General features: G+C 40.2%; 5 protein-coding genes across 10 annotated transcripts; all 5 read right to left on the bottom strand.

The window, feature by feature from the left end:
* Window positions 1-84,420: 84,420 nt before the first annotated feature.
* Window positions 84,421-94,475, bottom strand: CCDC42 (coiled-coil domain containing 42; the record flags this gene model as incomplete). The annotated part of the gene is made up of 7 exons (XM_081319018.1): window positions 84,421-84,516; window positions 85,598-85,756; window positions 86,483-86,704; window positions 87,373-87,570; window positions 89,959-90,063; window positions 90,817-90,922; window positions 94,399-94,475. The coding sequence occupies 7 exons, from the start codon at window positions 94,473-94,475 to the stop codon at window positions 84,421-84,423; spliced, it is 963 nt and encodes a 320-aa protein (XP_081175144.1).
* A 33,744-nt stretch (window positions 94,476-128,219) lies between these two features.
* On the bottom strand, window positions 128,220-146,737 carry LOC308664142 (bMERB domain-containing protein 1-like; the record flags this gene model as incomplete). The annotated part of the gene is made up of 6 exons (XM_081321151.1): window positions 128,220-128,338; window positions 129,720-129,793; window positions 131,315-131,429; window positions 132,568-132,641; window positions 140,995-141,115; window positions 146,659-146,737. 6 exons carry the CDS (start codon window positions 146,735-146,737, stop codon window positions 128,220-128,222), a joined length of 582 nt encoding a protein of 193 aa, XP_081177277.1.
* Window positions 146,738-158,046: 11,309 nt separating this feature from the next.
* MFSD6L (major facilitator superfamily domain containing 6 like) lies at window positions 158,047-166,121 on the bottom strand. 2 transcript variants are annotated; one of them, XM_081317066.1, is made up of 2 exons: window positions 166,073-166,121; window positions 158,047-161,335 (listed from the first exon to the last, which is right to left on the bottom strand). In XM_081317066.1, exon 2 carries the CDS (start codon window positions 161,299-161,301, stop codon window positions 159,370-159,372), a length of 1,932 nt encoding a protein of 643 aa, XP_081173192.1. In that variant the 5' UTR covers window positions 161,302-161,335; window positions 166,073-166,121; the 3' UTR covers window positions 158,047-159,369. The 2 variants fall into 2 exon arrangements, with proteins under 2 accessions (XP_081173192.1, XP_081173191.1); XM_081317065.1 differs by having other exon boundaries at window positions 165,989-166,114.
* Window positions 166,122-167,411: 1,290 nt separating this feature from the next.
* On the bottom strand, window positions 167,412-204,249 carry PIK3R6 (phosphoinositide-3-kinase regulatory subunit 6). 5 transcript variants are annotated; one of them, XM_081318590.1, is made up of 21 exons: window positions 203,820-204,249; window positions 195,455-195,502; window positions 193,328-193,457; window positions 191,936-192,019; window positions 188,113-188,204; window positions 186,290-186,358; window positions 185,335-185,467; window positions 184,882-184,951; window positions 184,022-184,205; window positions 180,912-181,059; window positions 180,197-180,289; window positions 178,141-178,594; window positions 175,897-175,996; window positions 175,692-175,793; window positions 175,167-175,277; window positions 174,986-175,076; window positions 174,495-174,565; window positions 173,682-173,772; window positions 172,926-172,996; window positions 171,517-171,629; window positions 167,412-170,229 (listed from the first exon to the last, which is right to left on the bottom strand). In XM_081318590.1, exons 3-21 carry the CDS (start codon window positions 193,338-193,340, stop codon window positions 170,067-170,069), a joined length of 2,253 nt encoding a protein of 750 aa, XP_081174716.1. In that variant the 5' UTR covers window positions 193,341-193,457; window positions 195,455-195,502; window positions 203,820-204,249; the 3' UTR covers window positions 167,412-170,066. The 5 variants fall into 5 exon arrangements, with proteins under 5 accessions (XP_081174716.1, XP_081174712.1, XP_081174715.1 ...); XM_081318586.1 differs by lacking the exon at window positions 203,820-204,249 and adding an exon at window positions 203,169-203,363; XM_081318589.1 differs by lacking the exon at window positions 195,455-195,502.
* A 10,428-nt stretch (window positions 204,250-214,677) lies between these two features.
* Window positions 214,678-281,603, bottom strand: PIK3R5 (phosphoinositide-3-kinase regulatory subunit 5). The gene is made up of 19 exons (XM_081320977.1): window positions 281,448-281,603; window positions 250,071-250,183; window positions 246,195-246,295; window positions 243,817-243,885; window positions 242,426-242,564; window positions 241,285-241,354; window positions 240,791-240,965; window positions 233,309-233,465; window positions 233,129-233,212; window positions 232,080-232,812; window positions 230,466-230,616; window positions 227,527-227,652; window positions 226,680-226,808; window positions 225,903-225,996; window positions 225,114-225,190; window positions 224,796-224,889; window positions 218,622-218,704; window positions 218,410-218,522; window positions 214,678-217,568 (listed from the first exon to the last, which is right to left on the bottom strand). The coding sequence occupies exons 2-19, from the start codon at window positions 250,168-250,170 to the stop codon at window positions 217,421-217,423; spliced, it is 2,643 nt and encodes an 880-aa protein (XP_081177103.1). The 5' UTR covers window positions 250,171-250,183; window positions 281,448-281,603; the 3' UTR covers window positions 214,678-217,420.
* Between the last annotated feature and the right edge of the window lie 6,755 nt (window positions 281,604-288,358).

The following is a 288,358-nucleotide window of genomic DNA, read 5'->3' as shown; positions in this document are numbered from 1 at the left end:
CTGTACATTCAGATTATTACTTGGATCATTATGTGACAGACTAGTTATCAGCTTGCCAGAATATTACCCACCAGTATTAAACACCTATCCAGATAGTGAACAATTCTCAATACCTGTAAGGATACAGATTCCCTACATATAGGATATTTTAAGAACTATGCATTTAAATGGCTACCCTCTTTCAAACTATCATTATGTTACAGTATCTACATTGACATGCTAGCCCAATAATTAAAGCTTAACAAACATAAAGCAAGCATGAAGTCATTCATTCCACCAGAGGGCCATAAAGCCTGCTTCACTTATTTCAGACTATAACCATAGTAGCTAAATTCACATTACAGCATTAGAATATTGGCTGGCTACAGAAAGCACAGTTAAAACAGACTAGGAGCCAAGGAAGGGAAGTAACATGTATGAAGTTTTTTTCTCCTCAACTATAGTACCTCAGACGATAATGAGAAACATGAGGCAGTTACTGTAAAACAGCATATATGCTGTCTAATGATACCTAATGATCTCTACAGCATTATTTTTTCTCATATATTTTGTACATGTAGTTGTCTAGCATATGTTTGTTGTTTATAACAGTTATTAGGCCTTCCCTTTCTCTTTATCTCCAAGTGTTATTCTAATACAAGGCAGCTGATTCCCAGAATGCTAGATCTGCAACGCAAGCAGCATAGTTGAGAAATATGTTCGGGCCCAGCGTTAAGGTCTGGAAAAGTATAAGTAGCTGGTTTCATATATATATATATATATATATATATATATTAACATCTCACTAAATTACCTAATTTGCTTTAGCTTATGCACTTTACTCCTAAGGGAATCTGCATTTAATTAGGCATCGTTCCCCTAATCAAAGAAAGATCATCTATCGAGGTGCATTTTCACATTCCAGGAGCAACTGGAATGCAAAAAATGCAACGCTAACAATATTGAGAGGCCCTTCCTACCCACTGCAACAACATGCAGCATCTCACATATACCTAGATATCCCATAAAGGAACAATGCGATGACAACCGACCGAAAGGTTAACGTTTCTCTCGCGGTTTAAGAGGAACTGGCCAGAAGATCCGTTGCGATCGCCAAGTTTGAAACCAGTTTTAACCCAAGTGAAAGCCAAGAGAATGCATATGAATTACACTAATCGGGAGACAACTTCCAACCCTCGTGTAAGCGAGGAACCTTCAATAGAAATTGCCAACATCTTCCTACGGCAGGGAGACCAGACGATCGCTGGGAGGGATGGGGACCAGCAGGCGAAGCAGATCCTGGAGATTCCGCACAAAGGGCTCGGAATGGACGAGCGGCAGCTCCACCGCGGGCTGCCCACGGGGTGATAGCACAGCCCCGTTCCCAGGCAAGTCAAAAGGGGGCCTCGGCTTCCTTCGCTCGCCCCCTCCCCGTTCATCCGACAACCTCACCCCTTAAACAAAGAGACACGTGCGCTCTGCTGTTACCCGGCCACAGGATCCCCCCTCAAGCCCCCTGCGGTTAGACCACGTCTAGCCGGCTTATCTCTGCGAGGAGCAGCGAAGGAGACCGTAACCAGCACGCCCGTCAACCCCTCGCCCAGGCAAAGGAGGAGCCACTCCTTTCACGCGTTTCGCAGGGCTCTCTTGAAGGGCGGGAGGAGGACGAGCCGGGGGCAGGTGGAAGATATCGCCGAGGGTCCAAGGAGACACTCCAGCCCGAGTCCAGGCCCTGCGCGACCTTCCTTCCCGCTGACCGCCCACCCTCCTTCTTCCCCAGACAAGGCGGGAAAAGAGTGGGTGGGTGGGTGGGTGGACGCAGAGGCAGAGCTGCTCGCCTCTTCCCACGTCTCACCTGAATCCAGCCAGCGCTGGATAAAGCGCCTCGATTAAACCGCCCGGGCGGCCGCCGCTGATGCTACTGCTGCTGCTCGGCGCGGAGCCGCTTCGCCCAGCACGCGCTCGAACTGAATCCGCACTAGCCGCCCCGCCCCCGCTCGCGGCGCCTTTAGCGCCACACCGACCACTGGTCCCGCCTTCCCCTCCCCAAATCCCTGCCAGGCTTCCACTGGTCGTTCAGCCGGCCCATCGGGGTCCACTCTCGCCACCTATTGGCCCTTTGCCGCTCCGCCCCAAGCCGGCCTCATAGCAACCTTCTCAAGCTTCGCCGCCGAAAACGCCCCCTTCTCTCTCTCTCTCTCTCTCTTTTTTTTTTTGGGCCGGGCTTGCGATTGGCTGGCTGCGCCTGCCTGTCTAGCGACGGCTCTCCTTTCAATGGCGCTTTCGTGGCGTCCGTAGAGTGAGGCGGGAGAGAGGGGTTGAGATGCACGGCTGCAGTCTTTCTGCACCCTTTCTTTTTCCGAGCTTGCCCGGGTCGTCGTGAAGGGTAGCCCTGGGGTCAGCGGTGACACGTGAAGCCCAGGGTGGCGTTCGGGTTATAAAACAGTGGCGGGGTACATCGAAATGCGTTTGGAGTCTCTCGAGCGTAGCCTGCAAAACCCCGCCCCTTTACACGGTGTGTAACTGAACTGCAGTAATCGGTAGCGCGCTCCTCTTCTCTGTTGCGTGGTAACGTAATTAGGACGTTTACTGCTACCGGTATTTAGCTGGATGCGGGAGATGCATTGCCCGTCAAAAAAAGTGCATCCACCACTGGGGCAGAGTAAAACTTGCTAAATTGCGTATGCTGAGTGCTGCATCCCTCTGCTATCCATGCAGGCCCTTTTCACTCTACTTTCTTCATAGAGTGCCTGTACCCTTAAAAATCTATTCTATGGCTGCTACAAATACTTTAATATAAATACTTCATTGCATTCTATAGATTGGGTAGATGGACTTTCTCTCTCTCTCTCTCCCTCCCTACAACGTATTTGCTTTTGGACAGGTCATGAGTCCTGTACTGGATAGAAGAATTTAAGTTATTGAGTTCAATTTACTATCCACCCCATTGTCTCTAATGTATCTTTAGTTATTGTGCAAGTTATTCTATACATTGAACACTTTTATTTAGAGCTGGGCAAAACCATACATTGTAGGGAAACAATTTTGAACCAAGGTACCTCATATGGTCCAAGTTACAGAATGTATGTAAAATCTGTGATCCGAAACCACAGGTACTGCTGTGACTGGGCGGCTTCTGTAATCGCTGTTGTATGAACATATGAACATTCTGTAACAATTTCCCAGGCATTCTTGCAATTCCTTGCTCCCTCCCCTACTCAATAGCAGACAATTATCCTGTTGGGAAGGAAAGGGATCCCCTTGCACACTTACCAGCTTGTGCCACAACCCATGCTCTTTGACCTGCGCTACCCTAACCACCACTACCCATGTCTTCCACATCCACACATGCTCTCTTCAACTCACACCCCTTCCCCAAACCTTGTGGCATCTCTTACGTCCTCTTCTGTGCTCCATACTGATGAATCTTTTGACTTGCATTTATGTTGACTTGCACCCTACTTGACCCACATGCTACCTCTTAAATACCTTCATGACCCCCACATACTATCCTTTATCCCTACACTCCTTCTTGTCATGTGCATCCAGGCACCGTTCCCTTCCAAAGCCACATGGACCTCCTTATACCTTATACCATTCCTGACCCATAACCCCATACATCCCTTCAATCCTTCCCCCCCCCCCATCCAGTAGCTGCCTCTTACCTGCCTGCTAGTCCTGGCCTTCAGTTTCCTACAGCTTTTCTATAAGCCTTCTCCCTTCATGCTTCCCACAAGCAAGTTAAATAGGAGAACAGGCAGGAATTGGAGACCTGGAGGGAGGAACAGAGAGAGGGTTGGAAAAGGCAAAGGGAGGGAGAAAAGGAATGCAGGAAAACACTCCAAATTTAGTGTTAAGGAAAACCAGAATTTTCTAAGTGCCAGTAATGTACTTCATAGAATCTATCATGAGAAAATATATATATGTAAAGTACTAAGCACACAAATCTTGGAATCATCACCAGAAGCTCTCAGTCTGCTTTCTAAATTTCTCACACATTTTCACATTTGTTTTTGCAAACATATGTGTATGGATTTTCAGAAAGAGTCATTCCCTTTGTAGGGGTAGATAATTTGAAGAAAGAATCAAAAGCCCAACTTCTCATTACTGTATAGAAGATTAGGATTATTCAACAAACGTTTGTAGTTTTAGAGCTACCTGTAATATATGGTAGTATCCCTCTTCAACAGAAAATACTTATGCTAATCATAGTATATACTACCTTTTTCCCAAGCTATCAAATGTGACTTGTAATTTAAATACCAAAATGTCTTAATTTCTTCATGCTGTTTCTGCATTAGCAAATGCAGCACTTGGTTTGGCAAACAAAAAATATACTTTATGTGAGTTGCCTTGTTGAAATCTTAGCCCCCTAGAGAACCAATCAGAGGAATCAGTCAAGGCATGTTGAACAAAACAAACATAGCCAGACCACGAGCCTATCTAATCCGAGAACTGGTAATGTGGAATAGCCAAAGTATCAATCTAAAACACATATTTATATGTGATGAAAGCATCACTGTAAGGTTATAACCTACAGCCAAGATTTTGCTGGGAAGCTATGAGAAAGTCCAGAAGAGTTGCTAGTTGAAGAGAGAGGGTAAGAACAGAATGATACTTAATACTGCCAGAAGCTCCACCTTAGGTTTACACATCTGCAGGTGAAGGTCTGCCAGGAACAGAGGTGCAGAAACAAGATGTATTGAAAAAATTACACTGTATGCCCAAGCAAGAATACATACTTCTTTAAACCAGCCAGAAAGGGTCCCAAACTACACCAGCCTTGTTGCAAGGGCTAGTAATTTCTACTGGAATCGGAATAAGAGCCAAGATGTTTATAGTCGCTGGCTACAGTAAGTCGGCAAGGCTTTGAAAAGAGCAATAAAGCAACTACAGCTTCTCCTAATCAAATACACTTCAGAGTTACTCTGTGAGGAACCTGCCTGCTAATAAAGAAATTCCTGCTTTTAATGAAGAGTGAATAGATTAGAGCTGGTGAATTGATAGCCCCCTACATGCTTCTGAGCCACAACTCCAAGCATGGTCAGAGATGAGGAATACTTGGATTCATACTGTAGTTCAGCAGTGATCTTAGAATATAGTACAGTATGACTGAATTTACATTTTTTTTAATTTAAGCCAGATTTTTTGTGTAAAGCATGTTGCATTAACTTCACATATCATTTTAATATGCCAATAAAGCAAATTATACCATGCTATCTGAATTGACCAGCACGCTCCCCTTTCTATAACATGGTCATAATGCTGGTTACCGTATAGGTCTCTTGCAAGAATTATACTATAAGCACTATTCTTAATAATTCTATTAATATACATTGTGTTTTCTTTTTTTTATTTAAAAAGTTTTACAATACATTTTGACTTTAATCCCCCCCTCCCCCACCCCTATCCAACCCTCCCTATCCCTATCCCCCATTCCCTCCTCCCCCCCCCGACTTCCCAGAGCTAAATACAGGGTATAAAATCGAAAAACAAACGTAAACACCCCTATGTTATCAACAATAAACTATAAATTCTATCTCCCTCTAGCTCATATAAAATGAATACAAACAATATTAATATTACAAATAAAGTAAAAAAGAAAAAGAGGAAAACAGAAAAAGAACTTTACTCAAAATAAATTTTCTTAATCCCAGTCCTTATTCATATTAATTTCAAAAAAAAGAAAAAAAAACTTTCACCTGCTATTTGCATTCTCCCACCTTTCTCTAATTTCCAAACAAATTCTCAGTTACGCGCCAAAAGCGCCTATCTCTGTTAACCTTAATAATCTCCGACCAAACTAAACTATGATCAAAAATAGTTCTTGCATGTATCACGCCAAATGTCTCGCCGTTCCAAATCATCCTTGAGTTCAAATAAAAAGAATATAAAAAGAAGGTTTAGGCAGTCTCTAAGACAACTTGTTGTTAATTAGGAGCTTGCGTACCCATTCTTAGTTCAACACATACTTTAAGTCCATAACCCTAATATACTTTTCTAGCAAGCAAATAACATCAATCTTAAATTGTGTAAAATATTAAAAAAAACTTTCTTTCTCCTCTATAATAATTTTACTCCATTGACATTCTAATTTAAAAATTTAATCAGCAATCTTAACACCCCAAAACTTTTGGAGCACATCTGTCATGACCCCCAAAACTTCTTTAGACCGCTCCCCTCCCAGATCTTCACTGTAAGCACGCTTTGGAGATTCCATAACTTTCTGCTGGTCTTGCTCTTGCTCTCGTCTCACTCTTCTTAGGGCGGCACGCGTCATCTTCTGGCCTCCTGCAGCAACCGATGAGACTGTGACTTGATCCCCTCCAACACCATTGTCCTCTGTCTGTCTATCTGCAACATCTTGAAACTTTCCCACACCGTATCCTTTTGCAGCTTCCAAAAAAAATAAGGGGGTTGCTTTTAACACATTACTATAAAAATCACGTGCCTGAGCCACAGTAACCAAACGATGTCTTTTACCTTCATGCGTCGCCACCAATCCAACTGGAATCTCCCATCTAAACTTAATATCACATTTCTTAAGTTCCTGTACTAGAAATGCAAAATCTTTCCTTCTCCTTAGGATCTTCGGAGGGATCTCTTTTAAAACCAAAACTTCTTGCTCAGCCACTACCAATTTAGTATCATAAGCAGCTTGAATAACTTCATCTCTAATTACTCTCTTTGTAAAATAGACCACCACATCTCTGGGTAACTTCCTCTGTCTTGCAATCCATGAATTTACACGAAAAACTTTGTCCATATTTCCCTCAATTTCAGATGCTGGCTGGCCCAGTACCCCTTCCAGAGCCTCAGAAATCAGCTGCTTTAAATCTTCTTTACCATTCTCCTTTAAACCCCTGATTCTAATAGCATACTGCATCTGATGATACTGAACAAGGCTCAATTCTCCATCCATTTTATCCCTTATATTTTCATTTTCTAATACCTTTGCTTCTAATATAGAGTTCTTTTGACTGAGATCCTCCACTTTTACATCCAGCTGTTGCACACATTCAGCTACGGATTTAACCATAGACAAGATGTCCACCCTCATTGCTCTCAACTTCTCTTCCATCTTCTTCTCCAATTTCTCCATTTTCTCCTCCAGCTTTTTCAAGTTTTCATCCATCATATCAGACATCAATTGTGCATGCTTTCCAAGAGCATCTTGTAAATCCTTAAGCGTCAATACCGGGGGAGATGCAGGAGGAAGCAAAGCTTGCAATGAGGTCTCCTGCACCAGGGAAGACCCCGCATTCTGAAGAGCTTTAGAAGTTTTAGCCGCCATCTTCCCCCACTTTCACTTATTACGCACTTTCACTTTAAAGCTATAAAATCCATTGAGCTAGAGAGTAAAAATAAAGAGTCCACTTCACCTTGACCTCCTGTACCGCTCTGCCTGCGTCTTGATAATCAAAAGTATTTCCTTTTGGCAGGGGTGGTTGCTAACGCCTGGCTCTGCTCCAAAAATCCCGGAGCAGAGGCGCTGCGCAGCTCGGAGCAACCCAGGCTTCGGGGGGGGCTCATCCTTCAGCCGCCCAAGCTCTCAGCTCCAGCGGCCCCGGAGAGCTCAACCCCTACCTGGGGCCTCACCCCCTCCTCTTCTCCCGAGGAGGGGGCTTCAATGAATCTAAACAGCTGATCGGCGCTGTTTACGATGGAAAAACACAGCTGCGGAGCGGGCAGCCCGAAAACGGCTGTCTTTGGCGTCGCGTCGCCACCGGAAGTTACATTGTGTTTTCTTTGCATATCTATAAATCTCAGAATGATTTTTGATTGAAATTATTGTTGATAGATCAATGGAAAATAAGCAAAGTAATAAAATAAGAACAAGTTATTTTTTATAATTGTTTGAAAAGCAAAGAAAAGCAATGAGGCAAGAGCTATGCTTTTCCATTTTTATTTGCTTTTGACTGACATATTTTCTTAATTTTTGAAGGGGTTTTCTCTCTTTTCCACTTGGAAAAGAAGCCAACTGAATTAAGTAGATCAATCAGGATTAAACAGAGGAGGCAGAGTGAATTTATTATTTCCTTGTAAAAATGGGTTTAGATTGTATTTATATAGCATCACCATGGATTTAATTTTAGGCAGAATGAGATAATTTTCTGTTTTGGCTTTTGACCTCCACAATTTATGGAAAAGCTATGATTTCTTTAAGCCTAGTTCTTGAAATAAAAATCAGTAGATTTTCATTTAAACTTCTTTATATAAAATTGGTACTGTAAAATACTACTTATGGACTGAGGTTTGATTTTCCATTTCCCCTAGAAAGTATTTATTTTTAATTTTATTTGTCTAAATTCTACTGAAGGAAATAGTTTTGTCAACTACATTACTAAATTCTGGAGAGGATTCTGAAAAATGCCCTCCTTTTTATACAAACCTTGGTGTATAAATTTCAGCAGTTGAGTTCACTAAACATGCTGGGTTAAGCCCGAAGAGATCGTATACTGGTTTAGTTGGATATGCAGACCAGTTCTTGAATGGAATTTTCTCTGTAGGATGCCAAATTAGCTTGAGCATCAAGCTATTTTGGTGCTTGGGGAAAGAATGTTTGTTTGTCCTCTGCGAACATATTTTGGGCTAGTCGTCCCTGAAACTGTTTATGAGGAAATTAACCAAATACCTCTTCCAATTTACCAGTGGATGCACATTTCCTTATCACATTTTAGCGTTAAAACATCCTGGAATATAGTGGAGATAAAGGATTTAGAAAAGCATGAAGTCATCAAGTTTTATTATATGTCTTATGTTAAATTATAATAATATTGTCTGCAAAATTTTATTTTTATTTATTTTATTTTTATTACATTTATATCCCGCCCTTCTCCGAAGACTCAGGGTGGCTTACAAGCTTAGCAGTAGCCTTCATTCTATGTATATGCCTGCTTGTTAGGGCTTTCACACACACCCCAAGCGGCATTATTACAAAGTCAGCTTATTGCCCCCAACAATCTGGGTCCTCATTTTACCTACCTCAGAAGGATGGAAGGCTGAGTCAACCTTGGGCCTGGCGGGATGCGAACCTGCACTAATTGCAGGCAGCTGGTGTTACTTAAGGAGGCATTAGCCCACTGCTCCACCAAGGCTCTTTTTTTTGCTTTATGGAGCGGCCAAAACTCAACCCATAAACTCTGCAGATGTATTCCCAACTGCAACACTCTGCTTGTACTGTGCTTGCTTTGTCCATATTTTTTTTTACAAATGCTTAGTCAAACATAAATAGTGATACCAATGTCTCCCAGAAAGGAATAGACATTATACAAGGAGAACCATGTAGGATATAGTGTTAAAAACCACTTCTATTTGCTGAGACTTGAGATTGCCTGACATCTTTTAATGTATGTGACAGGTTCACCAATTTTTCACTCAATGGTGCTGTTTAATTCACAGTAATAATCTTATTTCACTCAAAATCTTCCACTTTGAAATCTGTTCCTGGGGGGTTGAAATTCGTTCATATTACTTTGTTCTTCTTTTGAGTCCTGATGCCAAGCTTCTGTTAATTCCATTAATATACGATGCCACACATTACATTGCATACAAGTGGACATCATCTGCCAGTAATCCCCCTTATGTTTAATTAATAAACATAAGTTAGGGTAGATTTTAACATATCACAATTGTTAATTCTTAAGGGGCTTGTAATGTATCTTGCTTATAACTTACATCAGCATAGTCAACTTCTCTTCCACTCCTTTTCCCCCCATACTTCATCCCAATATAAATCTTAAATTGTTTTAGCCACTCCATCCATCTCATAAAACAAGCTACAGCTCCCAAAAGCATATGCCTTTTAATAAACTCTGTTAACCAGAAAAGATGCTGATTTTTTTTGCCAGAGAGGGATAAAACAGAGTAATGATCCAGGAAGCCCTGAAAGATTAGTACTAATATTAATATTAGTATTAGTATAATGTTTCTCATGCTGGCTGGGGAATTCTTGGGCTTGAAGTGCACACATCTTAAAGCCAAGTTTGAAAAACACTAGCTGAATGGTACCAAGTGGCCAAAAGCAAATTCAATAGGAAAAAAAAGAACAGATGCCTCAAATGTGCTTTTCCAAAAGGCAACTGGACTTTCTTGGTTTTTTCCTTGAAAACATTTCATTTCTCATCCAAGAGCATTCTTCAGAACTAAAGAAGCAAAACATTTTGAAGGGGAAAAAACCAAAACACCCAAGGCAGTCCAGCTGCCTTTTGGAAAAGCACCTTTGGGACAACCATGCCCTGGATGATTGAGAACCTCCATGGACCAAAGGAGCAGATGGAGCTTCCTATTGATGCTGTTAAGATCACTGCCTCTTGAGATATTATTCAAAAATGTACCACACCACCTTTTCCTTCTATTCTAAAGTATGGTGCCATTTAAAGATTTAGTAGCATAGGAGTTTCTGAATTCTTTTTTAAAAAGGAATTATGGATTTGGCAATAAGACAACGATCACAAAGGAGACTATTATAACAACAATAAAATATATAATAGACCGAATATCAATGAAAACTTGAAATAACTAATTGGTTTGTAAAAGGGATCAAATAGAAGTAAAAACCATTGTCCAAAAAATAGCATCAAAATGATACCTCTGTTGTCTTCCTACTGTAATTTTCCCTGAAAGATAATAATAGACCAAGATGTGAACAAGTAGTCCATTCCCTTCCCTACCTCCTCCTTTTACAACTTTTGCTACAATATCTAAATCGAGAGAATAATTCTGCTTACTAAGAAAGACAGGCTTTATAAACTGAGGGTTCCTGCTGACTTCTATATTCTGGCTTGTTTACAGTGGGCTTCCCTAGTCGGTGTCAATCAAGCAATGATGAGCTTTCAGGCTAAATAATCAGGATGCAGTTTTCTGATGTTCTGACCTTTCACCGGGAGCTTTGGCTGCCATCTTCAGAGGCAGAGCTCAATACTTATAGTTAAATTTGTTTTGTGAAAAAGCTACCCCTACAATGAGCAAGGCCTGCTGTTTTTCTTTCTTAATATGAACAGTAGCTCATGACATAAATGTTTCCCATAACATCATATGCAAAGCCATGCAGAGTCATGCTCTTCAGACCTTGTCAAACAAGCTAAAATAACCCAGTGGAAATAACTGTGGAACTCAACAGGCACAGACTGTCAATAGGGCATTGTAGTCGAGGCTTCTGCGGAGGTCACAAATAGACCAATACAGTCAGGATGCTTAGTTGTAGCCTTATACCTTGTCCTCTATATGAGTCTATGCGAGTCATCTCATGTGTCTGTTCAAGAGCAGTTCTCTCTTCCTGGGATATCGAATCATGAACGCTAATTCAAAAACTATGCACAAAGTGTTGGAATGTTTCTTTGATAGTGATTCTATTTTTAATGATTAAACACTTCATGGTCGTGCTCATCCTAGGCAAAGTCTGAATGGCCATTTTTGGCTTTTGGTACACCGGTTACCAAAAGTGACAGAGAAGCTGCTAGACACTCATGTTTTTGTTATTGGTAAAAGCATAGATAGATAGATAGATAGATAGATAGATAGATAGATAGATAGATAGATAGATAGATAGATAGATAGATGATAGATAGATAGATAGATAGATAGATAGATAGATAGATAGATAGATGCGTGTACGTATGTACGTACATTTGGATGAGAGAGAGAGCATGGCTGAGTTCACATTTATGACTTTTTAAGAAAGCATTTTTTCTTTTTTATTGCATTATTACAAATCTTGATACATTATGTTATTTCAATACAGTGTTACTTATTTGGTGTAATTAAATTTTTGATATTCTGTTACTTAGATACCTCAAAGTATATATTCTATCAATATTAATTACAATTTATGTTATATTATGAGCATTATAATTTTTTTAATACAAATTTAAATATAGCACTAGAAAGAAAGATAACCAGCTGTGACATACATTGGAATATTTGTTACGTAATGAAATATTTGGAATATTTGTTACGTAATATTTGTTACGTCTTAAGCTAAATTACTTGATATTGAAATCTCCATTGTATTGTTTCTTGGTATATTTGTTGGCATGTATAAATCTGCATGTATTGTTTGCCCAACATTAAACAATATGATCATTTATCCTAGTATAGGAACCAGACTGCATGTGTTCCTAGCCTGTGTTAAATCATAATGTAAGTTGGTTTGTTTAGTTTGATGTTTGGAATTTAAGCTGCACGTGTCTGGAATGAAAAAGAGAAACAGAATTTAAAATCATAGGTTTGGAAAGAATAAAATGCATCAAAATTTTCCAACCTCCGCAATTAAAAGGTACCCAAGATAAATCTAAAAGCTATTAACTCTGGTGGATGAATGTCTGACATCACAGGTTATATTAAAGTAAATTACTCTTGGATATCATTCATTTAATTCCATAAATTATACCTCTTGAGATTAGTTTTAGGCTATGTATCAAGACACACATTTTTTTAGGTGATCTCTTGGATCTTGTAGGACAATGTGTCTGTCTGAAAAGATTGCTTCAGCTGCTGAAAGTTTGTACAGTACTGCAGCTCCAACAGGCGTGAACGCTGTGATTCTCATTTAACCCAGAACTTGCACAATAGCAGCCGGGCAAAACTGAGGTCAGATCAGCAAAAATAGCTCACAGTGCAAGTGGAGAGTGAGTCAGGATAGAAGCAGCAGGGGCCAGAGCTAGGAATTTCATTGGAGTTATTTTGTCTGTAGCAAAAGCAGTTGCCCAGTGTTAGAGATCAGCTGCCCAGAGTTGAAGATAAATGCCCAGTTGAAGCCAGCTCCTAGTGACACATTCACAACTATTGAAATATGCTACTAGCATGCAGAACTCTGAAACTAACCTTTTTCTTATGCTGTCACAAGCACAATAAATGGTCACCAGCTCCTGGGTCATAGATGTCCCACTCCGCACAGTTCAATTATGTGAACTGATTAGATAAGGACTCCCCAGATAGCTCAGACAAAGATAAGCCACCCAATTTTAAATTTAATACTGGTTACATAATTGATTCATGGATAGTCGCTTGCCCCCAAAGTCTTATTAAAGAGTCAGTACTATAGATCATTTTTTCTGAAATGGTGCTATTGCTGCTAGGTTAACCTTGATTAGATTTACAATATTAGGTCACTGATACACTTTTGCTATATATGAGCTGGTCTCTCCTGATGTGTTTCCTCAATATATAGATTGATCAATATTATTTCATAAAGTCAGAGTTTAATGAAAAATTAAGCTGAATGATTGTGTAGTATGTATTATTCTCTTTTTGTCCTAAGTCTGTTGGGATTTGGTATTTTTTCTTATTTTAATTTTTTATAATGTGACTAAAACTGGATCCAGTATGCCAGGTGTGATGTTACTAAGGCTTTGTAAAATGATAGTAGTACTTCCTATGATCTTGATTCTGTCTCTTTGTTAATGCATCCTAGGATTGCATTGGCTTTTTTTGGCTGCTGTGACACAATACTGGCTCATATTTAAATGATTGTCTATTAGGACTCCATGATCCATCTCACAGTTACTGCTATTGAGCCAGATTTAACATAATCTGTACCTGTACTTTGGGTTTTTCTTTCCTAAGTGTAAGACCTTACTTTTCTCTACATTGAATTTCATTTTGTTGGATATTTATATTGGTTTCTAAGGTAGCTATCAAAATTTTTAATCATTTGACAAATTGCAGGTCATATTAATCTATTTCTGTGATTACAACTATGTGTGATGGTAGTATATACATATAGATTCATCTGATTTGTGGGATATAAGTTATATAAAGCCTTTATTAATTCATGCAATGAATTAATTGACTGTTGTACCACTGTAATGGTATCCATCTGTGGCAGGGATTTTTCCCTCTCCTTCCAAGCATTCCTGATTTCTGCTATAGGAGACATGGGCGAAACACTCTGGAGCAAATCTGGGATGCCTGCAGGAAAAAAGGAAGCAAAGAGCCAGGTCTCACTGGAAATCTCCTTGCATAAAATTCCATGAGGCCAGTCTTTCATGCTGTTAATCTTTCTAAAGCTATTTTTTTTAAAAAAGAAAATAGCTGTATAAGCAAGAATATTAGTTTGAAAACAGGCTTTAAATATGAGGTAATATATCAGTGACAAACATTCTAAAAAGAAATTATATAGAAAGCCTGAAATAAAGTGGTTTTGAGAATCATTTGTGTAAAAAGGAATGATTCCTTTAATAAATAAAAATAATGAAATTACATTAATTTTTAAAAAGTTGTTGCCATTGGCGTTAAAAATCAAACACAATAACATTATTTTTAAAAATTGTTGCCTCTTGAAATATTATACTGTCCTGCATTTCCAGGTAAGAAATGGGCTTCTTATTTCTAGTTAAAATGAGGAAAGGAAAGAAAAGTGGGTGGTGGGGTATTGCAATGCAACAGAAGGATAATCCCCAATAGGCAAGAACATTTGTCTTACAGATATTTGAATCATATCTGTCGGATATCTGCCTATATTTGCCAACTATGGCCCTTTTTATGATGTTATTACAGTCAAAACACACTATATGGAATAAAATATTATTTTATTTTTATTTCTCTACACCTATACAAATTATTTGCACCTATTTGTACCTACCTATACAAATGAGTAGCCAACATCCCAGAAGACAGACTCAGGATCCAGATGGATCTCAATAGGCTAGTTCACTGGGCCCTATCCAACAATAGAAAAAGCGAGGCAAGAAAAATCAAAAGTGCCGGTACAGACTAAGTGAAACCTGGCTCAACACTAATAACAGCAAGATGGATCTTGGAGTCCTAGTAGGCAACCATCTAAACATGAGCCAACAGCATGCGGTAGCAAGCAAACAAGCCAGGGCAATCCTAGGTTGCATTAACAGAGGGATAGAATCAAGATCACATGAAGTATTGGTACCGTTCTACAAAGCCTTGTTAAGACCACACTTAGAATATTGCATCCAGTTTTGGTCACCCCAATACAAAAAAGGTATTAAGACTTTGGAAGGAGTTCAGAGAAGAGGAGCCTAGAAACTCAAAAGAGTTAAAAAATGATTAGGGGGCCTGGAAACTAAAACATATGAAGAATGATGGCAGGGACTGGGTATACTTAGTGTAGTGAAAAGATGGACCAGGGGTGACATGATAGCAGTCTTCCAGTACTTGGAGGGCTGCCACAAGGAAGAGGGGGCCAACTTATTTACCAAAGCACCTGTAAGCATGACAAGAAACAATGGGTGGAAAACGAACCAAGGAGAGATGCAACCTAGAACTAAGGAGAGAATTCCTGACAGAACAATTAATCAGTGGAACAAATTGCCTTTGGAAGTTGTGGGTGCTTCATTACTGAAGGTCTTTAAGAAGAGATTGGATAGCCATTTATCAGAAATAGTATAGGTCTCCTCAGTGCTTTTTTTGTAAAAGAAAAAGGTGCCGGAACTCACACATGTCATACAACCCGCCTTGCCTACCCTACAAGGTTCCATCCAAAAAAGGTGCCGGAACTCCGTTCTGAGTGTTCTATGAGAAAAAAAGCCCTGGGTCTCCTACAAGAGCAGGGGATTGGGCTAGATGTCCTCCAAGGTCCCTTCCAACTCTGTTACTGTTACTGATTTTCCTCAAAACTATCTGTGAGAGTTTTCATGTAATCCTTAACTGGGTAGCTAGCCATTTACTTTATCCACCACTTCTTCCATACCAAATTTAGTGTTTGCAGTGGATGGTCCATCATAACTACAAACCGGAGTTAAGCATCCCAGAAATAATGACATAGTGATATTTTTCTTTTTTTTTTGTTTTTATTTTAATAATTGTTTTAAAGTTGGAAATTGGTATGCGTTGGCCTCTTTCATCTTTTTTTCTGAGAATAGGCATGCTATTGAACCCAAGCACTATGCTGGAACATATCTTTAAACTCTTAAATAGCATGAGAGCCAAATTTATGAAGAAATGCTTTCCTCCCTATTTGCCTGTCTGTGCATTAAAATAAACCAGGGAAGCCCCTATACTTAGTTCCATTGTCATGAGTTCTGCATTCATGGAGGACAGGGCCTTTTCTGGGAAGCCTGCTGTACAGAGAGCTACACCTAGGATCCCTTGTTTTTTGCTCAAACATTTTAAATTCTTTATAGCTGGGTGAAAAATCTTTCATTTTTGCCTCTGGATTACAATATATTGTGATCAGTAAAACGTGATCCAATACTTCATTATTAAATTACTGTAAATTACATAAAATATTATTTGTTAGATTTCTATGACCACCTTATCAAGAAACTTAAGATGGCACTGTTTGTTTTAAATGTTATTTTAATATTAATTATTAGATTTTTGTTTATCTCCCTGAAATCCACTTTGGATAAAGGCACAGCACAGCGGTAAGTAAAGTTAATAATAGATCCTTTTTTATTTTCCTTTTCTTCTCAGACATTGCTAGAAAGATTAGTGCATACTTAAATTGGGTGTTCTTTTTAGTCATTTGCCAGGTCCTTTAAAAAAAGAAAGGAATGTAGCTAAACATAACAAGTCCATCCCAGGAAAAAAAATCCAGCTAAGAGATGGGGCATAGGATCTTCTCAGGCGGTACAATAGAAGACATTTACAAATTCAGTGCAATTACAGAATTTTAATTATTTAAACTGATGTGTTGCGACACTTTCTGGGCCATTCACATAAGGCAAAACTGAACCAGCAGAATCTTTAACTGGACTGTTTGAAGTGTCAGACTTCCTTTAATTCAGTTTAATTATTGACTGAAAAAAATCTATTAATTTTTAGCTAAGCAGTATTTGGCTCTCAGCTGCTCATTGGCTATAGCATGGTTTAGATCAGTAATAGCAATTGAGAAACAGAATCAAACTTTATTTTACCACCTAAGAACACTGCAAAATTCAACCTCAAACATTTGAGCCTGTACATTTTTCTTTTAGATTGGACTATCAAAGGGTTGGCCATAAAGCAAAAATTCTTAGTTTAGGTCAAGATCCATGGCCAAATGATCTAATAGCAAAAAAAGTGATGTCTACACCAAAATATATAGTGAGTTTGAACAGTTCTGCCACAAAGGAGAAATATAAACTTAATGACTTTATCATGTTACCTTATAGTCTTTGTGATTGGAAATGCAAACGCAAATAATGGAATTAAGTTGAATTGCCAGCAGGTTTTGATTACTATAGTTAATGAATTTCCCAAAATGTTTGCATTATTTGAATTTGCATTATTTGTAGTGATACTTCTATGCAGGGCTTTTTTTCTCATAGAACGCTCAGAACGGAGTTCCCTCACCTTTTTTGGATGGAACCTTGTAGGGTAGGCAAGGCGGGTTGTATGACATGTGTGAGTTCCGGCACCTTTTTCTTTTACAAAAAAAGCACTGCTTCTATGGAAAATATGGTAATTAGTTGCAGTTCAACATAAAAAGGAAATGAACATTTTAAAACATAAATTGTTATATGGATATTAATGAAATATTGTAGTAAATATACTACAATATACAATATTGTAGAAAAAATATATAATTTAAATGCATGGTTAACTCAGAGCGTAGTTATAGAAAAGAAAAGAAAAGAAAAAAATTCAGGCATTCCAACATCTTGTCCTATTTTAAGGTTGCTATAAACCTGTTCATATTGGTCAATTATGTCAAATTTTTGCTCTAATGTAATAATGAGCCTCTTCTTTTTTTAAACTTACACAGTTTTCCTCTGAAGATCCTCTAAATCTTCCTTTTCATCATTTTGTGCACACTCAAATTGCGCACACACACAGAGTCTAAAATTGCAACTGCAACTGCTAGCCTCAATTCTGCACAAGTTAGTCTTACATTAATTGAATTAATTTAATTTGAAGTTGCACTAAGTGTGACCTGGTTTCAGTTTTCAAATTCACGCTATCTCAAATATTGCATTCAAATGTGCACTAACCATGATCTACTGTACCTGTGACAAAGGTTTGTTTTATTTTTATTTTATTTCATTCCACTTTGACACCATCTGACACCAAACAACTTTGGGTGATGCACAACATCACCCAGATGAAAAGAAGGTAAACAATAAATCTACAAAGAACATGTAACAATAGTATAACAAGATGGCAGAAGCACTGTTCAAGACAACATGTCATATACACACAAGGGGCTCAAAGGCTTGGGAGAGGAACGAAATTTTTAAGGCCCCCTGGAACATCATCAGGGCAGGATGTCAGGGGAAACCTTATACTGGACGGCAGGTTCTGCAACAGTGAAGGCACATTTCCAGGATCCTGATAGATGGCACTGCTTGGTCAAAGGAGGCCAGGGCACACCAACCCTGCTAGATTGAATTGGCAGGCTGATACCATAAAAAATGGCCCTTCAAGTAACCAGCTCCTATGCCATGTAGGACTTTACAGACCACAATCAGAAGGGTCAATGAAAAAGCAGAGAGAGGGAAATGAGATGAGTTTTTACTCATCAGATTTCCAATATACCAGGTTTCTAGTTTCCACAAAGAATTGGAAAAGAGTCCAGAGGCTTGGTCAAGAGTCAACTTTCCCACTTTCCTGCTACCCATCCCAGCCCTGCTTTACCAGGCAGAGCCCAATCATCCCATTGATCAGCTATCTTAGTGTTAGGTTTTGACAGATGGCTAAATCCATAGATCCAGCGATCTGTCAAAGCGTGCCTCCTCCCCCTTCCCCATCCCATGTTAAGAAGTGATGGGTGTTCGGTGAGGGAGGAGCCAGGGGAAATCAACTAATCCCTTTCTGTAGCTTGACTTACACAGAGTGGATAAGGAAGTGAAGAGAACTGGGACACAATCCTGAACTCCTGTCCCTGTTCATAGAATAGGTAGCAGCCATGATAAGAGGGCTTTTGCAGAACATTTTGTGCACCAGTGGCACTCCTTTCTGGACTGGGGAGCATTGCTCAGGGCGAGTCACATCTTATTCACCACCTGAGACAAATGGTGCGATATGCTTCACATAGGGTTGTTCTTGAAGACCATCCAGAAACTGCAACTTGCCCAAAATGAGACACTATAGGAAGCTATTACCCCCATGTTATACATTTGCTCTGTGAGATGCAGTGGCTTCCATTGTGCTTCTGGGTGGATTTCAAGTTGCTGGCTTTCCCTTTAAAGCTCTTCTTTCCATGGGGCCAGGCTGCATGAGTGCCTCTTTTAAGTTGTTTCTACATATCCCACCGTGTTTGATGGGAGGGCTTGCTCCACCTAATGGGACAGAGGGTTAGGGTTAGGGACATTGTACCTCTCAAGATCAGACTGGCCCTGACCTGTTGAGCTTTCATGAAACACCAAAAACATGGATGTGCTCCAGAGTATGAAGTTTGGGGGTTATTTGGCCTGTCCCCAGGGGTCATTTTGCTGATTGCTTTGGGTTTGTTCTTGCTGTAGACTCATTATGTTGCATGGATATTTTCAGTGCTTTTTTTGTAAAAGAAAAAGGTGCCGGAACTCACACATGTCATACAACCCGCCTTGGCTACCCTACAAGGTTCCATCCAAAAAAGGTGCCAGAACTCCGTTCTGAGCGTTCTATGAGAAAAAAAGCCCTGGATATTTTTAAAAAAATGTTTTAAAGCTATCATGAGCTGCTCAGAATCTCATCTGTGACATGGGCAGCTATATAAATCAAATAAATAAATGTTGAAAGTGTTGTTGTCACAGAATAACATAGTCTTGTGGATAGGTAATGGGTATATAAAATTATTATTATTATTATTATTATTATTATTATTATTATTATTATTATTATTATTATTATTATTATTATTATCAATAAATATTAAGCTAAAGAAGCTTTATATCAGAAAGGATGCTTGGAAGAGCTCAATGAGATGCATACAACTATGGCTTTTTCTATGGTATTCTCAAAGCTGTTAATGCTTCGTTATCATCCAGTTATTTACTACATTAGCCGGGGAGGGTTGTTGTTAACTGAAAAAGATAGCATGATGAAGACAGTCGCCTTGTGGTGAGATGAGTGGCAAACAGTTTTAATAAATGAAGAAAATAAATAAGCCATCAGCAGCAATTACATAGTTCTACAACAGACCTTGTCCTACTTTAGCATAACATTTATCATTATAGCTGAGTATCAAAAAACATAACTATTGATCTTTGTTAGAAGAAATCAGTGGCATTTCTTTTTAATATCCTCAGGTCTCTCAGGAATGTTATTTTCCCAGTTTTCTGAAATTTAATTTAAATTCTCTGTAAGGGTCCTGAAAAGCCTTCCTTAGCTGAGCATAAATGAAATCTGCAATGAATTACTGCTGAAAACTATAGCTAACCATTTTCTGGTAACATTAGAGCTTGGCTGTAGTCCAGATCCTGACTCCTAGACAGGGACAGCTAAGCTCTGACAGGAGTTTAAGATACAACAGGAGACATCTGAGACTGAAACATGTTTGGGGAGATACCTCAGCAGCAACATCTGTGCCCAGGAGTCAGATTATCCTCCTGCAGGAAAGATCCATGTGAACAATGCCGTTTCCCAGCCCTATGTGGCGAGAAAACCCAAAAACTAGGAAGATCTAACATTGTGGCAAAGCCTGAAGGGGCATCAAGGAGTAATCATCCATAGTCCGTAACCATCTTCATCTTGTAGTCAACCAGGGTTTGTTTTTTTCAACCTTTTTTTCTTTTTGTGTAAATTTGAATGATGAGACTCCCTTTCTTCTCTACAAATATTACAGAAGCAGAAAAATGGTTGTAAGTAGATGAGCCCGACTTTACAAGGTGGTGGGCAAATTGCCACACACAGAGCTCCTTTTCTACAATCCTCCTCCCTCCCCCCACAACCATGTTCCTTTGACAAAATTGGTCGGCAAAAATGCTAAAAATTAGTTTAATGATTGTTATTTTCTTTGGAGGGTTTTTCTGTGTAAACAAAAAACAAAAAACAAAATAGGTGAATTAAACCTACACAGAATGAAGATTATGTTTCGTGTGGTGGTTAAGGTACTAGAGTAGAAAAGCATGAAACTGCCTTAAGCACAAAGCCAGCTGGATGACTTTGGGCCAGTCACTCTCTTTCAGCCCTAGGAAGAAGGCAAGGCAAACCAAGAAAACTGAATAGACTTGTCCAGGCAGTCTCCTGGAGTTGAGACTGAAACCAAGACACACGCTCAAATCTAAAAAGGCTGAAGACATCTATTTTGCTTTAAAATAAATTCAGTACAATAAAGACAACTTGCCCCCAAGTATGCCTGCCCCAGAAATGTCAGCATCTCAACACTATTTGCCCTGTGCTGCTAAGATAAGAGAGGGAGGGAGGGAATGATTGCAGAAGGGTTGCCCTTTCCTGCTTTCAAGGCTAGGGAGTAATTCAGTCTTTGGATATTTACGTTGGATATTAAACTTTGGAAGTTCTACTTGAAGTCAACTGATGGCACTTCCACAGAACAGGTTATGTGACTTCACAAAAGGACTGAATAACTGTGTAGCTCTATGTGAAGCAAGAACTAAGGGACTAAAGCGGTTGGTTGAGGAATTCTGGGAACTGAAGGTCTTAAAAATCTTAAAATTGCTACTTTTGAAAAACGCTGGACTAGACAATTCCGTTCATATTACTGCCCAGTTTAGTTCTCCGCATGCCAAGGAAAGGGCCAGGTTAAGGCCACTGTTTCTTATGGTGCTCAGTTCCTCCCTGCGTGGAAGGAATTTTTAATGTAAAGAAACAGAATGTGGGTAGACTCCTTGGTGGCTATGCAGGAGTGTTCATAGGGCATGATCAAAAAGGTCAGAATGGCAGCTGTAGAGGTACAGTCGAAGTTCTGCCTGTTTTTTATACGCATCACACACAGAATTGGGAGTCTTGATTCTACCATCACAACTACCATCTTGACTTTTTTTTTTTACTACTGTATACTCTGCTGACACACCTGTGGCTATGTGTCCCATTTTACCAGGCAGATTAAAAGGTGAACTCATTGGTACAAAAAAACAGGAAATAAGAGTACATTGTAGCACAATTTTGCCAGAATGTCCGCTACAATGGGTTTTCTGTAGGAACAAGCGAAAATCCTTTGATTTCTTTGACCCCTAATTTTCTTTTCAAACAAACAGAATGCTATGTAGCCCCACCTTAATAAGAAATGGAAAATAAGACTACCAGATTCATACATCCAAAGCCTTGCTAAATCCACAGTAAGAGTTTGAGATGCTCTACCAATCATGTATTCCATGTCATCCACAGTGATCCACAAATGATTGTCACAAAATCATAAGTTATTGGAGTATGTTGACCCAAAGAACCCATGTTTTATACCCATTGCAGGTTTGCAATATTTGCAAATATAGCTTGCTTGGTTACAACTCTCCCTCTCTGAAACAGTGACACACCACTGTTGGTCATCTTACTTTCAAATAATCCTGTTATCACACTTCCTCTCTGAATGCAGCCACTTTTCTTTATGTATTAGTTAGGACAGCACCCAGAAAGCAGTGCATAGCTCCTCACTCTCTTAATGTGGCAGCAAGGACCAGGTCTACTGCTCCGTGAATAAATATTTGCCATTTCGTATCCCTGTTCAAGGTCAGCGGCCATCAAGCGCCTCTGTCAACGTGCAATTACTCCAAATTCCAGCCTGATTAACGGCTGGTCTCCTTTGTCTTGGGAAAAGCCAGCTGCTTAACCCTTCAGAGATCAGCTATAGCAAAGCCGCAAAGCGCTGGTCCTAAGAAAGGTTAGAGGGAGGGGCACAATATTGAAGGGGTTAACCCTTGAGGAAGCAACTGAAGCTGATTGGTCAGTAAAAAATGAATTGAGGGCTTCCCATTTATTACTAGGGAAACATTACAGAGCCAGGTACAGCCGCAGACCAGTGTAGAGCAGGCGGCACTAAGTCTGGGGTAACGGAGGATCCTACCAGATCCTTTGCTATACTGAAAAGCCTTCATATATACAGCCAGGATGCCCTTCAGTTTTCCAAAGTTGAGATCTTATCTGGGAAAATGAAGCAGCTGACTTTAACTGTCCCAAGTCACTCTACTTGTTCAACAGGAGCTTCCAGTTTGCCTAGTTTCTGTTGTTAGAGGAATCTCATGCAGTTTATTTACATAACATCAGAGATGGACTTTAAAAGAACAAAGAAACAGCCCTGGGATTTTTTATGCTCTGCCAACTTGGTTTAAATTTACAAAGATGAACTGCATATTCAGGATGTGTCAATAGTTTAGGAATATCTGATCTAAGCCATCTCCTCATCATATCCTCTTCCTTAAGAAACCAAGAATTGGTTTGAATTGGTTTGAATTGAATCCCTTTAATATATACCAGATATTAAGTGGTCTATTGATATTAATCATTGGCCTAATCTACCCTCTTCTATCTTGAACTGAAGAGTTTGTGCAGCTAAACGTCATAGCATAAGAATGTTCTCCCAGGGACAGTTTGCCTGGTGCCTATGTTGCGTTCCTTTTGGTGCCAGGCTGGGAATATTTTTGTTCTCCCACGCCTGTTTAATACTTGCTATTTCAATAAAATGAATGATGGTTTTAGGACTATTTTTAAAAGAAAGGTTTTCTTGCTTTTCTTGTAATAATATTCTTTTTTTAAAAAAAATCCGTTTTTTATAATGCCTAACGGTTTTATATGAGAATCTGATTAGCAATAAAAATAGTAATACTAGATATCATACTAGATGATTTTTAACCAGGATAATTTGAACATGAATAGAACAATAATTGGATTGTGTTAGAACTCATACTTTTGAGATTTCCTGGTTTTACAAGTCTTTAAAAAATGCAGTTGGTTGAAGCAGTTTAAATTTTAACAGCTGCCTAATAGTATTTTTTTCAGTGTAAGTATTTGATATTATTGTCTTGTTGTATTATTGTTTTTCCAATGTAACATTGGGAAATAGTAGCCAGAGATATAAGTCTTACATTTCTAGGCTGCTTCATGCCAAGTTTGTTTATGTACATGTCAGTATAAAACATCTGTGCTGCAAAAAGACAAGGTAGCAAAAGAATACAGAAAAATCTAGCTTTTTGAAATCATCCAGTAGTTGTCTAGATTTCTGCATTGTATATATGATTGCCTATCCTGTATGATCATGTATGTTAAAGGCATGGGGAAAGGAGTGAGCGGCTTGGGAGATCTTTTGCTTTCACATTTAAGGCAGTTGCCTCCCTTGCCTTCACTATATTTATGTTATACTTCAGCGAATCACATATACTACAACTGAAAATACATTTGTTCTGTATATACTATAGTCTTACAGGTATACATTACTTTTTTCTTGCTGCCTTTGTATTGAGTTGCCTTGATTCCTGGCAATTGCCTCAACTAGTCCTTGCAGTTTTCTTGGCAAGGCTTTTTAGAAGTAATTTGCCCTTAGAGAGAGAGAGAGAGAGACTAGCCTAATATTAATGCATTAACTATTAACTCATAAACACCATATATTGAGGGGGGGGGGTTATCATGGTGTGATCTTTATATTTGTTATAAAATCCCCTGCCAGCTGAGGTCCATTTTCATTATTATGAGCCATAGTCTTCCCAAGTCTATAGAGCATGTCTTTATTTTAATCTGAATTTCTATACATACATTCTTGAATCTCTTAAAGGCTTATTGTTTAGCTACTGAATCTAGGTTCACTTTCCTAGGAATCTCTGGCCGACTCAGCAAAATGCAGACCAGAGTGCTATCTCTTTCATTTTAGTATGGTTCCAAAGTTCTTTTTTTTTCACCACCTCTTGTGTTTTGGAGTCTCTTTATTTGCGAGGAATAAAGAGACTAAAGTTGTCCTTTGCCTTGGGCAAAATAATACAGAAACATGGAGTGTTTTCCAGATCTTTTGTGTACTCTTCCAGGTATTTGTTCACTGCTCTAATATCTCAAACTTAGAATATAGAATAATGGGGTTGGATGGGATCTTGGAGGTCTTTTAGTCCAATTCCTACTCAAGCAGGAGACCCTATCATCCCACACAAATGGCTGTCCAGTTTCTTCTTGAAAACCTTCAGTGACAGAACACCAACAACTTCTGGAGTAAGTTGTTCCATTGATTAACTGTTCTCTTTGTCAGGAACTTTCTCCTTAGTTCTAGATTTGATCTCTCTTTAATGATCCTCCATCCATTTTGTCCTACTCTTGGGTGCTTTGGAGAATAGGTTGACCAGTTTTCTAATACTTGGTCCCTCAAGTACTAGAAAACTGCTATCATATCATGTCCTTCTCTAGACTAGACATACATAGTTCCCTCAATCGTTCATCATATAGTTTAGCCTCCAGACCCCTTATCATCTTTGTTGCTCTTCTATGCACTCTTTTCTTGTCCTATATGAGAGGAATGGGGATTAGACTTAGCAGATTCTAGTGTTGATCATTGCATTGGTTCCCAGAAAATGGGAGATGGAATGCTTGACAATTGCACATGCATATATGACAGAAAGAGAGATCTCTTGCCCTTTTTTTAAAGCTAGTGACATGGGTGCGTGTGGAATAATGAATGGCCATCTTTCAAAAAAGTTCTCATTGGTCGGGTTTTTTTTTCAACAGAGTAGATGGGCACTATCATACCAAATTCCACGTTTCCTTTAAAGGAATCACGTGCGTAGGTTTAAATATGGGAGAAAAGCAGAAAAGAACACAGCTTTTTAAAATAGTGATATGTCTTCAATGCAGGTCAAAGAGCTAGTTCATTCTGGGTGATCTTGAACAAACTTAACAAAGTTATAACTCATGATTATTTGGATTGAAAGCACTAGAAAATCTGAGGGAGGAATGTCAGGCTGGAAACTTGAAAAATACAATGTCATGAAAATTACACACTAGGTCAGACATGTCAAACACAAGGCCCGGGGGCCGGATCCGGCCGCAAAGTGGTTTCATATGGCCCGCGAAGCCATCCTGGAAACAGTGAGGGAACGGCCCCCACTGCCTTGGCCCTGGCCCAGAGACCCTCCTTCTGCCAGAGACCCTCAGATCTGTCCCATTCCTGCCCAGGCCCCCATAGGCACCCTTGATGCGAACTATGTAGAGCTGTCCATGCCCACCCAGTAGGCCACACCCACCCTGGCCATACGCACCCAGCCCCTTGAGGGCAACGCACTCTAGCCACACCCACCCAGTAGGCCACACCCACCCTGGCCATACCCACCTGGCCCCTTGAGGGCAACCGCAATGCTGATGCGGCCCTCAATGAAATTGAGTTTGACACCCCTGCGCTAGGTTCATGTATAATCTTTAGCAGCTGAACTTGACTTGAAAGAGACTACCTTTTTTAGTCTAAATGATGGAAGTTTTCAATAAAAGATGGGATGGGACAAAATAACTTTTTGATAGATGAGCACACTTCAAGAATAGTCTGGCTCCACAGTCACTCTTTCCTTTTTCTCTTCATATTCCTCTTTGTTTTTGATTTCACCTTATAATTATCAAAAAAAGGTTTGTGATCAAGGCATTGCCCAGGGCATGAAAGCCTTATCACTCTCATATACTAGAGCTATGTGGAAGATACCAGGTGAAGTGCCAACTGAAAGATAGATGGGATATAGAACTAAGGAGAAATTTCCTGACAATTAGAACAATTAAGCAGTGGAATGACTTGCCTCCATAAGTTTTGGGTGTTCCAACAATAAAGGTTTTTAAGAAGGGATTGGACTAGAAGACCTCCAAAGTCGCTTCTAACTGTTATTCTATTATTCATAGTATGAAGATTTCTGAGAGCGGAGACATAAGAAAACGTGTTTCCTGATTTACCTTAATCTTGCATAGGTTTCTCAAGCTGTGGGTGATGAGCACATTTTATTGTTTGTAGTTTTCAAGCACATCTTGGAAATGTCTGTGGAGATTTTCATTCATCCAAATCATGATTGTCCCAAAGATGTTTTTCCCAAAAGGCAACTGGACTATCTTGTTTTTTTCTTTGAGAAGCTTCTGAATGTTTTCAAAGGAAAAACCAAGGCAGTCCAGTTGCCTTTTGGAAAAAGCACCTTTGAGACACATCTTAGAAAGTTCTTACCACATTTCATACAGTATATTTTGATGATAAACTCCCTTTTCATGATTTTGTAATGCAAAACATGGAAATAATTTTTCACTTTCAAAAATAAACCAGTCGCAATGTTGGGACAATGGGTAGCTATTTCCTCAACTCTCTCAGCATTTTGTATCCCTTCTGACCTTGGCTTGGTGTTTCATAAATGTCCCCATGTTATAATGGGGCTCAGCCCTGCTCCTATGGTAGAGAACACACAGGAGTGGAGAAATATTACCCCTTTGTTCTCATTAGGTCAGGAGGACACTTCAGTTTTGATTGAGTCCAGATGTGCATTCTTTTCCTCAGACTATTGTAGCAAGTCAAAAGAGTATTTATAAGAGGCACCTATAATAACTGAAATCATACATGGTAGACAGTATATTTGACAAGGGAGTTTCCTGTTAGGCGGGATCTCTTTCTTCTAGCTCAGCCAGAGAAATCAAGAGATTTAAGGGGTCTTCGCTTCATATACAGGAATGCACAAGAATTTCCCCGGGGCCTTGAAGATCCAAGCTTTCAAAATATCCGTATCAAACTTTTGTCAGAGTTCTGAAATAGATTATAGCAGCATGCTACTACCTCCACTTCCTCATAATTGTGTGTAAAATGTACATGGACTTGGAAAGAAAAGCAATACTTCACTATCTCTCTTCTACTCCAGTTGACATATTCTGAAGGTGTGGAGCACTGCCTCATGGGATCCAAGTATGCTTTTCTGGCATTAAATATTCTAGAAGGAAATCAGATGTTCCTGTGATAAAAAAATTATTTGAGATCTAGGAATATTGTAGTGGATTTAAGTGAAAAAAAAGTGACAATTCTATAACAATAGTTTTGCCCTCTTTTTTAAATAGTTCCAGAAAAATGAAATCAAACCAGAGTCCTGAACAGTGGTTTGAATTGTATCCTCATTTGTGGCATTATCCTGGGTGCATTGTCAATATATTTGATTCAGAGTTGCTTTTTTCCAGTTTGGCTGTTATATTAAGAGAATTGGTGTTATCTTACTCTTGGAAATGTACCATACAGTACTTACCTGGGAGAGGCAATGCCTTGATCACAAAGTATACCATTAGGTGCATTAATCCCAGCTTTCAGGAAACCCACTTGAGACATAAGTAGCACCAATCAGCACATCCTTATTAATGTTGTGTTTAGATCGATTCATTATCTGGCTGCAGAAGCTGCTGAAATTTTGCAGAAGTAGGTTTATTTATTTATTTGTTTGTTTGTTTAAAACTTTGGATTCCCCAACTCCAGTGGACTCTGAGCAACGTATGGAACTAAAACTACATAAAAACAGAGTGAAACAGATTCAAATACTCTGCTAACAAAACAAAACAAAACAAAACAAAACAGGGGACCATTAAACAATGACAACATCAACTCAAGGCCTGGGACCAGAGTTACATTTTCAAGGCTTTCCAGAAGCTCAGGAGAGAGGTCATCATCCTTATCTCCAAAGGGATGCTATTCCAGAGAGTGAGCGCCACAGCAGAGAACGCCTGGTTCATAGGTCCCATAAGCAGCAATATTTAATGGAAGGGACCCAGGAGCACAACCTTTCTGCTAGAATGCACTGGGTGGGCAGAAATGATTAGAGACAGGTGGTCTCTCAGATATCCAGCCATGCGCCATACACATACAAATGTGGTACAAGAGAAATCGCTGGAAACCTTTGGGAAGTTCTTATTTCTTCTTTTGATCCCAACATCTCAGAGATACCCGAGTCAAATTTAAATAGGAGCTAGTAATGAAATATTTACATTACTACTAATTTCTACATAAAATATACTAAAAATTGGTGAGTATCATCACCTATTCTATTATAAACTGAAGGGGTAAAAATCAGAATTAAATACTTTACATGGTATGGTGAGTCCTAAATCTCTTTGTCTTTCCAATTATATCCTTATACTGCTTATTAAAAGTAAGGCTATCTGAGCTGCAACAATTGGATTGGACAGCAGCAAAATAAAGAAAATCCTTTGCTCCCAGCTACTGGTTATCTGGATTTTTGCAGCATATACCGTACATAAACGTATACATACACATACACATATAACCCCTATTAAAAGAATGTAGTACTTGATTATGACATTGTGTGGGTGACAACAAATTCCTTGAGATAATACAGAATCATATCAAAGCAAATATCAGAGGGTAATATGGTTTTGAACATTAGCATAGTATATGAAGTAATGCAGGAACTATTATCCATTGAAATACCAGAATGTTCCATTTATAGCTAAAATGCTTACCTAGGAAGTAACTAAATATTCTTATGAAACAACTAGTGGTTTACAGATTAATTGAAATTGCAGACATGCAAATGGCTCGGTCTGCCTTCTGACAAACTAGCCATGTCCACTTTGTCCCATTCAAGACAATAACGCCAGTCATAACTGAAAGTATCTGTGCAGAATAAAGAGCCAATAATTCCATTTTTATATTTTGATCTTTTATTACTTTTTATTTTTTATATTTTTAGTTTTATCAGTTTTTTTCCCCAAAGAAGCACAGAGCAACACATAAAATGATCCACACAAATTATTAAATAAAACTATACAAACATTGAACATAACATGTCAATACTGTAAAAAGAGTATAAGAATACAACAATTGAAACAATGACTTGGAAAAAGCAAAATTGTAGGAAAGTGGTCTCTGGTATGCTTTAACTGAGAACTTGTCAGGCATGACCATTTGGGGGAAAAAGTTTAGCTCTTGCAAAAAATAATTGCCCAGCTTCAAAAGAAGAGAGAAATGGAACTATATTAATCATCCTAGAGGTTGGTGGGTTTATCTCAGAATGTGGCCCCCTAGGCAATATTTTCATTCTAATCTAATACATTCTGGATAGAGATTTATTTCTTGTAGAAGGCATTAAATGTAGTTTGTGATACAAGTACTGACTTGAATCGGGATATGCGATACTTTTTGTACATCAGATGATCTAGACTACCAGGATTGCTTTATAGAAATACTTGAAATTAGTGTCATAAAAATAGAACATAGATTTTGAATATAGCACACTCAGCAACTTAGGCATAACATATGGTTATAATCATAGGCTTGGAGCTCTATAGCCTGAGATTTTTACCTGCAACATTAGTGTAATGGTGCACGATTTTACAAGTATCAAGGGCAATTACACAATAAAGCAGAAAGTCTCACTTTATTCAGGCAAGTGAGCACAGGATTCCTACTTGAACGAAACGCTATTTCATTCTCTATAAGAATCCTATAAAGATATTCAGGCATTCTAGCTTCAGGGAAACTACAATCCTGATCACCTGGGTAGGGAATAGTAATTAAATTTCCCACCTTTCCAAGCAATAGTTTGGAGAGTTTGGAGAACTGACATGGTGTATGAATAGACCATGCATGTATGCACATGCAAACCATCAGGCACAATATATAATGGCCTTGGGGCTTAAGCAAGTGCCAGCCCTTGTTCTCATATGTTAAGAAAATTTGTTTGCAAGCTATCGAGCCAGACTACATAAAAAAATAGAATTATGCATCACTAGTATCCAATGTGGTTTTACTGGGGGATGTTTTTCCTCTCCAAAGGACAAAACCAACGCTTCCCCCAATCTTTCCATCTCCATCTCCATCTTGGACTGCAAGCATTTTGTAAGTGAACTCTGTGAAAGTCCTTCACTCTCTATGGAGGCATGTAACAGCAAAGTCAATGGTCCCAGAAGATACAGTGTCCTCCTTAGATACATTTATTAATTTTATTTTATTGGCACATCCCTGATAAAATGCCTCCAGGTCATGCTGGTAGGGAGGGTAGGGAACTAATATGCCCACTGTAATTAAACGTTACTGGGGAAAAACTGCTTCATTATGAACACTTGTTCATTATTATTGAGCTTTTCCGTGTAAACTGTTCTGCAGTTTAGATGCATCTCTCATGTTCTATAATATCCTTGCAACAATCCTTTAAGGTAGATTTAGCTCAATGTTGCAGAGCTAATGGAGCTGGATGCAAAGATCTGGAAGGTTATTTGATGACAGCTCTAATGCTCTGCTATCTTATCTGTAAGTATGCATATCTCTTCTGAAATTTATTTGTTGCTGAATCTCCCAAGAGAGTTCAAGTGGCTAACAAATTAAATTAAAAATACAATTTAAACATTATAGAAAAATTTGAAAATTATGCCACAAACCAGACCATAGCTACACATCCTTTTTGCATCATTCTGCCAAGAAGTGCTATTCTCATATTGCAGGGCAAGGGCCCACCACATGTCCAATTCCCAAAGGCTTTCTGAAAAACTGATCTTTATTGGCTTACCTACATGCCAGCAGGGTTAGTCCTGAACTGATATGAGGTGGAGCAATATTTGAAAGAATCGGGGCAGCAATACAAAGGCATGCTGTTGTGATCCCAAATGGAAACAGTCTTTCAAAGAAGGAATTTGAAGAGTGTTCTCTCTTTTGGATAGACAGAAACTTCTGGGAGACAGAATATCTAGATCCCAAGCTATATAAGTTTAAGACTTACCGTGAAAAACAGCAAACTGAAGACACTTCTGCCCTTTGCAGACATGCCATTGAGCAGTAACTGATAGCCATGGGAGATTCGACCTCTAAGCAAGCAGTGTTTACTCGGGCCAAAAAGAAACCAGGAGATCACACATTTGCTTCCATAAAAAGGTGGCTTTTCCAAATTTTGGGGAAATCTGAAGGGGTCTCGCTAATATTCTTCCAAGCTGAGCCCTCTAGGAAGTGTAGGAAACATCAAGCTCAGTGCTTTTAAAGGAGACTTCTAATTACTAAAATCTGTTGTTCCTTTTTTTCTTGAACTACTAAAGTTAATGTTTTATGGATCAGCTTTATTTTCTCAGTAGTCTTCAAGGGCAGCCCCAGGTAGAGTGAATCCAATCAAGAGTTCCAATCAAGAGGTGACCAAGGACTGAGTAACTCTGAGCAGTGGCTCCTGATCCAGATGTGTACATAAGTGGAATATAATATGGGCACATATCAAATGCCTTCTAACCACATTGGAATGTAGAAACCTCATTGGCTTCCAAACTCCTATCCACTCTATTTTACTGGAATTGAACCCCTTCTAGATTTCCCAGCTTCTAGGCACAATGAGAGAAACTTGCTGTTTGGTCAATGTTGAAGATATATAGTTGGGGATTATCAGATTATTTGCTTATTAATACCATTTATATATCTGCCTGACCTGAATAAGGCAACTCTTGGTAGCCTACAGTAAAACGTTAAACCAAAATATAAACAATACCAGGTAAAAATAAAAACAAATTTTAATTGGGGATCCGGAACTCATTGCATTCTTCCAGATAGGAACTCTAATCATTCTGATCCAGATGCCCAGACAAATAGCTAGGTTTTTACTGCCTCCCTAAAGGCTTGCAGGGTTGGGTATGTTGGGAGGAAATACTCTGAAATGTATTTCAGCACTGACAAAGGAGGCTTTGCTGGGAGCCCAGTGTTCACATGCTAATAAAATTATGTTGTGTCTTCGAAGTGATTTGGTTGCTTTAGATGAGCCAGGTTTTCGCCACAACAGAGGTTTAGGCTTAACCTATCTCCCCTAATTATCCATGACTGGAACATCCCTGGAGGAAATGTGAGAACCAGTGTAATACAGTATCCTTGACTTCTATCTTCACAGCCAGTTGATTGATGGTACTGAAGGAAAATGAGTAATGAAGTAGGATCAGGTGGGTCATACTCTCCATCCTGCTCTTACCATAGGTCATCCTCAGGAGTGATCTTTGTGGTCTTGCTGCCATATCTCAACCTGAATCCAGACTGGAACAGATCCAGATAATTCCTCTCCTCCCGGGCCCTCTGAAATTTCAAATCCACCATCTTCTCAACATCCTACCTTAGAAAGAGGAGGTTGGAAGTGATTGTCTGGATTTACAACCTAGTGTATTAATTTTAGTTCTTTAACCATTACAACACTTTAGTTTTCTCTAAACTTTTTAGAGTTATACCCACAAAGTATATAACCCATTAAATGGTTATAACAGAAGAAATTACTGATAAAATCTCTTTCTCTCCCCCCCCCTCATAATTTGTTGACTTAAATAAGTTTTTATTTGATCTTAACTAGAGCAGGAGAAAAAAATCAGTTCAGCTATTTAGATCTCCGCATACCCGTGGACAGAGGGAAAAAAGTAATGCTTATGTCATGTATATCCTTTTCCAACAGGAAAGCTCAGCATTTTTTTCTCTTTGTCTCTCTTTTAAAGATTTTTATAGTCTTTTCTAAAGACAAGAAATATTTGAGACGGTTACTTTGTCAAATAGTCTCCAGTTTTGTGGCACTGTTTTTTATTCTTCTTTTAAAATCTGTTTGTGTAAGAGAAGGGCTGGAACCTGAAGGCAGAGTGAAAAGGGGGATCAGCCTAGAATTATGACATAATGACAAGTGAACTAAGTCCAAATCCCCCTTGAGTACCTTTGGCCCTTATCAACTCTAACCAAGTGTTGACCATTAATTGAGAGGGTTCCTGTGCATAGGCTCTAGCAATAAATCAGTTTAACTGAACTTCACATGTGGACCTGGTCTTTTGTCCTTACAGTTTGTTAATAGGCTGATTGTAGGAAAGTGAACTCCAGTGAGGAGCTACTAGACAGCAACTTTGCTGTTTTTGTAAACCTCAAGTTAATGGAGAGAAATGGAAAACATCAGAAGTGGTAGTCATATTATAAATGAGGAGGATCAGCATATTCATTGAAAAATATAGGGTGAAGGCATAGTACTTAAAACCTTTCATGCTCTCTGACTAACATTACCAGATCTGTAAGAAGCCATCTGACCACTGGGTGGCACTGGCCATAAAGGGATGCAGATATCTTTTAATTCTTTGCCACCATCCAGTGGCCACCATGAGTTTAACAGCCCATACAGTACTTGCCTTTCCCTTGGAAACATCCTCAGAAGATTTTTCTCCATTATTCCAATTGCAAGGTCTGCCCTGCTTTTGCCACATTACATTGGAAGGGCTGATGCTCTGACAATGTCTTTACAGGCCCAATATCTCTGGAGCTCATTCTCTTTAATTGCAAGAGACAGCCGAATGCTCCAGGCCCAACTGTTCCAAGGATAGACAGGCGTACAGCCCAGGAATGCGAACAACCTCATCTAGTGAGTCCTGGAGGCTCAGAAGGGGAAATGAAGGAAGGTGGAGTGAGGGTTACAGCAGCCCTGACTTGTGATAAGGAGGCATATGGTCAGTATTGTGGCTGCTTCCGCTTGGAACTAGAAAAAGAGAAATTTTATCCCATTTTATGACAGCTGCTTTCCTGGCCCCCTAGTTTCTTCTTGAGACAAATTCATTGAAGGGTTTAATAGAACACGAGAGGAAAAAGATCAAAGGTAGATTGAATTTCCAGAATATGAAAAGTGAAATAGAAGTAGGGCACTAACTCCTCAAATCCTTCTTTAGATGTTCCTTAAGGAATCAGAAATCCCTTTTTCATCTTCTTCCTTTCCAAAAAAACCAAACCCTACAGTACATGCACAGTGTCATCAGGCAAATGCTTTTTCCAAAGCCAACTCCTAATTTCAGAAATAGTGGTTGCCAATGCTGGGATCTAAGCAGGTTCAGAGAACATTTCCTTTATAAAAAAAACCAAGCTGCTTCTGGTCTATAGGCTGAACGAGAGAAAGAGTCTTTCCAACCACAGGGCTGTCACTGGTGGTTTGGAAGCATTTATTTCTGCACAGACCTTTTCAGTGTTAACAGTGAAATCACCAAGTTCAAGAGGATTCCCACAATACCAGAATTTCTCCTTCCATCCCTGAGCTCTGGATGAGCTCTCTATTTAAAAATTAAAAAGAAGCCTCTTTTTTCCCTTCCTTGTGCTGTTGAATTAAAATAAATTGATTTTACTGTTGGAGCAAGACATGTGCAACTTCTCTGGTCCATTTGTGCTTGATCCCGGACATTTGGCTGGCTTTGGAATCCTGAATATCATGATATTAAAAAAAAGTAGAAAGGCTCCAATTTGCTGAGACGACTGTCTATGTTTAATTTTAGCAGTACACTGTTTCTATCATCCCCCTTTCACCTAAACAGGACTCTGTCTTCCTAAACAACTTGCCTTGACAAGTCTTGTTCTTCTGGAGACCTCAAAGTCTGAACAGATAGTGGTATAGGTGACAGAGCCTCAATAGAATACTTAATCATTTTTTTCAAATGGCACAGTGTTTGTGAATGGGCTATGTATCTTAACGTATCTTAATATTTTACAGATTGAAAATGGCTGTTTTAGATGCTATTATTTCAGATGAACTTGTCCTGCAGCTTAAAAAGGATTAAAAAGGATTCCTTTCTTAAGGAGAAAGGAAGACAGGCACAGTTTTACCTCAGATTCTGCTGCTAATTTTCATAGGGAAACATCTGACTGGTAGCCTTGTCCTTGGTCTATGTATTCATTGCACAAAGATAGTGCAAGGGGAGGTGAGTGTCCTAGTCACAGAATAACCAAAGGGCAGCAAATGACTCTGATTGAATTCATTTATGGATAGTTCTTGATTTACGACCATACTGTAATGGAGCCCAGAATTCTTGTAAATCGTAACAGTCATAAGTTGAGGCATCCATGTGACCAGACTCGATTTTACAACTTATTTTGCAGCAGTTGTTAAGTGAATCCATGTATTTCTATGGGTTTTTCCTGGAAAGTGGCTGAAAAGCCAGAAACTGGCAAACAGCTGTAAATCACAGTCATGTGACCACTGAACCCTGCTGTAAAGGTGAGCCCATTGCCACCTTTTTGTTGTCATGTGAATGTGGGAGAGATGCGTGAAGCTGTTGGAACTCTGAATCCCGGTTATAAGTAGATTCTGGTGGGTCCTTTATAACTTCAAACAGTCGCTAAACAACTGATCCTTAGCAAGGAGTATCTGTACTCTTGTTGTTGGGTTTTTTTTGGTAATATGGGGAAGCTTAGCTTTTTTGCTTTAGGTAACAAAATGCTTTTGACTGTTTCCATTTGAATTACACAATTTCTGTCTCATTGGATTTGGACTAAAGCAAGAATGTTCATGCTAACAGTAAAAATATATTTTCCCCATCTGTATTTCCAGCCTTCTGTTGGGGCAACTGGCCAGGAGGATTCCAGACATTGAAAATATATAGGGTACTTATGTCAAAGTTTAATGATTTTTAAAAAAATGTATTTTCAGCAAACGTCGTAGAAAGACTTCACAATTTTTATGATTGCCAGAATTTAAGCTTGATTTAAGTTTAAATAAACAAGCCTATATGCAAAATGTAGACAGTGGAGATTTGTTTCTCACTTTATCCTAAACATTCTCATAAGACAGCTGTTAAATATAATTCAGTTGAGTCAGTTTAAAAAAAAAAGGAAGATGGAAACACCACACTGGAAGTGGTGCCATAGAAAATCCCGCCATATGTGAAGAAACCAAAGGAGTACTGCTAATGAAGTTCATGGAGCATGGTTCGACCATCAATTCAGAAGTCTACTCTGAAACATTACAAAAACTCTGATGAGCCATCCATAACAAACATCAGAGCATGCTGACTCCCAGTGTGGTGTTGTTAATGCTTACCTGCACACCGCTAGACGTACCCAAGAACTTCTGAAGAAGTTCTGTTGGGATGTTTTTGATCACACACACATACCCCCCATAGCCCAGATTTGGCGTTGAGCAGCTACTGCTAAGAAATTTCAAACCTTGTAAGATGTTATGACAATAACATTCTAATTGCCTCAATTTGAATGGCAATTATGTCAAAAAGTAATGTAATGTAGTTTTCTAATATGTATAATAAAAGTTCTGTATCTGCGATTGATAACCAAATGGAGATTTATTTCCGAATTGCCCTCGTAATCAATTTTCTGTTCATATTAATCAACATACCCCCAACTGAAATAGCTTGTGCACCAAGTTGGACAAAACAGGAATTTGGGAATTTTCAGATCATTGCTTACAATCCCATGCTGATCTTTTCAACTTTCTTTTCCAACCCAATCTTCTTTCATTTCTCAAAATCTCTGTTTTTATTAATCAGCTAGAAAGCTGACAGAGGGTGATGGAAATCAGTCGAGTTGTAAGCAATGTATTTCCAATTCCAATTGATGATGGAAGCTGTCAATGTCATTGTACAAATGCATTTATTTGAAAGTAGCCTTGATACATATAGAAATGAAGATTAAAGCCAGCAAGAACATTTCATAGTTTACAAACTAAATCTGAAAGTCCATAGAGAAATGAAGAAGTCATCCAAACTTGGCTGGAACAGCTCTTGATTCCAACTTCAAACTTAACTGAACAAAAAATTTTGGGCAGACTTTCTAACATATCAGGTCAGTCTTATGATTTATGGCAAAGCTAAGAATAGCATTCACATTGTCTGAATGCCACACTAGCCCTCTATAACACTGTCCCACCCTTCTCTGACCATTGATTCTTGATAAGCAGATTGCCTACATAACTATGGCCCCTTGGCTTCAGTACAATATCCTGGTGCCTTGGCCTTAGTTGCTTTTTTATCAAATAGCCCTTCCTTTCTCTTTCCTTCTTGGTTGTGTTGTGGGTTTCCAAAAGCATTTCTGATAAGCTACCCTGCAAAATCTTCAGCAAAATAACAGCTTACTCTGAGAGTTGTTAAGTCAAAGGTGTTAGTCACAAGTGGCCATAATGTTCTTTTATTGGGGCCAGAAAGTCTGAAAGGAAGAAATAAATTCAAAGACATTGATGAAAAGCACGTTGGCGTCCTTTGGGAGTAACATCCTCTGCATGCAAGATTTGTGTTCTCCAGGGGACAGCCTGGAGGAATTCAGAAGAGGGGTACCATGTTGAGCACATGCTGAAACAAATTTCAGAGGTGAAAACAAAGTCTGACCAAGTCCAGTTCTGGCTGAGTTGCATGTTTAAAATCTACTATAAGGCCACTTTCCCACTAGTGTCTTATGGTATCTTTTAGACTCATCCAACCATTGTTCTGAAAAAGAGCATCAACAAGAATGGATTTCATGGTGTTAATAAGCCACCCTAGGCCACTAGTGGAGAAATAGTACAAGTTGTTTGGGGTAGCTGCTCTTTCTTTGCTTCTCTCTGGTCATGTCCTAACCATATTCTATTTGTAAATTGACTAAATTGTTTATTTGATACTTCCTTACTTATTCTCATCTACCTGGGTCTTCTCCTGCCCACAGATACTGTCATCTGCTTATCAGAAGGAGGAAAGCTATCAGTCAAAATCACCCTTTGTTCTTATTAGGGATCTAGTAATTTTTCTTTGGCGGGTTGAATCCCGAGTGCCGCGTAACAGAGTGAGCACCTGTTACTCGTCCCAGTTTCTGCCAACCTAGCAGTTTGAAAGCACGTAAAACTGCAAGTAGAAAAATAGGGACCACTACAGTGGGAAGGTAACAGCATTTCGTGCGCCTATGGCGTCTAATCATGCCGGCCACATGACCACGGAGACATCCTCGGACAAGCGCTGGCTCTTCGGCTTTGAAACGGAGATGAGCACCAGCCCCTAGAGTCGGAAACGACTAGCACGCATGTGCGGGGGAACCTTTGCCTTTACCTAATTTTTCTTTCTTGTTGTCTACTGGTTGTTTCTGTCTATTCCTAGGGTCCCTTGCCAACTTTTTGAACCAAAGAACCTGCCAAGAACTTGAATGAAACCCATCTTGTCCTTTATATGGTAGCTTATCTTGGTATGTAACAGAACCACAGTAGCTAGACCAACTTTCTGGTACAGTATAAGGTTTTATATTCTTTTACACCACAAAACCATTCTCCTCTTCATTTTTATGTACATTTTTATTAAAAAAAAACATTGAGCTATCAGTGAATTTTTATGCACTTTTAAAGAATCACTCTCCCACACGATAAGATTTCATAGAAATATTTGTCTATGCTTAGTTAAATTTGCCCTCAGAGCAGGCTAGATTGTTCTTTCATTCCCCACCAGTTTTGCAGTTTTGGAGAGTCGTCTGTGCCAGGATCAGAGGAAATGGGTTGGGCAGAATTCCTCACTATTTTAGTCTGTCATATTTTGCAAGGAAGTTACAGAATGGAGGGAAAGAGACTGAATTTCTGCCATTACAGGGACACTGTTGAAGTATGCAAGTGCTTTATTTTACTTTGCTGGAGACTATCTTTCCATTTGAACAGCAGTCTAGTTTAAAGCTTAAGAAAAAAATAAAGGTCTTGAAGTTATTACTCGCAGTAATAGTTGAGCAGGGAATGCCACTCCTTTGATCAGTGTTTCCACCGATGACATTACTATGATCATTTATTAGACTTAGAAAGCACATATCATCAGTTCCATTTAGATTTATGGTAGCACACAAACAAAAATTTAAAGTTCCATGGTTCAGTATTACTGTTAAGAATCAAATAATAAGTATAAACAATAAAACTACTATAACCAAATATTAAAGTATATATGGTAAACTCTAACAAAAACTCAATCAACACTTTTAAATAATATAATTAAAATCAGAAAGTGTAACACTCTATAATCACATAAGACCATCTGCAAGCAACCCTCAACCACTGAAGACCCTCCAAAATAACTTGGTCTTTAATGCTTCCCAGAAGACTCAAGTTAAGTCTGAATGTGACATTGGAAGGAAGTTGTTCCATAATGCCAGAGGCATGACCCCAAAAACAGTCTCGTGAATTCAGCTCTCCTTATTTTGTAGAAATATGAGTTCAATAAATGTACAGAACAGATTGGCAGTGGTCCTGAGGGTACCTGGGTGGTTAAACCATGTAAGGCTTTATGGAACAAAACTAGCACTTTGCATTGCATTCAGAAACCTATTAGCTATCAATGCAGCATAACTGTGATGTGTTGGTGGTTGTTAGAACTTGCCAGCAACCGGGTTGTTGCATTTTATATCCTTTATACCTTCTGAGTGGTCTTGTTACAAGGATTTCACAGTCCAAGTAAAGGCCAAAGCTGAGTGAAAGTTTTCTCACCACACAGCCTCCACCTGCCTGTCCTTGATGTTCCGTTATCTCTGGATTCAGTGACAGCAACAGCAAGCAGTGTGTTTGCCAGTTACATCTAGAATGCCAGGCCATTCTGGGATTGCTCATATCTGATAACAGTTATCTAAGCCGTGGTTACATCTTGACTTGATTACCACAATGCAGTCTATACGGGGTGACCATAGGAGAGTGGCAGGAAACGTCAGCTGGTGAAAATGTGGCAGCCAAACTGCTAACCGATATACAATGCTGCAAAAAAGGTATTATGTGCATGTTGGAAAAAATTGCACAAGTTCTCATTTCTTCTCCAGCCCCAATTTCAAATGTTGGGATTCACTTTTGAAGTCCTAATATTCTTGGAATCTGTCTATCTGAATGGCTTCTTATAATAATCTGAAATGTCAAAATCTTAACTAGGCCTTCAGTTTCCGGAGGCTGTTTATGGGACACATGGGAGAGGACCTCCTCATTGCTCCCGAATGATGGAATGTGCCTCCACAGGCATTGCATCCAGGCCCCACCTCTTTTGCTTTTAGGAAAAATGTCATGATTTTGTTCTTACTCAAGCTTTTATCAATTTAAAGCAGCTAATTTGACTTCTGTTTTTAATCAGATTTTCTGTGTTTACTCTTTATTTTTTTTATATTACTATCAGCTGCTTTGAATGTCTCTTGAATGGAACGGTAGAATAGAATTTCTCTACATAAACAAATAATCAGAGTCAAAGTCCTTAAAAGAATGAAAGACACTCACAAACCTAACTGGATTTCAAGAGAGAGAGAGAGAGAGAGAGAGAGAGAGAGAGAGAGAGAGAGAGGGAATCTCCACCTCATCCCAAAATGATTTCAAGGAAGACGAGAGAGCAAGCTCCTCAGGGTGTTTTTCCAAGACAAAAAAAATCAGGTTTGTGTGTCAGAAGGCAAAATAAAAAAGTTTTGCATATTTTTTTAGAGTAGAAAATGGGGATAAAAATGTTTGAAGCAACCAAATAAATAACCGATATCTCTGATTGTCCTGTATATTCACTTGAGATGGAAAGAGCAATACCGAGAATTGTAGCTGGACCTGCACCAATGGCTACACAGGTCTTGAATCTGGTTCAGGTGTGTGGTGATCTGGCACATGACACTACCTGAGGCCATCTCGAAGGTTTGTTTTTTTTCTTCAAACGGCAACTGGACTGTTTCTTCCTCGAGGAAGAAAAAGAAGAAAACATTTCGCTTCTCATCCAAGAAGTTTCATCAGTTCTGGATTCATTCAAGAAGCTTCATGGATGCGAAGCAAAATGTTTTCTTCTTCCTCCTCCTCAAGAAAAAAAAACAACCAAAAACAATAACTCAATACTATTCCTGTTTTCTTACCATTCTAAATAATCTTGCAATTTATGGTATCTCAGTCTAAAGGCATTCAGCTTGTGGATACACTGAGAATGCAGATGACATTTCCTGTTATTTTGTAGATAGTGCAAACAAAAAAAAATAGATGGTAAGATTGAAGGAATATGTACAGAGTAATAAGACAAAAGGTTTTGGGGCTTAGCTAAGGGAGACAGCTGTTAATTCTGCAGTTCAGTAAGAGATGATCCCAAAGTATCTGGTATGTGCAGAACCCTTTGGGATGTCCTCAGATTAGCTTGCTCCAAGACATGGTGCATTGCCAGAAGATTTTAGAATTTAAGTGGCTGTGGTGTGGTTAGAGTCAAACTATATATGCTAGGATAGGCTAGATTTAAGGATCTGAATGATACGTTGCTTGATTCCCTTGTGTACAGGTAGACCTCAACTTATGACCACAATTTGAGCCCCAATTTTTTGCTGCTAAGTGAGAAATTTGTTGTGAGTTTTGCCCCATTTTACGATTTTTCTTTCCACATTTGTTAAGTGAATCCCTGAAGTTCTTAAATTAGTAACACCGTTGTTAAGTGAATCTGGCTTCCCCATTGACTTTGCTTGTCAGAAGGTCAGAAAAATTGATCATATGACCCTAGGACACTGCAACGATCATAAATATAAGCCAGTTGCCAAGCGTCTGAATGTAAATCACATGACCACGGGGATGTTGCAATGGTTGTGAGGAAAACAGTCTAAGTCCCTTTTTTTAATGCCGTTGTAACTTCGAACGGTCACTAAATGAACTGTTGTGGGTCGAGGACTATCTGGAAACCATCTGGAAACAAAGCTAATTTAAGAACTCCCTTTCTGGATTTCAATTCTTCTGCGTGATCCATGTCAATTATCTGATATTGGGCTAGCCTGTTATTTATCACAGCCCCAGACTGGCAGAATCCCTTTCTTCTTTACCCCTCCCATCCATGCTGGGACAGGAAACTCCTGTTGTTTTCTTTTCATAATTGAGCTTTTGAGGACATAGAGCACCCATTGGTAGACTTTTTGTAAGAGCTGCTTGGTGGATAGTCTTCTTGCCCAATATCTTTCTCTCTAGTGCAGCCATTGGTGGATTAGTTATAAACAAATATAACCCCGCCCCCCAATGGTTGATCATTTCTTCCTCACAGTTTTTAATATCTAACATTTTCACTTGAGTTGGAAGGGAAAGACAGCAAGACTCTTGTTAGTTTCCCTCGTTTAACAAAAGGAGAAGTAAAAGTTAGCCTTTGTTCTTTCCATGAACTTGCAAAGAAACACACACCACCACCCCCGCTTTTCACTGCTCCACTGGTAAACTTATTTTTTTTTTAAAAAAAAAAAAACTGCTGCAGAGGCAGCAAGCAGTGACCATAGAGAAGAGGGCAATCTTGCCACAGCGGTGAGGAACCAATTCGAGCAAAACGTGAAATGAAGTGAAACAAGCAAACCAGATGGTCCTGTTTCCAGAACCATTTGGAAAACACTACTTTTGGTGCATGGCAGAAAAAGAGGAAGGGTCCACCTATCCACCTATCCACCTTCCAAGTGGGCTCGGAGAGGTAGGTGAATAGAACATGAAGTGGTGCGTTTCTGCTCACACTGGGGCAAGTTGCTCATATAGACCAGCCATAAAAAGCAAAAGTCCATTCACAACATCTGTGAGCAAGCCAAACATTTAGTGTAGGTGTAATCCAGGTGGATTTGCCTGATCTCTCTGAAGAAACTCAGACTGGATTTAGCAGTCTCTTTCTTTAACCAAAGAAGAGTGCAGGACTCCCCCTTCTCTCTTTTTTTCTTTTTTCCCCCTCAACCACTATGGAGCAATCCAGCCAACATCTGTGTTGTGGCTTCTCCTCTGAGAGAGGAATGCAGCTTTGCCAAAGGAAGGCCAGAGTTCTGTAAGAAATAGCCTTTTTGTAAACTGTGTTTTCTGCTCTGGCCATTTTGAATTAATTAAGGAATGTGATAGAGTCTATAAATACCTTCCTCCTGTATGATTGATGGTCTATTTGTGCTGGATTGGAATGTGCCTAATCTCTAATTGGGAGCCCACCATCTGGTTCTATTGATTTGCCTGCCAGAAGTCCAATTGTTCTCTCTGCCCATATAAGGGAAAATTAGGTACATGGAAGGCCAGCCAGACCCTCTGCCTACTGTGACATCACTACTTGGCCCAGGCAACTGAGAGTTTGTCTGCAGCCTTCGGGTGGAATTCTATTTACTGATTGTGTGAAACTTTAACTTCCACTTCCAGGCCAGCCCTTCCCTCCCCCTTGTTCGCTGGAGCCTCTCCTGTGTCAGTCACTCATAAACCCACACTGGGAAAGCAGAAGCTGCCTGACTTCCTGACTTGGCTGAAACAAATCAATGGGCTGCAAAGAGTCTTAATGGATGACACCTCTTATTGTACAACAGGGTTTTCTTGATTTAGGGCACCTAAACTGCAGGCAACATGGGATGATTCCTGATCAAAGACTCTACTTTGATATGAATGGAATTGGATCAATCCAGACAGGAGAGACAGAGTCCCTAATGGGTTAAGGACATGGTGGAAATATAGTGTAATGCACCAGTAAAGCTGAATGACTTAAGTTTCATAATAAAGAATGTACTGCTGAACATTTTTTTAAATTTTAATTCCATTTATATCCCGCCCTTCTCCGAAGACTCAGGGCGGCTTACAAGCTTAGCAGTAGCCTTCATTCTATGTATATGCCTGCTTATTAGGGCTTTCACACACACACCAAGCGGCATTATTACAAAGTCAGCTTAATTGCCCCCAACAATCTGGGTCCTCATTTTACCTACCTCGGAAGGATGGAAGCCTGGTGGGACGCGAACCTGCACTAATTGCAGGCAGCTGGTGTTACTTAAGGAGGCATTAGCCCACTGCTCCACCAAGGCTGGAAAATGCTGGAAAATGGTACTTTTAAAATAGAAAGATGGTCCCTTCTGTTTCTTTTGAGCAGACCCCTTGATGTGAGTTATGAAGAACAAGCTAGTAAATCTCCATCTTCCTGTTGGAACAGGCAATTGCTTTCTTTCAGTGTCCCCAGCACTCCCGTTTTGCAGTCCTTTCAATAGCACTGCCAAATTTCAATTTTGAAATGGGAAACAAATGGAGCATGGGTTCAAACATGCTTTAGAATGATAAACGTAAAAGGAACCCCACCCCCACCCCGAACTTGGGAGGGTGAGAACAGAAATGCCTGCCTTCAGCTATTTATCCAACTTCCACCCATTTTGCATCGTTGTCAACTTTAGCCACCCCCCCCACCCCGACAAAATTTAAGCCAAGGAAAAACAAAATCTATTTGTGCTCTTGCAGACATATCATCACTTCCAGTATCAACTGTAAAAAAGAAAATGCCTGGAGACCTAAGAGAACTTAGAACAAATATTTCCAAAAGAAGAGAAATAGTTTAAACTATTAAGTACCCTGCCCTAACACGAAGAGTGATTGTAGTTTTCTTGGCAACAAAAAGAAAGCAGTTTCCCATTGCTGCCTTCAACTTTCCATTCTCATCCACAGACTTGGAATTTCTTAGTGGTCTCCTGTCTGAATAGTACCCAAATTGCTGAATAGTTTAACTGCTTAGTTTTTTAAAATCAGCCAAGGTCGGGGTCCAGTAGATGTTGCCCCTGCTGTAGGAATCTTGAGTTGCAGGAACTTGGATGTTCAACAGTGGCACTGACAGTTTGGCTAAGGTTCTTTGGACAATCGAGAGCATCCTGTCGTATTGCATTACAGTCTGGTTTAGAAGCATCACTGCTTCAGACAGGAAGGCAGTGCAGAGAGTGGTGAGGATGGCTGAAAAGATTATTGGCAGTTCCCTCCCTTCCTTCCAGGATATAGCATATAAGCGTTGCTTGAGTAGGGTCTGCAAGATTGTCTGGGACCCTACACATCCTCTTCACGGCCTGTTTTCCTTGTTACCTTCTGGGAGGAGGCTTCGTGGTATCCGAAGCAGAACATCCAGATTCAGTCAGAGTTTTGTTCCATACAGCATTAACCTTGTGAACTCTCAAGCTTCCTCCTTCTGTTATGCATTCAAGATGGATAGTGATTAATATTTATATATTTCTTATATGTAAGGGTAGGTCTATATATATGCTGTATGCAGTATGTTTAAATGTGTGTTATGTATGTTTACACTTTGAGAGCAAGCAACTAAATTTCATTTTTAATGTGTGCCATTTTGCCCACAGTAAAAAATGACAATAAAGGTTGTCTGTCTGTCTGTCTGTCTGTCTGTCTGTCTGTCTGTCTGTCTGTCTGTCTATCTATCTATCTATCTATCTATCTATCTATCTATCTATCTATCTATCTATCTATCTATCTATCTATCTATCTACAAATAGAATAAAAGAAAATACCCCATGTGTTTTGCAAAACAAGGAGAGCTAAAGGACCTGCCTTCCTATTTAAAATCAGGCTTTGAGCATAATTACAGGGATAATCAATTTTTCATTCTCCGTGAGCGAAGAACTGCGTTATTCTCTTTTAGATGAGATGTGAGAGTCTTGGGTTTTCTCTCATTGGTTTTTCTGGCCTGGTATTTGTGAAGCCTTGAACTTAATGTGGAATATGGCTGATAGTGTTTTGTTGGTTGAAGGAACCTAACTGTGGTTTTGGAAAAACTAAAAGTAGAAAATGTGCACCATATCATAGTATAAATTCTCTTTACTGCAGTTGGCACAAATGCATCAATAAAAAATTAGCCTTGCAGCTCCGGAATCGGGATAAACACAAGAAACAGAATGGCATCACAGTTCACTTGCTGAGAATTATTGATGCAATACCTGCAGTAGAATATATCGAACTGGGATGAGCTCTTTAGCCACTTGGTAAAATACGCATCAAATAGTTGCATGTACGCAGGTGTGGGATTGCAAGTCATTCTTTTAAGAAGACAAGTGTGCTGGCTCTCTCCAGCTTCTCAGATGCTAATTATAAAGCTGGGGTGTAGCAGGGACACCTCAGGGGTAGGAGATTTCTTTAAAAAATATTTTCTGTAGTAATTGTAATGAAAGGGGAGGAAAGAACAAAGTCTAGGATCATAGTGATGAACTATGGTTTCTAGCCTGTCTCCCTGGATGATATAATGCACAGTGTTTGATATAAAAATTGAGATCAACAATTTACCCATTCATAAATTTGGCCTATCAATACATTTAATGCAGGGCTAAAAATGTAAATGGGATTGGTCTTCAGCTCTCACAAGCACTGCTAAATACCTCACCGTCAGCAGCTCCCATTTGGTCTGTTTCCTGCTTCATAAGATAGGGCTGGCAATTCTTCACTGAAGCTGAACAGAAATTGTGCAGCTTTTTCCCAGGTGATGAGCCTGGGAGATGAAGCATGGAATCTCTGTAATCATTGCCAAAGGCTGTCCAGCACCATCTAGCACTTCACCAAGGTCACCCACCCACCCCTCCCTGTGAAATCAACCATTCCCTCTGCTTTATTCCCACATTGCCAGGCAAACATACTTTAGATGTGACAATAACTTTGTCATTTAGAAATTCACAGTTTTGCCCATAGGCTAGAAAGTCCCGTTGACCCATAAGAAACAATCACTGAGAAAATGTGAAGGCCAAGGGAAAGTTTTTGAACCTCCGCTATATTTTTGGAATTAGCAGGTATAAAATGCACTGTCGTTACTGATAGTTGACTGAAGAGAATGAACCTGTTAGATTCCTCAGGGCGCAGCAAGATTTGAAGCATTCCGTTAAGGACTTTTTGGTCATATTCTTCTCTTTTAAGGATAAATCTACCTCTTTCTCTCTTTATCATGAGGCAGCAGGGGCTTGAATACATGTTAGAAACAATATATGTGGTTAGGACTGAAGCCAAAAAAATATATCAGAATAGTGGAACAATCTATTCAATATTCCCAGTGTTATGTACTGGGCTTTTGGAATATCACCACGTGCATTGCTGGAGAACTAATGGTTCTCCAGCAACCCAGACAGGACATCTCCGGTCCTGCAATTGGTCAACTTTGGGCGGCAAACATGGGTACAATCTGATTGGTTGCTTCCAGAGGGCCTGGCTATATATTGTGGCAGGGTGACTCCAAATCCTCAGTACAGTTTCTGCTTAAATAAAGTATGAGTTTGTCTGTACTCATCTGCGTGTTCTCGTTCCTGCTCATCAGAGCCCATGACATAATACCCAGAATTCAGAAGAGTTTCTTCCACAAAACAAAATGAAGCAACTACATCAGATGGCAAATGTAGAAGATCCTTAGCAGTGGCCTGCCAACTTCTCAACTTCCAGCCATTCTCCTCTATTGGAGAGCTGTATATCTAGCACACATTGCCTGGTGCCCTTCATCGTGATGGAGGTTGTTGCTTCATTGCCAGTATTAAATAAACTCTCTCAGTTCATATTGTTTCTCTATATAGTTTGATAGTTAGGGGATATCATGCTTTGTCTAAAACATGCCAAAACTAAATTTTTAAGTGTTTGACAGACTGAATATACAAGGGCCCTTCATGCTCCTTGAAGTGCCTAGTTCTTTCTATCAGATTTTGCTAAGCATATGTTAAGGGATGTATTCCTTCCCCAAATATATTTACTTTTGATTTATGAGAAAGAAACCTTTGTAAACTGACCTTTGGTAATCTTGGCTCCTATTCTGTGGGCAAATAGCCAACCTGAACCCATGTTTGACTGTGATACCCTGTCCTTTTGCTCAGAGATCACACTGTCCTTTTGTGAGCCTGTCCATCTGAACTAGGCCCAGAATGGGCATCCATTCCCATACTAGTATTTTTCCATTTGCCCTGGTATTGCTAATATTTGCCAAGCCTTTTTCATTGCTCAAATACTTCAGTGATTTCTGCTGACATGACGAGATAGAAACAGAAAGATGAAGGAGAGTTTTATGGCATTTACTGTGGAGTCCTAGTGACACGGAGAGGTGACTGGCCCTTGCTGTAGTAAGGTGCAGTGGCATGCAATGTACAAAAATGCAGATCTACATACTGTGCACTGTATAGGTACATGGAAGTGGGTTTCAGCTGTTGCAAAGGTGTCCAGGAGATAACTAATCAGTGCAATAGATCAATTACACCTTGCAACCTATAGAACCTTTTAGTACAGTGGTCACTGAGTCATTTAATTATGTGACATTAACCTTAACCCTTCTGCAGCAGAGCTGAAAGGAACATTACCAAAGCAATCTATTATTGCTTGTCCCTCATTTTATCTTCATTTTAGATTGCAGTGCAGAATAATCCATCTATTAGAAAAAAAGAGAAGACAGGCTATTGATACACCCAGCTTCAAAGATACATTCATTTTTGTCAATCATTTCTGGGGAACTTATGGTCCACATACCAGATCTAAATTTGATCAAATCTATTCCACCAGATCATGCCCTTCTCGTGTCCCTTTACTACAATGATTACTTGATAAAGAAAGAATATTGGAAATGGGACATTTTTGTTTTCTGTACATACAAAGGAAAACAAAGGGAGATAACTAGTCATTTATGTTCCTCAATGTCCAACAATACTCTTGTTCTATGTGGGGTGGGTGGGTGGGAGGTACGGGCTGCTTGGTCCAATATCACACTAACCTCCAATCAAAGAAGGTACCTTAAAATTTAAGAGCCAGTTTGGTCTAGTGGTTAAGGCACTAGGCTAGAAAGTGGGAGATTGTGAGTTCAAGTCCCCACTTTAGCCATGAAAACCAATTGGATGACCTTAGGCCAATCATTCTCTCTCAGCTCAACCCACTTCACAAGGTTGTTGTTGTGGGAAAAATAGGAGGAGGAAGGTGTGTTGGACATGTTCACCATCTTGAGTTATTTGTAAAAATAATAAAGGAGGGATACCGATAAATAAAAATAAAATAATACAATGTTTGAACCCAGCCTATATCTATACCTGCACTTTCTTACACTAGAATAATATTATTTAAGTGGAGGGAAAGAATGACTAAAAATGACAGCAGAGATTTCTTTTGTTTGAAGGCAAAACATTTGTATTTAAGAATTAGCAAGTAGAGATATTAATCAGCTGTATAAAAGAAGTAAACATTCCTTAAGCCTGAATGGCTTCCATACATACTATCTATTACCCAGCAAGACAAAAATAAGTATTTAAAGTATGGTTTTTAATGGAAAAATAATTGACTAAAAAGTGAAATCAGATACACACACATACACACTCACAAATGTCTGTAAATATTGTACATTAATCAGAATTTGACAAACGAGAACTTAGAAACTAATTAATATTTGTGTTTTAGTAGGGTCTTTTTTCTGCCTTTGCATTTTAAATAACAGATAATGGAGATTTTGGCACTATCTTAGATATTTTCATTCTTAAATTATATTGTTAAAATAATTTAATCTACCTAAATGTAATTTGATGTCGATGGTTAACTTCTAATCAAAGATACATCGAGCACTAACGGTATAACCTTAGTCATTTCTTTCTCCCCAGCTATTGTATATCTGTACCACTTCCCCCTCCTTTTCCTTTTCCTTTGCTTGCTTGCTTGTTCACTTTTTTACTCTAAAAAATAATTAACAATATTGGTTTTAAAAAGGAAAAAAGAAACAAACATCCCTACTACAAATGCTCTTTCCATGAACTTTCTTAAATTATTATGATATTCCGATCAGTTCGGGCTTTTTCTGAAAGTGCAGGTTAAATGCATTACACTCATGCATGCTTAAACAGCAGCACAGGTAGTCCTTGCCTTACAGCCACATTTGAGCCCCAAATTTCTGTTGCTAAGGGAAACACTTATTAAATGAATTTGCCTCATTTTACGACCTTCCTTGCCACAGTTGTTAAGTGAATCACTGCAGTTGCTAAGTTAGTAACACGGTTATTCAGCAAATCTGACTTCCCCATGGACTTTGCTTGTCAGAAGGCTGCAAAAGGTGATTACGTGACCCCAGGAAACACTCATAAACATGGGTCGGTTGCCAAGCATCTGAATTTTGTTCACATGACCATGGGGGTGCTGCAATGGCCTTAGGTATGAAAAATGGTCATAAATCACCTTTTTCAGTACCATTGCAACTTTGAATGGTCACTAAACGAAATGTTGTAAGTTGAGGATTACCTGTACTGCTGGCCGTTGTGCTACTGCTGGGGGCAAACATTGACCTCCCTGCCTCCTAGTTAAGTTCCTGCTATTCTACTCCTGTCACTTAGCTGCTTCAGAAGCACTGAATCTCTGCAGTAGCAGATTAACAGGGAGCAGTGATAAATTGCCAGACTTTTTTTTCTCCAGTGAGGAGTGGACTGTAGCTGATCCACTGACCCCAAGAAATGGGGACTAAAGTCAGAGGCAGTGCATAAAATTGCTGGAGGGAAAAGGAGATGCATCTGTACAAAAACCTGACAGTTGAACGAGGCGTTCTTCATTCATAACATCAAGGAAAGAGATTCTGATTAGGCTGTTGGAGAATTACCCACAGGAATTCAGGTGAAGCTAGACTTCCGTGGAACAGAAGTGCTGATTTTCATGTAACAAAGGTGGCGCTCGTGAGATTCCCTTCTTCAGTCTCCTCTGACCTCTAAGACATTGGGCTTCCTTTCCTTCTCCTGCTTCCTGGAGAAGACAGGAAGTTTACAACATGGGGATTGTATCCTGTGTCTGAAGAAAGCTTATTATGCGGAGTAATCCAGGTGTTTCCTGATTGCTTCATCGAAGAGCTGCTGCATCTGGATCTTTGAGGATAATTCCTAATATTAAACTTCTGGAAAGGGGATGTGGGTCATCTAGGATGTGGAAATGTTAATTGAACAGGTATCAGAAGGTCAATGTTAAGTCTCTTTTGGTTATGCGCTGGGAACATACTATATATCTTGAAGATACATAAGCACGCCCTAATTGGGAAGATAACATGACATATGATGTCATGTTACATTAGGGATGTTACACTGTACATACACTTACTCAGGGGCTTCTGTGTATCATGTGGCATTGCAAAAATATGTATAATCTCCTGAACTTCAGCTGTTGCCATGCCTTTTCCCTCTTGTATAGAGCAATATTCTGTAATGAGAAGTTGCTGTTTATTTAGGGCTAGATTTAGATTTAGTGTGCAAGAATCCAGAGAGCTATTTGATGGTAGCAAAGAGACCCAGAAATCTCTCTCTATTGTATTTAGACTTCTGCAACCTGAATCTTATCTTTTCATTCACAAAATTTTTATCTTGTAGAAGAACAAGAATCCAAACCTCCTGAATTAGAAGAATTGGCCCTTTGCTTTGCGACACGCTTGTTTGCCACTCAGTGGTTTTTTAAAATAAAAATAATTTAATGCCAAGTAAATCCAGGCACTTGGTAGGCATGTCTGAGGGCACATGGGTATTCCAGGGCACTGTTGTTGGTGATTGCAGACATAGGAAGAACAAATAAAAAGCACAAAATAATGGAAAAGATATAGCTAATGCAACAAATACTTTTTTCTCAGCCTTCAACCAATAGCTGCTAGGAAGCCAGAGGCTCAGGCTTATAGCTACATTCCACGACAAAGCTGTTAAAACAGGCCTCAGGTGAGACTCCCCAGCTGTCTCTAGTTCTTTTTTCCCTTTGATTTTCTTAAAATCACAATCTATTGTTTGTTTCCCCCTTTCCACTTCCTGAGTAAATAAATGTTTCACAAGTGCTCTCTTGGCTATCATTAACATTTTGATTCATATTTCAAAGTTTCATAACATCTTTGCCAATTAAAAAAATTATGTGCAACTGGCCACTTAAAAAGGCTTAGATAAAGCCAATCATTTTACCCAGCTAAATGGACTACAGTTTACTTCTGAGCTAAATAGTACGTTTGTTCAAAACTTGAAACATTCTTCATTTCTTTTGTTAGTTAAATTCTTCAGTGTCTTTGTAAGGACTATCTTATTTTGTCACATGTCCTGCCAGATGAAGAGTATGCCCTTCAGCACTCTAACAATCCTGGATGAACACTCAGAGTATCCTATTGGAGCATGTGAGTCCTTTGCCGATTACTGATGAGTGCCCCAGTCAGCAATTTGTTAACAATCTCCACTGTGTTGAATATGAGTAATTCAGGGGATGAGATTTATAAAATAGAAATATAATTTATGCTTCTTCCCTGTTAAGTGGTATAGAGTATGACAAGACCCAAACTATTAGAAGGAATGTGAATTAAGAGCCAGAGGAGCAAAGAAAAAAGTTGAAAGAGAGCAGAAGCAACAAAAATTCTATCTATCATCTATCTATCTATCTATCTATCTATCTATCTATCTATCTATCTATCTATCTATCTATCTATCTATCTATCTAATTTATGTGGACACCTAAATGTGACCCAGGGTGGCTCACAAACAATAACAAGCCCAATATAAAAGAATAAAAGAATAAAAATTAATAAACCCCCCCCCCACCTTAGTGGTGCAATTATATTGCCATTCTGGGGGACAAATGCATTGCACTTTTGCTGATTAATCTTGGCCAGGAACTTGCCATAATGTAAGGGGAATGAATATCTCTCCTGTTTATCTATATGCTAATCATAGAAGGACTAAATTCCAATCCATTTATTGTGTGCACTGACATCATCCTACTTTTTTCTATCAGGCTCATTTTTTCCATTCTCTAAATACTGATACATGGAAACCTGGTGGAGACAACTATATAGAAATCCAGTGCATAACCTCAAATATGCCTGAAGCAGTCATTCACCGTGAATTACTTCTAGACAAGGCCAGCCTAAAATGCCATAATTTTCAATATGATACATTAGTCTCTTACCCAGACAAAGAAGGCTCCTAAATAAAATTGGAGGAAATCATTTCCCATCAGACACACAGCTACCTTAGATGGAATTTCTGTCTCCTGTCTGTATGAAATTGTTTTTTTTAAGAAAGCAGAAAGTTTCATGGGCCAATGTTAAAGACACAGCCATTGGAGTTTCCTCATCTTGAGCCACATAGAATACTATAATGACAGCACAACTTGGTTATGATCCTGTTGTATGTTTTTCATTTGGCAGAGGAGTTCTTAAACTAATTTCCTCTTGGCATGGCAAAAGGTTCTTGGCTTCTCATGAATTACAGTATGTAATATACAATGTATGTCTCGCTCTTAGTGTAATTGTTCAAATATTACCAGGCAATATCTATGCCTCAGTTTCAGCAGTGCCCTGCAGGGGAGAAAAGGTACTTACTTATTTGTGAGTAGTACAACTTTCATCTTCTAACCCAACTGAAATAGTAATTCTTTCTTTTGTTCCTGCTAGACAAGCCAGCAAAGTAACATGAATGATTCAATTTGAAAAACATAGGTAAAGGTAAAGATTCCCCCGCACATGCGTGCCAGTCGTTTCCAACTCTAGGGGCTGGTGCTCATGTCCGTTGCAAAGCCGAAGAGCCAGCGCTTGTCTGAGGATGTCTCCGTGGTCATGTGGCCGGCATGACTAAACGGCAAAGGCGCACGGAACGCTGTTACCTTCCCACCGTAGTGGTCCCTATTTTTCTACTTGCATTTTTACGTGCTTTCAAACTGCTAGGTTGGCAGAAGCTGGGATGAGTAACAGGCGCTCACTCTGTTACGCGGCACTCGGGATTCGACCCGCCAGACTGCTAACCATGTGATCGACAAGCTCAGCGTCCTAACCCACTGAGCCACCGCGTCATACAGTGTCATAATAGACAAAGCAAAATGATGGTGATGGATGGATAAGAATGTATATGTAGTTTCCTTCTAGATTTTTGTTTTTCACTGAAATTGCCACCTTTTTAACTCCTTCCATGTGCAAATTACCAATGTTTTAACTCCTTCCATGTGCAAAGAACACGCTAGTCTCCACAATGTCCTCGCACTTGTAACCATCTGGGAAATCAGAACCAATAAACTCTGTAGCACATGAACTTGGCTCTTGTAACAGAGAAGACACTCTGGTGATATGTTGTAAGTTTTTAGAGCTGTGAGGCACTTGCCTGTTCATGAGAACTCCCACTTTTGGGTATCTGGTAAATGGGGAGGTAGCAAAGACCAAAGGGAAGTATTCCCTCCCTTCCCCCACCTTTCCTGGAACATGGTGAGGTGAAAATTGAATACAGAGATGGGACACTGGTTGCCACAGTTTTAGTATTCCTTCCATTACTTGGTTGGGAAAAAAATTCTGACTGGGGACCACAAAGGATAGAAAGGTGAACATAGCTGAGGATACCACAAAATGCTTATTACATTGAGGAGAGCCTTGGGGTCCAATGGGCAATGAACGCAGTCAATTTTAGTATCTGCCTAGCTGAGTCCTTTCTCAGTGAAGCTTAATTTTCAAAGGAATTCTTGTCCAGTCCACAATATTCTAATTTTGTCATGCAAGGTTTTGCGTTGTTTTTTAAAAGAAAAAGAAGAATGGGCCTGTTTATCTTCATCTGTAGAAGAATCTTTGTAAGCTGGGACTCAGCACACACCAAGATTTATTGAGCCAACTTATTTTGAAGATAAAAAAATCACAGACTTGGATGCCCTATTTCTACTCTACTGGAAGAGGCCTATTAAAATAATTTGCAAGGTCAAAGAAAGCAGAGGAGGATGTACATTTTCCTTTTGTGAATTGTTAGCACAGATAGTGATGATTTCTAATGATAGGACTCAGCTATGTTAAGTAATAAACTGTGTTTATTACAACATTTACTAGGCATCAGGTCTTGGCTGAGGATTATGTTGCCCTTTTATAAATTGTTAAGGACTGTTTCATGATTATTGCTGCAGAAAAGATTCTGGTCTTTTTTTTCCTTTTCTTTTTTAAAAAATTAATCTGTCATACTTCCTGAATGGAATGTAAAGCAACGAAGAAGATTTTTGAGATATCTAAAACACAAATGGGTTTATTGTGGCATAAACAGAGATGCTAGCCCATAAAAGTTTATGTCACACCAATCTGTTATTATTTAAGATTGCTCTGCTACAAATAGGTCAGGCTAACTCTCTGAACTAAAGTGAATGAAAACTGAACAGCACCACCTCCAGGATGTTCAAGAATAAAAACCAAGCAGCTTTCTCCTTCCTTCTTCCCTTTTCACTGTGTCTTAGTAAACATTTTAGAGGGAGTTGAAACCAGTCCTTCTAATTGCTGTGGACTGTGGGTGTATATATGGTGTGTTGTCAGCTTGGAGAAGACACCTCCCTACTGAACATACCACATTTCCAGGTCAGACAGTGTGTAAATCAATTCTAAGAGTGCTTACAAATATTGTAGAATAAAGCAACATATATCACATAGTTTGAGAACTTGTACTCAGCGAAACATCTTGCCTGGTCTTCTATCCCCCACCTAAGAGTTAACAGGTAATCCTCAACTTACAACAATTCATTTAGTGACCATTAAAAGTTACAAAGGCACTGAAAAAGTGACCTATGACTGTTTTTCACACTTATAACAGTTACAGCATCCCCCATGGTCATGTGATCAAAATCCGGACACTTGGCAACTGACTCATATTTATGACGGTTGCAGTGTCCTGGGAGTCATGTGATCTCCTTTTGTGACCTTCTGACAAGCAAAATCAATGGGGAAGCCAGATTCACTTAACAACCGTGTTACCAACTTAACAGCTGCAGTGATTCACTTAACAACTGTGACACGAGAGGTCATAAAATGGGGCAAAATTCACTTAATAAATGTTTCACTAAGCAACATAAATTTTGGGTTCAATTGTGGTCGTACGTCGAGGAGTACCTGTATTCTGCCTCCTCCATAGCTGTCCAAAATGTATAAGAGTCTGTGTAAAATGTCAGCGTTCTGATAAATTAGCTACCCCTTGAGCTAGGAGCAATAACTAAGGCATAGTGGAGAGTGCTGGTCTCTGTGCTTAGGGCTGGACTGAACAAGCACAAAGTTTCTAGGGGTCACATATGCTTCCTCCAGGGAATTTGGGGGGGAAAGGACACAGGACAAGAATAGACTCTGAAGGAAGTTGTGTTTAGTTTATTAAATATTGGCTGAATGTTTGTGGCCTGCTTCATGGGTCTTGTTTATTTTGTGCCTTGCAATTTTATATTCCAATTCAGTCAACACTGTTTACATCCTCTCCTTGTGATATTTTGAAGCAAAACATCAACTGACCATTAAGGGGGGAAAAAACTTCATTATTTTCCATTTTTCCATACTGCATGCATCCTGGAAATAGCAAGGCTTTTACATGGGATATTCCTTTATAGGAGAGCAGGAAGGCGATGAGAGTCGAAAGGAGTTATCGTATTGGCCACTTGTAGCTAATGAAAGTTTTGAACTATTCAGTTGTTGGTACAGTGGTGTTTGCAGGTATATAATAAGCACAAGCAAGACCTGTAATGCACTTTGCACAGTGAAGCGTGGCCAGGCTTTAAGCAAGAAAGCTCTTTCTAAAAGGGGCAAATGGTCCAGCAACCCAAGATGAAATGGCTGTGGATGGAAGTAACTAGGGACTAGGGAGGAGAAGAGGCATGCCCATAATGGCATTCTCTAGCCAATTGGAGTGGAGGCATTCTCTACAGTGAAATGAAGCATCACAGAGAGATTGCATAGCACTACTTGTGCTATCAGAGGGCAGAGAACACTACTTTTGATACAAGGCAAGGAAAGCCGTTCTGATGGGTTGGGGAAATGGCAGTACAGGTCCTCAAAAAACAGTCATCACACTGGTAAGCAGGATGAGAAGATGAGTCCTGAGACAATTTGGGAAAGGAGATGGGAGGGGCACCCATAGCCTTCTATCTAAGAGCCTAGCTATGACATAGCTCAATCGGTCAACCCATATGAAATGGGAACAACCCAGTGCTTGCTGGTTACTTCAGGTGGTATGAGCTGTTCCCTGTCCTCGGGCCTAAGCATTTCATCTGCTATGGTTTTTTTCCCCCCAGATAAAAAGAACTGCACAAAGCTGTTGGATGTGCCAATACTAAGAGCTCTCGCAACGCACCAGACAGCTAATCAGTGGGCTGGAGAAGTGCTCAGCCAAATCCCTCCCCAGCTTTCTCATGCAACTTCCCAGCCGCTGCTCAGCTGTCCAGCAGACTGTGGAGGAGGGGAATTACTGGGTTTGGGAACAGCCAATTCTCCTGTTTACCATGTAATTCCCCAGATGCCTTTTCCTGCTTTAATCAATGTGGGAAAGCAGGCTAAACAGATAAATCATCTCCCTAAGCCCTCTTTCCATGCCAATTCTGCTTTTGGATGGATGGATGGATGGATGGATGGATGGATATCATGTCAGCTGATGATGCCCAGAAAATGGAACAGAGGATTTCACCACTTTTCACCAAATGCTTTGATTAATATATCCTGTACCCCTGTAATCTCAATACTAATATTTGGTGGCGAAGCAAAACAATGATAGTAGATACAGGATACCGAAAATACTGTGCCATTACAGTTTTCTGTCAAGAATGAATAGACAGTGTTTTCACTCAACAATGGGTTAAAGTGCTAACATGTTTCCTAAATGACTTTGTTGGTGAAACATATTACAACATAGATAAGCTGTTAGGAGAATGTCTAAATAAGCAGATTCAGTCCAATGAGCCAATTTTGTGTAATGGTTAAGGCAGCAGCTCCCAACTTTTTCTATACCCCGCACCCCTAGAATGCTTCTGATATATTCTCGCACCCCTTACAAAAGTTTGAAATGATGGCAACAAATTATGCATATACACTATAATTTTGAAAACCCAAGTTTTTGCACCCCCTGGAATATCATCTCGACCCCCGAGGGTGTGAGCACCCCTGGTTGGGAACCCCTGGTTTAAGATATCAGACTAAAAATCAGGACAACTATAACCTCTTTTTTATTTTGTATTTTTATCATGCTCTGTGTCTTTTTGAACCAAAACAAGCCCATTATCTTCTCTTGTCATGGATTGGAGTGGTTATTGAAGTGATTTGTGCCACATTTCACATTTAGAAATAGTTATTTCTTGTCACAGTAAGTAATGTCTGTTGTGTTCTATATGTGCAATTCTTCCATCAAATGTTCATTAGTGGTGCTTCAGTCTCTATTAGTTATGCATGCATGGCCGCATATGTGAGTGAATATATATGCCAGCTGAAGGATCTTGTGTATGGGTGTCAAAACAGATAAGATTGTGAATGTGGCATTGTGGTCCAATGATTGCAGCATGATCCCTTTTGTATGTGCCTTAGTTCTACAGACACATAGCAAGAGGGCAAGATTTGGATTGTGGTGCTGTGACTGCCACCTGGCCAATTCTGACTGCTTCCTGCAGACGCCTTTATATCCCTGGTCTCAAAGCACTGAAAACTTGGAAGGGAAACTTAAATTCCCATTCCTTCCATCTAGTCTTTAAGCTGTTTAGCACATTGTTTTCCCAAGTTGTGGTTGCCCTTCCTCCTTCTTTTCCTGAAGACTCAAAAATTTAGCTTCTGCAACTGCAGCTGAGCATTCCAGGACTTCAGTTGGCATCATCAAAATGCTCAAGACTTTGCATATAGACTACACATGACAAGAAGCTACCTGCCTAAATCAAGCTTCAGATGTCAGCCTTTGCCTTTGTTTGCATAAGAGATCTGAATCTGCCTCCTTGATTGAAAGCACAAGGTCTCGTGTGGCCTTTATAAACATGCCTCTTTGCTAGAGGTGACATTCCTAGGCACATATAACTAACATTCAGATCTGTCTGAACTGTTAGTAATTTCAGATGCTTTTTTGAATGATGATTTGCTTCTTATGTAGTGCTAGAATTTGGACCTCTGTGTAGCCAAGAGTCGACTGAATTATATTTTATTTTCAATTTCCATACCATTGATCATGTCATGTATAACTCTTATTTTCCACCAGTGCTATAAACCTGTCTCTGTTCTTCCTGTTTCACATATGGGGAAAAGAGCTGAATACAGTTTATTCAAGGTTATAGCTTATTTACTCAATTTCTCTACATGGTTCTGTCAGTATTGTAATTATTTTAGGATGATTACATATACAGTGTGGAAGAACAGAGGCAGGCCATTTATGCCACAAATTCTTCCTTTCCCATAGTTGGTCTAGTAAGAGCACTATAGACTGGTGAGTGGTTTATTGCCAATCTGTGACAGTAGCATATGTGAAAGGTACCTTGAGAATCCTTCCAAACAGAAATACGGTATCTGCCTCATTAATATTATTTCAAGGCTAGACAAACTTTCAAGAGTGAACATCAATTCGCTATCTGTGAAGCAACCCTTGGAAGATACTTCAAAAGGCAGTTTCTCACATCTTCCTCTTCTGAAAGTATAGTGAAGTGGAAGCGTTTATTTTCCTCACCTGAGGTTTCCTCTAGTAGTTCCCCAAAACTAGAAAAGGCTCCCCATAGCTACTAAAAATGAACGAAGAGGCTTCAGTGGCACACAAAATACCTCACTGAGAACGATTTCCTCAATTTGAAGAGGGATGTTGCATCCCTTCTGTAGCACAAAGTTGCTCTTTGAGGCACAATTATGAAGCTGTACCCATGTAAGCAAGATAAGTTTGTTTACACCTATTGCAGAATATTTCCCATGCATTCACAAGGTCCAGTTAAGTTGGGTTTCTTCATACAAGCATCAATAATTCCTGGTATTGTGTGTTAGTGTTTCTAAACCTTGGCAACTTTTTAAGATGTGTGGACATGCTGGCTAGGGGATGGTAGGAGTCGAAGTCCACAGAACGTAAAGTTGCCAAGGCTGAGAAAACACTACTGTACATATTTCTGATGTGTTATGCTGCTGAATTTACTGCCGTTTATTCACTTTATGTTTCTGCATTTAATAAGGTGCTGGTTTGTAAACTGCCTTCAGTTTATTTCATTTCTTGAAAGGAAGAATATTAATTTCCAATCAAATAAGGAAAGAAATGACATTTTCACTTAGGTAGAGGGTTACATAAGGCGAACAGATTTCACACATCTCTGGTTTGTGGTTTAGCATCCTTGTGCACAGCCAAGAGGGTTTGGAAAACCTCAGTTATGACTTAGCACAATGTATAAACCCGGACAGTTATTAAACCCAAACCATGGCAGAATGTAATATGGGAAGTCAGTTGTTTTTATAAGCCTTTGCAGCTCTGCCTTTAACAACAATTGGTTAACGAGAAATGTGAGAATCAGGCTGTTGCCAGTGTGCCAGTAAACACTTATTATCTTACACCTGCAACTGATATACCTGGCAAGTGTACAAGTTCTGAAAATTGATAAACTTCTAGTTTCTATCCCTTTTGGACTTTCTGGCCCCCCGCAATGAAATTACGATATAATTTAGTTTAATGAGTAAAAAAATAATAGAAAAAATGTAAATTATGTATAGAATAAGAGTTTAATTTAAATGCATACCTATAACTATTGTAAAATAGTTTATATTACTGCACTTTTGGCTTTGTTCCTCCTTCCTTCCTTCCTTCCTTCCTTCCTTCCTTCCTTCCTTCCTTCCTTCCTTCCTTCCTTCCTTCCTTCCTTTTTTCTTTATCTGAAATATTAATTTTTATTTTTCTCGTTTAAATATCTAATGTAGTTATTACAGAAAAAGAGATAAACTTCTAGTTTCTATCTATTTTTAAAAACAATTTCCTGGCCAGGTGGGTACAGTACAGTATCGTTAAAATATATGTCATTGTCTTATATATATATATATATATATATATATATATATATATATATATATATATATATATATATATATATATACATTGGGGAGACAGCAAAATGACTGAGGAGTAGGGTGCATGAACACAAGCTTGCTATTAGAAGACAAGAACAACATTCACAGGTGTGGGCACACATGGCTACACACAACCACATCTTTAATCTAGCAGGGACCGAGGCAATTGCCAGCGACAACACTAAAGGCGGCCGCTTGTTTAAGGAAGCTTGGTTTTCAAACCACTCCTCTATCAACCGGCATATAGACCTCCCCCCTGCATACCAGGTACTAAGAAATTGGGAAGAGGAACGACGTGCGCGATATGAAGATAAACAGCGCAAGCATTCACAAAGTACCTCATTGTATCAAATCCAAGATTGCACCAACACACAACCACCCTGCAATGTTGAACACAGGGAAGAAGAGCAACAACCATTTAAGACCCCTGGCATGAGAACACGACAATGACCAGAGCTATGGCTACAACACATGGAACTATCAGCAATTCACTTTTAACAACAGATACCCAGAGACAACTACATCCCCCAAAAACGGATGTGCGACAACTCAAAGAAATATGGCAGACCTCAACAAACAGACCGGTGATGGGCTCCATGAGCAGAGTGCAGACACCAACAGTATAAACGCGATCTCCCCACCCCAGCGTCTCCATCCTGATGACGATGGCAGTTAGCCAACAAAAGCTTGATTTTTTAGCAATAAAAACTGTTTTAGTTCATTTGTTAATTTTAACTATATATGGGTGTGAGTGAAAATAAGCAATAAGGTTGCTGCTGCTTATTGATAAACAGCAGAGGGCAGCAGAGCTAGCACCTTTATTCTCAGAAAAAGAAATGGCAACACAAACCTCATTCAGAAAGGTACTCTGATCAAGCCAGGCTGTTCTGGCTGCTGAATGAAATTAGCACTGGCCAGCTCTTGTCTTTGGGTAGGAAAAAGGAACGCAAGTTCTCTGTAACAATTTTTGTTTGGATTTGCAGCTTATGTGTGTTAGGAGATGATCTATGGATATCCTATCATCTGTTTAGCACTGGAAGTCAAATTCCTCTTTTTGCCATTACTTGTTGTGGTAAGGGAAAAGAGTTAGTAATTATATGAGTCACAACATAGCACAAGGTCTCCAGTGACTTGTGGAGCATGGGTTTGGTAGTTTATTTGGGAAAGGTTCTCCCTTATTTTCTCCTTCAGCTATGGGGTATGTGAAATGGAGCGTCATCTGGGGAGGACTTTATTACTGCTGATTCTCCAAGCATCTTCAACAGTGGCTGTCCCAGAAAATTCTCAAGCCTCCAAAGCCTTCATGACCAAAGTAGAAAAACAAAACTAAACAAGGATCCTGAAAGACTCTTTCCTCTGACTTTGCCACTTTGAGAATCAAAGACAGGAGACACAGAATTTCAAGCAGGATTCACCTGATCCTCCAGATCAGGGGTCTTCAAATTTGGCCACTTTAAGACTTGTGGACTTCAACTCCCAGAATTCCTCAGCCAGCCCTGGGAGTTGGTTCACAAGTCTTAAAGTGGCCAAGTTTGAAGACCCCTGCTCCAGATCTTTGGTACTGTCACACTTTCAGGACCACTACAGGTAGTCCTCGACTTACAACAGTTCATTGGGTGACTGTTCAAAGTTACAACGGCACTGAAAAAAGTGACGTATAACCATTTTTCACACTTATGACCAGTGCATCATCCCCATAGTCAGGTGATCAAAATTCAGATGCTTGGCAACTGACACATATTTATGATGGTTTTAGAGCCTTAGGGTCATGTGATCACCTATTGCAAACTTCTGACAAGCAAAGTCAATGGGGAAGCAAGATTCATTTAACAACCATATTACTAACTTAATAACTACAGTGATTCACTTAACAACTGTGGCAAGAAAGGTTGTAAAGTGGGACAAAACTCACTTAACAAATGTGTCGATTAGCAACATAAATTTTGGGCTCAACTGTGGTCGTAAGTCAAGGACTACATGTATTAGCTAGGCTGATTGGAATTAAGGGGAGCTGCCCTTCCAAACATTTAGAGCAGACATGTCAAACACAAGGCCCGGGGACCAGATCCGGCCCGCAAAGTGGTTTCATGTGGCCCGTGAACCCATCCTGGAAACTGTTCTGTACCAGCCTGCTACCGGCCTTGCAGAAAGGCAACCCCTGTACAAACGGCAGAGGCTGGAATACGTCTGCCAAATTTATTACACAAACAAAACATGAAACAAGATACCGGAGCTTTGATCCTCTATCGGAGCGGTTGCTTTCAGCAAACCAGCCCTCCCCCAGACACTCCCTTTATAAGAGTTCAGGGCGTGGCCTCTCTTTGCCTCCTTCCGAGAAGTCCCACAGCCTTTCTCTGCTTGCTCCTACTTGACTGCCTCCTGCGTCGGGTGTCCTTGAACAGGGCCAGCTGTGGGTCATCTTCATCCACACTGTCGGGCTCGCACAGCTGGGTCTCCACCAAGTAAGAGGGGCCTGGCTGGGGGCTCTGCGGAGCCTCCAAGCCATCATCAGCAAGTTCTTCTTCAACACCCCCCTCCTCCCCCTCGTCTGAGTCATCCGAGTCATCCGACCCAACTGCCGAACCCACAGGCTGACCCTGAATCACAACAGAAACAGTGAGGGAACGGCCCCTGCTCCCTTGGCCCCGGCCCCGGCCGGCCAGGAGCCAATGTACAATTTTGTGGTGGCCATCAATGCTGAAACGCAGTCTTAGCTCCACAAGGCTGTCTGGAAACAGACCTGGGGAGGTGTAACCCTTTGTGAAGAATGAAGAAATGCACCATTGCCTGGAAGTGGCCAGCCCATGGCCCTGCCTACTTTGGGCAGGCTAGGGGCTGGGAAGCGTTGCGCTTCTCTACACATTCATGCCACCTGGCTCAGCCTCTCGGCACTGTGAGGAGAGCACCCCGCTGCCTGCCAAAACCAGGCAGGCTGGGGGCTGGGCAGCATTGCACAGGTAACATCGACTCTCATGCTGCTCATGGCATCCCCTCCCCCACCAAGCCGGATATGTGAAGTAGGCAAGGGCCATGTGCTGGCCACTTCCAGACGATGGTGCATTTCTTCATTCCTCACGAAGGATGACACTTCTGCAGCTGCGTTTCTTGCCTGTTTTTCTCCCTCCCTCATCTCAAATATTTTCCTATGACTCGAAGGAAGGAAGGAAGGAAGGAAGGAAGGAAGGAAGGAAGGAAGGAAGGAAGGAAGGAAGGAAGGAAGGAAGGAAGGAAGGAGAGAGGGTCTGAGGGAAGTCCTGCCTTAGTCCTTCCTTGCTGCCCTTTCACCATCCTCTTGCCCCCTCCTCCTGTCCTATCAAGGGCGGGCTCCCATTCTATTGCTAAGGAAGCTTTGGATACAAAGCCAGGTCTCCTCACATGGACAGGGAGTGGGCCTCCCTCTTGACTTTGCCCTTGTACACATCATGAGCAACCTGGCTAAGGAGAGCAAGCACAGCAGCAGCAGCCTTGAGGAGGTAAGTGCAGCTGGGCGCCCCCTTGGGGAAGTGGGGCTGGGCTTAGTGCCATGGGTGCTTGAGGGCATTTGACCTCCGCTCCACCGTCCAGCCCCCCCCCATTGCCTGAGAGGAACAGTGAGGCTCCTCCAGTGGACCATGCCTTGGCACTTGTCCCGGTCCCTTCTTCTGCCAGAGACCCTCAGATCTGTCCCACTCCTGACCAGGCCCACACAGCTACCCTTGACACGAATGATGTAGAGCTGGCCATGCCCACCCAGTAGGCCACATGCACTCCAGCCATGCCCACCCAGTAGGCCACGCCCACCTTGGCCACACCCACCTATCCCCCCAAGGGCAACCGCAATGCTGATGTGGCCCTCAATGAAATTGAGTTTGACACCTCTGATTTAGAGGACCTCACATTCCTCGTGTAGCACCCAGTTTACATAGCCAAGGGAAGAAAGAAAATACCATCAACCTACAATAGGAGGAGGAAGGAGTATTCAATCTTGTTCACTGCCTGGAGATGTTTATAAAACTAATAAAAGTAGGATAAAAATAAAATAAAAAATGTGATTGTGGCTGTGTGTATGAGAATGCAAATTTGGTTGAAAAACTGGAAAAACAAAACAATCTCTATGTGGTTTTGCTGCTATTGGTTGGCTTAGTGTTTTATACCTCTTGGAAACTGAGGAAGGTAAATGAAAAGCCACAAAAGATAAAACAGCAATAGAGCTAAAAAAGCTGCCAAATTGTTTTTTAACAAATGAATGAAAAGCTTAAAGCACTGGCATTTAGACCCTCACCTTTTCACCCCTCTCTACTTGCACCAGCTTGTATTGACTGACAGCGCCATGATCTCAGGACACAGCAGCAGGACATGGGTTAATTTAAAAAAAAGCACAAGGTTTAATGTTATCCTCTGCAATTTCATAAGATCTGGCATTGTGTTCATAATCAGTGGTGGGATTCAGCCAGTTGCACCATTTAGGCAGAACCGGTACCTATTTTTTTAATACAAGTTTTATTGATTTTTTAATATTTACATATAGATGTATTTGTGAAACAATATGGTGGTTGGGTAGTTAAAATAAAAAAATAACCAGTTGTAAATAGTTCAGGTTACATCAACAGAGATGCCCTCTCTAATTCCCTTAGTGATTACATAGTCAAAATAAACAAGTTAGTATATTACTAGTTATAGCCCAGTCAATCAATAAAATTCAAGATATATTTTCACTAATACATATCAATATCCTGTTTTTAAATTTTATCTAATTGCAATAGGATAATAATAATAATAATAATAATAATAATAATAATAATAAATAACAACAACAACAACAACAACAACAACAACAACAACAATAATAATAATAATAATAATAATAATAATAATAATAATAATAATAAATTGGAAGGGACCTTGGAGGTCATCTAGTCCAAGTGGTATTAGTACTTCACTTGATCTTGATTCTATCCCTCTGTTAATGCAGCCTAGCACTGTGTTGGCTTTTTTGGCAGCTGCAGCACACTGCTGGCTCATATTTAAGTGATTGTCCACTAGGACTCCGAGATCCCTCTCACAGTTACTACTATTGAGCAAGGTACCACCTATACTATACCTGTGCATTTGATTTTTCCTGCCTAAATGTAGAACCTTACTTTTTTCACCATTGAATTTCATTTTGTTAGATAGTGCCCAGTGTTCGAGTCTGTCCAGATCCTTCTGTATCTTAAGCCTATCTTCTGGAGTATTGGCTATTCCTGCCAGCTTGGTATCGTCTGCAAATTTGATGAGTTCCCCATCTATCCCCTCATCCAAATCGTTAATGAAGATATTGAAGAGCACTGGGCCCATAACAGAGCCCTGGGGCACCCCACTACACACTTCCTTCCATGTAGATGCGGTTCCATTGAGGACCACACGCTGAGTACGGCCTGTCAGCCAGCTACGAATCCATCTGGTGGTGATGCTATCTAACCCACATTTTTCTATCTTAGGTTGTGATCTACTTTATCAAATGCCTTACTGAAGTCCAAGTAAATTATATCTACAGCATTCCTCTGGTCCACTAATTTTGTCACTTGGTCAAAGAATGTAATAAGATTTGTCTGGCATGATCTGTTTTTGACAAACCCATGTTGACTTTTAGTGATGACTTTGTTTGCATCAAGGTGTTCGCTGATTTGTTGTTTGATTATCTTTTCCAGAATCTTCCCAGGTATTGAGGTCAGGCTGATAGGTCTGTACTTTCCTGGATCTATTTTTTTCCCTTTTTTGAAGATGGGAACTACATCAGCTCTCTTCCAGTCCTCTGGTACTTCCCCAGTGCTCCAGGATCTATGAAAAATATAGTTCAGTGGTTCTGAGATCACCTCTGCCAGTTCCTTGAGAACTTTGGGGTGTAATCCATCTGGTCCTGGTGATTGGAACTCGTCTAGGCTGGACAGGTGTTCACTTACCATTTTTTGCCTATCTTAACTTGTGTTTCTATTCTGTTTTTTATGGCACTGGTTTTGGTAGGTTGGACTGTTTTTTCCCTTTGTGTAAAGACAGATGCAAAAAACGAGTTAAATAGTTCTGCTTTCTCCCTATTGCTTGTCACCTTCTTGCCACTTTCCCCCACTAATGGACCAATCATTTCCTTAACTTTTTTCTTGTTTTTTATATGTTGAAAGAAGCATTTTTTGTTATTTTTAACTTTGGTCGCAAGCCTTAGTTCATTTTGAGCCTTAGCTTTCCTCACTTCATCTTTGCAGGCACGGGCTATTTGCTGATATTCTGACTTAGTTATGTGCCCCTCTTTCCAATTCTTATACTTGTCCTTTTTATCTTTCAATTTATCAGAGAGTTCTTTATGCAGCCATGCTGGTTTCTTTTGAGAGCTGTTATTTTTCTTCTTTGTTGGTATTGTACTAGACTGGGCCTTTATTATCTCACTTTTCAAAATTTCCCAAGCTTCTTGAGTTGTTTTCCCCTTTAGGATTCTCATCCATGGAATTCTTCCTATGGTCTCTCTAAGTTTATTGAAATTAGCTCTTTTAAAGTCCAAGACTCTAGTTTGGCTGTGTTCTATTGCTTGTGCCTCCAGAATGTTGAATTCCAATATTGCATGATCACTTCCCCCCAAGGTTCCTGTGGCCTCGACACCTTCTATCATTTCATCTCTGTTTGTGAGAATTAAATCCAATATGGCTAATCCCCTAGTTCCCTTCTCTACTTTTTGGGAGAGAAAGTTGTCTGCTAGGTTTGACAGGAATCTGTTTGATCTTCCACTTGGTGCAGAGTTTGTCTCCCAGTTAATATCAGGGTAATTAAAGTCCCCCATTACTATTGTGATGTGCTTCTTACATACCTTAGTTAGCTGACTAGCAAAAAGTTCATCTATTTCCTCTGCTTGGTTGGGCGGCCTATAGTATACACCTATGGCAATGTCATTCCCCCCCCTTTTATATTGACCCAAATGCATTCAAGTTTACAGTTTTTGTCATTGTTGTGCTCTATTTCTGTATTCTAGAATACCCTATAGTATATAGAAGAAAGCTTAATTTTGGGTAACCCTCAATTCCCTATTTCAATAAAGAATAGTGCTTTTGTCTTACAAAACTTATATTGGTCATTACAAAACATTCTTATGTGTTACCATTAAAGTCTAGTTTTCATCTTAAAATTCTAGATTCTATACTATAGTTCAAAAATAGCCACTGAATATTCTATAAATCATCTTAACCGTACATCATTTATTAACATACTATCTTTTGATATGTCATTCCAAATTCTATAATATGATTTGGAGTTATATTTCCTTTACAGATCTAAAAGCTAAATGTAAAATCAGTGATATTTTTTTTAGATTCCCCTTGATCCATAGAAAGATATTTTTATAGTCTATCTTTAGGAATCCCAAAAGAGATACAAGTTCAGTTTTTAAAATCTAACTCTTGGCTTCCTTTTGTGCCAGTCATACTTCAGTCTTGGTATCTTTAAACTCTCAAATGTATCTTCCTTTCTTCCTATACCCCTTATTTGAATCTAGGGAGCGTATCCAAATGTCAGTTTTGCAAGGAAGATGTCCCCTTTGTAACCATTGTATTTTTGCTTTGATAGTTCGGTTTTTGATGGTTGATATAATATAGTTGTCATTAAATCAGTCAAGTCTTTTTGAACTTCCCATTCTATCTCGGTTAGGTAGAAAGTAGTAGCTGGTATTATGGTTGTCATTTGATTAATTGAATTCTCAATATAGTATATTTGGAGGCCTTTAGTGTCTTCACTCTTGATGTTGCTTTGTTCAGGTGCTGTTGTTTTTTGGCTTGTAAGTTTTGTAGTTACCATTAAAGTTTGGACTTTAAGGTTTTCTGTAGGTTGCTTTTGTTGTTCTTTAAAATCTTATTTTGATGTTAGTTTCCACTTCTTCTATTTGGTTTTAGGTTATCTTTTCCTCATTTAAATTCAGAGTTTGATTTGGTGGCTTTAAGTTGTCAGATTTTTCTTGCAGTTTGGCTTTAATTTGCTCTGTCATTGCCAAGATCGTGTCCAGTATCAGTTTATAATCAAGTGGCAGGATGTATTCATCCATTTTGTTGTTTGCAGTTAAATCTTCCATGGAGGCTATTTTAATAATAGTCAAAGATTTTCCACCTACTGAAGAGTTGTAATCAGTGCCAGGTGTTCCCACACTTATCTTCAAGGACAGCTTTGTTATTCAGTCAGCTCTCACAACAGAAAAAGGAAATTTACTTGCTGTACCATGTTATGCCACAAGATGTCATCAATAACATATAACATGCAATGTAAGAGGGTTTTTTTCTTTTTCTTTTTCCAGATTAATATAGAACTTTTGTAAAATTAGTCCAAATTTTTTCTTTAATTCACAGTTTAGAGAGAAAATGGGATAATGAATCCCCAGTAACAAAAAGAAGCTTTTTAGTAGATACAGATAAAATTGCTTAATTTTTTTGCTGAATTAATTGAATTTCTTTTGTAACTTTGAGGCTTTAAGATTTGTTCCCAAAGTAGATATTCGCTGTTTTCTCAAAACAAGAGGAAGGAGATTTTCAGGAAAGTCCTACAGGAAGATGATTAAGGAAAAAGGAAAGGTAAAAGCTCACCCAGGTCCTCCAGATTGCTTCTTAGTGCTAGGTAGTACTTTTGGCTTTCAGCAGGGAGCAGCTTAGTGATTGGCCATCTTTATGGCCGGTCTCTTCTTCTTTGGGCCAAAGGAGATGATCCTGGATTCCAGCGGAGGGCTGCTGCCCTTCCACGATCACAGGGAAGTCCTCCTCTCGGTAATCACCCCTTTTCAGGGTCCTCCAAAGGAAGGAAGCAGACTGTCCCTGTGCATCTGGAAGAGCTGCGCGCACAAACTGGAAGCCTGGTAGCTAATTTTTTGTTGCCCAGACCCAGAATGGACTTCCGGAAGCAGCATCTACATAGAGAACTGGTTGTTCACAGATTTGAATCCCACCACTGTTCATAATACTTAGAACAGGCATGTCAAACTTGCGATGTCATGTGATGTCGCATGACATATCGTGACTTTTTCCCCATTGCCGGCAATGGGCCGGGTGTGGTTTCGGGATGATGCATCCGGCCCGCAGGCCGGCAGTTTGACATGCCTGACTTAGAACCTGATGTATCTGGGTTTAGGACAAGGCTATGTCTGCAACAGAACTTGATGGTGGAAAGCTAGCAGATAGGGAAACCACATTTATTTCAGTGAACTGTTATATTAAAAGCCTTCTGAAAATAGGAAATGAAGAGATTTTTTTTAAAAAAAAAACTGGGGATGGTCTGAATTATTTTTCATCTGAGCAAGTACTCCATCTACTGTTCATATAGAAACTGGCCTTGGCCATTTTGCTACCTCAGAAATTTGTGGCTTCCTTTTCACCCAGTTACAAATGGCCACTGATTATAAAGCTAACCTCCTCACATCATCCCATGTCTTTGATGGGGTCAAGATGCCAAAAAACATCAACATAATTATACTTAAAAGACACTTGCTGCATCTGGTCACATACTCCATCCCAGAATTTATAGTTGGGGGAATATATGGTCAGCCAGCAAGCCTGCTGGTTATGGTACTTTCAGTCTCATGTGTGAGACACCATTAGATCAGGACTCCAGATGTGTGAAGAAAAAAACATTCCTTTTGTATGTGGATAAACCAAAAGGAGTTTACGGGACCTGGCTTCAAGCCAAAAGTTTGGTTATCCTCTCAGTGAACCTTTTTCTCTGTGTTGAGGGTCCTGCCTTTATGAGAAAGTCTATCAGCCATGGAGGAGGGAGGACATTCCTTGGCTTGCTGGAACTAGCTAAAGCTGTCATTCAGACACAAAGGAATGCAAATTATCCCCAGCTTCATATTCTGACTGGCCCTTTGCCAAGACAGAGATAAGAAGGCCATACGTCTTATTCTTTCATGAATCTGGGGAATATAAAATGTCAGCTTTATCTGACCAGCTGCTATGGAAACTGGGTGAAGAAAACTTCAGGCAGGTCCTAAAAAAAACCAATCCAAAAAACAAAAGCTTGGCCAAAACAAATTAATGGCTTCATTTTTTTTACCAGCCCACGTAGGCTGTTTTTGAATCGGCAGGGTCAGTATCTTGAACATGGAACAAACCGTCTACTGCAGGTTTTCTGTTCTGAAAGAATATGCACAACTGACAACCGAAAAGAGGCAATTTCTGTTTCTGTTATCGATCTCAAACTGGAGAGGGAGAAGCAAAGACCAGACTTCTTGAATGAGAGAATAGAAAATTGTAAATAGGCCAATAGGTGTTATGGAACCTATCCTCACATTGGAACTACTAATACTGTACTTTGTTGGGAAATTTTGATTACATTTTCATTTCAGCAGAGTTTTATGGAAATGATTTAATCTGAAGGAGGGAACTTGAAGGAGAAGAGCTAACATGCTGTTAACTATTCATGATTTGGAAAATTCCAGTAGGAAAGAGGACATGAACGGCTAGAAATATGTGTTTTCAGAAATTCCAGTAACATTAGGGTCATTCTGCTGACATCATTTAAGTGTTAAATCTGATAGCCATTTTTATTTTATTTTTTAATGTATATTTTATTATTTTTTTACAGTAACAATCTTTAGTATTTAGTAAGCAACACGTCTCGGTTTATATGTTTGACATTAATACTAGTAAAATTTCCATTCCTACCTTTTATTCCGTTTTTCTAACTATTTATTAAAAAATTCCCATGTTTGAAAGTATTCTGAATCTTGCTTCCCCTGTCTTCTTCAGATGGTATTTGTTTTTCCAGTATTGAGCAAATGTAATTCTCACTGCTGTTAATATATGTAATATTAAGTATACAGATTTTTTATCATAATTTTCTGAGATTATACCTAAAAAAATAATTCCAGTTTATAGTCTACATGTGTTCCTATCATCCTTTCTAGCCACCTATGTATTTTTGACCAATAGTTCTTTGCTTCAGGGCATGTCCACCAAAGATGATAATACATGCCTGGATTTTGTCTGCATTTCCAACAATTGTTGGAAAACATTTTTAAACATTTTTGCTAGTCTTAGATGGTAAATGCCATCTATAGAACATCTTATATACATTTTCTTTCTAAGCAGCTGCCCTTGTTATTTTGTAGTTTCTTTTCCATAAGTTTTGTCATTTTTCTAACTCTACATTGTGCCCAAAGTTTTTTACCCAAGTTATCATTGTTTCTTTAACTTGTTCATCTTCCATCTTTAAATTTAACAAAAAGCTGTACAGTTTTTTTAATCAATTTGTCATTTGATGACAATAGTATCTGGTCTAACACTGTCTGGTCTTTGTAAAAACCATATATTTTTGTATCTTTCTCATATCTCATTTGCAGGTGCGGCCACCATGATAGCTCAATAGTTCTTCCAATTGTTGTTTAGTTTGTAGTTTCTCATCAGTATTCAAAATATCTTTATAAGTCACACGTTTCTCATAATTAATTAAGTTTGGATGTATGAACGCCTCCATTGTCGAAATCCATCCTGGTATTTTCATGTAAGTTCTTGATTTTACCTTTTCCTATGTCAAAAGCAGTGCATTTCTTACATAGTGGTTTTGAAAGTATTTGTGAATTTTGTTCTTCTCATACCATAGGAAAGCATGCCATCCAGGTTGTAGGTCATGTCCTTCTAGGTATAATAGTCTTTTATTTCTAAGAGGTATCCATTCTTTTAACCATGTTAGTGCGGCTGCTTGATAGTAGAAGACCCAGTCTGGTAGCCAAAGCCTCCATTTTCTTTTGCATCTTGTAACATTTTCAGTCTGATTCTAGCTTTTTTCCCTTGCCAGATAAATTTCAATATTGATTCAATTTTTTGTCAATTTTTTCGGTATTTTTTAAAATAAAAAGAGTAGTTTTGGCAAAATGTTCATTTTCACAGTCGCTATTCATGCCACAGTTATTTAGGTGAATTACTGCAGTTGTTAAGTTAGCAATGCAGGTGTTAAGTGTATCTGGCTTCCCCATTGATTTTGCTGGTCAGAAGATCGCAAAAGGTGATCACATGATCCGAAGACACTGCAACTGTCATAAATACGAGTCAGTTGCCAAGTCTCTGAATTTTCATTATTACACATAGGTTGTGTCTGTGTTTTGTCTGTGTCCATCACATGGAATCTACTTGGATTGGGATAGTCTACATACATTGCTCAATAACACAAAGCACTTAGGACAGTCTGAGAAATAACTATTTGCCTTAGCATACAGACTGCTACGCACTCATTAAGTTCAACAATCAGAGTTCACAACATTCAATGGCATGTGTCTGATTATTGTCTGTGAAGATATTTCTCTCTCATTCATTCAATTGTATGCTGGCTGGGAGACAAACATCCAATATATAGACCTTGGCAGGTTTCACTATTGTCGTCAGTTAATGAATTTCACGGCATGAATTTCTATAAGCTTCATGAATGCTGTGGACAGAATAACTATAAGAAAAAACAAACTTTATATCTGAATACCTGATTCAAACAATTTACTTCTTAAAGATGCTGAAGTTACGACATTGGAGCTCCACATAGGATGTAATGTTGACATTACTTATTCCTCCGCACTGCTTATAAATATAATTGCATGTTCTTATTTAATATCTTTAGCAGAAAAGCAGAAAGGGCTTTTCTGGTAAAGATATTAGCAGCGTTTGAGATGGGTGGAGGGCATGCTTTGTAATTTCAACCAATGGCTACATCTCTGACTGGCTTCCAACAAAAACATTCTCATCTAATGCCTTTTTATTTTTAAGATAAAGCAAATTATAGCAGTGTTTATTTAGATTTAGATGAGAGAAGTCCTAGTTCATGCAGTCATCATTAAAGGAGTTTAAATAACATGTTGTCTAACCCCACAATTTCAGAAAAGGGACAATTTAAACTTCATTAATGTATTTTGGATCAGCTTGATGAAGCCTTCCATAGGAAAAGCAATGAAAGCAGGATAATATCAAAGAGAACTATAAATGTTCTGGCACTGTTATACATGCTCTTCTGTGTCTTAGATTCTCAACGAAAGAGATCAATGATTCTGGATCCATTAAGATATAAAAGTATCTAACATTTGGAAGAGAAACACAAAGTTGCCCTTTGTTTAATTCTTTGATTTTAGCTCTCTCTGCTGGACATATACAGTAGGATTATTTACAAAATAATTTTCATTTCACACTTAGACTTGAATTAGAAATTATTTGCTGGGAAGAAAATTCTTGGGGTACAGGTAGTTCTCGATTTACAAAAGTTACAAAAGTTCATTTAGTGACCAAAGGCACTGAAAAATGACTGTTACAACCATTTTTCACACTTACGACCATTGCAGCATCCCCATGGTCACATGATCAAAATTTAGATGGTTCATATTTATGATGGTTGCAGTGTCCCGGGATCACATGATCACCTTTTGCAACCTTCCCACAAGCAAAGTCAATGGGGAAGCCCAATTCATTTAACAACCATGTTACTAACTTAACAATGGCAGTGTCTCACTTAATAACTGTGGCAAGAAAGGGAGTAAAATGGGGCAAAACTCACTTAACAAATGTCTCACTTAGTAACAGTTGTGGTCTTAACTCAAGGACTACCTATATATTTGTGTCTACATATTCAAAGGAGTTATAAAAAAGAATCTTGATGACTTTCAACAAACTACAGTTCTTAAATTTGGGGAGGGGGGTAGAAATATGGTAGTAAATTGATAGGAAATTATAATTATTTAGTTCACATACTAAATTATGGTTTATAGAATAAATCACAGCTGGCTGATTTGGCATAACTCACCAAACTGCCCTATATACCATAATTTGCAAACTATTGTATGCTGTGACACTGATTAGTCTAATCTGTGATATCTGCCACTATGTGTTTAATGTAAAGTATGTCCAAGAAAGTAATTAATTTTAGGGCTAAGATATCTTGAGATTGAGATAGAATTGTTTCTGCTGGACCTAAGGAAGTAGCAGGTTATTCTGGAGGGCAAATGCCACCCCCTATGAGTTAGATCTTATAATCCTTCTGATCAAGTCCACCTAGGAGGTATCATGTGGATAGGTCCAAGTGATGGTGAATTCCTCCTTGATGGAGGGGGTGTTTCTGGATCCTTTTAAAGAGGCATCCGGTGCACCCTCTGCTTAAAAATCCATTGCTAGTCTTTCACCTTCCCTTTTTAGGTGTTGGTGTTGCCTCTCTGGAGGATCTTTGATTGCACTTTTAGATGATCTCTGATGGTAATGGGATGGCAGTAGTGCATCCATCCTTGCTCTTCTTGACCTTTCAGTGGCTTTCAGTACTATTGACCATGGTATCCTTTGGGGCCAACGTAGGGAGTTGGGGGTGAGGGCACATTTTTATACAGCTTCACTTCTTTCCTCTGGAACCAATCCCAATCGGTGCTGATACCAAAAGATCCAGCCCTTGGCCCCTAGTTTATAGGGTGCCACAGAACTCAATGCTCTCTACACTACTTTTTAACATCTATATGAAACCTCTGGGTTTGATCATCCATCACTGTGGGATGAGGTATGCTGACGATTATATATCTTTGTCTGGGAGAATTAAGTGATGCTCGGGGTGGGCATTGCTTTGCGATGCCTGGAGACTGTGGAAGTCTGGATGGGGAACAATAGAATTCAGCTGAACCCTGGTAAGTTGGATGGCAGGGGGTGGGTGGGCTCCTCCTTGGTCTTGGATGGAGTTGCACTATCCCAGACAAACTTGGTGCATAATTTGGGGGTCGTCCTGGACTCACAGCTCCTGCTTGAAGAGCTGGTTGCAGTCCTGACTAAGAGAGACTTTGCTCAACTGTGTTGTGTAGTAGTTACTTCCCTTCTCTCAGTGACTTGGACCCTGGGAATCTCCCATCTGGATTATCACAATATGCTTAGACAGGGCTACCCTTGAAAAGTATCCAGAAACTTCAGCTGGTACAGAATGCAGCTGTTGTGTAGTGGGTCCGACACAAGGAAGAGACGCCAGCCGGAGTACGTGTTCAGCTCTTTATTGGGGGGGGGTAGCGTACTGAAGAACAAGGGCTACCTGGCCTCCTTATATACAAGGCCAGGTAGGCGGCTAGCCAATGGGGTTGGCCCTAGGTTTCCCGCTGAAACTGGGTTTCCCGCCAAAACCGCCCAGACCAACGCCCCCTGGTGGCTGCTGCTATGCAGAGGCTGTACCTGGATACATAACACCCCTCCCCCCTTAGAGAAGAACCACCTAGTAACTATAGCACACACATAACTATTTACACAACAACATAATGTATAACAGTGAGTTGATGTCACTTTCACACATAGTCTGCTAGGTATGCAGGTGTCCTGTGGGACCTGGTGGACCGCCTGGGTGTGGCGACTCCCTGGTCCGTTCTGTCTGGCTCTCGAAGTTCTTGCACTGGGTTAGGTCCGGCTGCCAGGTTCCTGCCGCCAATGATGCCCTGCTGCTGCAGGGCTGGTTGTAGGAGGCCATCTTCCTCCAGTTCAGGGTTCGTGTGGTTTCCCGTTGGTCTGGCCTCTTCTGGGGTGTGATTGTCAGATTGGGCGTGTGAGGTGCACTCAGGGACCCTTCCTCTGAGCTGGTCTATATGACGCCTGATGTGTCGATCCCCCTCCACCCCTATAATGTAGGATAGGGGCCCCGTTTTGTCAACCACTGTCCCTGGAATCCATGTGTGTCCTGCCCCATAGTTTCTTGACCAAACCAGGTCCCCCACATTGAGTACCCTATGTGATGTGGGCCTGTCTGTGTCTGCTGCTACACGGTCAGGATGCAAACAGTCAAGCTTGGTGATGAGGCGCCGTCCCCATCGTAGTTCTGCTGGGCTCTTCCCGGTGGCAACGCACAGTGTGGTGTGTTGGGCGAGCAGAAATTTTGCCAGTCTGTGATGCCAGTCCCCGCTGATGATGCACCGGAGTGTGTCCTTGGTCGTCCTTACCATCCATTCAGCTTGCCCGTTAGTCAATGGGTGGAAGGGCGCAGAGGTGGCATGTCTAATCCAATTCGCCTTCAAGAACGCCTGGAAATCATTAGCGGTAAACTGAGGCCCGTTATCTGATACAATGACGTGTGTGGCAGAGAGAGCTCTGAGCACCTGGATTGTCCTAGCCGAGGTCATGTTGGGAACAGGGACTACCTCCAACCACTTGGAGTGGCTATCCAATACCACTAAGAACAGTTGGCCCTGGAATGGCCCCGCATAGACAATGTGGATGCGGGCCCAGGGTGTGTGTGTGGCCTCCCACCTGTGTACTGGTGCGTGGGGCATTTCTGGCCTGGATCTCTGGCACGTGTAACAGGCCTTGACCCGTTCCTCAATGTCCTTGTCCAGCCCTGGCCACCAGAGGTAGCTTCTGGCCAGTGCCTTCATCCTAACCACCCCTGGGTGTCCCTCATGTAAGGATTCCAATACCCTGCCCCGGACTGCGGTGGGGATAATGACCCTGCTTCCCCAGAGGAGGCAACCCCTGTGCGTGAAGAGCTCATGACGCCTGGTGAAATAGGCCTGGAACTCAGGCCCCAGGGACTTGTCCTGCCACCCTGTGCAAACCCATGAGTGTACCCTGCTCATGATGTTGTCAGTGGCTGTGTTGCTGGCAATGTCCTTGGCATGAACTGGGCATTCTGGTAATTCTTCCAGAGCTAGGATCTGCGTTGCTGGTGCCGGGTCTGGTTCAGTGGTGTCAAGGGGTAGCCTACTTAAGCCGTCTGCGTGGCCCATCTCCTTCCCTGGCTTGTGCACCAGCTTGCAATTGTAAGCTGCAAGAAAGATGGACCACCGGAGCATTCTGGGAGACAGAATTTGGGGTGTCTGCTTGTCCGTTGTGAACAGGCCCAGGAGTGGTTTGTGGTCCGTGTAGACAGTGAACTCCCTGCCATAGAGATAATCGTGGAACTTTTTAATTCCTGCCACAATTGCCAGGGCTTCCCTATCAATTTGGGCGTAGTTCCTTTCTGCTCCAGACAGCGTCCTGGAATAGTAGGCAATGGGAATTTGGGCCCCGTTAGGCTCAAGGTGACTGAGAACTGCGCCCACGCCATAAGGGGATGCATCACACGCAATGCATATGGGCTTTGTTTCTATGAAGTGCGTTACTGTGGACTTGTCAGACAGGAGTGCCTTTAATGCTCTAAAGCTTTGCTCATGGACAGAAGTCCAGGCCCATGCTGCCTTTTTGTCCAGCAACCTGTGAAGTGGCTCTGCAATGGCTGCCTTGTGTGGGAAGAATGTATGATAAAAATTGAGCAGGCCCAGGAATGCCTGTAGCTCTGCCTTGTTCTTGGGTGTGGGTGCCAGTTTGATCGCCCTAACCTTGGACTCTGTGGGATGGATCCCCTTGGCATCTACCCTGAATCCCAAAAATTCTGTGGAGGGAACACCTATGCTGCACTTCTCCCTCTTTAGTTTTAGGCCAGCTGTGTGCAGTCTGGATAGTACCTCCCTCAGCCTACCTGCCAGCTCTTCTGCTGATGCTCCTGCAATCAGGACGTCATCGAAATAAGGGCAGACCCCTGGGATGCCCCTGAGTGTCTTCTCCATAATTTCCTGGAAAATGCCAGGAGCTACGCTGATCCCAAACTGCAGCCTGTTCACCCGGAACACCCCCCTGTGAGATACTATTGTCTGAGTGTCAGCTGTTGCCCTAGTAACCATGAGTTGCTGGTACGCCTGCGCAAGATCGAGCCTTGCAAAAATGGCACCGCCTTGGAGGGAAGCGAGAACGTGGCTGACCGTGGTCAGCGTGCGGGTTTAGGGCGCGGTTCACCGAGCACTTGTAGTCGGCGCAGATCCTTATCTCCCCATTGGATTTGAGCGGGGTAATGATTGGGGTTTCCCACTTCCCCCCATCTACGGGCTCTAAGATTCCCTGGGCCACCAGCTTATCCAGTTCGCACTCGATTTTGTGTTTGAGCGCGAAGGGGACTCGCTGCGGCTGGACCCTAACGGGGGGAACGTTCGGGTTTAGTTTGAACGAGATGGGGGGCCCTGTGTATCTGCCCAGCGTCCCATCGAAGACGTCTGCGAACTCATTGCAGACGGCCTCGACGGAGTCTCCCTGGATCCGGTGGATCCCGGAGACTGTGATTCCCAGGGCCTCAAACCAGTCTAGGCCAACTAGGCTGGCTCTCCGGCCCTCTACCACTACAACCTCCAGGTGCTCTTCACGACCCTTAAACCCCACCGAAACGGTAGCCTCCCCCCTTACCTTGACCGGCGAATTCTGAAAATCGATCAGGGTTAAATTTGTAGGCCGTAATTTAATCCGCTGCTTGCTCCGACTATTGATATAGTTAAGGGTCTCATCTGAAATGACGGAGACCGCTGATCCGGAGTCAAGCTCCATGCTGCAGGGAATGCCCTGCAAGCGGATTGTTAATCTAATTTTGGGGTTGAGCAGCCAGCGGCTACCCGTATGGTGGATTGCCAGCCGGCTCTCAACGTAGCCAATTCGTAATTTGGTTGGGGCCCCAGTACCTCCGAACGGCGATTTCTCCGGGCGCAGCTCGTGGATCTCTTCTCGGGGACAGCAGCTACGACAAACTGCGGCTATGTGGCCTGTGTTCTTGCAGGCCCGACACATGGCTGACCGGAACTTGCAGAGGCTGCGCATGTGGTTCCTGCCGCAGCCTGCGCACTTCTGTGAATTGGGGTTGTTGCTCGCCAGCTTGGGCTTGTCTGGGCGTCCGCCTCAGTGGTCGGGGGTTGACTTCCGTCGGAGGAGGTCAATGCTCTGCTCGCCCTCCTCCTCGTCTGTGGCGACCTGCTGGTGGATGCTGGCCGCCTGGCTGCCGGTTCTGGTCTCCTGGACTGCTTGGACGGCCCTGCAGGCCGCTTCGTGGGCCAGGATGGCATCTTCGGCTTCCTGGAGCGAAACCTCCTTTTTCGAACAGGCGCTCTTGCAGCCGCCTGTCTCGTAGGTCGCAAACCAGCCTGTCCCGTAGCTGCTCCTCCAAGTTCGAAAACTTGCAGGCGATGGCAGCTTCTCGTAGGGCGGCGAGGAATTCGGCTCCGGACTCGTCGGGATGCTGGTCCCTCTTTTCGAACTGCAACCTCGCGGCCAATTTGGACCGCCGGGGCCCAAAGTTGGCGATGAGCTTGGCAACGAGGTCCCGGTAAGAGACGGTATTGATGGCTTCTGGGGCGAACAGGTTCGCGGCCATCTCAAGGAGTGCGGGTCCCCCGAGGCAGAGCAGGGCTGCCGCCTTCGTGCCGTCCTCTGAGATTGAACTGGTTGAACTGCATGTACAGCTTCGTGCCGTCCTCCGAGATTGAACTGGTTGAACTGCATGTACAGCTCGGCGTGTGCCAGGTACCGGGCCCATGTCTCGGGGCGGCGGGTGTCGAATTCACGGGGTTGTCCGGCCCGTGCCATCGCGTGGTTGGTTGTGGGTCTTGAGTTGCAGTTGCGGTGACCGGCGTGGTCCGGGTGGCTGGCGGTCGTGTCGGGGGAAGGAGGAAGGAAAAAATGTCCTTTCCCTTCAGCTCGCGGTGCGTTCCCCCTAGTGACTTCAGCTCTTCTGTCGGCAGAATCCCACCTTCGTTGCCACTGTTGTGTAGTGGGTCCGACGCAAGGAAGAGACGCCAGCCGGAGTACGTGTTCAGCTCTTTATTGGGGGGGTAGCGTACTGAAGAACAAGGGCTACCTGGCCTCCTTATATACCTGGCCAGGTAGGCGGCTAGCCAATGGGGTTGGCCCTAGGTTTCCCGCTGAAACTGGGTTTCCCGCCAAAACCGTCCAGACCAACGCCCCCTGGTGGCTGCTGCTATGCAGAGGCTGTACCTGGATACATAACAGCAGCCATGTGAGAAATTTTGGAAGTGCCATGGATGCTACATGTAACTCTTCTGCTGCACAAGCTGCATTGGATGTCGGTTTGCAATTCAAGGTGTTGGTGATGACCTTTAAAATGCTGCATGGCATGGGGTCAAGTGTGGAATTGCATTCTCCCCATAATATTGACCCTTCCCTTAGGTCAGGCAGGGAATGTTTGTCAAAGAACCATCTTTAAAGAAGTTGGTTAAAGAGACCCTTCTCTGCTGTCACCCCTGCCTTTTTAGAATATTCCCTACACAGAGAGAGAGAAGTGAGGCAGGGCCCCACCCTCCTGGCCTTTTGGAAGAGTTTGAAGACCTAGCTCTGCCATCTTGCTTGGGGCTTGCAGAGGAGCACACACCCTTGTGGTTGCCTAATACCTTGAAGGCTCATCCCCTGCCTTTATAACTTTAATTATTCTATTTCGGTTCTAACCGCCTCCTACTGAAATACATTTATATGGTTTTTATATTTTGAATTGTACGCCATCCAGAGTCACTCTGTGAGTGGGATGGGTGGTCTGTAAAAAAATAAAAATAAAAACAGAACACCTGGTGGTGTTTCTATCTTACCACCTAAGTGACTGGAGGTATTTGCTGAATGTGGCCCACCTTGCCATGGAATCCAGATGAATGGGAAGTTTCTCATTCTTTTTAAAAGGTGCCCTTCAGTTGCATTATCATCTGTTTGCTGATGTTTTTTTTCACTTCCTGAAGGTGTGTAGCGGTCCCTAAGCCTCCAAATGAATGAGGCCAGCTGGCATGAGTCACCAGGGCCTCCAGAGATGAGATACTTTCCTGCTCCACGCATCCTGGCTGAATCTGCGTCATCAGTGCCACCTGATTGCACTGCAGAGCTGAGCAAGGACGGCAGCAGAATTCATTCAGTACTTGCTGCTTTCCTAGTCTCTGCTCTTTGCTGCATTCCGAATACTGTGTTTGGGACAAGTTAACGCCTAGAAAAGCTTCTGTGCCTCTCTCGTGTTCTAATCATCCTAGCTGTCTTTGCTCAAGTCAAAGCACCGGGCATGGAAGAGAACTGTGATTCAGGCAGTGAGGAAATTGCTTCGTGCTTTGCTCTTTTTGGCTCTGCAAAAATTGCTTGCCCATTGCAGCTGCCTTGAGACAGCTTCTTCGGCAGACCTCCTGCACTGAGAAATGTTCCAGAGGCTAGCCGTTCTCTGCTGTGCTATTAGCCAAAAGATGAAGGAACCGCGCCAATATCTAGTTGTATTCTCCTCTCATTTAATATGGGGCCTTCCTTTCGCTTCCGCTTTCCTCCAAGCCCCCAAACACCGGCTGCCTTGGTGTTCTCAGAATCAGAAAATGTTTTCAGCCAGAAAGACTCATTCTTTTATACTAATGTTGCAAGTTTTTGCATGCATCAGATCCATTTCAGCCAGATCTATTTATACACATTCACAGGCACCAATACTCCTGCATGCATTTTGTAAACATGGCGAAGGAATGCACTGGGCCTTTCTATTCAGATTTTTATATATATATATAAACCTGCTTCCATGAAACTAATAATACATTAGTATTATTAATTTTTTTCTAACAGTTAGAATTGTGAATTTTCTCGTGTTCCAAATGGAAAAAAAATTTCACACTGCTTTTCAGGGAAGAACAGTGTCAGAGAATACAAATATAGCTTTCTTTATTGTCAATACAGCTAGTTCTCGATTTACAACCACAGTTGAGCCCAAAATTGTTGTTGCTAAGTGAGACATTTGTTAAGGGAGCTTTGCCCCATTTTACAACCTTTCTTGCCACAGCTATTAAGTGAATCACTGCAGTTGTTAAGTTAGTAACACGATTGTTAATTGAATATGGCTTCCCCATTGCTGATCAGAAGGTAGCAAAAGGTAATCACATGACCCTGGGACCCTGCAACCATCATAAATGAGAGTCAGTTGCCAAGCAACTGGATTTTGATCATTTATTTTATTTTATTTTAATTCCATTTGTATCCCGCCCTTCTCCGAAGACTCAGGGAGGCTTACAAGCTTAGCAGTAGTCTTCATTCTATATGCCTGCTTATTAGGACTTTCACACACACCCCAAGCGGCATTATTACAAAGTCAGCTTAATTGCCCCCAACAACCTGGGTCCTCATTTTACCTTCCTCGGAAGGATGGAAGGCTGAGTCAACCTTGAGCCTGGTGGGATGCGAACCTGCACTAATTGCAGGCAGCTGGTGTTACTTAAGGAGGCATTAGCCCACTGCTCCACCAAGGCTCTTGGGGATGCTGCAACAGTCATAAGGATGAAAAATAGTCTTGAGTCACTTTTTTCAGTGCCGTTGTGACTTTGAATGATCACTAAACGAACTGTTGTAAGTTGAGGATGACCTGTCGTAATTTTATTAAAAAAAACTAATGCAAACTAAAAGACAAGAATAAAAAGACAAAATGGAAGATGCAGAAAAGAAACCTAATAATACAGTAAAGAAAAAGAAAAGAAACATCTTAAGAAATGACTCCCCCTTCATCATGTATAAACAATCTTAATAACTTAAGCTAATTTGATAACTTATGATAACTTAATAACTTATCATCTTCTCTTACAATACAATAAGTGATGTCTTCTTCCCATATCCCACCTTTTATCCACAAACAATTCCTTAAAACCTGTCAACCTTCTCAGATAGACTATACAGGAAATATGAGTTAATTCTATTTTATTGTAAAGTTACATTAACAGAATCTTGCAAGTCTGAAACTACAAATCCCCCACTGCCTCCTTTACAGAAGATGGGAAGGTCCTTCTCTTGTTCCACCCACTATCCAGCTGTGGGCTAGGCCTTTTTCACCCTGTTTGTGGTCTTATTTGACCATTCCCTAAGCATCTCTTTGCCCTGTCTCCCAAGCTGTTTCCCACATACCATAACGAAACCTTCTTGTTTCAGTCCTGATCAGCAAAAGTCCATTAATGATCACAGAGATAACATATCTATTTCAACCTTGATCAAATAAACCAACTTCATATTCTTTTCTTTTACTTTTAACAATCTTGATCTTTAGTACCTTTGAATAATAGAACTTGATTTTTCATTTTTTTCTTTGTCCCTTCCCACAAAATTCTTCAAAGTTTTAACAATCTACTTCTGTATATAGGATAATTTTATAGGAAAACTATCCAGGTCACTCTCTTAGTTTGCTATTTGTAGTAAATGGCCTTTCCACCCCAAACTGCAATCTCCAGTGATTCCCTCCCCCACCACTTTTTTTTTAAGAAATGAAAGATTCTTACCATTTGTGTTCAACTGGAAGTTGATTCATTACTAATTTTGTTTAGAGGAGGTTTCTATTCATTATTTTATTTATCCTAAAGTGTTGACAACATACGACAAAAGATTTGTTTTACTTCATTTATCAAAAAGCTGGCAAACTGGGAAATGTTCAAAGTCCTGAAAAACACTTAATTGTGAGCCATATCATGTTTTCTCTGGCCATTCTGATCATTAGCTATCCTTCTTTCAAAGGACTGATCTTCAGAATGCTTCTGCTAGGTTTGTGTTAGGAAGCTGAAGTAAATACGGAGCATCCAAACACAGTTGAGAAATCAAAGTTTTATTTGCAAAATATACTCTTGATATCATGTAACTTTGTTTTGTATGAAAGAAAGTAAAGTGGCTTTGATAATTACACTATAATAAATAAGACATAATCTCTCCCCAAATTTAGCAAACATAGGATGAGCTGGGTAATAAGCTGTGTAAAGCTTTGGACAGCTTTCCTCTACATTTCCTTGGGAAACCCTGTTAGTGATCGATTTTGATCTTTCTTCTTCACTTCTGCCCAGATGTCTGACAAATCTTGGATAAACTGCTGGATCTGAGAGCAAGGAAGAGGAAGGTCAGATTTGTACAATAAGGGGTGACTTCCTAAGAGCACAAGATTGAATTTACTGCTGCTTTAGAACTTCTGGTATGGCAGATATCACTTGGGGAGGAGAGGCAAGAAGCATCTTTCTCCAAATGCAAATAGTCATCATTTAATGGTCACCATTGTGATTGGCAATTTGGTTATTAAACCAAGTAGTCACTAAGTGAAACTGTGATTGTGATTACAGTCTTACTTCAGTTTTATTTTATTATTTATTAATTAATTAATTCGGTTTATATACCGCCCTACTCCCGAAGGACTCAGGGCGGTTTACAAGGCAAAATTTAAAAACAATACAATATAAAATAAAAATAAAATAAAATTAAGTCTAGCCCAAAAAATTAAAATCACAATTTAAAAACATTAAAACCCCTCAGTCCAGACCAGATAGCTCAAAGAGCCAGGTTTTTAGGTCCCGGCGAAATGAACGAAGGTCGGGGGCAGTCCGGAGTTCCGTTGGCAGTTGATTCCATAGGGCAGGCGCGCCCACAGAGAACGCCCTCCCCCTGGGGATCGCCCGTCGGCAATCCTTGACTGGCGGTACCCTGAGGAGGCCCTCCCTGTGGGAGCGCGCATTTTACAGATCTGTGAAGTTCATAAATGCAAGGATTGGTCATAAAGTTACTTTTTCATTACCAACCCTTTCCAGCTGACCACCGGACCTCTGTGGCCATTTCTCTTTGACTGCCGAGACTCTGCTTGAATCAATTAAGCTTTGGGGCTGCACTAGTCAGGCCCTGAAGCTTTTACAGAGATGATATCAGGAACTGATGCTTTGTTGGAGCGCCTTTCTGACACCTTATGTACAGTTCTACTTTCTGAGGGTTTTGGATAGATAGTTGAGATAACCAAACTGGAGCAAAACAAAATTCTGTACAGACCAGGATATGTGCTAAGTCTACTCCTAAGCCCAAAGGGATTCCAGGCCCAAAGAGAGCTTTTCTGGACCACAGGCAAAACATGCTTTTGCCCGCCCCCAAATTTGGATAGTTTGGTAGAAGAAGAAAGAGAGGTCATCATCCATGCATACCATATCCAGCTGCCTATGAGTGTCTTCCAGAGGCACCATTAAAGCCTCCTTCATCTGCTTGTTTACACTCTGGTAAAGATTCAGTGTCGCCATCTTGATAGTGCCCAACATCAAGGTTTTCTTTGCAGCAGTGTTCTGGATATGAGCCCAGCGGGACTCCTAAGGAGGAGACAGAGGCAGCAAAGAAAACATGGACTGAATTTTGATGAACTCAACTAATTTCTACTTATATTATAAAATGGTCACCAAATACCATCTGAGGGACATGGCACAGCAAGCAACCAGCCTAGAGAGATTCTCTAAGCCTACTTAGAGAATGGTAAACAGAACAGCCTAAGCCATTCATGGTTGGCCTGCTCTCTGAGCATGGAGCTCTGCCTTCTATCCCTCCTAATAAACCAGCGTTGACAGCAATAGATTGTTCTTGGCTTCCGAGCCTATGGTTTGCTCACAGGTTTTCCTGAGAAAGAAAGTAGTACAGGTATGACCACAACGGAGCCCAAAATTTATGTTGCTATGTGAGACATTTGTTAAGTGAGTTTTGCCCCATTTTATGACCTTTCTTGTCACAGTTGTTAAGAGTATCGCTGCAGCTGTTAAGCTAATAGCAAGTTTGTTAAGTGAATCTAGCTTCCCCCTTGACTTTGCTTGTCAGAAGGTCATAAAAGGTGATCACATGATCCCAGGACACTGCAAAGATCATAAATTAGAGTCAGTTGCCAAGTGTCTTGAATTTTGATCACATGACGATGGGCGATGCTGCAACAGTTCATAAGTGTGAAAAATGGTCATAAGTCATTATTCAGTGATAATGTAACTTTGAATGGTCACTAAATGAACTGTTGTAAGTGGAGGACCACCTGTATCCTCACCCCACCTGCTTACCCAGGCAATGACATCACTACGGGCATGGTCAAAGCGCAGCTGCAGGCGGGCCAGCTCATTGTTGTGTTGCAGAATCTCATCGTCTTTTTCCTCTTTGTAGCGGGCCAGGCGCACCTTGGCTTGTTCAATCAACTCCAGCCCCTCCTGGGCCGACTGCAGGAGATCCCGGTGCATCCCAACTAGGGTTTTATAGCGTCCAATGACTTCCCGGATTTCTTCAAACTGCAGACAATGCCTTAGGTTACAACTATCCTGAGATGGCAATCCTTTTTTAACTGACAATCAAGGAAGGATAACAACTAAATAATGATAACTTAGACGCCCTGATGTCAGGTAGGGAATCTTTACTAAGGCGTAAACTTGATCAGGTTCAGAGAAATGCACAGTCAGAGATGAGCTTGCTTATCACTCCTTCATACTGGATGCAGTAGAATTAAGCTGTACTTTGCACATATGCAATACACATAGTGGGGGAAAAATCTTCAGGATAAAAATTTACCAGCAGTGCTCATGTAACCTTATATATCCTGAGATGGAATACTTTTCCATGACCTATTCTGTAATTCAGACTTCACTGCTTAATAATATATATCATTGGCAAAACAATGTTCAATGAACTATGAGTTTCTGGTGATGTGCTGTGGGGACAGTCAATTGCTACTAAATGTTTTGTACTGAACTATACTTGGTTGACCCAAGCATTAAAGAAGAAAGGAAAATATGTCGCTGATCTAAGACAATTTTTCCCAATCTAATGATTTTTACCTTTGTTGGAGATTGAATTTTTGCCATATGGGGTTGTAATTATGGGGGTTAAGTACACTGGGAGAATATCAGGTCGGAGAAACTGCCCCTAAGACTTTCCTTAGCAATTCTTTTCTTATACATACCTCAGAGACTTGCACCACCTTCTCCAAGTACTTGTTGAAGATTGAGTATTGCTGTAGCTTGTTGTAGAGCTTTTGGTGCTGCTGTTTCAGAGCTGCAATCTCTAACTTGACCTTGGCAAGCTCCTTCACACGCTGCTTCTTCAGTTCTCGTTCCTTGTTGGCTTTTTTCAGAGCTCTGATCCGTTTCTGGTCATTCTCCTAAAAATCCCCATATTGAATAAATTTAATAAATTTAATAAATAAATTTAATAAATTTAATAAATGAAATGAAATGAAATGAATACAGCTCCCACACCCAGATGACCCAGACAAAGACAAATAACAAGGGCAAGAAGCAAAAAGGGGAGGGGCAGGGAAAAGGTAATTGGAAATGTTATGGTCTCCATGGAATATATGCGAATGACAGTGTTATTTAAGAAATTGCCTTAAATCAGGTCAGGATAATGGCCTAATAATGAATCTCAAGGGGAAAACAAAAAGCCCTAACATTTTTTTTTACTTTATCCTGTTATTGGTGAGCCGCTGTGACGCAGTGGTTAGAATGAAGTATTGCAGGCTAACTCTGCCCACAATCTGAAGTTCAATCCTGACCAGCTCAAGGTTGACTCAGCCTTCCATCCTTCCGAGGTCAATAAAATGAGGACCCAGATTGTTGAGGGAAATATGCTGACTCTGTAAACCGCTTAGAGAGGTCTGCAAAGCACTATAAACTGGCATATAAGTCCAAGTGCTATTGCTATTGCTGTTGGAGATGAAATTGAACCTGCAGTCTTTTGTATACAAAGCCATTTTTTTCTGACTGAGATATGGCACCACAGTGGTCCCCTAGATCCCATGGAAGCCTGGAGCCCATTAATAGCTAGTATATGTTTAGACTGCATTCTTCTTGTCTTTTTGTTCTTATCATTTCTAAATTGTTTTAAATTATTTGTAATGGATAAATTAAGTTGATTATTTAGTTTTAAATAAATAGTGAGATAGATAGCTATATAAATTATAAGTCTATAAGTCAGTCAAATCCTTGGCTGGCCCTAGTGTAGCTCAATATGAGACTTAAAAAAGGCCCCTTCTAATTATGGTGGCCCCTTCTTTGTTGATTTTTCTAAAATTACTAAAAACCCAGAGATTTCAGAGCATTCCACTGGCTTGGAGTTTCTCTTCATTTTTTATTTTTCTCATATAATATTATTGTGGTTCTGTTTATCTGCCATCATCATCATTGCAAAAGCTCCACTCTGCCTGGTCCATTGGCAACAGAGAGAAAACCTTTAGGAGCGACATCTCAGCAGAGATGTGTAACCTGGCCATTTTGAAAAAGTTTTAACAGCCCTGGGGCAAGGCTGGATGGTGAGCCTCACATAAGATTCTGTATTCTGGTTTGGATGTTTTTTCTTCCTGTGTTTGATGTGCACTGTCATTTTATTTGTGTACAGGTCGTCCTCTATTTACAACAGTTCGTTTAGTGACCATTCAAAGTTATAACGGCTCTGGAAAAAAGTGACTTCTGACCAGCAGTGGGATTCAAATATGTAAACAACTGGTTCTCTGTGTGGATGCCGCTTCCAGAAGTCTGTTCTGGCCCTGGGCAACAAAAGATTAGCTACCAGTTCTGCCGAAGTGATGCGAACCGGCTGAATCCCACCACTGCTTACGACCATTTTTCACACTTATGACCGTTGCAGCATCTCCATGGTCACGTGATCAGAATTCGAACACGTAACAACTGACTCACATTTATGATGGCGGCAGTGTCTCTGGGATCATGTGATCCCCTTCTGATCAGCAAAGTCAATGGAGAAAGCCAGATTTACTTAACGTCCATGTCACTAACTTAACAGCTGCAGTGATTCCTTTAAGAACTGTGACAAGAATGATGGTAAAATGGGGCAAAATTCCCTTAACAATGTCTCACTTAGCAACAGAAATTTGGGTGGGGGCGTCAATTGTGATTGTAAGTCAAGGGCTACCTGTATATAGTTTCTAGCTGCCCAGAATGGGATGATGGCATACAGGTGATAAATGAATGGATGAATAAACAAATTACTAGATTATTATGCTGTTGTTAAAAGAGGAAATAATTTTAATTGAACAGCTGTGGATTTTATTACATATGTCTTGTCTTTTTTGTTTCCTTTTTCAATTTGACCCTACTATGCAACCTTTATTACTATGCCTGGGGGGGGGACAATTAGTATATAATGTAAATGGCTTCAAAAGAACCACAAGTGAATACTGCAGTCATTAAACAAATCATACGTCATTAAATGAATTACATGGTTGTTAAGCAAATCTGGCTGTTTCCTCTGACTTTGCTTGCTGCAAACTGGCAGGGAAAGTCACAGATCTCAGTCATATGACCACAGGATGCTGCAACTCTCGTAAATGCAAACTGGTTGTCAAGTACTCAAATTGCAATCACATGACTGCAGGGGTGGTGTGCCACTTAAAACTTTAGGTCATAAGTCACCTCAGTGCCATCGTAACTCTGGATTATTGTTAAACAAAGGGACATAAGTCAGAGACTACCTGCAGGATGGAGCCATTACTGTTAAAAGAAGGTGTTGGAAAGCTATAAAGAATCTGTACCTGTATGAATTGCTCAAATTTCTTAATATATGCTTTCAGCTGGACTTCTTTTGTACCAAGCTCTTCCCACCTGTTGTTTAGGGATTCCATTCTTGTTTTAAATGCCTAAAAATACACAGAGAGAAGCTATTAATGTCATTTAATTATGGCAGACCTTTTCTTCTGTGGAGAAGATCCTAGATGGGATCTAACTTTATTATGGTGGCAATGGACAAATGAAAATGATATAACAGAGTAACAGAATAACAGAGTTGGAAGGAACCCTGGAGGTCTAATAGTCCAACCCCCTGCCCAAGGAAGGAGGAAAGGTGTCTGGCACGGAAGTATTCATTCTGCGTATTTCAAGGGGTAAAGAAATAAAATAGATTTGTTGTTCTCTAGTGCTCCTTCCTTCCTTCCTTCCTTCCTTCCTTCCTTCCTTCCTTTCTTTTTCTTTCTTTCTTTCTTTCTCTCTCCTTCCTTCCTTCCTTCCTTCCTTTCTTTCTTTCTTTCTTTCTTTCTTTCTTTCTTTCTTTCTTTCTTTCTTTCTTTCTTTCTTTCTTTCTTTCTCCTTCCTTCCTTCCTTCCTTCCTTCCTTCCTCTTCCTTCCTTCCTTCCTTCCTTCCTTCCTTCCTTCCTTCCTCTTTCTTTCTTTCTTTCTTTCTTTCTTTCTTTCTTTCTTTCTTTCTTTCTTTCTTTCTTTCTTTCTTCCTTCCTTCCTTCCTTCCTTCCTTCCTTCCTTCCTTCCTTCCTTCTTCTTTCTTTCTTTCTTTCTTTCTTTCTTTCTTTCTTTCTTTCTTTCTTTCTTTCTTGTTTTTATCTTTTTAATTTTAAAAAATTGAATACATTTATCTTAAGAGAGAGAGAGAGGGAACTCACCTCCTTTTGAGCTTCCATGGCCTGATGCACCAATTTAGCCTCTTTCTTTTTCTCCAGCAGTCGAATGGAAGGAGATGGAGACTGCTCCTCTGACACTGGGAATTTCCTAATCAAAGAGAACAAATAGTTCCAACAAACAGCAAAGGCCTATCATGTCATACGACCTATAACAGCTGTTCAAATACCTTCACATGGCAAGGGCAGAGTTCTAACAGAATAACCTAACTGTATTTGCCCCCAAATTAACTTTCATTCAGGAAAGAGTCTACAGCTCCAGGCTGTGATCTAAGTGGAGATAAGATGCCCAGTTAATCAACAGATTTTGGGAGAAAGATCTGAAGAATTAAAGATAATCTTGGACTAAAACATGGAATGTAAAAGAAATAAAGGATGTACTGTAGAAGGCAGAGAAACCTATGAGGAAAGGCAAGTTAATAGGTAGCTTAGTCCATAGGAACAAATACAGCTTTAAATTACACTTTGATAGTGATTAATATCCAGCATCTAAGATATAGTGTAACAGTTGCTGATTAGTCAACATGATCCAATTCATCTGTGGATAAAATAACAGCTGAATTTTAGTTTCAAAGAGAGAATATTTTTTAAAATCTTTAAAAATGAGATTTATTTTGCCCTTAACTAGTCAAACTCTCGAGATAGACTTGAAAGAGTGTGGAAAAGTCCATGAGAGCATGATCCTGGCTACACAACAAGACTTAGGAAGTCATAAAAAAAACTTCTTTTCCTAAAAAAGTAGAATCTACTCTAAAAGTTAAAACTATAGATCTACCCACTTTATCAGTAACAAGGTAAATTAAAGCTAGAATATTTAACACCATGTCTGAAAGGTGTTTACTGAAGGTTTAGCATGTGTTCTATCCAGGGAAATCTTGAGGTGGTTTTTTTTTTAGAATGTATGAATCTTTGTACATATGTATGTATTGTATTTATTTATTTACTTACTTTCACAGTTACTCATTAGAGCTTATATGTTGTTTCAATCAACAGAAAATTTGAGAAGATTCCAAAATCCTCTTCACTAAGAGGTTTAAAATAAAACAGAAGCAAAATGACAGAAGCAAATATTATCACAGCAAACAGAGAAATAATCAAACACAAAACATATTGTTTGGATACTGGTTAGAGAATGTACAGGTAGTTCACGACTTACAACAGTTCATTTAATGACCGTTCAAAGTTACAACAGCACTGGAAAAAGTGACTTATGACTGTTTTTTACATTTACGATGGTTGCAGTGTCCCCATGGTCATGTGAACAAAATTTAGATGCTTGGCAACTTGATTCATATTTATGATGGTTGCAGTGTCCCAAGTCACATGATCCCCTTTTGCGACTTTTTGACAAGCAAAATCAATGGGGAAGCTAGATTTACTTAACAACCATCTGACTAACTTAATTGCTGCAATGATACACTTAACAACTATGGTAAGGAAGGTCATAAAATGGGGCAAAGTTTATGTTATGTATTGGGCTTAATTGTAACACCACGTGATAAGCTGGAGCTAGCTAACAGCTCCCAGCAACTCAGACACCCCGTCTCCAGTGCTGCTATTGGCTGCCCCTAGGCGGCAATGGGTTGCTTTAAACCTATTGGCTGCTGCCTAGGGGCCAGGCTATAAATTGCTGCAGGCTGCAGCTCAGTTCCTCAGTTCAGATCCTGCAAGCAAATAAACATGACCATTGCTGAACTCACTCGCCTCGTCTTCATTCCTGTGCAACGAACTCATTACACAACCCTGGCGACGAAGGTGGGATCCTGCTTCTTTGAAAGAGCTGAAAGTCACTAGGGAAGAGGCAGCGCACACCTGGCGGAAAAGCATTTCCTCCCCCTACGGTCAGCTAGCCAGACATGCTAGCGACCACGCACTCAGTGGATCAGTCCCTGGGCATCGGAGAAGCAGGATCAGAAGGCGCAGGAACCAGCTGCGAAGACCAGAAGAATGCCCAAGGTCGGCAGGCTGTGAGAGTTCAACATCAAATGACCAGAAGGATGGCCATTGTACCTGTCCCAGGTCGAAAACTACTTTGGACCAGCTGAGTCCAAAGTGAAGGCCATTTAAATGGCACCTAGCCCTAAATCAAAAGGAGAGCTACAAGCATTCTTGGGCCTCCTCAACTTCTACCATGCATTTCTGCCTAACAAGGCCACATTGGCAGAGCCACTTCACAGGCTCTTAGATAAAAAAAGCTTCATGGAAATGGACCAGCATTCACGAGAAAAGTTTCCAAGACCTAAAGGCACTTTTGTCGGTTAAATCTACTGTCACTCATTTTAGGGAGTCTAAACCAGTCTGTTTAGCATGTGATGCATCCCTTTATGGGGTGGGGGCAGTCTTGAGTCATTTAGAGAAGAATGGAACACAAGTTCCTATTGCATTTTATTCAAGGACACTGCCCTCTGCTAAGCGTAACTACGCTCAAATTGACAAAGAGGCCTTAGCCATTGTAGCAGGAATTTAAAAATTCCATGACTATTTATATGGCAGGGACTTCACAGTCTTCACAGACCACAAACCACTACTGGGACTCTTTACAACAGACAAACAAACACCCCACATACTTTCCCCAAGAATGTTGAGATGGTCTATTTTTCTTTCAGCCTACACGTTTAAACTGGTTCACAAACCCGGCAAAGAAATGGGCCATGCTGATGGCCTGAGCAGACTCCCACTGCCACTAATTGAACCACATTGATATGTGCTTTAGATTGTAAGCCGCCCTGAGTCTTCGGAGAAGGGAGGGATATAAATGGGATTAAACCAGATCCGGTCCCAGCGGCCAGAATCCTGTCCATTCAGGATTTGCCAGAATTTCCCCTCCAATGGGTTGCTTTAAACCTATTGGCTGCCACCTAGGGGCCAGGCTATAAATTGCTGCAGGCTGCAGCTCAGTTCCTCAGTTCAGATCCTGCAAGGAAATAAACATGACCATTGCTGAACTCACTCGCCTTGTCTTCATTCCTGCGCAACGAACTCACTACACAACAGTTTACTTAACAACTGCCTCACTTAGGAACAGAAATTTTGGACTCAATTGTTGTGGTAAGTCGAGGACTACTTGTATTGTATAGTCAAAAGGATGCCCTATCTGTAACCTTCCTATGAGAGTTAGTTTTGCTTACAGATGATCCAGTTGATTATATTACATATTAAATCTTTAAAAATTGTTCCAAGAAGTCTTTTAAAAAATGTATCTCATGCTGTTTTTTAAAAACATATTAATAGTAACAAGGTGAAGGGAGTCAGATTACGGCTACAGCATTGAAGAATAAATGAATTATCCCTGCATCTCTCCATCTGGTTTCACACAAAAGCAACCTGATTTCCTGTTGTGTGATACTGGATTTTAACCTGGAGGAAACCTTGATCTGATCCAATAGATGTCTTCTATTAAATGTGTGTTTGGTTGGTTTTGCGAGGAAGGATTCAGAGGGGAAAAGATTCCAGAAATGAGAGAGAGAGTGTGTTCAGAAAGGGGAAAGCAGAGAAAAGTTTTGGTGAGACAGACAATTATTTCAGGGAATTGAACAGAAACAATGGAAGGAAGAACAGGTGACTTACATCAACAGTTTCAACAATTTCTGTCCATATTGCATGCGGAAATACTCGCTTAGATCCTCTTCGTCCATGGTAGTCATGATGGCTGCCCACTTGCCAGGCACGTCCTGACTTGTCCAATCAGTCACCCTTTTCACCTCTCTATCTGAGCTTGGGAGTCAAGCAAACAGATTTGAAAAGCTGCCAGAATCTGATGCAGTTGGAGCCCTGGAACTTTCAGAGGAAGATTCAGAAGATGCAAATGGTTGCTTAGCAACGGTAGGGATTGACTGCGTTGGGAAAGATGAAAGCCCTTTGGGAAGTCATGATTCACTCTGTAGGGGGTAGAATTTAGTAAGACCTCCCAAATTCAACAGCCTGGTTTTTCCCATTTGGTTTCAACTGGGACAACCAGAGATAGTACAAAATGTTGTGATTTAGTGGTTTGCTGCTTTAGAACTGCAAAAATAGGGGAAGGGCAGCTGCCATTTGTGCTAAATTAAGGTCAAATGCCAAAGAATCATATTTGTTTATGTTTTTATATGTGCACATGTGTATATATGCAAAGTCATTCTAGAATCCACAAGAAGAAAGGTTACAAAAATCTGCTTTACCCTTTCTTTTTTAAATCAATAGCAATTTTCAAAGAAAATATAATCGAGGCAAACAGATCCAAGGCCAAACTAACTTTGTTCACCAATGTTATACTATACGTACTATTATCTCTTTCTTGCCACAGTGCGTCATAAGAAAAATATATACAAAATGTCTGAGCAGGTAGTAGCAGCCTTCAGGCCAATCTAATAATTAGAAAACTCATCATTAAGTTTTCAAAATCTACAGTTCTATTTATCTTAAAAGCAAGGTGATACAAAAAAGGAGATTGGGCTGGACAGAGAAAAAGGGAATTAAAGGAAGCTAGCTTTTTTTTTAATTAATGAAAATGGTTTGCACTTTGAGATAAGGTTCAAATGCATGATGAATTACTCCAGGGTTTCTGTAGGTAATCCCTGCCCGTTTAGCTTTTATGGATTTTTTCTTAGTTAAAAATTAAATCTCTATTTGCGTGCACGTGAGCATGTGCAACTCCATTTGTACAAGTAGTGGGCCCCCACTGCTCGCGCAAATGGAGCTTCATGTCCGAGTTTGAGCACCCGCCACTTGTGCAAGTGGAGCTGCATGCACACTCGCCTTCCACTTGCATAGCCTGGTTCCTAATGAGTTGCAGCCTGGCAGTGGGCCACAGCTCAGGGGTTAGGGACCCCTTTTTTAAAGGACACTTAAGTTTGCAAACCTGAGTTTCTAATCACTTTCAGAAATTGGTATGTAACTGCTTCTAAGCTATTAAAGAACTTCAGAAAGACAAGTTTGAAAACACTGGAAAAATCTGCCTTCAGTCCTGAATAAAAGAAAAATATTAATCATGAGCTTTAAAATGTAACAAATCTGAAATAAACAGCAAAAAAACCCCTAAAGATTTCAGCCTTAGGAAGTTATAAGGCTAAGGATCCTGATAAAAATTAGAATATTGAAACTTTTACAAAAATATTTTGGAATTAATTTGAAAGAACAAACAGCTTCTTGTGGGAAATACTGTAGATCCAGTATTGGGTTTTACAAGACATAACATAAAGTAGCAATTTTATGATTTCAAACACTAAACAGGACTAAAGATTTCAAGTAGAGAAAAGATATATAGACCTGTAAAATGTTGTAAAATGTTATAACAGTAAAGATACAAGACATTTGAGGAATAGAATAAGAAAATAACAGCCACAATATCAACAATGTCAGTTATGAGGTCTGCTTCTATGGATTGATTAAGTCCAAAAGATGTTATGAAGAAATGTTATTAAGCCAGATGTAGAAAAAATGTATCTGACAAGATAGAGATGATATCAAAAGTGGATTTACAACTGTCTTAGAAAAGAATGTTTCTCTGGATCTATGAACGAAGCTAGCTGAGGTTTTAAGATTCAAAGGGGGAATACAAATGGCAAACCAATAGAGTAAACTAGATTTTATTTTTCCTATTGCGTTTATAAAAAAGGCTTATTAAAGCCTGGAAGAACTTTGTGTGAGAGAAGAAGAAGAAATGAAGAGAAAACAAATCCTACAACAATATTTGAATGAACTAAAGATTAAGACTGTTAGAATTAAAAGAAATGAATATAAAGTTGGTTTATTTGTTGAAGGTTAAAAGAAAATACATTGTTACTTCTGGCAACCTTTGAAGGACTTTGTGCTGACACCAGAATTGAAAAGATGTTTTATAGATTTGTTTATAGATAAAAGATGGGACATGGGATGAAGAGAGAAATGTTGGTAACCTCAGAGACAGTAAAGAGTCACTAAATTCATGTATACCTGTGATGGTCAGAAATAACTTCTTTATATATTTCTTTTCTCTTTCTGTATTATGTTCTTACTTTTCTCTTTCTCTTTGCACTTTTTAATCCTTTCTATTTTCTGTAAGTTTAGTTTGTGCTAGACTTAATTTATAATCAAATGTAGATAGAGATAGATATAAATGAAAACCAAAGACAATGGGGGCTGTTACGAATTTCTGAAAGGTATCAGTGAGGGAATGGAATGGAAAAGGATAAAACAGGGCAGAGGTCACCAACGCCATTAACTTGTCCGATCCTTCTTGTTGGGCACTTTTAAGAAGAGGGATTGCATCCCAAATCAGAAGACATTGTGTTAACTACTCCATGTTTTAACTTTTTTTCTGAATATAAAAAATAACCTCTCCAAACTTATATTTAATAGTGAATTGATCAGTTTGACTGCAAAATTTTACCTCCAGAAAAAAATCTGTTAATGAGGTAATAAATGTCTCATTTGGAAGCATCCTTATTCTGGGGATAAAGCTATGTTTTGTGTACATTAATGGAAACAAATTTTAGACAGAATGAAGACAAAGCATATTTTTCTGACCCCTTTCAGAAAGAAAGCACAGCCTTTTGAGCGGTTGCATTTCTCACCGCTAAATGCTAGGGTGCACTTGACAAACTCTCTTCATCTTGTCCAGGGGTCCAGATGTGTCCATAAAATCTTGTGAAGCATTTCCCAGCCATGTGTTTTCTCTTGTGGAATCATTCTGCAGGCCCTGATTTAATTATAGCTAGACTACAGGTAAGAAAGTAAGATTTTGTATTTCCCTGCTGAGGGCTCAGCAATGTTAGCTTTGTAACTATGTGGAGAATACAAAGCCATGTTTTCTATTCTCATTTGTTTCCCCTGAGAGGAAAGTTAATCTGTTATGGTCAAGCTAGATGTGCGGTTAGCCTTTCTATCTTTTTAAAAAAAAATACATTGTAGATGTAACCATGATGGATCTATCATATGAAGAACAGAGTTTTAAAATATTTCTCCCAAAACTTGCCATTTGTTCTTGTCAGCCATTTGTTTATAATTTCACCTGCTGTGCTGCAAATGAGGGCAATGTTGCCTGCTCAGTACTTTTCTTTCCATTTTCAGTATTGTAAGAAGCTGAGTTTCGGGGCGGGGGGGGGAGGAGATAGAAACTCCTATTTTAACTGGATTTCTTGCAAAAATGAAATGGACAAAATGCTTCTTCTTTAGAATTATAATGACAAAACTACCCCCTGAATGACCTGTTTGTCCCCTTTGCCCCTGTATTAGACTTAAACAATCTATTTCACATATATAATATGTTGTGTAATGGGTTGGTTGCGCAGGAATGAAGACGAGGCGAGTGAGTTCAGCAAAGATCATGGTTTATTGCTTGCAGGATCTGAACTGGAGAACAGGGCTGCAGTTGCAGCAATTTATACCTTGGCCCCTAGGCGGCAGCCAATAGGTTTGAAGCAACCTATTGCTGCCTAGGGCAACCAATAGCAGCGCTGGAGATGGGTTGTCTGAGATTTATTTATTTAATTAGTTTTATATACCGCCCTATTCCCGAAGGACTCAGGGCGGTTTACAGGACAAAGTTAAAAGACAAAATAAGAGTTAAAATATAATTAAAATAAGATTAAATAACAATTAGTAGCCCAAAGTTTAAAAATTTAAAAGTTTAAAAATTAAAACCCCTCAGTCCAGGCCAGATAAATCAAATAACCAAGTTTTTAGGTCCCGGCAAAACGAAAGAAGGTCGGGGGCGGTCCAGAGTTCCACAGGCAGATCGTTCCACAGGGCAGGCGCACCCACAGAGAACGTTCTTCCCCTGGGGATCACCCGCTGGCACTCACTGACCGGCGGTACCCTAAGGAGGCCCTCCCTGTGGGAGCGCACAGGACAATGGGAAATTGATGCTGGCAGCAAGTGCTCCCTAAGATAATCCGGACCCATGCCATTTAGGGCTTTATAGGTCATCACCAGCACCTTGAATCTCACCCGGAGGGCAACTGGAAGCCAATGCAGCTTGCGGAGGAGAGGTGTTACATGGGAGTATCGGGAGAGTCCCATCACAACTCACGTGGCCGCATTCTGCACCAGCTGAAGCCTCCGAGTGGTCCTCAAGGGCAGCCCCATGTAGAGAGCATTGCTCTCTAACCGGGAGGTCATGAGTGCATGAGTGACTGTGCGTAGGGCATCTTGGTCCAGATAGGACCGCAACTGGCGCACCAGGCGGACCTGGGCAAAAGCCCCCCTGGTCACGGCTCCTATATGATCTTCCAAAGTGAGCCGTGAGTCCAGGAGGATGCCCAAGTTGTGAGCCCTATCAACGGGGGGTAACACCTCACCCCCTATAGTTAAAGATGGACAAAACTGGTTCATCCGAGATGCCGGTATGCACAGCCACTCAGTCTTGGCGGGATTGAGTCGAAGCCTGTGTCTCCCCATCCAAAGCCTGCTAACTCCCTGCTCTAGCAACCTACCAGCCATTACCACGTGGTGTTAACAAGCTAACCCAATACATTACACCCCTCCCCCCTTAGAACGAACAACACTATAGCAACAATAGGAAGTAATTACAGCAATACATTTTACAAGACTTAACACTTGTGTGAATAGTGTCCACTTAGCAGCACAATAAAGTACTTACAACATTATAGTTCTATTGTCCTTTACAATCTTGTAGGTCACCATTAAATACAAGGGTACATACAACATTATAGCTTTATTATTACAGAACAAAATCTTTCAGATAAGCAGGAGGTTTGCGGAACCTTGTGGAATGCCTGGGGGACCCAGGCACGTCCTAGCCTACCAGCTTGCTCGCCGGGCTGGGTAGACCAGTGTCTCTTAGTTCAAGTGATTCTGAGTGGCTTGGTGCCCTCTGGCTGGCCTTTCCAGGTTGGCCCACCCCAGAGTCAGTTTGTTCAGCAGAGTTAGCACAGCGGCTGTAGCCATCAGGTTGGCTTTCTCTGTCAGGGGACCCATGTTGCATGTCCGGGCTCCCCTCCTCTACGGCCAACTCCTCGTTGCTTGGGCTGTGTGAGCCTTCAGAGTCCATGCATGGGCCGGCTCGGCTGCCGGTTTGTGGACCTGAGTCAGGACTTATGACGAAGTCCTCGTGTTGTGGCCATTCAGGGAAACGCTTCCTAAGCTGATCTATGTGGCGCCGGAGAACTCGCCTGCCCTCCAGCCCCACTTCGTAAGAGAGGGGGCCTGATGCTTTAGTAATTTTTCCAGGCACCCACAAATTCCCATGCCCATAGTTCCTGGCCCACACCCCATTGCCCACTTGCAGTCCCCTTGGGGGTTTTGGGTGCGAAGCTTCTGTTGCCACCCTATCTGGATGCAACCTGTCCAGTTTCGTGATCAGTCGCCTCCCCCAGCGCAGCTCTGCTGGGCTTTTCCCTGTAGCCGTGCAGGGCGTGGAATGCTGGCAAAGTAAAAAAATCTGTCAATCTGTGATGGCAGTCCCCAGTCACTATGCGCTTCAGTGACTTTTTTGTGGTCCGGACCATCCGTTCGGCTTGACCATTAGAAGGGTGAAACGGGGCCGACGTTGCGTGACTGATGAGGTTAGCTCTCAGGAATGCCTTAAATTCTGCTGCTGTAAATTGGGCTTCATTGTCAGATACTATGACGTCTGGCAGCCCGTGTGTGGCAAAGAGTTTCCTGGATGGTCCTAGCAGTAGTCATATTAGCAACTGGAATTACTTCAAGCCATTTAGAGTGGCTGTCGACCACTATAAGGAAGAGTTGTCCCTGAAAGGGCCCAGTGAAGTCTATGTGAATTCTAGACCAGGGAGTGTGAGTCTCCTCCCACCTGTGAACTGGAGCATGCAGCATTTCAGGCCTAGATTGTTGGCATGTGTAACATCCATGCACCTGGGTTTCAATGGCCTTGTCTAAACCTGGCCACCATAAGTAGCTTCTAGCTAAAGCTTTCATACGGACAATACCCGGATGACCTTCATGTAGTGATTGTAAGACCCTGTCTCTTAGTGAGGTGGGGACTATGACCCTGTTCCCCCATAGGATACAACCATTGTGAGCTGATAGCTCGTGTCTTCTAGTAAAATAACTCTGGAATTCAGGGCCTGGTCTTTTATCCAGCCACCCTGTGTGTAGCCAAGAAAGTACTCTACTTAATGTCTTATCAACTGTTGTTTCTGTAGCTATGTCCCCAGCGTGGAGGGGAAACTGGCAAGTCCTGAATGGACAATATGCAGGCCGCTGGGGCTGGATCTGGTTCAGTTTGTGGCAGTGGAAGCCTACTCAAGCTGATAAAAAAATAGACCATCTCAGCATTCTAGGGGATAATATGTGGGTTGTCGGTTTGTCTGTGGTGAATAACCGCAATAATGGTTTGTGGTCTGTGAAGACCATGAAATCCCTGCCATATAGGTAGTCATGGAATTTTTTAACTCCAGCTACAATGGCCAATGCCTCTTTGTCAATTTGAGTGTAGTTACGCTCAGCAGAAGACAGTGTCCTTGAATAAAATGCAATGGGGGCTTGGGTTCCATCTTTCTCTAAGTGACTCAAGACTGCACCCACCCCGTATGGGGATGTGTCGCAGGATAAGCAGACTGGATTAGAGTCCCTTAAATGAGTGATAGTGGAACTGACTGACAGAAGTGCCTTCAGGTCCTGAAAACTTTTTTCGTGAATGTTGGTCCATTTCCAAGAAGCTTTTTTATCTAGGAGCCTGTGAAGTGGCTCTGCCAATGCGGCCTTGTTAGGAAGGAACGCGTGGTAGAAGTTGAGGAGGCCCAAGAATGCTTGCAGCTCTCCTTTTGTTTTAGGACTGGGTGCCATCTGAATGGCCTTCACTTTGGACTCAGATGGGTGGATGCCATTAGCATCAATGTGAAAGCCCAAAAATTCAGTTGAGGAAACCCCAATACTGCATTTGCTCTTTTTTAGTTTGAGGCCTGCTTCACACAGCCTTTGCAGGACCGCTCTGAGCCTCCTTGCTAGCACTTCTGTGGATTCTCCAGCAATAAGCACATCGTCAAAGTAGGGGCAGACCCCTGGAATGCCTTTGAGTATGCGTTCCATGATTCCCTGAAATATGCCCGGGGCTACACTGACCCCAATTGCAAGCACTTTACTCTGAAAGCTCCCCTGTGGGTCACAATTGTCTGTGCTGAGGCCGTGGCCTCATCAACAGGTAGTTACTGATAGGCCTGCACCAAATCTAATTTTGCAAAAGTGGTGCCACCCTGCGAAGATTCCAGGATGTGACTCACCACTGGGACTGGGTATGCGTGCAGTTTAGGGGCCCTGTTAATTGTACATTTATAGTCTGAGCATATTCTGACTTCCCCGTTGGCTTTAAGTGGTGTTACAATAGGAGTTTCCCACTCCCCACCATCTACTGGTTGCAACATGCCCTGTTCCACAAGCTTGTCTAGTTCCGTGTCTATTTTGTGCTTGAGTGCAAAGGGGACCCTGCGAGGCTTGATCCTGATGGGAACCATGTTTGGGTCTAATTTAAATGTTATTGGCAGGCCCTGTACATTCCTAGAGTTGTATCAAATACGTCTGAGAAGTCCTCGCAAACTGATGCTAGGCTCGCAACCTGTGTCCAGTTGATACCGGTTACTTGGATGCCTAGTGCATCAAACCAATTCAGCCCAATTAGGCTCGTTCTCTGCCCCCCTACTACAACAACATCCAGGTGCCCTGAAAACCCCTTAAATTTAATGGCCAAGGTGGCTTCACCCTTGACTATGACCTTTGCGTTCTGAAAATCTGTTAAAAGTATGTCAGAGGGCCTCAGCTTGGCCCACCTTCTACTGCAACTGCACATGAAATTAAATGTGTCCAGAGAAATAATGGAGATGGTGGAGCCTGTGTCCAGCTCCATCTTACAGGGAATCCCTTGCAGCTGCACTTGGAGACTATACTTGGGTTTAAGGGGACGTCAGGCAGTGTATGGCAGACACTTCTACGGCTTGAGCAAAACCCCACGCTGAACGGTCCCGGGGCTCCGGTACCTCTCCTTGTCAGATCTTCCGACTGGCGATTCAATGGCTGGTCCCTCTGGTGACCTCTGCAAATGGATGCGATGTGGCCAGTTTTTCCGCAGGTGCGGCATGTGGCTGTCCAGAACCTGCAGTCTGAGTGTTGGTGGCGGCTGCCACAACCTGGACATCTCTGAGCCAATAATGGAATCTGAAACTGCAAGGGAGAAAAGTGCTGAAGAAACATGCTACTTAGATTGATTAAAATGAATAGATTGGGCCTGTTCATCCACTGAAGCTGTTTTTTTTTTCCCATTCAGGGACTTTGTTTCTGTTAGTGCCTTCGGAATCATCATTAATGCCTCAGAAAACCACATTCTTCTGTTCTCGATGTATTGTATGACCTTCAGTTTGAAAAGAGGAGGAGCGAAGTTCACCTGGAGTGGATTCAGGTTTCATGTACCTAATTGTTGCCTAGGAGTTGATTGCTGAAAGTATTTGGTTCTTTGTTAGTTGAGCCTTTATTTCTGAATGTCTTGCCGCTTTATCATGAAAAGATAAAAGGAGGGTACACATGCTTTTTTATTTAAAAAAATCTCAATTTTGCAAAAAAATAATAATTTCCATCTTTACTGAAAGAATATTTATTATATCAAATTTATATGTTCAGCCCTCTCAATTAAAATAACTCTGCAACAATTGGAATTTGGGATGTCACAAAATTGGAAGAAGCAGTGCAAATCAACCACTCCGACATATGCAAGATGGCTCACGATGAAGCAGGGTGGAACTTCATTAAAGAAGAGCTTTAAGTAGCAGATGTCTTTGGACTGAGAGTCCTGAAGGTCAAGGATGTAGATTTGCAGATGGTGGAGAATGTGGCAGCCAGATAGCTGAGCAGGGTTATGCTGTTGATAGAGCATATGACCATCAGCTACATAGCCAGGTTCAGGGTTTTAATATTGACATATAAGACCTTTAACTACAGTGCTGTGGTGTCCAAGAAATCTGACAAGTTGCTTTCAGCATTATCAGCTATGATTGTGAGGGTTGGTGTCCCTGAGTATAATAATAATAATAATAATAATAATAATAATAATAATAATAATTTTATTTATATACCGCCCTTCTCCCGAAGGACTCAGGGCGGTGAACAGGGCAGATATATAAAAAATACAAAAATACAAAAGTTAAAAGAAAATTAAACATATGCCCGACTAAAAACAGTAAATACAGATATTAAAAATGACCATAAAAACCCAACCCATACCCCATCAGGCCAGGCCAGCTTGTTCAAATAAGAGTGTCTTCAGATCGCGACGGAAGGAGCGAAGGTCGGGCGCCATCCGGAGTATGCAGAGAATTGTAGATCATCCTGGTGATAGCATTTTCATTCTAGAACGCTGTCCTGAAATTTGTATGGCACAAATTAAATCTTTTAGGCATCTGTTTAAAATCTCCCCTTTCCTTGTCTCGATGTTCAATGAATGGTTTTGGGTTTTGTTCCCCTCTTTTCCTTCAGTTTTATTCCTTCAGATTCAATGGTATGTAGGAAAGAAATTATGTGAGGAGCTTCAGGCTCTGTCTTCTGCCCTTCTGTCAGCATAATAAACCTTCTGAAAACCAAACACAATGGGAGCAAATTTTTAGTAGCTGTGTGAAGGAGAATCTAGCAAAAGGAATATCAAGTTTAAAAGGTCGGAGTCTGCGAAGGAAAAAATTCCCCATGGCATCCTTATGGAACAAGAGTTGGGCAGCAATTCAGAATGCCACCAGTTCCTAAGGTCTCTCTTCCCCATTCCTTCCTGGTGATGTGACTCAGAGGGGAGTAAATATTACGATTTCCAGGAACCAGCTTTGTTTAAACTGAGCAGAGGATTTGTTCTATTTTAACCTATTGTTTGTATTTCGTATTTTAATGGTTGTTTATAAACAGTTTTGAGATTTGTAGAAATTGTAAATCTTATATGCACCTAAAGAGAAATACGTGAAGAGGTGTCATAGATTCAGATTAATTCATCCCAATATTTTCAGAGATGGCACACTAGATGAAGTTTAAAAGTTTTTAAAAAACCATGGTGGTGCAGTGGTTAGAATGCAGTATTGCAGGCTACTGACTGCCAGGAGTTTGATCCTGACTGGCTCAAAGTTTAGTCAGCCTTCTATCCTTCTGAGGTTGGTAAAATGAGGACCCAGATTGTTGGGGGCAGTAAGCTGTAAACCACTTTTGAGGGGGCTGTAAAACACTGTGAAGTGGTATATAAGTCTAAGTACTATTGCTAGTGCTATTAAAACATTGGTGGCTGCAGCCAGATCAGGGGGCCAATACCATCTGCATATCTCAATTGTTTATAATAATCATAAATAGGTAATAGCAGTTTAAATAGGTACATGGGTATATATCAGTCATGTTGCTGTCAGATGTTGAATTCCAATTGCACCAGCATTGATATAGCCATTGGTGAGGAATAATGGAAGATGCTGACATCTGACAACATCAGGTGACTTACTTATTGCCCATGCCAAATTCAAATAAAATATGACGTGGCTGGAAATGATGTAGGGAGGGGTCAGCTGGAAGACTGGTGGATCCTCAGATGGATCAATGAAGGGGAAGGAATATAGAAAAGACTAACTCTTAAGAAGCCTCTCTCTTTCTTTAGCTTTGCACTGCAGATTAAGCTATGGACCTGAATCGATCTTCTGATTTGGAAAATTTACTGTGATTATGTGCTTGTGGGGAATGGCATCAACTTGGCAACCCTTTGGCAGGTCAGGAACTCTGTGTGCAGCCCTCCCCCCACACAAATATGGCAAGAGTTCTACAGTGTTCCCAAACACTCCTTGGAAAGCACTCCTGTTACAGTTATAACACTACAGTCTGGATAAATCTGAAAATTATGAAAACAGTTTAGATTCCAAATCTGAAAGAGTATTGATGAAATTATAAGAAAATAATTCTTTGTCTTAAAAGTTAGAAAATGAATAGCTACTGACATCTAATGGAGGATTAGAGCATAAAACTATGCTGCATTGAGTCAGAAATTGGCAAGACGCCCAGAAGAGAAAAACCTGTTCCTTTGAACCTCAGAGGCTTTTAGCCAAATAAAGAACAGCTAGGACCAGAGGAAAGAAAATACACTGGGCCATCTACTACAAAGTGAGAATCACATTTGTTTTAAAAACTGTTGACTTGGAATTATAAATACTTACTGAACTGCAATTTCTAAGCTCAAGAATAGTTTGCAGAGAAAGTAAAACCTTGACTTTTGGCTAATCTTCTAGGGGGGAATTTACTGGAAAGCTCTTAGGTGGCTAAACATTCTGGACTGCAATTTTGGCTGGTTGATAATTGTAAGACCCCTGAACAGAAGAACTGTTATAAAACACTCCTTTCAATGGTGATTTGTCAATTGGAAATGCATTGAATTACAAAAACCATATATAAAGTTAAGAACTATATAAGATTTGGTTGTTTAGATTTTTAGATTGGCTAATCATAGAGACTATGGTACCAGTGAAAGACTATCTGGAGGGGGGGAGACAAAATGAATGTTGCATACCTATCTAAAAATGACAGGAAACCATACCTAATAGTTCCTTCTGAATGCCCCAGCCTGGAACATCAGAGATCTGCAGGAGCAACACTACAAGACAAGGCAAATACTTTCCAGGAGGAAATGTATGCAATGCTGTGACAAATTCAAATGACAATTGTTTCAAATCATGATGAGATTAAAAACAACTTTGATGACATAAATGAGCACATCCTCAAACCTACAATTAAAAAACTCAGAAAATGATGATAAAGAATGAACAAACAAATCAGATAACAGATAGGGAAGCTACAAATGAAGAGAGCTACAGCTTAATACAAACAAAAGAAAATCTGCAAGATTTTGCCACAACAATGAAAATGGAAAAGATATTTTATCTTTCAGAACTTCAAAACAAATTTTAGGATAAGAAAGAAAATCTAACAAAATGGATTACAGAGCTTCCAAAAGAATCATTAGTGTTTGGGAGACAAAAAAGGTACATCCTATTTAATTTGTCTTTCCCATTCCCAACAACACTCACAAAAAATCAGGAAAAATTCCCTGACAAGCAGAACATACTGACTCAGAAATTTCCCTGGCAAAAGAAGAAGGGTAGAGCTAGATTTAAGAGATTGGATTCTACTTACAGATGGAGTACTATATGATTAAACACTTGTTTGAATATGGTTAAAAGAATAGATAAATTTTGGATATAAGGGTCCTACAGTAAGAGGGATAAGATATATAAATAGTATAGTACTTTTTAAAATATATGAAATGTAACAAAATTGGGATCGTGTATGTGAATGAAAAGTTTGGATATTTAAAGGTAATTAATTTTGAGAAAATTATAACTGATAAGAATGGTTTGAATATTGAGGAGAAAACAAGCTTAAATAAGAATCTTGAAAACAGGACACATAGTGACTTAATAAGATGACTTTTATAAATACAATTGAAACATAAGCCAATCAGAAAAGATGTTATATGTTGATGTTATTGTTATTTGTACAAATACAAGAAAAATGTTTATATTCAACCTTGTATGTATCAAAAGTATTAAGAATTATATTTGTTTAATTTTGACAAAGGAGAATACTACTGGAAGAAGAGAAGCTCGAGATCATTAATTAATATATTGATTATGAAATTATAGAAATTAATTATTATTGATTGTTTTTAAATATATGAACCCAGACAACACACTGTTTACTAAGCACTAAAGATTGCTATTGAAAAATCAATAATATATGTATATTTTAAAAAAGTGTAATCTAGCTGACTGGCATTATGCCTGTCTTGTCTCTGCTCTATGTATCCTTGGATCAGGAGGAGATGTGGACTCCATCTCCTCCTCATTACTAGTGGGTAGCAGCTCCTGATCCTCACCTGGAACCTCCTGGCCAACTTGTTGCAGCTCACCTCCCTCAGCCTCAGCCTGTGGCTCATCTGATCAAACCAACTGAGGCTGTTCCATCAGGCTAGCATTCTCTGAGTCCTGATCCTGATCAATACTCAGCTCCACGCTTTCCTCTGCAGACTCAAACTCACCCTCTTCCTCTGAAACTCGCATCTGGAGAGGGATCCAGGTGTTGGATCTATAATGCTCTGCTTTGAATGAACAAATAAAAGTACACTCTTTCAAACATACAGTCTGAAAGGAGTTCTTGTTTCCTTCAGATTTGGTGGTTTCGTTGATAAAATGCCAGCATTCCCTGAAGAAGAGGTAGCATTTCCCAGCAGGTCCTAGAATCCTAACAATTTGGAAAGATGTCCTCTTCTAGCATGATTAAAGGTAAAGGTTTCCCCTTCCCAGTGCTGTTCAACTGTAGGGTGTGGTGCTCATCTCCATTTCTTAGTGGAGAGAGCCAGCATTGTTTGAAGACACTTCCATGATCATGTGACTAGCATGACTGTACGCCGAGGTACACAGAATGCTGTTACCTTCCCACCGAAGTGGCATCTATTTATCTACTTGCATTTGCATACTTTCAAACTGCTTAGGTGTGCAGGAGCTGGGGCAAGTACCCTGTCACATGCTCGCCCCATCATGTGACATTTGGGTCTTGAATCTGGGCTGTCAGCTTTCCAACTGACAAGCTTGGCTTCTTAACCACTGAGCCATTGAACCCCCTTCTAGCATGATTAGTACTGACCAACATTGAACACTTGGGAATGCTGGCTCACAACATGTTTAGGTTGTCATCCTCAACCCAACTATGGAATGTGGAAGTCTGAACTAATGTCAATCTAGCCTGTAGTTCTGGATCTCATTTTGCTGATCCTGAATTTCCCTGCAGTAAATGATGGAAAGGATTTCAGTCAACTTTCATTCACATAATAGCATCCACAAACAGAGATAAAGCTATTGCCATTTAGCCTTAATTTATGATTTTCTTTTTTTCTCCCTTTAGCTTTATCTCCGCTTCCTCACTATATGCCTATCTCCTCAATATATTCAGGGTGCATTTTTAAAAGCTTGGGTTCCCCCCCCCCTTACATTCTCCATGGTAACTGCATCAGCTATCCATGAATAAATTACTTCTGAGCTCTGACACAGCATCACTTATTAAAACAGAGGAAAATGCCAATTCTGAGTCACATTTTTCTGACGGAGAGTTTACTGATGTTGTCCCCTCCACCCCACCCCAGAGTTTCTCTGCCTGGTTAATGTGACAAAAATATGAGAATGGCATTATCTCCTGCGAGCATAAAGCACCTCTCAGGGACCAAGATGAAGCTCTATTCATACCTCTTCCAGGCTATTAAGGAGGGAGCACAGGGCACATGCGAGCACTGCCTGACTGAAGGGTCTTTGCTAGATGATGGTTTTATGGGGGCTGCTTTACCCAGTTCATGTTCCCTCTCTCGGTTGACTTGCTGAAGTAATACTAGGGAAACAGATGTTTAATTCCAAAGGCTAAATCTTAAGGTCCTGATGAACCTTCTTCTATGAGCTGACTGAGCCAACAAATAAATAAGCCATATTTATATAATAATAATAATAATAATAATAATAATAATAATAATAATAATAATAATAATAATAATAATAATAATAATAATAATAAATAATAATAATAATAATAATAATAATAATAATAATAATAATAATAATAATAATAATAATAATAATAATAATAATAATAATAATAATAAAAACAATAATAAAGTTGGAAGGGACCTTGGAGGTCATCTAGTCCAATCTCCTGCTCAGGCAGGAAACCCTATACCATTTCAGACAAATGTCTGTCCAGTCTCTTCTTAAAAACTTCCAGCGTTGGAGCATTCACAGCTTCTGGAGGCAGGTTGTTCCATTGATTAAATGTTCTAACTCTCATCTATCTATCTATCTATCTATCTATCTATCTATCTATCTATCTATCTATCTATCATCTATCTATCTATCTATCTATCTATCATCTTATCTATCTATCTATCTATCTATCTATCTATCTATCTATCATCTATCTATCACATTTATATGCCACTCATCTCATGGTGCAAGGTGACATTGAGTTGCTTATATCATAATAAAACATATGGAAGTAAAACAATTATAAAAATTATAATTGTAAATTTTATTTTTATTTTATTTTATTTATTTATTAGTTTTCCAATATTACAATAATATCTTTAAAAAGCAACATGGTGTCCGGGTTACAATAGTTCAATTTCAGACAAATACAAATCTCCAAGTTCTTGTAACCAATACTTCTTCTCTCTCTTTTCCTTTAATACATACTATCTCTTATCTAAATTAACATACTTCTCATTGCTACCCATCAGTCATTTAATAGTTTTTTTATATTTATCAATATTTTAGTATATTTTATATTTTAACATTCCATCTTTAAAACATCAAACACCTTATATATTTTTCTAGCTTTAATTTTACATTGATATTGAAATTAAACGTTTAAGATTTCTCATTTTCATATTGATAAATAGCCTCCTTTCCCTTTACACAATTTTCTCCAATACCTAGTAATGTAATCCAGTTCTTATTTATCTCATTTCCATATCCATATCAGTCATACAATATTTAGAATAGTAGTCATTAAAATACCAATTGCAAGGAGGAGAAAAAAGAGGACAATATAATATTCTTGTTTCTCATTTATAGTTTCCACATATTAAAAATTAACCAAAATTTCTTCCATTTCAACAATGTTAGTATTCATACATCTGTATTTTATTTTTATTTTATTCTTATTTTTTTAGTTAATCAGTATTTTTGTCTACTCATCAAAACAATCTCTCGTAATCTCAATATAATCCTGTCTATTTTGGTATTATCTATTTCAGGCCTCTTTAAAATGTTCATATTTCTTCAATCTTATTCTTGCTTTCTTCCTTTGTCATGTCATTTTTCACTTCTTTGCCTCAGGATCATCAAAGCATTCTTGTGTTGCTATATCATATTGAAATGGCCCTCCAGTCTGCACTTTTGAAGGATTGAAGAGTCTGCTAACAGCACCAAATCTTTTCATTATTTTCACCTCTTGATATAATTGTCCTGGTCTAAATAATTTTCCCCCATCTTTTCTCCTTTATAATCTTCAAAAGCCTGTATTTGTTGAATATTTAATTCTTCTGCCAATGTATTTGATTGTTCAATTTCTTCTGTTAAGTTCCGTCCCAATAAAATATTAGTTGCAGTCACAGTTTGAGTTTGAGTCTGTTTCATCGAGATGCTTTCTAATTCTTTTCCAAAAGCTCTTATTTTGTCACCAGCTGTAGAAAGGAACTGATAAGTTTCCTAAGATATTTCCCACATAGCATGGATTTGTTTTTGAAACTCTTCCATAGTGAAGTTTCACATCTGGTGTTCAAGGTTACTCTTATCTTGTTTTTCTTAAATATTTTCTTGGTGTTTTTTTAAAGAGAAAGCCAGATTGCAATTTCAAGTTTAGCCACTGGGTGTCCCCCAAGTACTTTGGAAATTCTTTTTTTTAGTCCATTTCTTTCTTCAACTTTTTTTAAAAAAAAAACACCCCTGGGCTTGCTCGCCGCTTATTTGAAGGGAGGGTTGAATTTCCCCCTCCCTCTCCACAAGGGGGGAAAGTACTTAGCAGCTTAATTAGATGAAAAGAAGATGATTAAAGTATAAGAGAGGAATCTTACCCCCGTCTCTTCTACGCTGCTTTAATGTTGCCTGATGGTAAGTTTGACTGGCTGTCTGCAGCCTAGTAACTGGCCATATTCCTATGGCCAGTCTTTCATCCGCCGGTACAAAGGAAAGGCAGGCACTAACGGGGGGGGGGGGTGTTGCGGCTCCCCTGCATTTCTGCAAAAGCCCCTTCTGTCTGATCACCCCTCCAGGGCAACTCTTCAGTCCTTTTAGGACCTCCCCAGCAATGTGAATCTGGACGTGGAAGATGAGAGCTGTCCTCCAGACGTCCATAATGGCTGACTTTGTAAACCGGAAGCCTATAATTGTAAATTTTAATTATAAAAATTATAAATGATAAAAATAGATTTAAATTACAGGAGATTAAACAAAAAAATGCGTTTAGAGCAGAAAGGTGATGGTGGCTTCTCTGTTACTACACTAAGCCACCTCTAGCAAATAGATTCCCCTTCAGGGCCTCATAGCCAAATTTTAAGGCTTTTCTCAAAGGCCAAAAGGGAGGGGGACAGGTCTCACTTCTGCAGCAAAATGTTCCAAATAGCAGAAAAAGCACTGTTCCTAGACTCTGCCAGATACAGTTCCTTGGCTAATGGGGTCTGCAGTAGACTTTTTCTGGCAGCGTGACTGGGGTGGGCCAATCCCATTGGAGCAAGATGGTTCCTCAGATATCCTGGACCTACGCCATAAAGGGCCTTAATAGATAATGACCAACACCTTAAATTAGACCTGGAAGCAAATCAGCAGCCAGTGCAGATAGTGTAACAGTGAAATTACATGTACCCTCCTAGGGGCTTCCAAAACTATGCACAGCTGAGCCAATTGTAGTTTCCAAATACTCTTCAAGACTAGTCCTATGTAGAGCACATTACAATAATGCAAATGGGAGGTGACCAAAGCATGAGTGATTGAGTGCACAATCTCACAATCCAGAAAAGGGCACAGTTGCAAGATAACTCAAAGTTATGCAGAGGCTCTCCTAACCATGCCAAGCAAGAATTAAGAGTCTAGGAGAATGGGAAAGTGCCTTGCACCATATCTGAGGGAGCAGGCTAGTTTGGATGACTCAAGAAAATTGGGTTACATGCACAGCTCCCCCCCCCCGCCCCAAAGATGACAGCAGCTGGTTTTCAAAAGAAGCAGCCAAGAGATGACTAATATTGCTTACCAGAATTTGTTCTCTGAGGTAACGACTTCTCCCTTCTAGTGAAAGCACTGCCCTTGAATCGATGGCAGATTTCAGATGAAAGAGATATCAGCACTCTTCATGCAATGATACTTTGGAAGCATTATTTAGCATAAATTTGGGAAACTTTATAATTGAGGCTGAAGTAATTGGGTTAAACTGCAATTGTAACCATGGCTTTTAAAATAAATATCAATTAACTGATCCTAATTCTAGCTAAGCCATACATTGTTTAAGCCATTCCTGATACATGATTTGCCAACTACAGTGTTGGATTCATGCAAAATATTGTACTAGGCTAAAACCACACAAATGATTGTTTGACCTAATATAATATGGGAGCTAATATGTGGTGAGACATCTATCAGAAACAGAAGAGTATTAAAGTAAATAAAAGTGAAAGGTGCAAGAGTACAAGATGCTCCACTGATGCTCTTCACGCATCCCCCTTCAATCCATCCCATTAGTCTTTTTATAATGACTATTTGGGTAGGAGCTTAGTAAATTGTACATATCTGCAAATTCCATAGTTCACTTCCAGCACCAATCAGGGATTATTCCATATTCAAATTCTACCTCAGGAACATCTGAATGGGACAGTTGCGTATACATTAGCATTTATTTTCAGAGCTTATTCTTCTGTGAGTTGAAAATCCCAGAAAAAAAATGAAGGGGAGGAAAATAGAAGGAAATCTTGCAGTTCTAAGGATTAAAAGAGCATTTCAATAATTGAGCATAATTAACCACAATCTCTAAGGAGTGGAAGGTAAGGAAGGGAGGCCTGCATAGCTTGAATCTTAAGCTTCAGGAAGACAAATCAATGTTTATTTAAAAACTGAGCATTTTGGTTAAATGTAAAAGAGTGTGCTGGGATGTATTCTTTTTTGAGCAGAAGCACGGTAGGTGAGTGAGAAAAATAGAATCCATATTGTGATTCCCTGAGGAACGTGGCTATGTCCCCTATCTCCAAGGCTCAATTCTATTCATCAGTAGGAAGCAGGAAACTCTTGAATTTAAGCTTTGGAAATATCACTTTTTCCCTCATTGTGCACTTGCTTTACCTGTCAAATCAATGCTAATTATGGGAAGAAAGGCAAGGGAGCCTTCAATAAAACTTACCAGGCTTTCTAGAGAAAAATGACTAAGAGGTTGTTTTCGAAAACCTCCCTCTGAGTTCCCTGTAATTCAAATGTCACTTAAGTCTGCTCCACTCATTAGTGCAGATCTGAATTTGGATTTAGATATCTCCGTTTGTAAATAATCCCTTAATGTCTTTCTGTATTCATGATCAAACAAATGTGGGAGGTAAGGTGATAGAAGCTGTGACATGCAAGGCGTAGAGTCAGCAACTGTAATCAAATACTTCAAAGCATAATGGTAAGAAATTTAAAAACTGCAGTAGATAGATGAATGGCAAGCAAGTGGAGAGGACCATACACAAAGATTGTGACGACATTCTAAAGAACTACTTCCACAGTGCATTCTTAGAATCAGTACAGACACCCCAATTTGCCTTTGCATTACTGATAATTTCTCTCCAAATTCTTAACACAAACATTATGCGTGGAGACGTAGCAGGTGTCATTGAATTACTAAAGATTGCAGCTGCCCTGATCCTTGAGGTTGTGTTGAAGTTATTCCCATCATTTATAAAAATACCACACATGTTCATCAGGACAATGTCCAGTCCAGGACTTGTCTCTTTCTCTCCTTCAGATGCTTTAAAGGACCAAACCCATAATCCCATGCTACTGATGATGTTGATGGAAGTTGAAGTCCAAAACAATAGGGTTGTTACCCCAGGTTTAGCTGTTAGGTTTAAAATAAAATTAAAACCTCTATAAAGGAAGTGAAATTTTCAGAGATGGCTTCTCTAAGTTAAACAGACCCAAATAAATGATGGTCCACAAGTGTGGTTCTATTATTTGCTGAAGAAATAAAAATAATGTCTAAGTGTCATGTCTCATATAATGCCACAAGATGGAGCTATTGAAAACATAGCGTTGATTGGTTGTAATGCTTATAGAAAAAATATACTGTCAATAAAAATATTGACCAGGGTTGAATTGTTGAGAGATATAAAAAAATTAATGGTGATTGGGGTGTTTCAATATGATAGGAGTTGCTATTTTCAAGATGTATATCTTAGCTCATCTAATTCAGGAGCAACAAATCTATGCTGGGAAAGATTGAGGGCAATAGAAGAAGGGGACGACAGAGAATGAGGTGGCTTTGTTGGAGTCACTGAAGCAGTAGGCGTGAGCTTAAAGGGACTCCAGAAGATGGTAGAGGATAGGAAGGCCTGGAGGAACGTTGTCCATGGGGTCGTGAGGGGTTGGACACGATTTTGCAACTAACAACAAATTTTTAGGTAGCGCGTTTCCTAAGTCCTGAACATTATTTCAAGCGTTCCTCTAGGATAAATATTTGAAAAGGCTTATTTAAGATATTCATAGATCAGTGTGCTATTGCTTATTCTAAGATACATCCAAGTAAAGAGAATACCAGTGTACCTAACAATCACCACCATTCAGAAGCAAAACAGAACAGAGAAAATTAGTTAGTTAGGGACTGACAATGGCAATGACATTTTATGCCAGTATAGTTTTCATTTGAATAAATAGCACATTCATTCAACAGCTGGGAAAGAACTTGAATGTGTATAATTAATAATGGATGGTAAAATGGATGGATCAATTTTCACAGACACGGCTTTTCCTCAATGCTGAGTTAAGAACTATTCAATTATCTTAAAGCTGGCAGAAAACTATACGGGCATGAAATATACTATTCCCATTGCCAATCCCTACACTGCCTTTACTGCCTCTGTTTTAAGTTGCTGTATCACCAATCTTCCCTCCAAAGTAATGGGTGGCAAATTCTAACAAGGTTTATACTGATTAACTCTGCCCTTGAACTGTATGAGGAAGAAGAGGAAATTACTACTGGAACAGCTAAGGATGACTTAAGTCTTCACTTGTTGTTAGCCAAACAGTTCGGAAGCCTGTCAAAAACTATCTCACTCAAATAAAGGCAATGTCATGGAGAGCCTGAGAAGAATAAAGAGGTTTTCAGGGCAGGTAATTAGATGCATTGTTACTGGTTTCCTTCATAATTGCCTCCATTTCTGGTTTGCTTGAATATAACTGGAAGTATTCCAAAGTATTGCTGGAAAAATACTCACAGACTGGATCCCATTCTGCCAGTGGGACATTTCTGATATACTAGTCTCATAGTGACCAGAACTGATGGAAGTCCTGGGCATTGGTGTATTTCTGGGACTGTTTATACATTGGATCCATGAAATAATGTTCATGTTCTTAGTGTCATTAAGACTGATAGCTATTAAGAACATAGAACTCCCTCCCTCAATTCTCTAGAAAATTTTCTCTAGAAAATGTGTTACCCAGTTTATGTTTTTTCCAGGAAGAACTAAAATAACGAACAGCTGTGGTGAGGCTGGCACTGTTTGTTTGATTATAATGACAGATACTGATTGGCAGTATTGGCTTGTTTGATTCTGTGGCTTGTTTGATTTTGGCTCAACAAGTGTATTATTAAGAGTCATTATGATCTATAAATATTAGTTTATGGTCCGGAACCAGCCACTGAGTTTTGCAAAGCATTGTTTGACGTAGCTGACTGGATTTAGCCAGCCTGTGGCTTCTTCAACAAATCATAATTCAAGTAAGCTGTGGTTTTGGGATATAAACTCAGTTGATAATATGGCACATCATTAGTGAGACTGATCTTATTTAAATAATGTTTTCTTCAAATGCAAATCCATTAGTACTAGGACCGTCAACAGATTTTGTCATGCAGAATCCAGAGGTTTTGTCTTCCAATGTTGCCCTCTATTTAAATGACATCAATATATTTCTCTGTAGAATTGAATGGGTAGTGTGGATTTATTTTCTTTTTTGCAACTAATGCACTATTCTCCAGTAGAATTTCCTAGGAATGCACAGGTTAAGTTAAGCTGAGCAAAACTAAGGATTTCAGCTGATGACCTCTGATTTCAGCTCTTTAGCTTTTTGACTTTACAAACCTTCACTTGTGTTTTATCAGAAGGGTGGCTTGGTGGCTTAAGGAAGCTGGTTTTTGCTCCAGCGATTTGGGTCCTAGCATTACATGGTGGGGTAAGCTCCCATCACTCGCCTCAGCTTCTGCCCACTTAGCCGTTTGAAAGCATGTACTCTGTGAGTAGATAAATAGGTAGTACTTTGGTGGGTGAGGAGGTAGTGCTTCATGCAGGCAGTCAGATTCCCATCAGCTCTGAACCTTCCCAGTTGCAACATCTGTTTGTGAGGCACTTCCAGTGGAAGGAAGCAGTGGCGTAGCGTGGGGGGTGCAGGGGGGGCCGGCCGCACCGGGCGCAACATCTGGGGGGGCGCGCTCGCACTCGGGAGGGATGGAAGACGCGCCGAAGCGCCCTTCGCGCGGCTGGAGTCCCGCAGGGGGGATCCGGGGCTGAGGCGCACTCGGGGAAGCAGCAACTCACAACCAGCTACTCTTGGGGGACGGAGGCACAAAGCCGGCCAGACAGGGCTCGGAGCCATCCCAGACCACAGCTGCACTTCCACCTTTCCCAGGGCGGCCCCCGCAGACGGAGCGCAGTGCAGGGCACCAGCATGCCCCACTGCCAGAGAAGCGCCCGCTGGTGCGGCCCCGACTCCCTCACCCCGCGGCAGGTGGCGGCGGCGTAGCGGGGCTTGCAAAAAGCGGGGCGGTCGGCGGCGGCTGCTCCCGGCGCCGGGCAAGGGCAAGCAGGGCAAGGTCGCTCCTGCTCAAAAGCCAGAGTTCAGCGGCTGGCGAGGCGCTCGCGCGGGGCTCTCCCGGGGCTGGCGGGCCGAACGGGGACCAGCCTCCCCCTCTCCGCGCTATAGCGGCCCCCGCGGTGGCGGCCCGGCGCACGTGGCTGAGGGGGTGGCGGTGGCGGGAGGGGGGTCAGAGGAGCGAACTGAGCTCTCCCGGGGCAGCAGGTGCGGGCTGGTGCGGCTCCAGGCTCAGCCGCAGCTCCGGCCAAGGGCTGCCAAGCTCACGGGGCGTCGTGCCGGCCCCCTCCCTCACTCCCCGCGCCTGGATGCGCCCCCGGCGGAAGCCCCAGCCAGCCGCGGTGCATGCCTGAGCGAGACGGGCAGCTGCGCTGGCGGGTCCCGCTCTCTTCCAGGCATCAGAGGTAAGAAAGGGACGGCGGAGCCCCCAGCCGCCCCCCCCACCGGCTCCGAAGCGGAGGCTCCGCTGTGCCGCCCGCCTCCTGGCACGGCCTCGGGTCCCGGCGCTTCTGCCGCACGTGAGGGAGGGGATGCCGGACCTTCCCCCTTTTCCCGGGGGAGGCGTGGGTGGGGGGTGCGGCGGACGCCCAGGATGCAGGGCTCCCTGCGGCAGACTCGAGTGCTAAAATCCATGGGTTAGGGGGCGCAAATTACTTGCCTTGCCCCGGGTGCTGACAACCCACGCTACGCCACTGGAAGGAAGGGGTCTTGGATGATGCTGCAGGAAGAGCTACTTGTCTTTCTTTCTGGTGCAAAGCTAGCTCACCCTCCTGTGGCACACCTTGGGAAGCACGCATGTACCACAAAAGAGCTAGTAATTTGGCAGCCAAACTACTACTCTGTATTAGCATTGTAGTCTCCTGGCTAATGTAACAATACCATACAACAACAACAACAATGACAACAACAACATTTGTGTTTTAACAAAAATATATCACAGTATATGTATCCATATGAAAGCAGAGCACAACATACTAGTAGATTGGCTTTTAGATAGCCATCAATTATAGGGCTAAGATGTTTGGATACTGGGCTAACTGAATTATTTGAAATCTTAAATTCCCCTGACTTCTGCACATTCCAGGTTTACTATTAATAGCTCAAACTGTCACAGAAGAGGATAGCTCTTATTAATGGTGCCAAGCAAAGCTGCAGGCATTCTGTGTTTTTAAAGCATGTTGTCCTAAATAAATTGCTGTGTCTTGAATTACCCACATTAAGGGGTACAACAAATCCTAAGAAATATATAAAGGTAAAGGTAAAGGTTCCCCCGCACATGTGTGCTAGTCGTTTCCGACTCTAGGGGCCGGTGCTCATCTCCGTTTCAAAGCCGAAGAGCCAGCGCTTGTCCGAGGACGTCTCCGTGGTCATGTGGCCGGCATGACTAGACACCAAAGGCGCACGGAACGCTGTTACCTTCCCACCGGAGTGGTCCCTATTTTTCTACTTGCATTTTTACGTGCTTTCGAACTGCTAGGTTGGCAGAAGCTGGGACGAGTAACAGGCGCTCACTCTGCTACGCGGCACTCGGGATTCGACCCGCCAAACTGCCGACCTTCTGATCAACAAGCTCAGCGTCCTAACCCACTGAGCCACCGCGTCCCTTTTAAGAAATATATACTCATGATGAAACTATACTGTAAATAGATCATTAGCAGCACATGCATTTCCAACTCTCCTCCCTTTTTTTTACAGAATGCTGATAGAAATGGTTTTCTCCAAATTAACAAAAGAACTCACAGGAAGAAAGTAGGTACAAAGAAAGCAGAAAATTTTGTTTGTTGGGTCCCAGTGTCCTGTTCTGGAATCTAGAATAGAAACCACTAGTTAGAGGCAAAACAAGTAGCTAGTGTCAAGCAATAACATTCGATGGAGAATTGTGTTTTAATATATTGTGCAAGGGGCAGAGATTTCAGATTCCAGCTTCCTTCGAGCAAGCATTTGCCAGTGTATTAGGCTAATAAAGGACTTTTAAGGTAAACAATGCCTCAGAGTCACTTGAAAAGCCCATTCGTCGGAAACGTGACAGCTAGTATAAGGAACAAGAAATAGCAGGCCAGAGATTGGTTGTATTCCACCAATACTATTTATTGGTTAAAACATTTGTCACAAGGCCTGTATATATGTTGAAGTGCTCTGCAAATATTTTCAATGAATACTCATTGAATACTTATTTCAAGGAATAGATTAAGGGTGAGCCTCAGTGTGCTCCTGCCTTCTCCTTATGTTTGCCTTGACTCATTGCAGACCTAGAAAAATAGCATTTGTAGGAAGTCATTGTTGCAATAACAAGGCCTGTCATATGTTCCAACTGCTGTGGAATATTCTGTATCTGATTCTTTTTCATTCTTCAAGGAATAAATTAGCCTTCAAGGATATCAGGGTGGCACACATTTTAAAAATAAATGCACATATAAAATATTTAAAAATATAAATCAACCAAAAGCTTGGAAGAAAAAGAACCTAATAAGAACCACAGAAAATAAAACTCCTGGCCCTTCTCCCATTGCAACAGCCTCCCCAAGTCTTTTTAGAAGACAGATTCACTGGGCAGCCTGCTGGAAAACACAGGCGGCCTTAAATGAGGCCTAGATTTTAAGGCAGCTGACAGCGCTCTCCCACTTTGTCATGTCCTGCATTTCATTTAAGGCTCTCTAGCTCTATTTTTTGTGATCAAGAGTGTTAAACCAATAACAATCACAAAAGCTGCAGGAAAGGTCTGAGCTATAGAAGTAACCCTTGCAAATGTCCCAAATATTTTAATAAGTTAATATTTAATATCTGAGAATATTACTTTTGCTTTTTTTAAAAAAAATCTCATCATTTTATTTCCCTTTTATGACATCTAAGTATCAAAGTATCAAAACTCCAATTCTGGGCCTTTGAATTGTTTCCCCTTAAAAAAGTCTTTCCTCCAAACAAATCTAAAACTATGATATTTTTTTTCCTGACACACCACATTTCGTTGACAAGGATCCTTAAAATATTTTCCAAATGTTAGGCATAAATAATTATGCGCATCCAACTCTATTGTTTTAGGATCCGGCATAATTAAAGCAAGTGAAAGAATCATCTAAGCAAGCAGCAGAGAATTCTGGGTAATGAACCAATTCATGCTTCTAAACCTGTAAGTACAAACACATCAAAGGCCATCACAGGAGTTTGTCTTCAATGAACATTATGAATCACTGGTGATCTCTATTGATTTTGAAAAAGTATGTTGTACAGCTCAGATGTGACTTGACTGCAAAGACAAATGATAGATTATGGCACTGATATGGTTCAGTAATACTGTATGATATATTTTGCCTGCTTTAAATTGCAAATTCAGATCTCCACAATTACGGCATTGCTAATCTATGTTGTGGCTCTTAGGATTTTGAACAAAATCTTTAAAAACATAATATTTTGACATGTGGTTCAATAGCTAAGTTAGGAGTCTGACAACATGGTAGAATTCCTGGTTAGTATATAAACATGTAGGAATAATTAATATAGTTTCTATAATTAATATAGTTTCTCCCAGCTGGATATACATTGTAGATACTTTGACTATTCCGCAGAACCTACTAATTTGGAATGTAGCATGTTGCAAACCTTCTTGGCACAGTAATTAATATTCCTCAGTTTACAACTGAAGAGTCAACAAAAGAGCATATGCAATCCAAACTCCAGTGCAGAGAAAGTTTATTCCATAATCTCTATAGTAGTAATGAAATAAGTTTCTTTGTCAAATGTAATATAGTCAGATCTTTCTTTTTTAACCAGTCATCAAACTGCATTATTTCTGATCTCTTTTGATGAAATATTTTGAAGCTTCTTAAATCATATTTAATCAAATCAGACAGATTTTAGTGTGAAAACACCAGGATATTTTAGAATATCCAATAAAAATTAAATTAAAGGAAGTCTAATGATTCAGATTTATTCCAGCCAGTTAAAATTTGAGCATGCATATTATTTGCAGGACCAATTAATTTCAAGTGTCATAGTAGCCCTGTTTAGTTCGAACTTGTTCTGAACAGAAGAAAAAGTGAACTAGTTCCATAGATTGTGAAAAAAGGTTCATAGAGCTCATGTGGTAGGAAATTATGATGATTTAACTGTTATTTGCATGTCATGGTGCTTGTAAACCTCTTAGTCATCTTGTGTTCATTATCGTCAGTGGATTCTTTTTTTCTGTTTGTGCCAGACATAATATATTAAGATTGGTTTCTGTTCACATTAAGCCTAAGTACATAATCATATTTGAAAAACATCTTAACAGCCTTAAAAACAAAAGACACTTACAAACTTAATTTTAAGTGTCATAGTAGAGCACTCATATTTAGCCCAGAATTGTATAGATATTTCACATTCAGATAATTCATGTTGTGTAAGGAATTCCAGTATGTGTCTGGGTATGTATACAAATAGACACATAAATATGGACACATATATATATGGAAAACATGTTCAGAAACCCATTACATCATTTTGTCGGTTCTTCAGTTATGAAAATGTCTTGAGAAAGATGTAAAGATAAAGATAAAGTAGGTCTGCTGGGAGCTGATTTTTCCAAATCTTAAATTATGCTACCATGTAGTTTTGGACAAGTTCATTTACTAGAATGTTTTGAGTTCCACATAATAGACTATTGTAGATGTAACATCTGCCACTGTACAATCCATTTTAAGATTGTGGTATACTCATTCTGGAAATGTTCATTCTGATCCATTTTCCCCTGTTAAATTGCCATTATATGGTTACCCAGACCTCAAAATTGAGAAAAGGACTACTCTATGGAAGATGCTGGGATTTTTTTACTTTAAGTCTTTAGGTCAATTGTTGAATGATAATGATGATTTTTTTTGAAAACATTTTTTGGATGTAACATCTACTAACATTTGTGATTTGTTGTCAGTTTCAGAGTAACTTAAATGATTAAAAGTGTTTGCCAAATCTTATGAGACTAAACAACTCACCGTTAATTTTTAGAAATACTTGTCAGCAAATCAATTCAAAATATAAATATTAAAGTGAGTGGAATAAAGAATGAGAGATCCTCATTTTGTCTAAATCAGTGTTTCCCAACCTTTTTTCACCGTTGACCCCCTTCTGAGCACCCCCTCCGCCCAGGTCCCATTGTCAGAAACAGACATGGGTCAGTAAGTGGTGCATTTTTTGGCGTCAACAAGGTGGTACTGCAGTATAATACAATTTGCTTCTGTCTGGCTTCTGTTACATGTTTTTCACCTATACCTTTTTGAAATATTCTAGGGCCCCAAGACTACAACTAGTCCTTGACTTATGACCATAACTGAGTCCAAAATTTCTGTTGCTGAGCGAGACATTTCTTCAGTGAGTTTTGCCCCATATTACGACCTTTCTTGTCACATTTGTTAAGCGAATCACTGCAGTTGTTAGTAGGATGGTTGCTAAGTGAATCCGGCTTCCCCATTGATTCTGCGTGTCAAAAGCTTGCAAAAGGTGATCACATGACTACGGGACACGGCGACTGTCATAAATATGAGTCAATTGCCACACGTCTAAATTTTGATCGTGTGACCATGGTGATGGTGCAATGGTTGTTAAGTGTGGAAAATGGTCACAAGTCACCCTTTTTTCCAGTGCTGTTGTAACTTTGAACGGTCCCTGAATGAACTGTTGTAAGTCAATGCTTATCTGTACGTGGCCTCTGTTTGACCACCGTTGGCGTAAACCACCATATTATTGATAATTTGCATATTCATCATACCATAAAATGCTATTCCTGGCCAAGTATCATCTTCCTTGGAGCAAAATGACACACAGCAGTGAACAAGCTTTTGACAAATCCCAGAACATGGATCATGGTTGTTTTTTTCTAAACATAACCACAATCAAAATACAGGCACAATATAAGCTTCTGGTTGATTATACAACTTAGTTATCTGCAGCTTGACATTGCAATTTTGATATATTCCTGGGTTAACCACATTGCCTTGTATTTGAAGGAATGTTTTCTGTAGTAGGGAGTTTTCAGTCCATCTCATTTCCCATCCCAACGTAGCAGCATGTGGTCACGTGAAAGGAGTCCTAGGACAGAACTGATTGCATACAACCATTAGGAATTTGGAAGGTGGCAGTGGCTTGGCCTTATGGTCAAACAAAAAACTCATAAAAATCAGGAATTTATACTCTTTGATTACTACTATTATCCTTTAATATAGGAAAGGGTATTATTAAGCATAGACCCTGGAAGATGCAATAAAAATGTTCTAACTGGCTGGCATGCAAGATCTTATCAATTGGCTGTTTTCATCTTCAGCTATTGGTCAGAGAATTCAACCGATTGGTTGGTGGTTTTCAAGAAGTTCTGGAGACATAATAATTATATAAATACTTCCATGAATCCTGTACCCAGATGACTACATAAATATAGAGAGATTCAGAACAAACTGGATCCACCTAAGGTATATTGTAAATCTGATTTGGAGGAGTAAAGGGACTAAAAGGCTGATTTCTGGAAATGTTCATAAAGCTAAAGCTAAACTGCTCTAACTTTGCCCAGTGCCTGTTAAGAAGACACCTGGGCACATCCTATAAACCACCTTAAGTCCTATGACTCAAGAAATACAGTATGCAACATAAATGTACTAAATAAAATAACATAAGGGCAAAAGTAGGAAAAATACTGGCCTGATACAGTAATTAAAATATCTCTCTTAGAAAGATGCAGAACCTGTTGAAGGATTTATAAAAACAATGAATCACTAGAATAGTACTACAGAGTTTAGGATAGGTTCACTCCTACATTCATATGTTTGCAAAATCTGGACCAGAAAAGAATGTTTGCAAAATTCCTTAGTTGAACAAACAAGGTTTATTAGAAGACCCTTTATATGAGATGTGAGCAGCAAGGGAACCACTCTTTTATTGTTTCACCTCATGACACTTTTATAACATTCATCTCTATGGATTTTTCTTGCCACAGTTATCAATTCTGTTCTCAGATAGACAACATTCACGGGAAGGAGAACAAGGGACAGTTATTCTGCCCACACAACGCTGGTCTTTTAAATATTTTACAGCAATAATGTGGGGCAGAGTCATAGAAAAAAACAACTATATTGTACAAAACAGTAACTGTAGATAGGAGTAGCTGCAACAAATCAAACTTGCTTTGAGGGAGACTTTATTGTATTGTTTTGTCAGGTTTCACAGAGGGACTAAGTTGTAGGCACTTTACACGGATGAGGAAGGAGAAGCTTATAGGTTTTAATAAGCTCACTGAATTATGCATCTATAATAATGATGTGAAGCATTCAACTCATATATAAGTCCAAAAAGAGATGGGATAGGAGGGAGAAGTGGATGTGAGTTATCTTGGGGTGCTAATGGCCTGCAAGCTATTTCTAAGATTACAGAAAGAAGAAGATTATTACACAGGAATTTGACAATACTAAATATTGACACGATTCTCAGGGGTTGTGGGGAGTAGGTATTCTACTGTCCGTTCTGGTTTGGAAAACTTTCCTGTTTTTTTCCAGTACACTCCATCTTTCCAAATTAATTAATACTAGGAAATCCATTACTTAAGAGATTCCTGGGTTTCCTGCCAATGAATACCTTCCCTCATGTCATTCCATGCCTCAGTTTGGAGAAAATCAACAGTATTTATGTACAGTAGATGCTGAAGATGGTACATTTAAGCTGGTTGAATTTTATGAAATGAAATACTGAAACCAAAGTTGGACAACTCCAGTTTGACATCAATAATAGGCATGGATAGAAAATCTTGGAGGCAGTCTCAGTTACATAGAATTAAATTATATAGACAACGGTAGGGAGGAGAGGTAAAGGATTGTGCCCCTTGGGAGTGTGTGGTCTCACAATAAAATTTTAGACTTTTCCTTCAGCATACTTTCTAAAATTAATTGCATATGGTGTGAGATTCCTTCAATGCTAGAGATTCAGTTTGCCCAGTATACAGATAAGACTTCTATGGAATATGTATGGACCTTTCTGTGCCATGAATAAGTCAGCAGCACTTTCTCCCTCTTCCATCATCAATAGTTAACCCAATGCTTTTTGCCTGTGCAGAAAAGACACACAATGCTTTAGGAAGCAAAATAAATGTCTGAGAGAAGGACAAAGACATGTCCATCATTTTAATTGTGAAAATTGAAAAAGACAGTGATCAGAGAAATTCAACACTTTTTAAAATTGTCAAATGGGAAAGAAGGTTTTTATATTCCAAAGGATTTAGTGAAGGGCTTCATATAAAATCTTCAGCTATCAGGAATGAAGTCATCTCTTTTGACCACTTCCTTACAGAGTAAATTGTATGTATATCAGCCATGCAAGCATATGGAACTGACAAATTTATAAGTCTCTTTAAAAAGCACCCGCAGTATAAGAAAGTATGCACAATTGTTACCTCTCTATCCAGAGAGTAGCATGTTGCATTACCTTGCTATTTAAAATAGTTTCTTCCCTTTCCCATGATCTCATTCTGATCACTTCCAGTTCATCTAGTTCAGGGGTGTCAAACTGCTGGCCCGTGGGCCGGATGTGTCATGGCGAAACCACGCCCACCCCATTGCTGGCAATGGAAAAATGTCATGTGACATTGTGAGTTTGACATCCCTGATCTAGGTGAGCACTCTGTTGCTCATGTGTTGCAGCTGTGATTTCATTTCACCTTTTAACTGCAATATGAAACTAAATTTTTTTATCCAAACCTTTAGCTATGCTAGTTTTCTGAGCTTGAATCTACTTTCAAGAAGGCGAGCAATATATTCTATCCATGTCAATGTTTTAGTCTTTCTTTGAAAAGCAGTGTGAAACTAACTTATATCTCAGTAGAATATGTAATCTACAGACCCCTTAGTCATCATCAAGATTATGATGACTGTAGTTCTCAGGATTACCCTGTGATATTGGCAAATAGGAAATTCAAGTAGGATGTGAAGCTAAGACAAAGGCCCTTATATTTATCTGGCTAAGATAGCAGATCAAATAAAGATCTGAATACTGAACTGAAGAAGCTTCTTGAAAATCTGAACTGAAGAAGCTTCTTGGATGAGAAGCAAAATGTTTTCAAGGGGGAAGAAAGAGAAAGAAAGTCCAGTTGCCTTTTGAAAAAGCACTTTTCGGACAGCCATGACCTGGATGACTTGGAATCTCCGTAGATATCTGAATACTTGAAAATGAAATGGAACTTCTCAACTTCAAGTGATGGCCTGGCCAACTTCAAGTAGGATCAAATTATATTCAGTATAAGTAGCAAGCTGCCCCAGGATCAGCAAAGAGATCCACTTTTTTATTCAATCACTTGAAGGAAATTAGACAGAAATTAAGAAAATCTCTGCCCTAATGTATTAGGCGATAAATTGGTTCTGAATGGGAAACACTGTTTTTGAAATTATTGCAATATTATCTTGTTCATGTCAATAAATCTTGCTTAGAAAAAACTACTTTCTGTCCGACGCTTCTGCCAAAGAGATTGATCCTTGGGTGGCTGCAGGAGACCTGAGGGAAAAGGGAATGGAGAAGAGGTTTCTTCCTACTCAGTTCCTGACATTTTACAGTAGCTCAGCTATGAAGAATACAAAGACATGAAAATCTACAGTAGTCACTTGGGAACACTGAATCACCTCAGGAGAAAGAGCTGGAGTAAGGGGCACACGAAAAGTTTTGAACTATGTAAAATCATATTATAGAAGATGAATAGCAGCTTAACTAGAGCAAAGAAACATTTGTGAATGTGGGTTGCAGAAAAGTGATCTAAGATGTATATTAAATACAGCTTCTTTGGTTAAAACATTGAGAAATATCTCAGGTGATGCTGAAGAATATGTTCCCTAGGGGTTTTAAAGAAGGCAGTGGATGAGCTGTCAGGAATATGTAAGGATAGGCAATCAAACTCTTGAGTTACTCAATACCTATCCATGGTCTTACAGTTTCATAGGATTATTTTCCTTACAATCAGTGCCTATCCTTTTCTTACCTGTGTTCCCATTCGTGTACAAACATGAAGCAACATTTGTTTTGCCACATGGCAAAATATTTGATCCTGAATGTTGCACTGAAAATATACACAATGGCATTCACCTTGGTATCTTGCAGCAGTTTTCATTTATGTAGGAAAATCATGAGTTTGGAAGCAGTTCTTGATTAGACATTTGTCTTTGCCATAAGCAGGGCAGGAGTAAAGAATCGATCTCTGTTGATAGGATCACTGCATGTAGTAATCTAAGAGTAATGCTGATGCAGTGCTATCATTCTGCACATGAAAGTGACCTTTGTGGAGATGATACAGACAGCTCTGTGTCTCACAGTTGCTAGGAAACTTCATAGAAGCAGGGCAGTGTGGATGCAACATGATGAAGAGCAGCAATCCAGTTATATTGAGAATCATTCTGCTGGTTCTTCCTGTTTTAGAATAGCAGGAAATGGAAGAATTTGTATGTAGATGAGCGTGCATGTGGATCTGTGTCAGTGCATTTCCGTGCCTATGTCACTAGAGCTTATAAATCTGTCACCAACATGAAAACTACATCCTAACTTGGGATAATGTGGGTTGGGATGCTGTCCCTGTTACAATAGTTATAAGAGGTAAAACATGGTATTAAATATTTGTGTCTGTGTCCCTAGTTTGGCTCTCTTTCATGAGCATCCTTGTGTTGTCTGCTTCTGATCTCCACCAAACTCTGGCCTGTATAGACCTTTAGGGTCCTAGTAGTTTCCCTACGTGCTTTTGTCAACATAATGTCCACAATGGAATCACTCATCTTTGCTCAATAGGCTTGTGAATCTGCTATGATTTGAATGGATCCGGTTAACTAGGAAGTGGGCAGGGCTTACCCATGAATGGATCTTGTGTTTGGTGTGGAGGATATGGCCCTGAGCTCCAGCCTACATGATTGAGCAGGTGAAGCCACAGCACTCCTTCAAGAAGATGAGGCCTGTCTTTGTTACATAGGGTGGGGAGGTTTGCTGTCCTCTTGATGTCATATTCTTTTCTTTTACAGGAGCTATGAAAAAACAATTGGTTATTGCCATAAGAACAGCACTTGTCATACAGCTCTGAGAATGAAATACAAGCTGACCTGGGGAAAAGGGGTCTCTCTCTCTGTTGTCTGAGCAATTCATTAGGAAAGACTGAGTACTGGTGCTGGGTCAGAACTAACTGATGAGTATCCTGAGTATTCACAGAGGGGGAAATATCCTTAATCAAGTAGTTGCAAAAATCACAGAAAATCTTTATGTCCATTAAAATGCTGCACTGGTCAGTCCCTCAGCTTCAATATTGTTCCTGCTTTGGGTATGACATTTTTTGAATGACTCAGAGAGGTTGACTCATTATTCAGTTGGCCAATAGTGAAATATGGTTGCAAAAAATGCAAATGCAATCGACAGCATTAAACTTGTTTTAATCATGAACAGAGAGCCTTGGTGGAGCAGTGGGCTAATGCCTCCTTAAGTAACACCAGCTGCTTGTAATTAGTGCAGGTTCGCATCCCACCAGGCTCAAGGTTGACTCAGCCTTCCATCCTTCCGAGGTAGGTAAAATGAGGACCCAGATTGTTGGGGGCAATTAAGCTGACTTTGTAATAGTGCCGCTTGGGGTGTGTGTGTGTGAAAGCCCTAATAAGCAGGCATATACATAGAATGAAGGCTACTGCTAAGCTTGTAAGCCGCCCTGAGTCTTCGGAGAACGGCGGGATATAAATGGAATTAAAATAAATTTAAAAAAAACAGTACTTATTCTATTCTGTTTCTGTTCAAATTCCATCCTGAGTACTGTGTCCAGTTTTAGGCATCACACTTTAAGAAGGATTTAGAGAAGTAGGTTCAAAGAAAGCCTGTATGGATGATTAGAGGACTAGTAACATAAACCTATGAGAAAAAGATTAAAGGAGCTTGTCCTGTCTAACCTTGGAAAAAATGACTATGGGGATAGTATTCTTCCAATATCTGGATGAGTAAAAGAAGGTCCAGACCTGTTATCTCTCATTTTAGAATTCAGGGACTGTCATTATAAAAGGCTGATTCTGGATGAATGATAGAAGAAAATTATGAACTCTGAATAAGCAGAGAGTAGAAGCAATTATCCAGAAAGATATGATGAGCTTCCTGTCATTGGGGGCAGTTGGACAATCATCTGTCTGGGACACTTTAATCTGGATTCTTGCACAGAGACTAGAGTTGAACTCAGTGACCTAAAAACCATTCCTACCAACCCTATAGTTCTGCAGGAATAAATATGCAGGATAAAGTTCAGCCAATAATGCAAACTCACTAATTTTGCTTAATACTATGCAGATTTCTTTCTTTCTCTCTTTGTATAAGCATGGATACATTATCTTGTCCATAAAAAGCAGGAGAGACAATTCCACATTCATGAGTACCTACTTGTTTTCAGAAGGCAGGTTTTGGAAAGCTTGTTCTTTAAAAAATCAGCCATTTCCTTATCTTCTTCTCGCTCTCTGTGAAAAGAAGAAACTGCATCAAAGAAGAAGCAGTCACTACTTAGCTCTGAAAAGGCAATCACAAAGCAGGTGGAGTCTGAGTGATGGCTCTCCAAATCTCTGTGAAAGAGAAAGCTGCTTTTCTTTCATTCTTGAATTCTCACGTTTAGAGTAGTAAATACACTAGTTCCCATTAATTGGCAAGGAAGGTGCTTCAGTGGGATGTGATCATCTGGTCATTGGCTACCTTTACTTGTTTCTTTTCTTTTCATAAAATATTTCAAAATTCACAGAACCTCAGATAACCAATTAGGAACTTTGGGGTAACATGATGGATTTCTTGGGAAGACAACTTAAGATTTTGCTAAGTTTGTATTCCTGCCTTGATTACTTTTCTGTACAGGTAGTTCTCAACGTATGACCACCATGAGCCCAAAATTTCCTTGGCTAAGCAAGACAGTTGTTAAATGAGTTTTGCCCCCCTTTACAACATTTCTTGCCACAGTTACTAAGCTAGTAAGCTTAAGCTTCCCCACTGACTTTGTTTGTCAGAAGGTCACAAGCTTGTTACCTTCTGGGAGGAGGCTTCGTGGTATCCGTAGCAGAACATCCAGATTCAATCATAGTTTCATTCCATACAGCATTAACCTTGTGAACTCTCATGCTTCCTCCTTCCGTTATATATTCAAGATGGACAGTATTTAATATTTTATTATGTTATGTATATGTAGAGGTGTAGGTCTATACATATGGTGTTTATAGTATGTTTTAGATGTGTGTCATGTATGTGCTTCACTTTGAGAGTGGGCAACTAAATTTCATTTTTGATCTGTGCTGTTGTGCCCACAGTAAAAAAAATGACAATAAAGATTATCTTATCTTATCTTCCAAACTTTGATCATATGACATGGGGATGCTACAATAGTCATAAGCATGAAAAATGATCATAAATCATTTTTCAGTGCCATTGTAACTTCAAACAATGACTAAAAGAATAGGTGTAAGTCAAGGACTATCTGTAATCTACTCCTGTTGCTACATTTCCTTTGTCAAAGTCCCAACAGTGTTTTCAACAGGATGGTACGATTAATGCAAAACTGAATGTAATACAATAGAGAAAAGAAGTTAAAAAAATTCTGGCTTTGTGTCCAAATTGTTCAGAAAGCAAACTGGTTTAGCAGAATGCCTACATGGTACAGTAGATAAAACACTCGCCTTTTGGCAGCAACCTTGTCCAACTCAGCCCCCCCCCCCAGAAGTGTTAGGATAATTAGGATTCCAAAATCACAATTCAGCCTTCTGAATCTACATCTTTTCTGCATCCTGACATCTACTAGCTTTGCTGGACTGCAAATCCCAGAAATGCTAATTATTGACAATGCTGGTTTGGAATTCTGGGAGTTGTAGTAACACTGGGCCTCAGCTCTGCAGGGTTATTATAGGAATAAAAAGGAATAGCTATTATGTGTTTTCTTGGAATGTTTGCAGTATGCGGGAACATAATGTAATCAAAACTTTGCAGGAAGTTGGCATGTTTACCTGAGTCTTTCAAATTCTGCATCATCCACAAGGAAATCCCGAGTCTCCACAAGTTTATGAATTTGTTGCACTAACTCGTCCTCCTTCTGTTTGTCTTCTTTTGATTTTTTATTTTCTGCAATATGGGGAAAATACGTGTATAGATATGTTTATTATTGAAAACATTTGCAGATAAGATGAAGAAGATAATACTCAGAATGGAGGAATTCCCAGAAAGATTATGGTTTAGATTAGATTAGATTATCAATTATCGATTATCAGCATCTCAGTTGTAGAATATTCTCCCAAGAAAGTTTTACTTAGTTCTTGCCTTCAGAGACAGGAAAATATCTGCTTACTGGATTTTTGAAATCCATATTAATCTTCCTGTCTCTTTATGACATTTTCTTGCCTGTTAACTTTGAATTTAATATGTACTTGTTATATTGGAAATCCTAGAAGGAAAAACAGCTCAGGATGCATGGGAAACTCTGAAAAATGAAATACTAAGGGCCCAAACAAAAACAAAGCCACAGAGAAAGAGAAAATATGGATGACACCAACATGGTTGTGCAAAGAGTTCTCTGACAAACTGAGGTTCAAGAGGGACAAGTATAAAAAATGGAAACATGGATATTTAACTAAAACATAATATCAGAAAATAGCCTGAATCTACAGGGATGGAGTCCGACAGGCTCAGAATGAATTAAGACTTGCAACAAATGCCAACATTAACAAAAATAAGTTTCTTTCAGTATATAAGGAACGAGAGAGAAAAAGTCAAGGAACTGATCAGTCCACTAATGAGAGAAGATGGCAAAAAGGTGGTGGGCACCAGGGAAAAAAACAGAGCTGGTTAGATTCTTCTTTGCATCTGTCTTTATGCCAAAGGAAAGAATAATCCAACCCAACAAAGCAGCATATCGGAAACAGAACAGAAACGTAGATTAAAATAGGTAAGAAATTGGTTAAAAAACACTTATCCACTTCAGATAAATTCAGATCACCAGGACCAGATGGTTTATATTCCAGAGAACTGAAAGAGCTGGCAGATGTGATCTTTTCCAAGTATAGCAGAATCTATTCATGGACATGACTCTCAACAGAATGGTATGCAATATGGGCTCATAAACCGCAGACAATTCAATTAGGGTTGCCATGTTGTTGAACTTTTCAACAATTGCTGCTGAATTTGAGTTTTGGGAATCTACAGAATTCTGTAAGAAAACAGTGTCTTATAAATCCGCCAGCAGTCTTTGGAACAATGGCCTTACCTGGCACTGTAATCAACTTCTGTAACTCCTTTTTCAACCTGCTGATTTCCTTACAAAGCTGGATGTCATCCATCCTGCACAAACAGAAAGGAAAAAAAACCCATAGCCCTAAGCATAAGACAAAGCTTCTTTGGTGTAGTGGTTAAAGCATCAGGTTAGGGAGACCATGATTTCTATCTTGGATACAAAGTCAGCTGGATGACCTTGTGCCAGCCATGTTGTCAGCCCTAGGAAAGAAGCAATTGCAAACCACTTCTGAAAAACCTTGCCAAGAAAACTGCAGGAACAAGAATTGGATGTAATTGAGTAGATGAACAGATAAAACCAAAACAGCACTTATTAGAACTTATGGAAGAAAACCAAATAAAAAGCAGTGGTCTTATTATTGTTGTATATGATCATGACAGCAAGATTTTTATATGTGCAGAAATTGAAAAATAAAGAAGTTCCAAATGTTGAAGAGTGGATGTTTAAAATTATAGATTTGACAGAATGGCAAAACTTACATTTCGAGAGAGAGAGATAACTACATATACTTTTATTAAAAACTGGAGTTTCTTATGGATTATGTTACAATTGTAGAAAAATATAAGTGGATGATAAAGAGTTTTATAGATTAATTAAGGGGAGATAATGAGAAAAAGGGACGCGGTGGCTCAGTGGGTTAGGACGCTGAGCTTGTCGACCAGAAGGTTGGCAGTTTGGCGGGTCTAATCCCGAGTGCTGCGTAACAGAGTGAGTGCCTGTTACTCGTCCCAGCTTCTGCCAACCTAGCAGTTCGAAAGCACGTAAAAATGCAAGTAGAAAAATAGGGACCACTCTGGTGGGAAGGTAACAGCATTCCGTGAGGCTTTGGCGTCTAGTCATGCCGGCCACATGACCACGGAGACGTCCTCGGACAAGCGCTGGCTCTTCGGCTTTGAAACGGAGATGAGCACTGGCCCCTAGAGTTGGAAACGACTAGCACGCATGTGCGGGGGAACCTTTACCTTAATGAAAAATATAAATAGTGACTACAATCATATAAAAGAATAAGAAATGGTTACTGGCTCAGTGAGAAAAGAAGGACAGAAGTGGATGATACCGTGTTTTTGTTTGTTTGTTTGTTTAAGTTAGATGTTCAGTTTTGTACTTGTGGGTTTATGTTTTTGTGTATGTTTCTGTATTGTGTTTTTATGTTTATTTCATGCATAGAATTTTAATAAGGTTTATATAGAAAGGGAAAATAATATTTAACAAGCTAATGTGAACACAGAAACCATACATGATTATGGAAGGCAACATCTACCGATAGGTACTACCATACTCTTTCAATAGTAACTGCCTTATTTAATAATAATAATAATAATAATAATAATAATAATAATAATAATAATAAGAAGAAGAAGAAGAAGAAGAAGAAGAAGAAGAAGAAGAAGAAGAAGAAGAAGAAGAAGAAGAAGAAGAAGAAGAAGAAGAAGAAGAAGAAGAAGAAGAAGTAGTAGTTGGAAGAGACCTTGGAGGTCATCTAGTCCAACCCCCTGCTCAGGCAGGAAACCTTATACCATTTATTTTATTGCATTTATTTTATTTATTTTATTTATTTATTTTATTTATTTTAAAGCTCCCCTCATCCATGATCTGATCGAGGAGGAATGTGCGGATCTAGCGTGCATCACGGAAACTTGGTTGGGTTCGGAGGGAGGGGTGCCTCTCACCGAGTTATGCCCGCCAGGTTTCCGGGTGCTGCACCAGCCACGGGCTCAGGGCAGGGGTGGTGGGGTGGCAGTGGTTATTCGGGAGACTTTGTGTCCCCGGGAGGCCACCATTGTCCAGATGGCCGGGAGTGAATCCCTCCTCTTGAGATGTGGTCCTCGGGTTCAGTTGGGCTTGTTGCTTACATACCTGGCACCCAGCTGTGTGGCAACAGCCCTGCCTGAGCTGCTCGACACCCTCTCAGGGTTGGCGGTGGAGTTCCCCAGGCTTATAGTCCTGGGTGACTTCAACCTGCCGTCACTGGGAGGGTCGTCGGAGTTAGCTCGGGAGTTCATGGCCTCCATGACAGCCATGGGCCTGACCCAGGTTATTGAGGGCCCAACTCATGAGGGGGATCATACTCTCGACCTGGTGATCCTGTCTGGACAGTGATTGGATGATCTGGGAGGGGGTTCCCCATCCATCACCCCTCTGTCATGGTCAGATCACCACCTCCTGAGGCTGGTTTTCCGTCATGCCACCCCCCGCCGCTGGGCGGCGGAACCGACCAGGTGGTTCCGCCCCAGGCGCCTAATGGACCCGGATCGGTTCCAGAGGGCGCTTGGGCCTATACCTATCACCCTTACCCACAGCCCAGTCGATGCTCTGGTGGAGGCCTGGGAAACGGCTGCCACCAGGGCACTTGACTGCGTTGTACCCATGCGACCTCTGACCCAGCGCAGATCCCGTTGGGCCCCATGGTTCTCTGTGGAGCTCCGGGAGATGAAGCGTCGGAGACGAGGTCTAGAGAGCGGTTGGAGGTCCAGCCGATCCGAATCCGACCGATTGCAGTTAAGAACCTTTATAAGGTCTTATCTTGCGGCGATAAGGACGGCGAAGTCTAACTACTTTGCCGCCCTTATCGCATCCGCAGATAATCGCCCGGCTGCCCTGTTTAGGGTGACTCGCTCCCTCCTTAACCAGGAGGTGAGAGAGGATCCCTTGCAGGGACGAGCCGAGGAGTTTAGTCATCATCTGGCGGACAAAATCGCTCGGATCCGGACCGGCCTGGACTCTGACTGGGCAGAGTCTGATGTGGAAGAATCAGGCGGTCTTGAGCACGTTATCTGGACTGAGTTCGACCCTGTTTCCCCTGATGATGTGGACAGGATCATGGGGAGACTGAGCACCACCACCTGTTTGTTGGATCCGTGCCCCTCCTGGCTAGCTTATGCGGCTCGGGAGGGAACACGAGGCTGGTTCCATGCAGTAATAACTGCTTCTTTGAAGGAGGGTGTCTTCCCTGCCGCCTTGAAGGAGGCGGTGGTGAGACCCCTTCTCAAGAAGCCTGCTTTGGACCCGGCTGCTTTAAACAACTATCGTCCAGTCTCCAACCTTCGCTTTCTGGCGAAGGTTGTTGAGAGTGTGGTGGCGCATCAGCTCCCTCTGTTCCTGGAGGAAACTGATTATCTGGACCCGTACCAATCGGGCTTCAGGCCCAGACACAGCACGGAGACGGCATTGGTCGCGCTGGTGAATGATCTCTGGAGGGCAAGGGACAGGGGTTGCTCCTCTGTCCTGGTCCTATTAGATCTCTCAGCGGCTTTCGATACCATCGACCATGGTATCCTGCTGCGGCGTCTCAGGGGGTTGGGAGTGGGAGGCACCGTTCTACGGTGGTTCTCCTCCTACCTTCAGGGCCGCTCGCAGTCGGTGTTGACAGGAGGGCAGAGATCCACCCCGAGGCCTCTCATTTGTGGAGTTCCTCAGGGGTCGGTTCTCTCGCCTCTCCTGTTCAACATCTATATGAAGCCGCTGGGCGAGATCATTCGTGGTTTCGGGGTGGGGTATCACCAGTACGCTGATGATACCCAACTTTTCTTTCCACCCCGAACCAACCCAGTGATGCCCTCTCCGTGATGTCCCGGTGCCTGGAGGCGGTTCAGGTCTGGATGGGGAGAAACAGGTTTCGTCTCAATCCCGCCAAGACTGAGTGGCTGTGCATATCGGCATCTCGGGTTAACCAAGTTATTCCACCTCTAACGATGGGGGGTGAGGTGTTACCCCCCGTTGATAGGGCTCGCAACTTGGGCATCCTCCTGGATTCACGGCTCAATTTTGAAGATCACATAGGAGCCGTGACCAGGGGGGCTTTTGCACAGGTTCGCCTGGTGCGCCAGTTGCATCCCTATCTGGACCGAGACGCCCTACGCACAGTTACTCATGCGCTTGTGACCTCCCGTTTGGACTACTGTAACCCTCTCTACATGGGGCTGCCCTTGAAGACCACTCGGAGGCTTCAACTGGTGCAGAATGTGGCCGCACGAGTTGTAATGGGGGTTTCCCGATACTCCCATGTAACACCTCTACTCCGCAAGCTGCATTGGCTTCCGGTTGCCCTCCAGGTGAAATTCAAGGTGCTGGTTATTACCTATAAAGCCCTACATGGCATGGGTCCGGGGTATTTGAGGGAACACCTGCTGCCGGCTTCAAACGCCCTTCGCCCAGTGCGCTCCCACAGGGAGGGTCTGCTCAGGGTTCCGCCGGTAAGAGATTGCCAGCGGGTGACACCCAGGGATAGGGCCTTCTCAGTGGGAGCACCTGCCCTCTGGAACCAGCTGCCGGTGGAGCTGAGGACTGCCCCCGACCTCCGATCATTCCGCTGGGGCCTGAAGACCTGGCTCTTTGAGCTCTTGGGCCCAGGCTGAGGAGAAAATTATTTTAATTGGGGTTTTTAATAGCACAGGGTTGATTTAATATTTTTTAACTTGGCTTTTAACTTTTGTATGTTTGATTTTTAACTCCCTGTAAACCGCCCTGAGTCCTCAGGGAATAGGGCGGTATATAAATGCAATAAAATAAATAAATAAATAAATTTCAGGCAAATGGCTGTCCAGTCTCTTCTTAAAAACCTCCAGTGTTGGAGCATTCACCACCTCTGGAGGCAGGTTGTTCCACTGGTTAATTGTTCTAACTGTCAGGAAGTTTCTCCTTAGTTCTAGGTTGCTTCTCTCCTTGACTAGTTTCCATCCGTTGCTTCTTGTCCTGCTTTCAGGTGCTTTGGAGAATAGCTTGACTCCCTCTTCTTTGTGGTAGCCCCTGAGATATTGGAACACTACTATCATGTCACCCCTCACTCTTCTCTTCGTTAAACTACACATACCCAATTCCAGCAACTGTTCCCTATATGTTTTAGCCTCCAGCCCCTAATCATCTTTGTTGCTCTTCTCTGTACCCTTTCTAGAGTCTCGACATCTTTTTTACATTGTGGTGACCAAAACTGGATGCAGTATTCCAGGTGTGGCCTTACCAAAGCATTGTAAAGTGGTATTAGTACTTCACTTGATCTTGATTCTATCCCTGTTAATGCAACCTAGCACTGTGTTGGCTTTTTTGGCAGCTGCAGCACACTTCTGGCTCATATTTAAGTGATTGTCCACTAGTACTCCGAGATCCCTCTCACAGTTACTACTATTGAGCAAGGTACCACCTTTACTATACCTGTGCATTTGATTTTTCCTGCCTAAATGTAGAACCTTACTTTTTTCACCATTGAATTTCATTTTGTTAGATAGTGCCCAGTGTTCGAGTCTGTCCAGATCCTTCTGTATCTTAAGCCTATCTTAAGTATAGTAATATACTTAATATAGGAATAGTATTGGCTATTCCTGCCAGCTTGGTGTCATCTGCAAATTTGATGAGTTCCCCATCTATCCCCTCATCCAAGTCGTTAATGAAGATATTGAAGAGCACTGGGCCCAGAACAGAGCCCTGGGGCACCCCACTACACACTTCCTTCCATGTAGATGCGGTTCCATTGAGGACCACACGCTGAGTACGGCCTGTCAGCCAGCTACGAATCCATCTGGTGGTGATGCTGTCTAACCCACATTTTTCTATCTTATCAAGTAGTAGGTTGTGATCTACTTTGTCAAATGCCTTACTGAAGTCCAAGTAAATTATATCTACCGCATTCCTCTGGTCCACTAGTTTTGTCACTTCTTCCAAAGGAAAATGACACTGAATATAAGAGAATCAATCTAAAAAGAAAAGTAGATGGGAGATGATTGAGAGATGATAGCTAGATGGCTAGATAGTTTGACAGACAGACAGACAGACAGATAGATTGATTGACAGACAAAAGATATCTTGTCCTGTGCCCCATTCCCCTATCTCCAACTATAGTTGAAAATTCCAACTGAAAGAAGTCTGCCCCCCACTCCCTGCAATATGCATAAATATTACATGTACATTGTATGTATTTATACATACTTGCCAGAAATCACACTCAAAGAAACAGCAGTGCCTGAAACTAAATACTGTAAATATTAATAAATTAGTTTGTGATGTGTTGGTTTTTAATTGCTGTTGTTATATCTGGCTGTTTTTAATTTGATTATTAAATCACTCTGAGTTATATATAGCAAATGGGCAGGCATATAAATAAATAACAAGACATATTAAGATATGACTGTATTTGGACAGCAAAAAAAAAAGGAAAACGGGTAGAAGCCATTCACACTTGCTTCTTCACAATTACTTCTTTAGGTAAGTGTAGGAAAACTACATTCCACTCATCAAAACCTATGCAACTTTCTCTCCTTTGAAATAATGTTCAACATTTATTCAGTAAAAATGAATGAAAATTCATAGAAAAAAAATACAGGATAACGTATGTGTTAAGCAAAAAAGAAAAAGATGCACATAAAAGATGCCAGGCTAAGCAAAGGCTGCCCACAGTCTGAGGGAGCTATCCATGGTACTGACCAAGGAGAAAGACCAAAATTTTAGAATTGTTATCCCATTAAGTAAGTCTATAGATCCACACTGTAAATTTTTAAATCTTTTTGTAACACTGCATTACATGTAGGAATAAACTCTGATGAGCCCAAGGTTATGAAGGTCTGAGTAGATATGTCTGACATTGTACAGTACATTCATTTTTAAACAGCTGAACTTGGTGGAGCAGTGGGCTAATGCCTCCTTAAGTAACACCAGCTGCCTGCAATCAGTGCAGGTTCGCATCCCACCAGGCTCAAGGTTGACTCAGCCTTCCATCCTTCCAAGGTAGGTAAAATGAGGACCCAGATTGTTGGGGGCAATTAAGCTGACTTTGTAATAATGCCGCTTGGGGGGTGTATGAAAGCCCTAATAAGCAGGCATATACATAGAATGAAGGCTACTGCTAAGCTTGTAAGCCGCCCTGAGTCTTCGGAGAAGGGCGGGATATAAATGGAATAAAAATAATAAATAAATAATAATAAAATAACTGTATAATTTAAAAGAGAAACGTACATTGGCTAGAACCACCTTTTAAAATGCTTGCCTCTTGGTCTACCTGTCTATCAAATTTAGATATCACCCATCTTACTCTCAGAGTAACTCTGGGCAGTTTACAGATAAAGACTAAAAACCGCATAAAATATAGTATATACCAAGGTCAGTAAAATGGGAGCCAAGTAAAAAGATAGAAAAATAAATTGAAAGACAGTAGGAGGCAGTGAAAGCCTTCAGGTCACTAACCACTTTCAGATTTATATGCTCCTCTTTGAGCCCCACATGAGTTGGTAGAGCCAAGCCTTCATTTTTCTGAAAGGCCAGGAGAGTGGGGGGCATTTAACCTCTGGGGGAAGGAGGTTTCATAGGGCAGGGCCAATGGCAGAAAGGGTCTCTTTCTAGACCCTGCTAATTGGGATTCTTTAACTGATGGGGTCTGCAACCTTCCCTGCTAAGTCCAGAACTTGGAATAGTCTTCTTTGTCCTCAGAAGTCCCAGCTTAATTACTTCCAAGATGGAGTGAGTCAAAGCCAGAAGGAAATGATGCTCTAGTCTAGCAAAATATTTGGAGCTACAGAAATGTGTATCCTTAACCACTCCTAGTCTCAATTTTAGAAAATTAGCTGTTACTGATAAGTCAACAAAGAAAAAGGTTGTGGCACGACACAAATGGGAAGTCCTTCTCACAGTACCTTAAGGCTGTAGGCAGTTCAGGTTAATCCCAAAATACTGGTCTGCTTTGAACTCTTAGATTTATCCAGAGTGACAGGTTTAAAGGAAAATGTTCAGTTGACAGAAGGGATATTTTCACAGATATGACATGTTAGTGAAATCTCTCTCTCTCTCTCTCTCTCTCTCTCTCTCTCTCTCTCTCTCTCTCTCTCTCTCTCTCTCTCTCTCTCTCTCTCTGTGTGTGTGTGTGTGTGTGTGTGTGTATGTGTGTGTGTGTGTTGCAAATATGTGGAAGAACTAAGGGATAGAAAAACAGTAACCTAATCCATGCTTTTCTGAGGTATGCAACTTGGTCAGCTGACTGAGCTAATATTGAGTCCCATATACTGTACAAATCCTTTGCAAACATTGCTACTCCTTTCCAAATCAGATTGCCATCACAGAAACCTCTGAAATTTCTGGGGCAGGCTGAATAATGTAGACTTTGAGGAATTGAAGCTGGCCTGATTCTTTTGAGAGATTCTTCTCATGCAATGAAGCCTACAATTATTTTGAGGAATGTGTTGCAGATGAGGGGATTGAAGAGTGTAAAGACACGTTCAAAATTGCATGGAGGGACAAAAGGTGTTGAATTGACAAGGTGAAAAAGAAGGGGGGGGGAGAAGGAGGAAAATTGTGGCAAGAGAATTCAACATTACCTGCTTCTTGCTACCTTACAAACTTGGAAAATACCTGAAGCCTTACATATCACACACACACACAAACACAAACACAGAGACCCAGTTTTCCCAATTTCCAACTCACATGTATCGGAGCTCTGACTCTCTCCGCACAAGAACTTCCCTGATTCTTTCAATTTTGAAAAGTTCTCCTTCAATGTCATCAAGGGTAGCTGTAGAGTCAGCCATAGAAACTATTTCTTCCCCTGAAGAAATAACAGACAAGAAACTCAGTTAGTGAGAAGGATGGAGGAGAAGAGAGGAAGATCTAACATCAGCCAATCACTTGAGTGAACAGGCGGGAGATTAGTGTTAGGCAGCACCTTCAGCAATTATATTCACATGGAACCCAATCAGTCTTTTTTTTTGTGACCTACTCAGGGTGCTTCAGCCATATGAATATTTACAATAATAATAATAAAAAAACAATTCTTCCTTAGCACAATAATCCTCAACATCATTAGAACTGTCAATCCTAATTTTACCCCTTTCCCCATGATATTGATTTTCTTTCATCTCCAAACCACAGTTTCCACCCCTTTATCCTCCATAGTTTCATAACTTATCCCCGTCCTTTCCATCACAAAGAACTTTAAAAAAAAACATTGCCCATTCCTGCTGAAAAGGAGGCTACAGGGATTCCTAGTACTATTTAGAACAGGGGTGTCAAACTCAATTTCATTGAGGGCCACATCAGCATTGCGGTTGCCCTCAGGAGGCTGGGTGGGTATGGACAGGGTGGGTGTGGCCTACTGGGTGGGCGTGGCTAGAGTGCGTATGGCCTACTGGGTGGGCATGGCCAACTCTACATCGTTCGCATCAAGGGTGCCTATGGGGGCCTGGGCAGGAGTGGGACAGATCTGAGGGTCTCTGGCAGGAGGAGGGTCTCTGGGCCAGGGCCAAGGCAGTGGGGGCCATTCCCTCACTGTTTCCAGGATGGCTTCGCGGGCCACATGAAACCACTTCGCAGGCCGGATCCGGGCCCCGGGCCTTGTGTTTGACATGTCTGATTTAGAAGGTGGTGAGAGGCTTTCCCATGGAAACTATTGGAGCCTGAACACAACTTTTATTATCTGCTCTGTTCTGGGCAGTGATTTGGATGAGGGATAGATGGGGAACTCATCAAATCTGCAGATGACACCAAGCTGGTAGGAACAGCCAACACTCCAGAAGATAGGCTTAAGATACAGGAGGATCTGGACAGACTTGAAAATTGAGTGCTATCAAACAAAATGAAATTCAATGGTGAAAAAAGTAAGATTCTACATTTAGGCAAGAAAAACCAAATGCAGAGGTACAGTATAGGTGGTACCTTGTTCAATAGTAGTAACTGTGAGAGGGATCTAGGAGTCCTAGTGGACAATCACTTAAATATGAGCCAGCAGTGTGCTGCAGCTGCCAAAAAAGTCAACATGGTGCTAGGTTGCATTAACAGAGGGATAGAATCAAGATCACATGAAGCATTAATACCACTTTATAATGCCTTGGTAAGGCCACACCTGGAATACTGCATCCAGTTGTGGTCACCATGATGTAAAAAAGATGTCGAGACTCTAGAAAGAGTACAGAGAAGAGCAATAAAGATGATTAGGAGACTGAAGGCTAAAACATATAAGGAACAGTTGTTGGAACTGGGTATGTCTAGTTTAATGAAGAAAAGGATGAGGGGTGACATGATAGTGGTGTTCCAATATTTCAGGGGTTGCCACAAAGAAAAGGGAGTCAAGCTATTCTCCAAAGCACCTGAAGTCAGGACAAGAAGCAACGGATGGAAATTAATCAAAGAGAGAAGCAACCTAGAACTAAGGAGAAATTTCCTGACAGAACAATTAATCAGTGGAACAACTTGCCTCCAGAAGTTGTGAATGCTCCAACACTGGAAGTTTTTAAGAATAGGCTGGACAACCATTTGTCTGAAACGGTATAGGGTTTTCCGCCTGAGCAGGGCGTTGGACTAGAAGATCTCCAAGGTCCCTTCCAACATCATCATCATCATCGTTATTATTATTATTATTATTATTATTATTATTATTATTATTATTATTATTATTATTATTTCTATCATACTAGAATGGTGTAGTAATTCCACTTGTTCCTTATCCTCATGACTGGCCTTGTTTCATTTCTAGGCTTTGGTTTATCCTGTTTAATCCTGCTGTTTGTTGCATTGCTGAACTCCCATCAGTTGCAGAATAAAGAGAGAGTCAGGAGATCATTGCTATGCCAGAAGCTTTTTCTGCAAAGATCATTAGTGAGAAAAGGATGGTTGCTCCTAGGCTGAAATACCTGGTCTATGCTGATCTCTCCCTTCCTCAATGTTTTGAACTTCAGCTCTTGGATTCTGAATTAAAGTATTCAACCTCCGAAAATGATTTCAATTGGACCTAAAGCAAAAGGCTCAAATGGCAAATAAGGGCTAAAGATATGGAACAGCACTGAAACACTGGGAGAATTGCTAACATCTCCTCCAATCTAGCACCTGAAGGGATGTCAACTATAGAAAAGGTCCAAATTGTGTCCACAGGACACTTTCTCTCTGATTTCACCCATAGAGTGATTCCTTCCTTCCTTCCTTCCTTCCTTCCTTCCTTCCTTCCTTCCTTCCTTCCTTCCTTCCTTCCTTCCTTCCTTCCTTCCTTCCTTCCTTCCTTCCCTCTTTCAACACATCTTCAAGAATTTAACAAGCACAGTGTATGTGTTTGCCTTCACTCTTAGTATTATTTCCCTGGAGAATCACTGAAATGAAAGAGTTTATTGGAAAATGAAATGCCTAAATATTTCCTTTTTCCTAAGGGTGAGTGGAAAAAAGCATTTTTACTGGGTCAGAGAAACAAAGAAGAAGCCACCCTCTTTAAATAAAATCCAACAGGGAACAACAACTATGACACACCTGTCAGTGAAGAGAATGCCTTGATAGTAGGGATGTTCTCTCACTGACGTTTCTATCAATGGTTTTTAAAAGCTAAGGTGCCCTTTGTGTTTCTTCATGAATGGCTATAGCTCAGCAGGAAAGTATATGCTTAGCATACCCAAGAACTCAGATTCAATTCTTGGCATCTCCAGAAAGGACAAAGAAGCACTCCTGTCTGTCAATCACTGCCAGCAATACTGTGCAAGATGGACCAATGGTCTGAATCATAAACTTCTTATGTTTCTTTGTTCTCCCCACCCCACCCACCTTGACAGAATTGCTATTTATTGTTGTTAATTTCTTCTTCTGGAAATGATTCTGATGAAAGTTGGTGGCATATGCATTTAATAAAAAAAAATTATCCAGTAGGCTCTTGTGGCAAACTGAAACAATGAGCATGAGTTACAAGTGACCCACCCCCACCCCCAAATCAGCTTGCCTTGATTTGAGTCCTGCAAACATTGGATCCGCTTTGCCAAATATGGCTTGTGTGGAGAGAAAAGCAAGTTTGCAACTTCATTATCTTTATGCAAACCCTAAGGCCAGTAATGCCATCTTTCTCTACTACACTAAAGCTTATTTGACATGTACAGTACTAGCAGAGGTCAGTAATAAGATCGGCATTTCATTATTAGAACCAACCCAGCAAAAAGGGCAGGGTTTGAGCTCAATGTCATTGTGTTTGAGAAGAGTTCCTCTTGGCAAAAGAGAGCAAAAGCTACAAATATCTGTCTTATATGACCTTGGGGAAGAGCAATTGCTTCTAGGTGCCTAGCATTATAATTATAATTAACAGGGGAATGCTCTGATTTGGGTGCCTCTGTCAAATATTTGATAGAGGCACCCAAATTTCTACACAAATTTCTATTATGCTGGCTGGGGAATTCTGGGAATTCAAGTCCACATGTCTTCAAGTGGCCAAGTTTGGAGACCCCTGGCTTAGGAGATACTCAAACTTCTACATAAACCAAGACATGTCCAAGCATACTAACACTTGATCTGGACTGACTTAAGACTTTTAGTTGTCTTAAGTGAAGCAGCATGAAGATGGAGAAATGACAAGTTGTTGTAACGTTCCAAAATTCCCTCAGTCATTGCAGTAGATACTTAAGTGCACTCTCAATTTGTGTGGAAGAACAGGAGATAATTCCTTAATTGGTATGCTGCTTTCAGAGTGAGGAGTTAAAATGGAGCTGGATTACTATGGGATGACTCAAACTTAGTGCCTTATTTTAGAATAGAATAAAGGTAAAGGTTCCCCCGCACATGCGTGCTAGTCGTTTCCGACTCTAGGGGCCGGTGCTCATCTCCGTTTCATAGCCGAAGAGCCAGCGTTTGTCCGAGGACGTCTCCGTGGTCATGTGGCCGGCATGACTAGACGCCAAAGGCGCACGGAACGCTGTTACCTTCCCACCATAGTGGTCCCTATTTTTCTACTTGCATTTTTACGTGCTTTCGAACTGCTAGGTGGGCAGAAGCTGGGACGAGTAACAGGCGCTCACTCTGTTACGCGGCACTCGGGATTCGACCCGCCAAACTGCCGACCTTCTGATCGACAAGCTCAGCGTCCTAACCCACTGAGCCACCGCGTCCCACTAGAATAGAATAGAGCTAATCTAAGGTTTTCTAATCCAGCCCCCTGCTCAAGCAAGAGACCCCACATTTCAGACAAATGGCTTTCCAGTCTCTTCTTAAAAGCCTCCAGTGACGAAGCACCCACGACTTCTAAAGGCTAAAGCTGTTCCACTGGTTAATTGTCCGCACTGTTAGGATGAGTTGGTTGACCAAAACTCAGTGCCCTATCTACAGCAAGTGATCAGAGCCACCTTTTAAAATGGCAGGGTCTTCTTTGACATGTGGCTAGTACCGTAGGTGAAACTAGCAGATTTCTGAAATGCATATCCAAATGCCATTTTCCTATCTTCAAACTGTTTTTGTGTTTTATTGCATACATTTAATAAAGTGGAGGATGGATGGATGGATGCTTCTCATTTGGTTTAATAACATTTGCTATATAATTTAAATCCACAATTCTTTACAAGAGAAAAGGAGATGAATAGATGCAGAGGGACAAGCAATGGATCTGTCATTAAGAAATTGGAAGTTTGTCAGACCTAGCTTATCGCTTTCCCATTCACAAAATAAATCCTTACTTGGAGCTCAAAGTCACATTTGGAAGCAATAAATGAATTCTGTTAAAAAAAATAAAGGCTATCCTCAGGCATCTTAGCTGAGGATAAGGATGCTACTTTGCTGGTAATCTGTGAATCATGTGTTTTTAACTTCCAGGGACAATCTATGCCCTTTTAATTATCCCAAGAGGTTGTTCCTTTGAGTGTTTAGTAAACAAACTCCATCCTGCAATGATCTGTGTCAGATGCCCTTGGGAGGGGAATGAAGAGGAACCAAATCTTTTGGTTCTCAGTCAGATATTCTTGATCATACTTGTCATCCTTTCTGCCTATCACTACTGAAATGCAAAGTTACTCTGTCGTGATTGCCAGGGAAATAGACAAGTGACCAAGAAGTCCCTCCTGTAATCCATAACATCACCAGGAGTTCTGGGGTAGGGGAGGGTGTAAGAAGTAGAAAGAGGAATGAGCCATCAATCTTCTCTTGACTACTATAAAACTTTCAAGGAATAGTTAACACACGAATACCCATGTGTTAATATCTATGCATACAAACACACACACACACAGACACACACACACAATATCATACAAACATATATTTCTTCTGCAGAGGTGCAGGGATTTGAGGTCTGTTGCTAGAGGTAAAGGTCATAGAACTGAGTTGGTATTACAGCAGTGCCCCAGATGTGCAAAGTAAACTTACCTTTGCCTGAATCTGCTGCAGCCCACTTGGTTGATTCCAGGGATCCATACTGGGTGGATGCCTTGCTCTCCTTTTCCATCTTCACTCCTTGCTGTGGTTTTTAAAATGTCCCTCTTCCCCCCTTTTTTAAAAATGGTCAGAATTCCCTAAGGAGGAGGACTTCTAAGGAGCAGAGGTTGCCAGGAAGCTAAGCTCGGCTTTTGATCAAGGAATCATTTAGTAAGGAATCAAAAGAGCATGGATCTCAGCCAAGCCAGGTCCCGGTTTGGCAGCTGCCACCCACTATCAGTTCATACCGCGATGCTCTTCTACATCTGTCGAGGGATAAAGCAGAATCTGAGGCTGCAGGAGACTAGATGAAGGTCTGTTATGACACTAAGAGGTGCCCTCTGGTGGTTAAAAAGGTTTATTTTTATCATTTGAAAGACTCAGAAAAATCAAAACACCCCTATTTATTCCACTGACTTTGTCCCTTCTCTCTGCCTGCAACTAGTCATTACTCAACCATTCAGTTTAACTCCCTGCAAAACAGTGTAAAACCACTTGCATAAATATCTCTTTATTTTTAAGCAAATTCGGCTAATAGCCCTATAGTAGTGATGGCGAACCTTTTAGAGACCGAGTGCCCAAACTGCAACCCCAAACCCACTTATTTATCGGCAGGTGCCAGGTGGGACATGGCCCACTGGGTGGGCGTGGCTGTGGTGGTTAGGGCAGACTGTGTGGGTGTGGCCAAAATGGGCATGGTCACCTCGATGTTGCTCGTGGGGAGGGACGCCTGTGGGGGCTGGGCAGGGGGAGATCCAGGGGGTCTCTGGCAGGTGGGGTGGTGGGCAGGAGGCTTGTCCTGCAGGGTGAAGTGAGGCAAGGCAGGGCAGGTATGCCATTGCTGCAGGGCAAGGCGAGGCAGGGGCCGGGGCAGCTGCTGCCTGACACCATTGGCCCTTGCACACAGAGGCCAGCAAGTGCAGGGGGCCGACGGTGTCCATCAGCAGCCACAGCCTGCTGGCTCCTCAACCTGCACACTCTGCAGCCCGCAGCCAGCAGTGCAGAGAAGCCGCCTCTGAGCTGGACAGCTGGCCGACAGCTGAGGAAGCAATGCAATGGGTCGTGCCCGGGAAAAGGAGAGCATGCAAGGCCAGGAGGGATGGGACAGGATGGGGAGGGAAACCAGCTGTGCCAGGATGCATCCGGCCACGTGGGACCTTGGGCGGCTGGTTGAAGAGGGACAGTTGCCATCTCCAGGACATGGCGCGCGTGCCTGCAAAGAGGGCTCTGAGTGCTGCCTCTGGCATGCACACCATAGGTTTGCCACCACTGCCCTGTAGTGAGCTAAGCCCACCCAAAGTTGAATATCGACTGCAAGAGGGTTTCCCCGATATTATGACGTAAGTCCATTTCTTCCTCAACCTTTTTAGAGAGAGCAAAGAACAAGAATCAGTTTGTCCAACACAAAATGTAAATTTATTTGCAGTTTGGAAGACAGAAGCTTTGTTATTCTTCCCTTTACTTCTACTAAATCTTGAGTTTTATGGCACTTTCTCATCAACAATTTCCAACACGTTTCATTGTGTTCAGCTTCTGCTGGACCCCTCCATATATTGTTGACATTCCACACTAATCCCATTAACGACAAAGGATATGAATTTAAAGTTCAACAAGAGCACAGGATTTCCCCCCCCCTCTCTATTCTTAATACAATCTTAGTGGAAAGTTTACAAAATTTTCCCAGATGTCCACTATCTTTACTTTCCGATGAGTAGAAAATTTTAAATTTAAATTTGCTGGGACTTGCAATGAGCCAGTGCAATAAAATAAAATCAGATTGATTGAAAGCTGGTAAGGATTTCTATTTTTCAGCAAAGTCTCCAAGTTCTACCATTTAATATTTATCTGTGAATCATCATCATCATCATCATCATCATCATCATCTAATGTATCTGTGAACCCCCTCAAAGTCCCTGGTAGTTGGGTCATAGAGAAATAAAAATAAAATATCTGGAATGTGTTTACCGGTACTTAAAGCAGCATAAGACAATCCTAGTCCAAGAAGAGACAAACCAATAGTCTCTTGTCACAATAGGCCCATGGCTGGAAGGGGAACTCCTTCACATTTCTTCTGTGCAATAAAGTTTTTCTGGCTAAATGGAATAGCTGAAACTGCCTCAAATAAAGACATTTTCTGTGGCAGCTGCTAGTTAAAACTCCAAATCCACTTTCCTCTTGTTTGCAAAATGTGCATATTAGTCATCTTGATGGTGGCTAAACACACACCAGGAATAGAACATTCTTTATTTTGCGGTGATTTGTTTTACCGTGACTGGGAGTTTAGTTCCTGGAGTAGAGACCTGAAATAGTTACAGCCTTGAACTGTTGATTCTATTGGGCAGGGAAGTAGGAGGATGGAAGAACTAGTGAAGGTACTAGAAGTATTTTAATTTAAATACACTAATTGTATGTTTGGGAAACAAGGAGATAGATGGAATTTTAATTTAATTTTGGTTTGGGCTTTTTGGATGAGAAAAAGGAAAGAGGCAGCAAGAGGAATACACTTCCAATGTTGTATGGAAGTGTATCTCTCTGTTACTGTTTGTTTACTATATGAGTCACTGAGTCTATTCTAAAATTTTCATACATGCTCCTGAGCAATATAAAAAAATGAGAAAATCTAAGCACAGAATTTCAGTTGGGTCACTTCCTTATTCAAGACAGACCATTGGTGGTACAGACTGTCATAAAGTTTGGATCTGCATTTGCTCATTAGTCTTCTAGATAAAACAGCATTAACAATTCCTAGTAATGCTGCAATAATTGAACACCAAACTTTGAACATATTCAGAATTTTGCAGCACTGGAGTCCAGAAGACATTTGGTTGTCACCACACAATAGTGTATAAGAGCTCAGGTATTCAAGCAGACAAATTTAACCAGAAAGTCTCAATTGACTTATGAGTAAATCTTTAAAACCTTTATTTCTAATATGTAGTTATTTCCTTGGAAAAAATGATAATTTTAGGATTACAGTATGGTTTATTAGTTTTTCCAAGGAAATTATTTAAGTTAATTAGGGAGCAATCATATCATGATACATACTAGATAACAAAACTGTTTACTGAAGTGCATTGATCTTGTTTTGGGGATATGTTTTATCTTTTCTGTCACTTGGCATAAAATAATTAAATGTAACTATGATGTAGGAGAAGACCTGGCTGAGCCCAAGGGAGGGGTCAAACACATCATTAGACATGAGTCCCTGCAAGCCCTCAAAAGAGCTAAGTCCAGCCCACCTTGAATGCCTTTCTTATCTCCCACTCATTTTTTCCCTTGACCACTAGTTGGTCAGATTTTTGTAGATAGCTTAAACTTGCAACAAATTTTTATAGTCATTTGAACTGCCTGAATCTACTGATTTCCCTGGTGCTTGATATATGATTATCAATAAATATAAATTACAGCTCAGCTGCGAAAACATAGATTTAATTAAAATTTACAGTGGTGAGTGAAAAACAGTCCCCCCCCCGCAATCCTTTGGCTGCTGTTCCCCAAACGTGTTGAGCTAACTCCTAGTTTGTGTTATATAAAACCATTAAGCACATGGTTTAGATTTCTCAGACATCACTTTTGAATTTCTAAAGCTATTTTGCAGAATGAAATGAATTTCTGTTGTCTCGAACCTTGTCTTTATTTAGTAGAACACGTTGTCTAGATGGCTCATCCACCCTTTTGTGTTTATGAAGAAGCAGACAAAACAATACTTTTGTGAAAAGTTCCAAATTCCAAATGGAGCATTTGAAGCTGAATTGCCTCTGCAAGCAACACACATCCTTCGCCTTTCTTTCTTATTTGTTCAGAACTAACTCCTACTGTTTCTTTAGGCAGACAAAGAATGTTAAAATGTCAACCAATAAATGGTGGAAGATTCATAACAGTCAAAAGTATTTTTCTTCACATAACATACAGTTAAACCATGGAATCAATTATCAGAAGTTATGATAACTAAGGGCACTTCTTATAATAACTATGATAGTTAAAAATATTGCTTAAAATCTATTGTAAAGTAGTATAATTAGGAAAGAGTCATGCTTGTGGGCTTTCTCTAGAGTCTAGAACAAGAATGGATATCCCAGAATCCTCTGCTTCTCTAAAGGGCTTTCTTTCTCTCACAAGCCCTCCCCCCATGTCTGTCTGTCTCTTCTTACCTTAGTGGTTAAAAACTGGCAGCATGATTTTGTGCCATTTGAATCCTCAAAAATGTCAGTGTAAGTCCCTGGATACAATTAACATAATTTCCAAAACAATAAAAAAAAATCCAGACAGCACCCACTAAAATAAACAAATAAAAATCCACGAACGTCCTAGAAATGATGTCCCCATTCACTTTGCATTTTCATTCTATATGCTGAATTCACATCAAAAATGATAAGTATGAGCCTTTTGGCCAATGCTAGTGTGGACTACAGAGCATTTAGTCAGTTCCAGAAACACTCAGCCTAAGTATTATGGTAGCTTTAATGAGCATGATTAAACTGAGGAATTAATTACCCAATTCTCTAGCAGTGGCCATCAGATTAGAAGACTTTAAAAAGAGATATGAATAAATATTAAGATTAGTCTTATCTATTATCCTGGTATCCAAGGGAACATGCCTCCAAACATCAGTTGCTAAGATACGTGATTGGAAAGGAAGCGGAAGAAAATGATTAAGCTCATGTTCTCCTCATGGGTTTTCCAGTAGGGAATTCCACTAGACAGCATTGGGGTTGAATGATGGAATAGATGATGGTACAATCTGATCTCCCATGGATGTTTATATTTTTAAGGGTACTTTGGTTAACTGTTCAAGCCTATCATTTCTGGTCATTTGTGAATTAGGATTTGTCCTCTAAGATAGCCATAATCTCATCCTGGTGCCACCTCCTTAACATTTCCTTAACTGAAATTTCCTGAGCTCAGATGCTTACTTAGCTACTCTGTGAACAAAATTGGGAAGTGCAGTATAACATTGCGATGAGTAGAGAGTGTGCAGAACAGAGTTTTGCTCTTCAGCAAGTAATGGAGAAACGTATGACTCTGAGAAAGTCTGTTGTATATGTGTTGATTTAGAAAAACTTTGTGATAAAATAAGAAGAACTGTTTTAGGTGAACAAGGAACTGAAAGTTGACTCCTGAATGTGTTATTAGTGGTTTTATAGGTTTTTACCCATTTTGGTGAAGAACGAGGCAAAACACCTCTTGAGAATGTTATCATGTTATTAAAACAAGTACTTTCTATTTGAGCAAATTTCTTTAGCAAAATTGTTTACTGGGTGAGCCAGCCCTGAACACTCCTGCATTTTGATGAAGCCATGGCTTTAAGATTTAAAATGCACTGTAAAATATTATTTTTCATCTACTGGAAATTGTGAGGCTTAAATGTTTTTCAATGTAGCCACCTGAACACATATTTCTAAAGACTCTATCTCTGCTTGGATAAGTTACCACATGCCTTCTTCCTCTGTGAGCCTGTCCTTGCCTAACAGAGAGAGACAGAACATGATTGTTTCTCTTCTGGTCTTCTGGCTCCTCCAGAGCTCTCTGTGCTGGACAGAATCTGTCCCATATTAGACCCCAATCTTCACCATTCTTCTCTGGGTTGTTTGATGCTCCACTTCTGAGAATGTTGCCTAGCCCAGCCTCTCCTCAAACCTGCACCTTTTCAGCAATATATCCCTTATTTGTTCGTCTCAGGTTACCAGCCAATACTGCTGTTAATTAAAACCAATAACAACTCTTCAACTACCAATACTATCTAGATTCATCTTAGCTTGCCACCTTCACTATCCATATTTTCCTTCTTCTTCCCAAAAGTTCCTTCCTAGTTTTTGAGACTGTATCTTTCTTAACTTCTACTTATCAACCACTAGAGCAAGATGTATATTTGGGTTTTCTGTGCACTGGTGACAGATTCACAAAGAGGCATGGCTTTCTATAGCCTATCATTAAGTGGTGAATAATGTGAGTAAAGAAAACTTGGGAGTAAATGGTATGCTGAGCAAAAGGGTCAGTGTTAACAAGGAGTATACCAAGGATAGGTGATGGTTGTTTGAATCATTTATGTACAAATGCATAAGGAAGATGTCTGTTGTTTGGAGTTGTGAATTGTGTGTACTTTTACATGCAGACCGTGCTGTGGTGTTTGCAGAGAATCCAAAAGATTTGCCACTGATGTTAGACGTTTACATGATTGTGACAAGGAATATGGATCTGAAAAGTAAAGTATGAAAGAGAAATTACATTTATCAAGAAAAATGGAATAAGCAACTACTGTATAAGCAAATCAGTTAAAAATAAGAGTATGGTGAATTAACATAAATTATCTTAATAGAAAGTTAACTAAAGCCTGGAAAATAGATTTAGGTTGCTGAGAGGTAGTGGATAGAATGTAGCTTGGTGAAAAACATGACTGTTTGTTGGAATAAATGAAAATGGCTGTATACAAGAGCATGCTTCTGCTTGCTTTATTATTAAAAAAATGAAAGTTGAGTTAGACATGTCAGGAGAATCATAAAAACTTTGATGCGGTGAGAAAGGGCTACTTAGGAAATCTGTGTGATAAAATAAGAAGCAGGCTCAATAATCAATGGAGATTGATGAGTGTGAATTGAATACAAAGTTGAGAGAACAGTATAATAATAATAATAATATATTGAGCGGATTGGCCGTAGAGGAGAAAGAACTATAATCACATTTCAAAAAAATAATATATGAAGAACAAATTGGTTGAGCAGAAGGGGAAAATAGTCAGGTGGAGGTAATACAGTACTCAGAAAAAAGATCCTCAAAGAGATAGAAATTTAAAGAACTAAACACAATTATGAATCAGTACATTAACAGAGTGGAAGGATGGTTAGTAAGAAAAGAAAACGATGGGAAGGTACAGTGAATGGTAGTGCTCTAAATAAGAATTACTCCCCTCCCCTTTCTCTCATCTCCCACCTTTAATTTTTTGTTCTCATTGCATCTTAAACTTTTTTCTGCATTTTCAAAAATATTGCTTTCCAAGAAAGAAAGAAAGAAAGAAAGAAAGAAAGAAAGAAAGAAGAAAGAAAGAAAGAAAGAAAGAAAGAAAGAAAGAAAGAAAGAAAGAAAGAAAGAAAGAAAGAAAGAAAGAAAGAAAGAAAGAAAGAAAGAAAGATGATGGGCATGCATGCAGCAAAATAAATATTTATGTTTTAAGAACATTTACTCAGGATAAAGGCCCAGTGCAAACATTTGAAATAATCTCACTAGATGGCAGTACCTGGTCCATCTTTGTTTGAATTTAAATTAAGCAAGATCCAACCTGGTTAGTATTTGGTTGGACAGCTACTTGTGATTTCCTGGAGATTGCTGGAAAATCCACAAATATTCCAAGAAGCAGTAGAAATTTGCAAAGAGAGGTCCATAAAGTTGAGATTCGATGGATAAGCTTAATTTATCGGCCTGTTGGCCTTTACAACTAGGAATGAATCTGCTTTGTATTCCAGCCTTAATAACATAATATCATATATACCTTCTGAGAAATCAATAAGAAATTGCTCAGGGATTGGATCAAAAAAAATTCCGAGAAAGAGACAATCTCAGCAATGAAAAATATTTTTCCCCAAAGTAAATGGCAACTGTGAGCAGAAATGAACTGTAAGCCCAATACAGATACAGTTCTAACAACTAAGAGGTGACCCCATCCCCTATCATGACTTTTTTTGCATTGCCGGAGCTGGGGTGGGTATGATGCAACCGGACCGCAGGCTGGCAGTTTGACACCCCTGCCCTAGAGAATTATAAAACTAACTCTGTCACCAAAGTGATATCACCAGTGACCCTGAATTCTATCACCAATTGTTAGACAGTCATAAGCTTTCTATTGTGGGGTACATACAAATTAACAGTAAGTAAATACAGATAGGTCTTCTCTAGAACAGAGGTCCCCAACTTTTTGGGCACCAGGGACTGTTTCCATGGAGGAAGGTTTTGAAGGCATAGTTTTGCTGCCTGCATCTTGCAGATGGGCTTTGCTTGTTTGTGCGGACCAGTTGCTGGCAGGCCACAGACTGGGACTAGTCCACGGACCAGGGGTTGGGGACCCCTTCCGTAGAACCTGATTTGATGCCCTCCCATCAGCAATACTGAAGGGAAGATTTCATGGGATCCCTTATTCATAGAGACTTGCCCTTGTATTTCCATGTTCCAAGTACTTCCTTGCCCATGTTCTCATCTGGTGCCCTTTCTATGATGCCTCAAGACATGCTCTGATTGCTCCAATCATTCCCAAATGTGAAAGCCATGCAAATAAATTTTATGTTTACTATTTTTAAGGGATGCTAACCCTACACTGATATATCAGGTGGCAAAATATTTTCACCAAGTTACACAACTGTGCAAAATTTTTAATTACATATGCTGTTTTATTGTCCTATTTTAATAACTAGCTGCTGTATTAAACTATTTCTCTTTATACTATACTTTTTTATTATAAAGACTGGTTAAAGACCTCAATAAAGCTTTTTGAATTAAACAAACAGACAAATAAACCTATCTCCAAAGCAAAAGATTATACCAAAGATATTTTGCTAAAAATATCTAAACTGGGAGTTGGTACTATTGTTAGGCTAAGGAACTTGGAATTTGATCTATCCAACATTAGAATAATTCTCCAAAAACTGAACATGTATGTTTTGGAGAGACAAGCCAGCAAAATAAAAATCATATCCAAATGGGAACTATGGAGAAAAACACTCCAGCTAATTTTTCTCAATACTTCCATACCATTAACTCCTCCAGTTTAAATATTTCTCCTTGATCCCTCTTAATCACAAAGGGTTGTAAAAAATTCTGGAAATCATGCTCTGCATGAGTTTCCTAATTAAGGGATTGTTGTAATTAAGTAAATAAATTGTAATTAAGATGGCATTGTATCTGTATTACATATGTAAAATGAAGAAATGTTCCAAGCTATGAAAATGACTCATTTCATTCAATGAAGCATTGCCTAGAATTTTCAACATTGTGTCATCTTATATTGATAAACCCATTGTGGATGAGAAACAGAATAATGAGTATTTAAAAAAAATAGGTGAAGGATAAAAATATAAACCAATTTTTAGGGAACAGTAGCCTCTGTGAACAGATGGGCTTTCTTTTTTCATGAAATGTTAAATTTTTAGCCTTATAAGAACCAGGTGGGAGTCATCTGATTAATCACTCTCTTACCATTAGTTAAGAAGTAGTAGATAGAACTAGCATCCAATAAAAGCAGCTTTAGGTTACTGGATCTTGTGAGATTTGTCTGCAAATTACATAGAAATGCTTTCAAATAATGTTTGTCAGTCAACCTGTGTATGTTTTATTATCAGTTCTTGGCAAGCGATGCTGAATGTTCTGTTATTGGCATGACTAGCAAACCTATTGCACACTATGAGATTGCTTTGTTTTATGCAAAAATTAATGCAATTGTGCAGAATCAGGTTGGAATGTCAAGATTTTCCTGGAAAGTTGTCTCTCTCTCTCTTGGATCAGTACTTTGTCTAAATAGGATGCTTGTTGAGGTGGTGATGCAATTCTGCATGAACAGGTGCTGTGTGTCACCTCAAGACTTCATGCCAGGAGAGACCTCTCTGCAGGCATAAAAGGTATCTAATCTAGAATGGAAATAGGAACAGATATTTTACCTGCTAGAAATGCCAAAGTCCCTAAAGCAACATAAAAGAAATTCACAAAAGTGGAGTGTTGTTTGACAAGCATATCCAAAGGGGTGCTTCAAATGAAACATCATCAAAGTTTGCTTTGTGAATACTTTTACCTGTGAAGGGTTTGTAACGTTCAAAAAAATCTGGTGCCAAGTTATAAAAGAGGGCAGTGGGTAAACCATTACTAACTTAACAACTGCAGCAATTAACAACTATGGCGAAAAAGGTAATAAAATGGGGTAAAACTTACTTAACAACTGTTTTGTTTGGCAACATAAATTTTGGACTCAATTGTGGTCATAAGTCAAGGACTACCTATATCTCTTTCCCCAGCACCAGCATCCAGACCTCCAACGATGAGAGTCTTAGAAGCAGGGCTTTTTTTCTCATAGAACGCTCAGAACGGAGTTCCGGCACCTTTTTTGGATGGAACCTTGTAGGGTAGGCAAGGCGGGTTGTATAACATGTGTGAGTTCTGGCACCTTTTTCTTTTACAAAAAAAGCACTGCTTAGTAGTAGTATAATTTCATTCACATGGATATGGCATAGTGGTGCATATAAATTCATTTCTTCTACTCTCTGGTCATACTAACAAGTAATTTGATAATTACATAATATTTGGGAATCCAAGTATATTTAATGGCAAGTACTGTGACATATTTTGGATTTGATTTTTTAGGATAGGCAATATTAAAATAATAACTGACTAAATAAAAGTTCAAAACAACTCTGGCAATAGAATAAATCCATTGTACAATTTTACTATTTACAAAGTCTATACAGTACAAAGTAAATCTGAAGCAGAGATAACCCTTAACTCAGAAGTCCCCAATCTTTTGGGCACCAGGGACTGGAGGGGCATGGTTTTGTGTGCTGCCTGCATCTCGCAGATGGGCCTTTGCTTGTTTATGCTGGCATGCCGTGGCCCGGTACTGGTCCACAGACTGGGAGGTTGGGGACCCCTGCCTTAACTGGCAATCTGGAATGTGATCTATTTCTTACTGATAAATATATATGATGTCTCCTCCCCCACACCCAATTATTATATTGTCTTCTGCCAAACTGAAAACATAATACTGTGTGGCAAATTGTCATTTTTATCTCATTTTATACCAATAATCATTTTTTATAATAAATGACCTGAAAGTGCATTCCTTGTGCTTACCAGAAATAGGAAACTATTATTTTATAAATATAGAATGCAGCTAATACGATTTTCTTAGATTATATGTCATATTTATGCCTACCATGCATACATTTATTTACAATTGCTTGATAAAACATACATATGGAATTGAATGAATTTTCAATTTGAAATTATGATAAGCGCCTTATTAAATAAAACAGCTGAGAATGGCAAAAGGAGGTAGACTTATACCTGTAGATTGATCAATTTAAATTCTGTAAGTTACGACATTGCAGATTCCAAAAATGGAACTCCTGTATTTATTTCTAGTCTCCCAAGTTACATTACTTTGCTAAATATGTAAGATTTTAAATAAAACAATAAAAATATTTGTAACATCACCCAAGCAATTTCCATTCCCAAGATTTATGAATGGATTTTGATTTTGTTGTTGTAATGAAAAGCCAAACATCTTCAAATGAATAGGCAACTTGTTAGCAGCAACAGCTTTTATTCAAAAAACAGAGTGCTTTGATGCTTACTATTAACTGCAAAATGGGAGCAAAACTTGTGGAGATTGCATGTGAATTTATTTCTACCATGAAATTGGAAATATTTTTTGTCCATGATTCTTACAACATTCTTCTGAAACTCTATTCCATTCTTCTGTAATTGTACAAAGGCAATTATTGTTAATAGTGCATTTTCTAAATAGACAGGTTGTTGGGAATCAGGTGCTTTACTGTGAGACTCTAGCCCTCAAAGCAGTTTATTATTATTGCCTTCTTGTTCTGAACAAAGAAATCTGTTAAACCAGATTTTATTACAGCTGAGCATTTAGACAAAATCTCTGATACTTACGAAAGGTTCTATTTTATACTGGAAGAATAAAGCATACACAAAAGAACAAAAATAATATTTTCCATATATCCTGAAGATGTATAGAAACATAAGAATTTTCTAAATATTATTAATGCAAGATAGAATGTTAAAGCCATGTGTAAACTGCTTTTGTGACCACATTTTATAGAGAAGAATCTTCTATTTGAAGGTAAAATCTGGTTTAAAAGACAATAAAAAAGGGAAAGTAGCAGCTAAAATCATCAGCACCTAAGTAGCAGGCTCCTTCATTATGGTGACATATATTATATTTTTATTTGTCTCTAAATTTGCAATATATAAATTAGCACGTGCAAATGCTATGCATGTTTGACTTCCATTTGGACAAGAAATAAGTGACCATTCTAATTTATAACCCCTAATCTATAGTTTGTGAGGGTTTTATGGTCATATTTCAACTACTGGGGGAAACATTTTAATATATGAACATTTTAAACATTAGATCAAATGTATCTTGTAGATTTAAGAAAAATACCATTGTAAAGAATTAGATGGCATCCTCGAATTTCAGCTCGGTTTTCAAAAATACTGAAATATCTGTAATGATCTTTAATTTTAAAAACGAAAAGCAAGTAGAACATTTTTACGTAACTATCTAATTGTGATTAAAAGTAAGAGAAGCATTTTATGCAAGAATTCTGTGTCTGTTTTAAAAAATGATTAAACAGTCTCTGTAAAGACAATTCTCATAGTGGGGAAAAAAACCTATAGCATTTCTGCTGAAAGCCCCTTTTCCTAGTTTTGAAAATGAACGTTTTAGAAAAGCAGACTTGCTATAAATACATACAATAAATTAATCTTACGAAAATAAAATATTTATAAAAATCTTTATAATAATTTCCTGAGCAAATATGTACATCATAAAATCGACTGCCAACAGAATGCATTCTTACAGATCCGGTATGGATTATTTAAAAAAACTTCACCCTAATTCTCCGAAGTCTACTTTCTGATAAAGTGACTGATGAAATCCAGTATTAGTTACCAATTCCTAGTGAAGTTGTCATCTTTCATAGCTTTTACCAGCCAATCCCTTTCTTTCTCTTCATCATAATCAGAGTCACTCATATCACTAGAATCTGCAGCTAAGAGACGGGAATAATTAATCCTTTTTTGTCGTGGTAATTTGGATTGAACAACCAAGAACAAAACTAGCCATAGTATTAAGGTAACGGAACATGCCCTGTAGAGCATTGCTAAACCAAAGCTGCTCACTCCAAATCCTCCTGCAAAGCTGCCTAAACTGGCTCCACATCCATGAGAGAGGCCTTGAAGGACCAAGTGCAGAGACCTTTCTGTGCCAGGAGTGGCAATGTCATCTGTCAGCACGTACACTGCCCACCATAACGCGCCATTGCTGAAGGCGCAAAAGACCTGGATTGGCAGCACAGACCAGGAATTCCAGAGGAAAGAATAGTAGAGCAGCTGTACTGCCAGGCAACCTAATCCCAAGGCAACTGTGCCACCATCGGAGAGAGCCTTTAGCAATTTGCCTTTGAAGATATAGAGCAGGATTTCAGCCATTAGCCCAATAGTCACCGAGAGGCCCATGAATAATTCATGACTGCCTTGATCTTGCATTTGCCAGAAGAGAAAATTCTGCACAGTTGACCCAATAGCTCCTGTGAGGAAGATGGTGACAGCATACAAGATGGTTCGACCGTCACTCCCAATGAGGTTCAAAGCTTTGACTGTTTTATTGACATGCTCGGTTTTTTTTGACACATAAATGGGAAAGAAGGCACTGACAACTAATGTCAATGTCATGAACAAGGCATAGCCATAAAAATGCACTGCAAAACGTGGAATATTAGTATTCAAAAAACAATTCAGCTGATCCACAAATATTGCGGTGCTGCAGAGACCCAGTGATGCTCCCAAGTAGCTCCAGATCCAAAGGTTCTCATATCTGTCAGCAGCATCCACAAAGTCAAGGTATTCATAGAGACTGTCATCGACCATCCACTCAAGGGGTCCAGCCAGCAGCTCCCAAAAGACAACAGCACCTAACACCATAAGGAAGACCTGGTGCTCACTGTCCAAGAAGTCAGTACCCTGAAGTAATTGAGAGCTTATATCTTGTGCTCTTTCCCTGCGTTCTGATAGATTTTTCAGTACAAAAGATACCTCTGCAGCAGGTAATGGGATTGCGTAAAATGTGAAGTTACTATTTCCTCTTGAGTCATTTTTGTCAGCCTTTTCTTTCATAATCATAATGCCAGCTGTTTCTTTGAAAGCCACATTCACCGTCGTTTTTTCCAAATTTTGCTCGGCTGGAACAATTTCTTCCCCAGAAACACCAGATGTCACACCAGGAGAAGCATCTATGAATTGCTGTGCATTTATATCAACATCATTGGCATCTTTGTTTATTAGAGGAGTTTTTGTACTTTTTATTTTAAATGAGGTATACGTTATTGTTGGCTTTCTCATAGACGCTTGGCCCTTTGAGATCATTCCAAGTGGTTCTGTAGACCACATTTTGTCATCAGCAAAAGAGTTACCATTCACTGCACTCAGATGGCTCACATTTATATCAGGCACTTGGGTTGTAGTCAGTTGTTTAGTGGGATACTGGCTCATATTGCAATATTTATAGACAATATCTTTGTTCACTGGTGGGATGAGTGTAAGTAGCAAACCTGCTCCAACTGAGCAAAATAATGATCCACTAATAAATATTTTCCTTTTATTGTGGGTTTTTGCTAGATAGGAGCATAGTGGGGCCCAAAGAGAAGTGATTAAATGTTTCAGTCCTATTATAATCCCTACTAGAGGTGCAGTCAGCCCAAGCTGCCGAAAGTAGAGCGTTAAAAATGGGATTGCACAAGCATTTCCTGCACCATATAGAAAATGGAAAAGGCTAGCAAGAGTAAGTGCTTTGTTCACATCCCATTGGTTATTTGTACTCATGGCTTCAGAAGGAGTCTGTGTTCCCACTTTTGCCCTGCAAATTAATAAAGCAAAGACAGATTTATCAGTACTCAATAAAACAGGACAAAAAAGTTGAAGTTTCTTAATTTGGTATGACTGCAAATCACTAATCAAACCTGTAGTGCAATTATACACACAACGGCAATAACTTCACAACTGGTTTGTCACAGAAAAACACTGTATGTAAGATACATTTTTTAGGAATTCATGAAAAGTAAAACCTAAGTTCTGAATCAAGAAAATACATTTTTAATGTGCTGATTACTTTAAACTATAATCCTCTATACAGTTACCTGGGGTCAGGCCCATTTAACTTATTGATGCTTATTTCAGAGTACTATAGATAACCAGAATTACACTGAAAGATGCTTCTGTTTGATTAGGATTACATTTACGCTAAGCTTTTTCAAAGTAAAATAAATGACATTTCTTTCTTATACAAGAAGTAGAATAAAACTGTTAACTAATTTTTAAAATTCAAAGGGACGCTTACATATAGGATTGCAAGAAAATCCTTTTAAAAAAATAACAAAAAAGCTGAAAATCCAAAGCAGTATATGTGTGTGTGTTTGTGTGCGCATGTGCAAGTGCACATGCATTTTATATATTGTTTATATGTAAAATTTAAAATATAAGATTATGATGTATGAAAGGGTGACATCAGTCACCAATAATATTGTTAAAGAAAGGATTCAGAATGTGAGAAGTAAATAATACTCTAAAATTTTTGATACATGTGCCATAAAGCAAAAATTATTTTAGAGGAAAAATGTTACCATTTATGCTGGAAAGTGTTCTTAATCAAAGTACTGTGATCCAGTGCAATTAATGCGAAACACTGTGTTTGCTGTTTATAATATATAAATTCATTCCATATAATACTGAACATATACAATAGAGCTTTTTGATAGAAACATTTTTAAAGAATTTTAATAATTGTGTTACTGAATTTATCTATTTTATTAAATGAGATATATTTTAGAAGCTACAACGGGAAAGACAAAAGTAAAACACTTCAGAATAGCTTGTATTATCATGGAAAGAAAGAAAATGAAGATAAAAACAATAATGAGAGATAACATTATTAAACACATATTTCAAATTTTTGACTGAGATCCTTTAGCATTAGCACAGAATTAGGATTCTAGAATCAAATCAAATATAAATAACACCAAGCTCCCATATCAGTAATAGGAAATTGAATAAGAGCCAAAGATATAAAAATTACAGTTTTACAAAATGTTTTAAAGTGAATTTGTAATACACAAAACAGTTTTTTTGAATGTGAAACAGCTGTTTTCTTTCCAAATTGTTATATCCACCATTTTGGAAAATTTTGGTACAAAACAAAATGTTTTAAACTCAAAAGTATTTTTTTCCAGCTCAAAACACTTCCATGATCCTGTTGCTGCATTTCAAATTCAAAGGTCCAAAACTAAAAGATTTTACACTACTATTAAAAAATAGCCTCCTTGCTCGGGCTGATGATAATCTTAAGAATAAAGCATTTATAAGTTCTAGTTGGACAGAAAGAGAAGATGCCAGTTGAGACCTTATACTATAAGTCCATAATAAAAAGTGTAAGATGCCTGTCAATACTATGTGAGTAGAAATAAATTCAGAGTTTTGTAAAAATCTGTTTTTAAAAAATCATTACTATTTACAGCATTATTCTGCATCAGCTACAATACTACTTTAATGCCATGCCTTAGAGAATGGTATAATGAAAATGCCAGAAATCCTTCTTGAAAGACTCCTTCAAACAACAAACATGAAGATGTAATTCCTGTTTCAGAACTAAATGGAAGTGAGTGGGTGCAGAGCCAATTGCATGTTAGAGTGTTGGAACTCTTATAGAATTTTAACCCAAATAGAAAACAGATAATATCAGAAGCTTCTAATATCAGAAGGATCACATGAATCAGAACAGAAGAATGACATTATTTCCTTTGTAGAGGAAAACAACAAAAGCCTTTGTCTAGTAACAAACATTGAACTGATTTAAATAAGGCTATCAGATACTGTAAAGAAAACATAGTGAGAGCTGTCAGGTGTAACAAAACCAGTCTTCAAGTAGGAAAGAGCAGGCAATATGAACTTTGTTTTCAGGAACTTTATATGTATATATATCTTTAGGAAAGATACAACCTCTCTTTGTAGTTTCATGTGGCATACTTATTAGAAATTGTATTTTGTGAGTGTCTCAAGAGCTTTTGAATAAACACAGCAACAATCATAGGATGAGAAAAACTGTCTGTTTATAAACTAGTTATAAACAGAAAGTAAAAATAGGACTACATGGATAAGGAAGTAAAAAGTGCAGCTGAAACCAGTGCTTTACAAATCTTAACAATTAGGAGGAAATAGTATGCTGGCCTTATTGGCGGAGAAAATTGAACCATTCAGAGTAATAAAAACTAAACACAATTGTGGAGAGTTCCAGAGGCTCCCTTCAAATTGCTTGAATGACCAGTCAAATTACAAAATCATTCAATTTAACTATGTAGAAAATAATGCCCAGAAAGCTGAACAAGGATATGATTTTATCTTCTCCTCTAAGAACACCAGGACTAGCATCACCCAATAAACCTAGCAGTGGGCTAATGCCTCCTTAAGTAACACCAGCTGCCTGCAATTAGTGCAGGTTCGAGTCCCACCAGGCTCAAGGTTGACTCAGCCTTCCATCCTTCCGAGGTAGGTAAAATGAGGACCCAGATTGTTGGGGGCAATTAAGCTGACTTTGTAAAAATGCCGCTTGGGGTGTGTGTGAAAGCCCTAATAAGCAGGCATATACATAGAATGAAGGCTACTGCTAAGCTTGTAAGCCGCCCTGAGTCTTCGGAGAAGGGCGGGATATAAATGGAATTAAAATAAAATAAATAAAAATAAATAAACCTGATTAGAAGGCAACCTAAAACAAGCAAAAGAAAGCACTTCCACTGTGCATAAGTGTCTGTAATTCATTATTACAAGATAAAGCGATAGCCTCTAATTTGGACTGATTTGAAGAAAGATTGAAAAAAATCACTGAGACCTTGTCTTACAAGTTATCTGTCTTGAAGATACAATGTTGCATATAGATTAAATACAGCAAGCCTCCAAAATATCAGTTATGGGATAACAATTGGGGGAGTGGGTCTGTCTTTATGAACTGCCAGATGGCTATTGCTCTAAGAAAACGTTGGATTAAGTTGGGATCTATAATCTTATAAGAACTAAAAGTAGCATAGCTGGGCTGCAAAAGTCGAGAAGACTAGTGCTAATGTTTTCTGTAGTCACCCTTCAGCATCCTTTGGATTTTTGCAGTGCAGATGATAGATGGATGCACTTATTTTTCAATGTTTATGTCCACCTGCTTGCCAAGTGACTTTGAGCAACTAACAAAGGTTAAAAACATAAAGGAAAAAGATAACATAATAAAGATAATAAAACATGCTGTATGAGTGCCAGACAGATAACAACTCATAGAAGTTGCTACACACTCATATACCATCCTTGATCAACCTGTTGAGGAGCAACCAGTTAAAGGTGGCCATGTTGTGGCCAACCAAATTGGGGGGGAAGGTGCTCTATAAGGCAGATGCTGTGCCAGAGAAGACAGGCCTCCTGCCTCACATCAGGTGACATCATCTAATAATTGATAGGATTGGGAGGATGTCAACCCTGCTGGAATTTACAAAATGAGCAGACAATGAAATTGATAATCCTGCAAATAACCAGATTCCAATTGTAGCTCCAATTGTGCCATATTACTATTGTCCTTCTCATCTGCCTTGGTGGAGCAGTGGGCTAATGCCTCCTTAAGTAACACCAGCTGCCTGCAATTAGTGCAGGTTCGCATCCCACCAGGCTCAAGGTTGACTCAGCCTTCCATCCTTCCAAGGTAGGTAAAATGAGGACCCAGATTGTTGGGGGCAATTAAGCTGACTTTGTAATAATGCCGCTGGGGGGTGTGTGAAAGCCCTAATAAACAGGCATATACACAGAATGAAGGCTACTGCTAAGCTTGTAAGCCGCCCTGAGTCTTCGGAGAAGGGCGGGATATAAATGGAATTAAAATAAAATAAATAAAAATTATATGTAAAAACCTTAGCCTCTACATTTTACAAAGGCAGTATTGGTGCCTATATATAATGTAACCTTGTGTCACTTTCAGTACACACACACACACACACACACACAATACACAAAAAAGGATATTTGAGAGAAGGATGTGTTTAACAAAAAAAGGGGGGTGGGGCATTTTGTTAGAAAGCCCTTGCCTATTCAAGCCATTTAAAACAGTCCTTTCCGTATATTAACAGCAATCTATTCTAATGAAAATAACGCCAATTCTAATCTCAGTGGTTTGCTTCCTTGTCATCTTTCCAGGAAAAACTAAATGGCTCTGAGAATCACAGCGATAGGACGGTTGCCTATCAAGCCAATAGTCCGCCCATTCTCTCCTGGCTTGTGCAAATCGAGGCCGTGGACTACTGATGGTCGATTCCAGCTCTGGTCATTCACCCTTGGTTATGTCCGTGGGTGAAGGGGCCTCCTTGGAAACCTGACCCTCCAACCCCGCCGCCCCCCACCCCCGTTCAGCCCCAGAGCCTCGCCCCACCCGGGCGGCCCCTCCCCACCCCATCTCCGTGCTCGCGGGGGACACCCCTCCTCAGCCCCGCACCTTGGAGACGTTGCCATAGCAACTTCCGCGGCCGCCCGCCTCTCTGGCGCTGAACTCCAGCAGCCGACGCGGGGCCTCCCCTACCTGAAAGCAGCGGGCAATCGGCTTCTTCCGCTACCCGAGGCGGCCTGCGGTCCCGAGCGCGCCGACTGCGCATGCGCCAGATTACCTGTCAGTGGTGTTACACCTGTTGCCGCTGCCCAGCTGTTGGAACGCTCCCTCAGGTTCCGTCGGAGGGGAGGGACAAACCATTGCTAGGAGACGAGGAATCGTTCTGGGAAGTACGAAAAAGGCGCCTGGCCGCGTTTTATTCCGCCTTCCTTCGCCGCTCAGGCGCCTTCTCAGCCTTCTCAACCAGAGACCGGCTTTGTCTTCCTTCCACTTTTTCCTGACCTTTGCAAAGTCTTCCTTCCGACGCTCGCATAGTTGTTCTCGGGGTTTGAAATACTTTACGGGCTCACTCTTAAAGGTAAAGTGCGTCTGACTCTTAAATAATTTCAGATTCTTGCTCGCTGGGAAAACAGGGACCCGTTGGAAAGAAAAGGACTTGAATGGGCAGAGAAGCGCGTATCTTTAGTTTCTGTTCTTGCTTCCATTTCCTAGGTATACCTGCTTTATCCCTTAATGCATTATCTCTTTTCTACTAATTGTCTCTTATCCTGTAATTGTTGCCACTCTTAATATTTACTTTTGGCCTGCAATATAGTGCTCCTTCCAATGTTTATTTTGTTACTGTATTGCCCCTTCTAAGGATTTTTTTTTACTAAACATGTAATTCATGCAGCTTGCAACCATGATCAATTTTTCTCAGAGCAGCTAACTGTGAAAACTTACATGTAACTGTCATTCAAATCAGTAAAAATGTAAATGAAGTAGGGCAAAGGTTTTAGCGTGAAACTTTTCTATGTTTCCTAATCTTAAAATAATAGTAACAAAATATGGTACCATAACGAGTCCTTGCCAAGTTTCCCAAGGACATGGTAGCAGCTCAGATAGAGGCAATCAAGTATAGTTTTAGGCTTATTATACTGTCTTACTGTCACAACTAGAGAATTGTGTATAAGATAAGTTGAAATTAAACACAACTGATAGGGATTGTTACCATATTAAAACTGGCATTTAAAGGCTTATCTTCTAAAATCATAGTTCCTATTTTAGAATGAAAATTTGTTGCCATTCTTCATCAACATTCTAAGGCCCCAAATCATTTTGGTGGAAGGGATATATGTTTATTCACTAGTGCGGTTTACTTTTAGTTTGAATTGATGTAACTACTGAACTCTTTAGAGAAAAAAGTCCCACAAAACTATATTTCATTGCATAATAAAGCAAAAAAGTACTAGCTTTGCTAAAGATCCTGCCGCTCTGACTTAAGTGGAAGATTACTCCATGTGATCCTTCCTTCCTCCTTCCTTCCTTCCTCTTTCTTTTTCTTTCTTTTTTCTTTCCTTTCTTTCTTTCTTTTTTCCCCACCCAAATTCTAATAACTCTGGGAACAATATTAGATCCTTATATCTCAATTCACTGGTACTTATATACTGTAATAATTTATAACCTCTGATTGTTTAAGGAAGAAAAATAATGACAGGAACACATAGCGTTCAACTTTTTAAAAAGCTATTTAATGAAATTAAAGACTGCCACTTTCCAGCAGATGTTATATCTATACAAATAATTTATAATGTATTTACATAATGTACATCTCCATTTAATACAGATATAGTATTCAAAACAATCTAATAACTTTTGGGTTGTAAACATTTAGCTGCAGCACCATGTTTAGGAAACCCTATGCTTAAAATTGTATCTTTTATTTCTTAAAAAGAGATTGATCTTTACAGCAGCTCATGAAAATATTAGTTATATATGATCTGTTTTTCCATCCATCATTGCTCAACCTATATAATTTGTATTATTGCTCTGTTGAATATTTGTGATCCCTTCGGTTGATTTACAAGGATTATGCAATTGAAAAGAACCCTACGACCATACCTGTCCATTACTTAGAAAAATAGAAAGACAAAACTGTATAAAGGCTGCTTCTGAAAATTCTAAACATCATGCTGCATAAAGCTTGCTGTCTGTTCCTTTCATGTAAACTATTCATATTTTATAGAAAAAGTGTGTGCATTAATAGCTAAATCAGGTTTGAATAGAAAGCAATATAAAAAGTGTAATAGAAGTGGCCGCAGAAAGCAGACAAACTTTTGTAACATCTCTAAAACGATTATTTTCTCCCTTTGTGACATTCATGGTCATATTTTACTAAAAATTTTATTTTTGTCATTTCATTTTACCAGTAGTATTTCCTAAATTATCCTGAAGACCCAGTGGGGACCAGTAAGCAAAATGAAAAACGGAATATTTTAATAATACTGTAGGAGGCAGGAATATACGCTTGAACTCTATTCAACTTTGATCATTTAATCCTTGTGTGCATCATATACAGGAATGATCCTTTCATCTACAATACCTGCACCTCAAGATGGTCACCTACTGTTACCTTCACAATCTTCAGATATGCAGATATGATTATCTGCATTTCATGAAATTGTAACTCCCAAAATCACCAGTGCAGCAAAACAGAATGAGTTTCATATATTATCACAATTTGTGTAATAGATCTGTATAGTAACAGACCTCAATAAAATCACAAATAGTTGGCAGCAGCCAGCTGAGCCTGGGTGATATTCAGAGCTAAGCAGTTGGCCCTGTCAGTATTTAGATGGATTGTCTAGGAATTCCAGGGTAGACTAAACTGCAAAGGTGTGGTACAGGTAAGACCCTGAAGAAGGCAGTGACAAACCATTTTGTAACACTGCCAAGAAAATTGCATGGATTCACCTGGGATGATTCAAGGATATATTTATCTGAGTATTAAAAACATTTATTTAGACAAAGAATGTGAATGGAGAATCAATGGAATTTTAAAAAGAGACATAAAATCACAGGACATAAAAGAAGATCAAAAGCAAGGGACCATGATTAAGTGAGAAACAGGCTAAGGTAACTCCAGGGTCAGAGAAAAGGATGTCAATAAAATTGGAAAACAACAGGATAGAAGGTCACAAAAACATTATTTTAGGATGAAAGGAGAAAGAGGGATAAATCACAACAAAGCATTCAAGTAACAAATTTAGGTTTCTTGCAATATGAAACAGTTGGGGTCAAGATGGCTGAAGCAAGCAGAGAGGCTATGCAAGACTTGCTGAAGTAAACACTAGATTCCTGGAAATGTACAGAATAGCTGAAAGCAAAAGGGGCCAATCAGAAATAAAGGCAGTCACAGTACAATTTACAAATTTTCTTGTTTCCTTGACTACCATTATATTATAAGAATTCATGCACACATTTGTTTAACATTATTCCACTTATTTTCTAACGAAAGAAACATTGCATCCTGCTTTATTAAATCTAAATTCTTTATTTTGGGACAAAGCTTATCTATGATTTTTTTTAGAATAAGCTTGTCTGTAATAAATCTATGACAACACCTGCCTCAGCTGAGATTTAACTAAAGCCTCTGTATAAGGAATCTAATTACATTTGCCACTCAAATGATAAAGTGAAAGCTATTCTTTCTTAATCTGATTAATGAGAACTGCTTTATTCAAAGAAAACACAGTGTAGTAGCTTAAAGATTTCATACCTTGTTTTCTTTTGCATCAGAAGCCACTTTCCTTTATCTCATGCAATGTGGTGGAATCGCTAGTTAAAGGAGAGTGGGGAGTAAAGAAGTGCGCCAGCACAGTGTCATCTGTGGCAGGAAGCGACAAAGGCCAGACTAGTGAAGCCCTTATTCACCAGTTCTCAAGGGCAAGTCTGGCAAGGTGATTAACAATAAAGAAACTGCTTTGGCTTATTCATGGAGTTGTTCTGGTTCCTTGCGCCCGGCATGCTATTGCTACAAAATTTTCCTATATTGGATGGGATCTTTTTTTTTTCTATTGCTAAAAACCTGACTTGTTCTTCTGACAATACTTTTTTTTCTCTTTTCATCTTGACACTTTTCTTTCACTTAATGAAACACCTAATGAAACTCAACAAAAGATTTGAAAGGTTGGGATTATCAGCTTTTTTATCGAATAATACCTGCAAAGGTATTGATGGGTAAGAGTAGAGACTTAGGTAAGTATTTAGCCAGTCCTATATCATCGTCTTCTTCCTCTTGCAAGTTGGTCTGCTTTGTTCTTGACTTTTGCAAACAGTAGCTGGGTTCTAGGCAAGGAAACACTTGAATACTGGGAAAAAAATCCCAACAGAGTTTCAATTAGTAAATACCCAAGAGACAAATATAATTCTAATTTCAAATCATTTAAAAATTGGGCATTGTTTTTAATTAGCAATCCATGTATTCTAATCACACAATAACACTGTATAATTTATAACAATTTATATTTGATGATGAAGTTGAGGGAAAAAATTAGGCCTCTCTTAGCTAGAATAAGTTAGCTACAATTGTTTTTGATTATTTTTTTCCTAGTGAATTTGGTGTAGGAAGGCACTTATCAATATTGGCCCGTAAGATGAGTTAAGATGTCTTATATCCATTATTAAGATGTATAAGATGTCTTATATCCATTATTAAAGGGACACGGTGGCTCAGTGGGTTAGGACGCTGAGCTTGTTGATCAGAAGGTCAGCAGTTTGGCAGGTCAAATCTCGAGTGCCACGTAACAGAGTGAGCGCCTGTTACTCGTCCTAGCTTCTGCCAACCTAGCAGTACGAAAGCACGGAAAAATGCAAGTAGAAAAATAGGGACCACTACGGTGGGAAGGTAACAGCGTTCCGTGCGTCTTTGGCATCTAGTCATGCCGGCCACATGACCACGGAGATGTCCTTGGACAAGCGCTGGCTCTTTGGCTTTGAAACGGAGATGAGCACCGGCCCCTAGAGTTGGGAACGACTAGCACGCATGTGCGGGGAAACTTTTACCTTTATATCCATTATTACAGGGTTCTCACCTACTGATTAAAATTGGGACATGCAATTATGTCGCCAAGTGCTGTAGTCACTAAGCAAAATACCATGTCACCATGCCAGATTTATGACTTCATTTCTGCCTCTAACATTAAGCAAATTAAGTTGTTATGTGAGACATCACATGACTGTGACTTGCAATTTCACTTCAACATTCTCTATAATTCTGGCAGTCATGTGAGTATGAGACACTGCAACAGACATAATTGTGCACCAATTGTGAAGTGCCAAAGCTGTGATGGGCGTAAGTGTGAGACTTAGATGCAAAGCTGGATTTCTTTCAATTGTTGTAATTTTTCAAATGGTTGTTAAACAAGGTAGTTGGTAAGTGAGGACTACCTATACTTGCAGTGGACATAATTTCTGTGATGATTAACAGCCTAGAATGTCTGATCAGAACAGCTAAGCATACATATCCAAAGTATTTTTAATTACTATGAAAGCTTAAAGTAAATAAGAATACTTTTTAGACTGATTTGCTGTATATTCCCATAATTCAGAAACTGACCTAAAAGAATCAATAATTATTGCTCATTAAAGAAGGCTACCTGATAACATTCTTATAGGCTCGCCTGGAATCCTTGTCAAGGAACACAGTAAAAGATCTTTGTTCTGTACTTCTGAGACTGATGTCGCGCATTCGTATAGTATTTGTTATTAACTGAAAGAAAATGAAAGATATTCTGATTATAAAAATTGTCAAACCTACTGTATATACAAATAAATAAAGATGTGTTTTGAATTGTCTTCCCTTTTTAAACATTTTCTCAATACAGCTAAATAAGTCATTTGTTAGGACCACCGGAAACAGTATGAGTCATATTTGATATCACAAAATAATTTTAGAAAGCTATCCTTCATTAAAAATAGCCTGATGTAACACAGAAAAAGTATGATTATAATTTCTTAAGTTTAAAATAAAATTGTATTGCTCAGGGAACCATTAATGGATTGGGTCTCTAGCATTAAAGGTAGTCCTTAACTTATGACCCATAACTGAGTCCAGAATTACCATCTTAAGTCATGTGGATCATTAGTCCAGGCACCCACATAACCAGAAGTAATTTTCTGCTCTGTTTTATGGCAGTCATTAACTGAATGCCATGGCTATTAAGTGAACCTATTCATTTGAAAGGGTGTTAAAACATTGTGAATTGCTGTCATCTGATCACAGAACATCACAAACAGTCATAAGCTGACCTGCGCAACATGCTATCATGTACCATAGAGGAAGGGTAGTGTGACCATTTTGATGGCCAGGGGTGCTTTACGAATCATAGCACCCATTCTGTGGCAGTCATAATTTTGAATGGTTGTAAAATGACTGGTCATTAAGCAAGGACTACCTTTAAGGAGAAGGTGGTTAATTATTCCTGCTACGTCATCAGACCCTTAAAACCGTTTTTTTAATGTGGCAGAAAATACAAGGGATTCTGAGGTTTGAAATAATCCTTGTTAAATGTTTAATGAAACTATTTGCTTTATACTACTGAATAATATATTAAACAAACACTTCTTAGCTACATTGAATACTCTTAGAAGAACTGTGTTTTCTACTATAATATTTAAATTATCTGCTGTATATTCTATAGATCATTGTGAGAAGGAAGCAAGGAGCTTTTTTGCCTTAATAATTTTATCAACATAAAACATTTAATATGCACAAACTTTAACAAGTTGAAGACAAAGTCTAACTTTTTTAGAAACAATGAAAAAAGGAGAAAAAAATAAAAGAGCACGAGTTACTAAATCAACTGAAATTCTGGAAACTCTGATCAAGCAACATCCCCAATGGCAAGTAGACACAAACAGCAATTTAGCAATAGACTGCATTTGAAATTCAGTTTTTCAAATTCCTGATTTGCCAAACTAAACCAGAAACCTCTTCCCTAACTTATTCTCCAAGTATTGATTAGCATCATGGCTCCTCTTCCTGAAAAATCACAGTACCACTTACAGAATATGATCGTCCTGAAATGTTGGAGGTTTTTATGACTTCATCAATATTTACAGTCAAGCACACTAGATCTACAATGGAAAAAAATGAACTAATGAGTACTGACCTTGTTTTGACCCTTCATATGTCTAGCAGTAGTAATAACCACATTCTGATTTAGTTTATTTTGTTCTACTTTTATAACATTCAACAGTTAGAATTGTCTGGACAATATACACTACAAGTAAATTAAAAACATTTTAAAAGATAAATGATACAGATTGCACATAGTAAGATAAATAGTAAGATTAAAAACATTTTAAAAGATAAATGATACAGATTGCACATAGTAAGATAAAACTAGCAGAAAGAAGGAAAATCAATAAAGTTATAAAGTGATACAACACTGCCTTTGGGACTTGAGGCTAAGTGTAAAATGTGCTTATACAGCCCAGTTTACCATCTATAATTCTATGAAGAAAGTGACTGCATAAATTTCATTACAAATGCAGGTGAGAAGCACAGTAAAAGAAGATAATCTATCTTTGAACACTTTTTACAGTGTGAGCTTTTATATTCAATAAGGAAGACACACATTGGAGTTTTTAAAAATAATGTATAGAGAACATTCTATAGAAATATTTTTCCTGCCTGTTTTACAGGGATTCCATTAACACGTGTGATACATCTATACTGTATATCATAATCAACACAATTCTATCTGTTTTTTATTTTTAAAATGAATATGATGGTTCCATAACCCACCATAACTTTTACCTTCAAATTCATGTGAAGGAATGGTTTTTATAACAAGGCCTGTAGATCGCAAAGAAATCATCTCATCCTTTTCACGGTTACTCAGCAAAACCTAAAAAGAAAGATGTTTTACTTTGATGATTGCATTTATGCTTTATAAAATGAATGAGCTATTCAGCCATCCATCCAATAGACACTTTTTCGCTTATGTTGAATAGGGCCAGGCAGAGTGTTTGAAAGCAGTGATTCACAAAGAATATCAGCACCAAAGGAACACTTCAAAGCATTAAAGCAGTAGTGTCCTTCACCAGCTCCATCTGACTGTTTCAAAAACTGTGTCTGGCTACACATGGGAACCATGGCCACTTCACTTCATTGGAGGTCTCAAAAGTGTTGCTTCCTCATGCACGCATACTGGCAGAAAATCAACCAGCTGTCAAAGCTTTGTGAAAAATGCAGTGCTTTTAATATTTTAAAAAGGTTTTGTTTGTACTAATGTGCTTTGTGAACCGTCTCTTCAGAATGCTTTGCATAACCCCACATATCTCCTCTTAGTTCTTTATAAAGTCCTAGTCTATAAGTCAAATTACTCACTTTCTTCTTAATGTTTGTCATCTCTTTGAAGAACATAAAACATTTAAATTCAGCTAACTTCTAAGTCTAATGTGAGATAAAATAATTAGGTCAGCTTGCTTGTTACATAAATTTGAAGCATAACTTTCAATACTGAAACTCAAGTTATTGATGTGGGTGAAATATTTTGCTGGAACTTAATTCCAATTCCTAAAAGTCTAGAGTTTTCCATTTCTACCTAGGATTTGTATAGCGTCTTACCTTTTTATATAATAATGTAAGTTCTGCACCAGGAAATTCTATTGTTGGTTTCTTCTTTGTTGGTAAATTGTCTAGTAGAGAAAGACATAGCTTTCAAGCAATTATGACAGTAATAATAATTTTCCAGTTAGTTTACAGACAGACTGAATATTGAGACATACAGTGCTCTTCTACTTGAGATTTTTGTTTGTTTGTTCTGTATGGACAATAAATGTGATAGGTGGGGGAATGGCATGTGAACTTTTACCTAAATACTGCTGAGGAGAGGTAAAAAAGCCAAGGAGTTGTGCTAATGATGTAATCAGAGGGGAAAACATTAAATAGGCTCAGCTTGTCTGAGGTTATTTTTAAATATAAATATTACAACGTGTTCATTGGGTTGGGATGAAAGGAACAGTATTTTAACATATTGGTCAGGGAAGACTGATTACGGGTTTTGAGAATAAAACTGAAAGTGCAATAGATAGTAAATCTTGAAATGAAATACAGACCTCTGGAAGGGTTGAACTCTTCAAAGTTTATTCTTAACTCAGTGAGGAAAATGTCCTCAACTGGCTCCAAGGCGGCATTATTGAAAAAAATCTGAAAGACAAGAGAATCCGTCCTCACTGGGTGAAATGTAATCATCTTTGTTTAAACTGATAAATATTTTCATCCTTCAAGACTACTGACCTTCACGGCATAGACTTGGAAGAAAACTGGCTGTAAGCCCAGACGCACATAATATGCAATCACATCAATAATAAACAATTCAGAGAGTGTGGATTTGCTTGGTGAAGAAAGCTGCATGGGATCAAAAATGATTACATCAGTCTACACCATTTATATGCTATTTCTAGCACATATGCTGGTAAATATAGAAGTATGATTAAGAAAAATATTCTTTGACTGAATCACATAGACTCTCTCATCTAAAATACTAGACAGTAAGATGTTTCTTTCTTTCCCTACCCCCATTATTACACCAACAACAATAACTACACCTTTATGAAATATAAAAGACAGTTAATGGTAGGGCTATGACCCCAAACACAGCAGGATGATACATAGCCCTCATGTCAAGTTGGCTATTAGAAGCTGAAGATTCTGATTAAGGGATGGTGATATTGCTGGTATCTTTTGCTATTATCTCTAGAATGGGTCTGAAAATCTCATAGCTGTTTCTACACATGCAGAAGGAATGGCTTTCTCTCCTACCATGGTGGCCAGCTTCGGAATTGTGTAACAGAGGGAATTAATATTGCTCTCGTACCACGGATCAGCTCTTCCAAGATAGGCAGCCAACTCACATGGCTCTCCCTGTTTTGGCAGAGAAAAAAGAAGCAAGGTTTTACTCTATACTGCATAGGACAAGATCCACTTGCACAAAATCCCCTTCTACTACTAACCATAAGTCACTCACCTCAATAAGGGAAGAGACTGGTTGCTCTTCAACAAGAGGCACATAATAAAAATGTACTTTTAGCCTTTGTGTAAGAAACACCCGCCTGCTTTCTCGCTTCCTGGACATGGGGAAAAATAAGGTCTGATAAGGCTTCTTCAGTAACAACTGATCTCTCCCTCTCTCTGGAGTCCTTGGCAGGCTCTGAGCTGGTAATTTGCCTGCTTGTTACCCAACTAGATAACATAATCAGTGCTAATGAGTGTGAGGTTTTTCTCCCTATTTATATACAGAAGCTTGGCCTGCCAGTATTGGTGGGGCTGACATTTGATGAAGGTGTGGTTATATATGGGGAGCAAATCCCACACTCACTAGCATTGGGGATGAAATTTAGTTGGGTAATGAAATGTCTGCGTGCAAACAACCAAGCTTGGACAGCACTAAGATGGCGGTGGTTGTTATATAAATGGCAAACCCCATACTCACTACCACTGATCATGTTACCTAGTCAGGTAATGAAATGTCTGCAACCAAGCTCAGAGTACCAAAGGCTCCTCAATTCAACCCTGAGCTACATTGTATTATCCTCCCTCTCCCTCTCTCTCTCTCTCTCTCTCTCTCTCTCTCTCTGTATTCTGACTGAGAAAATATTGGAAGATTTATTAATGTGCTTTAGTAATCTGCCAATACTTAGGTAACTCGGCTGATTTAAAATAGCTAAGCCAATATTTGAATTGGACACCATCAAGACAGATCAAACTGACTAATCTTGGGAAGACAGGAAAAATCTTAGAAAAGGGCAAAACAATGTCTCTATTAAGTTATCAAGTGTTGAGCATTAATCAAAGGAGATTTGACTTTATTCTTTTGAAAGTTATGAAACTGGTATATAAGAATCTATATCATTTTCTTAAAAAAAAGCAAATTCATTATTTCTTAATTTGTGGCTGCCTCTTTTTTGCATCTTCCTTATACCTTTTTATAGAATAGTGTGTGTGTGGGGGGGAATCCAAGCACTCATGTTGCCAAGCCTCATATGACCTACCGCTAACATATGACAATTGATTTAACAAAAACTACATTCTGTAGCGTGTTAAAAGGTTTCATCCACTACAGTGAGATACTGCAATTCCATTGTAAACTTTCTCCCTTTAAGTACTAATCATTTGAGGAATATTATGTCCTCAGACTTGTTAGGATGAATGATAATGAATTGTAACGTCAACATCCAGCATTAATCTTTTAGAACAAACATGGATAATGTGGCTTAATTGTTGCCACTTCACATTTTTCTTCTGCTGGAGTTGAAAGGGCATATATATTCTGCTCAATAAAAGGCATCTATTTCATACAAAATGGACTTATTTATTGATTTGGGTGTTTTTTTATCCTGCCTTTATTATTCTGTAATTAACGCAAGGTGGTGAACATACCAAATACTCTTCCTTCCACCTATTTTCCTCAGAACAACAATCCTGTGAGGTGGGATGCACTCAGAGAGGGTGACTTGCCCAAAGTCTCCCAGCTGGCTTTTATGCCTAAGGCAGGACTAGAACTCACAGTCTCCTGATTTCTAGGCCAGCACCTTAAACACTTTATTATCATCATTTAAAGCTTGCTGGGATGACTCCTTTAGTATGTATGGATGTATGTCACTAAAATTGTAGAAAAAGCCCACTTACCACCCTTTCAGTCTAGTTAACTGATGGTGAGGCCACTAGCAAAATGACATCAGGCTATAAACCAGAATTGTTCCTGCAGATGTTTCTAGTTTGTTATTTACATTCCTTGTGCAGATGCAGTTCAATTTTAAAAAGAAAAACAAAAACAAACAGAAAGAGATAAGCCTCCCCTTATCTCGTGTAATATGAATTCATTCCCAACCTGGCAATGTCCAGTAGGTTTTAGTTACAGCTTATAAAAATTGACAAGCCAGGAAGAGTTGGCTAGCAGCCATAGATAGCTGGAATAATAATAACAAAAGAGAAAGGCAGTTATTGTTTGCTATCTCACTGGCAACAAGTGCTCTGTGCGAGTGTTTTAATTAGGGTTACCGTTAAATTATATCTGATGTGCTAGGAAATGTGGTCTACATTAGGGATGGTTCCCCAACTGTGGTCCTTTCCAAGCTGGCTCAGGAATTCTGGGAGTTGAAGTCCCCTAGTCATAAAGGGGCCATGGTCCCCCACCTCTGGTTTACATAGTACCCTAGTTGCTACCTGGTTGTTTCCTTAAGAGAAAGTATCTGCATTATACAATACTAACCTCAAAGAGTGATAGGCCTGGGCAAGGCGTCCCAGTATCCTGTCATCACCCAGCACCAAGACCCGAGCTGTATGCAGTTTTTTCACTTTAACTATTGGTTCTACGGTACTACCACCGTATTTCCGCTGCAGTTTCCCAGTTGGCTTTGCACCTTGCCCACTGCAATTACTCTGAAGCAAAGCTACGCTATCTGCATATTTCTTCTTTATGCAACCCTTTCTCTGGAGCCGAGAGTGCTCAGTCTCAGCATTGCAGGAAGTTGGCATGTCATCAGCCAGAAGGGGCAAGTCTCGCTCAATCCCACTGTCATTGGAGAGCACAGAGAAACGTGTCTGTTCACAGCAGTCGTAATCTGGTACCAGATCTTGAAATTGAAAGCCATCCACTCCTGGACTCAGAGAATCCTGTTCAGCACTCTGACTTGGTGAACGGAGAAACTGTACCAGCTCTTTCCCTAAAATGAGAAGATAGTGTGAAATTTTAAGAAAAGTCTCAGAAGCTTGTAGCCGGGACACAATTCTTGTGCAAAATAAAAGATTTTGTTCACATTCCTAGGCTGAAGCTTTGGTTCTTGAAAGTAACATAATTGAACATAAAGTAATGCCACGATAAGCTTTAATGTCTTTCTCCTTGAGAAGATTAGAGCTTAAAAATGTTCTGCTGAAAAAAGAAAACCCCTATCGTTGGGACCATAAAACTTCAGAATGCAGCTGGATGAGTGCATTTTTAACAGGTCCCTTGTATTCAGAAATAAAAGACTGAATATATTTATTCATTAAGGGGAAGGCTAGCCTTACTAGCCAATTTTCTATGAGCCAAAGTACAAACTAAAATCAAGAGAAAGTGGCTTAAGCTGTTTGCAGTAAACAATGCATCTGTGGGACAAAGAACAGCCATGATGAATTTTTGAACAATAATGAAAATGGGGTACTAATCCTGATGAGAACTGATTTTATTTCAAATAAAAGCAGCCATTTAGCATAAACTTTTTACTTGTAATTAAGCCATGTTCATGAGTTTAAAAGGTTGGTTTTGATTTTTTTAATTTTGTTCCTTTAAAAATGTGGCAGGCTTTCAAATATGTATTTATTGTGTTCATATTCAAACACAAAAAATACAGCAGAATAAAACAGACTGAATCTGACTACCCCTCACAATCATTTCAAATATGCACTTAAGATATTTTTAATGCATTGCTTTTATCAAGGCAATGAAACCTATTTATTCATTTTCATATAATATACAGTATTTCCTGAATAGCATTCACATGGCATCCAAACCACTGTTCTAACTCATGGGGGAAGTGAAATCATTCAGAAATTTATCAAAACATTCCAGTTTGCTTTTCCTTGTCATGCTGCACCATCCACGCTTGGAAAAGCATTTTTGTGCCCCCAATATTGACACGGATATGCAATCTGCCATTCATTATTTTTTTTTCTTTTCCTGTTATATAACTTATTTGTATCCAAAGTCCCAAAGGTGCTTTTTCAAAAGGCAACTGGACTTTGTTTTTCCTTGAAGACGTTTTGCTTCTCATCCAAGAAGCTTCTTCAGTTCTGACTCAGAAGCTTCTTGGATGAGAAGCAAAACGTCTTCAAGGAAAAACAAAGTCTAGTTGATTTTTGAAAAAGCACCTTTGGGATAACCATGATCTGGATGGCTGAGAATCTCCAAGGACATTTGCATCCACAACCCCCTTCAAATAATAACTTTCTGATTCAGAGCTTCCTTGTTCACCTTAAGCACTTAAGAAACCTTCTTAAGCATTGAAGTCGCCCTGCTTCTCTGTCAGGGAAAAAAAACACCCTAATGAGATTGTGGTTATCCTTTACCCACACCCTCCACCCACACTATCTTATAGGCTTCCTAGCATCACCCAGCCATCGCTGAGATAATATAAAGCCATTTATCATGATCTTTATATTAACGTTGTGATAATTGGCTAAGTCTAAATGACACTACAAGAGATTAGTGGGGACTCTACCACAAACATTTTTACTTTTCTTACAGTTAGCTACAGTTCCATAACCCTTGTCAGAGTTCAGATACTTACAAAGTTGGTCTTCATCAGTCCACAGGTGGAAGCTGATTTTAGGGTTGGGCAAAGGGATGTCTGAACTTTTGTCTACTGAAGACTTCTTCACCCCTGTAAAATACAAAAATCTCGCTGTTTATATATCATTTGAGGTTATAGTTTTGGCCAGTCAAGAAAAAACTGATAAAGTCTTAGAAAGAGATAAGAGAAATGTGAAAATTAGTCTGTGAGAATGTTGGAAGGGCTGGTGTTTGCTCTGCACTGGGTTATGGAACCTCACATTTAGTTCTCTAAAATGATGTTCATGTAGAAAAATCACACAGAAAGATCTGATTAAATGTGAGATGAGTAGCTACTTTACAAGCAGCAGCATTTTTATAGAAGGAGAGAGAAATTCAGATTTGGGGATAAGAGTACATAATTAATTGTACCTAGTTGTTATTGGCAGTTTGCTGGGTGATGACAGTTGGCATTTTGTTGCTTTAGCTTTCTTTTTCTTAAAAAAAATACCTAATACAGTTCTTATGGGACTGATTTTGACATTGTTGCTTTTTGCTGCCAAGGACTGTATAGCTCCATATGAGGAACAGATTGGATATATTCATCCTGCTGCACATACTGAGAGAAATAAAGCATGCAGAAGAGGGTACCTCACAAATTCCCAAAACTCATCCCCAAAAACAGCTCAGGGACCAAGACCTTCTTCTTCCAAGTTCCAGAATGCTCCACTTACTTCTCTCCGAAGAACTCAACAATGTGCTATAGATGTTCTCAAGGGCCTCAACATATCGACCATATTCCAGATTCATTTCTTCAACTGCATGTTCAGTTGCTGCCATCACTTCTTGAAAACAGTGTTCAATCTCATCTAAGGGCTTTGTCTGTCAAGGATAAAGATAAGGATAAACTCCTAGAATGAAATTCATGTCTTGCAAAATGAGTTCAGCTTTATTCATTCATCGAGTGAGCAGATGTTTATATAGATCTACTGTCTTAATACTCAGTTTTAAGTAGAAAACTAATTTTTCACTAGGAAAGTGCGAACATGGAATACTTGATACAACTGACGTATTTCTGGAAGTGATTTGACCACTGGGATTGTTTCATTTTTTCCAGTAATATGCTTATGAAAAAAATATTTTAACTAGGGTTAACAATGTACTTATATTTTGTAAGCTTCTCTTTGTCTACTCATGTTCAATAATAAACAGCTTGTTTTAATTATGGCTTGTTGAAATGCAAATCCTATCCACATTTTTTCAAAACTCATTTCCACTAATTTTAATAGAGCTTATTCCAACTAATGTTGAAATTTCATAGTTTTTATTGCCACTAAAGACAGAAGCCAATTTCAAACAAAATCTGAAGGGGACTTAAAGGGACAAGTACACTGCTCCATTTTTGATGATTACATCACTGAATACAAGCATTTAGGAGATTTTAATATGCATTAATAATAATCAGTTTTCAATGTCATTAATATGTGCAATCCTAAGTGGAATTTTGTACGATCAACACTTCATAATATTATTTTTGCAATCCAGTAAAAGTAAATTGTACTAGAAACATAAATGGTGCTTGTGAGAAGATTAAATAACAGTGGATTGGAAATTAAATATGAATTAGCAATGTGATGTAATTGCCAAAATGGCAAATGAAATTTTATGCTGTATCCACAGAAATACAGTTTACCAATCATGGAAAATAATCATGTTTGCTTTAGTCAGACCCCTCCCCACTTATTGTCCATTTCTGGGCATCACACTTTAAGGATTCAGAGAAATTAGAACAAGTTCAGAGAAGGGTAACTGGGATTATCAAAGGACTAGAAACTAATTCCTATGGATAAAGGTAAATATGTTTAGTGTTGAAAAAAGGACTCAGGAGCATATAATAGCATTCTTCAAATACCTGAAAGGATATCACACAGAAGATGGATAAGAAATCCTTATTTATTGTTCCACATTGTTCCATACATCATGCACAAGACACATAAGTATGGATATCTTATCAGTATGGGTATAACTTAGACAAAGTCATATTCCTAATTGAATGCTATCAAATATTTCCTAACATAAAAATCAGTTCAACAAATAAACCAATTTCCTTCTTCGGAGGTGTTTAAGCAGAGGATGGAGAATCATTTTTAAGGGCTACTTTAATTCAGATTACAGCACAGAGTAGTGAGACTCAGAGGACACTTAAAACTCCATGATTCCAAATTAGAGGAAGATTTTAACTTGTAAAAAATATATTTGTTGGCTGAGGAGTCTAGGATGGGGCAGAGAGATTTTCCCAATTGCAAAATGAATTATTCTAGTGAGGAAATGTTGTATATAGGTGTATGCAGGAGAGGCAAATAATGGCTCATGAGTGATGGCATCATGGAAATACCATGAGTCATGCAAATGTTGTGATGCAAGTACATAATTGCTGCATTGGTGTGCAAGTATCATCAGATGCATGTCATTTGGTGATTATCATGGTCTGTTACTGATGAAACTGGTTCTGCCTGCCCCAGATAATCCAGAAGGTGCTGGTTTATATGCCACACAACCACCAATGGTGTGTTTGGAGGATGACTAAAGTTTATTTATTTATTTATTTATTTAATTAAATTTCTATACCGCCCTATTCCCAAAGGACTCAGGGCGGTTTACAGGGCAGAATAAAATACAATATAAAAATAATATAGAATTAAAATACATTAAATTAATTAAGCCCAATTAAAACATTTAAAAAGCTATAAAAAGTTATTGAGATACTGGATTCAAAATCCATATGATCTCTGGAAATGGGGACAGCACTGGACTCCTTGATTTCACCATCTGAAATATAAAGCAATATTTTACCCAAATGTGGAGGGAGGTGATAGATTAAGAAAAACTAAAGTCCTATCAAGCACAGTCTCCACTTTAAGTCAATAAGGCTTTGGAAGGTGTAATGGGTTCACCATTTCATTATTTTCCTTAACTATATTTAGGAATGCCCTGTTATTTATCGAGGCTTGTTTAAGAAAAGTTGGGAGCATTTTTAATGTGGATAATCCATATTTCAGCACTGTACTCAATGATGCAAAACCTACTACATTTTATGCAAAGTGATATCAAACTTTCGAGCGGATCAATAAGCCATTCGACATCTAATTCTCTACCTCTCTCGGTTATTATAACGTCTTACAGAAAATAGTTCCACTTTGAAATTATAAAAATGTTTGTTTCACAAAATGTTTGCAGGGAAGCAGACAACCTAAACCTTTTACAATGCAACTCATTTTCCATTAATGTGAAGTTTAGCTTCAAAAGAAATCTAGAGTACATAGTGTATGCCAGATTTGTGGCTAAATATCAACAAAGCTTCTTGGGCTAAATGTGTGCAGGAAAATGAGCACATTTCCAAGAATTGGTCTTTTATCTGTAGGATTACTGGCTTTGTTTCTATTTCCCAGCACAACTGTTATTTTTTAACCTTAAGAAAAAAATGCAGTGTTTTCTATGTATTCCAATACATTTCTTTTTCTTTAAAAGGCAGAAAGCTTCCAGATGTGTTAGACTTCAATTTCTACAGTTCGCAGCCTGTTGAATATTATGTGAGGTGATGTCCAAGGAGGTAAGGGAATTCTGTGTTTTTCTTGGGCAATCTTCAACAGCACACATGTATGTAAGATCTATCTATCTATGAACTGAAAATGAAAGCCGATCTTGATGCAGCACTCTGAGAAAGAAGGAAGTTAAAAATCTCCATCTATACTATTTAGAGTGAAACTATTACTTTAAGGAGCTTCAGTTACTTCATTCAATCATTAATCTGCAAAACCAAAACTTTCTTGTTTCTTCACAATACCTGAAATACTTGGTGCAAGTTCCTCATATCACAATGTTCCTTCAGGCCTGTTTGGAAGGCATGTGCTATTACATAGATCATGCAGGACCTGGCACACTGGAACATTTGAGCAGCCTTGATTTCATCAACTAGTGCTTGGCATACAGCCCCAGAGAGCAAATCTGGATCAACAAACATGAAAATCCTAAGGAAATGAAGAGTTAATATATATTACATAAGCATAATTTATTAGTTGTAGATATGAAAGTGAATCCAAGAGTCTGCATGTGAAACTAAAGCCCTCTGTAAACAATTCCATGCTTAAATCCACAATATTCCAGGTTCAGTAACGTTAATGTCCCTTCAGTATTAATGGTTTCATCTTGGTATATAGACCAGGGGTAGGCAACCTCGGCTCTTTTATGACTCATGGACTTCAACTCCCAGAATTCCTGAGTCATGCTGACTCAGGAATTCTGGGAGTTGAAATCCATGTGTCATAAAAGAGCCGAGGTTGCTTACCCCTGGTATAGACACTTGATCTTTTTGATCTAGCAATTTATTTTCATGTGGATGTTTTATCACAAATTATAAATCTATTTACAATTTTACAAAGTTTAACTAACAGAAATCAAAGTAAAGGTATATTAAAGAGTCGGAGTGATGTTCTTCTGCAACAAATATGTAACATCACACACATACTGTACAAAGCATACTTAAAAACCTGGGAATAAACAACTTGGAAAACTTCTTTCAGCCAGATGACCATATAGCACCAATCATTTTCATATACTTTCATATACTTTTGTATCAAATGATACAAAGTCCTAATTTTAGGATAGATTTAGGCACAAAAGAGACATGGGAAGTGGAATACTTACTTATCCTGATAAGGGAATGAGTCATTTTTGAGACCTTGTTCTGCAGAGACTTTCCTTTGGTATAATATCCCTAGTGGGTAAACACATACACAACAATTAAAATGCAAAATGTCCATGGTCTGATTTTGATTCTACTAATAATCAATTGGTTAAGGGAATAAAGCTCAAAACTGCCACCATGAGCTACTGGACAGCTTGAACAGTAAATGATCTCAAAGCAGTCTTAATGAAAGCATGAAATATGCTTACAGATAAGCCTTTTATTGTGTAATCTTCCTGCATTATTCATGAAGCATTCTTGGGGAGAGGTCCATGCATCACTGCATGTTTAAAGGATAGTCCATCCTAATTATCCCATATTTTCTGATCCATTTGGTGCTAATTTTATGTATTAATAAATAGCCATTATATCATAACAAATACAACAAACTAAATTAAACAAAGCTTGCCTACCTGGTATTGCGCGTTCTAGTTTCAGCTGGCAAGCATAATCCAAACCAATAGTGCAAAAAGGCTTGGGTAAAGTAAGCAACTTCTTGAAGAAATCATAGACCCTCTCATACAGGTCATCGAATAAGCAAGGCACCTGGGGAAAAAAAACCCACAGTAAATGTCCAAGCAGAAGTTTCTTCATTTAAAACACATTTAATTCTCAGAAGTGTAAGAATTTCTGCTGCAGGTACTAATTATGTTCAACCATGAGTAGAAAGCAGATTGTAGGATTATAATAGGGTTATAGAATTCCCGTTTATAAGTAGTTTATATTACTGATAATCTAAACACTATCACAAAATTTTCTTTTCCCATTGATATAATGAATAATGCAGTGCACAGTAGGGGCCAGCATGGCCATTCATAAATATACTGCATCCTATTATCTGTATCTGTCAAGGCAAGCTGATTATGAAAGTATTCATTGCATCTTTACAAAGCTCTGCTTCCTGTCCTAAGATCAGAGTCTCTGCATTCTTAATCTGTGTGTATGCACACAAATGTGCCTTTGAATCAGTGTCGACTACTGGAGACTGCCTACACAAGTTCCTGCAGTCAACTTGGCAAGTTTTTTTCAGGGTGGTTTGCCATTGCTTCCTTCCTAGGGCTGACAGTGAGTGGCCTAAAGTCACAGACCCTTCAGGAAGAGCACATTTAATTCTCATGGGTGTAAGAATTTGTGCTGCACAGGACTAGAACTCACAGTCTCCCAGTTTCTAGCTGGATGCCTTAACCACCACACGAGACTAAGAGCTCTTTTTAATAATGAGCATAGCATATACATAGCAATACAGCAAACTAGTCTTTATAAGCTCCTCCCTTTGGAATGGATATGGAGTCTCAGTGTCAAAATTAATGCCTGATATCAGTGCATTCTGACCTATTAATCCCAGTGCTGAAGAAATAAGGTTCTTACTTTGATCAGTGTATACATCAGTGTGTGAAGCAGGGGGATGATGTGCTTCTGATGGTTACATCTTTCTGCCTGGAAAAAGCAGACAGTTATGTTAAATGTATTCTAAATATTGAATTATTTTCTAAAGAAGAGAGGCAAAGCTTCCCAAAATAAAATCACAGAAGAGAGGAAGGCAGCCAGCCAGAGCACTGCAGCTGCAATGCTTCTGAAAGAATGCGTAACTACAACTGTAAGGAAATATGAGACGACCTTGTACTTTGCTGTTTAATAACTGGTCTCTTCCTTATTTTGATGCATTCTGATAAAAGGGGGTGAAGGACTGAAACCTATAGGAATGTGTATTTTAAAGGGAAGTTTGAAGGAGCTAGGCGTATATCCCATAACCAAAGGAGAATAAGCTAAGTTGAATAGTATTTGAGAAAACTGGTCCTAGAAAACTACGACAAAAGGTTTTTTAATCATAAACATATGGAACGATTTATAGTTAACACAAGATTTTTTTAAAAAAAAATGATACTATGCCAAGTTGCTCTTAATGTATTATTTTTTCCCCACTGACATTAAATTTTGATTTTTTACAAAAACACTGAAGATTTGCTTTCAGTGGAAACTGTGAGGTGAATGTATATTCAAATGAGCCTGCCAGAATTGTGGGAAAAGAATATTGATATTATCTGTCTCTAGCCAAACTAAAGATTCTTTACTCTCAGGATTAAGGGCTAGGAATGAAAAGGAGCAAAAGCAGAAAGAAGAGACAAATCAAGGAACATTGGTCTCCGGTCAGCTCTGCAGAGATGATGGGAGGTGTGATAAACTGAGATATAGCAATCAGAAAGGAAATAGACCTGCAAATTAGATGTTGATGCTATGAATTCCTGACCTCAAAAGAGTGCAAAATTGCTTTTACACTGGGATTTGGTAAGCAGCATGTCTTGTTTTGCTACTTTAAAGAAAGAAATGGTGAGACTTTAATCTAGAGCAATGGAAACATCCTTTTTTTTAGCCAAGGGATACTTTAAGAAAATAATTTTAGGAAATTTGCACACACAAAGAGGTAGGACCAAAATGATTGTCTCCTTAATTTTTAATTGTGAGATTTTGAAAAGTAAGATAAATTGCTTAGACTGATTTAGGTTAGACCCTTTTGTTATTTCTTTTTAGAATAGTGGATCAGAAAACATTCTGTGGGCTGAATTTGTAACTGAATTTCAGCAGTACAATTTTAGGGGAGTGGCTGCATGTGTTCCCAGTGCAAGAGTTGTTCGCTCCTGTTCTAGCTGACAATAAGTAGCACTGATGATGTTACCTAGTTTGGTAATGAAACATCTGCATAAGAAAACCATCAAGCTCAGATAGCACAAAGGACCCTAGAGAAGATATCCCTATGTGTCAGCTGCAAGAGAAGACAGCATTACTAACATCTCTTTGAGCCTATGATGCCCAAGGTTCCTGACAGAAAGCCAATTTCATTCTTTCTAAATCCAGAAGGACTGACCATTAAACATAGTTTTATATTCATAATCAAGTCTGTCTGGGCTACCAAGATTACCCCCAAGCCTAAATTAAGGTCACTTGCCTATTAACTGGATTGTTTACATTCCATTTTTTCTTCAGGAGATCAAGGCATCTTACATGGGAATCTCAATTTATTTTATTTCAAAAAACCCCACAACCACCTGCTAAGGTAGGTTGGATAACAAGAGAGTGACTGAGTAACAAAAGTCATCCACTGAGGCTCCATGGCTGAAGGTGGACCTGACCTAAATCTCCATGATTCTAATCCAACACATTTACTATTATATCACAGTAGTTCTCATTCTTACTCTTTCAAGTTCTTTCACCAAAATTTTAATCCAGAGGATTCCATTTTGGGGATTCCGGTCCATTTTCTTGTGCAAGGTCCATCTCAGCATCCCTGCGAGATCAAAATCAAAGTATATATTAACATTTCATTTATTAATCCAAGGATACAATATATAAAAGAATGGAATTCATAGGAGAGGGAAGGCTGGATTGTAATATGTTCAGGAAAAGCTGTCCATTCAGGATGCAGGTGTCTTTCAATATGTTTTACAGCTAAGGGCTCATCCATGTGATCATTAACTTTAAGTACAATTAAACATATTAATAATTCTTTCCAGTCCTTAAAACTATTCTATTCGTAGAATAGGAATTTGCTTCCAAGATGTTTTTAGTGTTGCATGAAAAAAAAATCTGAATAAAAACACTTACATTGCCTTTTGTCTATAAAGATTCTCAGTCTTTCAGTCATGGTTGTCCCAATGATGCTTTGCAAAAGGCAACTGGAGTTTCTTTATTTTTTCCTTGAAAATGTTTTGCTTCTCATCTAAGAATTGAAGAAGCTTCTTGGATGAGAAGTGAAACATTTTCAAAAAACAAAACAAAACAAAAAACACCCCAAGAAAGTCCAGATGCCTTTTGAAAAGCACCTTTGGGCCATTACATTGCCTTCATTTAACTTCAGTACATTAAGTTAACCAATACATCATTTGTAATGCTATGGAACAGCAATAACCCTGTCATACAAATGGCCAGATAGCAGTCTAAAGAAAGCTAAGGGAAATGGATATTGACACTGGTTGGAGTCCACCATGATCTGTCATTAAGGTTTTGTTGCAGTTATCTTCACACAACACAACTAATCCAGGCAAATATATCACCTCTGTGAACTGATGTCCAAAGATGAAGAGTGGCTATCTTTATAGAAAGTAGTGAGATTGTTACTTATTGCTTTTTTAACTTTCCTCTGAAAAACCTGGGAAGAAATTCCTCAAGGACCGATTGGAATCAGAAGCATAGTGGACAGAAACTTAACTATTTCCATGTCTTTTTTGGCTATGAGATGAAAATAACAGAGAGAATTCCCTGTTATTCATGTTCACCTTGGAAGTTTTAAATAGAAATATTAAACAAGATACAGAAATTAAAGGGTTGGGGATAAAGGGTGAAACATGTAAATTACAAGCATTTGCTAATTATTTTGGAAGAACCTCTAGAGATGATTCCTAAATTGTGGGGAAAAATAGAACAGTATGGAGAAACAGTGGGATTAAAAATAAATAAAGAAAAAACCAAGGTAATAGTAAAGAATCTTACAGATAAGAAAAAAACAAAAACAAACGAATGTCAGAATCAATAGAGCTACAGATAGTGAAAAAGGTCAAATATTTGGGTATATACTTATCAGCCAAATGCTCAACAATAAAAGAAGACAACTATACAAGGCTATTGAAACAAATAAAATTAGACTTGGAAAAGTGGAAGAATTTGCAATTGTCAATACTTGGAAGAATGGCTACAGTTGAAATGAATATATTGCCGAAGATTTTATTTTTATTCCAAACAAATCCGATAAAACTTGAGAAAAAATTCTTCCAAGATTTAAATTCATTAATTTGGAAGTTTGTTTGGCAAGGAAAGAAAGCTAGAATAAAGATGAAAACATTGCAAGATGCTAAGGTAAATGGAGGTTTTGGGCTACCTGAGTGGGCTTTGTACTATCAAGCATCTGTATTAACATGGGTGAAAGAATGGATAACTCTCAGGAATAAAAGGTTGTTATATTTGGAGGGACACGATTTACAATTAGGGTGGTACGCTTTTTTGAGGTATGGGAAAAATAAAATTCATAAATATTTCCAAAATCACTATATTAGAAAAGCTTTAATAACAGTATGGGAAAAATTAAAACTAAAATATATGTAAAAATTCCAGGGTGGCTATCAATGATGGAAGCTTTTTCAAATCCAAATTTGGTAGACTTTGAACAAATCTGGACATATAGAGATATTCTAAATACTGATGGGACATTAAAATCGAGACAAGAACTGGAAAATCAGGGCATCAACCTGTCGTGGTGGGCACAGCTAAATGCAAAATAGATATGAAAAAGATGTGAAACTGTATGGGTTTTATAAAGAACAAACTGTATTTGATAAGATATTGTTAACCTCTGATGAGAAATTAAGAAAATGTATAATTTTTTGTTAATTTTGGAGATGGAAAGTGAACAAACTAAAGAAACAATGAAAAGATGGGCGAAAATTTTTGGTTATAATATAAACTAGAAAATGGCAAAAATTATGGGAGAGAAATTAGAAATTGACAGTGTCAATTTCGTATAAAGAAAATCTATATAAAATGTTTTATAGATGGCACACTTGCCACCAGCAAGATTAGCAAAAATGTTTAAAAATATGTCAGATAGATGTTGGAAATGTAAACATAACTCAGGCATGTATTATCATATCTGGTGGACATGTGGTAAAGCAAAGGCTTATTGGAAAAAAATACATGCCTGGTTAGAAAAAATGTTGGGAGAACATGTAGAATTTAATCCTGAACTTTTTCTATTAGGTATGATACCAGAAAAGATTAATAAACAAAGTTTATATTTGATTCTACACATCACAACAGCAGCAAGAATAACCTTTGTGCAATACTGGAAAAATGAAAGAATACCAACAGAGGAAGAAGTAATTAAAAAAATATTGGAATGCGCAGACATGGACAGATTAACTATGAGACTGAAAGATAAAGAAGAAACAGAATACTATCAAACCTGGGAGTCATTCTACAAATGGCTAGAGGAAAGAACCAAAGATTAGGATTTGACTATGTATTAGCGCTTTTGAACCCAGACTGCACGCTGGTTGAAAAACTTACATATGTATGTAAGGAAAAAAAACCTAATAAAATCTTTATTAAAAAAAGAAAATAACAGAATTACTTTCCAGAGAAGCCCTGATATTGCTCTACACTTTCATTTCTGGGTGGATGATAAGAGTGGATTAACTCTATGTTAACCATTTGTTCTCTATTCATAGGATACAGCTTACTAGAGAAAGTAATTTGTCCCCAGACAACTCCAAGGCTATTTTAGATTGAACGTTTATTCATGACATGCTTGTAATCCTCTTAAGCATGTTGTGTGAACCTACCCTATGTGGGTTGTTTATTCCTAGCATACATTAAGCCAAACCAATTGGGAATCCACTGGATTTGATCAATGTTCTACCCAGCCATTTGGCAGTTCTCTTTTCTTTAGGCAAAGCTCTGCTATCTCGCTGCCTGAAATATCTCAACTAGAGATAACAGATGGAAATTTCATCTTTACAAAGCATGTTCTTTGACAAGGAGCAATTGCTTCTTTTCTGTAGTTTTACTGGTAATGAAGAATTTAATGGGCAGAGATTTGTCTTCTAGGATCAGATCAATTACTTCATCTTTGAGCAAGTATCTCACCAAGTAAGGTATCCAAAAACAAATTCCAAGTGAATGACATCCTAACATGGAGATTCAAGCTTTCCTTGCTCCAGCTTATGTAGGCAGAATGTGTAGATGATCAAGCTGAGCCTGAGGGAGGAGTCAAATGCATCTTCAGTCTTGAGTTCCTTCACGCCCACAAGAAATCTAAGTCCAGCTGATCTTAAATCCCATTGACTCTTATCTACTACTAATTTGCTTTATTAATTAGTAGATTCTTGAAGAGAGCTTAAGCTTGCAACAGACCTTTATATTCATTTGAACTGCCTGGATTTCCTGATTTCCCATGCTTGACAGAATGGAAGTGTAAGTACACAGCAACCAATCTCTTGGAAGGCTGGCAATCTGGAGTGATCTTACCTCTCTCACTCTGGAAGGCTGGATGATGGCCATCAAGTTCCCGAAGAAGGGCATGCACACTTCGGAGAAAGTCTGACTCAACCTCTTGAAGCAGAAGAGGTAATCAACATGAGGAAAGAGGTTCAGTGATTTCCAATTTTTTAATTTCATACAAACTTACATAAGTTTACATATACATAATCCCTATCAACAAAGGCAAAATCCTGGTAATATATCACTAGTGTTGTTAGCTCCTATCTGAGATGTATGCATTAAGCCAGGGGTGTCAAACTCAATTTCATTGAGGGCCGCATTAGCATTGCGGTTGCCCTCAGGGGGCCAAGTGGGTGTGGCCAGGGTGGGCGTGGCCTACTGGGTGGGCATGGCTCGAGGGCGTATGGCCTACTGGGTGGGCGTGGCCAGCTCTACATCGTTTGCATCAAGGGTGCCTATGGGGGCCTGGGCAGGAGTGGGACAGATCTGAGGGTCTCTGGCAGGAGGAGGGTCTCTGGGCCAGGGCCAAGGCAGTGGGGGCCGTTCCCTCACTGTTTCCAGGATGGCTTCGCGGGCCACATGAAACCACTTCGCGGGCCGGATCCGGCCCCCGGGCCTTGTGTTTGACATGTCTGCATTAAGCTAAGCAGTACCACAGTTATGACTAATACATCAATATTGTAGAACATAGATAAAATCAAAATATCCAGGTTTATTTCTCAGCAGTATTTTCCATACACACTTTCTTTCCTTGGCACTGTTTACAAACAAAACTTGAAGGGTACCATGTGTAAACAATTCAATTAATTAAAAAAATGATATTTTTTATTTAAACAACCCATCAGCAATTACTATCAGCCATGATAGGTTTATACATATTATGTATTGTAAAAAAGAGGACAGAATTAATAGAAAGAGGATAGAAAATTGCAACAATGTTCATTTTTTATAGTAAGTGAGCTTAATCAAGCCTATAGTAGTTTTCTCATGAAGTCTTTAAGTATAAATAATGCTTAATTTCAAGGCATCCTAAGACTCTTTAGGTGCTCCTTGTGTTTAAGCATAGCTAGCTGTTGTGATGGAATCGGCAACTGAGGTTGGGAGTGGAACCAATAGCCTGGCTAGCTTGGAATCTGTGCAAGGGAGGAAGCAACAGAGACCTAACACACACCCCACAAAGGCCTGAAGGGCTATGGTTGTTCTCAAGAGAGTGCTGTTAGCCTGGTGAGATTTTTGTAAACAGGCAAATAGCAATAAAGAAATTTATCTGATCGGCCGACAACGTTGTTCCTTGTACTTGACACTCTCCTATGTTTTCTTTTTTTCTTTTTTTCTCCAACAGGGAAGGATAGCAAAAGAAAACTGGATCCATTTCACCTTTCCTAATTAGAATGTCATGCTCTAATACCAAGCACAGACCTGGGTTTTCCATATCTGGACAGTGTTTAAAGGAGTTGATTGCAAGCTTAATTGTAGCCACGCTTTTTGGAGAGCTAGGTGAACGGAGGTCTCAATTTCACTCAGCATGGCCTCAGTTCCTGTGCAGCTTCTGCAAAATAAGACGATGGTGTAAGGCAGAGGCTGTGGACTGCTCTGTGGAAGAGCAAAGGATGAAATGGTTTGCCTCCCACAGCAGTTCGGTGTTCAGAATAACATCCACACTCACACAAGTGCATGAAATGAGATTTTCTTTCCCTCCTGCTGCTATAGCCCCCCACCCTCACCCAAACTCCTCAGCATTGCAATCCTCCAGTGCTCTTTTTACAAACATATTGAAGGCTGCAGTGATAATTCAGTCCCTCGGGGTTGTCCATTCCTTTGTTAAAAAAATTCACAGGATAAAACTTGAAAGTTATCTTGGTGCAATATAGGTAGTCCTCGAGTTACAAACCACAATTGAGGTCAAAATCTATGTTGCTAAGGGAAACATTTGTTAAGTGAGTTTGCCCCATTTTACGATGTTTCTTAAGTGAATCGTTTGCATTTGTTAAGTTAGTAACACAATTGTTAAGTGAATCTGGATTCCCCATTGACTTGGCTTGTCAGAAGGTCGCAAAAGCTGATCACATGATCCTGGGACACTGCAACCATCATAAATATGAACCACTTGCCAGGCATCTGGATTTTGATCATGTGACCACAGGGATGCTGCAACAGTTGTTAAGTATGAAAAATGGTCATAAGTCATTTATTTTAGTGCTGTTGTAGCTTTGAACTGTCATTAAATGAACTGTTGTAAGTTGAGGACTTCCTGTCTAGTGGCTAGTGTTCTCAGGCCTAAAACAGCCTTCCTGGTCTGTCACCCTCTACATGAGCTGAACTACAATCCTTTTAGTAGCTTTATCATATGACTATAGTAGGAATTTGGAGTCAGTATAGCTGGGCTGCATCAGATTAGAGGAAGGCTGTTTTAGAATGTGCGACATTCCACAACAACCCTAAATATTGTGAGGCCAGCTATCAGTAGCATAAACCATTGCTATTCAGGATGGTGACAGGCAGAACAGAGTTAGCTAAGATGATGAACAGACCTATGTGATGCTTGTCCTGTAATTGTAAATACAGTGCTATAGCTTCCAAGCATAGGAAATTATGTTGAAAGGGCTTCCAAAGTAAGCATAGGAAATGATATTGTGAAGGTCTGGCAGTAGAAAATACAGCATGATAAGATTTTGAATACAACACTCTGAGACTGCCATAGATCAAGAAGGTCTCACTTACCTTAGTATGCTCTTCAGAGCATAAGGAAACTCACGACAGCCAAACAACAACAAGCTCAATCATTTATATTATGGGATCTATATACCCAGCCAGATCTCTAAAATAGGCCATTTAAATCTGCCAATTTCCATCATGTAGAAACATGCCTAAGATAGACTTGCTTTACCTGCCTCACCAGTGTTGATAATACCTGCAAATATTTGAAAGGATTAGAAAGTGGAATGTGTTGTCTCTTCCCTCTTGCCCTGAAACTACAGATCTCTTAAACACGTTTGAAGCCAGTAAAGTCAGGGCAGATATTATCATATCTGTAATCTCTGATAATACATTCAAAGTGATCTCCAGAGTCTCCTGATATGCAAATTTTCTTGTCATAGGCTCTCCCTCTCCCAATTTCATCCTGAAGCTCTTTGGAAAAAGGTACCACCAGCCTGCTAGAAGCCACACGGATTCAGTGGCTTTGTCCACCTGCCATATTTTCCACAGTCCAGTTTTGAGGCAATTATCCAGCACCTTTGGACCAAGAGCTTAATGGTAAAACCAACCTTGTAAAATGCTTTCGTTGTTAGCTATTCCGCAGCCTCATGTCACCTGGCCTCCCCAGAGCTTACAGGCTGGGCTACACTATGGAATTCATGCATTCATGCTTGAGAATGAACCCAGTGAGCCCAAGCAATGATAACCGCATCAGTTTCTCCTCAGCTGCAAAACAAGAAGTGCCACCACAAAAATCTTTTGAAATGTGGGTGGATTCATACCAGTGGTTGTTCCAAAATGTGCTAAAACTTTCCTCATAAATATCAATATGCACATATACATACTTACAAGAATTCAAGTGACAAGATGTGGGCTCAAAAATTTCTAGAGAAGTAACTGGTGAAACAAAATCAATATAAACTCTCAGGATATTTTTGAGACATTAGGATTCAGAGATTCATATAATGAATGCATAAAACAGGGATAGGCATGTAGCGATCCCAAGTCTTCAAGACTGGTATTCCCTCCAAGCTCCTTTAGATGTTGCTATCGAAGCACAATTTTTAATGTGACAAAAATAATAATCAAAATCAGTAACTACATTTGTTAAATTTTAAATTAGTCACATTTAGATGTTGTTCAGGGCTCATTGTATGCTCTGGCATACAACTCAATAGCCAATTTCCCTACCTCCATATTGTACATTTATGGTACTTCCACTGTCCTGGGTTTTTTTTTAAATAACTGGGTTATTAAAGTATTGTGTGGCTACAAAAAGTTAGCGGTTTGCAAACAAAGATGTGGGATAATGTGCCACATTATTCTTTTAGTCTTCCCAAGTAATTCACTCATTATTCATCTTAAGTACCAAACAATTTTCAGCTGTTTACAAAACCACATATAAGAGTTGATTCCCATCAGAAAAAAATCAGGAGACTTACGTAGTTAATAAGCTGCAAGTTTCATTGATATTGGGTGTGTGTCAGGACCCACCCCAAACCACGTCTTAGGAAGACAAAAACTCTTGGAGTCAGTTCTAGTCCAAAAGGAATCTTTACTAGGACATGCTTGGTTGTGGGAATACAAGACAGGACTTAGTATTGTTTTACAAATTGAAATTTTATAAAGGGTACCCGGTTCAACCCCCCTTCCCTCAACCCCATTTGGTCAGCCCCCATCCTTCTACTTCGTGTCATCCCTTTCGTGGGGGAAAAAAAGGAACTTCAAATCTTTATGGTTATTGCCTTCTTCCTCTCCAGAATTAAAAGAAAACACAAGCCAGATACCTTCTTCTCTAACCCTCCCTTTTGATCCCCCCAGTTCAAAAGGTTTCCTTGGTCTTTGAAATAACCTAAGGCAGGCTGAATCCACATATGCTCCTCCTTCCTCGGGAGATGGTGGAATCCATATGGGGGGGGATAATGCTTTAAACATACATTTATGAATGTGATATAAATGGATTCTGACATGTGTGTGTGTGTGGAATCTACCATTTTGCCAGACACCAGGAAAGCAGTGAGAAAAAACAAATAAGATATTTCCACCCCAAAGTACTTTGAGGTATATTGGGAAATGGTGGGAAATGATGGGAAATAGTTCAGGTGTTCTAATTCTTCCTAAAGACTCTGTGAGAGTGAAGGAAACCCTTTCAGTTCTAGGCAAATACTTTATAAAGTTTACAACATGCATCTCACTTGATCAAGCGTCTCTTACCTAGATGGGACTGCAACTATCTGGCATGCTTGCAGCACTATGGGTGGTGGGACTTATGACCACAATTGGTAATCCTCGATTTATGACCACAGTTGAGCCCATAATTTCCATTACTAAGCAAGACAGTCGCTAAGTGAATTTTGCCTCATTTGCCTCTTGCCTCACTCTTTCTTTATAGTTGTGAAGTGAATCACTGCAGTTGTTAAGTTAGTGATGCAGTTGTTAAGTGAATCTGGTTTCCCCCATGGACTTTGCTTGTCAGAATGTTGCAAATATGGTCTCACGACCCCAGGACCCGGCAACCATCATAAATACATTGTCAGTTGCCAAGTATCTGAATTCTGATCATGTGACCACAGGGAAGCTGCAGTGGTTGTAAATGTGAAAAATGGTCAAAAGTCACTTTTTTCAGTGCCACTGTAACTTCGAACGGTCACTAAGCAAATGGCTTAAATCAAGGACTACCTGTATTTCAAGCCATTCAGGGGATGCCAAGTTTGGAAACTGCATTAAGCAGCCTCTACTTAGGATGCCTGCCATTGGATAGCAATTGAGAGGAAGAATTACTGGCCTTTTGCACAACATGCTTAACTGGGTCACGGAGATACCCGTTTAAACCCAGTTTATTGACCCTGCAAATGTATCCAAAAGAGATAAGACCAAGGCTAGAATAGGCTTATTCGGGATAAGAGTAACACTTCCCTAGTGAACTAATTCCCTCCATTTTGTGGAAACAACCTGCTAAATGATGAAAATGGGCACTCTTTTTTTGGCTGCTGGGGGTGTGGAGGTGTCAACCCCCCTGAAACCCTATGGAGGGGATCAGAAAGGACAAAAACAGTTTGAGTGGTTGCTGTATTGGTGCTGGAAGTTAATTTTCCATGCAGAAAAGGGGAGGGGTAAATGACGGCCTTCCAGCGGCCTTGGTACAAGCTAGGAGGTCTAAAAACATGGCACTGTTCAACTGTGCCACTGCCCCAGAATAATATGCTGCTAACAAACAAACCTTTCTTCTCTCATGAAGGTGAAGCAATACAGCACTTTCTTTAAACCTTTATTAGAGACTTAAATCCTTACCTCGCTGGGAATTACTGTATACACAATGCTACAGAAGTCATTACTGCATTAGATTTTCAAAACCAAAATGTGGCCTAATAAATTTCAATCCATATAACATTTTAATCATCAAAAATATAATTGAACTGATCACGCTGGATGTTTTGCAAAATGTGTCTGATCATGTGTCCATTCAAAATACAACACTAGTGATTTTTTTTTTTTGGAGGACTAAAAGTTTCCTTTCTCATCATGGGTGGGCCTAATTTCAGAAACAGCTCTAACCATTTCCGGTTTTCTATTTTAGGACCCCAGTCACGGCAAAAGTTGTTGCAGACAAACTTCCTCTTTACACCTTTTGTCAGGGCCATCAGTGACTGCTGAAGCTACAAACAGCCTCGAAACTCCCATAACTCTTAAGGAAGCAATTCCACAAACAGAAGTTGGCTAAACCTCGAAATTTAGCAACAGCAAACAATGAAGTATTTCCCTGCATTTCCTGAGGATCTGGAAGACAATTCTTAGATATTAACTTTAGCCACACACTTAGTTTGTAGAACATGCACAGCTGTGTGTAAGTCGTTGAGACTTCTTTTAAGATAAGGCAACTGTTCTGAGCCCCATATTTGGAGGGTGGAGATACCTTAAAGTAAGGTATCAGAATGTCCAATCAGCAGATTGCCTTTCATTCAAGGCAATCAAAAGAAACATTACCTTTGTTTATTCTTATACAACTGAGTAATGTAGCAAAATAAAAAGTACATGCGCCTCTGCCAGTTTTAGGACAAAATTAAATCCAAGCAAATTTTGCAATTGCTCTAATCTGAGGGACTTATCTTGCAAACACTTGGTGGTTTCCTTGATCTCTAAGTCTGCTGTTTCTCATTGACATTCTTGAAAAGTAATATGCCAATCTCTTTATTATTTATGTATGAAGCAGCCTTCTTGAATCTCAGGAAACCTGACTTTGCATGTGGTCCTAAGCACACTCTCTTCGAAGTTCCGTTGAATAAGTATGTTTAAAACTGAATGCTGGATGTTTGCCAAAATTGGTTATGTCAATAATAAGACATAGAAGGCAATTTCAATTACCTGACTTTTTATTCTTTATCCCCCTAGAAGTAATTGATGTATTATTTTGGGATTTATCATCACATTGGCTAGGGGGTAATAGGATTCATACTTGAAAACATCTGTAGGGTGTCAGACTAACAAGTGTCATCTAGCTATCTATGACTAGTAAAATGATGCCAATCATAAAGTACCAGTATGTACTTTATATTAAAAAGCCATATTTATAAACATACATCCACAAATGGATATGTTCATTGCATGTGCAATGAGAAACCCTCATTATTCAAATATATTAACACAACAGCATTGTGTTGATGTCCTAATAAGCCTCTGATTTGCAGATATAATTTCTTTAGTTTCACTGTGACATATTAAGCTACCTTTAACTAAAAAGTAGCAGAGTGAGCACCTGTTACTCGTCCCAGCTTCTGCCCACCTAGCAGTTCGAAAGCATGTAAAAAATGCAAGTAGAAAAATAGGGACCACTCCTGTGGGAAGGTAACAGCGTTCCGTGCGCCTTTGGCGTCTAGTCATGCCGGCCACATGACCACAGAGACATCCTCAGACAAGCGCTGGCTCTTCGGCTTTGAAACGGAGATGAGCACCGGCCCCTAGAGTCGGAAATGACTAGCACGCATGTGCGGGGGAACCTTTACCTTTACCTTTAACTAAAAAGACTGTGGTTACATAAAAGTTAGGACTTATAGTTTCAAGGATGGATGGTTGAGGCCAAACTAAGGCAAGCTCCTGATATTGATATATGGAGAAATGGGCTGGTTTTTCTAGTGGCTAGAATAAATGTATAGAATAAGGTAAAGTTTGTTCTGGATTGAAAATATGCTCAGAAATCTAAGCAGTTGTTACAGAAAGTGTATGCTTTTGTAAAAGTTGCTTTTAAAAAATCTACAACTTTCTGCTTTTTCTCCTTCTACTTTATCACTGTAGAAGATTTTAGAATTTACAAGGTTGTTAATTATGTTAGTCTGTGCAACAAAAAACACAAGAAGCTTTATAGCACCAGTAAGAATTAGCAAATATATTAGCCCATAAAGTTTTCCTACATAAAAGGAAAAGTTTTCAAAGAACCCTTTGAAACTAGCTGTATAAAATGTATTTTGCTACTTTATCAAATATTTTGAAACCTACTAGCATCTATTATCTGAATAGGCACAGTATTCAAAAGTCAAGGTCCCTTGAATCTAGCTTGATTCGTGGTGACTACATGGACATTTCCACATAGTTAGAGAGTGATGTAAGATCCACAGACCATTAGAGCAATAAAATAAATTAAGTAAAATAAAAAGTAAATTGTTTCACTATTCATCTCTACAATTTCACAAAACTTTAATTAGTCAGGTAGCTTTTGCAGCTTTTAGTTTTCTGGAATTTTTATAGTTTATACCTTACCATATTTTAATTCTATAGTCATTGCCCTCACAGACTCTTAATTTATTAATTTTGCAGCCTCTGCACTTATGGTGGTCAAAGACAGTATGCTGCAAAGTAAAGGAACAGTTCCCCCAATCCATTTTATTTCAGTGTGTTGAGTGGGATCCTACTGCTAACTGAGTAGACTACATTTTCTATACAATTCTAATTTTAGCTTGGGTCTTCCCTTTCCTTTTAAAGAGGTTGGGAAAACTTGCAAAATGTATTGCTATATTCGGATTTAGCTTGGGGAGACCCAGGAGGAGCCAGGGCCTCACTTGAAAGACTGTACTACACTGCTGTAAAGCTCAGATATAAGCATTTCAGGGCAGGAGCTAATTTAATCCCTCATTGGCATGTACAGGGCATATTGAAGAAGAGCAGGTGGGGAGATGAGAAAGAAGTGGGTAGGAACAACACATTATTTGGCTTCTTTGGCTTAATTAAGCTTCAACATTAATTTAAATGAAGTAATTGCATTTAAAAACCTCATTTGTTTTAACTCAACAATATTTGTGTAATGCTTTAGGGACCACAGGTAATCCTGAAAACTCAGAAATTATACCCTTTCTGCAAAGCTTAATATGATAACTTTAGAAACAAATAAAAAAAATGTCAGCCGGGCTTGGCTCAGGAATTATATTTTTCTGTTCAGTGGTTAATTGGCTTTGTTGCCTATTTTAATCTTAGGCTGCAACCTTTTACTCTCTATAGAGTAAAATGATGCATCCAAGGAGAAAAGTGGCATATTGCAGAACAGAAAAAGAGCAGGTACATTGTTGGCTGGAACCAGAAACTGGAAGCAGAATTCCATGCATATTTTATCATATGGAAAGTCTATTAGTTTCAGTGGAACTTATTCCTAGGTAAACATGTAGTGACTTGTAAAAGAAAGAATGTGGCAATGATTCCGAGAAGTGGCTGAAAGCTGGGAAAAGAGACTATGATCCCATATATAATGAAAAATAGGTTGATTCTGATACTATTAAAAGATATGGTCTTTCCCCATATATCAGGTGTTTTGTGAGTTATAGTTTTAGCCAGAAGGATATGCACATCAGTTCCTAAACATGAACGATCCTTTGGAGAATTTCTCCAACTTATCACATTTAATTAGATGAGATGAGGGCTTCCAGAAAGCATTTAGCATCTCTGATACCATTTTCAGTGACATTTTCAGAATATCAGCTGAAAAGATAATACAGTAGGAAATGCGACATATTGCCGAATCTGTTCATAAAATGAAGCAGCACATCCAAACACCTGTTAAAGTAGTTCTGCCTCCAAAACTTTATACAAAAGTGATCATGTCTAACATTAATTGGGGTAGCAATGGAGACAAGGTCTCAACTCATTTCTCCCAAGTCCTGACTCAGGATTTGCTCAATTCACTGAGTAATAAACTACAGTAATGAAAAGGGCTGGGTTCTTACAAGTTGCTAACAAATGAACTATTATTAAGAAAGCCATACACAATTTGCTATGTGACCTAATTAAACGTGTTTTTTGCACCTAGCTGTAGTACGAAAACACTTGTCATTCTGTGTGGCTAGCACTCAAATCAACTGATCCATCAAGATCACCAAAAACATAAGAATGAATGCAAAGTTAAGAAAAACGGAAACCATATCTTGTACTCCTGCCTTTCCTCCAGCTGATGAACAGGATTTGAGAACCAACACTTTTGGTGAAGTGTTCATGAAGCCTGAAATTAGATGGGGAAGAAATTCCCACAGCTTCCAAGAGACTCGTTGCATTGGTGCTCACATCAATATTAATCATTTAGAAACATCAAAGGCTGATAGACCGCAATATTTTTCATGCAGAAGTTCCAAATTCAACTCCTTGAACATTTCTAAGTAGGGAGAAGGAAAATTATATAAAATTTTGATGAACACCAGCCACACCAGTAAAGCTAAATGAAGCAATTTCTGGTCTCAGTGCAGGGAAGCTTCAACATGCAAACTGGGCACCACATTTCAAACACCACAAACAGGGTTGCGGTACCACCTCCAACATAAGGGTCTCCGGTGGTTCCAGTTCACACATTCACCCAGGAAGAATCAGTGCTTGGCTAATCACACGTTTCTTTGAGGAGGCTCTTTGGGTGTTCTCTAAATAGCCTTCAACTGAGAGGAGGAGCAGCTGCCATGTGCCCCCCCCCCGAGGCTGCAGGAGGGCACCCATCCAGCTAAATGCTCTGAGGGGCAAAGCTCCTGTAACACAAGCTAGCAATTGCGCAAAGAAACCGACAAGCCGCCTCCCAAAAGTAATGGCAGCCATCCTCGGCACCTCTGTTCCAGTTTTTCCTGTCCCAGGGTGGAGGGGGGGAATCTGGAAACAAGGGCGAAGTGTTTCTGCCAGGAATCTGAACGGGCAAGTCAAAATTAACCCGCTCCTGCCAGGCGCACCGAGGGGAGCACCGCTGGCTCCCCTTTGCAGGGATATTGAGCCTTGGTGGAGCAGTGGGCTAATGCCTCCTTAAGTAACACCAGCTGCCTGCAATTAGTGCAGGTTCGCATCCCACCAGGCTCAAGGTTGACTCAGCCTTCCATCCTTCCGAGGTAGGTAAAATGAGGACCCAGATTATTGTTGGGGGCAATTAAGCTGACTTTGTAATAATGCCGCTTGGGGGGTGTGTGAAAGCCCTAATAAGCAGGCATATACATAGAATGAAGGCTACTGCTAAGCATGCAAGCCGCCCTGAGAAGGGCGGGATATAAATGGAATTAAAATAAATAAAAAAAATAAAAATAGCCCCGAGTCGATTGGGGGGGGGAAACAAAAACACCTGTTGCTGAGCACCGGGCCTTCCAGTTCTGCTGGCCCCTGGTTTCCTGGGATCGAGTCTGCCGCGCTGCCTTTCTCCCTTCCCGCCTTCCCAGTTGCCGGAGGGACAATTTTCCCTGCACGGGACCACTGGCTCACGTCGTCCCTCAGCAGACGGAAGCAGCGATATCCGGCCGAGAGAGCGCGGTTCTTCTTTCCCTCACCCTCCACCACTTCCCCCCCCCCAAAACTGCAACTTTTGTCCCTCGCCACACAAAACTTTCCTGCTCCGGATCTGGCCAAAAACACCCGTCGTCCCTCTCCCCCCCCCCGCCCCGTCTTCCATCGGATCAAACAACAAGGCGGAGAGCTAAGAGAGATTTTGGAGAGACCCGTTCCTAGTCGCTCCAAAGCTTTCTAACGGGGAAGTTTTAACCAGAATTGGTGTTCCTTCGGAAATCTTAACGACGAGCCCCCCCTCCTCCCCTCAAACGCCTCCTTTACTGGATTCTCCTGTTTATTGCTGCGCCTCTCCGGGGGGGGGGGTATTAACGTCCCGCCTTCTGCGCCTCGTCCTTTTCTCCCGTCAACCTGAGGAAAGCGACCGGCCGCCGCGGGCTCCCAGGAGGCGCGAGAAAAGCGGGCTCCCGAGAGAGAGAGAGGCGGCCGTTACCTTTATTAGGGCGAGAAAAGCGGGGCTAGTCTCGAAAGCCTCCCGTGACCGGTCCCCGCCTGAACTCGCGAAGGGCCCTTGGAGCAAAGGGGCCATCGGGGGCCTCGCTAAGGGGCCGTCTTCGTCCGCGCGCCGGCCCGCTCGCGCGCGCCGTCTCGGTTTTTGGCTCGGCCGCTCAGGAAGCGTTTTGGCGGGTTTGGCTCGCTCCCTCGAAGTTCTCTCCGCGGCCGGCCGCTCACCTCCGGCCCCAGGGCGGCTCAGCCGAAGCCTCCCCAAAAATAAAGATCCTCGCCGCCCTGCGGGAGGACAGACGCACTTCCTTTCCTGTCCGAAGGTTGCTTCGCTCGGCTCCTGGCTTTGCCACTCCGCTCGCTCGCCCGCCCGCCCGCCCGTCTGTCTTTTTTTTTTTTTCGGCGCCGAGGAATAGCTGAGCTCAGCTGGGCGGCAGCGGGAGTTGACTGAACGGCAACGTTGACGCCTCCCGGCAGGGAGAACCCAACCGAGAGTTACCGGAGAAGCCTCCGGAAGGCTTGGACCAGGGGTCTTCAAACTTGGCCCTTTTATGACTTGTGGACTTCAACTCCCAGAATTCCTCAGCCAGCAAAGCTGGCTGAGGAATTCTGGGAGTTGAAGTCCACAAGTCATAAAAGGGCCAAGTTTGAAGACCCCTGGCTTGGACGGTGCCTCGCTGGCTCCACCGAGAGGGGTTTTCGCCCACGGCCACGGGGGACAGCTCTGTCCACGTGAGCTTGCAAGAGGTCAGGCAGGTGTTTGTCCTCTCCTTTGGTGCCCGGCGGCGGCGGCGGCATTTGCAAGCCTCTCTCCGCAGCTTCGCCTTTCCACGAGTAAAAAGCCTCTCAACAAGCCCCCCCCCCCTCCCGGCCTGGCTCTCCCTCCTCTCCTACCTTGGTTCATTCTTTGCCGGGTTTTCCCCTCCAGATGTTGATTGGGTAGAAGACGTGTTTATATTACCCAATGCAGGTAGTCCTCGTCTTACGATCACAATGGAGCTCCAGAGTCCTGTTGCTGAGCGAGACACTTGTTAAGTGAGGTTTGCCCCATTTTACGAACTTTCTTGCCACGGCTGTTAAGTGAGTCACTGCAGTTGTTAAGTTAGTTTACAGGTTGTAAACTAAGTAAATCTGGCTTCCCCCATTGACTTTGCTTGTCGGAAGGTCGCAAAAGGGGATCACATCACCCCGGGACATTGTAACCGTCATAAGTACGAGTCAGTTGCCAAGCATCTGAAATTTGATCACATGACCGTGCAGAGGCGGCATTGGTCGTTAGTGTGAGAAATGGTCATAAGTCACTAAATGAACTGTTGTAAGTTGAGGACTACCGCTCTGAAGCGGAGAAGGTCCTCACCGTGACCTCTCTTGAAATTAAGCCCCAGACTCATCAGTTAATTGGCTGGGAATGATGGGGGTTGAAATCCAACACATCCAGGGGTTTCAGTTTGGGAAGGCTGCCTTCTAATATATATAAAATATAAATACACAAGAGATGTAATACAGTATTTCTTTCACATTGCACTCCAAAGGTCTTGGACTTGGATTTAAATAATTCATATTTAAACTCAATAAATGTAGCCACTGCATTTGCAGCTCTCCAGATGCCACTCTTTTATTGACTATGAAGGCTACTCCATTTCTTCTGAGGGATTCTTGCCCGCAGTAGTATACCTGATGGTCATCTGAATTAAATTCACCCATTCCTGTCCATTTTAGTTCGCTGATACCTAAGATGTCAATGTTCAGTCTTGTCATCTCTTGTTTGACCACGTCCAGCTTTCCTTGATTCATGGATCTTACATTCCAGGTTCCTATGGAGAAAAAATCTTTACAGCATCGGACTTTCCTTTCACTACCAGACATATCCACAGCTGAGCGTCCTTTCGGCTTTGGCCCAGTCGCTTCATTCTTTCTGGCGCTACTAGTACTAGCCCTCTGCTCTTCCCCAGTAGCATATTGGACGCCTTCCGACCTGAGGGGCTCATCTTCCAGCGTCATATCGTTTTGCCTTTTGGTACTGTCCATAGGGTTTTCATGGCAAAGATACTGGAGTGGGTTGCCATTTCCTTCTCCAGTGGATCACGTTTTGTCAGAACTCTCTGCTATGACCTGTCCGTCTTGGGTGGCCCTGCACGGCATAGCTCATAGCTTCATTGAATTACGCAAGCCCCTTCGCCACGACAAGGCAGTAATCCATGAAGGGGTAGGAAAAGCAATACTGGGATACAATCCTCAAAATGACAGAATGATCTCAGTTCGAATCCAAGGCAAACCATTCAATATCACAGTAGTCCAAGTCTATGCCCCAACCACCGGTGCTGAAGAGGATGAAATTGACCGGTTCTATGAAGCCCTACAGCACCTTATAGAACTAACACCAAAAAATGATGTCCTTATCATCATGGGGGATTGGAATGCTAAAGTAGGAAGCCAAAAGATAACCGGAATAACAGGCAAGTTTGGCCTTGGAGTACAAAATGAAGCAGGGCACAGGCTGATAGAATTTTGTCAAGAGAATACGATGGTCATAGCAAACACCCTTTTCCAACAACCCAAGAGACGGCTCTACACATGGACATCACCAGACGGTCAACACAGAAATCAGATTGACTATGTACTCTGCAGCCAAAGATGGAGAAGCTCTATACAGTCAATAAAAACAAGACCAGGAGCTGACTGTGGCTCAGACCATGAGCTTCTTGTTGCAAAGTTTAAGCTTAAACTGAAGAAAGTAGGGAAAAGCACTAGGCCAGTCAGGTATGAATTAAATCATATCCCTGTTGAATATACAGTAGAGGTGACAAATAGATTTAAGGAATTAGATCTGATAGACAGGGTGCCTGAAGAACTATGGACAGAGGTTCGCAACATTGTACAAGAGGTAGCAACCAAAACCATCCCAAAGAAAAAGAAATGCAAGAAAGCAAAATGGCTGTCTGAGGAAGCTTTGCAAATAGCTGAGGAAAGGAGGGAAGCAAAAGGCAAGGGAGAAAAAGAAAGATACGCCCAATTGAATGCAGAATTCCAGAGAATAGCTAGAAGAGATAAGAATGACTTCTTAAATGAACAGTGCAAAGAAATAGAAGAAAACAATAGAATAGGGAGGACCAGAGATCTTTTCAAGAAAATTGGAGAGATGAAGGGAACGTTCAATGCAAAAATGGGCATGATAAAGGACCAAAATGGCAGGGACCTAACAGAGGCAGAAGAGATTAAGAAGAGGTGGCAAAATTACACAGAAGAACTATACAAGAATGAGCTTAACGTCCCTGATAATCACAATGAGGTGGTCACTGACCTCGAGCCAGACATCCTAGAATGTGAAGTGAAGTGGGCCTTAGAAAAGCTGAGCAACAACAAAGCTAGTGGAGGTGACAGTATTCCAGCTGAGCTATTCAAAATCTTAAAAGACGATGCAGTAAAAGTGCTACACTCAATTTGCCAGCAAATTTGGAAAACTCAACAGTGGCCACAGGATTGGAAAAGATCAGTTTACATTCCAATTCCAAAAAAAGGCAATGCCAAAGAATGTTCAAACTATCGCACCATTGCACTCATTTCTCATGCTAGCAAAGTCATGCTTAAAATCCTACAAGCTAGACTTCAGCAGTATGTGGATCGAGAACTACCAGAAGTACAGGCAGGATTTCGAAGAGGCAGAGGAACTAGAGATCAAATTGCCAACATACGCTGGATCATGGAGAAAGCTAGAGAGTTCCAGAAAAACATCTACTTCTGCTTCATTGACTATGCTAAAGCCTTTGATTGTGTGGATCTGGACACTGGACACGGAACCACTGATTGGTTCAAAATTGGGAAAGGAGTCCGGCAAGGCTGTATACTGTCGCCTTGCCTATTTAACTTATATGCAGAGCACATCATGAGAAAGGCAGGGCTAGATGAATCAAAAGTTGGAATTAAGATTGCTGGAAGAAATATCAACAACCTAAGATATGCAGATGATACCACTCTAATGGCAGAAAGTGAAGAGGAACTGAAGAGTCTCTTGTTGCGAGTGAAGAAGGAGAGTGCAAAAGTTGGGTTGAAACTAAACATTAAGAAAACTAAGATCATGGCATCCGGCCCTCTTAATTCCTGGCAAATAGATGGGGAAGAAATGGAGGTAGTGACAGATTTTATTTTCCTGGGCTCCAAGATCACTGCAGATGGGGACTGTAGTCAAGAAATTAAAAGACGCTTGCTCCTAGGGAGGAAAGCCATGGCAAATCTAGACAGCACACTAAAAAGCAGAGACATCACCCTGTCAACAAAAGTGCGTATAGTCAAGGCTATGGTCTTCCCAGTTGCAATGTATGGCAGTGAAAGTTGGACCATAAGAAAGGCTGAGCGCAAAAGAATTGAGGCCTTTGAACTCTGGTGCTGGAGAAGACTCCTGCGAGTCCCTTGGACTGCAAGGCGATCAAACCGGTCAGTCCTAGAGGAGATCAACCCTGACTGCTCTTTAGAAGGCCAGATCCTGAAGCTAAAACTCAAATACTTTGGCCACCTAATGAGGAGGAAGGACTCACTGGAGAAGAGCCTAATGCTGGGAAAGATTGAGGGCAATAGAAGAAGGGGACGACAGAGAATGAGGTGGCTGGATGGAGTCACTGAAGCAGTAGGCGTGAGCTTAACTGGACTCCAGAAGATGGTAGAGGACAGGAAGGCCTGGAGGAACATTGTCCATAGGGTCGCGATGGGTCGGACACGACTTCGCAACTAACAACAACAACAAGATGCCACTGCTTAAGATAGGATCTGCACATGCCCATTCTGTTGGATGCGGTAGCCTGGGAACTTCCAACCCCAATCGTTCCCTTCCCAGGGTGGGCAAGACTGGCATAGTGACTAAACCGAGACATAGCCCCAACTCTGCTATGGAATAAATTAGGTCACTACAATGAAAACGTCTCAGCCTTCATAATGTTGTTATGAGGATAAACGAGAGGAATTACATAACATGAGCTGCTCTAAGGAAGAATGGGGATACAGTATTTTTAAAGCCCAACAAGAATTCACTGAATAGGCTTTCTGTAAGTCTCTGCGCTAACCTTTGGCATACTCAGTGAAGCTGTTCCAGCTGTCAAACTCCAGCTGCCACAGCAGGCATTGAGTGCGAGAAAGCCAGTCGCATGCTTCAGGAGTTTTGGCCGCAACTGTTGTTTTGCTCCTTGAAGGCTCACTCTGCTCCAGGCTTTTGTCCAAGTAAGACTTTGTATCAGTTCTTTCTGATGTCCAGACTCATTCCAGATCAGATGTTTGCTCAAAAATCTAACCCAGCATTAATCTGATTCAGCAGTGTTTCAGGTACAGCACTCTTCTGCAGAAAAAATGATCTTGCGTTTTTTAATAAAAGGTCTTACTCAAAAAGAGGTTTGCCAGAATTTTTCTTGACTTTTTGCCACCATAGACATAAAAGGGCTGACCTCCTATAATGTCTATATCACAGTAAGTTCCGATGTTTACAAGAGGTGCTTTCCTGCAGACACAGAGCAGGAAGCCTTTCAAGAGGATGCTTCTTTCAGGGCCATGAGGCTAGATTGCTTTATCTGATCAGAACTGCTAAACAAATAACATGGAGATAATTTGGCTGGATTTTAAAACCAAAGCTAAAGGGTTTCTACCTTCACAAAGAAGCCGACTTTGTTTGAAAGAGCATCTTAGGATTTTTGCAATCTGGTATACGCAGTTTCATTCATAACACACTCCAGTTACCGTAGATACTTTTCTGTGCCTACAAGTTACTATCCCTAGGCTATTTCTCCTAGATCCATGTTGTCTAAGAGCTGGGTAACTCCCAAATATGTGGATTTCAGATGTCGAGAATCATAATAAAGCAGCTTCTGTGGAAACATGGCATTATTTTGTCTGGTTTAATATTCACTAGCCTGCCTTTTGAGAACCTTTCATCACTTCTATGGCTTCAGTACAAAATGACTAAGAGTGGAAAAAAACTAATTTGTCAATATGCCTTGTATCACAGAAGCCTATACGCAGTGTCCTAACAGGTTAATTAGAGTTTTTTCTTAGATTTGTATTTTTGTTAGTTTTTAGTCCTCAAATGTATGGTGGACGATTAAAAATGCAGATCATGTCACCCACTAATCCACCAACAAGGGAAATGTAAAATCGTTGATTTATACCTGATAAAGTGCTACATTTTTCCTCTTTAGGTCTTGGAGCCATACAATTAATCACAGGTTGGGCCCCTTAATTTTTGGAGCCAGATGTTTGAATTGGAATTTTTTTTCTAATATATCTAGAAAACTTAAAGCTTTATTATACTGATTATATTTGTAAGCAGCAGACATCCCCCTTTGTAATAAATTGGATTTCTGTCATTTCTAATATTGCATTTGTCTTTCTGAGAAATCTTAGCTTACAAATGATCAAGGGAAGATCCATGTCTGAAAAATATCAATATATGCTAGTAGCTAGCAGATGATAATTTCATCACTATGGAAGATTATCTATAATGAAAGATGCAAGGAAGAGGATGCTGAATTTCAACAACAACCCTCCCTCCTTTTTCTGATATTGTTAAATACAAGGAGAGAGGACTGGATGATTAAATAAGTAATTTGAAATCATTTCCTTAAAGGAAAGAGGAAGAAGTAGAGTTTGCAATGTTGGCCCAGTGACAGGAAAAACAATAGCTGTGCTGAATATGAACTGCCAATCAGGATGCTATACTTCTTCTAAACAGTAAGAATTTTTCCATAGTATTTTTTAAGTAGAGAAAAATTTTAAAAAATGTTAGAGCACAGGAGAATAATTTTAAAGTGGTCAGAACTTTGGTCATGATTTGTCAATCAATCCAGAAAATTAACATGGATTATTGACAAAGAATATGATTATCAAGCTGACTTTTCATTATAATATCTTACCCTACCTCGTTCATTTGTCCTGTGACATGCCTGTGTCATATCATTGTTATCCCCTAAAGACCATATGTGTGACAAATGGAAATCACTAGAATAGAATAGAATAGAATAGAATAGAATAGAATAGAATAGAATAGAATAGAATAGAATAGAATAGAATATCTTTATTGTCATTGTGTAACTCGCAATGAAATTAAGTGCTGTCCACAGTGCACACTACACACAAGTAAAAACCACAAATAACATACATTATTTACACACATCCTTCACATTCTATTCACCATTGCACTGCCCCTAATATTGCACTTCAATATTGCACTATACAGTAGTATTTAATATGGTTACAGCTCTGGGATAAAAACTATTTTTCAGCCTACAGGTGAAACTCGAAAAATTAGAATATCGTGCAAAAGTTCATTTATTTCAGTAATGCAACTTAAAAGGGGAAACTAATATATGAGATAGACTCATTACATGCAAAGCAAGATAGTTCAAGCCGTGATTTGTCATAATTGTGATGATTATGGCGTACAGCTCATGAAAACCCCAAATCCACAATCTCAGAAAATTAGAATATTAGGTAAAGGTAAAGGTTCCCCCGCACATGCGTGCTAGTCGTTTCCGACTCTAGGGGCCGGTGCTCATCTCCGTTTCAAAGCCGAAGAGCCAGCGCTTGTCCGAGGACATCTCCGTGGTCATGTGGCCGGCATGACTAGATGCCAAAGGCACACGGAATGCTGTTACCTTCCCACCGTAGTGGTCCCTATTTTTCTACTTGCATTTTTACATGCTTTCGAACTGCTAGGTTGGCAGAAGCTGGGACGAGTAACAGGCGCTCACTCTGCTACGCGGCACTCGGGATTCGACCCGCCAAACTGCCGACCTTCCGATCGACAAGTTCAGCGTCCTAACCCACTGAGCCACCGCGTCCCTTTAGAATATTACATGCAATCAATAAAACATGGAGTGTACATAGAACAATATCGGACCTCTGAAAAGTATAAGCATGCATATGTACTCAGTACTTGGTTTGGGCCCCTTTTGCAGCAATTACTGCCTCAATGCGGCGTGGCCTGGAAGCTATCAGCCTGTGGCACTGCTGAGGTGTTATGGAAGACCAGGATGCTTCAATAGCGGCCTTCAGCTCTTCTGCATTGTTCAGTCTCATGTCTCTCATCTTTCTCTTGGCAATGCCCCATAGATTCTCTATGGGGTTCAGGTCAGGCGAGTTTGCTGGCCAATCAAGCACAGTAATCCCATGGTCATTGAACCAGGTTTTGGTGCTTTTGGCAGTGTGGGCAGGTGCCAGGTCCTGCTGGAAAATGAAGTCAGCATCCCCATAAAGCTCGTCTGCGGAAGGAAGTATGAAGTGCTCCAAAATCTCCTGATAGACGGCTGCGTTGACCCTGGACTTAATGAAGCAGAGTGGACCAACACCAGCAGATGACATGGCTCCCCAAATCAACACAGACTGTGGAAACTTCACACTGGACTTCAAGCTTCTTGCAGTGTGTGCCTCTCCATTCTTCCTCCAGACTCTGGGTCCTTGGTTTCCAAATGAGATGCAAAAGTTGGACTTTGGACCACTGAGCAACAGACAAGGTCTGTTTTTTTTTAGCCCAGGTAAGACGCTTCTGATGTTGTTTGTTGTTCAGGAGCAGCTTGACAAGAGGAATATGACATTTGAAGCCCATGTCCAGGATCCGTCTGTGTGTGGTGGCTCTTGATGCACTGACTCCAGCCTCAGTCCACTCCTTGTGAAAGTCCCCAACACTTTTGAATGGCCTTTTCCTGACAATCCTCTCCAGGCTGCGGTCATCCCTGTTGCTTGTGCACCTTTTTCTTCCACACTTTTCCCTTCCACATAACTTTCTATTAATGTGCTTTGATACAGCACTTGGGGAACATCCAACTTCTTTTGCAATTACCTTTTGAGGCTTTCCCTCCTTATGGAGGGTGTCAATGATGGTTTTCTGCACAACTGTCAGGTCAGCAGTCTTCCCCATGATTGTGATTCCTACTGAACCAGACTGAGAGACCATTTAAAGGCTCAGGAACCCTTTGCAGGTGTTATGGCTTAATTAGCTGATTAGAGTGGGACACTTTAAGCCTAGAATATTGCACCTTTTCACAATATTCTAATTTTCTGAGATTGTGGATTTGGGGTTTTCATCAGCTGTAAGCCATAATCATCACAATTATGACAAATCACGGCTTGAACTATCTTGCTTTGCATGCAATGAGTCTATCTCATATATTAGTTTCCCCTTTTAAGTTGCATTACTGAAATAAATGAACTTTTGCACGATATTCTAATTTTTTGAGTTTCACCTGTATTTGTCTTTGTTTTTATTATCCTATACTGTCTGCCAGATGGTAATAGTTCAAAAAAAGAATGTCCAGGATGAGATGAGCCTTTAATATTTAGCCTTCAGTATTCTGTCCCAATGTATCATTGGCAGATCGTATAGGTCAGGGATTCCCAACCAGGGATGCGAGATGATATTCCAGGAGGTGCGAAAACTTGAGTTTTCAAAATTATACTGCATATGCATAATTCGTTGCTGTTATTTCAAAACTTTTGTAAGGGGTGCAAGAATATATCAGAAGCGTTGTAGGGGTGCGAGGTACAGAAAAGGTTGGAAACCACCGCTATAGGCCATCTATGCTTGGATCTTGGAAAATGTTCTGTGTGATGTTTCCCCAACACTGGGAATTAAAATTAGAACTCTTTGCCTTACACAATTCTCATCAAAAGGGTCAGGAAGGAGAATCATACAGAAGGGCTCAAACTGTTCCAGGCTTTTGAATCTCAACATCCATCTGCCTAAAATCAATCTGTCTCCAGAGTCAGCTGTGGAACCTGGAAATGCTCTTTGTGCAGAATAGGGACCTTGCCAAAAACCAACACAATCTTCTTAGTTTAGATGAGCATGGGTTTTAGTGATATAAATCCAAACCTAGTTTGGTTCCTGTTTTGACTGAGTGGTGGATTATTGAATTTTATTGTTCCAAAGATCTCACTAGATCCAAGATATACAAAGTTACCGTATTTGACTAAACATTTGAATACCCATAGTAATTTTGGAAACTCTTTTAAAGATTTTTTTTGGGGGGAAAGAGTATTTCTATGGGTTTTTTTAAAAAAAAATCATGCATTAGCCACTGAAAATTGTTAGATAAGGTAAAATAATACTTTTATATAAGGTAATATTATTCACCTAGAGTTTTTGGATGATAAATAGCTTATACATTTCTTTTATATATCCAACTAAATTCACATTATATAATCAATCAACATTAAGTAAAATACACTTTTGCAAGAATCTCAACATGAATGTTTGTTTAAAACATAGACTTAGCACATCTATTACAGTAACTAGCAAGAAAAGTCACAACATGATTTTTTAATGATGAGAAAGGTTTTACTGGAATTTAAATTAGGTGTTTTATGCCACCTATTTCCATAGATGTGAACTTCATTTTAACACAACGTTAAGCTAAAAAGTATGGGACGTGGTGGCTCAGTGGGTTAGGACGCTGAGCTTGTCGATCAGAAGGTCGGCAGTTTGGCAGGTTGAATCCCGAGTGCCGTGTAACAGAGTGAGCACCTGTTACTCGTCCCAGTTCGAAAGCACGTAAAAATGCAAGTAGAAAAATAGGGACCACTACGGTGGGAAGGTAACAGCGTTCCGTGCGCCTTTGGCGTCTAGTCATGCCGGCCACATGACCACGGAGACGTCCTCAGACAAGCGCTGGCTCTTCGGCTTTGAAACGGAGATGAGCACCGGCCCCTAGAGTTGGAAACGCTTAGCACGCATGTGTGGGGGAACCTTTACCTTTACCTTTAAGCTAAAAAATAACTTAATGATTTATTCATTTCAGCATCAAACTATTCTCGAGGGTTGCAAAGTAGCCCATAACTTTGTTTAAAAAATTAGATGGAGTCATGAATTAGGAAAATGTCCTTTATTAAACAAATAATTTTACAGCCATCATTAAAATATGTTTTTATAAAACCAGATCACAAAAATGTACAAAATATTTACATACATATTCATTCCATAAGGCAATTCTTATCTTTATTAATAAAAAGCTCTGCACACATATGCATACTTGATTTTAATTGAAAAGTTTTGCATTGGTACATAAATATTTAATTCCTTTGCAGTTATCAAAAACCAAAGTGTGTTGTGTGTTGTTTGGCAGATTGCTGACTGTTTAACTGGCTATTTATGTCAGATACACTCAGATGATCCTGAGAAAATAAGATTTTTAAAAATGAACCAGAGGAAAAAAATTAGTCAAGGAATAAAACTAAAAGATTAAAAAGCAATACAAACCACCAAGCTGTTAAATCAGCACATTATGGCACTCAATAGTTTGTGTACTATCTATTGATTGCTATCTAGAAGAGGAATTGAAATTACATTTTCCCATCACAATTTTTCACCAATGTATTTCCTTACAATTGAAACTGATATTGAAGAATATTTTTGAAGACATTGTATTGCATCTCATTCTAGGAATTGTGCTTAAATGAATAGGATTTTTCAGATGTTCCTTATCCTTGGAGGAAATGTTTTCAGAAGTAATGTTCATATAAAGCAGACTGTATGTGTTTTAAACTAAGTCACTGCAGTACAAAAAGTAGATGAGCTTTTAAAATGTTCTTAAAATTCTTTGGATTTAGTTTTTGTTTCTGAACACCATTCAAATATCTTTTTTTAATTAAGCTTGACCTTTTTGAAAAAGTGGATAATTTTTTAAATGATTTACTTTAAATAAGTAGATGATGAAAAGGGATCTCAATTATTCCTACATTTCTCAGTTGCATGTTTATTTATTCATTTATAGTTTATATGCAACCTAACTCCAATAGACTCCAAGTTTATAGTTAGTTGTTCTACAATACTCAATAAAGTGTTTTGTTTATTGGATGGAAAAATATAATTGTTGTGGTTTTCCTTTAGGTTGTCTTTGGGTATCATTTCTAGAAACCCTGCATGCCCAAACTGACAATTGTTTCTCTAGAAGTGTATCCTGAATATTCCAACATGCAGACACATTCCCCTGCCCAGGAATACAGCACCATACATTGCACATTAGTGATGGTTATTATGACCATTTAAATAACCATGACCTTCCAACCCTAAGACTTTGTCACAGAGTTGGATTTCAGACAAAACTGGAGTTGCTAAGTTTGGAATTGGTCAAAGATTTATTAGCATCCATTGGATTTGATCAAGGATTCTAAAAATGGGTAGAAACTTTTCAGAAAGATTTAAAGCAATCCTGGCTCAAGTTACATCTTTCCTCTGCAAATCTAAGGATGTTGGAACTTTTTGAGGTTTATATTTTTCATTCAGTAAAGTGCTGGACCTGCTTGGCACAATTCACGCCAATGCAATCATTCATCAGGTATAAATCTTGAGTCCCTCAGTTAGACAAAGTACCAATCACCAAAATTGCCCAGTTCCACAGATCACATCATAGGAGATATTTGAAACATATTTTCTCAGGAATGCTTCCAAAGAATCAGAATTGTTGTTGTTAGCTAAGAAGTCATGTCCGACCCATCGCGACCCTATGGACAACATTCCTCCAGGCCTTCCTGTCCTCTACCATCTTCTGGAGTCCATTTAAGCTCACACCTACTGCTTCAGTGACTCCAACCAGCCACCTCATTCTCTGTCGTCCCCTTCTTCTATTGCCCTCAATCTTTCCCAGCATTAGGCTCTTCTCCAGTGAGTCCTTCCTTCTCATTAGGTGGCCAAAGTATTTGAGTTTTAGCTTCAGGATCTGGCCTTCTAAAGAGCAGTCAGGGTTGATCTCCTCTAGGACTGACCGGTTTGATCGCCTTGCAGTCCAAGGGACTCGCAGGAGTCTTCTCCATTCTGCTGGAGAAGAATCAGAATACTTGTCACTAAATAAACAATATCATCTTTTCCAGACTTTCTGAAATGGGAAAGCATTCTGATTCATTTGTCATGAAATATTGCTAGCTTACTAGCTTATTTTGCTCAATGTTTTCCCTAGATAGGTTTGCTGATCCATTTCATTCAATGCTTGCAGATATATCACTGGTACAGAAAGAACTATAGTCAAATGAAACAGACTTTTCTGCTCCCTTGTTCTCCTTGCCCATATCTCCAGGAAGCAGCTCAAATAATAGAATGCAAAGATGCAATTGCCAAACCAATTTGTGAATGGCAACAAAGTGTACAACTCATCTCTGAACTTCTTTAACCATTGTCTTTACTGGCTTAAACTGGCTTGTAGGCCAAGTACCTGTTCCCATCAAATATGTCCTTGGATGCCCTGTGAAAAAGGAAAGGGAAAGACTGCAATTCTCTCATCTCACGTGAAGAAATTTCACATAGATTGGCCAGTCTTCTTATCCTTTCTCTGCATTTCAGATGTGGTTTTTTTTTTGACCTTTATTCCAGGTCCCACAAATACAGTATTTCAGCAACACTCAACAACTGTCAAAGAAGTAATATTCCATCTCATACGATATGGCTTCTCACTTTATATTCATTTGCTAAGCTTAGGATGCAGTCCTTCTAGGACTAACGAGGTAACTTGGGAACACTGGATTTTCTTTTTTCTTTTTGGCCAATTTTTGGAAGCTGGCCTCAGTTTGGAAGCAATTTCAGTCAGCACTTGAGGCAGGTTAGCCAGTCCATTCTTTTTGGTATCCTTAGGGAAGTGCTCCACTAAAAGTAGTAATTGGCAAGCACAGAAGAGAACAGAAATCAGAGGAATCTCCAGGAGGAAGTAATGACGTGGAATTCCACCTAGGATGGGGCTCATTGGTCTTGGGTTTGTAGCATGCAGAGATTTCACATCTGTGAAAAAAACAAACACCAAAGTCACTCTAATGTAAGACATGAAAGGGGGAAGGGGCCATTCCCCAATACTGTGGAAATTCAAATATCTAAATGTCTCTAACAAGAGAATATTGAACAATACAGACTGATTATTCCTTGGATAACTAATACACTGACGTAGCAACACACCTGGCAGGTTTTCCTCTTCCTTTGAAACTGTAGATTGAATACACCAGTGTGGGGCACCTTTCTAGATGGCTTCTGATCATCTGCACATCCCAGATGGATCAGAAGGTGGATCAAACAGATTACCAAAGCAAGTGTTTTAAATGAGATTCTCCTTTCCCCCCATTATACTAACCCTATATCGGAAATAAAGGAATTCAGCATGGGATAATGTTTCCAGTCAGATCCAGTCAGATGTTATCACTTAATACTACTATAAAATCTTCTTTGGCTCATGCAGGATATACAAAAGACCTAATTCTGCATATCCTTACATAGGAGCTGCAAAAGTCTGCCAGCATTCAAATGTACTGATAGGGTTCCATATTACTCTGAGCAATCTCAATAACTGAAGATTAAAGAATAAGAATTGCAAACAAATTGGATCCAATTTCTGTCAGACTTGGGTAGAACTTAAACGCTTTCTAAGTTCCCTTACACTACTCAGCTGAAGCAAGGAAAAAAGAACAGGTATTTTAATGTTTATAGCAGATACTACTGAAGAAAAACATTAATGGTCAAACCTAATATGCTTCCAAAAGGCATTTTTTTCACTTTGTAGAATGGTTAATACCCTACCAACCTAGCTATCCCTCATCAAACTACAAAAACAGTGCTGTCTATTCTCACCCACCTGGTAACGCTCTGCAGAATTTTCCGTTCATCTTGATCTAGGCATACAGCAAAGGAACAGTTAACTCCTGTGATCTGAACCTTGTCCACTTTCAACTGATATGTACCAATTTGCTATAAGAAAAACATACATGGGATTATTTCATAGAGACACATTTTTGCTTCCTCCAACCTTAGCAATTGGAACAATGGGTGACATCATTGATCAGGTACCTGATTGAAACTCTTTTTAGACTTAGAGCTTTGCCTCTTGATTACCTCTGTGGCAGTAAGAGTCAAACATTCTGTTTTTGGACCTGGAAGAAAAAGGAAATAAGGATAATAGTCAAATGTGGAATTTCCATACCAACCCTCACAAACCTATTAACTAGTAATTATTAATTACTGAACTACAACATACATTCTCAATTAGCATGACTGTCACTGCATCATGGAACACTTAAGTCATTTGCATTAGATGATGCAGAATGTGGAAATTAAAATTTGTTGTTAAATGAAAAGGGCTGGAGTAAATATCCTGCTGTCCTGAAGGTCCATAAAAAACGGAAACATATGTTGTCCGTTTCAGAAGGTGCTTGTGTAAGGGGAAAAGAGTCGTTTTCCAGTGAAATGCAAATGGGATATTAAAATGGGAGAGTGACTGGATAGTGCAGAGGTTAAATGCTGCCCTTTGGTGCAAGGGACCAGGCTTTGAATCCTGGCAAGTACCTACATTAACAGTAGTGGTCCTTGGGTAAAGATGCCCTAAATGTTTCACCTGCCTATCTCAGATGTGAAAGTGACAAGAACAAACTCAGCCATGCCACCTTAGATATCACCTGAATTAACAAGGCCCACACCAAATGTTGGGGAACCAGGACAATCTGACAATACATGGGCTACTGGAACAAACTATACTTGGATGAGACAAGAGAACCTGGAATTGATGGAATTCTACTAAAGCAATGTACCTAACGAGAGGGGATATATGAAATGTATGAGAGAACTATAGATGGGCAGAACAACTACATCCACATTAACTTAAGAAGCAACTAGTTACCAATATACCAACATAGTGACAAGCAAGCTGCTCTCACAACTTGAGATAGAACGTCTATACATTATATCCCAGACTCAAGAAGACCTGGAAGAACAACTGGATATGCAACCAACATATGATGCTGGAATGTCACTACCACCCACTCCCACAGGTCTTAGGAGACATAAGATGATGGATAAACTAGCTACTGTAAACTGCTAACACCAGTTACTAAGACTCAGTGGAGAAGTACCGTCAGTGTGCTAAAAGATGCCAGTAGAGTACTCATAACAATCCTTACTATCATTACCACCATGACTCAAACCAACGTACTGGTATACCTTACAGCCACTAGAGTTCTGGAGATGTTTGGCTACATGAAAAATAGCAGAATACTCTCCCACAGAAAATGAGGTTAGAGGCTAAGAACACAGCAACTCAGAGAGAAATTAGTCAACTGGTGGAACTACAAAAAGGAGTGAAGATAAGACTCAGCTACTGAAAAAACACATGGGCCTGATTTCATGTGAAACCCTAGAGACTGCTAAACAAAGGCTCACAGCACTATCTATCACAGACATGTCAAACACAAGGCCCGGGGCCCAGATCCGGCCCGTGAAGTGGTTTCATGCGGCCCGCGAAGCCATCCTGGAAACAGTGAGGGAACGGCCCCCACTGCCTTGGCCCTGGCCCAGAGACCCTCCTTCTGCCAGAGACCCTCAGATCTGTCCCACTCCTGCCCAGGCCCCCATAGGCACCCTTGATGCAAACCATGTAGAGCTGGCCATGCCCACCCAGTAGGCCATACGCACTCTAGCCACACCCACTCAGTAGGCCACGCCCACCCAGACCATACCCATCCAGCCCCCTGAGGGCAACCGCAATGCTGATGTGGCCCTCAATGAAATTGAGTCTGACACCCCTGATCTATCAGGATAAGGAGATACACTAGAGATGCAGATACCAAGAAGATAAATCCTTCTTCTCTAAAGAACCATTCAAGTGTAGTTCCAACTGCAATGCAACAACACAATAACAGCTGAGCCACCAACAGCAGTAAATGAACAGTACTGGAACAATGTTCTAAAAAGATGGCACATAACACCAATGCAAAGTGAGTGCAGAACCTAAGGGCAGACCATAGCAATCCCCCAGTACAGACACCAGTCACTATCAAAATAGCAGACATCCAATAGCAAGTCAAGAACATAAAGAGCTGGGCAACACTTGACTCAGACACAATCCAAACTTATTAGCTAAAGAATGCCTACCAGTAAAGATAAACCAGCTGACTTTCATCCAAAGTGGCTAACACAAGGAAGGACAGTGCTAATTGTGGGGGGGGAAAACTCAGAAGAGAACATCACTAACTACTGACCAATAATCTGCCTTACCAAAACATGGGAAGTCCTATCAAGCATCATAGCCATCAATCTAAAGGACCATATCAAACAATGCATAAGCTCAACTCAAGGGTATTGGAAACAATACCAAAGGCTCAGAATACCAGTTGCTCATTGATAGACCAATTGCCAAAGACAATCCAGACAGACCAATCTGAGCACAGTCTGAACTAACTATAGGAAAGCCTACAACTCAATGCCACATACACCTCAGAAAGCTAAGGTGGCTGGCAGTGGGAAATCCTACCAGTGGCTGGAAAGGGCTGAATTAAAAGACACCACTGAGGCACTGATCATAGCAGCACAGAATCCATCACACTAAACTGGAACCAAGGTGCAGATTATGCAGAGAAGTCTCAGACCTCCAATACATAGTGGCAGGGTTAAGATGCAGGCAGGAACAGCATACCAGTAATCCTCGACTTATAACTTATAGCTAGGCACTTAACTACTGTTTAAAATTATAACAGGTCTGGAACAGGAGCTTTGTGTTTGATGTTAAAAACCTATCTATTTGCCTAAGCATTTTTAAACAAGTTGCTGAAAGTATTTATTGTTACATATTCTCTACGTTTTATTGCTGCAGTTATGGGTCTGTGTGAAATGAGAGTACATAACCTGCATGTTACATTCTAGTGAATGGTGGGAATGGAAGAACCAGGGATGTGTATTAGGAAAAATTGTGCACAACAATCAGTGTGATCCAAGGTTAAAAAAAATTCTGTTATGTGATATAGATGGGTGGATTGGAACAAGACATAAAATGCAGAAAAAGATTGAACCATTTAGGTAGCCAAGAATGATGACTGATGAGTATCAGCATCAAAAATATCTGTTTTGTGTAAATATGTGTTTAAATATGTATACCTGGTGAAGGAATTTATTATTTTACATCTAACATAAATTTATGTATTGCCCACTTCAAGACAGTATATAATTAGTATAAACAACTATACTGCAAGGCGATCAAACGGGTCAGTCCTAGAGGAGATCACCCCTGACTGCTCTTTAGAAGGCCAGATCCTGAAGCTAAAACTCAAATACTTTGGCCACCTAATGAGAAGGAAGGACTCACTGGAAAAGAGCCTAATGCTGGGAAAGATTGAGGGCAAGAGAAGAAGGGGACGACAGAGAATGAGGTGGCTGGATGAAGTCACTGAAGCAATAGGAGTGAGCTTAAATGGACTCCAGAAGATGGTAGAGGACAGGAAGGCCTGGAGGAACATTGTCCATGGGGTCGCAATGGGTCGGACACGACTTCGCAACTAACAACAACAACATGATTGATTGATTGATTGTGAAAAAATGAAAGTATTAGTGAAGAATTATGATGATGAGGTATGATTATGAACAGATAGGTATCCTTTTTTTTAAATAATGTCGAAGTGAGTTCTGGAAAAACATGGATGTGGAAAAAAAATGATCGTGAAAGCAAACCAATTCAGGAACAGAAAGTTGAAACAATATTAGAAGACAGATTACTCTATCGGCAGAATGACTACAAAATGGATCTGAGGGAAGAAAATATATAAGAGCTGCTTTTAAGACAGTAGAAAGAATTATGTTACAGAGTACCAGAATAGTGAGGGGAACTATGTTACTGGGAAGTACAGAAAAGTGTGCGTGGTAAAATGATGAATTGAAAAAGTCTGTGTATGAGAAAACGTATATAGAAGAGAATGTGGGTGGGGGGAAAAAAGTTTCTGCCAGGATGGTGTTACAAAGTATTGAATGGCCGTCTGTCCAAATTTCTGCTATTGCTGTGTTTTTCTTATTTTGAATGTATAACTAACTGTGCATAAATAGTATGGATTCAAATTTTCAGGTAAATGTTAGAATTAACTTTGTACCATGCATAGGATATGTCAAATGCTATTGAGCTAGGAATTTTAAAAAAATGGTTTTGCCATCAAGCCAGGGGCCTTGATAATATGAAAGAGGTCCATTTCTTGATTATACTAACTATGGGATGCTGTCAGTGTTCCTGGCTGCTGTTTTATGCTATTTATGTTATTGACAAATTTGATCGTTTTATTCTGTTTTTAATTGTTAGGGCTATCATGTATATGAGATTGGTGGCCATATACATTTATTAAATGAATGAAATTCTATTGTGCAATTTCTACAGATGCAAAAAGACAGCTGCAAAAAAGTAGTAAAGAGAGCAAGTAGCAGTTAATATTAAAGATCCAGAGAAAATATTCCACAATTTAGATAGAAATTTTAAAAAATGGAAAGAAATGAAGGGGGACAGTAATGAGGATGAAATTAAAAGTAAGAAATAATAACATGATTTGGGATAAAACTTAAGGGAATACTGGAAGGAGTATTTTAGAGATCTAAATGGGAATAACAGTGATATGTCACAGACTGTAATTAGAACAGATGTTCTAAATGTTAGTGTCCAAGAAAATATTGTAGAAAGGAAAGTAATATGCTGGGTGAAAAATGGCAAGGCTGTAGGTGCACTAGAGAATAGTTAAAATATGGAGTATCTGCGTAGCTTATTTAATGTGTGTGCAAAGGCTTCATCTGTGCCTAATAATAAGAATTATCTTCTTGTTGTCTTCTACAAAGGCTAAGATAGAAAATAAATGCAAAAACTACAAGTTTGTTTACTAATAAACTCCTTAATTCAAACATATCTTCCCGAGCTTATATTTTTAAGATTATATTTAGTATTGTAATGTGACAGATAATAAATACATTTTAATAAACTATTTTAATTAATAAATATCATCCCTAGATATCACTATTTCATCTACTTTTAGATGAAAGCTTTTAGCCTTACATTTTCCGTAATTCCCAGATCCCGTTACAAAATGCCCATTTTACTAACTTAAGGGAGTCCTACAAAATTTCCTTACTCTATTTCAAGAAATCACTTATGAACTGTATTAGGTGACCATCGAAGTTATTTCTGGTATATTAGCCTAGTTTGTTTAAATGTGCAATTACAAGCATTTGAAGTTGTAAGCACATTGTACTATCAGGCTAAAAATACAATTTCCTTAGATAATTGGACCACAGCCAACCCTCCTTGTTTTAAGCCAGCCAGATTTCTGGAGTGCAAGCTTTTTTGGTTGAAAGCAGGAAAATCTATGACATCTAGTGTCCAAGATTGTTACTGCATGAATCTAGCAGATTGCAGAGGTGGAGAACCTTATCGGTCTGGCAAACAGATTCGCTTTAATCCATTCTGACTTGGACCCTGGCCGGGCAAGGCAGGCCAAGATGCCCCGGATACAGTTTAGTGGTATGATCTGCAATCAGCTGGTGACTCCAAAGGAAGTCAGTCTGTGTTGTCAGCTCAGCTACCTAATTACTGGATACGGGCACTTCATGGGACATAAAAGTGGCCAAAAATGTAACCTGGAGTTGGATTCATGCTGTGGCATCAGCCTCTTTGACAAAAGGTACCTCCTGCCTTGAAAGAAACAGCAATGTATCCTGTCCCCAAGAGGTCATCCTTGGACCCCACACTCTTTTGTAACGATTAATCAGTCTCCAACCTTCCCTTTCTGCTTTGCTTCCAGAGGGAAACAAGCAGGAGGAAATGATGACATATGCATAAGAACATCATCAGACAAATCCCACAGCTTAAGGACTAGTGCCAGATGTTGGGACACAAGTATCAAATCGTAATATTTGCCTCTCAAATTAGTGTCAGATTAGCTAACAAGGAGTGCATTAATAAATACACACCCCCTTTGCCCAGACTGCCCACTTCTTCAGATAAACCCTAGGTTTGCAAAAATAGTAGAAAAAATCTGTAGCTCGGGTGTAGGATAAGGTGAAGGTTCGTTCTCTGAGCTTGTGGGTTGGTTTCTGAATGTTTCATTACCAAGCTAGGTAACATCTTCAGCAGAGTTTTAGAAGATGTCAGTGTCCTAGGTGTCAACAAGATTCCTTCCTCCCCACACTTATTATTGATCTTATGGAAGCAGAATAGTTGCCCACACTCACCAAGTTCCTCTTGTCTCTTACACCCCTTGCTAAGGTTGACGGACGTACAAACTTTTTCAGTGTCATTCCAGCGGCTCCTTCCACTGACTGCCCTCTGGAGAAATTAGAGATGAGTTACTTCCGGTCCCTTGGTTCCACGTACCAATCTCTGAAGACTGTAGTTAACAGCATTGGCTCTCTCTAATTAAATACATTCCCCCCCATGTGTTGCTGCCAGGGCTTGAGAATGTTATACTTGTGTTGCTGTTGTTGGATACAGTCTCCCTTTCCAACCCAGGTCCTAGCATGGGAGGCCCATGAGAAGAGCATCTTCCCTACCTTGCTGTAGGCGATTTGTAGTGTTAGTGGGATTGCTTCCCTGTCTCCATCTATGCCAAGACGCTTGCAACCTGGACCTGAACAAAATAAAAGAGGAAGGTGAGGTTGGATGGATGGGTGGGTGGGTGGGTGGGTGGGTGGGAGTAAATACCAACAGAACACAGAAAGACTCTCTCCAGTAAGTTTACCAGAGGGAGAAGAGCTGTTTAGTTTTGTGACATGATAAATACCCATACTGTTCCTCTATTTTGGCCTCTCCTGATCCTTCAAGAAAACTTCATATCTTGGGTCCACAGCTGTTGCCATGACCATCTGGTTGGTTCACAGCATTGATACCCTTACTTTCCATGGATACATGAAAGCAGGAGGCTGCCCTTTTGCCTCCTTCTCCAGTACCTCATAGGAGCTGAAGGAAAGTCAGACTAAACAATCCTCTTTTCTGCTTTCTATAGTGAGCTTTTACAAGCATTTCCGTGAAACAAGATGGCAGCAATGGAATTGGGTGGATTAGTGTTTCTCCAAAACAAGACCAAAGAGTTACTGGCCTGCCTATTAATTGATTTAGTTACAAAGGACCTCTTTTATTTTATCAGGTCTGTCTTTACCATGAATTTCATGCCAGTAATTGCTGAAGAGAAAACCCTTCAGTAGATCACAGTCCTGTCTGAGTTATCCATTTGGTTGCTCTTTGCAGGCAGAGCTTTGGTTTTTCTCATTTGCATCACTGAATTTCCCCCCATCCCCAAACTGAGCACAAAGTGATCACACAATGGGCCTCTTTTGCCTTACCTGAGGCTTTGATGGCCCGCGTAGCTGCTGAGTGGCCCAACTCAAGGGAGTGAATGAAGATCTCAGTCCTTCTCTCTCCCCCAATGAAAGTGAGCTGTGAAATTCAGAGGAAGAGGCCATTTAACATTTTCCTTCAAGATAAACCAAAGCAAATCACATACACAGAGAGAGAGAGAGAGAGAGAGAGAGAGAGAGAGAGAGAGACTGCTTTGTGTCTTTGAGACTATTTTTTGCTAAAAACTAATTAACAAACAAATCAAATTTGGTTTATAGGACCAAATATGGATTAGAACCACAGAAACACAAGATTTAAATACACACTTTCAGAGACTGTTGCAATAGAGAACAGAGAGACTACACTGAATGTGTGTTGAGGCACAGGCTGACACTGAATCACAACAGTCAGCTCTTCTATAAGTAGGCCAAGGCAGAAGAAATCAGCAACTGTGTTTTGGGAAGAAGAATGAATCAGGCAGCTGATGAGATTTCTAAAATGGTCTAAAAACAAGATTGGCCCATTAGAGCCATGCCTTAGTTAAGACATCCCCTCTTCTAAATTCTCAAGAAGAAAAATGTGTTATTGGGTCTGACTTTTTCTGCCACACAGAAAAATGGTAACCTGGCCAAACACAAAACAGGATAAAATATGCTGTGTGAAATTGAAGATATTCTTGGCCTATTGCATGGGACTGCAGGAATAACAATAACATACTAATGCTAATTATTACTGTTATTTAATACATGCCTTTACCAATCCCTGGTTTTTACCATTCTTACCTCTGCCTGATAGACCTGGAGTAATACAGAGTGGGTAGCAAAACGGCAGTAATAAAGAATCATATCAGCCAGGATGGGAAGTTGGGTGGCTGTTTCCTCTGAAGACTCTCCCTCTGGCTTAATGGATTGCTACAGATAGACAAAAAACCATCAGTTCTCTTCCACCTAAGCACTGCAGTTCAGTATTTCTCCCACAGGTTCCTGCTTGCCCCCTACCTCATAATATCTCCCTAAGACAAGAAAGGGTTCTGAGTTTGTTTCCCCTAACATTCTGACTTTTTTTAGAGAAAATTTGCTAAGTGGAGAGCCTAAAGCTAAGAGACTTTGCAAGTCAATACAAAAGAACACAAAATCATCCAAATAGGCAGAAGGTTTGAAGTATTTGAAGTTGGATAATTTTAAGCAACTCTTTGTCACACACAAGGGCAATGCATACTAGTCAGTTCCCAAAGAAACTTAGCATTTATGTGACCCATGGCAGGAGGCCAACACATGTTGAAGATCTTATTGAGTAAATGAATGGGGTATAATGTAACATTTGGCTTCAGAGATGTAAAGGAGAATTACCTTATGTTTCATTAAGCTTGAACACTCAAAAAAGGGATCTTAATATGTTAATAGAAAGGAGATCTCTGCTCTCCACTACCACATTATCACAATTCTGCCTCCATCTTGTCTTACTTTCTGCATGAAGAGATTATTTCCCTAGATCTACTCTTTCGTTCTTTGATAGAATTCCAATGTATAAGCAATGGTGACCAAGGATAAAGGTTTGACAGAATTTGGGCCCGGAGTGCATTACTGGATAACATAATGCCTGCTAAGCAATACAGAATTCAGGGTGTACCTGGCATAAAACGTTGGTGGGGAGATTCATTAGCCCAAGAACATTGCGTTCGTACCAGGGATCCAGCATACCTATGTAGAATGAGATATCATTTGTGCTGCTCTCTATGCCTCCCATACTTGGATCCTGAAATCAAAGAAGCACATTTCAATAGCAGCCTTACCAAAGCATAGCCGCAATGCTCAGAGATCCAAGCGCGGAAATTCTTATTATGCTGGTAACACAGTAGCCACTTTTTAAAAAGACAGATGGGTATGAATCCTTGTTCAAATCTAGCTGGATTTGTTGTAAGAAGCATACAGCCTAACTCAATACATTCCATTCACAGTGCAAGCTTCCAAAATCCAGTTGTTTCCAAACAACTTCCTCATCTATAGAGATACATATTAATGAACCACAGCTGTTTGGTTATGAAAGTTACTATAGACTTGCTAAAAAAACTCTATACAAAGTTGCTCGTTGTTTCCTAACTAGCTCTTCCTATATTGCTGAACTCATCCACCCCAAATGCGGGATGCACCGAAGCAAGCATGACTTGGAGAAAGGATCAGCAGTGACTTCTATCACATTCATGGTATCTTGCCACCAAACACAGAGACTTATGTTCTTTAAATGTCACTTATATCAGCTGAATTTTTGCTATAAAGAGACATGCTCTTAAGGTATTTATCAAAAACTCATCTTGTTCAGCGTGCTGTTCTCACCCAAGCCAACCAGATGCTTCTGGAAAGCACAGAGAAAGGATGTGAGCGTAGCAGCATATTTCCACTCATATCCTGGAGCAACAATTATACCGATGCTGATAAAGATCTAGCACAATTAGCATCCATTCACATAGTTATACCTGTAAATCAGTCTAAATCTCTTCTAAAGCAATCCAGGTGGGACCACTATCTTGACATAGTTTTGAACATTCAACTAGGTATTGCATTAAAAAAGTATTTCCTGACTCAGTTACACTGAATGGCCTCAGTTCCACCATAAAGAGGACTGGGGCAAATTTCCCTGTTCATTTTTGCCATTCTGTGCATAGATATACAACTGTAACATGAGATACTGTATATACAATAATTTAGAATCTCCCAGTCTTTCTTCTTAATAACAGAATTGCTTCAGGTCCTTAATAATTTAGAAAGAGGTTAATTGAACCTTTTACTTTAAATGTAACAGCCAGAAGTGTATAAAGTGTTTTGAGTGTAATTGCACTACAGATTTCTGTAATATTGGTTGCTTTAGTTTTTAATCCTTTCCTGCTGATTCCCAAAATAAAGCATCCTGGGTCAATGCTGCCACTGACAGCTATACCAGCTCAACCTTTTCTACTTAATCAATGCCATCTCCAATATCAGGCTGCCATCCTGAGTTACATGACTGTTTCACCTCCATATTTATCAGTTTAAATTGGCTTGCAGTGAACGAGCTATTTCCATGTCAATTCCTATTGGGGGTTATCATTTCACTGCCCCCCATTTTTGTTGTTCTTGTTTTAATTATCTTAGCAATTAAAAGTTATCTTAGCAAGTGAAACCTGCCCATCATATGACTCATCATTTTTTCCAGATAATTTATGAATAAATTGAAAAGCAGTAATCTTAATGAAAGCCTCCTAGAACAGGGGTTCCCAACCACTGGGCTGTGGCCTAGTACCGGGCTGCAGCTTGTTTGAAACTGGGCCACAGGAAAAATGGGCAAGGACACGTGTGTGAAGCTCCAGTCACATGAGTGGAGGGCCCTTCCACTCACGCACAAAGCTACACTCACGCCTTCCGCTCAAGTGTTCTCTGCTCATGCACGAAGCTCCATTCGCGAGAGTGGAGGGCGCACGTGCCACTTGCACATATAAAGCTGTGCGCGCACACATGTGCCTGCCACTCACATGTCCCCCCCCCCGCACCAAGCCATGCCACCAAGCTGGAAAGGAGTCATATCCACTTAGTTTACTTAGGAATCTTTGCTGAGGAATTCTGCCAAAGCTCTAGACCAGGGGTGTCAAGCTGCTGGCCCGCGGGCTGGATGCATCATGGTGAAACCACACCCACCCCATTGCCGGCAATGGAAAAAAAGTCGAGATACGTTGCGACACATCACATGACGTTGCAACTATAACACCCCTGCTCTAGACAGTCCAAGGAAATACAGGTAGTCCTCCATAATTGGGTCATAATTACAATTACAACAAAATTTCCATTGTTAAGCGAGACATTCGTTAAATGAATTTTGCTCATTTTTATGACCTTTCTTGCTACAGTTGTTAAGTGAATTGCTGTTTTTGTTAAGATAGTAACATGGCAGTTAAGTGAATCTGGCTTTCCCACTGACTTTACTTGTCAGAAGGTTGCAAAAGGTAATCATATGGCCCTAGGACATTGCAACGGTCATAATACGAACTAGTTACCAAGCATCCAAATTTTGATTATGTGGTCATGGGGATGCTACAAAGGTCATAAGTGTGAAAAATGGTCATAAGTCACTTTTATCAGTGCCATTGTAACTTTGGTCACTAAATGAACTGTTGTAAGTTGAGGACTACCTGTAGTGTTGATTATATCTCTCCAATTTATGTTTGTTGGCATTGTCCAAAAACGTATATACAGTATGTTGTTATAGAAGTCCTGCTATTTATTCTTTAGCAAGAATACTGATTCTGTATGCTTGCTAATTTAACCTAGTAATTTTTTTCACAAATACCAGCTGTAATTTTCTTGATCCCCTTTTAAAACATATTGTCCAATTGTCCAGTTCTTTGGTACAGAAACCAATTTTAGTCACATAGTATATATTTTTGCTAAATGAATAACAGAATTCATGTTCAAGTTCCTCAAGAACTATTTGGACGAATTCTATTTGCACCTCACATAAACAAATAATTATTTAATTGTATGTATTATTACACAGTGTAATATATGAGCATCAGTTCCAGCTTTGCCCAGGATGCTTACCATTGATCCAGAGCCATGGGAATTAGGACTTCCTGATGAAAGAAGAGGGTAAGTCAGTGCAAATGAGGTAGGATTGCTCCTCTTCACAGGGACATAAAAAAATTGCAATCTACAGTACCGAGTTAAACAGGGACAGCTGCTTTCTTGAGATCTGTAAAAAAAAAGAGAGAATAAGAATACATGAAGAAAATGCTATGCAGTGGCCATTTGCCTGCAAACAGATAGTGATTGATTGATTGATTCTATTTACTAACATCCATCAACGGGGGGGGGGGAGGAAATAAACAATGCATGGTAAAAATGAAGAGGATGACATAATAGACAAATCCTAACATATGCCACATTACAACTAATGGCAGCAATTTATATCTCAAATAGCACTCTTTAAACCCAAAGCGCCGCCATACTTGGAATCAATTGATAGGGCTCGCAACTTGGGCGTCCTCCTGGATTCACGGCTCAGCTTTGAAGATCATATAGGAGCCGTGACCAGGGGGGCCTTTGCCCAGGTTCACCTGGTGCACCAGTTGTGGCCCTATCTGGACCGAGATGCCCTACGCACAGTCACCCATGTGCTTGTGACCTCCCGGCTAGACTACTGCAATGCTTTCTACATGGGGCTACCCTTGAGGACCACTCGGAGGCTTCAACTGGTGCAGAATGCAGCCGCGCGAGTTGTGATGGGAGTTTCCCGATACTCCTGTGTAACACCTCTTCTCTGCGAGCTGCATTGGCTTCCGGTTGCCCTCCGAGTGAGATTCAAGGTGCTGGTGATGACCTATAAAGCCCTAAATGGCTTGGGTCCGGATTATCTGAGGGAGCATCTGCTGCCGGCATCCACTTCCCATTGTCCTGTGTGCTCCCACAGGGAGGGCCTTCTTAGGGTACCGCCGGTGAAGGATTGCCGGCGGGTGACTCCCAGAGAGAGGGCCTTCTCTGTGGGTGCACCTGCCCTTTGGAACCAACTTCTGATGGAACTTAGGACTGCCTCCGACCTCCGCTCATTCCGCCGGGACCTGAAAACTTGGCTCTTTGAGCTGTCGGGCCTAGAGTGAGGGGTTTTAATTGGGTTTTAAATGTTTTAATTTTTAAACTTTGGGCTTTAAATTTAATTAATTGTTTTAATTTTTTTAACTTTTGTATGGTATGATTTTAATTGCCCTGTAAACCGCCCAGAGTCCTACGGGAATAGGGCAGTATATAAGTCGAAAAAATAAATAAATAAATAAATAAATAAATTGAAGTTTTCAAATGGTCTTCAAAAGCAATTCCATACAAAGCACATTACAATGGCCCAGAACAGAAGATTACTGGGCCTTATCCTCTAGTCAGACACAGTAGGTACTGAAAAAGCATAAAGCTTACTTCAGAGACCCCCTTTTTATCACCTATTTGTATGAAAGCATCGTGAATGATATAAATGGAAGTTGTAACAGCATAAATCCTTAGAAAAAAAATTGCTGAGGTGATGAACAGAGAAGCTAAGCTACAGGAACATCAATCTTCTAAATACTACATAGGGTTGGTCCCTGTATGCTCAAGTTTGATACTAGCAATAAAACCAGAGCTTTGAAAAGGACAGGAGACAAGTTATCAAAAACCACCCCTACTTACTGCAGACTACTATAAGCCCGGGCCACTTTCCCTGAGATGCGATCAGAACCAAACACGACCACACGCAGTGTTGAGATCTTTGCATCTTCATCACAGCTCAACAAGGGCCTGCGTTGGACAAAAGTGTTCTGTGCTATATGGCTCTGCAAAAGTGTGGCACTCAGCATATGCTGTGGCAGTGACTGTGCCCGTCGGGATCGTGCAGGGATACGGTTCTTGGCTACAGGATTGCAAAGACTCTCTGCTCGACGTAACGGCAATGACGAGGCTATCTCAGAAACATCTCTCAGATCTCTGCCCAAAATCATCTGGCTCTTGCTCTTGAACAATTTGTATAGCCTGTTGCTCAGCCGGTACCGATGCCTGTGTGATACCTTTTCTTCCTTCAGATCTAAGCGTCCTGTCAAATCTAAAGAGTTGTCATCACTGTCTTCCACATAGCCGCTATCCATAGAATCTTTCAGACTGGAGACAAAAGATTTCAAGGACTTCTTAGAGGCCAAGGAGAGCTCAGAGTTATTGGAAAGAGCAGAGATGACAGACACTTGTGAGTCACATGGGTCATCCGCTGACAATGTTGAGTACATAGAGTTTTTTGTGACTGAGGCAAGGGTGGACAATAGGCAGTCTTTTTCTGCAAAGCAATTGTCAACCTCTTCCTCCTCCTCTTCATCCTCCAAAAGAACTGGTTTTGGATAGTCCACTTCTTTGTCTAGTACCTCATTCAAGATATCTGTAACAAGGAGGCAGATAGAAAATAAGATGTAACAAACATCCTAACAGCTTAAAGCAGTCTTTATTTGTGGTACACCCTTGAAGATGTCATTTGTCTATGACTTCTGTCATCTCCAGGAAGCAGAGATATTGATATTAGTAGTATAATTAATCAGATAATATCAGGCTCTAATTTTATATATGCTTTCTCTGTTTCTAAAAAAAATTGGGCCAAAGTCTCCTACTTTATTTCAGGCTTATGAAACCATTCTACCTCCCCTTTGAAAACATTATTAAGTTGTGCATGTAAACTGGTCTACAGATTTTAAGCTTACCAAAATTATCCTTATCCCATCTGTACACATAACAGCGGGCGACAGGGATGGGGATCACACGCAGTTTACACAGCTGGCCTTCATCTGAAGAGAGAAATGGCCACATTAAGAGGTAGACAGATTTCATTACAATGGAGACAGTATCTAACTATAAACACAGACCTGCCTTAGCTTTCCTACCTGCTATTTCAGGTAGCCCTGCTGTTCTTGCAATCTCTAGCAAGGCAGATTCCAGCTGTTCCCTGCCAGTAGAAGGATCATTGCTAGTCAGAATTGCCATCTCCTGGGCTTCTGTGGTTCTGGTGAATATTTTCATGAGTTCTTCTGCAGTTTTCAGCTGCAGAGAAAGAAAATAGTATAAGATTCAATTAGCAACTACTTCAAAAAATAAAATCTACTGCAACCTGAACAAATGTCTATGGAGATTCTCAATCATCCTGGTTACTGTTGTCACAAAGGTGCTTTTTCAAGAGGACTTTCTTGTTTTTTTCTTTGAAGACATTTCGCTTTTCATCCAAGAAGCTTCTTCAGCTGTGACTGGATGGTGGGGAATGGCAGCATTTATACTCCTTGCAGACAGAATGTAAAAGAATGCAAATGACCAGCCTCCTGCAAGGAATATATAAACCCTTCCATTCCCCACCATCCAGTCAGAGCTGAAGAAGCTTCTTGGATGAGAAATGAAACCTCTTCAAAGAAAAACAAGCAAGTCCAGTTGCCTCATGAAAAAGCATCTTTGGGACAACCTGAACAAATGTACCACAGAGAAATGTTTGTTGTAGTGATTCACTCAGCAGCAGTACCAACACCAACAAAAAAAAATATTCTAGGGCAGTGGTGGCGAACGTGATGAAGGTAGACATTTTGTCCTCAGTGCATAAAGTGGCGGAATGCGTGGAGGATTTAGATGAAAAAGTGGATGATCTGACTCAAAAGAATGCAATATTAGAAGTTAAAGTACGGGAGAATGAAAATTTAAGAGACAAAATGGAAAGGGAGTTAAGCCTTGCTCAATATTACCAGATGCAGTTTGCTGTTAGAATCAGAGGTTTAAAAGAGAACATTAAGGAAGATTTAAAGCAGCTGGTTTCTGAGGCTTTTGAAGTGGTGTTGAACCAGCCAGCATCTGAAATAAGAGCAGCTATGGATAAAGTGTTCCGTGTTAACTCATGGATTGCCAGACAGAGAAAGTTGCCTAGAGATGTGGTGGTTTACTTTGCAAAAAGAGAAATTAGAGATGAAGTTATACAAGCTGCCTATGATGCTAAAGTTGTGATTGCTGATCAAGAAGTCTTGGTTTTAAAAGAAATCCCTCCAAAGATTTTAAGGAGAAGGAAAGACTTCACATTTCTTGTTCAAGAGCTCAAGCAACGAGATATAAGGTTCAGATGGGAGATTCCAGATGGGCTGATGGTGATGTATGAAGGCAAAAGGTATCGGTTGATTACTGTGAAGCAAGCGCGTGATTTCTACAATACTGTTTTAAAAGCAACCCCATTAACACTTCTGGAAGCTGCAAAGGGATCTGGAGAAGGTGAAGGAGAACATCAAGAGGAGGAAACAGAGGAAAATGGTGCTGGAGGAGATCAAGCTATAACTTCTTTGGATGATCCTAGAGAGCAAAGGGTAACGCGTGCTGCTTTGAAAAGAGCAAAGAAAATAAAAGAACAAGACCAGCAAAAGTCTTCAGAATCTTCACAACGTACTCATAGCCAAGCAGTGGGAGGAGCACGGCCTAAAGAAGATAGTCCTATCAAAGCAGTGCTTCAAGAGCTTTGGGAGGATATGCATGGCAACTAAATTTTTGACTTGGAATGTTAATGGACTAAATTCACCACAGAAGAGAAAGAAAGTTTTTCAATATTTAAAACAATTTAAGATAGATGTTATATGTTTGCAAGAAACGCATATTAGGGCTATGGACCAAAAGTTTTTATTGAACTCAAGATTGGGCACGCACTTTGTTGCCTCTGCAATGAATAAGAAAAATGGAGTGGTTGTTTATGTTAAAAGTGCCATAACAGCGGACTTAATTGAAGCAGACAAGCATGGAAGATACGTATTGATAGATTTGTTGCTAGAAGGCAAAAAGACGCTTTTAGTTGGACTGTATGCCCCTAATCAACAACAACAGGCTGACTTTTTTAGTTTACTTCATACAAAACTTACCCAGTTGGATTACAAATCTTTTATTTTTATGGGGGACTGGAATGGTGTTTTGGATGTACAGATGGATAAGGCTGGAGCTTTTAAGCGCATTCCAAGTCATGCTAGACTGCCTAAATCTTTTTTTGAAATGAAGGATGACTTGGAATTGCGAGATATTTGGCGCGAGAGGCACTTGCGGGAAAAGGATTATACTTTTTATTCTGATAGACATCAATCTTTTTCGAGGATTGATTTTATTTTGGTGACTAATGACTTTTTTTTGAGGACTAAAAAGGTGAAGATTTGTGCAAGAACTATCTCTGATCATAGTCCAGTTTGGTTAGAGATTGATAAGGAGAAAAGAGATAGGCGCTCGTGGCGTGTAAATGAGAATTTGTTTAGAAACCAGAGAAATGTGGAAGAATGCAAACAGCGGATGAAGGATTTTTTTGTAACTAATATGAACAAAGGTACCTCTATGGATATGGTGTGGGATGCTAGCAAGGCATATATGAGAGGGGTGTTGATATATATGAATAACAGACATAGACGTGTTGTGGAAGCCAGGAGGAAAGAATTGGAGAACGAAATAAAGGAAAAAGAAAAGGCTTTGATTTTGAACTCAGAGGATGTGAAGATTAAGGAGGCTATTAAATTGTTAAGAGGACAATTTGATAAATTAATGGCTGACCAAGTGGCAACCAATATGCGGTTTGCCAGGCATAATACTTTTTGCAACGCAAATAAACCAGGTAGATGGTTAGCTTACAGATTGAGGAAAAAACAAAGGGCTTCTAATATAGATAAGATTGAGCATAAAGGAAGGGTTGTGTTTCAACAGGACCTTATCAAGGACGCTTTTGTGGATTTTTATTCTAAATTATATGCTAAGGAGAAAATTAATGAAAAAGACATTGATATATATCTGGAAAGTGCTAGCATCCCGGCTCTTACGCAAGTACAAAAAGAAGGGATTAACCAACTGATCACAGAAGAAGAAATTTTTACAGCAATTAAGGAATTGAAGGTGGATAAAGCACCAGGTACGGATGGCTTGACTGCGGCCTATTACAAAAATTTACAATTAGAAATGATAAAACCGTTAAAGGAACTGTTCCAGACAATTCAGAGGGGGGGAAAGGTGCCACCGTCTTGGAGAACTGCTTTTATTTCTTTGATTCCGAAGGAAGACCAAGATGCTACTCAAGTTAAAAATTATAGACCGATATCGCTTTTAAACACAGATTACAAGATATTTGCTAAGGTTTTGGCTAATAGACTGATGAGGGTTCTGCAACAGGTGATTCATGGGGATCAAACGGGGTTTATTAGTGGTAGGCAAATGAAAAATAATGTGAGGCATATAGTTGATGTGTTAGAGTTTTTGGAAAGGAACAACCAGATTGCTGCGGTGCTAATTTTTTTAGATGCTGAAAAAGCTTTTGATCAATTGAATTGGAAATTTTTGTTGAAAGTTTTAGAAAAAATGGATTTTGGGGAAAAAATTTTACAACCGATTAGGGCATTATATCAAAAACAAACTGCCCGAATTATAGTTAATAATAGCTTGACAGAAGTATGTAATATTGAGAAGGGCACAAGGCAAGGGTGTCCGTTATCGCCCTTGTTATTTGTGTTGACATTAGAGATATTATTGGTTAAAATTCGGAATTCGGAAAAAATTAAGGGGATTCAAATTGGAGATCAGGACTACAGATTGAGAGCATTCGCAGACGATCTGGTTGTTACAGTGACCCAGCCAGAGAACTCTGTTGTGGACCTGATGGAGATAATAACACAATATGGGAAGGTTTCTGGATTTAAGGTTAATGTACAAAAAACAAAAATCTTGGCCAAAAATATGACATCACCGCAAAAGGCCCTCTTAGAAGGATTAACTGGATTTGAGATTGTTAAAAGGGTTAAATATCTGGGGGTGATTTTGTCGCCCTCTAATACAAAGCTATATAAAAATAATTATGAAAAGCTATGGGGGAAAATTCAAAAAGAATTGGAGAGTTGGGAAAAATTGCAATTGTCTTTGTTGGGACGGATTGCAGCAGTAAAAATGAATGTCCTGCCTAAATTTTTATTTTTGTTTCAAATGATACCGATTCTTAAGAAAGATTCTAATCTGGAGGAATGGCAGCGAGGTATCAATAAATTTGTGTGGGCAGGGAAAAAACCACGAGTTAAACTTAAGATTATGCAGGATACTCGTGAGAGAGGTGGCCTTAAATTGCCCAATTTTAAATTATATTATGAAGCTGCTGCATTAGTAGGAATAAGTGACTGGATTAATTTGACGCAAGGGAGGTTATTAAATCATGATTTGTTGTTTGGCTGGCATGCATATTTGTTGTATGATAAGAAGGTAGACAATGTGTTTAGGGTGCATATTTTAAGGCAGGCATTGCTGAGAGTTTGGAAGAAGTATAGACATAAGTTAAGTTGCAAGATACCATTGTGGGCAATTCCAAAACACGCAATAGAAAATATACATGCTGGCTTTAAACATGATGTGACTACGTACAAGGAGATCCTCAGCTTGGAAAGAAATGTTTGGTGTTTGAAATCATATAGCCTCTTGCGAGAAGAGAAGGTTGTTCAAAATTGGTTTCAATATACTCAGTTACGGGCCAGGTGGAAAGAAGACCAGAAAAATGGATTTACAATGACTGATGAAAATTTGATAAAGCAAATTAGAAACCAGGGACCAGCACATATCAAACGGATATATCTTGCATTGATAGAGATTGACTCAGAAACAGAGCTTGTTAAGGACTGTATGATAAAATGGGCCCAAAACATCCAGGAAGTTATCACAATGGACACGTGGGAAAAGATTTGGGTGAGGAACGTGAAATTTACTCAAGCTCAAAATCTAAGAGAGAACTTTTACAAAATGTTTTATAGATGGCATTTAGATCCTAAAAAGCTTGCAAGTATGTATCCGAATTATCAGCCTAAATGTTGGAGGTGTGGTGATGAAGATGCAACATATTTTCACATATGGTGGACATGTAAGAAGGTTAAGGCTTTTTGGATAAAAGTCTGGTGGAATATGCAGAAGATTTTTAAACAGAGGATAAAGTTTTGTCCGCAACTTTTTTTGTTGGGAATAATTGCAGACGCTACAGTTGTGGACACCAAGTTAATGTTGAACTTAATTACGGCGGCAAGACTTTTGATAGGCCAATATTGGAAGAAAGAGGAATTGCCGACTATAGAAGAGTGGACTTTAAAGGTTTCAGACCTGGCAGAGATGGCGAAGATTTCGGCCTATTTGAAAGATCATTTGCAAGAACGCTATATTATGGAATGGACAAAATGGATTGAGTTTATCCAGAACAAGTATAGGGTTAAGAAGTTTTATGTAGCATTTGAATAAGTCTTCTTTCGTTTCTTTTTTCTTTTCTTATCTTAGTTTCTTTTTATATATATTCAATATTATTAAGGCTTGTTTTATCCTCTATAAGCTAGAGAGTGATGGATTTTAGAGTTTATAGTTGTTAGTATATGATTGTTTATGATTGCTTTTTATATATATACCTTGTATTTAGCTCTGGGAAGTCGGGGGGGGGAGGGGGGGAGGGGGGGAGGTGGGGGGGGAGGAGGGAGGGGGAAGGGGGGATTCTTAAAGGAAAATTGTATTTTAAAACTTTTCAATAAAAAAAAAATATTCTAGGGCAGTGGTGGCGAACCCGTGGCACGGATGCCAGAGGCAGCACTCAGAGCCCTCTCTGCAGGCACGCACACAGTCGCCCCAGCCCCACCTCCCCCCACGGCCCCTTCCTCACCAGCAGCCCCCCCAGAGGTCACCCTCGGGCTCAGCCCGCACACAGCAGTGCAGCCAAGGACATGGCAGCTGGGCAGCAAGGACAAGAATCCACCCTCGCACCCCATCGTGCATAGATGATGCTGCGGGGCGCAGGTGGAGGGTGTGGCCACCATGGCACTGCAGACCCACCTGAGTGATCTGCTGTGGCAGGCCATGGAAGCAGTGGGTGGCCCTGTGGACAGGTGGGGGTGGGCAGAGCAGGCGGGGTGGACGGGAGGGGTGGGGCGGTTTGGGGGCACTCGATCTCTAAAAGGTTCGCCATCACTGTTCTAGGGTGTCCAATTCCAAAAAAACCTCTGGGTGACTTCATAGAGTTAAAAAGAAAAAAACCCCAATCTAATGTTGTTTGTTTTTTTAAAAAAAAACCACAAAATTAGCTCAAGGGAAGAATAAAACAAAAGCAAAAACATCTCTCATACCACCTCAACTTAGAGGGGCCTTCCAGACACCTTAACTCAGGACCTGAAAGAAGAGCTACATTTTTAGGGCTTGTTTGATGGCAGGTAGGATGGGGGGTTGAATAGGGTGGAAAGCAGATAGGAGGAAGCTGTTGCAGAGCACAGCAGGAACTGGAACAAAGGACAGCTGCTTCCTGAAATTTGCTAGGTGACACTGCTTAATCACAAGTCAACTCTGATTGTACAGGATGGACAGACACTATGGGAGACAGGCAGTCATTCAGAGAGCTAGGCCAGTAACCTTTATAGGCAATAACTAGCACTCTGAATTGCAATAGGAAGCTTATTGGTATATCAGTGCAGCTCATGAAGCAGAGGTTTATATGTACACAGTAAGAACTGCCAATCACTGATCAAGCTGCTACACAGTGGACCGGATGTCGCTTCTGAGTAATTTTCAAGGGAACCATCACGTAGAGGTCATTGCAATTGCCCATTGGAAGAAGACCAGGGCATGAGTGATTGTAAGAGTATTTCCTCTGAGTTCTGGAATGGGAGCAAGAGCTGCACAAGTTAGATTTGTGCAAAGACCTTCCTGGACACAGCTCTCACTATTCCTCAAGCAAGAGCTAAGAGTCCAAAAGATGCACAGATTGTACATTGCTGTTGAATGAAGGAGTGCTGCCCCATTTAGGACCAAGGATAGAAAGTTCCCAGCATTAGGCTGTATCATCCACACCCAGGTTTTCCCAGTGATGAGTTTAAGCCTGTTCCTCCCATCCAGATACAACAGCTTCCAGGCATAAAGACAAGACTGTGACAACATCACTAGGCCAACCAGAGATCAAGAGGTATAACTGAGTACTATCCACATATTGATGATATATATGTCCCTGAAGCAATTACAGTTGTTTTATGTAGCTATTAAACAGGAGAGGGGAGAGTATTGAGCCTCACTGCACCTCACGAAGCAGGGGTGTTGAACATGACCTCTTTCCGCCACCCACACTGACTGTGGAGTAAGGAAGCATTTGCAATATTGTGCTTCCCATTCCCAAGAGTCATGGTGGTATAGTGGTTACATCACCCACATCCTAGCTCGACTACAAGTCATTGACAAGTTGCCAAAGCTATCTCCATACTAAGTTCTAGCCTTAAACCTAACTGAAAATAATTTTATTTATTGAAGTATTTGAAATACATGTATCTATATTTCTATTATTAATAGTAACACGAATAAATCAATCAATGCCTAGGCCAGAGGACTTTCTTTACCTTCAGGAATTGATGTAATTTTGCCAGGTTGCATCTAGTCCCAAAGTTAGCTTGGTATGTGTGCTCCAGGAGTGTCACTAGTAATGTATGCTGGGAGTAGTCTGCAGTGCTTAGCTTTTCAGCAACTGATAGGAATTCCCCATCAACCTCTGAAGGATTCAGCAACAGTACTGTTCTGGGGAAAGAAGACAGGAAAACAAGCAAACTGTTAATAGAAGAGAATCTGGAGCTCAGGGCTGAAGTGTGGAGTCCTTAGTAATGTTACCAATTAATTGTTTGCAAGCAAACTCCCAAAGTCAGAGAGCAGCAAGGACCCAAAGTTCTTAATAACCCATCAGAGAAACAAACCTTCTTTTCCTAAGGATAGACTTTTTTAAGCTTATGTCCTACAGAAATGTTATGCTAAAGGTGATGATGCACATTATAGTCCGAGTCATCCTGAGGAAAGCTGCTCTAAAAATGTACAGAAATCATTATGAGTGTTTAATACTTACAAGGTAGAATTCTCACAGCCTTTTCGAGGTAATCCTTGCTCAGCTTTAACAAGCCTTTGAAAAGAAATCCCTGTAAAGGGAGAGATGTGGTCAGCCAAAGCAGCAGCATGAGCTGGCTTTCACCATGCAAAATAGGAGAGCGGTGATGCAGAATGAGCAACCTGAAGCTCATTCTGTGCTGTTATGTGCCCATTCCATCGTACACATGAGAGTGCACCATGACCTAGACCAGGGCTAGGCAACCTTGGCTCTTTTATGACTCATGGACTTCAACTCCCAGAATTCCTGAGCCAGCAATTCTGGGAGTTGAAGTCCATGAGTCATAAAAGAGCCGAGGTTGCCTAGCCCTGACCTAGACTGTCTTGAAAAGCTAAGCAAAGTCTGTCTTGCTTACTATGTTGTCAAAAAACATTAGGGAATCCAGAGCTATAGGCTGGATTGAGATGTCCAGAGAAAAACAAAACTCCCGCCAAAAAGCTTCAACTTTGCAAAGCTCATGCAAGAACCAATTTGGAATGAGAGAGGGACAATATGCTTTTCACAATCCTGAGAAAATAGGATGGGAATGACTGGGAAGAGGACTTAGAAGGAATAGCCAATAGGCTTACAAGACTCTGGGTGGCTCCCATTCTGATGGTGTTCAGAAAGTTATTAAATACCCAGCTATTATTTGTATCTTTGGACAAGTGGAATTTGAGCCCCTGCTGTATAGATTCTGTGGGGAAGTGTTATATGTTGATTTTATGTCACTCGGGGTTTTTTGTAACTTTTGTTTACCTTTACTTGTACGTTGTGTGGTCTATAAATTGTATAAACAAATAAATAAAATTAGCCACTGTCTGGTTCGGTAGCCAAGCAAAGAGAGAGTGGGGGAACAACATTCTTTAAAAACGTTATTCCTGCTGTAGAGAATCCTAACAAAGGTCCTTTTTGGCAGCTTCCAAATTCACTAAAACTAAATTTGGGAGAATGACACTTTCATGCTTTCTGTTTATTCAATTTAATTGGTCAAATATCCACGATTAGGAAATCTAAATGTATCAACATGCTTAAAACTGCCATGTCGTTGTCCAGCAGCTGTCTTTTCAGGGCAGGGTGCTTAGCTCAATCAGTCTCCCCCAAAATTCCTGAAGATTCCTACCTGGGGCTTTGAGCTCATTGTTGATAAAGTTAAGTAATTCCTGACAGATATTGCAGTATGGCACAGGCCAGGTGAGAAAATCACGGTACATCCTCACAGCTCTCAAAAGCAGATCAGAATCCGAAGGAAAATGAGGGATCTAAGGAGAAAAGGCATTTTAAAGAGGTGCATCGCTTGAGGACAAATAACACAAGGGTCCATTGGAGAGATCACACATGAGCTAATGCTACAGATTTACCTGCTTAACAGCATACTTCCAATAAAGTTGCATAAGGAAAAAAAAGCTCCAGGGAAAAAAAGAAAGGAAAACAAAATCTTCATTACACAGTAGAACAGAATTTGATGTGCATTCTCTCTCTCTCTCTCTCTCATTATTATTGCCATTGGTAATCATTATAAAAAGAGAAGCCACCCTTATAGTGGATTAAAAAAAAAGAGCCTTGGTGGAGCAGTGGGCTAATGCCTCCTTAAGTAACACCAGCTGCCTGCAATTAGTGCAGGTTCGCGTCCCACCAGGCTCAAGGTTGACTCAGCCTTCCATCCTTCCGAGGTAGGTAAAATGAGGACCCAGATTGTTGGGGGCAATAAGCTGACTTTGTAATAATGCCGCTGGGGGGGTGAAAGCCCTAATAAGCAGGCATATACATAGAATGAAGGCTATTGCTAAGCACATTGATTTGTGCTTTAGAATTGTGAGCCGCCCTGAGTCTTCGGAGAAGGGCGGGATATAAATGGGATTTTAAAAAAAAGAACCATCAATAAAGAGCTAAATAAGTATGAAAAAGTTCTATAGTTCTCAAACATATATTGTTCAACCCATATTATACTACTTTTTAATGTTTCTCAACAAAATAGTCTCTCTATTTTGCTTGGCATGTATTGTTATTTTAATAATCATTTTCTTTCTTGTTGATATCTTTCCTGAAACATGCACATTTCAGAATCTTACATATAGTTCCACCTACAATATCTTGTCTTGAACACCTTCCCTTTAATTTTTATTGAGGACTGATAGATATGAAGAGGGAGAATCTAGACAGTGAAGACCTCAGTCTTGCAGAGGACACCTGATCATTAACTTACTTTTCCAAGTGACTTCATCTCTCCACTGAAGCATCTATTAAAATAAATTTCTGGCTTGCTACTGTAGCCAAGGTTTCTCTGATTACTGTGACTTCCTCAAGCAGAACCTCTAACTCTGATGATATTGCTTGACATTTCTTTCATTATGCTTCAGTAAACGCAGGGACCAGTGGTAGTTACTTACAGCCCACTTTCATGATAGATTAGGCCCATAATCCCATCAGTTAAAAAAAAATCAACAGTGAGCCACCATCACAAAGGCTTGACTACTGAGACTATGAATTGCAAGCTTTAAGCTCCAAACTTACACACAGGACAGTTGCACTGAAGAGAAAGGCCAATGGACTAAAGAGATTGTAGTCACATTTCTCTTGGACCTTTATAAAAAAGAAAAACAAAGAAAGAACAAAAAATGGAAATGTAATTTGGTAAGTTAGTTAAAAGAAAATCTATTAAAAGCAATACTCATCTCACTCTGCAGAGCTTTACACATTACTCTAAAATATATTTCATAATACAATGTGTTGAATAAATAATCTATAGTATATGCTAAACCACAAACCATTATCTTTGGTTTACAGAGCAGAAGAGCTAGGTTCACACATTGTTCCAAAAGCAAACCTGTGTGTTGTGGTGCAATGTGTGGACCAGGCCTGTAGGGTACTTGTTCCAATAAGTCACTTTTGACATTGTAATTCTGAGCTCTGGTACAATACTCAACATAATTTCTCAGTACCTCTTTTAGACAGTGGTGCTAACTGGAAAAACAATGACACCGTGACAGAGAAGAGGGGGTCGACCTATTCTTCAAAGCACTAGGATAGCGGGACAAGAAGTAACAGACGGTAACTTATCAAAAAGCGATCCAACGTAGAATTAAGGAGAAATTGCCTATCAGTGAGAACAATTAATCAGTGGAATGGCTTGCCTCCAGATATTTCTGGTTTTCTATCACTGGAAGCTTTTAAGAAGATATTGGATAGCCATTTGTCCAGAATGGTATAGGATTTCCTGCTTGAGCAGCGGGTTGGACTAGAAGACCTTCAAAGTCCCTTCCAACTCTGTTATTCTGACATTGTATTAGATATTACAGCCAAGTGAAGTGATGCCTTTTGCAGAAGCTTGTCAATCCTTCAGATCTTATACAACTATATCTGCAGCTTCTGTGTCCATAGACCATGATGGCTTGGACTGGGACGAATCAGAATTAAATCATAGTTTGAGAGCCAAGGTTCTCAGTGCCTACAGTAAAGGTATTGCTAGAATAGCATGGCTTTATTTGTTATATTTGTTCATCTTTCTTTTAAAAAGTCCAGTATTAAAAAAAGGGTTCCAGCCAAGACTAAAATAATAACAACAGTATCCTCATAGTTAAGAAAGATACACAGCTATGAAAATGAGAAAGAACAGATAAATAGCATCATCAAGAAGTACAAAAGTTTAAACTGTACATCCAAAACTTTATGAAATGAATTACAGGAGGAAAGTCCTTGGGAGTTATAGATGTAAGAGTTCAATATATAAGGCGAAGGTGGTGAAATCAAGATGGAGAAGGCTGAATTGAACAAATGCTGTACTGAATGGCATGCCAGGGGCCACATTCAGAAACTTCTGAGTGGGATTGAAAGACAAACTAAACTTTATTTCATTTAATTTCATTGGATTAAAATTACAAATATTTAATAAGGTTACTTTCAAGTCATCTATTTAATATTTTTCCCATACCACAACACAGCAATTTATTTTTTAAAAAGGGAAACAGGACTTTGAGCGCTTCATCTGAGGTTCCGGAGGTTTTGGTTTATTTCATATGATCCAAATGTGACTTTTTATTAAACTCCATGGGCCTTGTACAGATGAAAGGGAAACTTTCTGTGATTTGCTTCGGCTTTATATACTCTGAACCAAAAACTATTTCTAAATCACAAGAAACTCAAAAATAGCTAGGGCAAGGCTCTATTAAAGAACCAGGAAGTCACTGACAGGAAGAAAATAATAATAATAATAATAATAATAATAATAATAATAATAATAATAATAATAATAATAATAATAATAATAATAATAATAATAACGACGACGATGACGACGATGATGACGATGATGATTACAGAAGATATCAAATGGATTCACTGGAAGTCCTGTTACACTAATCCCTATTCAGTAACACTGAACTAACCTTGTTTCAGAATCAAAGCAAGTTCCTCTTTCAACTAGAAAGTTGAGACCTCTCTTTCTGATCTGCCCATTTCACAAAAACATATTATCTGAAGAAAAAGGAGAGGGGGGCATTCAATCGATGGAACAGATTTTAGTGCCTATAATAGGACAGTAGTTCCATATCAGAAGCTGTAGTTCAGAGCAGGATAGATTAAAAAAAAAAACTTTTCTGAGTCCTACCTGACACAGCTCTGATTTTAGCTGCTCTTTCCAGCCCAGCAGAAAACAGAACTGACAGCTTCAAACTAATTCTTAAAATCTACTTAGACCAGATGTCTCTCGATAAAGATGGCATCAGTTCCAAAAAGGATTCAGCTAGGCAGTTAGATCACCTCATTAGATGCTAGTGCAGAAGATGAATCCATATTTCCTTTTGTAGAGGGTTCTACACATGCAAACAAGGTAACTGGATGAGCAAGAAGGTGGTCAGATCTTATTTTCTTTCTCAGCTTTTCCTTTGATTTACCTCTTGAGTCTTCTGTAGGATTTTCTCCAGGAGAATGAGGTAGTTCCCAGCATCACGGCTGACTAGCTCCTGGAGGCTCCAGCAGTTCAGACAAAGCCCAGCTATTTGGAAGAGAGGAAAAATAGAGAATATCCAATCATACCACAAATTCAAGAGCGCAAGGAGTCTTCTCCAAAGAAATCTGCTTGCCCAGAAGCTTTTGCAGGTGGACTTATTGCACATTCCAGAACATAGGATCAGATCTTTTGCCCTGCACAATCGTGGGCTATTTATACTCATCGATACTACGCAAAGCCACAAGGTAAGCCCTTTTTAACCTGAGTGTGCAATCCATCTGTCACTCAGAGCAGCAAAGCAAGTGTGCCAGATGAAAGCAGGATAGGCCAGATAAGGGATAAGAAAAGGCTATCCTGCCTCTTAAAATCATAGAGGGAATGTCTTTATATAATCCCTGGACAAGGGACAAAAATCAGTCCAGGTGGGAATCAAAAACTTGAGTTAAAACCCTCATTCGGGTATGAAGCTCTAGAAATGATCTGAGGCTATCCACTGAATATCAGAGTTGATCTAAGAACAAAGCAGAAAAACTGTACATGCCATTTTGAAACATGTATAGTAACAGTAATTAATATTACCACACAACTAATTATTGATCTTAAATGGAAAAGTGAAGGTTAATCTTATCAACATGAGTATCAGAAAGGCAACTATGGTATACCAACCATCGGGCTGGTCAGTGTCTATTTCTTAAGTTATTTTAACCGGCTTTATCTTTAGTTCACCTTTGCTAAACAAGCCTCTAAATCAGGGGTCTTCAAACTTGGTCCTTTTATGACTTGTGGACTTCAACTCCCAGAATTCCTCAGCCAGGCACGCTGCCTGAGGAATTCTGGGAGTTGAAGTCCACAAGTCATAAAAAGGCCAAGTTTGAAGACCCCTGCTCTAATTCCAGTAACCCATAGAAAGTAATTTAAGATGATGCCCATTGGTTCAGGTAACTTAGTATTGCTGCACTGACTGGCAGCATCTTCCTAAAATTTCAGGTAACAATTTGTCCTACCTAATTGAAGATGCCAGGGGACGAAACAGCCCTTTTTCCCTGTAAATGTGCTCAACGTGTCAAACTGCACATTCTGAATGCATAAAAATTTATAGCTGGGTGAGAGTGGGTGGCAGAATTCATGTTGCTGCATCCTGATATAGTGGGGGAGATATTTTTTCAGAATGCAGCATGTTCTTCTTAGAATTATATTGTCCTCTGGCAAATGCTAAATCCTTAACTTGGCATCTGTGGTTAGCATTTCCTCTCTCAATTCTTTGTCATGTAAGAGCAGCTCAAAGGTTGCAACCAGCAACTGTTGAAAACATTAGTGGGAGCTGTAAATATCAAGGTTCCACCCATGAGTAAGACATAGGCTGGCCAATATTAAAGCAGACAATTACCCTGAGAAATTGCCATAAATACTGATTGAAGCCCCTGACCTTCTAAGGTCAGTATTTTAGACTGATGGTAGCCAAGATATAAAATGTAAGATGGTACATTATGGAAATAACTGACAATCACATGTAAAATGTCATTAGAAATATGATGCGTGTACTGAAATGGCAAAACCCCATCTAATTTAGACTGTTGAGGACACTCTAGCACATTTCTTTAAAATGTCTAGGATGTTCTCTCTCTCTTGCCCCACATTTTTTTTCAATGCTAGGCAATTCTGTTCATTTGCAGATCCTTTCAAACAACAAAAATCTGTACCAGAGAATTCTGAGAAGGTTTCAGTTGACCAGAATGAAACAACAGGCTATGAGTTCCCTCTAATTAGTGCCACAACTATCCAAGTGGATACAGTAGATGCATCTTCTCTTTCTATTCCCCTATCACACTAGGACTGCTTGCTATTGGCAAATTCTACAAACAAAAGGCCATGCAAATATCTTTCTACATGCACAACGTTTTGCATTCAGCATACAAATGCAAACTGCTCGATACTACCAGTGTAAATTATTAGGGAGATTAGGAAGCCTCAAGCAACAGCCTGAATGCACAAACATCTAGGAGTCTCTCTTTCCCCAACTCCTTTTCTCCTTTCCCCTGCCCATATATTATTTCTTTCCCCTTTCTATTAGTTGCAAATTAACCTGTAGAGACTGTACTAAGACCTCCAACCCTACCTTCTTCTCATTGTGTCTACATCTGTAATGAAGACATAATGAACAAATCAGAGAAGTTAAAGTCTCATTAAGCTTACTATACCTATTTATTTTTAAAATCAAACAAACAGGCCCCACATCTTCCAGTGACCCCCCTCCTCATTAGCATTAGGTATACTTGCAACCCGCAGAGTCCTATTTCAAAAAAAGAGCACAGCTTTTGGGCAGAAAAGAAATTGTTTACTTCTAAATATACTTGGATTAGATTTGGAGGCATTTGCATTCAACAAATATAAGAAACCCAAGGAGTAGGGAAGAAAGAAACTTGCTAGAGTGAGAAATCTCCTCTTTCTATCAAGGGCGTTGAGCTCAGAAAATGTTGACTAGCGTTCACACAGTACTATTCATTGACATGCATTGAAAAATGGTAGTGCCTGGGGAAATGGTGCTGATTTCTCTCTCCTAAAGCTCTGGAAATTGAACTGAGGATTAACTGCCTAACAGAACAACATTAGATCTTTCCTGCAAAGGAAGGCAACACACCTGCAGGACAGACAATCCTGCTGAACATTGCCATCCAGTATTGGCACATCATGGAGGTGGGAAGGATTTGGAAATGCTCAAGCTTTGGGTTAAACTAGGGTTGGTGCATCTAGCCCTTAAGTGGAAGCTTCTCTCTTTGCTCTTAACTTCTCTCAGTGATGAGCCTAAGCGAATATGTCTGAAAATAATATCTTTCTAGAGAAATAAGGGAAGGGCAGAGAAGATGAAATCCAGCAGTTTTGCTATTTCTAGACACTTTTGATAATATTAGTCAAAGAAGAAAAATGGAACAGAAGGCTACACACGTCTACCCAAGTCAACCACCATATATAAGCTCAACAAATTATCTCAATACCATTCATATCAAATACAAAACCTGAAGCTATGGAACCGGAATTTCAAATTTCAAATGCATTGGTAATACTACCCAAAAGTTGTCTTCTTCCTTCTTTTGAAGCATCAACAAAAATTCCCACCACTAAAGTCCCATCTGTAAACAACATTTCCCTTGCTACCCTGACCTTGTTTGGCTCCCAAGGATGTTTTGCCTGGCTTAACCTTTGGAAGTAGTATTTGTGGTGACCTTGCTGCTATTGAAACTTGCAGCATCACATGGCCAGGGCTCAACACAAAAATACACCTGTGATACTAGAGCAAAGTACCCAAGCACACATTCAGTGTTTACCACATTCCCCCAGCTGTCAAGGAGACATTTTTACTAGGAGGTATTGGATAGACTCTTAAGAACTTTAACCTAGAATAGAAATGGAAGAATTGTGATAAGGAGGGGTAGTGATAGTAGTTTGTTATCATAGGTGCTACACCCTCTTTCCAAATAGTTATGTTCTGTTCAGAGCATCCTATGAAAGTCATCCTCCAAATTGTCACTAAATTCTAATTTTGAAGGGAAGGGGAAATAAATGAAATCATACTTGGGGAGTAATAAAACTCACTGTACATTTTTATTGTTTTAGAGAACAAGAATTTTAATTTTCTCCCAACTATGTACTACTTTTAATACATAGCTCCAAAAATCAGCTATGACTCTCAGCTCAGCAAAACCTGCATCCTAGTAGTTTTAGTACACTACTAGTACTCCTTTACTAATACTATATTCTTCTAGTAGTATCTTCTACTAGCAGCATTTCTTTACTAATAGTAAGTAAAAGTTTTTTTACTTACCTGTCCATGTACTTGCAGAAAATGTGCTTTTGCTAAGGCCATGGAGGCACCTCTCCAATGCATGGTGGATCCTGTCCTCTGTACACGTCGTGTGCTGCATTTTACTTCATCTCCTAAACAAGATAAATTAATTAATTCAAACCTAATTAGAGTAATCCACCCCCAATTTTTAGCTTAATCCACCTCCAACTTTCTTGGTTTAAGTTACCATGACATTCTGCCTTTGAGATGCACACAACTTCCTATCCAGACCAATAGCATCTCCACAAACTCTGCTGCCAAGATAAATTTACCCCAAATTTGACTGTTGAATTGTCATGTTGCTAGATGGGAAAAAAGAGACTTTTGCTGGGCAATGTAGAAAGCAATGATAAATGAGACAGGATAAATGGGAATGATTGCAATGCTGAACCAAAACAGGAAATCATTCTCTCTCATTTTTTTCCTCTACAATTTTTGGTTGGAAGCAATGCAAAAGCAAGATGCATGAAAGCCACAACTGTTGGCTTCCTATAAACTGAAAATATGCTTAAGATGATAGTGGGAGGGGGAGTATGGCACACAACCAAGCTACAACCTGTTACGTCCTGAAAATTTTGCTATTCATTCAATAAAATTGCTTTATGCTAGGGATTCAGTGGTGGGATTCAAATATGTGGACAACTGGTTCTCTGTGTGGATGCCGCTTCCGGAAGTCCATTCTGGGCCTGGGCATCAAAAAATTAGCTACCAGTTCTAGCGAACTGGTGCAAACTGGCTGAATCCCACCACTGCAGGGATTCATACACTGAGTTTGTGGAACTTTGTTTCTTCTTCCCAACTCAAAATCTTGGGTACAACTCCAAGAGATCCACTTAAGGTTACTAGGCACTTTTTTCTCAGAAGTAGCCTTGATTATAGCTCTTAAAAGTTCCATCCCTCGTGTCTAAACTTATTAAGATAAAATAACCTTTATTGTCATTTTTTACCATGAGCACACTGGCACACCTTAAAAATGAAATTCTGTTGCCTGCTCTGAAAAGAAAGTATATATCTATACATACCCATACATAACACACATATACACATGCTACACATACACACAGTCGATTTTTAAAGAGGAAACTGAGTTTCTGATTGAGTTCCACAGTTCCATAGTTAATCTGTGGTACAAAGTAAGCCTGAACGGTTAGTTTATGGTTCAGTGAATAATAACCTTTCTCTCTCTTTTTTTTCTTTCTTTCTTTCTTTCTTTCTTTCTTTCTTTCTTTCTTTCTTTCTTTCTTTCTTTCTTTCTTTCTCTTTCCTTCTTTCTTTTTCTTTCTTTCTTTCTTTCTTTCTTTCTTTCTTTCTTTCTCTTTCCTTCTTTCTTTTTCTTTCTTTCTTTCTTTTTCTTTCTTTCTTTCTTTCTTTCTTTCTTTCTTTTTCTTTCTTTCTTTCTTTCTTTCTTTCTTTCTTTCTTTCTTTCTTTCTTTCTTTCTTTCTTTCTTTCTTTCCCTTCCCTTCCCTTCCCTTCCCTTCCCAGCAGGCAGGTAAGTGACTGCTGCTAGGTGGGGAAGGGAGCAAGGAAGTGTGATGCAAAAGCAAAGGGGCTGGACTTGGACTTGTGGGAAACTGTCAAGGAACTCTAAGAATGAGATGTAGGGAAGCTGAAAGTGACAGTGTAGTGGTGATGCTGAAGCAGCAGCAGCCCTGCAGTACTGAAACAGCAACAACTTTCCCATATTTCATTTCTTTGGGAGTCATGGGTCCCAGCGTTCTGTAGGTTAGCCCATTTGAGGTACCTTGGTTCAAAAACCTTTCTCCTATGATGCTCTGTTTCACCCAGGTAAACATTATAGACACAAGAGTTTTAGTAGTATATAAATTGTATTATTAAAATCTATTACAATTATTTTTTTCTCCATTGCCCCCTATTTCTTTCTCTTGGCTTAATATACTTTTTGGAAGCGTGGTCTGTGCCTGAAATGGATTAAGCGTTTCTATTATCAAGCAGTGGGTAAGATTCCCATTTAAATTCAGACAGCAAGGATGAAGGAAATAATTGTATCATGTTCTGAATAATGGATCATTTAATGCCTCTATCTCTAAAGAAATGTGGGGTCAGGCAAACATTTGGGGGAATATACTTACTTGCTAGAAAACCATGGAATCACAGCTGCAAGGCTAACAAGAAGCCTGAAAACACCCGTGGATAACCTATTTTCCTAAATCTTGGCAAGATCTATCTTACTCTTACCCCTTACCTCAACAACCTGAGTCTTTAAGCAAATTGCCTCTCAAAGGGAGAATTCTAGGACAAGCAACATGTTTAATATCCAACACATATAGGGTGTCTTTAAACATCTGCTGGGAAAGCATTTGGTTCCGGACAAAACTGCCACTTTTGAAAAGCTCATCTATGGAAGAAGGAATGATACCCAAAGCGCAGGATTAAATGTGATTTGAAGAACAGAAGAATTTTTTTAAAAGGAACTCATCTCCAAATCGCAATGTCTTAATTACATTTTGGAACAAATGTCATAAGGGAAATGATGACTGGATAAAGGACATGATTCATATCCTGAACATGGTCAGAAATAGTATTTTCTACTGTCAGCTCCTTGCACAAAGGCCCATTAGCAGAAGAGGGGTGATTCCTCAACTGGCCTCAGCAAACAGAAGTCTGCCCAGCCTCAAATTCACTTTTTTCCCCAATTCATAAATTGCATAATCAAAAACTGTCAGCAGCAACAGAAAATGAAGAAAAGAGATTCCAGTAAGTTAAAAAGCCACAAGGTACAGATTTGGCTTATGTCATACTTTCCTCACATGATAATGAAGAACATGTTCTGACTTCATGCAAGCTTAATGCAGATTGTCTCAGCTGCACAGGTTCCTTATACATTTAACCTCTAAGATCTCCATGAAATCTCTGGATTCCTATGATTATTGGACTGGGCTGAGATGTCATGTTGACAAAGTACGAAAAACCTTGGGGGCCTTATTTCAGGAAAAAGACAATTTGACAAATGGTCAAAAGTCTAGGCAAATTCTTTCATAGCTTTCAGCAATGTCATTAACTTTCCCACTAGATTCCATCTTACCCTTTCCCATTTGTATTTTGGAAGATACCTCTTTTGGAAGATACATCAGGGAAAGTAACCAATATTCATAGTTCTACATCGTTACTTTTCAAAAACTGCTGTATCAGCACAGATATCACCATGTAAATATTTATAGTCACTCCGTCCATATTATGACATCATGATTCAAATATTTTCATATGAATCAGTTGTTTAGGAATCCTTAGCTGCCTTAGAAAGCCTATTCTTTCAGTATTTTAGTCAGAACAGTTGAATCTGAGCATGAGCTTCAAACTAACCCTCAGTGAGCCATTTGCAAACTGGACTCTGAATTTATTCAGGGCCTGGTGAAACTTCAAATTTTAAGTAACATAGCCAGAAACCTCCCTTCAAACTTTAGGAAATAAAGCAAAGCAAACACCTTTCTCAAAAGGAACCAATTCCAAATTACAGAAGAGCACAAGGTGTGACCTTTTTAAGAACTCCCTCACAACATATTTCAATGATTTCAAACATTTTCGCTCAATTTGTGTACCTGTTTTTCCACACACTAGAAACTCTGGTCTGCCTGATTTTTACAACTTCTGGTTTATGACTGGGCTCTGGTTTGACCTTTTGCCCAAAGTTTTACTTCTCCATTCTGTTGACTTTGCCTATCAGTAATTCACAGATAGAACATACTGTTTTGGGAGAGGGGGACAGTTACCACAATGAGATGTACAAATTCTCTGATTGACAATCAAATCACATGGCTTTTATACTTCAGCCGCACAGACTTCTAGAGCTGGGCTGAAGGGATGAACTCAATTCCTTGAAACAGTACAGGGTGTTTCTTCAGTTCTATTGCCAAGTCAGTTTGGAATTTGGTGGCAATAGCTTTCCCAACCAGTTTTTCCTTGTAACCCACGGGGATGATTAAATGTTTAACAATTGTATGATACTAAACTTTGTTGCTAAACTAGAAACAAGGGACACCACTGATGCCAAATGGTGTCTTTACCCAGCCAAATTATTCCTGGCTGCTTTAGCAACTTGCCTTCTGCTCTGCTAATGCTCTTCATTCCAGAATAAAACGATTTAATTGGAAATCAAGAGCCTGACCTAATGTTCAAAATGTGAGTTGAGTATAAATCTGGGTATTTAGAATAGAACAAATTAGAACACTGGCAGGGATAGACAGCACCCCAGACGTTAGGCTCAAGATCCACATGGATCTTGACAGAGATGAATACTAGGCCCTAACTAACAAAATGAAATTCAATCTAGGAAAAATAAGGTTTTGCACTTAGGCAAGAAAAAACAAATGTACGGGTATAGATTAGATGAAACTTGGCTCAACAGCATTAGCTGCAAGACAGATCTTGGAATCCTAGTGGACAAGCACTTAAATATAAGCCAGCAGTGTGCTGCAGGTGCCAAAGGAATCCTAGGCTGCATTAGCAGAGGGATAGAATCAAGATAATGAAAAGTGATACTACTGCTTTATATTGCCTTGGTAAAACCAAACTTGGAATACTACATCCAATTTTGGTCAGCACGATATAAAAAAGATGTTGAGACTCTGAAAAAAGTGCAGGGAAGAGCAACAAAGATGATTAGGGGGCTGGAGGCTAAAACATATGAAGAATGTTTGCAGGAATTGGGTATGTCTAGTCTAGTGAAAAAAAGGACTAGGGGTGACATGATATAAATGTTCTAATATTTGCAGGGCTGCTACAAAGAAGAGGGGTCAACCTATTTTTCAAAGCACCTGCAGGTAGGACAAGAAGCAATGGATGGAAACTGAACAAAGAGAGAAGCAACCTAGAACTAAGGAGAAAATTTCTGACAGCACAATCAACCAGTGGAACAGTTTGCTGTCAGAAGTTGTAGGTGCTCCAACACTAGAGGCTTTTAAGAAGGGACTGGACAGCCATTTGTATAAAATGGTATAGAGTGTCCTGCTTGAGCAAGGGGTTGGACTAGAAGACCTTCAAGGCCCCTTCCAACTCTTGTTATTCTGTATGATCAGAACAGCACAGAATACTTTATTTGACCAAGTGTGATTAGACACACAAGGAATTTGTCTCGAACAAAAGCACTTAGTGTACTTGTAAAACAACAAGGAAATAATAATTTTACTATGCGATGAATAATAATAATAATAATAATAATAATAATAATAATAATAATAATAATAAGAAGAAGAAGAAGAAGAAGAAGAAGAGGAGGAGGAGGAGGAGGAGGAGGAGGAGGAGGAGGAGGAGGAGGAGGAGGAGGAGGAGGAGGAGCACCACTTGAATACTATTGACATTGACAAATTCACCGTTAGTCAATTACAAAAGGCGGCTTTACTTGGAACAGCTTGTACCCTGCCACAATATCTCTAACACTATCAAACATCCACATCTGCCTATCCCAGGTAGACAAAAATATCTGGACATACTGAAGTTTGCAACCAGTAGAAAGAGAAAATAAGAGTAATAAAAGGATAAATAATACTACAGCCACACTCTTATGGGTTAATATACATGCACATTAGTCAGAACCTAGTAGTCACTGTATGCTGTCAACTGTGAAAATTAGGAGTTCAGCAGAGTGATGGCACAAGGGGAAAAAACTGTCCCTGCGTTTAGTTGTCTTGACCTGCAATACGCTATGGTACCATCCCGAGGGAAGAAGGTGAAACAGTGTCCAGGATATGAGGGGTCTACAGACAATCTCTCCTAGTCGTGGTCTTCTAGGTAATTTAATTTAATTTTAATTTAATTTATTAATATTTCTATACCGCCCTTCTCCCGAAGGACTCAGGGCGGTGTACAGGGCAAGAATAAAACACAGAAATTTACAAAAGATAAAAGGTAATTAAATACATGCCCAGTTAAAAAATACAGTTAATACATACTAAAAACCCCAATAAAAATAGTAAAAACCCCACCAATCCCCCCTCAGGCCAGGCCGGCTTGCTCGAACAAGTATGTTTTCAGATCGCGGCGAAAGGAGCGAAGATCGGGCGCTGTCCGGAGCTCAACCGGTAACTGGTTCCATAGCTCCGGGGCACCCACAGAGAAGGATCTCCCCCTGGGGGCCACCAGTCGACATTCTCTGACCGGTGGCACCCTGAGGAGGCCATCTCTGTGGGAACGCACAGGGCGGAGGGAAGTAGACGCCGGCAGCAGGTGTTCCCTAAGGTACTCCGGACCCCTGCCATGTAGGGCTTTAAACACCATTACTAGCACCTTGAATCTCACCCGGAAGACAACTGGTAACCAATGCAGCTCACGGAGCAGAGGTGTGACATGGGAGTATCGGGAGACTCCCAACACAACTCTCGCGGCTGCATTCTGTACCAGTTGGAGCCTCCGGGTGGTCCTCAAGGGAAGCCCCATGTAGAGAGCGTTGCAGTAGTCTAGACGAGAGGTCACGAGCGCGTGAGTGACCGTGCATAAATCATCCCGGCTTAGATAGGGCCGCAACTGGCGCACCAGGCGAACCTGGGCAAAAGCCCCCCTAGTCACAGCCACCATGTGATCTTCCAAGGTGAGCCGTGAATCTAGGAGGACTCCCAAGTTGCGAGCCCTATCTACGGGGGGTAATAATTCACCCCCTATAGAAAGAGATGGAATATCCGAATAAACCCGGGATGAAGGTATGCAAAGCCACTCGGTCTTGTCGGGGTTGAGTTGAAGTCTGTTCCTCCCCATCCAGACCCGAACCGCCTCCAGGCAACGGGACATCACGTTGAGGGCATCACTGGGGTGGTTTGGGGTCGAAAGAAAAAGCTGGGTATCATCAGCATACTGATGATACCCAACTCCAAAGCCACGAATGATCTCACCCAGCGGTTTCATGTAGATGTTGAACAGGAGAGGCGAGAGGACCGACCCCTGAGGAACTCCACAAACGAGAGACCTCGCGGTCGACCTCTGCCCTCCTGTCAACACCGACTGCGAGCGTCCCTGGAGATAGGAGGAGAACCACTGTAAGACCGTGCCTCCCACTCCCAATCCCCTGAGACGCCGCAGCAGGATACCATGGTCGATGGTATCGAAAGCCGCTGAGAGGTCTAATAGGACTAGAACAGAGGAATGCCCCCTGTCCCGAGCCCTCCAGAGATCATTCACCAGTGCGACCAATGCCGTCTCTGTGCTGTGCCCGGGCCTGAAACCCGATTGGTACGGGTCTAGATAATCCGCTTCATCCAGGACCAAAGGGAGCTGATGCGCCACCACACTCTCAACAACCTTCGCAAGAAAGCGAAGGTTGGAGACCGGACGAAAGTTGTTCAATACAGCTGGGTCCAAGGCAGGCTTCTTGAGGAGAGGCCTCACCACCACCTCTTTCAAGACGGCAGGGAAGCTACCCTCACTCAAAGAAGCTGATATAACTGCTTGGAACCAGCTGCGTGTCCTCTCCCGGGCTGCATAAACCAGCCAGGAAGGGCACGGGTCCAATAAACATGTGGTGGAGCTCAGCCTCCCCATAATCCTGTCCACTTCCTCCGGATTCACAGAATCAAACTCCTCCCAGGTGATATCGACAAGACCGCCCGTGTCCTGATCGTCAGACTCTGCCCAGTCGGAGTCCAGACCAGTCCGAATCCGAGCGATTTTGTCCGACAGATAATGGTTAAACTCCTCGGCACGACCCTGCAAGGGTTCCTCCCTCACCTCTTGATTAAGGAGGGAGCGAGTCACCCTAAACAGGGCGGCCGGGTGATTATCTGCGGACGCGATAAGGGTAGCGAAGTGATTAGACCTCGCCACCCTTATCGCAGCAAGATAAGACCTAATATAGGTTCTTAGTCACAATCGGTCGGATTCGGATCGGCTGGACCTCCAACCGCTCTCTAGGCCCCGTCTCCGACGCTTCATCTCCCGGAGCTCCGCGGAAAACCATGGAGCTCGACGGGATGTGCATCGGGTCAGGGGCCGCAAGGGTACAACTCGGTCAAGAGCCTCAGTGGCTGCCCTTTCCCAGGCTTCCACTAAGGCATCTGCCGAGCTGTGAGTGGGGGAGGCAGGTGGGGACCCCAGCGCTGCCTGGAACCTCTCGGGATCCATTAAGCGTCTGGGGTGGTACCATCTAACTGGTTCCACACACCCACGGCGGGGGGTAGCAAAACGGAAGACCAGCCGCAGGAGATGATGATCGGTCCATGACAGGGGCATAATAATTGGGGAGCCCCCACCAAGATCATCTAACCACCGACCAGATAGGAAAACTAGGTCAAGGGTGTGGCCTCCCTCATGAGTCGGTCCTGAAATTACTTGCGTCAGGTCCATGGCCGTCATGGAAGCCATGAACTCCCGAGCCAACTCAGATGATCCTCCCAGAGATGGTAGATTGAAGTCCCCCAAAACTATAACTATAAGTTTCAACCACCAACCCAGAGAGGACATCGAGAAGCTCAGGCAGGGCTGCTGCTGCGTGACTAGGCGAAAGGTACACCAGCAGCAAGCCCAACTGCGCACCAGGGCCGCATCTCAAAAAGAGAGACTCACACCCGACTATCTGCGGAACGGTGGCCTCCCGCGGACCTAAGGTCTCCCTCATAACAACGGCCACTCCCCCACCCCTACCCTGAGCCCGAGGCCGGTGTAGCACCCGGAAACCTGGTGGGCAAAGATCAGCCAGAGGAATACCGCCCTCTGGGCCCAACCAAGTCTCCGTGATGCAAGCCTGCTCACACTCGACCAAGTCACGGACGAGAGGAGCTTTATTGACGACAGACCTGGCATTCAAGTACACCAGCCGGAGCTCAGGAGGCTGCACATCCTCACTCCCGGGACCTCGGGGCAGAACAAGAGGGTCGGAACGCCTCACCGCTTGCAAGTAGCGGAGAGGCCTTCCCTGAGATCGATACGGCCCTCTGTTCCTACACCTGCTGCCATTCCCTAACGTCGTGGGAATGGGCAATCCCACGACTTGCCCTGGAGCCCCGGGGGCAACTGACCCCCGCTCCTCCCCTCCGCGATCAATCCTGGCCCTGGCCTGAACAACGGTTGCTGGACTGCCCCCCATATCCGAACAACCAAAAGAAGTTCCCACCCCCCTCCCTAACCTCCTAAAAAATTTAACCAAAAAACTAACCAGGGGCCTCTTATTTGGCTTATATCGGAGGCCCCTACCCGTGCCCAACCATCTCTCAGGGTCCCAACAATCGGGCCCTTCATCAAGAGGAGGTGTAAAGAGTAAGGCGGGTCGCTCCCAGGATGGGGGGGCCCCCCTGAGGGCGAGTAAGACCGTGCAAGAATAAGTCAGACGCATGATCATTAAACAAGTCCGACAAAAAGACAGCAAGGCAGACCAGATCGATACGGGAGGATCTCAAAATAAATAAGTCGAAGGCAAATGACCAGAGAGCCAGCCCAGCTCCACTGCCACTAGAGCTGGGAAACCCTGGAACAGATCGAATCCTGCCCTCTCACGGCGGTCAAGGCCGGGGGGGCAGCCTGGTACATAAAACCGGGGGAGCAATACCACCCAGAGCTCTCACCTCTGGGAGGCAGCAGATGTAAAATCTTAACCACTCTCCCACAGTGGTTAAAACCCGGACCTTCCATTATAGGGGAGGGGGGAGAGGAGGAGGGAGTTAGAGCAAAAGAATCTATAATATACATCAGGATTAATAAGCCGGTATAGTCACAAAATGGTAGGAGAGATTCCGATTGTATAAGTCAATTCCATGTTGCAAAAAGACCGGATGATAGTCAGCCAAGAAGGAAACCACAACATGGTCTAATCATTTTCTGGCGGCGCAGAGATTAAATTTGCCTCACAAACGTCCGAGGCAACAGCGTCCGCGTTCCACCACCAGGCCAGGTCACCATGTCAGAGAGGCCAACTCCCTTCACCGTCAGCCATCTCGGACACCAGCCAAACGACGTCTCCACCACTCCAGCATTTTCACCCCCCCGCTGCTCCAAGCCGCGATTCATAGTCAGTCCAACAACACGCGGCTCCCCAAGCAGCAGGAAGGCGTTCCGGAGCACCACCGAGCTGTAAAGAATTAATCCGGGCGTCACAGGTCTCAGGAACGCCACCAGGCTCCGTAGAAGTGGTCTCGAGACCCCCGCTGCACAGACGGTCAGCCGGTCGGCGCCACGTTGAGCAGAGCTCCAGCAAAAAATCTGGATCTTTTCGGGTACCTCAGCAGCCTCAGCAGCCTCCATCGGGGCTCCGCCCAGCTCCTCCGCGTCCAACAGCCTCCATCGGAGTTCGCCGGGCCCCTGCGGCATCGACAAACAGCTGGTCGGCGCCGTACAGCACGGGGCTCTGCTCAGCTCTTCCATGTCCACCAAGCCGTCCAGAAACTCCTCCGGGCTCCTCCGGCCTCCTCCGGGCTCAGCTGACAGTCCTCAAAGAGTCCTCGGAGCCCTCGGAGAGTCCAGGCTCCCAGAGCCAAGGTAAACCATATAGGCGTTCCAAAGGCAGGCACCCAAGCTCAGCTCACCTCGTCCTCGTCCTCATCCTCACCCAAAACCTTCACAGGACTCAAATATCACTGTGAAGCTCCCCAGGGTCGCCACATTGCTAAAATTGCCGAAGCTCCTGACGGAGCTCAGCCACGCACGTCCGCCATCTTGGGCATGCTCCCAAAGAAAAACAGCCAGTGCATTATGAGCATAATCTTGAGTATTGCACAGTAGGTGCCACTGTCATCTATATAGACTCCCTTTCCTCTCCAGACTTCCAATCTAGGTCTTTTTTATGTGAAAAAACCTTAGGAAATTAGAGGGGTCTTTTTCTGGTAAATCCCCAACCTCATAGTATATCAATATTCCTGCATGTGCTGAGATTGTTCTAGGGGACTTCAAGATATGCACTGACATAATTAGAGGAAGACACATCAGAACTTCATGGTACCCATGATAATCATAGGGCCACCTTAACATGATATCAGTACAGCACACATGGCAGAACATAGTTTGGATTGGGTTTTCTCAGTCAAGTAGAAGAATAATATCAGGCCCAAGCCCAGAGACAAACTCAATCCTTTATTTGCTTACACCTAACAGAAGCTTGTCAAACTAAAGTTATAACCTTCTAACCTATTAGATATATCCTAAGAGATTCTATGGTGTGGCTACTCTGAACCTCTTTCCCTCTCCCCATCCAACTCCAGATTGTGCACTCAATTCCTCTCCACCTCTCTCTGGGAAAGCTCTGAGTTCAAAAATTCACTGGGAGTGGGGGTGGTATCAGCCTCTTTAGGAGAAGCTGTGATTATATTATTCATGAAGAATCCTGACCTGGGCCCAGACTATGAAGGTAACTATGGTTCAATTGCCAAAACCAGAATCACTAGAAAATGTTCGTAAGCAAGTGGATGTTAAATAAATCCTTGACCTCTTGTATGAAACTCTTTCTTTATATCCATTTTAAGCTACTTTAAAGCCTGATTTTGGAAACAGAAACTGTCTTGTTTACCTTGTGCTATCCCAAGCTTTAACAGCAAGTCCCCGCTTTTTTCTGTTTTCTGTAAAAGCATCAGAGGGCATCTTTTCAGTCAAGGAATTGTGTAATAATAATTATGTTACATTAGCATAGGATGATTAATTCTCATTTTTAATGATTTCATTCATTTGTTCCCTTATTATTGATTGCCTAGGCCATGGGTCTTCAAACCTGGCCCTTTTATGACTTGTGGACTTCAACTCCCAGAATTCCTCAGCCAGCGTGCCTGGCTGAGGAATTCTGGGAGTTGAAGTCCACAAGTCATAAAAGGGCCAGGTTTGAAGACCCCTGGCCTAGGCCCTAGACAATGTTACATGCTTGTGCAAATCAGCATTCAGAAAGGGAGAAGAAATGTTTATTTCTAAGCGCACTGAAAAATGGTTAAACCCACCCAAAGAGCCACAGAAGCAGGATCCTGAAGATAACAGACTTATTTACAGCTCACCTGTGGTTCATAAAGGAAGAGGAAGGCCAAAAAGGTATAGTTAGATTCTCTGAAAACAATTTACCACAAGGATCCAAAGATACCAAATTTGATAAAGTTCTTTTTTCATGGCTCAAACTAAATGAGTCACCTACTGAAACACAACTGTGAAACTTTTTTTCTTAATGGACCAGTTTTGTTTTGAAAAATGTGGGTGAAAAAATGAAAATGTGAAGCTATGCTATTATTGAAAGTGTGTAGTGGCAACAGGATGTGAGGCAACATATTCAACTAGTGAAGAGCTGCCCAGCTCAGAACTTCTGGACAACTCCAGATTTAGGAGATGGATAACAAACAGATACTGAATTGGAGTAGCAATGTCTATGATTCTAAAAAGCAATGACTAGAAAGTTCTACTTTTTTTCTCATTAAATGAACAAAGGATTCCAAATAAGATTTAAAGTCCCCTATCATTGCATTTGAAGCAGACAAATTAACTAAACATATTGTCAAGCCATTGATGTTACTTCACTCATAAAGCTAACTTCAAAAATGTAGTATTTTTAAATTTATTTTTTAAATTTAAAATCCAAAGTGTTGCCTAATTAACATTTTGTTAGGAAACACAACAAAGCCTCTCTATATACCCATAACTAGGATATGTGCCAACCAGACCCACACTTGTAGAGTTTTAAGAAGCCACTTTATTGTTCTATGCCTGTTTCACAGGAATCTCCCCAGACTGGTAGCTTTAGCCTGGGAAAGGCAAACTAAGGCTCAATGGGATTTATGTATTTATTTATTTATTTATTTATTTATTTATTTATTTATTTATTTATTTATTTATTGGGGGGGCAGACCTTGCCCTCTTGTGTTTATGTGTTGTGTTTACATAACAATTCCAGACTAATTTCCCACTTGAGTCCTTTCTGTTTGCATAATAATTCCAGACTAATTTCCAATTTCAGTTGTCCTCTGACTGGGACAGTTGCTCTTCAACACTGTGCCAGTTTAACAACTTGACAAAGTCTTTTAGTAATCTTATCTACACTGCATATGATTCATCATTAATCCAACTCATGTATGATTTCCTGTGCTATATGTTTAAAGAAGTGTTCCATTTTCATGAAGTAAACAGGAAACACAACAGGAACAAGACCAAAGCTAAGAAATAGGATTTTTATTACATGTTCTCTTAATAGAAGATAAGCTATAGCAAGTCCATAATTGTAATTAACTGCATCTGTTTAGTACAAGGTTGGTAGCAGGGAGTTATGTATCTTTTGTGTTAAGGATATTCTATCTTCTAGCCCCATGAAGAAGGTATACCAGTTGAACATGAGTGATTGTGAGAAGGGCTTCCCAAACCAGAAAAAAAATTTAATTGGCAGACAAAATGTATTTGCGAAAAGGCCCTCCTACCGGCAATGGGGGAAAAGTCGCGATATGTTGCGTGATGTCACGTGACATCGCGAGTTTGACATGCCTGGTCTAAGATAATCCCCAAATTTCAAACACATTCTGCTTAGGAAAGTGCAATCCTATTAAGATCTAAGGATTATAAATCCTTGTAAAAGAATGCCCTTGAATCTTTGTGTACATTTTGAATAAAAGTAGAAACAATGTCAAAACTGTGATACTTTGATACTCTGCCTAGTGAGAACTGGGGGTAGATTTCCAACAACAACTAGAACTAATCCCAGAAGAAGAAGTAGACACTACAATATGCTTTCCCCTACTCTCAGCTCCTGAGACAGTCTATAAGGAACACATGAGTAATGGAATCAAAAGTTGATGAGAATCAAGTAGAATCAGAAAGATTATATGACCCCTGTCCTTGTCATCCATAAGTGCTATTTCATTGCTATACATAGTCTTGTAGCCCAACCAAAAAGTGTCTGAATAATCTATTTCTTCCATGGCCTCCTGGAGCTGCCTTCCATGACACATTAGACTTCACTGTCACCAGCACTGTCATTATTCTTTGATGCAACTTCACAAATTCATTGAATTAAAATATGATGATAAAGATTGCAGAAACAGTGTGCAAATACTCCAACTTCAATGCAGTTTTTGAAAACCAGAATGAGCACAACAGAAATTATATCAGATTTAGGAAAGAGTCATGCCTATACTATGTACCACCAGAAGCATTGATATATTTCATTTCTGAGCTTGCACTGGGACAAGTTTCACCACTTAACCAAACATAAAGACCATATGGTAGGACAAGTCCAATCAGATATGATTTAGTGAGGATCAAGGCCATCTACCGGTAATCTGTATTTCTCCTAACTTTTTTGTTTGAAACTTTACCTCATAAAGTTGCTGTTTACCCTGAAGCTACATGGAAAGATTTGTTATACATGGCAACATTTTATTCACATATTTATTATGACTTTATTCAAATTTCATCAAGAATGTTTACTTTGAACAGCATTTACTCTACAAATAGAGAGGAACATCTGAAACCTCCTAATAGGGTAGTGCAAGCATCAGTGAAGCCAACAGAGGAAGGATGAGGCTGACGGGAGTTTCTTAGAAATGCAGTATACCAAAGACCACATACATTTCTGCTGATTTTTTTTTCAGTTATGCTTCTCTGTTTTCAAAGAAGAAAAAGGAAATAGTTGAAAATGAAATCAATTTTTTTTAATTAAAAACATATTTGTTGTAATAAACAGCTATCCATAGTATTGTTCTGGAAAAACAACGTGACATACCCATATATGAGGACCCAGATTGTTGGGGGCAATTAAGCTGACTTTGTAATAATGCTGCTTGGGGTGTGTGTGTGAAAGCCCTAATAAGCAGGCATATACATAGAATGAAGGCTACTGCTAAGCTTGTAAGCCGCCCTGAGTCTTCGGAGAAGGGCGGGATATAAATGGAATTAAAATAAATAAATAAATAAAAATATATAAAGTAGTAGTAATGTGAAATTGCAATGAGTAGTTTTTAAGTGTCTGAATTTTCTGAGTTTCCTTCCTCAAAACTGAAAATGAAGAGACCTCCAGTGAGCAGTTTTATAGCATCAAACTCATATTCTGGACCTCCAATCAAACGAAGGCCTTTCTTCCTCTGACACTCTGACATAAAGATGGCATATCAAATTAATCTATGCATAGTCCTGCATTTCAAAAGAATTCCAATTGAGCTTAATGAGAGCTATCGCTTAGAAAGCATGAGCCAGAAATAACTTGTGATCCATCAACAGAAAATAGAATTCAAGAGCAATCTTTCATATTTTAGATCCTAGTTTCCTATTTCCTAGTTTCCAATACAAGTCATGAATACCAGGAGTCCATGAATACCAAAATACTTGTTAACAACTATAGTACATCACTATCTCTATGTCTAGGTTTCTGTATTCATGTGTGCTCCAAACCATTCTTAGGAAATCAAAATATAAAGGGATGCATTCAGAGCTTTATCTAGAATATGTTTCCATTCCCAGGAGGGAAGAAAAGTAAAGAGTGTTGAGACCATTCTTGGAAGCTAGAGGGCATTGTGAGAAATAGTTTGCCTTTAGGCCAGACATGTCAAACACAAGGCCCGGGGGCCGCATCCGGCCCGCAAAGTGGTTTCGTGTGGCCCACGAAGCCATCCTAGAAACAGTGAGGGAACGGCCCCCACTGCCTTGGCCCTGGCTCAGAGACCCTCCTTCTGCCAGAGACCCTCAGATCTGTCCCACTCCTGCCCAGGCCCCCATAGGCACTCTTGATGCGAACGATGTAGAGCTGGCCATGCCCACCCAGTAGGCCATACGCACTCTAGCCATGCCCACCCAGTAGGCCATGCCCACCCTGGCCATACCCACCCGGCCCCTTGAGGGCAACTGCAATGCTGATGCGGCCCTCAATGAAATTGAGTTTGACACCCCTGCTTTAGGCAAACTGGGCACACCCCATATTGACCATTTTATGGAATGCCCAGAAGCTGCGTTCAGAATTTCAGATGTGCCCATCAGCTCAAAATGTTGGGAACTCAATTTAAAATACCTAATTTCTCAGACACTCATGTTCATAAGAAATCATTTATTTGACAAAACAGGTTAGATTAAGTTAAAGTAAAGCAACAAAGAGAATATACAAGAAGCTCAAACTGTGGAAATTACAGATTATACTGTGAATGTCCTTAACAGCACCATTGCCACCCCACCTGCTTGGTAATGCAAATTATCTACTAAAAGCAAGTGTAGAAAGGAAGTAGGGAAGCCCAGCCCTGCCAGTTTTCCTGAGATGGAGTATTGACACTTCACTTAGAACTTGTTCAAATTTAGCACCTGAAAATTACCAATAATTCTTTGTCAAACCTTGAGAAACCAAACTGACAATGAACTCTAGGTCTTACTTACATCTTCCTGCATAAATTACTCTCTAAATCTGTCCATTAATATCATCTTATATCCAAAAGTGGAGTGTTAATTGCATTTGAAACATTCCATTCTTTTTCCTGTGCAGCCTCATTCCTAAATATCAACCTGTGTCCCTTTTCTCACACAGAAAAACTAAATCTGAGGCAGCAGATGTCTAAATCTAAGCTGCCACTACGCATCTAGATTTGTTTTTTAAACTAGCACTGAGTTCTATAAAGCCATATTTCCCCTAATCCAGACCAACAGATGAAAAGAACAAAATCTACACAACTCCTCAGCACTTTTCTGGCATGCCAAATTTCTCACTTGCACATGTGAACACATGATATCATGTCTAAATGCTGCTGTCCAAACAGCGGGAAGAGCAACTCTTCTGTTACTGATTTTTTATCTTAAAGCAGCACGTGCATCATGATTTTCAGCCCCTCACATATTATTCAATAATTCCTTTAAAAGTTCAGAAAGAAAACATTCCTTTTGTTGGAAAGTAAATAAGCACAATTTATCTCAAGAGTGAAATCATTTGAATGGGTACTGTGACATAGATTACAAAGAGAGCTATAGGAAAACAAAGCATTTAAGAAAGCCTCAAGTGAAAATGCTGCCATTCATCAGTAAGATTTCCTGGATGACAACTATGCTGAAGAAATTTGGGGCATAATGTCTTTCCTGGTTCAATTTCACCATTCTGACAGAAAGCAGAGGGACCAATTTTGCAAGGCAGTAGTCAAGCAGTAGTCAAAACAGTAAAGAGCTTCTAGGTGATTGAAATGTACTCAGAAGTAAAATAAACTGCCATTGAACACATAGGGGATGTGAACCAAGCAAAAAGAAATTTGTACATCAGGATCCTTAGTGGCGCAGTAGTTAGAATGTAGTATTGCAGGCTAACTCTGCCCCACAGCCTGGAGTTCAATCCTGACTGGCTCAAGGTTGACTCTGCCTTCCATCCTTCTGAGGTTGGTACAATGAGGACCCAGATTTTTCAGGGTAATACGCTGACTCTATAAACTGCCCAGTGGAGTGTAAAGCACTGTGGAATGGTACATAAGTCTAAGTGCTATTGCTATTCCAAATTTCTTAGTAGACTACATAGCTTCCACTCTAACTCACATACAACTTATATGGTGACCCCTTATATGATGGCCCCTATAGCTGCCTTATCAAGAGAGATCCTGTCACTTTCCCAATGTATGTATTGTTACAACTGTTGCTCCCATATAAACCAACTATCTTGTAAAGAAGCACTGGATTCCATTCAGATGAATTTCATTTTAAGTTTCCATTTCATACTATAACCAGTATTTATTTTCCAACAAGAGCAAGTCTATTGCATCAGATCCACACACATAACAGAAATAGAAAAATGCTGAATTCATTTATGGAAGAACAATTTAACTGGCTTGGAAGAATGCTTACATCACTATGGTGAGATATAAGCATCTTACAGGAGACCAGATTTTTCCCAAGTTCTTGTTTTGCTTTAATCAAAGAACCCATCTAGTTAATTCTGAGAGGACCTGATATTTTTCTAAAAATATAATTTCACCAGATCTTCCATAGCCTGAGAACATTAACTACTATAGCTACCCAGGAACAAAAGAAGCTTGGGACCTTTACTAGCACTAATCAAAGTATTTAAGTGTCCTGTAAATACATGGACCACCATAAGGAAGAAACTAGCATACCAATTAGTACATCTGGGCCTTCCTGAAAGGGGGATGCTTAGCCCAGAGAGAATAAGGCCACTAAGAATTAGGGCAAAAGAGAACTCAAGATCAAACACTTCATAAAGTTTACTTTCACAATCTCTTATTGATCTAATTGATAAGAGTATCAGACAGAATATATTCTGGGAAAAAGAAGTAAAATTGCCATTATTCAATTCCCACATGGAGTAGAATGCTTGATGCTGGTATATAGAAAGCCTGCATTTCACTGGGTACAACCAAATAAAACTGCAATGTCTAAATGTTGGTTGTGCAAACTGACACACAAAATGAAACAAAGAAACAAACCAGCTCATTGGTAGATTTTCAAAAGCAACACTGAATGTGTTGCATGCCACTATATGTGAAACCAAAAAGACAAGTAGGTTTTCCTTTTAAGGTGTTTAGTCTTTATTCATTTTTAAGAAACACAAATTTTCCTGGGACGAGATCATCTTCTCCTGATATATGGCCTTTTGTATCCTATATAAGCCAACCTGCTTTAAAATAAAAAACCTCACTCTTAATACCAGTGAATAAGCAGGGGTTGTTTTTTTTACAAGTAGAACTATACATCACTTACAGATGATAAGTAGCTCATAATGTGGCATTCCCTAAACCAAGTTGGTCATAAACTTTGGATTTATTTGGAAGTTTTGTAGCACTCAGAAGAGGGAAATGCTGGGGAGAAACCGTATTATGTGTAGAACTAGCAACAGCATGGCCTCAGGTTCAGGTTGACCCGTAGCCACAAACTTGACAATTGACTCTAGATCAATTGTTCTCTATCAACCCATCCTATCTCACAGGGTTGTTATGGGGGAAAATTGGAAGGAGAGCTAATGCACAATGTGCATAAACCAAGTCTGCTATTCATTCAAAGTTGTCTCCAGATTTTTTAATGTATTCTTCACATCAAAGGAAATAAATACTCGTGACTTTCCAAAACAGCTATGTAGAAATTCTAACCTCCCTCTATGCACATGTCCACACAAACACCCTATGCTCATAGGATTTTCACTGGAGAGAAATCCGTGGTTTCAGGAACTTAAACTGAGACTGAAACAAGATCCGCCGCCCCCCCAGCAAAGTTTGTACACAAGATGAAATTTTTCCCCCTGTAAGAAAGCAATTATAAATAAGCTATCATTCTCCTAAATGTACTTAACCGAGACCTTTTATCTGTGGAATCTGGGAAAAGTAGAAAGAAGAATCTTAGTGAGCAGGGAAAGGACTGCTGCAAGATAGTTAGCTGCAACACAGCACCAATGATAGGGGCACTTGCAACATCTCATGAAATCACTTCTACAACAGTTGACATGATGTTCCTGTCTTGCTAGAAGGGAAGTGTGTTTGTGCATGGGGAGGGGGGAAGAAGCAAAGAGTGTTGAACAGCAGCCGCCAAATGATAATTTAACACTTCACACTTCCAGTTCCTCTTTGCATCTCCACTTCCGCTTTTGATTACCAAGAGTGTTCTCACTCGGAAAAGTTTGCTTTTACCAGCCACTTTCTCAACTGGTTTCCAAAATATTCCCCATCTGTAACTGTGGGCAGGCAGAATTCCCTACTTCTTTCTGTAACAATTACTCAGATTTTGTCCTGTCACTTTATATCAAATCAGTTATGTAAATTGTTGTCCTTTCCTTGTTCCAAAGGTAAATGATGAACCTGAATGAGAAACAACTACTAGAAAAGTAATTTAAAAGTTTAGACAACTCCAGGTAGAATTAGGAGAGAAAAGAAGATGCATTTAATAGCCATTACAATCAAAAGGCTGTTGAATGGACTGCAGGATATAAATAATAATAATTTTAAAAAAATCTCCCTACCCATCAACCCAACAAACAAGCACACAAGGCTACTTAACATTCCCAGAGAGTTTTGCAAACACAGAATTCTTGAGAACTTGTTTACATTGCAATGCACCAAAGTACAAAGAAATTTATTGTGCTGCCTCATTCTCAAAAAGAATGGAGCCTTTATCTCTCTCTGTCTCTCTCAACAACTGCCATAACCTCTGAGAACCCCTATCAAATGATAAGCAATGGCAACTTCTTTTAGAGAGCTGTGTAAGCATCACTGAAAACAACATCTTTCACACTCCACTATCTTTGTTTATCTGGGACCTCTGCTCCCATCATCTGCCTTTGACACAACATTGTCTCTAATCAGTTTTAGAGTATATCAAAGAGGGGGACATTTTTTTACAATTCCTGACACATGTATTAGCTTGTTTGTTTGCTTAGAACAGGGGTGTCAAACTCAATTTCATTGAGGGCTGCATCAGCATTGCAGTTGCCCTCAGGGGGCCGGGTGGGTGTGGCCTGGGTGGGCGTGGCTAAAGTGCATATGGCCTACTGGGTGGGCCTGGCCAGCTCTGCATCGTTCACATCAAGGGTGCCTATGGGGGCCTGGGCAGGAGTGGGACAGATCTGAGGGTCTCTGGCAGGAGGAGGGTCTCTGGGCCAGGGCCAAGGCAGTGGGGGCCGTTCCCTCCCTGTTTCCAGGATGGCTTCACGGGCCACATGAAACCACTTCACGGGCCGGATCTGGCCCCCGGGCCTTGTGTTTGACATGTCTGGCTTAGAACATTCATATGGTCCCCCGTCTTAAATACATAAATCTGGGTACTTCACAACCACTTTATAAAATTATTTTTTTAAAAAAAAATCTATAACCAAACAAATAATCCAATACAAAAGAAAACAAGACGCCATGTAACAACTTCACGTATACACAAATGTCATTTGTTTGTTTATTTGCATCCCACCTTTTTTATTTTTACCAATAAGGTGGTGGAAAGATCCAACACACTTTCCTACTCCTATTTTCCCCCCCAAACAACCCTGTGGGGAAGAGTTAGTCTAAGGGAAAATGATTGACCGAAAGTCACCCAGCTGACAGGCAGGACTTGAATACACAGTCTCCTGCTTTCTAGCTTGATACCTTAACCATTACACCAAATTAGCTCTAATATCAAGTTTTCTAATATCCTGCTCCTAATGCCTATGGAATTAGTGGCCTTCTGCTTGGTGCTTTCTGAATCTCAGGGGTGAGGGTGTTTCACAGGACAAATGATATGTCGAAGAAATCCCATCACTTTAGCCCTGCAAGATGACAGTGTTTAAAAGAGACCTGGAACATGCTGAATCTATCAGATCTGGTAGAATGGCTGAAACCCTTGACGATGGGTAGTCCCACATATGAAGCCTGGCCCCATGCCATGCAGGTTTTTCAAGGTGATAACCAGCTCCTTGAGTTGCATCCTGGAAGCATACAGGAAGGTAATGCATCTCGTAGTGCATTACCTTCCTGTATGGCAAGTTTTGTAGCTCTCAAAATTATGCATGTGCACTTTGAAACCTTTGACGCTTCTGTGTATTCTTCAGAATCCTGAAGAATATTCTCATGTTGTAAGGGAAGTAGGGTAGTAGGTAAACCAGATGGGAAATGGCTAAGACATGAGTGGAAATGAGCAAATCTCCAGGCCCAGGAATGGGCACAATTGGTGCATAAGATGAACCTCTGCAAAAGGCCACTGACCAAAGTTGTCACCTGCTTTTTCAGCAAGAGCCATGAATCAGGAACAGTTAGTCCACCAACTCTGTTTGGGAAAGTGCAAATTCCATCAAGAGTTAAAAATGAAAAATCACCAGATTCGGGGGGGTGTGTGTCAAAAATCCAGGATCACTTGGTCTTGACAATTTCTGGCAGAGAGCAGTAAGCAGGTAACATGCACATTAAAGGTTTAACTGATCCATTGACACATATACCATCCAAGCAAGCCTTTTCCTAACCAAGCCTATTTGGGGCATGGAAGCTTTGCTGGAGGTAGGGGAAAGAATGGGTTATATTTACAACAGGTAATGAATAGAAGACTTTAATGTCCCTGAACTCCCACAACTTCCACTGCTTCAGTGATGAAAAATGGAAGAACCACATTCGATAACCTTCATCTTCAGCACAGGTGCAAAGGCATGAAAGATCTCTCAACCTCAGTCACTTTTCCCTTGCTTTTAAGGATCTAAGCAAAAATCATTGCAACTTTTTGGAAGAGAACTTATAAACCAATAAGAGTTACTATTTTTAAAAAAAAATCACAAAATTTGTCTTTAAAAGCCCAATAGTTGCTTTAAAAGCAACTGTTACAACAAATAGTTTATTGCAGAATATACCGGTATGTAATTTCATGAAAAAATATATAAGGAGGAGAATAAAATGTTGTTTGTGAGGTACTTTATATGCAAAGAGGGTTCTTGTTTTCTGTCATCCAAATGTCTTTTCTTTAAAAAAAAAATAGAGAGCTCTCAAAAATTTATAGTTGCACAAAATGCAGAGTGATTCAAACATGATCTTCAGTTGGAGAAGTGGAGGACATGCCAGATTGGGGAAAACACAAGATTGAATATACAGTCATGAATCAGCCGAGGCAGCAAAATGGCACTCTTTAGTACACACACATGTGTACTTCACAGGATGAAGAAATACAAAACTATCTAAAGCCAGCAGTAACACTTTTCAGTCTAGCACTGTTGTGTATTGTCAACACAACAGTGTAGGGCTTTAAGCAAGAGATGCTGCGTAACATCTATTTAAATATATTTCATACAGAAGAAAATAAGTCATTGACTGAAAAATACAACAGAATTTCCAGTCCTTCTTTTCTTATAAATCTCAGGCATTTTTGGTGGGAGCTATACATCTATACAAGAGTTTTAGGACATGGAAAAGAAGCAAGCAGGAGAATAAATTGGCTGAAATATTTAGTGCCAGAGTTGCGTACCACCATTTCTAACAAATTTTATTAAAACTCATAAGTACAGCTCACTTCAAAAGATGCCTGGAGTGGCTAAAATTATGTAGGATTTAAATGGCAATGAAGGAGGGGTGAAGGGAAGAGAAGGTGTTTCTGCAGATACAGGTTACACATGTCATAGATCACAAGTATCTTTTTCATTAGCAATTATAATGTGTTAAAAACACATTGTGTTTGTTGAGACCTTCTGAGACTGGCTTAAATCTAGTATGTGAGTATGTGAGTTCTCATTGAATTTGACTGGGAAAGTTTCTTTTTTCCCCCAAAATAGTTATTCTGAAATCTGCAATGAAGAGTCTTGGGAGGCAGAAATGTTCTTTTCCTTGCCTTGAATCCTGATATCAAATTTGTGTCCATTCATTTTTTTGCACAGAGAGGGTATTGTTTGCAGACATGAGATGTATCACATTAAAGACATAGCAACTGAAGTTGCCTCTAATCTAGTTTGTGCACTTGTTGATGCCTGTGATTATGTTGTTGATGTATAGGTAGGGGGAATCTGGATTTGCTACAGTATGCGAGAGAGGGATGCATCTTACTGGCAATAAGCTGTTTATTACTCTTCCCCAATCTAGTGTCTATACAGGTTCCTTCAACTTTGTTTTTTTAACCATGTTTTTTCACTCCCATACTGTCAAAGGATTCGGTGTTTTCATAGACAGAAATTAGGGGATTTCCCCACCCTCCGACTACTGGAGAAAACAAACTTCAAAGTGCTGAAAATATCTCTGAGATCTTGATCTAGACCAGAATTTTGTGTTCCAGCCCACAATTCTTCCACCAGTTTGCAAAGCAATCTCCCAAGAAAGTTACAGGTAATTCACACATTCACTGGGGCCAAATCAGGAACTACATCGGCCATCCTTATTTGGAGCTCTCCAGAGTTCCAGTCTGTTCAGCCTGGAATGCTGCAATATCCAAAATGCTGTGAGTTGTGCTAACAATATATCTTCGGGGGAACTGAATTTGCTAAGGCTTTGGGGATGAACAGTCTTAGTCCAGGATATCTTAACCTTGGCAATTTAAAGATGCTGACAGGGGAATTCTGGGAGTTGAAGTCCACCCGTCTGAAAGTTGCCAAGTTTGAGAAACCCTACGGTAGTGAGTGCTGTGTTCCACACAACTTTGGGAGGGCTGAGAGCTCCAATTGGCAAGCAATGATGCAACTTGGCAGGACTGGTGTGTGTGTGGGGGGGGCGGGAGTTATTATGGGTAAAGCTAGGATAATATTTCTTGGTTTTTGTTTTTTTGTTTTTTGGTTTGGGGAATTAGGGTGGGAGTTTCCTATTAGTTTTTCCCTGTTTTTAGGCTTATGGTACATCTTTGCATGTTTTTAGACTTAAAGTGGGTGGAAAGAAGACCATTGGTTTTTGATAATGAAAGTTAGAGGAGACTATAAAGCTTGTAGTAAAGGGAATCACAAGACACAGGATGCCTATTCCTGATCTACCTAAAAAAACCCAGTCATAAATTTCCTAAATCTAGACTGATATTTAAAAAAATAACTGATTTATACCATCAATTTAAACTTTCACTGTTGGTATTTATTGATAAGTTTCATATATAAAGCAGAATGACTATGGACACAATTTACCTTTCTCTTGACAACAGAACACACAACACTTGTTCCCCTACCTTCCAATGCAAAAATAAGTCCAGAAATTAATATTATCAGTTCTAACAATTTTATGAATATTAAACTATTTTGGAAAAACCAGAAGAAGATTAATGCATAGAATTTGGTCATGAGTTCTGGTTGCTCCAAAATAATTAAATGTTCTTCAAATGGTTAAAAAGGTGATGGATAGATAGTGAGTAAAGATTTACATGTATTGTTAAAATTGGTTCCTAAAATCAGGAATTTATTTATGAAGAACTTTGGATACGGTGTGCTTGGATTGTTACAAAGAAAATTGGTATTGGAAAGACACCTGTATACAAGATATCAAAAGGTAGCTTGATAAAATGTGCACACTGTCCATTTTTAAGCAAGCTCATTATCATTTCCTAATACAAACCTGTTTACCCCATTTTTCCATACCTGACATGCATTTTCCCCAAGACTGATTTATTTCCAAACACTATTTCCTAATACATGCATTTTTATTTCTCCAATGTAAATTTTCTTCTCCAATGTTAAAAAAAAGAACTGACTAATAAATGTCAGGTAATTGGAAATAGGGAAGGACAATTGCCTTCCGGTTTATGTATTAAGTTAGATCAGTTCCTACTAAATATAATAGGAAGTGAATTCCATTGAAAGGTAGCAGGCCAAGTGAGGCTACCCAGAGCATGACCTGCACCCACCCAACACCTCAGTACCCTGCATCTCTCTCTTATCCCAACATCTGCCCCCAGGGTTACCTGCTCAGAAATAGGTGCAGCTCTATTCTTCCATGGATTTATTTGCAAAGTGTCAAGGCATACGCAAATGTTTTGTTGTCTAGCTGTCACTGTACATCTCCCTTTCTGACAGTCTAGCCAGTCTAGCCTTCCTGGTTTCTTATGCTGCAATAACCCCCCTCCCCTCCTCCCCCCCCCAAAAAAAAAAGATCTTATAGGGAAGGTCTTACTACTGGGCATTTCAATTTGGAAACTGCATGCCACCAAGAATGGATGAGAAAATAAGTAACAGAAAACAGCAGCAGCACCTCACACACAAACACACTTTCAGCAGTTAAAAAAAATATCTATCTATCTATCTATCCATCTATCTATCTATCTATCTTGCCACCAATTTTCCATACAAGGCAACTCTGTCAAATGCACTGCCAATAGAAATGTAACAGAAATTCTCAAACATCCTGAAAAACAGAAGCCTTTTTACAGGAGCAGAAAATGAAAAGCCGCAGGGCAGCTTTTGTCCCAGCATTCATTTTTACTGCAGAAAGTTGTGACTTGCTTTGCAACGCGTGTTTCTCCCACCCCCCACCCCCCCCCCATAGTAGCTATGGGGACATGGCTATGGGACTTATTTAGTCAACAAAGGTCCAGGTCAGCTGCCTTCAACCTGGCACCTTCCAGGAACATAGCTCACTAATCTCATTCTTTCCTGACAACATGGCTAGTACTTTTTTGGTTGGGAATAATAAAAGTTGTATTCCAATATTTTGGCAGGAATCAGGCTGGGGGAGGCTGACTGATAAAACTGCCTTTGGAGACAAACACTTAATTCTTCCTATTCGCTGATATCTCAGAGTTAGGGAAATGTTTTAACATCAGACGTGGTAACAGCCGTCTCAGTCTTGATCCCAGATTAAAGATTATCTCTTGGCCCAGTCCTTGCACACACTTAACCACAACTTTAAAACCAACCCCAAGCGAGGATGTTAATCTTAACAAAGACACAATCAGCAATTACCAAATGTTTTGAGTGTCCTGTTATCCTTCTGCCCTGGGAAAGAGGAATAGTCTTTATGTCAGAACTCCTTTGAAATTCCTAGTTCCTAAAATAGTTTTCTCCCTGCCATCCAGGTTGCTCTATCTATTTAGCAGTAAGTGAACTATAATCGGCCTGCTGCCTTCTTAATGAGTCACCTATGAAGCCTGTAACCATTGACCTGCAAGAAAACCCACCACCAAGAAATAAAAAGAAGTCACGAGCAGCGCTGGCATTCTGGATTTTGAACTCCTAGACCTAGGGGAATATTCATGGTATTAAAACAGTCACGATTAATTCTAATTTAGTTGCAATGCAAGACAAGGGGAGATGATTCCAACCTGAAGTTTCAGCACAACTGCCCTAATTCAGACTATGGAGAGCTATGCAGGGAACAGCACTGGATAGCAACATGATTTTAATCTAGGCCTCCCTGGCTGCAGATGCTATTACACCTGTTTTCACTCTTTGAAGCAGGTAAGAAAGAGGACTTAACATAATGACGGAAGCATTGAAAGCAGAAAACTCTTGTGCCTGCCAGCAGGTATTTTGTCATTTATGTAGTAAAGAATTGTAAGGCCAATTGCAGGCCCCAGACTCAGAACTCTTGTCTTTAGAGGTAGAGGTAGACAGAACATGGATGTAAGACAATCTACTGGCCAGGAAATGTGTGCCTATTTGACAGCTGCTACATTTTATGAATACAGATGGCTAATAACAATGGGGGGGAAAATAAAAGGAAATGCCAGCTGTCTGGATGGGAACTTGTTTATGCATTACTGTATATTTGAATACATACAGTATGGCGGTACTTGGAAATGAAAGAAAACATAAGGAAAGAGGGAGGGGAGGGGAGGGGAGAGAGAGAGAGAAAGAGATTTTATCTTCAGGGAAAAAAGCTTGGTTGAAAACCTGAACTCTGAAATAAGATTACTGTAATAATTTCTTACAGTCCTAATCAAAAATATATCTGAAACAATTTACTTACATTTTCTAGTGCTTTAGAAAATATATGGATTTTAAAAGGAAGCATAGCACTAAAGTATCTTATAGTGAATACATTCACTGAACTATAAATGTGCCAGGACACAGAATTTGTTGCAGTCCTCCCATTGTTGTACACAGTGAGTCAACCAAATTAGTTCAATTAAAGTATTGGGGGAACCCTTTTCTGAAATCAATAAATTTAGAAATAATGTAATCCCAACTTGTCATGGGGAGGAAGCAAAAGCAAAACACGGAAAAGGCATACGTAGGTGCCTAAATGTACATTCATATACATACACAAGTAGAAGCCATACCAAAAGCTGCCTAAAATGTTTTAGCATCAGAGAATGAAAATTGCCTAAGCAAGTGTCTACTCAAACAAAATATACAAAAATGTTGTGAAGAAACTGACCGTTCTTAAAAGCAACGTATTGACTCAACATCCTAAGCGGGTGCCACGCTCCTTTGGTGAAGAGGATTGAAAGGGAGCATTTCTCTAATTGAGAAAATGCATATTTCTTCAGTTTAATATATCAAACGAATACCCTTTTCGTTTGCCTAGCTCAGGGGTCAGCAACCTGAAACAGTGAAAGAGCCCCTCGGAACCGGTTCCCTCACAAAAGGAAAAACTGGGAGCCGCAAAAAATGTGTGCGCATGCGTGTACATGCACGCATGTGCAGAACAGGGTTTGACTGAAGAGTGGAGACAAGGCGAGATATGCACCTACCCTGCATATTTGAATTGACTGGTTGAACTTTTTTAGTCCCACTTTCCTTTGGGGGGGGGGACTGCACATGGCAGAGGACTGGGAGCTGCAGGAGACGGCTGAAAGAGCCGCATGTGGCTCCGGAGCCGTGGGTTGCAGACCTGTGGCCTAGCTGTTCAGGTATATTTTTAACTCTTAAGGCTTTTTATGGCTCGTCTCTTATTCTGAAGTGCTGCATTCAGGGGAATAAAACAACATAACATAGACCTCTCTACTGACATGTGTTTCCCCTTGATTTACGGTAGATACAGGATACTATACAAGAAGGAAGGGGGAGCAAAGCAGCAAGTGTGTTTCCTACTTGGCCCATCCCTGCTAAAAATGTCAGAGAGAAAGAATCTTTAAACCATTCTGCATTTATATCTAGGATACTGTAAGTATCAATAACCTTATGTTGTTCTGCAGGACTGGATGGAATGTTGCTGCTTTAAAAAGTGTAACCCTACTTAACCCATACAGAAATGAATATTCTCTCATTGTTGCCTATGCTAAATACCAAACAGAAACAATGTGAAGGAAAATGAGAGAAAAAAATGAAATCGATAAGTAAGAAATAATGTATTAACCCATCCAGCCACGTGGATCTGGGTACAAACATTCTTTATAAGATAGAAATCTGCTGCTTTTAGCTTTAGCAAGAACAATAGAATTTAGAGTCATATACTGCTTCATAGTGCTTTTACAACATTCGGAGTCAGCATATTGCCTCCAACAATCTGGGTCCTCATTTTGGAAGGATGGAAAGCCAGGTCAGGATTGAATTCGTGGCTGTGGGCAGAAGACAATACTTTTAACCACCAGAGTTCTTAAGCTTTCAAGTGAACCAGGTAGCTGCAACCTGGAATTGCTCCCCAATCAGTCTACAGAGGACTGCCATTTGATTCAATCTAGTGGAATTTGCAGGACAAAGACAAAAAGTGGGATGGACGTTATCAACAGGTGGAACCAGAGCATAACACACCCATTGTCATCAGGTTTCTGTACAGGTTATTGGAAGCAAATATAGAATTTAATGGTACAGAAACAAGCCGTTGGCAGCTGTTTCTTCCTCACCACACCAACTATCTAAAATGTCTGTCATTACGAAAGTTGGACTGGGCAAAAATATTTGCCCCAGTTCTCATTTCTTAAATGAATGCTCTATTTTAGCCACTATAGAAACTCAGATTTCTATGCTAGATTTCCTGATACGTATAACACTAATTGAAACAAGTGCAGCAAAAGGAAGGAGAAGACTTGAGGGATACCTCTCTGAAATAGCTTCTGAAACCAGATAATAGAGGCAAAGCTTTGATTTGATAAATAAGGTTTTATGTTTTTTTTTCTCCTTGGAAACCTACAAAGTAGGAAGCCAAACAGCCTTCCGGCAAACAAAGTAGCTCAGTTTCACTAATCAAAAGTTGTAAACTGGCTAGTCGCATGCCCAGGCAGACCAAGAAAAAATAAATTAGAAAAAAAAAGCCCTCTTCACTATGGACCCACGGAAAAACAACAAAAGTCCTCTGGTTGCAAACTTGCCATGACATCCCAAAGCATTTTTGTTATAGACAGAACAAGCTTTCCTTATGGATGCACCATCTCCTAATAAATATTCAGCCTTGAGATCAAACCCCCAAGCTTCCTTGACTGCAAGATCTCCTTACATCATGAATCCACACAGCTCTCAGCTCATTATGACACATTTGATTGCCTGTCAAATTAAACAACAGCCTGGGCAAGAGACCATAAGAATCGATTATCCTTTATCAAGATAAGTATCTGCGGGGAACATGCCTCCCAGCAGCTAAAGACAATAGATGTGGAACTGACACAAATCACTTGTGACTGAAAAAAAGAAAGAAATCTGCATAGCTGCATGTCACAATGCTCAAGCAAAGGAAGAGAGATTGGCCAATGCTCCTTCAGTCAAGAACATTTCTGAATTTTTACCACAGCTCTGGGACTCCATTCACAAGTCTGGTTTCCACATTAACCTTCCTTCTTAACACACTACAAAGTCATCTTGTGGTGAGGTGCGATGACCTGTGTCCCCGTTTATTAAACCCCTTCATAATCTTACCCCTCCCTACTATGGCGGTGTGCAAAAATTAGCCAGCCTACTAATTATGTTATCTTGCATAATCCTTTGTCCGTGGACAAATCATGTCTAGTTTCACCCCCCCCCCAGGAAAGATGCCTGTCTTAATGGGTCAAATGTGGATCTCCCTATCTCCCTCCTCACCCCCTCCCCCATCATAAATGGTTTAAAAGAATGAAGGAACTTTGTACACACAGTGAAGTCACCATAGAAATAAACATCCCGGTGTGTAAACACAATGGAAAAGGTGGGAGCAAGATCCCAAGACCTTCGAAGGAAAGGGAGCGGAGTCCATACAACAGTCAAGGCTAAACAAGGATATCTTAAAATGCACCCCCTTTTGTTATCTCTGCAATCCCGAGCCCAGAAGCACAAGCACTATTCTGTTGCATCTGTTTACATTTTCAGCCTGACTCTCTAGTTCCTTTTCTAAAAAATAATGCGTCAAAGTAATGTTGCAACACATAAAGAAAAGTGGTTTGTTTGTTGTTGTTTTTTTTACAAAGCGCTCAACTTCAACTTTCAAGACTCTCATCAAAGCGTTCAATCCCATAAAAGCTCAGGTTGAGATCCTGGACCCAACTCGCAGCTTGCTATTCCTGTACCGCTGCCGTTCGTGCTTCCCCAAAATGAGCGAATCCGGATTAAAAGTGCTTAGAGACAGTAAACATTGCAAATATTCTGAGGAAGTTCTTAGCATGCGGCGATCATCCTGGCTCAGACCCAGGATGATCCGGGAACCGGATTCCGCTCCTCCCCACACTCCGCACCCCTCTGGGTCTTACTTCGAGGCACTCCCGGCCACGGCAAATGTCCCACTGATGAGCAGCTCAGCCTTCTGCTCCGGTCTCCCACCTCTTTCTCTTTGCCCAGGAGAAGGACAAAATAATAATAATAATAATAATAATAATAATCCCTTTTTCTTTTCGCGCTGAGCGGGAACGGAACCACCCCAAAGCTGTCATTTGGCCATCCTCGGACGGTTTGCCTCTAGTCACTGGTAGCAGCTGTAGCAGCGGCCGCGACAAAGAGGGGCTGCCCACGCCGGCATCCGCCCCGAACGCCAGCTGATCGTTTGCAAAACCTCAGCGGAGATTTCTGCCCATTTAACTCTAACCTCCCATTTATTCCGATGCCCGGCTCCACCACCACCACCCCCACCCGTTCAAAGCATCCCCTCCCCGCCTGTTCACGCATCTCTCAGCTCTGCTGCTTGCCCGGAACCTTTGCAACTAGCCCCAGAAGGCTATTTTTGCACCCGAGAAACTGATCCACTGATCGCCTGCGCCTGCCTCTCCCGAGCCATTCCGGACTGCCGCCCACTCCCCACAATAGCCTTTGGGGACGGCTGTACCTGTCCGGTGCCTCCTCCCTGAGTCTCGTCCTCCAGGCCCATCCTGGGCCGTAATTCAGCTGCAGTCAGGCGCGGTTGATCTGCGAGTCCAGACGTCCGTGCTCAGCTTGCCGGGCTGCAGCCCCAATTTCCCATCGCCGGGGTGAGGGAAAACTACAGCTCCGAGCCTCAAGGCTGGGGCGAGAAACTTTCAAGCCCCGCCCCTCGAGGAAGGCGCCCGGCCTTGCAACACGCTCGCCTGCGCTGTAAGAGCGGAGCGGATCCGAGCGGCCTCCACCAATGGGCACCTGAGTCTGCCCTCCCTGCCTCTCGCCACACTCGTCTATTGCGTCCTTGCCGTCGTTCGCGTTTGATTTCCAAACCTCCGTCGATGTTCGAGTATTATCTTTAGAAATCTGGCCGAACCTCACGTGCGGAGAGTGACAGCCTGCAACCTGGGGTTTTGTTGTTGTTGTTGTTGTTGTTGTCGCTTGTTTTACTTTAAGATCTTTCTTGCTGCTTCTTTACTATAATAATGATAATAATAATAATAATAATAATAATAATAATAATAATAATAATAATAATAATAATAATAATAATAATATAATAAGTTGGAAGGGACCTTGGAGGTCATCTAGTCCAACCCCCTGCTCAGGCAGGAAACCTTATACTTTAGCATCCCATATTATGGAATAGCTTCTCTGGGGAAGCAAAGGAGGAGTGGGGAAACTTAAACCAGAGAAAGCAGCAAGTAGATATTTTTTTTCTCCTCTATCACAGGCTATCATAAGCTGTCAACAGGTAGTCCTCGACTTAAAACGGTTCATTTAGTGCAGGGGTGTCAAACTCAATTTCATTGCATCAGCATTGCGGTTGCCCTCAGGGGGGCGGGTGGGTGTGGCCTACTGGGTGGGCGTGGCTAGAGTGCATATGGCCTACTGGGTGGGCGTGGCCAGCTCTACATCGTTCGCATCAAGGGTGCCTATGGAAGCCTGGGCAGGAGTGGGACAGATCTGAGGGTCTCTGGCAGAAGGAGGGTCTCTGGGCCAGGGCCAAGGCAGTGGGGGCCGTTCCCTCACTGTTTCCAGGATGGCTTCGTGGGCCACATGAAACCACTTAGCAGGCCGGATCTGGCCCCTGGGCCTTGTGTTTGACATGTCTGATTTAGTGGCCATTCAAAGTTACAAAGGCACTGGAGAAAGTGATTCGTGGCCGCTTTTCACAGTCACGACCTTTCCAGCATCCCCATGATCATGTGATCAAAATTCAGGTGCTTGGCAATTGGTTTACATTTATGACCATTACTGTGTCCCAAAAACTTGTGATCATCTTTTGTGACCTTCTGACAAGCAAAGTCAATGTGGAAGCCAGATTTACTTTACAACTGGGTTACTAACTTACCCACCTGTGGCAAGAAAGGTTATAAAATGGGCCAAAACTCACTGAACAAATGTCTTACTTAACAACAGAAATTTTGGGCACAATTGAGGTTGTAAGCTAAGGATTACCTGTATAGCCTTTTTAACATTAATACAAGGTAGAGACATCCACTGTATATAACAACCAATTCACATATACTGTAGGTGTTCACTTTATTGCTAACTTCCTTAGTGCAAGGCTTTTCAACCAGTGGTACGGGTACCACCTGTGGTACATTGCCACCTGGCAGGTGGTACACGACCATCCTAGAAAAGTGGTAGCGGGGGAGGGGAATGAGCTGAACTGGTGACAGCACCGCACAAGCCTGAGCAAGAGATGGCTGGAGCTGCAGGGCTGTCAGGGCTCAGTAGAAGTGCCAGGATCAGCGCCAGGCTCCAGCTGGAATGTTGCAGCATCTCCAGGGTCTTTTGATTTACATTCAGATGCTTGGCAACTGATTCATATTTATGATGGTCACAGTGTCCCAGGGTCATCTGAAGTGACCAAAACCTGCTGCAACCACCTAGCAGATGGGGGGGGGGAGAATAAAAACCAAACACCCCCCCACCCCCACTGCCAATCCTCAACAGAAATGCTCACAACAGTGAAAACCTCGGACAGGAGGAAGAGCACCGCCGGGCAGGCAGGCAGGTGTCTTGCTCGGCTGTGGCTTGGGAGGCACTTTTTTCAATGCCATTGTAACTTCGAACAGTCACTAAGTGAACTGTTGTAAGTCGAGGACTACCTGTACTTCATCACTTTTTTCCTTTTTTTGTCATCAAGTTTCTATTGTGTAGCTGCCATTTTTTTGACAATCACCCACCCGACAGATGTCTCCCCTAGCTATTGAAAGGTTGTCTATCCTACTTTTAAACTTTGCCAAATGCCTCTTTGTTAGCTTACCTCATTGGTATGTGATATAGATAGTGTACCACATATGCCCACTAACTGGTATATGTACATGACATCACTTGCTATAAATCTGCATCGTTTGCACTTTAAAATGCATGGAAAGGTCATGTTCCAAAATATTTCCTGGATTGGTTTATCTGTTTTATCTGTGTGTTCCCCCAGAACAGAGAATTATTCCTTATTTCTTCAACTGGCTGGACCATATGTAACAGCTGGAAATATGATGTGCCAGTTGTAGAAATCAGGTTTTAGGTGCAAAGTCTGGTAGATGCAGCCTTGCATATCTGATCATTATAACCCCACCCCGCACCCCTATCTATAAAAAGACATAATTTCTTGGCAGAAAGCCAACTGAAGGGGATTACCATCAGCTCTTGGGGCTCATGCTGTGTGGAAGGAAGTGTAGAATTAGAATAAGGAGGAAGGTAATTTTCCGAGCCATGTGCATTGCTATAATTGGCCAGTAACAAGAGAAGTAAACAAGGTGACACTAATCTTCAAGTGGTGCTGTATGGTGTCCTATGGGGAAGACTGTGCCTGCATTCTCCCAGGAAAAGCAAATAAACATAATGAACTTCTAAAAGACTGCACAGCAAAAAAAACAGCTATTAGCAGTCATTTTGCCCAGGAGCAAAGTTGAATCTACTTCTTTCCTAAACTTCCTTTGAAAAATATTTTAGAGCAAACTTTTATTTAAGCTCATGTCAGCTTCAGATTCTGCATTTCTTTTGAATACTTATATTTGAATGCAAATGAAAAACAGCACAAGTCTTTCATACTTCCAGAGTAGCATGTTGATTATTGTGTGATGTTCTGATTTGATTTCCAGGCCATAAGATTTGGTTTCCTGGACTTAACTTTCAGGTAAACAACTATGTGCTCACACTGTTACTCATAGTCCTCATTTAATGACCATTTGCAGTTATAACAGTGTTCAAAAACTTACTTTGCCACCAAACTACACCTTTATGATTTTTGCAGGCTTATAAAAGCAAAGGAAAGCTGAAATAAAATCATAAGTCCAGTTATTGTTTCACTTGGAGACAACTTAACAACTGGATTGCTCATCCCAATTGTGGTTGCTACTAGACAAAGACTACCTGTAGTGTGAACTAATATTAGTTGGGTTTTTGACAGTAGAGATTTTAATTTGAAATAAAGCTTGTCTAGTTCAAATGACAGCTAAATGAAGATTTGAAATGGTCTCTTCCCCTTTACTGTTGGTTTTGAAATGAAAGAGAATAGATAAGTGCAAAAGAGCATTTTAAATCATGCATCAAAGAATATAGGTAAACCTTGAAAGTCCTATTATATACAGTCAACAGGTCATATGGAAGACCAAAGTGATCTAATGTGGAGGTGATACATTGGTAGGATTTAAGGTAGGATGGGCTGCATGTTGTTCTTCAGTAAAAGGAGAACAAGAGCATGTGTTCCTTGGGATAAAAGAGAGCATCCATTTTAAGAGTCCTTCCAGCCACTGCAGAAAAGATTGGCAGGCTATCAGTTTCCTCCTTCTCATTTCCCAGATGTGTGTGTGTGTGGGGGGGAAACCCTAATTGTCATAGGAGCTACTGCAGACATATTAGGGAGGGCCTTACTTACTTTTTTCCTATTTTCTACCTCCATCTTGTTCATATATGTCTGTGGGGAACATGATACCACAGAAATGAAATTTCTAGACCTGCCCCATGTCTTTGGGCCTTTCCCCACCACAGAGGTGGAAAATTACCCACACTCCCTTGAGGTGGCAGAAAACTATACTAACATTAAGTTAGATATTCCCACTGCCAATTAGTATCCTAGAAGAAAAAAATTTCAGAAAATGTCAATTAAAAAGGCTTTTATATGGTTGTTAAGCAAACAATACGTGTCCATGAAATTATAGTTAAGCTCAACTTAAAGGAAACAGTACTTTTTAACTATTCTGTTTTTCTTCAAAAACTACCTAGATTGGAGAGGAAAGAGATCCAGATGTTCAGGATTATAGTGATCTGACCAGGGGAACACTTTCTGGTATTCCTTTGCTTACAGACAGTTCACAGACTTATTCCAAGAAAGTCACAAATGTTGACTCATCGGACATTGTCCAGCCATGGTTCCTATTGCCCTTCCTAGTGTCTATATGGTAGTGCACCTGTTTGACTTAACATTGATTACTAGTGACCACTAAGGCCTTATGGCTTAGCAAAAGCAGCACAGGCTGTATGCATATTCAGTAAACAATGGCTTAATTTTTTTTAGAATAACATATTGTGTGAACACAGCCTGTATTGCAGGCTGCGTTGCAGGGTTCTTTATTAAAGCCTGAGTCATCCTAGACAGTCATTCTAGAAAATAAATAAATAAATAAATAAATAATGAAATTATTCTCCTTTATCTCAAAATGTTTACATTTGAGGCCAGGTGCTGCCTAGCTAAATGCAAAGGTCAGTTTTCATTTATCACCTTCACACCTTCATATTGTTGATATTATTTCCTGGGAACTCAGGAGCACAGTGAACAATAGATGCAAAAGAAGAAGAAGAAGAAGAAGAAGAAGAAGAAGAAGAAGAAGAAGAAGAAGAAGAAGAAGAAGAAGAAGAAGAAGAAGAAGAAGAAGAAGAAGAAGAAGAAGAAGAAGAAGAAGAAGAAACATCTTGTATAAAAAGGGTCATTTGCAATCTTACTGCTTACTTTTACTGTGGTAGGAAAGATTCTCTGCTTCCTGAAGTAGAAGAACACTGTACAAGCTGCTTGCCTGTAAATGGGTAGGCCAGCTCTCTGTTGATTCCCTACTCTGCTGATTTGTTTTCAACACCATTCCCGGAATGGCATTTTTCTGTGGAACTGTATTTGCATAATTGAGTATACTTGCCTAAGCAAATCTATTCATAGAAGTATGCAAAAAATCCATCCTAGTGCCAGGCAGCACAAAGGAACTAAAAAGAAATCGCTTGCAGCGGTGTAATTAATTAAAAAGTAATCTCTTTCCCCCCCCCCCTTCAGAAATCTAGTGGCTATAAATTTCAAGAGGGCCTGTAGCACTTTGGAAAGGACTGTAGCACTTTCAGTGGGGTGATGATGAAAATTGAACACAGCTGGGAGAAGTTACCCACTCAGTACCGGATTCCTGGGTATGGTTGGGACATGATCATATTGCTTAAGTTTTCTAGAGTTGCACAATTGTCCTTTTTTCCTACAACTGTTTATCCCCCACATGTAACAAAATGGAACCATGGAACAACTCCTCTACAAATGACTTTTCTCCCACAACCACTGATCTTCTTCTCTTCCCTATAGTGCATGTTTGTTCACAAACATTTATAATAATAATAATAATAATAATAATAATAATAATAATAATAATAATAATAATAATAATAATAATAATAATAATAATAATAATAATAAAGTTGGAAGGGACCCTGGATAAGTAGAGGCTTATTTTAACTGTGGGGTTTTGTAGGTTAATTAAAAAGTCGTCATGCTTCCCAAGACTAGATTAAATTTGACTAGAGAAATATTTGGGATTTTTAAATTATATGACTATTCATACTTGACAGCTTATTATACATTAGAGCAAGGTTAAATAAAAAATATGGTATGAATATTTTTAATGTTGATTAAAAATAGATTTTAAGTATTGGTATTATTAATCTAAATTTAGAGAAATGTTGTTGTATTGTCTCTGTACTGGAAACAGTTGGAAATCATCCTGTTATATATTTGTTTCATGTATTTTTTCTGTCATTAATTAACCTGTCCTTTTTTTTCTCCACCTGTTTTCCTTTTACCGGTATGTTTGTATTTTAAAGATTTTTCTGAAATTTAATAAAGATATTCTTTAAAAAAAACTTGCCATACTTCCCCACACAGAGAGGAGCAAAAATGCAGACAATTACATCAAATAAGTTGAATCAAAAAGGCTTAAGACAAAACTGTAACAATAAATATAAATAATGATCAAAGATTCAAAGAAAGTAAGAGGAAAACCATTCTGATAAAATAAAAACAGTACTTCTACATATTTCTGCTGACCTTCAAATAAGCTGGATCTTTTGGTTTAATTAATAAATTAGATATTATATTAAAAGTGAGCAATGCATGTCCATGGTTGTTGATAATAATAATAATAATAATAATAATAATAATAATAATAATAATAATAATAATAATAATAATAAGAAGAAGAAGAAGAAGAAGAAGAAGAAGAAGAAGAAGTAGAAGTAGAAGTAGAAGTTGTTGTTGTTGGAAGGGACCTTGGAGGTCATCTAGTCCAACCCCCTGCTCAGGCAGGAAGCCCTATACCATTTCAGGCAAATGGCTGTCCAGTCTCTTCTTAAAAACGTCCAGTGTTGGAGCATTCACCACTTCTGGAGGCAGGTTGTTCCACTGGTTAGTTGTTCTAACTGTCAGGAAGTTTCTCCTTAGTTCTAGGTTGCTTCTCTCCTTGACTAGTTTCCATCCATTGCTTCTTGTCCTGCTTTCAGGTGCTTTGGAGAATAGCTTGGCTCTCTCTTCTTTGTGGCAGCCCCTGAGATATTGGAACACTGCTATCATGTCACCCCTCACCCTTCTCTTCGTTAAACTACACATACCCAATTCCAGCAACCGTT

This window comes from Vipera berus (genome assembly GCF_964194415.1).
Source record: "Vipera berus genome assembly, chromosome: 2".
NCBI lineage: Eukaryota > Metazoa > Chordata > Lepidosauria > Squamata > Viperidae > Vipera > Vipera berus.
This window is presented reverse-complemented; position numbering and strand designations above follow the sequence as displayed.

Bases quoted from the DNA above. Each gene is read 5' to 3' on its own strand.
- PIK3R6 (XM_081318590.1), bottom strand. The intron at 188,205-191,935 runs GTAAGATCACTC...TTGATCTCGCAG, and splicing joins AGCCTTCCAGAGTGAGAGAG to GGATGCTGAGATGGACCTTG. The intron at 171,630-172,925 runs GTAAGTGGTACT...ATTTTCTTTCAG, and splicing joins TTTCAGGACGATCATATTCT to TTAATAACAAATACTATACG.
- PIK3R5 (XM_081320977.1), bottom strand. From the start codon at position 250,170: ATGCAGCACACGACGTGTACAGAGGACAGGATCCACCATGCATTGGAG. The intron at 241,355-242,425 runs GTAGGAATCTTC...CTCCCTTTACAG, and splicing joins CAATGAGCTCAAAGCCCCAG to GGATTTCTTTTCAAAGGCTT. The intron at 225,191-225,902 runs GTAAGGCAAAAG...TATTTTGTTCAG, and splicing joins GCGGGCCATCAAAGCCTCAG to GTCCAGGTTGCAAGCGTCTT.